Raw genomic sequence first — 210,308 nt, 5'->3', positions numbered from 1 at the left:
AACTTTGGTACATCTACACAATGGAGTACTATATAGCTGTTAGAAAGGATGAAGGCATTTTAATTCTTAACACATTAATGTGTCTTCAAAAAATTTCTATGCTGGGGGCCAGATATTACAGTTGGTAGGGTGCTTGCCTTGCACGTGGCTGACCTAGGTTCAATTTCCAGCATTGCATATGGTTCCCTGAGCACCATCAGGTGTAGCCTAAAACCTCAAAAAAAAAGTTTCCAATGTGGAAGCAGGGATAAGTATACATTGTAGAGCACTTGCCTTGCACATGGCCAACTGGTTTGAGCCCTGGCACCACATATGGTCTTGGGAGAACCACCAGGAATTATCCCTGAGCATAGAGCCTGGAGTAAGTTCTGATCACTGCTGGTGTGGCCCAAGACAAAACAAAAACTAACACTCTCTGTGCCTTCCCTCATGAGGCCCAGGAAAGTTCCTTGCTGGCACCAAGCAACAAGAAGTCATTGAATCTAGGGGATATCGGTTGATCATCAGACTTTCAGAGAAAGATCTTTATCAAAAGGGGGAAATGTGAAAAATAATAGTTAAAATCACTTAAAAAATAGTTTAAAATTTAAACGGGGCCAGGAGATTAGGAGGAAGTGCCCACAGTATATGTCATGAATGAACTTCAGGAGCAGCAACGATCACATCTCTTGGGGGTGCAGTATCGGGGGTCAGGGGACGGTGATATAGTCTCTCATTTTAGACCTTTGATTGGGTCTCATCATGAGACATGCACTTTACTAACTGCTTTTGTTTGAGTCAACAGTGTGTATGTGCAAATTTGCTTCATTTGCTTTTTTTGTTGGGGAGGGGGTTGCACATCTGGCAATGCTCATGGGTTACTCCTGTCTCTGCACTCAGGAATTACTCCTGGTGGACCATATGCCGGGATCCAACCCAGGTTGGCCACATGCAAGGAAAGCACTCCCTACCAGCTATACTGTTGTTCTGCCCCCTGCTCTTAATTTATTATTATTATTATTATTGTACTTCACGGCACTGCACTGTCCTCCCATCGTTCATCGATTTGCTCTAGCAGGACCAGTAATGTCTCCATTGTGAGACTTGTTACTGTGTTTGGCATATCGAATATGTCACTGGTAGTTTGCCAAGCTTTGACGTGCGGGCGAGATACTTTCAGTAGCTTGCTAGGCTCGCTGAGAGGGCGGAGGAATCGAACCTGGCTATTATTATTATTATTATTTGACTTTTGGGGTCACACCCAGTGGTGCTGAGGGGTTATTCCTGGCTCTGTACTCAGGAATTACTCCTTGCGGTACTCAGGAACCATATGGAATGCTGTGAATCCAACCCGGGTTGGCCCTACCCGCTTGCTATCGCTCCAGTCCCAACTCTTAAGTTTTCAAGGTGTCGATTTTCACAGGGTCTAAGAGTGATCTGTGCTAGACTTTGAAGTAAGAAATGAATTATGGAGTATGGCACAGAAATCTAGAACCCTACAGTGTCAAGACCCAAGGCAGGGAGGGAACTCCTCTCAATTCTGGGCTGCCTGCCTCTAGGTTGTAGGTTCTCATGGTACTTGACACGATTTCAGAGGGCAGTTCGCAGGGTTGTGTCTGCGCCTGGAAACGTATTTTTGATGGTGAGAATCTGAAACTGAACATACAGCTATGGTATGGCACCTCACTTTTTAATATCATTTTTAAGCATCTTCTTGGTGTTTTCTTGTTTGTTTTTGGATCACACTAGGTGATGCTCAGGGGTTACTCCAGGCTGCGGACCTGGAGGTGGCGGGGGTAGGGGGTGGGGGAGTGGGACCATATCAGAAGCCGGATCCAACCTGATCTGCCACGTGTAAGGCAAATGCCCTACGCTCCCGCCCCTCAAGCACATTCTTTATAAAATGATTTTGTAAAATACTTCCTTAAGGGTAAGTTGACAATCATCTCCTTGCCACTAGAACTTGAATAACCAGGCAAAGCAGCCTTTCAAAGCCTCAAATTAAGCTGGCAGGACCGCAGGGGGCTGAGCAGAGGGTCGCATTGGAATCCTCGAACATCTGCAGCAGCTACTGCATAAACATTCCGGGGAAGAGGGTCCCGAGCTGTGCTATCGACTACCCGCAAAAGTCAAACAACTCCCAAAGGTGTGCGTTTCTTTAGGGCCCTGAACAGCAAACGCAGAAGGGTCCTTTGGCTGCAGGACTGCAGGGCTGCCGCTGGGCGCCGAAGACTGGACCCGCAGGCCCGCGGCCCTGGCTCTCCCGCCCAGCACCGGCGTCCGGCTGTGCCGGCGGAGGCTCTGGGGGCAGCGAGCCAGGCCCTCCAGGGGCGGGGCTGGGCGGGGCCGGGTGGGGCTGGCTCCGAGCGGCACGCGCACTCCTTTTCCCCGCGGAGGGAGCGCGGCGGCGCGCTGCGTCCTACAAGACGCGCTGACGTCGCGGACGGCGGGCGCGGGCGCGGGCGCGCGTGCGTGGGGTGCGGCGGCTGCGGGCGGCTGCGGGCGGCTCCGGCGGGCCCGGTCGGTCGGTCGGTCGGTCGGTCGGCATGGGGCGGGGCGGGCCCCGCGGCGCTGGCGGGCGCGCGCTCTGACGGCGCCGCGCCGTTCCCCGGCTCCCGCGGCCCCGCCGCCCGTCTCACCGGCCCCTGGCATGCGCGCCCGCCCGGGCCCGGGGCCGTGGCCGCCCCGCAGCGCAGGGCCGCGGGCGCGCTCGGGAGCGGGGGCCCCGCGCCGCTGAGCCCCGCCGCACCCGGCGCGCCATGGAGGCGGTGGGCGACTTCGAGTACAGCAAGCGGGACCTCGTGGGACACGGGGCCTTCGCTGTGGTCTTCCGGGGGCGGCACCGCCAGGTGAGCCCCGCCGCGCGCCTCCTCCGGGCGGGCCGCCGGGGCCTCCGCCGCTGCGCCCGTGGCAGCCACCCGCGTCCCCGAGGCCGGGCCCCGGCGTGTCCTGTCCCCCGAGGCCGGGCGCCGCAGCCCTGTACCCCGAGGACCGCGGACGCCGGCGTGTCCTGACCTCCGAGGCCGGGCCCCGGCGTGTCCTGTCCCCCGAGCCGGGCGCCGGCGTGTCCTGTCCCCCGAGGCCGGGTTCCGGAGTGTCCTGTCCCCCGAGGCCGGGCACCGGCGGGTCCTCTCCCCCGAGACCGGGTCCTGGTGTTTCCTGTCCCCCGAGGACCGCGGGCGCCGGCGCATCCTGTCCCCCGAGGCCGGGTCCGGGCGTGCCCTGTCCTCCGAGCCGAGCGCCGCTGCCCTGTCGACCCGTGTTCCAGCGTGCCCTGTCCCCCGAGGCCGCTGGCTTGGCGGCCGCGGACAGCCCGGCTCCCGGTGGCCTGGCCCTGCGGCCCGGGCTGCTACCCGCGTTGGCCTGTCGACGTCCCGTTCCCCCTTTGCTGGAAGACGGACCCGGGAAGGTGGCCCCAGAGGAGCCGCTGGCCGCGCAGGCTCTGCCCTTTCCTTTTCCTGGTCAAACCGGGGTCACACGGGGCATTAGAATCCGGAGGCTCGGCGCAGGAGGGGACACTCGTGAGGGCGTGGCCGCGGGGCTCCTTGCCCGGGGGCTTGCTTTGGCAGGCTCCTCGGACCAGAGGTAGCACATACCGCTCCCCATTCTTCAAGCAGCCCAACATTCAAGGAAAAGCAAAGCGGGGCTCAGCCCGGCCAGGCGGTACCGCCTGCGGGTTTATTAGCCGCCTTTCTCGGTAACTTTTTAACCGTTATAAACTCTGTTCTTTGCCCGCTACTTAGTAAGTGAGCCTCCCATTTATTTTAATGACTGCTGCGGGATGTAGGCACTTTACAACATGATTTATGAAATCTTCCTTCATCTGGGAATTCAGATGAAACCTCCCAACCCCACCCCTGGTCAGTTTACTTAAAACATTTGTCTTCTTGAAGATTTTTTTTTTTTTTCCTGATGAGTTACTTCTGTGAAAAACTATACGAGTAACACTTTTAAAACACCTTTTCCTTTTCAGAAAACGGACTGGGAGGTAGCTATTAAAAGTATTAATAAAAAGAACTTGTCAAAATCACAAATACTGCTTGGGAAGGAAATTAAAATCTTAAAGGTATGTTTATTTTTATTTATTTTTTTTTACTCAACTGGAATTTGTTTATTGCGTGATGAAATCCTTTGCAGTTTTGTAGTTGGACCCAAGTTTGAGAGTTTTCACCTGTTGCTCTCATTTTTGCATGCTTAATCTTTCAAAACATTGAGTCCTGGGAAACTTTTTAAGAACACATGTTTGTGGCATTTAGCCAACTTGGAAGTGATTTGAGAGCCTGGCAGGTTTTAAGTTGCATTATTTATTTGAAAAGACTTATTCCTCTTAACTCCTGTTGACCTCTTTCATATTATAGTTTTATGATCCTTTTGTTTCTTATTTTCCACATGCAAGGCATGTGGAAGGTGTGATTACCACTGAGCCACATCCTGGACCTGAGAATGGTCTTTTTAGATCATTCGCACTTTTCCAAGGTTGGGGGGATATGGGGTGTTAGTAAAGGGGACCATATTTAGTGCTGGGGATTGAACCTTGGTTGGCTGTGTGCCAGGTAAGTGCCTTGACTGCTACCTAAGAATGTAAGAAACATGGTAGTGATAAAAGTATTCAGGTCTCATGTAAAGTCTGGTGAGGCACATTTCTTACTCTTTGGTAGACTAAATTGTTCCAAGTAATAGAAATATTGTGTGCTGGAAATAATGTTTGTGCATATGAAATGGTCTTATTTGCCTGTAACTTTTATTAAAATTATGAGAACAAATATCAATATTTTACATTTTCAATTTTCTTAACAGGAACTTCAGCATGAAAATATTGTAGCACTCTATGACGTTCAGGTACCTTACATTGAACTTTTTCTAAAAGAAATTGTGCATGTCTATTAGTAAAGAACTAATTTTTCGTATTTTGTACAAATTGAAGTGATTTTGCTAGAAGTAGAAAATCACCTTTTGAAAAGTTATATTGCTTGAATAATATGTTTAAAATAGCATAGTGCAGTAGGGTAAAACAAAATGTATAGTTTGGGTAAACTTGTTAACTATAGGGATATTGCAATAATACAGTTTTAGATCTAGTTGCAGAACATTTTCTAAAGTTGTAAGAATTTTTGTCGTGGATTTATTTACTTTTACTTTTTTTTTTTTTTTTTGCTTTTTGGGTCACACCTGGTGATGCACAGGAGTTACTCCTGGTTCATGCACTCAGGAATTACTCTTGGCGGTGCTCAGGGGACCATATGGGATGCTGGGAATCGAACCCAGGTCGGCTGTGTGCAAGGCAAACACCCTACCTGCTGTGCTATTGCTCCAGTCCCATACTTTAAATTTTTTTTTTTTTGCTTTTTTTGGGGGGGTCAAACCTGGTGCACAGGGGTTACTCCTGACTCTTCACTCAGGAATTACCCTCGGTGGTGCTCAGGGGACCATATGGGATGCTGGGAATCGGACCCGGGTTGGCCACGTGCAAGGCAAACACTCTACTCGCTGTGCTATTGCTCCAGCCCCTTTTAATTTTTTAATTAAAATTTTTAAAAATTTATTAATTGAATCACAATGAGATACACAGTTCTGAAGTTGTTCATGATTGGGCTTCAGTCATACAATTTTCAACACCCATCCCTTCACCATTGTACATTTCCCATTACTAGTGTCCCAAATTTTCCTAGACCTCCTCCCCTCCCCCCCCCCCCCGTTCTCTGTGTCTCTCTGTCTCTCTCTCTCTCTAGTACGGGAACATTGATAACATCTGGCATTTTAGTGATATGTAAAGGATAAATATTGTGCACTATTTAAAAAGTAGCTTTTCTTATTTGTTGATTATAGAGATACAAGAAAATAAAACGAATTAAAATGAAGAAATGGCATTATTTATCACTGAGATGTATGTGGTATACCTTGGCATGCAGTAGAGCTGTATTTTTTTGTTGGTGGATAGACTGGATTCTGAGTTATTTTCTTTGTTTTTTGGTTTTTAGCCCACATTTGGTGGTGCTCTGGAGCTACTCGATCTCAGTGGTTAGAGGTTGCTCCTCGGGACCATGAAGTGCCTGGGAGTGAGCTGGCCTCCTGCAAGTCATGCGCTCCGCCCATTGAGTGCCCCTTCTACCCTTCCAGGGCAGCAGTTCAATATAGTTAAAATTATTCTTGGAAGTGCTTTTGAAAAGCTCAGCATTAAAGACAATTACTGCTTTTTTGGGGCAGAGCCCTGAATGAAGTAGTTGGCTTTTATATAGGGCTCACGTTGTATTTTAGAAAAATGCTTCAAATTCCAGGATCACCCAGTGAGATCCTAGGAATCTGAGAATTATTGATTTTGTTTTTTCATTTTCCTTTTTTTCCCCCTGAAAGCTATTGAAGGGACAGCAGATGCAGATTTCAGTCCACTTGTAGTGTGAACTGGTCTGGGTATGTGATTGACAATATTTCCAGCTTTAAAATTTCTTTTTTTTTTTTTTTTTTTTTTTTAGGTAGGGGGCACAGCTCGTGATACTCAGGGCTTAATCCTGGCTCTATACTCTCTATACTCAGGAATCACTCCTGGCTGTTCTCAGACCTTAGGGGATCGAACCTGGGTTGACTATGTGCAAAATAAATGCCCTACTCACAATACTACCTATCACTCTGGCCCAAGTTCCATAGCGGTGAATATGTACTATCTTTGTTTTGTTTTTGTTTGGTTTTTGGGCCACACCCAGTAGTGCTCAGGGCTCACTCCTGGCTCTTTGCTCAAGGATCACTCCTGGTTGGCCTCAGGAGACCATATGTGATCCCAGGGTCCAGTTGTGTACACTGCAAGCTACCTGAGTAATATCATACTATCTTTTGTACACTATCTTTTTGAATTACTGTTTTTGTATTCTTTGATTTTCACTTATTTATTTTAGACCACACTCAGTGGTGCTCAGGGGTTACTTCTGGCTGTGAGCTTGGGAGCCATATGAGATTCTGGTGCTTGACCAAGTAAGCTGTGTACAAGGAAAAGCCCTACCCACTATACTATTTCTCAGGTCTCTGTTTTTGTATTATTTGAATATTTACATCTGGGAGTTGGATTTCTGGATCATATTTTTTTTTTTTTGTAGAGGTGGACCAAATTATATAACCCACAGAGAACGAAAGAAGTTCCTTTTTCAGTGTTTGGGGCCACTTCTAGTCTGTACTCAGGTCACACTGGGGTCAGTCACATTCTAGGCATGCCGTAATCCCTACACTGTTCTTTCTGCCAGGTGGGTCCCTCTTTTAACCACATACCTGAGTGCTTATCTCTGACATTTTTTACATAGACCATTGCAGATAAGTCATTGTTTTGATTTGTTTCACTGATTGTAAAGTGCAGCTTTTTTTTGGTATTCGGTTCTCCTAATTCTTTGATGAATTTTTTGTTGTTCTTTTTATATCTTGGCTACTAACCCTCTGTCAGATGTATGCTGCACTGATATTTTCTGACATTTAGCTGAATATCTTTCATTTAATGATAGTTTATCTTGCTGTTTGGGAAGCTTTAGTTTGATATAATCCCACGTTTTTTTTTTTTTTTGAGGGGGAAACTTAGGCCCCCTCCGGCACTGCTCCGGGGCTACTGCTAGTTCTCCTTGGGGTGGCTCCCTTTGGTGTCTGCCACGTGGTCTCAGCTGTTAAACCTGGGCCTCTTCCACGCGAAGCACGTGCTGCAGCCATTGCACTATCACATGACTCATCCCTTTTCTTTCTGTTTTCCTCGCCAGTAGAGTAGACTCTCTGAAAGCACCAGTGAAGCCCACAACTTGAAGTGTTTTGCCTGATTTTCCCTCTATATATTTTATGGGTGTAACATAAAAATCTTTACTCCAGTTGAGTTCGCTTTTATGTATGGTATGATATGGTCACCCAGTTCTGTCCCTTTGCTGGGTGTCTGTCTAGTTTTTTTCCTATCTCCATCTGTTGAAGAGATTTTCCTTTCTCTGTTTTATGCTCTCTGCTTTCTTTGTCATGCCTAGTCATATATATGTGTTTATTTCTGATTCTCGATTTTCTTTATTGTTCCGTGTATGTTCTTATTCTGACCATACTATTTTGGTTACCATACTATTTTGTATTAAAGTTGGGAAATAATGATGTCTCCCATTTCACCATTCAGAATTGCTTTGACTATTCAGATTTTTTCCCTTTTTTTGTGGTTGAGTACAAATTTCAATAGTGTTCTTCTCTTTTGATGAAGACTTTCAAAGTTCCACCGAACTTTATGTTGTCTAGTGAAGTCTGTGGGTTTTCTTTCTCATGTCATCTGCACTTTTAGTTTCTCTTCTTTTCCAAAATTGGTCCCTTTTATTTATTTATTTTTCTTGCTTAAAAGATGTGGCTTGAACTTCTAATATTATGTTAAATATGTTGAGTAGTAGTGGTGAGGGTGGACATCCTTTTCTTATACCAACTCTCGGAGGAAAAAAATCAGTTTTTGCCATCGAGGATGATGTTAGTGTGGCTTTTGTCATATTTGGCTTTTTTATGTTGAGGTCCTTCTAACCCCTACATTTTGTTCAGTTTTTTTTGTTGTTGGTGGTGGTGGTAGGGAGGTAGTTGGGCCAAACCCAGCAGTGCTAAGGATTTACTCCTGGCTCTGTTCAGGGATCACTCCTGGCAGGGCTTGGGATTATACCAGGGATTGAATCTAGGTCAGACTCATGTAAGATAAGTGATAAGTGCTTACCTGCTGTACTATCTCTCTGGCCCTGTTTTTTTTTTTTTTTAATTTTGTTCTGTTTTTGCCAGTGCTAGGGATTCAAATACCTAACTTATTCAACCTCTGTTATTTTTTTTTTTGTTGCAGCTAAGCTTGAATTCTAACCAGTACAGACATTAAACATGATATAAATCAATTTCTGCTACTTAACAAATATACAACAAAGGCTTCTGTGTTCTTACTGTTCTCACTGGTGCCAGCCAAGTGTTCTGCTACTGAACTCGATCTCTGACCTATGTTCTTTTTTTGATGTGTGTGCCGTGAATGAATGCCAAGACCCAGAGACTATAAAACCCAGCTCCCAGAAGCGCGTGGCCGCAAATGTGGCCGCGCAACATCTTATTATCTTATTCTTGCTTTCGACAACCCCACACGGCAGAGTCTGGCAAACTCCCCATGGCATACCCAATATGCCAAATACCAGTAACAATGATGGGTCTCATTCTCCTAACCCTGAATGTGGCACTTTTTAGAATCTCAGGGCTAGGGTGAAGGAGATGTTACTGGTGCCTGCTCGAGGCAATCGACGAACAACAGGATGATCGTGATCATGATCGGGGTGAATGAATGTTGAATCTTCTCAAAAGTTAATTTGCAATTATGGATATGATTATGTGGTTTTTAGTTTTTCTTTTGTTGGTGTGTGGTATATTACATTAATTTGCATATGATGAACTATCCTTGCATCCCTGAAATAAGACCTGATTGGTCATTTAGTATGACCCCTATTGCATTTATTTTGTTAACAGTTGTTGATGATCTTTGCATCAATATTTATTTATTTATTTATTTTGTGTGTGTGTATATGTGTGCAGTTTTGTTTCTTTGTATGATGGCCATGTTTGCTTTAGGTAACAGGATAATACTTGTGTCATAAGAAGTGTTTGAGGAATAGATAGCTCAAAAGCTACAGCACACACATTTTATGTAGGAAGCCTAAGTTTGATCTCTGGATCTGCATGGTAACTGAACACTGCAGGATGTGTCCCAAACAGCAACAACAGCAATAATAACTAAGTGCTTGGAAGTAAACTGTTTTCTTCGTGTTTTTGAATAGTGTGAGTGATCTCTTTAGAAAAATTGTATATGTATTATATATTAAACATAAATATTTATATAAGACGTTCTACAATTAACATAATAGTATAATTTAAAATCATATATAATTTTATAAGATATTAAATTTATAGAGCTTGGCAAGCTCCCCATGGAGTATTCGATATGCCAAATACAGTAATAACAGTAAGTCTCATTCCCTTGACCCTGAAAGAGCCTTCAATCATTGGGAAAAGATGAGTAAGAAGAGGCTGCTAAAATCTCAGGGCTGGGAGGAATAGAGATGTAACTGGTGCCCACTTCAGTAATTCGAAGACCAATGGGATGACAGTGATACAGTGATTATATATATATATATATATACATATACATATATATATATATAAAATATATACATTAGTGGTTCTGGGACTTACGCCCACTTGAGCACATGCAGGGGCAAGTATCTAATACTGAACCACATCCCCAGCCCTTTATAGGTCACTTTTGAAGATTTGATAGTACACCATCTGGCCCTGGGATTTTATTTGGGTAGAATTTTGATTACTATGTCAATTTCCTATTGCTTTTTTTTTTAATCATTCAAGTTTTCTGTTTACTCCTGATTTAATCTTGGGAGGTTATAGGTTTTAAATATTTGTCCAGTCTTTTAGGTTCTCCAACAGTGGTATAAGGTTTTTCATTAGTTTTATTGATGTTTTGTCTTAAGTAGAATTTTATCTTTTTATTTGTTTACTTTTGGCTTTGGGACTATTTCTGGTCTAGTGGTTGTGTGACCATCTAATGTGGAGATTGGACCTGGCTCTGTGCTCAACGAGACCTCTTTTTTTGTTGGATCACCATGAGATACAGTTTCAGACTTACAAATTTTTTTTTTTTTTCCTTAATTTATTTATTGAATCACTGTGGGAAAGGTTACAAAGCTTTCAGGTTTATGTCTCAGTCATGCAAATATCAAACACATTTCCCTTTACCAATACCCATTTTTTCCCATGAAGAACCCCAATAAAACCCCACCCCCCACCCCTCCCCGTCCCTGTGAGGCAGATGAATTCTAGTTAACACTCTATCCGCTTTGATTAGATTGTTTCAATAAAAGATTCGCCACTATTATTTAGAGTTTACCCCCCCCCCCAAATCAGACATGCTGAAAAAGCATTGTGAAGTGATTTGCTTTCTACAGCTGGGTTCAAGAATTAAATGTTGGTTTTGGATTTCTGCTATTTTACCTATTGACCCTGGAAGTATTTCTACTGAAAGTCAGATAGTTAAGAAATTGGTTTCTGTGTTCTGGAGTCGTGGCCGTGCTGGAGAGCCGCTCGTGGGGGGCAACTGGTGGCCTCGGTAGGGCGTGAAGGGCGGAGCGAAACGCCCCCCTTCCCATGAGGTTTTAGTCGCCCCCACACTCCCGGCTCATACCTGCTGTCCACAAGGCTCCCATGTGGCCGCCATCTTTCTTTCCAGAGAGGAGAGGGCGAATGGGGCAACACCCTTTCCCCTCCGGCAGACTTGATGGGCTGGATCAACGCATAGTCCATTCACTTTTCTGCTCCAAGCTGCTGGGTTCTGCATTAAGTCCTTGTGCTTCTGGGGCCATGGCCGTGCTGGAGAGCCGCTCGCGGGGGGCGACTGGTGACCTCGGTAGGGCGTGAAGGACGGACCGGAACGCCCCCCGACCCATGAGGTTTTAGTCGCCCCCACTCCCCCGGCTCATACCTGCTGTCCACAAGGCTCCCATGTGGCCGCCATCTTTCTTTCCAGAGAGGAGAGGGTGAATGGGGCAACACCCTTTCCCCTCCGGCAGACTTGATGGCCTGGATCAATGCATAGTCCGTTCACTTTTCTGCTCCAAGCTGCTGGGCTCTGCATTAAGTCCTTGTGCTTCTGGGGCCGTGGCTGTGCTGGAGAGCCGCTCGTGGGGGGCAACTGGTGACCTCGGTAGGGCGTGAAGGACGGACCGGAACGCCCCCCTTCCCATGAGGTTTTAGTCGCCCCCACACCCCCGGCTCATACCTGCTGTCCACAAGGCTCCCATGTGGCCGCCATCTTTCTTTCCAGAGGGAGGAGGGCGGAAGGGAGCAACACCCTTTCCCCTCTGGGCAGAAATGATTGCCTGGATTAACGCAAAGTCCTTTCACTTTTCTGCTCCAAGCTGCTGGGTTCTGCATTAAGCCCTTGTGCTTCTGGGGCTGTGGCCGTGCTGGAGAGCCGCTCGTGGGGGGCAACTGGTGACCTCGGTAGGGCGTGAAGGACGGACCGGAACGCCCCCCTTCCCATGAGGTTTTAGTCGCCCCCACACCCCCGGCTCATACCTGCTGTCCACAAGGCTCCCATGTGGCCGCCATCTTTCTTTCCAGAGAGGAGAGGGCGAATGGGGCAACACCCTTTCCCCTCCGGCAGACTTGATGGCCTGGGTCAATGCATAGTCCGTTCACTTTTCTGCTCCAAGCTGCTGGGTTCTGCATTAAGTCCTTGTGCTTCTGGGGCCGTGGCTGTGCTGGAGAGCCGCTCGTGGGGGGTGACCGGTGACCTCGGTAGGGCGTGAAGGACGGACCGGAACGCCCCCCTTCCCATGAGGTTTTAGTCGCCCCCACACCCCCGGCTCATACCTGCTGTCCACAAGGCTCCCATGTGGCCACCATCTTTCTTTCCAGAGGGAGGAGGGCGGAAGGGAGCAACACCCTTTCCCCTCTGGGCAGAAATGATTGCCTGGATTAACGCATAGTCCTTTCACTTTTCTGCTCCAAGCTGCTGGGTTCTGCATTAAGCCCTTGTGCTTCTGGGGCTGTGGCCGTGCTGGAGAGCCGCTCGTGGGGGGCAACTGGTGACCTCGGTAGGGCGTGAAGGACGGACCGGAACGCCCCCCTTCCCATGAGGTTTTAGTCGCCCCCACACCCCCGGCTCATACCTGCTGTCCACAAGGCTCCCATGCGGCCGCCATCCTTCTTTCCAGAGAAGAGAGGGTGAATGGGGCAACACCCTTTCCCCTCCGGCAGACTTGATGGCCTGGATTAACGCATAGTCCTTTCACTTTTCTGCTCTAAGCTGCTGGGTTCTGCATTAAGTCCTTGTGTTTCTGGGGCTGTGGCCGTGCTCCAAACTTAACTCTGACTTTCAGGGAGAAAGATTGGGTGGTTTACTTCTCATTGATCACTTTGTATATAGAGAGATGTCGCGCGGCCGTGTAAGCTTACACGGCCGCGCGGTTTTGAGAAAAGGTCCTCGTTCCCGCATACTCGAGCTGTGTTTGTAGAGGCTTCTGGTCACCGGGGTTCCATCTGGGGGAGGCGAGATGCGGCGCCTACTCCATCTGGAACTTGCGGGTGAACTTGGCTCTTTTTGGAACCTGTTTTTTCTTTTTTTTTTTCCTCCGGGATCCCGCACTCTCCATGTGTTCTTTCTCTTATGCTTAAGGCTTCAAAGATGGCGCTGGGGGGCGGGCTGTGGGCATGACTTCCGGAATCAGAGGTTACCTGGGAGGTGTAGTCCGGCAGATTTGAGAAAAAGTCCTCGTTCCCGCATACTCGAGCTGTGTTTGTAGAGGCTTCTGGTCACCGGGGTTCCATCTGGGGGAGGCGAGATGCGGCGCCTACTCCATCTGGAACTTGCGGGTGAACTTGGCTCTTTTTGGAACCTGTTTTTTCTTTTTTTTTTTCCTCCGGGATCCCGCACTCTCCATGTGTTCTTTCTCTTATCAGACTTACAAATTTTAATGATAATGTTTCAGTCATACAATGATTGAGCACCCATTGTGGAGGCACAAGTGCCCTTTTTCCACCACCAGTGTTCTCGATATCCCTCCCCGCCTGTCTCTGTGGCAGGCACATTCCCTCTTTCTCTCTCCTTTTGGGTGTTATGGTTTGCAATACAGGTACTAAGTGGCCATCATGTTTGGTCCATAGTCTACTTTCACCATGCATCTGCTATCCCGAGTGAGCCCTCCAACCATGATTTACTTAGTGGTTTTTTCTCTCTCCCAGCTGCCTTTTTCCCCAGCATGTGAGACCAGCTTCCAAGCCGTGGAGCAATCCTCCTGGCCCTTATCTCCACTATCCTTAGGTGTTTGTCTCCAATGATGTTACTTTATATTCCACAAATGAGTGCAGTCCTTCTATGTTTGTCCCTCTCTGACTATTTTCACTTAGCATGATACTCTTCCAGGAGTTCTCTTGGTGGTGCTCATGAACCCATTTGTGGTGCTGGGGATTGAACTGGGTTGGTCAGGCAAATCAAGCCCTTTGATCTCTTTTATCTCTAGTCCCTGAATATATATTTCTTATTAAAAGTCACATCATCGAGGATGGGGAGATGACTCAGGGCTGGCGTGTTTGCTTTGTGTGCTGAAGTTTACTTCTGGTACCACATCACCCCAAAGTGCTGACCAGGGAGTCACACATCCCCAGGTGTGACTCCCAAAACAAAAGTAAATAAAGATCACATCATCACATAGGTATTCTGAATATATATGAAATTTTTAGTGTTCTCTATATACCACTCTTGTACCTATTAATGGGTATACTGAAAGTTTCAACATATTTGAAACTTTTATTGGTATTATTCAGATTAAGAGTTTTTTTTCTGTAAGCCTGTAAATTTGTGTCAGTGAGCTAGAACTAGTTTTTATATTTTATACTTTGCATCATTAGGGTTTTTAGAATGTGATCTAAATAACAATATGAAAACCTGAGATTAGAGCACAGTTTTTCTGTTGTTAAAAATACTAAAATTCAGGGCCATTGAGAGAGATAGTAGGGTGCGGTGCTTGCCCTGCACACAGCAAACTGGGTTAGATTCCAGTACCTGCTACCCTGAGCATTGCCAAGTTTGGCCCCAAAGCAAAACCAGTAAATCAAAACTCTCCCATTTCCCTACCTTCTGCGTTTTTGGGGATCTGTGGTCTCAGGCAGGGTTGAGGGTTTGATTCTCCACTCCCCCCCCCACCCCCTCCCCAGGAAAGAAAACTCAGTCCTGACCTTTACCCAGGTTTCCCGAGTATATGTAGACTCACAGAAAGGAATTTAAGGAAGAGACAAATAGTGGACTTCAGGAAATTTTGTTAAAAAGGAAAGAAAAAGAAGGTCAGAGAGAATGTGAACTTGTACTGAGAAAGGGGAGAAAACGTCACACACCCCAGCTTGGGATGCAGGCGGTGATTCCAGAGTGCGATATACCTGCTGTTGCAAAGTTATTTTTTTAGTGTTTTTGCCAATAGATTTGGGGGGTTTCTAAGAGTCAGTTGGGAGAATGATGTCAAGGAGAAATTCGGAGTCTTTCATCAGGCCTAATTTCCTGCTACTTGTCTCCATACGGGGCTCCTGTCTCTGAGCTTGGACTGGGTTCTAGGTTTGTTGAGCTGGCCTCCTATGGGCTGGGTCAGGGCAAGGTAGCTTCTTTCCAGATCCCTTTCTTTGTTTTATTACTTTCTGAAACTTGTTGCCAGGGGACCTTTTACCTGATTACCTGCCCACTTTAGGATGAGAACATCTTTCAGGCAGATAACTTCATGTATGCTGACTAGGAAATTCAAGCTTTCCCAGTTAAAGGTTACATTTCTGGAAGTGTTGAAGGTAGTAAGCCTTTGTTTGCTAATGTGGGCTTTATGATGGGATTCTGCTGTCTGGCTTTAACTGTATCAGACTCAATTTAGCATGTCTAGCAAGCCAATTTCCTTGTTTACACCATCCCTGTGGGGATGATAATCCAGCTCTGTTTACTCAGAGGTTGCCATGAGGTTGTTTTGTATAAATTTGAGGATTACGGGAATGATGTTTCTTTTTCATATGAGCTAACCCCTCCATTCTGAAGGATGGAGACTGAATTAGGAAATACAGCAGAGAATATGGGCCAGGGTTGTAGGAGTCAGACATTTTGCTTTAATGTCTTCTAATATCTCCTTTGCTGTTAATTGGTTACTTAGTGTTTCTCTGTTTCTGTTGCCGAGCATATGTTTAGCCTATTTATACCATCAGACTTTTTTTTTTTTGGTGGGGAACCACACCCAATGATGCTCAGAGGTTACTCCTGGCTCTGCACTCAGGAATCATTCCTGGTGGTGTCCTGGGGGACCATATAGAATGCTAGGGGTTGAACCCAGGTTCACTGAGTGCAAGACAAGTGCCTTACCCACTGCACTATTGCTCTGAGAGATTGTTCCCCCGTATGACTTTTATTTTTATTTGAAAAAAGCCCTTTTTATCGAATATCCATGAGATAGACCATGCAAAGCTGTTTGTGTTTGGGTTTAAGTCATACAATGATCCAACATCCATCCCTCCACATTTTCCCCACCAGTGATCCTCTGTTTCCCTCCCCCACCCCCATCATTCCCCTCCCAACCTGCCTTTATGTCCAGCACTTTTCTTCTTTCTCTCTCTCCTATTATGCATTATGGTTTACAGTATAGTGCTAAGAGGTCATCATTGTTCAGAGCATTCAGTATTTTTATCAGGAAGGTATGGCTGCAGTAGCTCTTTTAACTGAGTGTCAGCTTTGGGGTGTGGATGTGACTGCTGAGGCTTCTGGAATAATGGAGGTTGGTAAGGTAACCCAGCCCAACCATGAGAAAGCAGTCACAAAACTTGCATACCTGAATTTTTGGCAGATTGTCTCAGTGAGGTCTGTCTTGAGACAGACCTGGGGACATGGTGATTTTAGATTGTGAAAGCAAGTGGCTGCTGGGGCTCTGCTTAGACGGGCTGCAGGCTGACCCGCCCACCCTCCCATTTACCCCAGTCTGTTCAGCTTTGCATGGGTCCAAGATTAACTGCAACTTTTGATCTCTTTCAAGATTTATGGGTCTCTGAAGCATGGCCAGTATATAAGCTTGTATTGCTGAGCCAGAGATAGTTTATAGGCATGGTTCCCTATATGCTCATTTAATTTCTTGGGAAACTTGGTCACTCTGTTGGGGTCTGGCCAGAGGCCCAGCAGCAATCTTGGGGTATCAGGAAGCCTGAAGGCACTGTCAGGCTGCTGATGCCCATCTATCTTGAGTTTTAGACTTCACTCTTCATTCACTTGTTTATTCACTTAAAATCAACTCTTAATTTTCACTTGCTTTTATTTTTTTTAACGTAAAATTAAGACATAATTTACATGTAACATTAGTTTTAGGTGTAAAACATAATGTTTCTTTTTTGCCTCTTGGGTTTTGGGTCCCACCTGCTGGTGCTCAGGCCTTACTCCTGAGTCTGCTCAGGGATCACTCCTGGCTGGGCTCCATGGATCATATTTGGTGTAGGGGATCGAATCCACGTTGGCCATTTGCAAGGAAAGCATCTTGCTATCTCTCCAGTGTTTTTTAAGTTGCAAAAGTAATAGACTCTCAGTGGAAGAACAATTCAGATGGCCTAGCAGTGAAGTATATAAACTAGAAGAGATGCCCTGGTACATGTGCTGCTCTTTATTTCCCTTTCCCAGAAAAAAATCACTGTGCAAGTCACTTCTAGGTACAGCTTCGTGTTTGTGAGTTGTGTGCTATACTACCGAGCTTTATCCACAGTCTCATATTCAGTGTTTCTGAGAATTATTGACTGTATATTTTAGATTTTTAAGTACATATTTCCCCCCTTTCTTTCACTTGGTTGCTGTTGTTGAGACCCCAGGGGTTCTGCAGTACTTGTGGTTCTTGCATATGTGATTGTATTCTCCAGGGGTCACGTTCTACAGGTGGTGCTTGAGAATATCTTGTTACAGTTTTTACCAGGGGGTTGTGTTTCTGGCTGTGGTTGCATCTTTTTAGTTATGGTTCTCCTGCATACCTCATTGTGGTGAGAAATCACTTGTGCAGTTAAGGATCTCAACCATTTGCCAGGCACAGATCCTGCTCTGCATGCAGGTCACACTAGGGACTGAACTCGGTCTCATGTTTTTACTACAGAGGCAGCATTTATGTCAAGGCAGGTTTTACTACAGAGCCAGCATTTATGTCAAGGACGTCTTTAATGTTATCTTTATATTCTCCCCAACAGTGCCTCCTTGAGTTAAAAGTCTAGGTGTGAGCAATTAAAATGACTTGTTACTGTGGTTTCTCCTTTGCTTCCCCTCTTCATTCATCAGTTCTTGATTTGAAATGGATCTTGCAAGGAGTAATGAATAAGAGGAATTTCTGTATTCTGAGTAGTGCCAAGGCCCAGCTTCAGTAGACACTGGCAGTGTCAGTTTACTTTCTGATACCAGAAAGTGCTTGATTGTCCAAATTGCCCCACATCCTTGCTGACATTTGACAATTTTTTTTCTTTTTTGTTGGAGGGGGGGAGGGGGACACACCCGGCAATGCTCAGGGGTTCCTTCTGGCTCTGTACTCGAGTTACTCCTGATGGTGCTCAGGGGACCATATGGAGTGCTGGGGATTGAACCTGGGTTGGGCGCATGCAAGGCAAATTCCCTACCCACTGTACTATCACTCTGGCCCCCGATTTTTGCATTCGATGAGGTGTCTTGTTATGATATCTAATTAATAACTGTTAATTACAGTTCCTAATGACTGCTGAGTTGAGCATCTTTTCTAGCTTATTAGTAACTTAAATATCTTTGTATGCTGGGCTGGGGAGATTGTTGTGGGCTAGAGAGCATGCTTTGCATGTAGGAAGCCTGGGTTCAATTTCTAGCACCCCGGAGTCATTCCAACACAGCTTGGAGTGATCCCCAGGGTTATAATCAGAAGTTGCTCAGAAACAAAAATTCTACAGGAATTTCTAGTTGTTTTACTGTTGCATTCTTTTTAATTAGAGCTCTTTACATATTGGGAACATGCATCTTTTTATATGTGTTATAAATTATTTATCCTGCACTGCCTCTTCTTTTTCTTTTGTCAGTGCTTGGGATTGCACCAAAGTTCTCACACATGAAGGGCTTGTATGTGCTGTGTGTCCTTTATCACATAGCTGTATCTCAGTCGTCCTACTCTTGGGGCTAGAATAAGAGTGCAGAGAATGAGTCACTTGAGGTGCAGATAGCTAACCTCTTAACTTCTGCCACCCCATATGGTCTCTGAGCCCCACCAGGAGTGATCCCTGAGCTTAGTGAGGAGTTAAGGTTTTGCCTCCTGCAACTGAGATTCATCACTGTCACTCCCTTTTTGCTTATTCCCCCCCACCCCCCCACCCCCGGTGACCCATACCGGAGGGCTTACTCCTGACTGGCTTAGGGAACCATATGGGGTGCTGGGCACTGAATGTGGGTTAGGCATGTGCAAGGCAAGTGCTTTACCTGCTGTACTTTCTCTCTGGTACCAACCTTTCTACTATCTTAATGGTTTACTTTGATGAAAAAAATTTTGATTACAGTCACTGTTTAAAGTCCAGTTTATTGTTTGTTTTGCATTTAGTGCTTTTATGTCATATTTGAGATTATTTTACCTAAATGAGAATCATGAAGGTACTCATCTTTTTTTTTGTTTTGTGCTGGTTGAAACCAGAGCCTCATGCATGTAACACATCCACTCTGCCACTAAACTTTGTCCTTGGTTATTCTATGGTTTCCCCCACCCCTCGCAAGTCTATGGCACAATGGAATACTACATAAGCACCAGGAAGAACAAAGTCATGAAATTTGTTTATACATGATGGACACGGAGAGTATCATGATTGGTGAAATGAATCAGAAGGAGAGGGACAGATACAGAATGACTGCACTCTATCATTCCAGCCCCAGGAGCATTCCAGCCCCAAGAGTAGGATGTAGTTTTTGGGCCACAAGCAGCAGTGCTCAGAACTTGTTCCTGGCTCTACATAGGCTCAGGAATCACTTCTGGTGGGTGTGGGGGACCATATGGGATGCTGAGTTGACCATGTGCAAGACAAATGCCCTCTCTTGCCCCATAATTATCCTAATTCTTGAGTTGTTTCATTTAGACTGTCGATCATAGTGAACTCATTTGTAGCAATCTCTTGTATGGATTCATATTGGGTGGAAGTATTCTGGTCTAGCTGTTGAGAGGCATCATTACATTTTTTTATTGTGTCAAAGAGATAGTACAGTTGGTAGGGTCCTAGCCTTGCATGATTTCCTGGCACCCCATATGGTCCCTGAGCCCTCCTGGAGTGATGCATGAACATAGAACCAGGAGTAAATCCTGAGCATAGCAGCTATGGCCCCCAAAATTCTTTTGCTAGTTGTGTGAACTGCTAGTTTTATTAAATTTAATTTGAAATAAACTGTTGTAAAAAGGAGATTTAAAAAGGACCTACAAATGTTTAGAGCTTTATTATTAGGTGCAATTGTCATAAACTGGACACTACTTCCACTACCCAGCCGTCGCCACACTCCAGGACGCTTTCCGGACCCGCGCGGCCGCAAGCGGCCGTGCGACACATCATAAGACACTAAATACCCGTCTTCTGGAATTGTCGTACCATATTTGATAGGGTTCAAATATGGTAACACCTACAAGGGTGATTAGAGGTCACCCCAAAAGCCTCTATACCTCTCGGAAAGACTGGCAAGCTACCGAGAGTATTCCGCCCACACGGAAGAGCCTGGCAAGCTATCCGCTGTGTATTCGATATGCCAAAACCAGTAACTACAACTGGTCTCATTCACCTGACCCTGAAGGCTTCACCGACATGGCAGCACTGAGAAGGATGAGAAAGGAGAGGCCGACAAAATCTCAAGGCCGACCTAGGCTGCCACAACGAAGGAAGACAAAAATGATCGTCTGTACTTTCAATGCACGTACGCTAGCATCAGATGCATCCATCGAGGACCTGATGGTACAAGCGCGAATGATCAAGTACGACATCATTGGTCTGACCGAGACAAGAAGACACGAATCTCACCATGCCGTTTTCGACACTGGAGAAGAATTGTTCCTCGGAACATGCGATAAAAAAGGTGTTGGAGGCGTCGGTGTCCTTGTCAACACAAACTTGGCCAAGAGCATTGATTCATTCGAATGCCTAACAACCCGAATCGGACGTTTACATTTGAATAGATGTGGCTCACTGCCTGCAGTTTCTATCTTCGTTGTCTACGCACCAACATCTCATTATGATGAAAGAGAAATCGAGAAGTTCTATATGGAGCTAGAGAAGTTCTATAAAGAAGACCACACCTTCTACAAGATCATTGTGGGTGATTTTAATGCCAAGATAGGACCGAGAAGATCAGCTGAAGAACTTCACATCGGGACCCATGGCCTAGAATGGAACGAACAGGGTGAGAGACTGTCTGAGTTCATCATGTCAACCAAGACCATTCATGGTAACTCACAGTTCCAGAAGGCAGAATCTAAACGATGGACATGGGAGTCTCCCGGTGGACGATTCCACAATGAAATAGACCACATCATATTCAATCGACGGTTTTGCCTGACTGATGTCGCTGTTGTCCCAAAATTTCGAACGGGATCGGACCACCGTCTCCTTCGTGCAAAATTCTACTTCACAGAGCGGGGAGAAAGGGCTGCAAAGTTCAAAAAGAGAACTCCCAGAACGACCACCAACTGGGAACTCTTTGGTACTATTGCGGCAACATGGGAAGATGCCATTGTTGACAACATTGACGAGGAATACGATCGACTGGTTCAGCACCTCCATGAATGTGCGAGGAACGCCAAGAGAGAGATAGCCACAAAAAGTCGCCTATCTTCGAAAACTCTTGAGCTAATTCGCCAGCGTGGTTTGGCGCATGCCTCAGGCAACCGCAAGCTAACGTCCGAGCTTGCAAAGCAGTGCAGAGATGCGATCAAGGAAGACCTCAAAGAGAGAAGAGCAGAAGTACTGGTAGATGCGGCAGAAGCCGGGAAAAGTATTCGTAACGCCCGCCTGTCCTTCGCCAACTATAAGACCAAGATGACTGCCCTCCGACGTCCTGATGGATCCATCACATCCTCCAGAACGGCAATGGAGAAGATTATCCATGACTTCTACTCAAATCTCTTCGATAGCCATGTCCACTTGCCGACATACCAAATTCCACAGGATGGGTATGTCGTTCCCAATGTTCTCCCTTCCGAAATCCGACACGCCATTTCGTCAGTAAAGAAGCAAACAGCACCCGGCCCAGACAAGGTCAGACCTGAACACCTGAAGAACCTGCCGTCAGTACTCATCAATACACTGGCTCGGCTCTTCACTCGCTACCTGTCTGAATGCAAGGTTCCATCTCAATGGACAACCAGCAGGACCGTACTACTGTTCAAGAAGGGAGACATCCATGACATTGGCAACTCTCGCCCGATCTGCCTATTGTCTGTCATCTACAAGTTGTTCACTCGAGTCATCCTGAATAGGATTGGCAGAACACTAGATGAAGGACAACCATGTGAGCAAGCAGGGTTCCGCAAAGGATTCAGCACCATCGACCATATCCACACGATAACCAAGCTCATTGAGGTTTCTCGGGAGTTCAAGATGCCGCTCTGCTTAACGTTCATTGATTTAAAGAAGGCCTTTGATTCTGTTGAGATGGAAGCGGTCATTGAAGCCCTAGCCAATCAGGGCATTCAAGCCCAAGGATCCTCCGTGAGCTGTATTGCGGATTCACTACCAGGATCTCACCATTCTACAAAGAAGTGATCGTTGATGTCAAGGGAGGGGTGCGGCAGGGTGATACCATTTCACCAAAACTCTTCAGTGCCACCCTCGAGAACATCATGCGACGACTGGAATGGGAAGGAATGGGAGTGAAGATAGATGGTCGGCAACTACACCACCTCCGCTTTGCTGATGACATTGTTTTAATAACACCAAACATCAGCCAAGCGGCACAAATGCTGGCCGACTTTGACCGTGAGTGTGGAAAGGTAGGACTACAGCTGAATCTTACGAAGACAATGTTTATGAGAAACAGCCTTGTTCCTGACGCCCCATTCGCTCTCAATGGAACGACCATCTCCGAATGCAACAGCTATGTGTACCTAGGTCGAGAGGTCAACATGACAAATGACCTGGCACCCGAGCTGCGCAGGAGGAAGAGAGCGGCTTGGAACGCCTTCAAGAACGTCGAAGAAATAGCTAAGAGGACGAAGAACCTCCGGCTCCGGGCACATCTCTTTGATTCCACTGTTCTTCCTGCATTAACATATGCTTCAGAGACCTGGGCCCTACGCAAACAAGATGAGAACGCCATTCAGGTCTCCCAAAGAAGAATAGAAAGAGCTATGCTTGGAATATCACGTTTCACTCAAATGAGAGAAGGAATCCGGAGTTCTGACATCCGTCGACGATCAAGGATCAGGGACGCTGTCTCATTTGCCAGGGTGTCGAAAATCAGATGGGCTGGTCACGTAATGAGATTTAAAGACGACCGTTGGACTAGAGCTGTTACTGATTGGATTCCACGGGATGTCAAGAGACCGCGTGGCCGCCCACCTACCAGATGGTCAGACTTCTTTGTCAAGATCATGAACGATCGGTTTGAGGCCCTCCATGTTCCCGGAGCGAAGAGATGCCATTGGGCTACACTAGCACGCGACAGGGACAAATGGAGACGTTACTGGCGCCCGCTCGAGCAAATCGACGACTAACGGGAAGTTAAGTGATTAAGTGATTAAGTCATAAACTGTTGATAAATTGTTTTAACCACCTTTAATTCCTACTCTTAATTTCTGTAATTATCTCTGTGTGCCAATAACAAACAATTCTGCTGCTCTGGTTCTTAAAACCACATTTGGGACGGCTGTGCTAGTCATGCTCCCTTTCTCCTGTATTGTTTTCTCCTTGTTGTCTATGAAAAATGGTTTTATAAAACACTTTACTTTGAATTTAAGATATTGAGAAGCCAATTGTTATTTATTTTTTGCTTTTTGGGTCACACCCAGCGATGCTTAGAGGTTACTCCTGGCTCTGCACTCAGGAAGTATTCCTGGCAGTGCTTGGGCGGCCATATGGAATTCCGGGGATCAAACCTGGGTTGGCCATGTGCAAGGCAAATAAATGCCCTACCTGCTGTACTATTGCTCCAGTCCCAATGTCATTTATTTTTTAAACTAAAAACATTATTTTTGCATCACATACTGGCATTGCTCAGGGTTTACTCCTGGCATTGTGCTTAGGGATCACTCCTAACAGTGCTCAGGGGACCATATGGGATGATGGAGATTGAATCTGGGCCAGCAGCATGCAGGGCGAGTGCCTTGCCTGTTATACTATGGCTCCAGTGCCAATTGCTATTTATTTTTTGTTCTTGGGCCACACCTGGTATGCTCAGGATTTAATCCTGGCTTTGTGCTTAGGGATCCTGGCAGTGCTCAGGAGACCATATGGGATGCTACTTATTGATCCCAGGTGGCTTGCAAGGCAAACGCCTCACTGCTTTACTATCACCTTGCCTCAATTGCTGTTTGTTTTTTGTTTGGGGGCCACACCCAGCTGTGCTCAGCACTTACTCCTGGTTCTGCACTTAGGGATCACTCCTGGTGGGCTTGGGGACTATATAGGATGCTGGGGTGGTGGGGGGAGAAGAGAGAGAGAGAGAGAGAGAGAGAGAGGACAGGGTAAAGATGTAAGCCTTTCACTTGGCTCATGCTACATTGATCCTGGCACCCCACATGGTCCTCTGAGTACCAGGAGTGATCCCTGAGCACCACTGAGTGTAGCTTAAAGTGTAGAGGAAAAAATGGATGGTGTGATTTAGTTTTATTAATTTTGGTGCCAGGGATTAAGCATAGGCCCTTGTATATGGAAAGAATGCACTCTACTATGAGCTATTCTCTCGCCTTATTTTACTTTATTAGTAATGAAAATATTATTATCAAATGTGCAGAAAGATAATGAAAGGTAATAACCTACAAGATTTAGTATTTATGTTTATATAGTGTTTTTGTTAATGTTTAAAAACTGCAATAATTTTTTTCTGTCATTTAAATGATCATAAATGTTTACTTTTCAGGAATTACCCAATTCTGTCTTTCTGGTGATGGAGGTAGGTGTTACCATACAAACTTCTGTTTGATATCAGGTTAAACCCAGGCCTCACACAGTTGAAGCGTGTACTCTACCTCTGAGTCATATGCCCTGCCCTCCAAGCTTCTGTTTTATTTCAGTTGCTTTTAATATGAACTTTAAAATGGTAAGTAGACTGTTATTTAAAATTTTGAATTATTTAAAAAAGTTGATTCAGGATTTAGCTCTTTACAAGAAATATAAAATTAAAACTTTTTTTACTTAATTGTGTTTTTCATACTTGATTTACATTATGTACAAGCGCTGTTTCACTTAAAATGAACTGATTGTGGATTCCAATTGTTTGTTTTTGGGCCACACTTGGTGGTACTCAGGGCTTACTACTGGCTCTGCACTCACGGATCTCTCTTGATAGGACTTGCAGGACCAAATAGGGTGCCAGGGATCAAACCCAGGTTGGCCATGTGCAAGCTCCCCTGCACTATCTTTCTGACCCCAAGATTATGTTAATCTTAAGTCAATTTCCTTATTATAATTACTTTCTCTTTTCTATAGTATTGCAATGGTGGAGACCTCGCAGATTATTTGCAAGGTAATTGTGTGAATGTGTGTATATGTGTGTATATGTTTAAAAAAATAGTACTTTAGTTTGTTTAATCCTGAGTTACTTCAGAAATCTTAATATACATTCTGTACATAAAGATTCAAGAAATATTTGTATATTCCCTTAGTTGTGGTTACTAGGTTGCCTGATACACTTTCTTTTTTTTCAAAGTTAAGGGGAAAAAATGGAAAAAGTCACTCAAGAATATATTAATGTGCATTTTTTTCTTCTTTTTTGGTAAATTAATAAAGCAAAACAGTTTTCAGTCTCCCAACTACCAAGCCAAAAGTAGCTCCTGAGCACTGCTGGGTGTGTCCCCAGAACCAAACCAAACAAAAAGCCAAAACAAGCCTCCAAAAAACCTTCTGAGGTAACACTGGATGGAGCGATAGCACAGCCATAGGGTGTTTGCCTTGCGCACAAGGGGCTCTCGGAGAGCCTGGCAAGCTACCCATGACATATTCAATATGCCAAACATAGTAACAACAAGTCTCAAAATGGAGACATTACTGGGCCCGCTCGAGCAAATCGATGAACAGCGGGAGGACAGTGTTTGCATTTGTGGACAAGATTTTAGTACTATAAGTACTTGAACTTCCATATTCAAAAATGTATATATGTATGATATAAAGCATTCAAGTCAGTCATGGCCTTTCAAAGGTGTTGTTATAGTTGTTGTTGGGGGTGGGGACTCGGGACCATAGACGATGCTGGGGATAAAACCAGGGTTGGCTGTGTGTAAGGCTTAAACTTTGTGACGACTCCAGTCCCCCAAATACCTGTGCAGTCACTCTAGGCCATTCAAAATATTTTAGAAAAACAAATGTTAGATGAAACCCGAATCTTCTTGTTTACTACTTAAAAATATAAAAGGAAATGAGCCGAAAAATTTATAACCTATGTTATAGATGTTGGCAATAAAATGTACACATAATGGAGATATATATAGTTTACAAAAGAGAAACAACATATTACAAATGTTAAATTTGTAATTTACTTGTAATCTGGGAGTGAAATTTAAAATGAGATATGAGGGGCTGAGCAATAGCACAGCGGGTAGGGCATTTGCCTTGCATGCAGCCAACCCGGGTTCGATTCCCAGCATCCCATGTGGTCCCCTGAGCACCACCAGGAGTAATTCCTGAGAGCAGAGCCAGGAGTAACCCCTGAGCATCGCCGGGTGTGACCCCCCCCCAAAAAATAAATGAGATATTGAAAAATCTCAAAAATAATTCGGGGGACCTTCCAAACAGAGAGATGTGTCTTGGGGCCTGGGGGTAGAGGGACCACTTCCAGCAATTCTTGGTTAACTGGGCCGGAGGTTTAGGTTCAGTCTAGAATGTGGGGCTGTTTGGGCTCTGAAGTCCTGAGGATCACATAGCCCCACTTTAGTACTGCGTGGGGGCCTCTGGGGCTGCACCCCCAGATGGTTTAACACAGGTGAGGCATGTACCTGTCTTGCTGCAGTCTAACTCGTGTACTGGCTCATTGACCCTTCTTTAGAATTAAAAAAAATTCTATTTTTTCTTTCTTTTTTTTTGCTATTGTTTTGATGAGAAGGAATCATACTCATGCCTGGTTATAGTGCTCACACATTTGGTTGTGCTTACTGGGGAACATACATTTGGTTGTGCTGCCAGGAACTTCAACTAGCAGAACTATGAGCACCATATTCATATGTGGAGGATGTGGGGATTGAACTCATGCCTTACCCACACATTTAGTTACTGAATCATCTCCCAGGCAATCAAGAAATCGAAAGTATTATGTAAAATAGTGCTTATATTAAGAGCCAAGTAAAAAATATATGTGTGTGTGTGTGTGTGTGTGTGTGTGTACACACACATTCAGATTACCTGCCCTCTCATTCATAACTTAAAAAATAGTATAAATACAGTTGAAGCTCCCTGTAAGTCCTTCTGAAGTCATTCTTTTTGCTTTTTTTGGGAGGTTGGTGGTCACATACGAGTATGCTCAGAGTTCACTCCTGGCTCTGCACTCAGGAATTACTCCTGGTGGTGCTTGCAGGACCATATGGGATGCCAGGGATTGAATCCAGGTTGGCCGCATGCAAGGCAAATGCCCTACTCACCTCACTTTTTTTTTTTTGTTTGGGAGAGACACACCTGGCTGTGCTCAGGGATCACTCCTGGCAGGCTCTGGGATCAGATGTGGTGATCAGATTCAGGTTGGTCATGTGCCAGGCTTCTGCCCTACCCCTACACTCTTTCTGGGCCTACCACTCCTGTTCTTACCTTAGAAACAACTGTTATTTCTGAATTTGAGACTTAATGCGTGTTTTGTTTTGGCTGCATCTGGCAGTGCTCCTGAGCAGCGCCTGGCTCTGCCTTCAGGTCACTCCTGGTAGTGCTGGGGAATTGTGTGGAGTCAGTAGTTGAACTGGGGTTAGCTGTGTGCAAGGCCAGGGCCTTAAAATGCCTGTACTTTTTCTGGGCCTGAGGGTTTTTGTATTTTTTTCCCAACTGAGATTTTTTATTCTTTTTTTTTTTTTTTTCACTTTTTGGGTCACACAAGGCAAACGCTCTACCTGCTGTGATATTGCTTCAGCCCCTGAGATTTTTATTCTTAACATTGAGTAACTGACATGTATTTATTTAGTTTCAGATGTACAACATTCAGTATTTTTATATTTTGTGAAATGATCACTACACTACACTAAGTCTAGTTAACATGTAGCTGGCCAACTTTTTTAACGTGCGTTATTTATTAGTGGATATAATGTAGTTCAACAGGTAGTTCCATTCACTACTGGTGGAAAGAGCTAAGCTAGAAGATAATCTGCCTCTACTTTCTTGGCCAGTCTCTGAATCTTGGGTTTCTTGACAGTCATGGTGATCCAGTGTGGTGTCCTCTGGGTTCAGATTGAGTAACACCTTATCAGTTTAGATCCCTCATTAGAGTCTCAGTTTCTCTCATTAACAAAAGTCCTCTTCACTTATGGGAACTATTACTGGTTTTATAGATATAAATTCGCTTCTACAACAGTTTTGTCCATGGTATTGAGCTCTGTAGTCTGCTTTCCAGAATAGCAGTGTTAGGAAACTAGAGTGAGGAGATAAGAAGCTTAAGTGTTGGAGGAAGTCAAGCACAGTTTACAATGAGAGTCTGTTATTTACATCAAGTGTAATATGACTTATTTGACCTCTTTCTAGTCCTCCTCTGCCTGAGGGTATCTCTTGGAGTTTAAAAGTATTTGTAAATGTTTTAAGAAAATAAATTTTGTCCTTAGGGACTTGTCTGTGGCTCTACCATTTAATATGGCAAGTACTGGCCATAAAGTGGTGTTATTGAGTGCTTGAAAAATTAATCTGACCTGTGTTAGAGTGATAGTACAGCGGGTAGGGCATTTGCTTTGCATGCGGCTGACCTGAGTTCAATCCCCAGCATCCCATGTGGTTACCCCGAGCACTGCCAGGAGTAGTTCCTGAATGCAGAGCCAGGAGTAACTCCTGTGCATTGCCGAGTTTGACCCAAAAAGCAAAAAACAAAACAAAAAAAATTAGTCTGACCTGAGAAGTGATAAATATAAGATACGTGTGGCTTTTGAACTCTTGATAGGAAAAGACTGATTAAAGTTTTTTTTTTTAATGTGGTTCCAAGTTGAAATTACATTTTAAATATAATGATTTGCACAGGTAGTTCTGGTTTCAGTCCCCAATACTGTGTGGTTCCTCCTGTGCACGTTTCCTAAACACCAAGCACTTATAGTGAAGATGTATGTGTTACATATGAATAGGAGAGCACTGGTCTCCAGTGTCAGAAATATAAAGCTGGGGGTGGGGGAATGTCTGGTGCATTATTATTATTCTTATTTGGTTTTTGAGCCACACCTGATGTTTCTCAGGGGCTGCTTCTGGATCTGTACTCAGGAATCGATCCTGGTGGTGCTCATGGGACTGTGTATTTACTAAAATTAAATTACAAAGGGGCCTCGGTGGCGGCTCTCTCTCTTTCTCTTTGCCACCCACGTTCTTTTTTTTTTCTATGTAGGAGTACTGCTATTTATTCAGTCACTGATTAGCTGATTGAATTGTGCATGAACTCCACCTTAATTCTTATTTTTTATAATTTTATTTATTGAATCACCTTGAGAGCAGTTACAAAGCTTTCGGGTCTAAATCTTGGTAATACAATGAAACACCCATACCTTCACCAGTGCCCGTTCTCCACCCCCAACAACCCCAGTATACCCCCATCCCACACCCTCCCCCTGCCTGTGGGTCAGATGATTTCCACATTACTCTCTCTCTACTTTGATCACATTCAATATTTTAACACCAGACCCACCATTATTATTTGAGATTTTACCCCAATACTCAGATCTGCTGAAAAGGCAACAGTAGACAATTTGTTTTCTATTCCTGGTTCTGAATAACATATAATGTTGCGTGGCTGCAGTAGTGGCCACGCGATTTTGAAATTCTGAAATTTTAACACTTAAATCTGGAGGGATTTCTGCCAAAACCTGCTGGATTCCGAGATTTGCTCCTGAGTCTCTGGGATCATGACCATTAAATAGCTTGATCAGGACCCAGAGAGGCCGTTCATGGACAGCGACTCGGGGTCTCATTGGGATGGGGAGGAAAGGGCCGGTTCCACCCCCATCCCATGAGGCCCCGTGTGTCTTGTCACTGCGGGCCCAAACCTGACTGTCCAATGGCCTCTGAAGGATGATGGCCACTGAGCCACCAGGGGGAAACAGGTGGAGGGACAACACCCTTTCCCCCCTGGGGTGACCCAGCGACAGTAAGTGGTCCAGACGCATTTCTGCCAAAAGCCACTGGGTTTTGAGATTTGTTTCTGAGTCTCTGGGATTGTGGCCGTTAAGCAGCTTGATCAGGAGCCGGAGAGGTTGTTCGTGGGCAACGACTTGGGGTCTCATTGGGGGGGGGTGGACAGGACTGGATCTACCCCCATCTCGTGAGGCTCTGCGTGTCTTGTCACTGTGGACCCAAACCTGACTGTCCAGTGGCCTTTGGAGGATGGTGGCCACTGGGCCGCTGGGGGAACAGGCCAAGGCACGAAACCTATTCCCACCTGGGTTGGCCGAGTATCGGTAACCTACTTCAGGGACCGGATGCATTTCTGCCAAAAGCCGCTGGGTTTTGAGATTTGTTTCTGAGTCTCTGGAATCATGGCCATTAAGCAATTTAATCAGGAACCAGAGAGGCCATGCCTCCAATTATATAGCTGAGCCCGAGGTGGTTTGTGGGTGTGTTTCCCACATACCTAACTTTTGGCCATTTACTTTTTTGGTAAACTTTGCCCCAAGTTTTTGGGGTCTGGCCAAAGGCACAGCATTAATTTTGGGGTATCTGGAAGTCTGAAGGCGCCATCAGGCTGTGGATGCACTCACCTCACAGATACAGATTGACCTGCTGGCGGCACCATACCCCCCGCCCTCCATGCCACCCATGTTCTGTAGTCCTGTAGTCTCATGCCGCTCCCTCCCCCCCCCCCCCCCCAGGAGGTTGATGGTGATAGGCAGGTGAAGGAAGGAATGAGGGCTAGGTGGGTTGGTCTCAGTTGCAGTTTATTCCAATCTCCTCGATTTTTCTCCTGCTTCTTTCTCCCCCCTGCTACTTCATTCTCCTTCTCGATCCCACTTCAATCTCCATCTTGCTCTGGATTCCTCAGCCCCCTCTTTCAGCCTAGTTAAGTCCCCAAGCATGAGGGGTTGGGATTTACACATAGGTGTGTTCACAATCAATAGGGTTGAAGTTCTTCCCCTGAGGGGATGCTGCTTATAGGATGGATTCTCTTTCAGCAGGACCACCCAATGAAGGGTGGAATCCCATGGGTGTGTTTCTCCTCTCCTTGTCCAACAAACATATAAGCATTCATAATATTAATCATTTTGTAGGGACAAAGTAAGAGATACATTAAACTTAGAGAATTGCTCTCCTGGGGTCATCTCAATCTCAGATTACAGTGCTCAGGCCAGATTAGTCTTTCCTATCCCTATCCCTAGCATCTCCTAGAAGGTAGCATAAAATGAGGCCCCCATAACCATGCCACTGGACTTCGTGCCAGGCTGTTTTCACTCAGGGCACCCCAGAGGGGGGTGGGTGAGAGCCCTCCCTGACCCAAGGGGCCCAGCCCCAGTAGCCAACCACTACCCAACCATTGCCTCGCTCCAGGCTGCATTCTGCACGCCAGGGCCAAGCCTCACATATGAGTGAACATATTCCTGGACCATGTGGCTGCTTTTGTGGCTGCGCGGCATCATAAGACACTCCCTACCCATTTTCCATAATTACTACACCATATTTGATGGGGTTAAGATAGTAGGCAACAAATCATAGAGGGAAATATATGTATATGCCTCTTGGACAGCCCGGCAAGCTACCATGAATATTCTGCCCACATGGCAGAGCCTGGCAAGCTACCCGTGGCATACTCGATATGCCAAAACAGTAATAATAACGGGTCTCATTCTTCTGACCCTGAAAGATTTTCCAATACTTGGGAAAGACGAGTAAGGAGAGGCTGCTAAAATCTCAGGGCTGGGATGAATGGAGATGTTACTAGTGCCTGCTCAAGTAAATTGATGAACAACAGGATGACAGTAATACAGTGATCCCTAACAGGGTCCTAATCTCGTCGTTACTTTTGGATCATGACAACATTTGTCCATGACCATGCTCTCATTTTACAGTTGAGTATCGAGACAGTTGGCCCATTTCAGTGCCAGGTAAACTTAAAGTTGCAAGTTTACTATTGCTCTGGCCTCAAATTGCAAGTTTAGCTCACAGCTTGCCCTGAGTCCATTCAGATCCTTGTCGGGACCCTTTTCTTGGGATGCTAGGAAGTAAGGGCAACTGAGGCTTAAGTCGAGGAAGCAGATGCCCTGGAGTGCGTATTGCTTGGAGACAATTTACTTCCGAGTTACAAAAGCTTAATATTAACTTTCTTCCTTTGTCCATACAAAAAGGACATTACTTTAAAGTAAATTATTCAAGAGACATAAGGAGAGGAGAAAGGCAATATTAACTTACAATACAAGGTCAGTGCCCTAGAATGGTCTGACCTTATAAGTTAACAGTCTGATTAGGGGAAAGAGGTGATAGACCATTTTGGGAAGAGCATAGAGGAGTTACAGATAAGCACAGAGGAAAGGGAGTGACTTGGGAGCACTGTGATGGGTATAACCTGATAAACCTAAGCTCCCTATAGCAAGGGAAAAAGGACTAACCAATGTTATCCTACATGGGACCGTATGGGGTGCTGGGGATCGAGCCTATTTTGGGTGTGTGCAAGGCAAATGCTGTATCTGCTGTACAATTGCTCCAGCCCCATAGGTGCATTATATTGCAACAGCAGTTCTCGTCAGTTTATTTGCTTTGATAAAGTACCTTTCACATTTTAAAAATAAAGCATATTCCACCAATTACAAGTTTTTTTTTTATATTGTATTTCGTTTTTGTGCTACACCTGGTGATGCTCAGGGCTTACTCCTGGCTCTACACACAGGGATCACTCCTGGTGGTGCTTGGGGGACCATATAGGATGCTAGAAATCAATCCTGGGTCAGCTGTGTATAAGACAGGTGCCTTACCTGCTGTACTATTGCTCTGGCCTCAAATTGCAAGTTTAAAATGAAATAAATTCTGAATTATTAAGTGATGGGCTGGTAAAAGGTAGAGGTAAAGGCCCTCCCGTTGTTCATCGATTTGCTCGAGCGGGCCCAGTAACGTCTTCCATTGGAGACTTTGTTGTTACTGTGTTTGGCATATCGAATACGTCACGGGGAGCTTGCCAGGCTCTGCCGTGCGGGTGAGATACTCTCCGTAGCTTGCCGAGTTCTCTAAGAGGGGCGGAGGAATCGAACTCGGGTCGGCCATGTTGGCTGCGTGCAAGGCAAACGCCCTACTGTTGTGCTATCGCTCTAGCCCAATGGGCTGGAGTGATGGCAATTAAGTGATACTGTAATATTTCTAGCAAAATGCCATAATTTTGACAGCTTGCTTTGTGGATAGATCTGGAGAACACCATGTTGACTAAACTCAGTCAGAAGGAGAAGGATAGACACAGAATTAGACACACAATGATCTCTCATATGTGGGTATAAAGAAACATAGTAGGGGAATAACAAATGCCCAGTGGCAACAGAAGGTGAGAACTGATTGTTCTTCAGCAGGAACTATCCCACATTGCGGGAAGAGGGACGCAGGAGGGCACCGGGAGAGTTGTGGGGTGAAGTGATGGCTTTGACTGATGGTATGGTACTGGAATGTGTTATGCATGAATTAGTATGAGTAACAGTATTGTAAATCATAGTGCCTGGAATTTTAAAAGTTGGAAATTTTACTCTTAGGCTGACTTTCAAGGGTATTTTGTTTGTTTGGGGCTACACCTGACCATGCTCAGGGGTTACTCCTAGCTCTGTACTCAGAAATTACTTCTGGTGATACTCAGGAGACCATATGTGATGCCATGGGTTGAACTCTAGTACTATCGCACAAGCCCCATGACTTTAAAGTTTTTATTCATTCAAAAAATTTTTGGTATTGGCAATGCCTTTAAAATATTGTATTTTTAACATGGGAATATTAATTTATGGGATTGTGTTGAAAAATACATATGCTCTATTTGTAGAATTTGTATATTTGCATCTCCAACAGCTGAATCTAGACCCTCTTACCATGGGAACTGAGATTTGGAGTCAATAAAAATTTCAAGTATATCAAAGTGTGTCTTTGGGCAGAGGTACAATTTAGGACTAGCTGTAGCACAGTATCACTGTCCTCCTGTTGTTCATCCATTTGCTCGAGTGGGCAGCAGTAACATCTCCATTGTGAGACTTGTTGTTACTGTTTTTGGCGTATCGAATATGCCACGGGGAGCTTGCCAGGCTCTGCCGTGCAGGTGGGATACTCTCGGTAGCTTGTGGGGCTCTCCGAGTGGGATGGAGGAAATCAAACCCCGGTCAGTTGCATACAAGGCAAACACCCACCCGCTGTGCTATCGCAGCAGCCCATGAGAGCTACAATCAATAAAATAATGTTTTCTAGTCCTAGAATAAAATAAAGTGTTATTAAACATACCGTTAAAATTACCTTAAAAGTATGATACTTGTTTAAAGGGTTGATATTTTTTATTTGTATGTGAAAAGATAATAAAATGTTGTTTTTGAGTTTTATGCAAAAGCATGTTCACAAAGGATTTAATAGGTTTATGGATGTTAAATCCCTAGTGTTGATTCAAGATATTTCACTTGTGAATTTTATATCCATTGTAACAAAAAGTACTTACTAAATTTGAGTACATATTATGTCCTAGACTTTTAAGCATTTAAGAAAAGTCCTTCTATGTTAAATTAAAAGAATTTTAAAAAATCTTTATTAAATATGCTGTTTAAGTTGACCATTAGAACAACCCAGTGTGGTTTTTATAGATGAAAAAGTGGGAATAAGAAAAAGTGGGAATAGAGGAGCAGGTTCCAGAATCCCATATTAAGTGGAGCTGAGATTTAAAAAAAACACAGTCTAACTCTAGACCAGGCTGTTTCATGTTTCATGTTCAGCATCTATATAGAAATGCTGTAGTATTTAATGAATAATGACTTCTCTTAAATAATATTTATTCTATCCCTTAATTTTTTTGTGGTTCTAGAGATTGAGCCCAGTTCTTAGGCACACAAGGCATGTTTTACAGCTGAGCCACACCGTGACCCTCATACTAACCCTTTATAGTGGTGAAAACAAGTTAGATATTTTCTCATAAAGGTCATTTAGTTATGAATGAAGCTGTGGGGGGACAGGGTGCTAGAACATGGTAGAGATTAAAGGGAAGAAACATGGCAGCATAGATCCCTGACAAATGGTGGTAATGGTTCAGGGCTCTCCAAGGATTTCACCTGTTTTTAATTTGTGTGCATGTAAATTACTGAAATTAAATAATTTATCCCAGATATTTGACTAGTATGAAGGGACATTTATTCACGATATTTTACTTATATAAACTTGTATTTGGGTTGTTGAGAGACCCTCACATTTGTTTAGTATCTTTTAAGTTCTAAATATTGTGGGTACCTTTAGCAGTAAAATAGGATAAGAGGGGTTGGAGAGATTGTACACAAGGCAGGGCATTTGCTTTGCACATGGCTGACCCAGGTTGGATCCCCAGCATCCCATTTGGTCCCCTGAGTACTGCCAGGAGTAACCCTTGAGCATCACCAGGTGTGACCCCCAAACAAAAACAAAAACAAAAACAGGACAAGAAAAATGAAAGCTAACGAAAACAAAAATGCAAATACAAATCTATTTTATTTGCAACAGTTAAAAATTTTTGAGAAGGGACTAGATAGATATTACAGAGGTAAGGCACTTGCCTTTCACTATCCCCCATACCCCATATGGTCCCTTGAGCCCCACCAGGAGAAATTGCTGAGCAAAGAGCCAGGAGTAAATTCTGAGCATAGCCAGCTATGGCCCAAAACAACAAAATAAAAAAGTTTGTAAGGTAAAGGTAAAGGTCCTCCCGTTGTTCATCGATTTGCTCGAGTGGGCCCAGTAACGTCTCCATTGGAGACTTCGTTGTTACTGTGTTTGGCATATCGAATACGTCACGGGGAGCTTGCCAGGCTCTGCCGTGCGGGCGAGATACTCTCGGTAGCTTGCCGGGCTCTCCGAGAGGGGCAGAGGAATCAAACTCGGGTCGGCCGTGTTGGCTGCGTGCAAGGCAAATGCCCTACCGCTGTGCTATCGCTCCAGTCAAACGTTCATTCTAAAATTTTGGGGATATATGCCATTCCATAGTCCCAGCAAAACACACACACACACACACACAACACACACACACACACTCGCTCCCCCCCCAGGATTTAAGTTGCTAAAGTCAAAGAATGAGAAAAAAGAGGCAAATTCCAGTTTCTATTCCATGTTGACAAGAGTATGCAGTGATATTTGATCTCAGTTGCTAAATATTTATGTGACTTTTTTTTTCTTTTTTCTTTTTACCAGCTAAAGGAACTCTCAGTGAAGATACTATCAGAGTGTTTCTACATCAGATTGCAGCTGCCATGAAAATTCTACACAGCAAAGGAATAATCCATAGGGATCTCAAACCACAGAATATCTTGCTGTCTTATGCTAATCGCAGAAAGTCAAGTGTCAGTGGCATTCGCATCAAAATAGGTGACTATGAATTATTTCATAGAAAGGACTTTTTGCAATTAAAAATAGTTGAGCTTTATAAAAATGATGGATCTTAATGATGCTCTTTGAGTTAAGTAAGGTACATTTAAATGTATGAGCGTCTCTTTTTACATTATTGACAGCAAATGCTACATCAGCGTGAAAGGGCTCATCAATCCCAACAGCCTAATCTTAATCAGAGGTAGGCTAATGTGCTTTGGTTACTGGAGCCAATCCTGGTTCTTTACAGTTCATAAAATCTAACAGATTTTAAGAAGCTCTGTGTAGTTTAGCTTTCATATTTGACAGTTTTTAGTATGCTTGTACCTCAAAATTATTTGAAAAAGTTTGTAATGCTAGATTTTAAAAAAGATCTTCTCTTGATTATTAGAAAAATAGTTTTATCAGCCCATTAAGAGATTCCTGATATTACATAGGTTATATTTGGTATCCGAAAAGGGAAACAGCTGTGAGTTTCTATACTTGATACAGATGGTTAATGAGCTGTATTAATAAGTCATATATTATAGGTATCTTTTTCTGGCAAAGGCTTGTGCTCCTTGGTTAGAAAACTGATAGAACAATGATTTGTACCATTGGAGATCATTACTGTTTCTTAGCTTATTAAATTTATGGTAGCTGCTCTTTTCTTTGGAGGACAGTCTTATTCAGTAAGCTGTTAAGGTCTTATTATTCTTTTGTGACCTCTTGTGTCTTGAAGAATCATATGATCTATGTTAAGTGTGAGCAAAGCTATCATTTGTTTTTCTCCTTTTTATTTTTGAAATAGCGGATTTTGGGTTTGCTCGTTACCTACATAGTAACATGATGGCTGCAACACTATGTGGGTCCCCGATGTACATGGTGAGTGTTTGTGTTCTTAAAGTGGTTTTAAAGCACGAGCCATAAGCATTGGAATTGAAGTATGATGGTGTTGTTTCCAAGTAAGGATTTCATATATAGCATGATGTGAGAGTTAAATTATTATGGTATCAGTAAATATATATTACAGACATCCTTTGTTTTAATACAGTAGTAGAAACTGAAAGTAAGTTCTATTTTCCCATTGGTTTTTATTTTTTTAAAAAGATTATTATAGTAGAAATCCCCAATTAAATTTAATTGAAAATAAGAACTGAGAGTGTCAGAAAGAGTTCAGTGGCTGAGCACATGCTTTTTATGTGGGAGGCCGTATTTGATCCATCCACTGCATGGCCCCCTGCTATTGCCAGGAGTCATCCCAGAGCATAGAGCCTGGAGTAGCCCCAAGCAGTAAGGTTTAACTTCCCAAAAACAAAATTATAAAAATACGAAAAGGTGAAGTACAGTCTTGTTATGTTTGATGAGAATGCTAGGAATACTTAAAAAAATTCATATGTGGGCACCTCTTCAGCTATGATACACTTAATTTTTGTATTTTGTCTCTTAGGATATGAAGACTTTTTTCATGTAGAAGTTTTTTAATTGTGATAGTGACATACTAAAAGTGGAAAATGTTAATTTTTATTTTTTTTTCCTATGGATATTATATCTGATAGAGTGATGTTATAAATTTCTATTTTTGTTGTTGTTTTGAGACCACACGTTGCAGTGCTCATTGCTTTAATGCTGAGGGGTCTCCACCAGCAGTATTTGGGAAGCCCGTGTAGAGCTGGGGGTCAGAGCTGGGCCTCGTTTGTGTAAACCATGTCCTTCCCTTTGAGACATCTCTCTGGCCCCAGTTCTCAGAAATGAAATTTCTGATCTAATAAGAAGTAATAAACTCCAAAACACCTTATTTCAGGAGCTTTAGAATTCTGCAAAGTAAATAAAATTTACTTTTTTTTTCAAATATAGGTTTAAAGTGGATTTTTGGGGCCAAGAAAGAACTTGAAATAGCTGGGTATGGCCTCAAAAGAAAAAAATAGCCAAAGTTATTATTATTATTATTATTTTAAAGAAGTGGGATGAATAGGAAATAGAGAAGGAGTAAAAAAGTGCTGTCTAGAAAATACAATTCTGCCATCTTCAAATATATCTGACATTTCCAATTTTTTTTCTTTTTTTTTTTTTTGGTGTGTGTGTGCATGTGTACAGTGAGGAAGGAGAAAGGGAGACAGGTGGGGGGAGAGAAAGAGAGAGGCAGGGGGAGGAGGAGAGGAAAGGGGAGAGAATGCGCCCAAATTTCGTATGAGGACCGAAGGAGGAGATGCTGCTTGGGCCTTGAGATGCTGGGAGCTTCCTGGCCTGTCCCTGTGGTATCCCGTGCCTGTGGAGCTTTGCTCAGTGATGCTCAGGGGATCATGTGGTGCAGGGGATCAAACTGCAGTTGGCCACATACAAGACATCTTATCCCTTGTACTATCTTTGCAACCCTATTTTCTTGGTGTTTGTTTTTACATTAAAAAATATCTACTCAGTATCATGATCAGTTATGTAGCAATCAGTGGTATGTGTATACAAAAACAAACAAACCAAAAAAACCCCCCAAAAAATTACCATCCCTTGTTGTAATCTTTTACACTGTTCACAGATCAAAAAATAAAATAGCCTACAGTATACTGAGTCTCAAATATAATCCTTGAGTTTTTTTCCCCCTTCAGGAGTATTATGGGCATACTCATGTAGACCCAAAACATACCTTCCTATTGATCATGCCACATGGTTTTTGAATGAATTTACACATCTGATAAAACTTAGAGCATCCCTGTAATTTCTTTGGCTGTTTTCTGCTAAGGTTTGTTTTCTAGCAGTGATGAAGACCACCCACCATTGCCATTGTTGCTACTGTAACTATAAGAGCCAGCTTGGTTTTGTGGTTTGGCAAAATATTAGGCTCCATGACCACAAAGGTGAGAACTTTTGCCTCCCAACTGTCCTTCTTGTGTCCAAAATTTGAAGATTGGCTGGACAGACAGTACAGGAAGTTACACTCTCTTGCCTTGCATGCAGCCTACCTTTGTTCGAGTCCTGGGCACTGCATATGGTCCCCTGAGCACTGCCAGGAGCAGCCTCTGAGTACAGAGGCAGGAATAGATCCCGAGCATTGCAGGGTATGGCTCTAAGGCCCCAGACCCACAAACTTTGAAGATTGATTACTGTAATTGCCAAACATTATAGCACCCTGTCACTTCCAGTTGCTTCTGCGTTTCCAAACCCAATATAGCCATCTCCCTGCTACCATAGTCACCACCACTAAGGCTTTTTTCACAGTTTTAGCCACAGCATGGTATTTCTAAATGACAATTTTTTGCAATTGTGTTCATAAAAGGTTACAGTAGCAAATCCTCATTCCTTCCTTTGTCAGTTGGACTAGACCCTGCTGGAGATGGAAGCTGGATGTTTCATATGCAAAGCATGTGTTCAGGCTCCTATATGTTTTTTAGACAGGGGTGACCCCAGCTGTGCTTAGGGCCCCTCAGAACCACATGGCTATAGCAGCATCTGTAGGCAAGGATTGAACTCGGGGCCTTGTCATGCTAGACATGTTTCCTACCCTCAGCCTATCTCTGTGATTCACTGTGTGCTATTTAGTGGTTTGTTAGGAGTGTGATGCTACCAGTTAATACGTGTCTATTACATGAATGGCTTCAGGCATGTCTCTTGAATGTTTTTGTCCCCAGGCTCCTGAAGTTATTATGTCTCAACATTATGATGCTAAGGCAGATTTATGGAGCATAGGAACAGTAATATATCAATGCCTAGTTGGAAAACCACCTTTTCAGGTACCCTGACTTTTCTTTATGTATTCAATTTATAAAAAAAACTCATTTTTCAATTTTCTTATAAAATGGGGAATACTTTGAAAGCAGTGTTTTGGATTCCTTTGTGACTTACTTTCATTTTGTTATAGGCAGAAATTGTTGTAGTGACCCAGGTCATCCTTTGCTTTTCCTTTTTGAATCTACCTTATAATCAAACTGACACAAAGCCTGTGTGTTTTCCAGATGGGGAAATTTCACCTTTCAGAGTTAGGGCCCAATAGTTTGGTGAGACGTGGGTGATGAATAATGTTTGCAGCCTTTTCTGCTGAGCGTGATTTGGGGTTCCTGGACTCCAAGCAAAGGCAAAGGCTAGTCTGGGAGGATGAGTGGGAACTGTTGCACAATCTCATTCCTGCTGCTGCTGCATGAGAGTTAACTGTTCCAACTGTGAGGAAGTTACTTTAGGTCTTTTTTTCTCTTCTCTCCATTGATAGCCTGTAAAAGAATTGCCTTCTAGAATATGATCACCATGATTCTTTTTGCATTGATACCCTGTTAGAAAGAGGTCTTTGAATCTGAAAACAGGAAGATTGTTTTTTACCCAAATTGGTATTTAAGAACCAATGACACAGCCAAGTTAAACTCTTAATTTTCCAGTTTAGTTTGCATATAGTGCAGCTTGAGTAACAGCTTCTCTTACTGCCCTTTGTTGAAGCACAAGACTCTTCTTGTTGGTTTGGAGAGACTGTAAAATAGCAGTATGCTTGATTCTCCTTTTTGAGTCTTTGAAGGTCCCAGTTGTATACCATGAAAAAAGTGTATCTAATAGATAGCTTAAGTCATCTCTTGAATAGTGGTTCTTAACCTTTCATTAGTTTCAGGGTGCCGGGAATCTGACCTTACAAAAGACACATTGTTCCCAGATATGCCAAATTTGCACATATAATTTTATTTAGAGGTTTTTTAAAATTTTTTTGTATATGATAAGACCATTTTTATTCATAAAACCAATATACTTTCTTTTCTTTTATAAAAGAGTTGTTTAAATGACAAATAACCACAATGGATTGTATATGTAAATCCATTGTGATTTAAAGAACCTTTGTGGTTTGTATGAAACTGCTTTTTTTTTTCTATTTTTTTTCCTTAAATTTGAGGTTTTGTAAAGTTTTTAATATTCATACCTCCTTCATCAGTCCATGACTTTCAAGTGCAGAATCTATGTTCTATAGTAAGAATATGAATGTCGATAATATAATTTTGAAATTTTTCTCCATGCCTTTTTGAAAATTAAACATTTTTTCCCCCAATAGGCCAATAGTCCTCAAGATTTAAGGATGTTTTATGAGAAAAATAGAAGCCTGATGCCTAGGTATGTGTTATTTACTCAAATACTACTTATTTATAACTGTTTATAGTTCTATTTTGAATCATTTTCCCCTTGTTGACAGTAAAGTAGAGCATTTACTACAAGAGAAATTGAAAATTCTTAGTGTATCTTTGGTTACCTCTTATGTCCTATACCATATTTTCTCCCTTTTTAAAACATAGTATATATTTGAGGCTGGAGAGATAGTATAGCAGGGTGGGTGCTTGCCTTGCATATGACTGACCTGGATTCGATCCCTGGCATCCCAGATGGTCTCCCGAGTTCTGCCAGGAGTAATTCCTGAGTGCAAAGCCAGAAATAACCCCTGAACATCTCTGGGTGTGGCCACCCAAACAAATAAACAGAAAACTCTCTGCATCCAGGGTATCTATTAAATGAGGGGTTGTGGAGATAACTCAGAAGGCAGGAGCACATGCCTGAGTCTAGTCCCCAGCATCACATGACCTCCGTAGCACCACAGAGCATAGGGCTACGTGTTTGTGAGTGTATCTGGGGCCTAGCATTGAGCTGTCAGGCTGCAAGGCCCTGCCGAGTGTTGCCTAGAGTCACTCCTGGACTTCTAAGCACTACTGGGTAGGATAGAAGGGACGGGGGAGGGAGACAGGGATAGGGGAGGAGAAGGGTGAAGGGAAGGGAGATTTAAGAGAAAAACTATACATTTATTCTAAAGAGGGGAAGCAAATAGAAATAATGGATGAAAATAGTAGCTGGACATAAAATAGAAAAAGTTCCCCAACTCTGTAAAGATAATGTGTTTGCTTGTGTCTTTCCAAATCTTTCATGCAGAATTTTTTTTTTACACATTTCAGTGTTTGTGGATACAGATTCATAGTTCATTCCAAATTACATCACACTTTGTAAATTATTCTACATCTTTGACATTTTTTATTCTGCCTTATTACTATAGACTTTGTTCAGTGACTATGTAATAACAACATGGAACAGTGACAATGACTACATGGAGTCTAACTTTAGATGTGTTAAAATATATACAATCAGATCCTTGTTTGTTTTTTCTATGCTGTGAATTGAATCCAGGGCTTCACATGTGTAAGGCATGTGTTCTGTTCTGCCACTGAGCCTCTTAACTAGGTCCCAGGTTTTATTTTTTGAGTATGTCAAACAATATTTAGTGAAATTTGGTGTGTGTGTATGTGCACATGGCTTATGTGCATTTTGTATTTTGTTAAGAAGAACTATAGTATTACTTAAATGTAGAATTACTTAACTGAGTTTGCAAAGTGGGCTGTCCCAGTGTACTTTGTGAGAGTGCTGCTTTCTGCTCAGTTTTCACAGATGGGAACAGGCATACTAACTTGCATTACTTACTAGTCAGATCAGTTCTTTCATTTGTCGCTTTTGTAGTATTTACTCTGTGAATCATGTTTCCCTATTATTCATTTCTTTATCACTACCTTTTCCTAGTCTGGAAGTTTGGAAAGCTTTATTATTTTTCAGTATTGTATTTGCTAAGCTGGATCGATCACTCCTGACCTTGTCCAGGAGATGATGTGGGGTGCTGGGAATCAAACCTGGGTTGACGGTGTGCACGGTCAGCCTCCTCCTACCCGCTTGCTGTGCTATCTGTCTGGCCTCTGATGGCATTTATTAAAGGCAGCTGCATACTGTCCACCCCTCCTCACACTATATATCCAGTTAAAGAATGAGTATTGTTTTAAAATTTGGGGGTTTTGGGTCACTCCTGGCTGTGCTTAGGGCTAACTCCTGGCTCTTTCCTCAGTGATTACCCTTGGCAGGCTGTAGGGACCATATGGGATGCTGAGGATCAAACCCCAGGTAGGCTGCATGCCTGAAAAATGCCCTACCGCTGTACTCTCGCTCAGACCCAGGGAGTGAGTGTTTCATCATGGTCTTTTTGGTGTAGGATATAGCTAGTATTTGTGAAACAGCATCTACTTTCTCATTTATCATAATAAAGGCAAAAGTTATATAATGTATATAAACTCACCACTTAGGTTGTCTTTTTTTCCCTCCCAGTATACCCAGAGAAACATCACCTTATTTGACTAACCTCCTTTTGGGTTTGCTTCAGAGAAACCAAAAGGATAGAATGGATTTTGGTAAGTAATATTTTCAAATTTTGTTTTCATGCTTCTAATTTTGTTATTATCATTATTAAAATTCTTTATTTTGTTTTTTGGGACATACCAGAGGTGCTTGGGGTTACTCCAGGCTCTGTGTTCAGGGATCGCTTCTGGCAGGGTTCAGGGGACCACCTGGAGTACCTGGGACTGAACCCGGGTCAGGCACATGCAAGGCAAATATCCTGCCTGCTGTACTCTTCCTCTCTCTCTCTCTCTGACCCCCATGAAAAGTTTTTTTTTTTTTACATTTTATAGAAGTGTCAGAAGAAAAGTGAATTTCCTTTGATTTCTCTCCCTTTCTTATAATGTTTTAGGGGATAGAGTTACAAAAATCCCTGTGCTGTAGAAGTGTATATTTGAGTGGAAGAGAGACATGAACAATTTGTAGGTTATAATTATGTAACATCTTGGCTTTTTTCTGGGTGGGGGTGCGGGTGCCATACACATTCTGGCATGGTGCTCTGGGTCCCTACTGTTTGTACGTAGGGACCATGGACATGGAATCCAATCTGAGCTTCTCACATGCAAAGCATGCACTCTGGCCCTTTGCATTTTCTCCATGGTCTTAGACTAGTAAGTTTTGTATGTGGGTTGGGAGGAAAGAGACAAAAGAAACAAAAATGCTTTTTTTTTTTGTTAAGTTTTTGGGCCACATCAGTAGTACTCAGGGCTTACTTCTGACTCTGCACTCAGGGATAACTCCTGGAGGGGCCACAGGAGCCATGTGGGCTGCCAAGGGTAGAACAGGGTTCGCCCTGTCTGCTGGTACAGCTGTCCAGTCCCCTCCTGACCTTCTGCTACCTAATAAATTTCCATGTTGGCACATTGCTAATTGACATAACTTACTCTATGCCATTTAATATTATGCAGATATTAGAGTTTATGATCACTGTCACTATCACTATCATCCCGTTGATCGTCAGATTACTCGAGTGGGCACCCGTAACGTCTCTATTTCTCCCAGCCCTGAGATTTTAGCAGCCTCTTCTTACTCATCTTTTCCCAATGATTGGAGGCTCTTTCAGGGTCAGGGGAATGAGACCTATTGTCGTTACTGTATTTGGCATATGGAATACGCAGCAGGGAGCTTGTCAGGCTCTTCCCGTGCCAGGCTCTCTGAGAGACATAAATCGATAGGAAGAGTCTTACAATGTCTCTGGAAAGCAGCCTGGAGCGTGGTGGTGCTTGGACAGTGGAGGTCGGCTGGGGCTGGGTCCCTTGGGGCGGGTAGGGCCCTCACCTGCCCCACAGCCTGGCACAGAGTCCAGTGGCATGGTTCTGGGGGCTCCTTTTATACTTCCGTCTGGGAGGAGCATCCATGAGTTCTGGAGGATGGTTATCTGGTGAGGAGATTATCTGGTGCCGAGAGGGTGTGGCTTATGGATATGATTCCTGAGTCAGGGAGACTGGGGGAAGCAGGCAAGGATCTTTGTTCCGGTCCTGTTGAGTCCAGAATCCAAGGTCACAAAGCTCCACATTATCTGGATTCCATGGGACTTCATTCGTGCATGAGGCTAGGCCTGAGCGTCTGGAAAGCCCAGAGTGTGGCAGTGGTTGGGCAGTGGAGATTGACTGCTGTTGCTGTGTCCCTTGGAGTGAGGTGGGCCCTCACCCACCCCATAGCCTCGCGTGGAGTCCCGAGTACATGAGATTATCTTTGTGGCTTTTGTTTGCTTGTTTTTCATTTTTGGCCACACTTAGTGGGGCTTAGGGCTTACTCTTGACTCAAAACTTAGAGATCACTCCTGGCAGGCTCAGGGGGACCATATGGGATGTCAGGGATTGAACCCAAGTCGGCCACGGCAAGGCAGGCACCCTCCCTGCTGCACTTTCTCTTGGGCCACTCACCCCTCTTTGTGTGTGTGTGTGTGTTTTTAAAGAAATAATGAAAGACTTTAACATAAAGAAAATTACAGATAGTAATAAACCACCATGTATTCCTGCACTTGTTTATCTTTAAAGTAAAGATAGTGAGTAGATTTTTATTATTATTATTATTATTATTATTATTAGTTTTTATTTTTTGATGGTGCCAACGATTGAAGCAGGGTGTGTGGAGGTCGGTATTTAAGTGTGTGTTTTACTTCTGATTCACATTCCTTGTTTTTAGTGTGTTTTATCTTTGGTGATTAGCTGAGGAAATGAAATCAGATTACTGGTTTTGTTTGTATGTTTGTTTTTCAGCTACCTTCAGAGCTACTGAGAGGTTCCTCCTGGCTCAGTGCTCAGAAATCTGGTGGTGCTTAGGGAACCAGGTGGTGCTAGGAATCAAACCTGGGGCCTCCCACTTACAAAACATTTTGCTCAGCCCATTGACCTATATTTCTAGCCTACCCCCCAGTGCTGCAGATCAAACCTCAGGGATTGAATCATTGCCAGGCACTTGGAGTCTTCTGTGGGGCTAGATTATCTTTCTCTTTCCCTGCTGTTCCTCCCCCCCTTCCCCCCGCCCCAGTATTTTTATTGTGTAGCCAGTGAAAGGAATGTTTTCTCCCTCCCCTTCCTCCCTCCTCTTCTTCCTCTGCCTCCTGTTGGGCCATACCTAGCAGTGCACCTGGCTTTGTATTCAGGGTCACTCCTAGTGGGGCTCAGGGAACCATATGGAGTGCTGGGAATCAAACCCAGCTGGCTACATGCAAGACAAGTGCCGTGTCCTCTCCTTCTCTCCCTCCCTGGGCTGTACACTGCTGGCTCAGGACTTACTCCTGACTTTGTGCTGACCCCTCCTGATCAGGCTTGGTGGGCTATAGGGCTTGGGTCAGCTTCTTGCAAAGCAAGCCTTACCTGTTGTATGATCTCTCTAGCACTTACAGGAATAGTTTGGAATAGAATGATTGAATTTATTATACAAACAAGCTGCTTATATTTCCTTTTTAAGATAATAATAGCCATATTTCAAATTCTTGCAAGGGCCTGATCACAGTGCTTCATTAGATTGTATGCTTGAGGATGTCACACATTAGAAAACTGCTTCAGACTCTTCAGATGTGTTATGGATGTTTGGAAAATTCACAATTATTAAATTTTCACTTGTAAAGAATTACTTATAGGGGCTAGGGATGGTGCTCAATGGTAGAGTGCTTGTTTTGCATTTGTGAGGCCCTGGGTTGAATCTCTGGTGTACTGCAAAACAGTAATTGTGATCATAATATTAATAATAATTTAATTTTTAAAGATGATTTATAAAATTAATGTGCTTCTGCTCTGAAAGAGCATAAAGACTTTAGGCCAGGGGATAAATCACCCAGGATAGAGATTATGGTTTTGTATGTAGTAAACATGGGTTCCCTGCTGATGATCACCACAACAGGTGTGCTATCAGCACCCCAGGGGTAACCAGACTAAACCTCCTCTAAAAAAAAAGGAGGCTCTATAGAGAAGTTATAATAAATGTTTACTGTCTCAAAGGCAGTATATGTAGATTGTATTGAGATGCTTAACCTAACTTCAAGTTCACATCAGTTTAATTGCTGCATTCCTGTTTTTCATTACAGAAGCGTTTTTTAGCCATCCTTTTCTTGAGCAAGTTCCAGTAAAAAAATGTGAGTATTCCCACCCCACCATCCTTTTTTAAGTGTTCTTGTGAACTTAAGGGAATATTAATATCTAGCATTAAAAAAACTTGGGTACTTCTTGAAATTTATTGAACTTCTGAAAAACTCTGTAATTGTGTTTATTTAATTGCAGTCTTACCTTCCAAATCCAAGTTGAAATCGTAGCATTTTTGTTTGTCTGTTTTCTCTGTGGAGCTCTAATAAGCAGGAACAAGTGGGCAAACTCACAGATGGAGTTTTCTGTAGACTCTGTATGAAGAAGTCACACTCAGTGGCCTCTCTCTCCATGTCTCACGCAGCCTGTCCCGTCCCAGTGCCTGTGTCGGCTGGCTCTGTCTCCGGAAGCCCCTGTGGCAGCTCGCCATCTTGTCGTTTTGCCTCTCCACCAGTAAGTTCTGGTTTTTATTAAATTAGCTTCTGAGTTAGTAGCACATCTGTTCAGAAATAGTCTGCAAATAATGTTATGGATGGTTTTTCTTTTTTCTTGTGGAGGCAACTCTTGATGGTGCTTGGGTCTGAATGGGCCACACCTGTTGTGGTCGGAGTCCACCAGGGCTATACCCAGCAGTGCTGGGATGTCTGGAACTAAATCTAGGACCTTGCACTTGGAAGGCTTATGTTGTATCACTGGACCCACATTCCTCGATACTCTTTAAGTATGTAATTTACTAGTGCAAGGGAGTCTTAGGGGAAATAGCATTATTGTTGGGTCAAGTAAACTTGTATTGGGATCTTTGCCCTTATTTATCTGTGTTAACTTAATAACTGTTCCCTTTCTGAGGCTTTTCCTTCTGGATATGAAAGTGAGCGCAGTGTTCTCACTTCATCACACCTTGTAGGAGTGGGGATGGTACATTTGCAAACGAAGTACTCATTTGAGGTGGGTCGGTGATAGTATAGCCTGAATGTGATGAACTTCAGTTTGGGTATTTATTTTGCGTAGAATTTTCAATGATTAGATTAGGTGTGAACTCTAAGCCAGATTTCATTGATCTAGTCTTAGTTGTGGTTGCTGGCCCTTTTAGGTCGGTTTACTCAGACTCTGTCCCTGGAGGCTCAAGCTCGCAGGCCATATCTTCCCACCAGTGGAAGTGCTTCTTTCTGACCTTGAGAAATGCTGGTTGCTACTTCTTTCTACTCTATTCTCTTCCTGTTTTACCTTGCTCTTTTTAGTACTTTTCTAGACTACCCCTCTCCCAAACCTTCATTGTAGTCAGAAGGATTATGACCTTGAGAATTTCCTGCAGGTTGTAGGTGTTTAGGGATCCCGTGTCAATTAACTGTATTTCCCAGATTTACATGGCATGTGTGAATTTCTTGAATTCTCTGGCAGAAGTTTGGAAGAACCACAAAAAGCAGTAATTGTATGATTAGCAGGATGAAGCAATTCAGATTTAAGAGCACAGGGCATGGCAGTTTCCATATATGTTCCTTGTTATATTCTCTCGGAAAAGTCTCTCAATTTCTCTTAACCTCTTTCTCAAGTGTAAAGTCAGTTTAATGCACCTACTTCAAAAGGTGGTATGTGGGGGATCATATGTGGTGCTCAGGATTGAGTGGGCATTGGCTGCATATTAGGCAAACACTTTAACTCCTGTGTTATCTTCATAGGGACTTTTAAGGAAAAGTGAGGAAACACTTATTAGTGTCTATCATACAACAAATAGCAAATGACAACTGCTACTATATTTTCCTAATGTACTTAATAGCCCATTGTTAAACCAAATACTGAAACAGCCTATTTCAAATGGATGAGCTATAAAACCTACACGAACTTTGCACAGCTTTGCAGACTCAAACCAAATAGATCAAACAGATGGTCTCGTAATTAGGACTTAAATTATAGGGTAGAGAGGTGGCTTGGTGGGTTGAGTGAATGCAAAGCAATCAGAAGGCCTGGGTTTGATCCCTTGCACTTCATAGTTGCCTGAGCACATGAGTATGTTCTAAAAAAGCAAACTAAAAAGACTTACATTCTCATAAGTTAAAAAATTCATGAGGACAATATAGCTCAGTGGTAGGAATACATGTTTTGCATATATAAAGCATGTTTTGCATGTATAAAGCTTATGATTCAATCCTCAACACCAAATCAAACCACAATTTTGGGGAAAAGTATATATCTTGATTTTAATCTGGAATATAAAATGTGCTGGACTTTGGATGGTTATAGAGAAACATGGAAGCTTCTGTCTAGGAACTGCTTTAATGCTGGTCCTAATGCTGCTCCTGCTTGTTTGGGCAGGCCAGTTCAAGAACTAAGGCATAGTTTTTTATTGACTCTGACTAGAGAGTCTTGTTGTTGTTGGACGGGGCGGCACTGACAGGGGAGATGAAACAAAGCTTGGCTTCTAGGAAGGGTGGAGTGCTAGCAGGAGTGAGAAAATGCAACTAACAAGAGAGGCAGATTTAGATGCTGCACTTTTTGTGGAAAAAACAATTGTAGTTGAAGTGAGATCAAATGGAGAGCAGGTGCAGAAAAGGAAATTAGAAATGTTCTGTTATAAGCTGTTGTGAGATTAGAAAATGGATGATTTGGAAGGCCTGGCTTTTAACATAATCTGCCAAAAATAAGATTTCACACATGCGCTTTCTTCCTGGAGTGAGTAGGCACGCATACTACGGCTTGCTAACATATAGATATAAACATATTGTCAACCCATAGCAAGAAAAAGTCTAAATAGTTCTAATCGATACTGGCTATCACATAAGTCTTATTTGTATAGTGTCTCTTAAATGTCTGTTTCTTGGGACCAGGGCTGTGGCTTAGTGGCAGGGCACCTTCCTTGTATATGTGAAGCCCCGGGTTTGAGCCCCACACTGCAAAAAGTACATGTTTCATAATATATTTACATGAGTACCGTTTGTTTGAGTGTTTGGTTTATCCTAATTAATAAGATAAGGGTTCCTTTATTATTTGGTTGTGTGGAGAAAAGATAGATCATTTAATTGTTCATCGAAGCATTTATTGGAATGCAGGCATGAAATCAGACCAAGAGCTCAGGAAGATCACTAGAGGTTGATGAACTTGGTTTTGAAGAAAGAGCCTGGTGAATTCATAGAAGTATGTATTGTAGGCAAGGGAGCACCAATTGATGAGGTCATGAAAGCATGGTTGAAGGAAAAGTTGAAGGAAACTTTTAGCCCCGCCCCCCCATGTCCTCTTAATTTGTTAGAATTAAATGAAATTTAAAATTCCTTAGTTACTGGACACATCTGCATCCACATATATTAAGTGCTTACCATATTGGACAGCTTAGCTGTAAAAGTTTTGTGCATTTTTCAGGAGGTTGTTCAGTGGTTCTCCAAATAGTGTGGTGGTTGTCAAAAGCCAGAGGGGAAAGCAAAATAAAGTTAGAAGGAGGAAGAGATTGTGTCTTGACAGAATTTTAAGCACATTGAGCAGAGGAGTTAATTTGATTTTAAGTGGAGGCAAATAAAATTCACTCTGTGTTTAGCTGGTTTTTGCATAAAGCAGGTTAGAGCTTAAGTGTGGAAATAAGATGAATCTTTTCATCTCTGCTAGAGGAAAGAGAACTCAGGAGACTATTGTAGCTATTTTATTTTTTGTTTTGAGTGTGAGGGCCTGAACTAAGGAGCAGCAGGAAAGGAGGATTAAGTAGGAGAAAGGATTGCAGAGCTTGGAAGCCATTTGGGTTTAGGATTTCAGGAAGAGGAAGTCCTGGGGCCTGTGCCATTGTGCAGTGGGGAGGGCACTTGACTTGCACATGGCTGCCTGGGTTCAGATGGTCCCCCAAGTCTCCCAGGAATGATCCCTGGATGCAGAGCCAGGAGTAAACCCTGAGCACTACTGAATGTGGCCTCACAAAAGCAAACACACACACACACACACACACACACACACACACACAGAGTAAGACAAGGAAGAAGACCTTGATGGGAACTGGATTGGTAATGCATAAGTCACTCTGTACGGGCACTGCGGAAGGTATGCCGTGGAGTATAAAGATGATGAGTTAGGCCTGGAGGTGTTGTATAGGCAAGTGAATGGAGAGGTTGAAAATCACTGATGAGAATATAGAACATAAGCTGCAGAGTCATTTCAGATAAATTGTAGTTTGGTAAAGGCGAGTGAAAGTGGATACTAAGCATGAAAACTATGAGGACTGCTATGGCGACCGCTCAGAGGATAGAAGCACATAATTTGCAAGTAGGACCTCCACGTTTGATCCCCGGCACTGTGTGGTCTCTAGGTCACTCTGCCAGAAGTGATCCCTGAGCTCAGAGCCCAGGAGTTAAGCTCCCTGGAAAAGCAAGGATTGTTAGTGCAAAATAAGAGATTAGTGTTAAGTGTAAGGTTGTTGTTGATGCTCTTAATTTTCTAGAGAAAGACTGTTCTGTTCCTGTTGTTTTTGGTGTTGCTGTTTTCCTTTGCATAAAAGCCATTAACTCTTACATTCATTTAACCAACCTAAACTTGTTGATGCATTGATTTAAAAAAAAACCTGTATTAATCATCGTGAATTACAAAGCTATTCAGGCATACATTCTTTCAGTATTAGTCCTTTTACCAGTGCCCACTTCCCATCACCCATTTTCCTTCCTTCACTCATTTGCCTCTCACCCACCTGTCTGCCTCTCTGAGGGGCATTTTTAAAAAAAATACTTTTTAAAAAGTCTTTGCCCTGTGGTTTACAGTACTGTTGCCGATAGGGTTTTGTACATGACACTTGACCACCTTTCAGCATCACCTCCTTCAGGTTGATCTTCCCTTTTCTGTAGTGCCCCACCTCCAACACCCCCCCCCCCCCCCATATGTTTCCTTCTGCCAGTTCTCATGTTCTTTGATTCTGTTGTGTTTGAGTATTCATTATTCCTCCATTATAAACAGAGGTTTTTGTTTGTTTTGTTTTTTGGGCCACTGCCCCCAAGCACTCAGGGGTCACTCCTGGTAGTGCTGAGGGGACAGTACAGGATCCTGGGGATTGAACCTGGGTTGGCCATATCCAAGGCAAACATCCTACCCATTGTACTATAGGTCTAATCCTGACAGTTCTTCTTTTAACTGTCACTGTCCTCCTGTTGTTCATAGATTTGCTTGTGCGGGCACCAGTGACGCCTCCATTGTGAGACTTGTTGTTACTGTTTTTGGCATATCGAATATACCACGGGGAGCTTGCCGGGCTTTGCCGTGTGGGCAGAATACTCTTGGTAGCTTTCTGGGCTCTCTGAGAGGGACGGAGGAATCGAACCCGGGTCGGCTGCATGCAAGGCAAACGCCCTACCTGCTGTGCTATCACTCCAGCCCATTAAAAAAGCATACACTCATAAAAAGATAGTAATACTTATATTGACTGTTAGCTATTTGTTTATATGCTAATTTTAAAGCTTTAATAGCTTCATGAGAGAAAACATAATTTACATATTTTAAACTAATGGGAAAAATTAACTGCTAAATCATATATCTCAAATTGATTTTTTAAAATTATGTGATCCGATGCAAATTTTTTAATCTGAAGTTCTGTTACTTGTATATGAAATTTTTCTCAAAATGGGACTGAAGTTAGATAATTCATGGAAGATTCTTAATTCATGGAAGCCTATTTATCTTTCTTTGTTTTTATTACCTGAGACATACAATCTTTTCAAAAAGAGATATTTTATTTCATGTGCAAACAATTGCACAAAGAAGTGAAAAAGGAGTATTCATGATGTTTAAGACTGGGATTTTAAGAGTGCTAACGCATTTTTTATTCTCTGAAAACAAAGACTAAACATGGTAATATGGGACTCAAATAGCAATGAAGTGCTTTGTTTTAGAAAATCATTGTAAATCAAAACACTTAGAACTCTTATTAGAACTTTGATTTAACCAAATGCCTAAAGACACACACACTTAAGTGTTTTTTTAAAAATCCTTGTGTGCTATTCTTCTCTTCTTCTCCTCTCTGAAAAGCTAATTTCCCTAGCTAAAAAAAATGAAAAAAAAAAATAACACAGAAAATACCCACACCTGTAAGGTTTTTCAAATCTTTCTGTGAATACAAGTAAATTTCTAGGTTTATATGCATTTAAAATTTGGAACAATAGCACAGTGGTAGGGCATTTGCCTTGCATGCAGCCAACATGGCCGACCTGAGTTCGATTCCTCCACCCCTCTCGGAGAGCCCGGCAAGCTACTGAGAGTATCTCACCGGCATGGCAGAGCCTGGCAAGCTCCCCGTGACGTATTCGATATGCCAAACACAATAACAACAAAGTCTCCAATGGAGACGTTACTGGGCCCGCTCGAGCAAATCGATGATCAACGGGAGGGCCTTTACTTTACTTTACTTTTTATTTTTCACTATAACATGGGTCTCTTGGTTTTCCATTTATTTTCATCATTAGTGATTTAAAACAGTTTTTGTATATAATATGTCATAACTTACATTTTCTAAAGGTTTTATTCATTAAATGCACATTATTACCACATGCAGTGGTAAGGATTGAACCTGGGTCTTTTGCATGAAAAGCGTGCATTCAACTCATTGAACTCTCTCTGGTCCTTGAATCTGAGGATGCTAAGATGATAAAAATTCACCTTTAAAATATTTCAAGAGAGGCAGACATGTATATACAAGTGGTATGATATTTTAAAATCATAGTTAAAGATACTATATTTGGAAAACACTTTAGAAGTTTTTATGCAAACATACTTTTTCCAGATTTTTTTTTGGGGGGGAGGTGGGATTATACTTGGCAGTGCTTGGGGTAATTCCTGGCTCTGCACTCAGGAATTACACCGAGTGGTGCTTGGGAAACCATATGGAATGCCAGAGGTTCGGGTCATCTGTGTGCAAGGCAAACGCCTAGCTGCTGAACTATCTCTCCAGCTCCCAATCAGATGATTTTTAAAGTTTTGGTTGGAATTGACTTTCTGCCCACTTTTATGAGAAAATAAAGTTTCTTAGTCTAATAAGTATTCTGACTTGCATTTAATTATTAGAAAGTTTTAATTTTATGTTGTTAATTTTAGTCCCTTCCAGATATGCAGCATATTCAGGAAGAAAACTTGTCCTCCCCACCATTGGGTCCTCCTAACTATCTCCAAGTATCCAAAGATTCTGCCAGTACTAGTAGCAAGAACTCTTCCTGTGATACGGATGACTTTGTTTTGGTTCCACACAACATCTCGTCAGACCACTCATGTGAGAATCTCTCCTAATTGTACACACTATATTTAATAATTTACTAGATTAGTATTTTTCAAAGTTATATCACGTTCTTGTGTAAGGAACCTTTTCAAATGAGCATTTCATTTAATTGCTTGAACTCCAAAATTATATTTTACCTTTTTAAAATTTGTTCAGTCATCTTCCAGAAAACAGTAATTTGGAATTCTGAAGGTAGATGAAAATTTTATCAGAAATTATCTCAAACTCCATACTGAAAAAGCAGTAGAGAAGCCAGCAGAAAACTGAATTAATTTTAAGAAAAACCTTATTTGGGAAAAAAACTAAGAGTAAAGGTGTCTTGAAAGTATTCTAGATATTTACTTGCTTAAGTTCAAGAATAAACTTTATAAGTATATAGAAGGAATGTTTATAAGGGACATAAAATCTAAGTTAATTAAATGCAGTAGGCTTTCTCTGAAATTGTGGTGAATGGTAACTGAAAACCCACATCAAAATATGTTAGATAAAACCTTTTAGAAGGAAGGAATCCTTACTTAGTTGTAAAGGAATAATGTGACAAGAGTAGAAAATTGGTTACTTTTTGCATTGTTGATAGGACCAGATGGATATTGCTGGGGAACCAGGCCTTTTAAAGATGAAACATGTACTGGAAATTGGTTATTTTAGCAGTAGCAAGTTGATCCCATGTGAGTAGTGTTGAAGAAGAAATTTGTATTTCTTCATGCTTGGAGAAGTTTGTGTTCAATGCCTATATAATTTTTGTCAAGTGCTTATTTAATAGCTGCTTATTCTAAGTACTATATTAGTTATGTGAAGGACTGTGGCCACAATACTCAGACCAAACACTTCAGGATTTGTTAACTATGAAAGGGAAAACATAAATACCATGGCAGTAGTGGGTGACAGTTTATAGTTAGTGTGATGAAATGGATACTTAACGTTAAAAACTTTAAAAATCATCAAAATTAAGTTTTATTTTGTTAAAAAGGTAATTAAGTATAAAATTATGAGCATTTTAAATCGGAAACAATACATCATTTCTCAAGTCATCCACCATCCACCATGATAATTTTATGTCAATATTTTGTATTCATTCATTGTTTGTTGGGTATTTTGCTCTTTTTCCACTGACATACAGTTCCAGATTTGTCATATTAGGCTTATATAAAGGATTGGGTTTAGTTCAAGTTTCTCTATTTTATTCCATTGGTTGTTTTCCTAATTATAATAGTTTTTAAATCCTACCCAAAATACCAAAACCAAAAAATTTTTTTTTAATTCTCATGTGTTTGTATGTGTGTATGAAAGGAATTGGGGGTTTGGTGGAGAAAAACTCCATATTCATTAGCAGCACCCTAAATCCAGTACTTTATTAGACAAAATACTAGACTATTCTTGTTGAATGCCTCCCCTATTTAATCATGTTACAAGTGATTGGACAAATTCTACAAATAATCATTTGGGGATTTAGATAAGAGTGTATTGATTCTAAAAGACCTAATCAGAAACAGCTAGATCTGTACAATAATAAATTGTCTATTCAAGAATGTTTTTATGTTCTGGGACCTGAGTGATAGTACAGCAAGTAGAACATTTGCCTTGCATGTGGCTGACCCGGGTTCAATCCTTGGCATCCCATACGGTCCCCTGAGCACCACCAGAGGTAATTCCTGAGTGCAGTCAGGAGTAACTCCTGAGCATCACTGGGTGTGACCCTCCCCCCCACCAAAAAAAAAAAGAATGTTCTATGTTCTTTAATAATTTGGTTTCTTTATTATGTTTTGGTACATTTTTATACTTTTCGCATAATGGACTTTATAATTTTGTTTAATTTGTCATCTTTATTTTTTGTTCTTGTATATTATCAAAATTTTTTTCAAAATTGCTTCTCTGGTCTTTGTTTTGCCTATTCCCAGGTGTTCATTACTTTCAGTACTGCCTCTCCTATCCGCCCCCCCCCCCCATTAGTTCTTAGACTTCATCTCTTTGATATATTTGCAGTAGTTGCTAGTTGACCATATTCACATTTTTAATTATTAAAAATTTATTTTTGTAAAATAGCACTGTAGCACTGTCTTCCCGTTGTTCATCGATTTGCTCGAGCAGGCACCAGTAACGTCTCACAACAAATTGTGAGACTTGTTGTTACTGTTTTTGGCATATTGAATACGTCATGAGGAGCTTGTCAGGCTTTGCTGTGCGGGCAAGATACTCTCAGTAGCTTGCAAGGCTCTCTGAGAGGGGCGGAGGAATCGAACCCAGATGGGCCGCATGCAAGGCAGATGCCCGACCTGCTGTGTTATCACTCCAGCCCCCTCCTCAACTGCACTTTTCCAAAAATAGAAGAATAGAATTAACAATCTCCCATGTAACACAGAATTCCTTGGGGATCTTAGTCCCTTCCTTAGATGATTTATAGACATTTTTCTTAACCTTTTTCCAAATCTTGGTTTCTAGAGTCTGTTCATCGGGGAACTATGGACTTATTTTATAAACTACTTTAAAGCAGCACCAGAGTTTGTCTCTGGAAATGCAGTGTTCTGGGTCCCCTTGTTACGCGGGAGAGATACTGAGTCAAATCCATAAATGGCTTGGCCTGTTCAGTCTGGCTCGAGAAACTATGAAAGATCTTGGGAAGGCCCAGAATCTGCCCCATCTTAGTGGGGGATTACTGCTAGGATTCTAATTCTCAGCACCCTAAAAAATCCTCTTCTCCCACTCACTTTCTAGAGTGGGGGTGCACCGAACGCTATTCTTACCTTTAGTTGGTAGCTCGTGCCCACCCAGGCACGCCAACTGTGTAATCTCCTAGGGGCGGCTAGGGAGAGACCCAATGGCTCTCCTCCTTGCTGCCTGTGTTCGGGGGGTCCTGGGTTGCTCCCCCAGCTGGGGTGGCTTGGCATTTTTGTAAAATATAGATATAAATGATATTTTTACTCTTACTATAGTTCTGCTTTGTTTTTGGTGTTTGAACCACACTTGGTGAAGTTTAGGAGTTACTTTTGGCTCTGCATTTAGGAGTATGTGGTGGTCCTTGGAGGACTATTTGAGATGCCAGGGATTGAACCCAGGTCAGCTGTATGCAAGGCAAGGGCCCTACCTAATGAAAATTTTTTTTCACAATGTTGGGAATTGAGCTCAAGAGCCTCACACATGCAAGGCCAAGTTTTCTACCAGTGAGCTACATTTTTTTGTTTGTTGATTTGGTTTTTTGGCTATACCCAGCAGTGCTGACTCCTGTCTCTGAGCTTAGGGATCACTCCTGGCTGGCTCAGGTACTGTGGAGTGTGCCAGGGATTGAACCTGGGTTGGCTGTGTGAAGTCATGTGCCCTACCTTCTATACTATTGCTCTGGCCTTGAGCTATGTATTTTTAAAAGGTTTCATTTTTTTAGAGAAATTTTAGGTTTATAGTATATTTGAAAGGAAGGCACAGAGATTTCTCATAGCTCCCTACCACTCCACATGTATAGTCTAACCAGTTGTCAATATCACTTGCCAGAAGTATATATAATAGTTATAACCAAGATGGGCCTATATTGACATCTCATAATTTTCCAAAATTCATAGTTTACATTAACATTCATTCTTGGTGTACATTTTATGGTTTGGACAAATATATCATGATATATATGTGTCCTTACAGTATTGATATCAGGCAGAATATTTTCACTGCCTTAAAAGTTCTCTATTTTCTCGTATTTCTCTGTATCTGCTAACTCCTACAAATGTGCTAATCATTTTATTGTCTTTGTAGTTTTGCTTTTTCCAAAATGTTGTATGATTTGAATTATGTAGTTTGTAGCCTTTTAAATTTGGCTTCTTTCCACATAGTAATATGTAATATGTATTATGTATTTAAGATTTAAGTAGTAAGATTCCTCCATATCTTTTTGTGGTTTGATATTTAAGTGCTAATAATATTTTGTTTGGGCACATCACAGTTAATTTATCTACCCACCAACTGAAGGACATTATTTTGTTTTTTTTGTAAGTTAAAGAAATTACGTGTAGAGAATGGTCTTAAGCATGGTTGTGGCTGGAACCAGAGGTCTTCAGCTGCTGGGGCTTTGCTGGGGTTGGGAGGGAAACTCAACCCACCCTCCTCCAAGGGACCCAGATGAGGACAGCAAGGCGTGGAGGCAGGAGACTCTGTGCTGTTCTCTTCTAGGAGCTGGGTTTTATAGTTTCTGGGTCTTGACCGGTGATGGGATTACACTGCACCGGGGGCAGTTAGTGGGTGTAAAGCCTAGCTACTGGAAGATGGGGGATCTGGGTGGAGGAGGCCCAGTCCCAATCCGAGCAGGCTTGGAGATCTACGCCCCAGGTCCCGCACACCTGGGTTCCTCTGCCGGTTCCTTCATGCGTGAGGCTCATCCAAACGTGTGGAGAGTGGAAGATCCCCCATCTTCCAGTAGCTAGGCTTTACACCCACCAACTGCCCCCAGCGCCATGTAATCCCATCAACTGCCAATACCCAGATACTATAAAACCCAGCTCCTGGAAGAGAACAGCACAGAGTCTCCTGCCTCCTCGCCTGGTTGTCCTTAGTGGGGCCCCTTGGAGGAGGGTGGGTTGAGTTTCCCTCCCCACCCCGAGCAGAGCCCCGGCAGCTGAAGACCTCCAGTTCCAGCCACAACCATGCTTAAGACCACTCTCTACACGTTCGGATGAGCTTCATGCATGAAGGAACTGGCAGAGGAACCCAGGTGTGCGGGACCTGGGGCGTAGATCTCCAAGCCTGCTTGGGTTGGGACTGGGCCTCCTCTACCCAGATCCCCCATCTTCCAGTAGCTAGGCTTTACACCCACCAACTGCCCCCGGCGCTGTGTAATCCCATCAACCGCCAAGACCCAGAGACTATAAAACCCACTTCCCAGAAGGCACAGCCGCAAATGCGACCATGCGGCATCTTATTATCTAGTTCTTATTCTGGAGGACCTGGCAGGCCACCGAAAGTATCCTGACCACACGGCAGAGTCTGGCAGACTCCTCGTGGCGTATTCAATATGTCAAAAACCAGTAACAATGGTGGGTCTCATTCTCCTGACCCTGAAAGAGCCTCGAATATGGCACTTTCTAAAATCTCAGGTCTAGGACGAAGGAGACGTTACTGGGGCCTGCTCGAGGACATCGATGAACAATAGGATGACCGTGATACAGTGAAAGAAATTACAAATAAACATCCAAATGCAGGATTTTGTATGGACAGATTTAAACTATGGCGTATGTTAAAATACAGCCATGTTCCATCCCTGGCACTGTATGGCTTCTCTTGCACTGCTGGCTACATCCCTGGGGACATCAAATACCACTGTGGAGTCCAGTCCCCCTTCCCCTAAAAAATGAACCCAACCATTTTTGTTCCTTTAGGTAAATAGTATGGAGCACAATTGCTAGATGGCATAGTATGATCATGCTTATTTTATTAAGAAACCCACCAAACTGTCTAAGTGATTGTGCTAATTCGCAGTCCTACCAGTAGAGTAGTTTTCATCTGCATTTGCTCCATAACACATAAAGCATCTAAATTGTTTTGCAGGAGGCTCAAGGGCCTTTAAAGTAGACCTCAGGAGGTCCAAGGACCTTTTGTGGTGATTCTCAGCTAAACCAAACCAGTGGTTCAATGCAAAGGCTTGAGGAATTGGTACTCTTCAGACCCTGCAGTGCTGAGGATTACTTGGGCCACACCTGGTGATGCTTGGGACTTCCAGGACACCTGGTGATTGGTAGGGGTCCAGTTGGTACCGAGGATTCAGCCAGGCTTGGCAGCAAGCAAAGCATGCTCCTTAACCCTGTGCTATTTTGGTGGCCCGATATAAAGCATCTTTTATATGCTGTTTTTTATTCATACATTTCCTTGGGAAGAATGCTTTAATATCAATCAGTTTTTAATTTAATTTTCAACCCTCCCTCCCCCAGCTTCTGTTGATGATCAAAGGATACAGACACTTGGTCATGTTGCTCGGATATCTGGGTGTGCTACTTGCCCTCCTTTAATTTTGATTCACCCAGAATCACTCCTGGCAGGCTTGGGGGACCATCCTTGGGGTGTCAAGGATCAAACCAGGGTCAACTATATACAAGGCAAGCTCTGTATCCATTGTATTATTGCTCCAGCCTCTAATAGTTTTCTGATATAAATCTTATAGGTGATTTTGTTAGATTGGCACCTAAATTTTTACCTGGGGGTGGGGTGCCAATGCAAATGGTTTTTTGTTTGTTTTTTGTTTTGCTTTGTTTTTGTTTTTGTTTTTGTTTTGTTTTTTTGTTTTGCTTTTTGGGTCACACTTGGCAATGCTTAGGAGTTACTCTTGGCTCTGCACTCAGGAATTACTCCTGGCGGTGCTCAGGGGACCATATGGGATGCCGGGAATCAAACCTGGCTTGGCTGTGTGAAAGACAAACACCCAACATGCTGTACTATTGCTCCACGCATTGGTGTTTTATTTTTAATAATTTCAAATTCTAATTGCTTATTGATATTTAGGAAAGCAAGTAGCTTTTGTGTTTAATCTTGTATCCTGAAGCCTTGTTTTAGTAAGTCATTCGTTCCAGAATTAACTTTGTCAGCATAAATGGTCATGCCTTTCGTGAACAAGGACATTTTCATCTTTCTTGCCAATCTATATGCCTTTAATTTCCTTCTCTTGTCTTACTGCATTAGCAGGGGCTTCCGGTATGATGTTGTAAAGGATATCCTTGCTTTTAACTGATCTTGGTGGGAGATCTTCCAGCATCCCGCTTAAACGTCATGTTAGTCTTAGCTTTTTGTTGTTGTGATTCTTGGGTTTCCCAGACTTGGTTGGAGTTTGCACACTTAGTTGTAGTGTGTGTAGATACACTTACTGTGGCGACAGGATCACAAATGGCAGTGCTGGTGATTGCACTGAGTAGTGTGGGCTGATGGTCTGTTCCTGAGTCATATACCTGGGCCTAGGCTATAGATTTTTGAGAAGATACTTGTTATCAAATTGAAAAAGTTCCCTTTCGGGCTGGAGTGATAGTACAGCGGGTAGGGCCGTTTGCCTTGCATGCAAATCCCTGGTGTCCCTTATGGTCCCTCCAGCACCACCAGGAATCATTCCTGAGTGCAGAGCCAGGAGTGACCCCTGAGCAGCATTGTTGGGTGTGACCCAAAAAGCAAAAAAAAAAAAAAAAGAAAGAAAAGAAAAAGTTCCCTTTTAGTCTTTGTGTGTGTGTGTGTGTGCGCATGTGCTTGTGCTTGTGCTTGCACACCTGCACCTTGAATTTTGCCAAATGCTTTTGTATTAGTATCATCGTGTAAGTTTATTTTTTGTCTGTGTGATGAATTATATTAATTCCTAAAGTGAAGCAAGCCTTGCATAGTGGGGATAAATCCTATTTGTTACGGTGTATTGTTTTTTTTAATACACTGTTAGATTCAATTTGCTGATATTTTGTTAAAGGTTTCTTTTTTCTGGAAGAGGTGGTCACATTGCAGGATCAAACCCAAGAAGTATTTACTACTGAACTACATCCCCTGCCTGAAATAAAAGTGTGTGTGTGTGTGTGTGTGTGTGTGTGTTTTAATCCATAATGCATCTATTGGTGTGGTTTCCCATTTTCGATTCAGGGTTCCTTTAAGTGCTGCTTCCATCTTAGGGAGCACCCTTCCAAAAGCCTTCCCCTTCTCCAGGCTGACGAAGGACACTGGAGCAGCCAATACAGAACCGCTGTCTGTGGAGCCAGGGAAATGGCTCAGAGGGCTGGAGCACTCGGTGAGTAGCCGCCCACTCATTCCCCCCGCACTGCCAGGTGCGACTTCAGAAAAAAAAAAAAGAAAACAAACTCTGCGCAGGATTTAAGATGATTTTCCAGCATCCTGAGCATTTCACTTCCACAGAATAGAAATTGGGGCTCTACACGAGAGGCTTCTTGTTCTTGTTTTTTTTTCTGAAAAGGAAAGGAGATATTTTGCTTGAGGCATATTCTCATGGGAAGGTTATTACCTTATTAAAAGGGGCTGAAGGTTTTACATCTATGTTTATGAAAGATACTGATCTCCAGTTTTTATCTTTCTCTGTTTTTCTTATTTGAGTGATTTGGCCTCACAGGATGAGTCAGTTAGAATACTTGTGCTTGTGTTGGGTTTTCCTTTTTCCCGTCCTGCTGCTGGTGATGACTGGGGGTTGCATTCTTTCATTGTGTTCACACACACTTCGTTATCGCTGGGCGTCACAGATGGCAGTGCCCCTAAAACCCCGTTAGTATGAGGAACAGGACCCACTTCATGCTTGCAAGGAGGGCACTCTGCCCGGCCAATGCCAGGGCCCTCTGTGCTTCTGTTCTGTGAGAAAGATTTTAGATCAGAGTTTGTTATAATTTCTTTTTTTCTAAATAATATGAAGCAGGATAGTATTATTAAAAGAAATTCACTTAGATGTTAAGGGAGAGGAAGAGAGGAAAACCTGTTAAAGAGTGAACAGGGACTTGAAAAGCAAGCAAGTGAACAAGCCCAGACTTTAACTTCATCTATAAATGTCTGTTATATCACTTAAAAACTCATCTGGGCCTGGGGCTTTTCTGATTTGGATTGTTATTAATGATTGGTTCAACTTTAATAGATACAGGCCTGTTTGGATTGTTTACCTCTTGTGTGAATTTTGGCAGATGTTCCTTTGACAGAATGAATACCAGTTTGTCTAGGTTATTAAATTTGTGGGGCTAGAACTGTTCATAACTTTTTCTTTATTGTGCTGTAACTTCACTGTAATCTATAGGAATTTCTGTTTTATCACCATCTTAGATAGTAATAATTTGTGTCCTTTCTCTTTTTCTTCTAGTTAATCTGACAAGAAGCTTTTTGTTTATACTATGGGGATTATGAGTTGCAGTATAGATACTGAAAGGTTATCATGTATATCACTTTACCTTCTTTCAGCACTCAGTTCTTGTCCAGTGAGTGAGTGAGCGTTTCCAGCTCTCACTGTCGTGGTGTTCCCTTCGCTATCTTGACTCCCCTCCCCCTTCCTCCCCTTGTGGAGAGCTTCCAACCATGTACCAGCCTTCATAGCCCTTGTAAGAACCAGTTTTCAGTTTCATTGATTTCACCTATCGATTTGCTGTTTCTAAATTTTCTTATTTTTGTCTCATTTATTTTTCAAGTAAGTGTTTTTTTATTTAGTGAGCAAGGAGAGGGGGTGAGCAAGGAGAGGGAGCGAGTGAGTTCCTCATAAAGTAAAGAAAGAGAAACTGCATCCAGAACGAGGGTGCAGATGACTCCAGAATGGAGTTTTATTTCTCTTTAGTTCTTTTATTCTGCTTACTGTGGGGTTAATTTACTTTTCTAGTTTCTAAGGTAGGAACGTTGATTATTGGGTTTAGAGCTTCATATATATGTGTACACACACTCATACACACACTCAGTGCTGTAAGTTTTTCTTGAAACACATTTCTCATTGCATCTCACAATTTTTGGCAAGTTGTTTTAATTTTACCTTTTCAGAATATTTTACATTTCTCTTGAGATTTTTTTCCTTTAAACTACTATAGAAGTGTGGTTTTAGGATTCTTGTATTTTAGGATTTTTCCAGTTATCTTTCTATTACAGATTTATAATTTAAGTCATTGTGTTCTGAATGCAAACAATGTATTATTTTTGATCTTTTAAGTTGTTAAGATATTGTTTGTGGCCCAGAATATAGCCTATTTTGGTGATTATTTTTTGTGGGAAATAAACAAGAAAAGACATCAAGAAAAATATGTATTCTGTTGTTGGATGAAGAAGCAAATGTATATATTGTGGGTTTTTTTTTTTCTTTTTGGGTCGCACCCGACATTGCAACAGGGGTTACTCCTGGCCCCGCACTCAGGAATTACTCCTGGTGGTGCTCAGGGGACCATATGGGATGCTGGAAATCGAACCCGGGTTGGCTGCATGCAAGGCAAATGCCCTACCCACTGTGCTATCGCTCCAGCCCCATCTTCATGGTATTATTGAATTCAACTATATCCTTACTGATTTTATCAGGTTTATCTATTACATAATTTGTTATTATGTAATGCCTTTTTAAGAAAGAATCCCTCCTTTGAAGTATTCTCTGTCAAAGGTAATGCAGCTACCCTTGCTTTTGTGTGTGTGTGTCTGTGTCGGGGGGTGGGGGGAGGAGGAGAGGAGGGACCACACCTGTGGTGCTGGGGGTAGGGACAATGCTATGCCATGGTCCTACTCAGGATTTTTGCATGCAAAGTGTGAGCTCCGGCCTTTGGGCCATCTTCTTTTGAGTAGTATTAATATGTTCTGTCCACCTATTTACCTTTAATTCTTTTGTGTATATATTTAAGGTGAGATTCCTAAAGACATCATTTTATTAACCCACTCTGAAATTCCTTTTAATCTTATATTTAGATCATTGATATTCAGACTGATAATGTAGTTAGTTTACTATCCAACATTCATTACTGTTGTCTTGTTTATTGCCCTTGTATTTTGTTTTCTTTGGTTTTGTTTTTTGGGTGCACACCTGGAGGTGCTCAGGGCTTACTCTTGGCTCTGCACTGCAGGATTACTCCTGGAGACACACGACCATCAAACCCCAGTCAGCTCTGCGCAAGGCTGATGCCCTCCCCGTGGTACTATCACTCCAGCCCCCTTTGTTCTTATTTTTGTCTTTCATTCCTTTTTTGTCTTTTGTGGATTTCATTGCAGATTTTATTATGATTCCATTTCTTTTCCTAGCATATCAATTATATTCTTTCCAGCCACACATGCTAGGGGAAAAGAGAGCTGAGATAGAGAAGGGAGCACCAAATAAAGGGTGTTGGGAGGATCCGCCCAGGATGGGAGTAGCATGCTGAAAGTAGACTATAGACCAAACATGATTGTCACCCATTGCCTCTTTTGCAAACCACAACACCCAATAAGAGAGAGAGAGAACAGAGAGGAATGCCCTGCCACAGAGGCAGGGTGGGATTGGGGGGATAGGGGGTGGGAGGGATACTGGGATCTCTGGTGGTGGAAAATGGGTACTTGTGGAGGGATGGGTACTTAATCATTGTATAATTGAAACCCAAGCACAAAAATTTGTAAATCTACAACTGTACCTCATGGTGTTTCACTAATAAAAATTAAAAAGATAAGTCATGAAATTTGATGATTTAAAAAAAAACATTTTAGTGGTTTCCCTACAGTTGGCAGTATATGTTTATAAATTCTAATTGATTTTCAGATAGCTATGCTATTATTTCATGGATAGTTTGAATAACTTTAAAAGTCTTAATTTTTTCCTTTCCATTGTACTATTACTGCCATTTATTTATTCATTTATATGTATTTATGCATATTTATATAAGCAAATATAAAAATATTGCCATTATTTTACATTTAATGAATTCTTTTTAATTTTTTTAATTGAATCACAGTGAGATATATAGTTCCAAAGTTGTTCATGATTGGGTTTCAGTCGTATAATGTTCTAACACCCATCCCTTCGCCAGTGTACATTTCCACCACCAATATCCCCAGTTTCCCTCCTGCCACAATCACTGCCCTGTGCCCCTTGCCTGCCTCTACTTCTTTTATTCTCTTTTATAATGTCCTTTGATTAGGACCCAGTCTGTTAGCCTGTATCTTTGACCTGTCACCTTTATGAGTGTGTCACAGTTTTTTTCTTCCTATCTTAGGTCGACAGGATGACAGGAAGAGAGATTGAGTTATTTCTCTTGCCAGTCGGCGGTAATAATACCATAGTGGATTAAGCTCTTAGTTAGCTGGTATCCCTCCTGGGGTAAGGTCTTGTTAAGAGGATCAGAAAGCAGCTAGGTTTTTTGTTTGTTTTGTGTGTGTATGAAGCAAGACTTTTTTTGGGGGGTGGTGTGGGGGAAGTGGCTGGGTTACACCCTGCTGTGCTCAGGGGTTACTCCTGTCTTAGCCTCAGGGATCACTCCTGGTGGTGCTCAGGGGATCAGAGGGGAGCCAGGGATCAAATCTAGATCTGCTGCATTCAAGGCATGCACCTTCCCTGCTATGATATGGTTCTGGCCCTGAGCAAGATAGTTTTTTAAATCAAAACTACTTCATTGTGAGAGTTAAGAAAAGGGAAGCTCATGTTCAAGGGAGAACTTGGGGCTGTACGGAGTGGAAAAATCTATTACAGAGACATAGACAAGCAAGCGTCTCGCTTGTGTTTAAGGGAGAACAAGAACTTGAAGAATAAGCCATAGCTTAGCGGTAGGGCGTTTGCCTTGCATGCAGCCAACATGGCCGACCCGAGTTCGATTCTTCCGCCCCTCTCGGAGAGCCCGGCAAGCTACCAAGAGTATCTCGCCCGCACGGCAGAGCCTGGCAAGCTCCCCATGACTATTCAATATGCCAGACACAGTAACAACAAAGTCTCCAATGGAGACTTTACTTGGGCCCGCTGGAGCAAATGAATCACCGTGAGATACAGTTACAGATTTACAAACTTTCATGATTACATTTCAGTCTGATCGAGCACCCATCCCTCTACCAGTGATGAAGAGCATTTTCTCATGTGTCTTTTGGTCATTCAGATCTCTTTGAAAAACTTTCTGTTCATTTCATCTCCCCATTTTCTGATGGGATTGGATGTTTTCTTCTTGTAGAGTTCAACCAGTGCATTGTATATCCTTGATACTGACCCCTTATCCAATGGGTAGCACTGCACTGTAGCACTGTCCTCCCGTTGTTCATCAATTTGCTTGAGCGGGCCCAGTAACATCTCCATTGTGAGACTTGTTACTGTGTTTGGCATATCGAATATGTCACGGGTAGCTTGCCAGGCTTTGCTGTGTGGGCAAGATACTCTCGGTAGCTTGCAGGGCTCTCTTAGAGGAGCGGAGGAATCGAACCCGGGTTGCCTGGGCCGGCCGCGTGCAAGGCAAATGCTCTACCCGCTGTGCTATATAACACAGCACATATTGACAATGAGTTTTTTCATTAAAAGCATCAAAATGGGGTGTTAACAACAACATAGCCATGACAAAAAAAGACATGGCAAGCAGTGGCTAAGACAGACCCAGGCAGAGGGGCAGACCACTCGCACAAAATCACAATCTTTTTATTTTTTTTTTTTCAGAGTAAAGGATACCACAATGCCCTGAAATGAAAGCATCTAGGCAGCTAGAGAGTAGGCTACATTTTTACTTCTGTTAATACCGCTCAGGAGTGTAAATACAACTAGGGGATAGATCTGAAGCCCACCTGGAGCCAGTGCCTTCTTAGGCATTTGAACATGTACTTCATTCACAAACCTCTCCTCCTGACAGAATTTATCACCCCTGTTTTGTCATTAATTCCTTCCCCTTCTCATTTAGGTAGAGACCCCTGTATACTTTACATCTTCTTTTAAATGCTTAATACAAGTAACCACAGGAGAATCTCTTCTCCCCTTGAAAAACTGCAAATAAAGATGTCAGCTATTGAGTATATTTGTGGCATCTCCAGCAGCTGCTGTTAAATACCAGCTGGTCTAGCTGAATAAAATTACCTCTGAGTTGGTATTATAAAGATGCCTGGGCAGCATTGCTGTATTAATGGATTATTGAGTGAGCAATGAAAACCTTGGCCAGCTGATGCGTTTTATTACAGATAGGCTTTATGATGTGCATCACTAATTTTTACAACTAGAGAAAATATGAAAAAGGAGTAAAAAAATCCCCATAGAAATGGATTTAATTCGATTATTCCTATCAGTGTTTCCTAGAAGGAATCAAAGTACATAATTACTGTATATAAATATCCAGGTATGGACCTATAACCACAATTTACCCATCCATCTCTGTGGATATGCCATCATTAATATAGACAAGCAGAGGAAGCACAGGGACAAGTGCAGAATGTGTACAATTCATGTGAATAGATATTTACTATGCTGTTGTCTGCCAAACAACCCAATTGACTACAAAGGGACCACATGACCAAAAATAGTTTTGAACTGTTCACCAGTTGGGCAATAGCTTAAAAGTCCATATCTGGCCAACTGTACTGTGGCAATCCAAGGGACATGATAATTTCATTCCCTCTACCGATTTCGCTTTGGTTGTTTTCTTATAAACCCAGGTTTTTAAAGAACTCCACCAAATTATTTCCCAGAACCCTTAACTTTTCAACTTAGGTTCAAAAGAAGTTTGTTATTACTGGTTGTCTATATTTCTTCTGAATGGCTGTGAATATTTGATGTTAATTATCTTATAGCCAAAACAAAATCTACTCAATGGACTTCGTGATGAACATTATGTTCGTAAATATTATTAAAAGCAAATATTTGGATTTCCTCAGGAACAGTCTGTGACGGCTGTCATTTCCTAGAAGATATTTATGCACAATGTGTTGTATTGGAATGAGTTTTCTGAGTTTTGTTCTCTACTTTAACCAGTTTAATTGGTCACAGCCTCCTGAGAACAATGTTCATCCTTAAAAACAATTGGAAGCATATAGAAGCCTTGAGAGGGCCATAAATAGAGTGGTGCATTTGAAGTCCTTTGAAAACTAATGCCATGGGTCCTGGCTCCTGTAGCAGCCATAAAAATAGCTGAGCCAATACATTGCCTTAACTTCTTTTGAACATCCAGTGGGTATTGGGTGAATATCCTTTACCATTCTGTAGACTATCTTTGTATTCTGGTCACTGTTTCTTTTGAGGTTCAGAAGCTTCTTAGTTTAGGATAGTCCTGGTTTTTTTACCTCTATTTTCACTTGCTTGGTCAGTGGCATTTCATCTTTGAAGATACCTTTAGCTTCAATGTCGTGGAGGGTTTTGTTGACCTTTTCTTCAATGTACCTTATGGATTCTGATCTGATGTTGAGGTCTTTAATCCATTTTGATCTGACTTTTGTACATGGTGTTAGGTAGAGGTCTTGAGCCCATGTTTTTGCATGTAGCTGTACAGTTTTGCCAGCACCATTTGTTAAAGAGGCTTTTCTTGCTCCACTTAACATTTCTTGCTCCCTTATCAAAGATTAGATGATAATACGTGTGAGGGTGTGTGGAAGGATATTCAACCCTGTTCCATTGGTCTGTGGCTCTGCCATTTTTCCATCCAATAATACCATGCTGTTTTAATTATTATTGCTTTGTAGTAGAGTTTGAGGTTAGGGAATGTGATGCTTCCCATCTTCTTTTCCCTAAGAATCGCTTTAGCTATTGGTGGGGGTTTGTTGTTCCATATGAATTTCAGGAGTGTTTGCTCCATTTCTTTGATGACTTCATGGGTATCCTTATAGGGATTGCATTGAATCTGTATGGTGCTTTGGGGAGTATTGCCATTTTAACAATGTTAATTCTCCCAGTCCATGAGCACGGAATGTTTTTCCATTTCCCTGTTTCCCCTTTTATTTCTTGAAGTAGTGTTTTGTAGTTTACTTTGTACAGGTCCTTTACCTCCTTAGTTAAGCTGATTCAGAGGTACTTGATTTTCTGAGACATGATTGTGAACGGGATTGCTTTTTTCATATTGCTTTCTTCTCTCTCATTATTTGTGTATAGGAAAGCCATGGACTTTTGGGTATTGGTTTTATAGCCTACAACTTTATTATACATGTCTATTGTTTCTAGGAGCTTCATGGTAGAGGCTTTTGGGTTCTCTAAATATAGTATCATATCATCTGCCAATAGTGAGAGCTTGATTTCTTCCTTTTCTATTTGGATGCCCTTAATATCTTTTTCTTGCCTAACCACTATTGCAAGTACTTCCAGTACTATATTGAATAGAAGTGGTGAGAGTGGGCATCCTTGTCTTGTTCCTTAACTTAGAGGGAAGGTTCTTAGTTTCTCCCCATTGAGGATAATGCTTGCTATGGGCTTGTGGTAGATGGCTTTGACTATATTGAGAAAAGTTCCTTCAGTACCCATTTTTATGAGAGTTTTCATCATAAACAGGTACTGGGTCTTGTCAAATGCTTTCTCTGCATCTATTGATATGATCATATGGTTTTTATCTTTTCTTTTATTGATATGTGGATTATGTTGAATGACTTCCGAATGTTAAACCATTCTTGCATCCCCAGGATGGATCCTACTTGGTCATGGTGTATGATCTTTTTGATAAGTTGTTGGATTCTATTTGCTAATATTTTGTTGAGGATCTTCGCATCCATATTCATCAGCCTGTAATTTTCTCTTTTTTTGCTGGGAAACGAACCCAGGTTGGCCGCGTACAAGGTAGTTGCCCTACTCGCTGTGCTGTCACTGTTAGGTTGGAACAATAGCACAGTGGGGAGGGTGTTTGCCTTGCACACAGCCAGCCCCAGTGCGATTCCTCTGTCCTCTCTGAGAGGGCAAGCTAGAGAGAGTATTCCGCCTGCATGGCAGAGCCTGGCTAGCTCCCCGGGGTGTATTCAATATGCCAAAAATAGTAACAACAAGTCTCACAATGGAGACGTTACTGGTGCCTGCTTGAGCAAATTGATAAACAACGGGAGGACAGTGCTACAGTGCTAATTTCCCCTTTGCTTTTAAAAGAAAAAATTCCCCCATATTTATTGTGGGTATTTGATGTAACTCCTTGTTTTTGTGTTCACACACATGCCTCTGGATTTCATGGAATTTTTTGTTTTGTTTTGATTTTTTAATTTTCAGAATTGTCTCTGTTGAGCTTCTTGCAATTCATGGATGACAGTAAAGGTGCTGGTGTCTGAGAATTTTTTGCAGGTGACTCTTTTCAGTTAAGGCACAACTGCTTTTATTGTGTTATCTTTCTAATCTTCTGGTTGAGTAAAGTGTAGGCACTGCTTCCTAACTTGGTATACTGATTAGATCCACTAGAGAATAATAAGCCTGTCTTCTGCCTAAAGATGGCATTCTTGGTATTGTGTGGGAGAGTTAAACAGGAAAATGCAGAAAAGCCATTCCATAAGATTTCACTTACTAACAGCCCCCCGCCCCCTTTTTCGATCATTTCTCTATTTTCATTTATTCTGCAGTCCAATGACCCTTTGTTATTTTCTATATAATAAAAAGCTGGATGTGTCAACATCTAATTTGTTTCTGTACCGGGGAATGAACATTCCTTACTAGATAAGGTTGGGGAAAGGATAGGACTGTTTTAACTGCTTCCAAATTGACAGTTTTTGTTATTGTTTTGGGATCAAATGTAGGGTCTCTTATATTCAAGGTATAGCCTGTATCTTTAGCCTGTACTCTGCCACTGAGTTCCTCAGTCTACCAAATGACTTTAAAATAACCCCATTTTGGGTACTTGATCATTGTATAACTGAAACCCAAGCACAAAAATTTGTAAGTCTACAACTGTACCACATGGTGTTTCACTAATAAAAATTAAAAAAAAATAATAATCTCATTTTATTTTTGCCCTCAAGGCCACTTTGAAAGACATTTACTCAGCCTTTTGGAATTCTGTGATGTGAATTGATTTATAGACTTACCTTCTACTGGCAAGGATTCTGTTTCGTTTCTTATATCAAATATCACTTGCCTCAGTTTTTTAGCTCCCAGATGTTTTTGAATGTTGACTTTTGTATTCTTTTTGCTCTGGTGAGTTTATATTTTGCTCTTTCTTTTCTTTTTCAAATTAAAATTGTGGTGTCAAAATAATGATTACAAAAAAATTATGAAATCTATTAGTGGATGTGACTCAGTGATTCTACTTCTTGGTGTGTATCCTTAAAGCACAAAAACATTAACAAAAATATTTATGCACACCTATGTTCATTGTAGCACTCAGTACAATAGGCAGGGTATGGAAGTGACCATAAGACCAGCAACAGATGAGTGAATAAATAAGTTCTGATATTTTAATACAATGCAATAATAGCACTGAAGCACTGTCCTCCCGTTGTTCATTGATTTGCTCGAGCGGGCAACAGTAATGTTTCCATTGTGAGAATTGTTACTGTTTTTAGCATATCGAATAAGCCACGGGGAGCTTGCCAGACTCTGCTGTGCAGGCGGGATACTCTCAGTAGCTTTCTGGGCTCTCCAAGAGGGACAGAGGACTCAAACCTGGGCTGACTGCATACAAGACAAATGCCCTACCCACTGTGCTATCGCTCCAGCCCAAAAAAAATTAAAAAAATTTTTTTAATAAAAAAAATAAAATAAATTAATTAATTTTGGCTTTTTGGAACACACCCGGCAATTCTCAGGGTTTATTCCTGGCTCTGCACTCAGGAATAACTCCTGGCATGCTGGGAGTTCCATATGTAATGCTGGGGATCAAATCTGGTCAGCCGCATGCAAGGCAAACACCTTACCTACCCGCTCTATTATTTCTCTGGCCCTTTTCTTTTCTTTTCTTTTCTTTTCTTTTCTTTTCTTTTCTTTTCTTTTCTTTCTTTTCTTTTTAAATTGTTAGTGATGTGCAGCTGGTAATACAGAGGGGGTTGTGGGGGGGGGACTGAACCAAGAGTGGCCTGTCTGGGTCCTCCACATGAGCCGCATCCCCAACCCTGACCTGATCCTCGTGCTCATCAGTGACTTACTTCTATGCCAATGCCCGTCCCTTCCTTCCCCCCCCATGCGACCCCCTTCTCCCCAGCTCTCTTTGCCCCTCCCACCACCACCCTGCCATCCACCCCTGGTGGGTCTGGAAGTAGGAGCTAGTCCCTGCACCCGCCGTGCCGCCATCCTCACTGGTACAATGAAATAATATGCATAATAATCAAATAATCAGAATGTGAAGCCATGGGTTCAGAGAAGCCATGGGTACAGTTGGCAGGCCACTTGCCTTGCAAGTAATTCCAACCCTAGTTCAATCCTCTGCACCCCATATGGTCCCCTGGAGGGATCATACCTCTAGGAGTGATCTTAGCACAGTGCCAAGTGGCACCACTGATTCAGACCCAAACATAGAGTCATGCAGTTCGCTGCACCATGGATGGAACTGGAAGGCGTTCTGTTAAGTGAAGTAAGTCAAAGAGAAGGACAAACCCCTGATGATCCCACCTATGTGTAGAAACAAAATAAGGAAGTAGTATTTAACAGTGACAAACCCTTTGCATTAGAAAACAGATTGTAAGGTGGACTAGAAATAATTCAAGGACATTGGTGGGGACCACTTTGGTGGTTGCGTTGCAGTAACTTTATATCATTATCACAAACAGTGCTTTAATCATGTTATCTAAACTATATAAAATTTAAAAATATACTCTATAGGTGGGGCTGGAGCGATAGCACAGCGGTAGGGCATTTGCCTTGCATGCGGCCGACTTGGCTGACCCAGGTTCAATTCCTCCACCCCTCTCGGAGAGCCCGGCAGCTACCAAGAGTATCTCGCCCACACGGCAAAGCCTGGCAAGCTCCCCATGACGTATTCGATATGGCAAACACAGTAACAAGTATCACAGTGAAGATGTTATTGGGCCCGCTCAAGCAAATCCATGAACAACGAGAGGACGGGAGAACTCTATTGGTGGGTGGATCTTTTTGTCCTAGGACAATCTTGCTATTAGGATAACTGATCAAAGTTTTAAAGTTTCTTGAACGAATTTCCATCTGGTAGATTATGCTATCAAGGCAATTTTTGCCTCAAAATAGACTCCTTCCTTGATTCATTTGTCTTTGTTTTCTTACCCAGATATTTTTTTATGCTGCTTACATTCTCTGACAGCATCACCTTCTTTCATTAGTGGAATGTGTGCTACATCAGAGTTAGGGATATAGTGTTTGCCAAAATAAATGCATTCTCTGTTCAGATTTAGGGCCATTCAAAGACATTTGTGATTTTTTTTTATAAGTTAGCAGGAGGATGATTACTCTGTGTGTGTGTGTGTGTGTGTGTGTGTGTGTGTGTGTGTGTGTGTGTGTGTGAGAGAGAGAGAATAGGGATTGAATACAGAACCTTACACAGGCCGAGCAATGCTGTACCGTTGAGTTATATTCCCTGACCACAATAATTTTTCTTTTTTTCTTTTTTTAAAATTTTGGCACCCAGAGATGCTCGGGAATCATTTCTGGCAGTGCCCAGGGAACCTTAAGGTATGGCGGGGATCAAACCATATCAGCTGTGCAAGGCTAGTACCTTACCCACTAAACTATCTCTCCACCCCCCACCCCCATGATTTTAAAATAAAATAATATTATTTCATCAAACTGCTATTTTGCAGCTACACATATCTAACTTTTATAGTCATTTAATCTCATAAGGTAAAGTCAGATAGTGGATATAAGTACAAAAGCAGGGCACATCATTTTGAGCCATGCTATGATCAATGAGGAGGATAAAAGAAAATGGCCTGTGGTTCGTGCTGCTGTGTCTCAGAGCCCACAGCTCCCGTCATATCTCGTTGAGAGCCTCCACAGGGTCCAGGAGAAGCCTGTGTGTGAGGATGGGAGTAACCAAACAGTGGATGGACCTCAACTTTATTATACAGTCATTTTGTTATAATGTAGAATATGTGTTTTTTTTTCTTAAAATGACTTACCGGACATGTCATTTACTAAAAATGAAGGGTATATGGAAAAATTGTGATTAATGCATACCACCCTTTGGAAGTGGCACATTAAAAAGGAAACATGATAAGATTTTTGTTTGTGGTGAAGAACTATTGTGAAATAAAGTAAATAAGACCCCTTTACCTTGAAAAGGGTCTGAAGTTTGCTTGAAGAAATTGCAGCATGTGAATCTAACTAAGTCCATTGTTCTGTACACACCATGATAAAATCACAGCTTCAACATGGTAAATTTACATTGTGTCTAAATTGTTTTCAATCACTTATATGGAAACAAATTCCATTTTTTCTGAGCAGGTGGTCTGAAAGAACTGATAATATTCTTTTCTTTTTCCTGTAGATGATTTGCCAATGGGGACTGCTGGCAGACGGGCTTCCAATGAGTTTTTGGTGTATGGAGGGTATGTTTATGATTGAAACATTTTTATGTGTTTTGAATAAGGTTATAGAACATTTACTATATTCTTGATTACAATATTCATTTTGTTGCACAGTTTATCATTTCTTTAAAAACTTTTTTTAATTATAATAAAAATACAAACATCTGTCTTGGTCATTTTGTTTATTTTTGAATTTTATTTTTGATTCTTTAAAATTTGGAGGCCATATCCAGCACATCTCAGGATTCACTTGTAGTTTTGCTCTCAGGGATCACTCCTGGCGGGCACAGGCGGCCATATGGGATGCCAGGGCCTGAGCCCAGATTTGGCCGTGTGCAGTACAAGGCTGTACTATTGGTGCAGCCCCTATCGTTTTGTTTTGTTTCTGGGCTACACCTGGCAGTGCTCAGAGCTTGTTCTTGGCTCTGAGCTCAAGGGATCGAACATTGGTAGGATGCACACAGGACAAGTTCCCTACCCATTGTATTATCACTCCAGCCCCTGTCTTGGTTATTTTAAAGTCACAATTTATTTACAGTATTGGACATACAGTGTTCTATGGTAAGTGGTCAGTGATTCTATGGTAAGGTAAAGGTAAAGGCCCTCCCATTGATCGTCGATTTGCTCGAGCGGGCCCAGTAACGTCTCCATTGGAGACTTTGTTGTTACTGTGTCTGGCATATCGAATACTCTCGGTAGCTCGCCGGGCTCTCCGAGAGGGGTGGAGGAATCGAACTCGGGTCGGCCATGTTGGCTGCGTGTGTAAGGCAAACGCCCTACCCGCTGTACTATCGCTCCAAACCTCCAAGTGGGACTTGACAAATAGTGATGGAGAGTTCTTTTTTCTTCACAATCCTGACAAAATTTGTTTCTGATCTTTGTGATAAAGGCCATTCTCATTGGAATGAGGTGATAGCTTACTGTAGTATTATTGTTTTTTGTTTTTATGGTGCCAGATATAGAAGAGCAACATGCCTGACCTCTTTGTAATTTTGGTATGTGTTTCCCTGATAATAAGCGATGACATGTGTTCATTTACCTTTTCTGCCCATTATAAAGATTGTTTTTTTGGTGGTGGTGGTTGACTCTTATGAGTTCTTTATAAAATTTTGATATTAACCACTTATCAAACGTTTAATGTGCAAATATTTCCTCCTCTTTCATAGGATTCCTTACACACCTCCTCCCCAGTCTATAAAGGTAAAGGTAAAGGCCCTCCCGTTGATCGTCGATTTGCTCGAGCGGGCCCAGTAACGTCTCCATTGGAGACTTTTGTTGTTACTGTGTCTGGCATATCGAATACTCTCGGTAGCTTGCCGGGCTCTCCGAGAGGGGCGGAGGAATCGAACTCGGGTCGGCCATGTTGGCCGCGTGTAAGGCGAACGCCCTACCCGCTGTGCTATCGCTCCTGCCCCCAGTCTATACATTTATTTATTTTACACATTTTAATTTTCGGTTTTGGGGCACACCTGGCAATGGTCAAGAATTACTCTTGGTTCTGCACTCAGGAATCATTCCTGGTAGTGCTCAGGGGATCAGGTGGATGCTCAGGGGACCTCCAAGATGGATGCTGGGGATCTCCAGGTTGGCTACTTCCACAGCAGATGCCTTACCTACTCTGCTTTCTCTCCAATCCTGGTTTTGTACCATTTTTATCTCAGTGCTATGATTGACAATAACCTTTTGCGAATATATCATTCTAACGCCCCACCCATCACAGGATGCTTGCTTCCTCCACCAGTGTCCCAAGGCCCCTCCCAAGCACCTTCCCTTCCATAGACAAAATCTCCAATTCTGATGACTTTGGCCATTTGTTTTTCCCTTACTCTGTTTCTTTATATCTGACATATAAGGTAGATTTTTAAAAAAAATATTGTGGAAGTGATGACACCGACACACATATAAATGAGTAAAGCTAAATTGAAATTCAACAAAATTGTAAATAAGTTGATAAATTGTTTTTAAAAACTGCATTTTAAAGTATATTTTCCTTCTTTCCTTTCTTCCTTTCTTTTTTTTTTTCTTTTTGCTGTGGATTGAGGGGTGTGTGTCCTGGCCACACCCAGATGTGCTTGTGGCTTATTCCTGGCTCTCTTTTCAGGAATCACTCCTGGTGGTTCTCCAGGGGACTATATATGATCCCAGGGATCAAACCCAGATTGGCTGTGTACAAGGCAAACACTTTAATCCACTGTGCTGTCTCTCCAGCCGTCTGAGAGTGGACTGTAAACTTATGTTTTGTTTTTGTTTTTAGGTCACCTGGCTGTGCTCAGGGCTTACTTCTGGTTTTGAGCTCAAGATTCATCCCCAGGGGGGACTTGGGGAACCATTTGCAATGCCAGGGATTGAACCTAGGGAATTGAAACCCTGTTGGTTACATGCAAAGCAGTCACCTTACCTGCTATACTTCTCTTCACCCCCTGGGATATTTTTTTTTCCCTTGGTAGTGCAGAAGCTTTATAGAGTGATTATAATCTTAGTATCTTAGTTACTTTTTTTTGCTTTTATCTCGCTGTTGATGTTGAGTCCCTAAAGATATACCTGAAGTGTTAGTATTGTGGAAATGTTTTGCCTGTTATTCTCTCTCTGCATTTTATGGCTTCTGATCTTACATTAAAGTATTTAACATAGTTAAAATTAATTTTTTGTGTGGATAATAATGAGATAGAGGTTTAATTTTGCAAGTAGAAACCCAGTTTTCCAAGCACTAGAAAAGAGTTTGTTTTCTCCACTGTATGCTCTTGGCTACTTTGCTATAAATTAAACGGCCCATATATGTATGGATTGTTTTTGGTTTCTCCCTTCTATTGCTTTTATCTGTATGTCTGTTGTTTTAATACTAGACTGTTTTGTTGTTCCAATACTATACAGTTTTGTACTACACTATAACAATAGGTGGCGTGATACCTCTCATTTTCCCTCTCTCTCCTTTTTTGTTTTTGCTTTTGTGGTCAGAGACTACTCTTGGCTCTGCACTCAGGAATTACTCCTGGCATGCTCAGGTGACCATATGGGACACGGGGGGATCGAAGCTGGGTCAACCATGTGACCTAAGGCAAGCGTCTTACCCACTGTATTGTCTCTTAGCTTCCCCTCTCATTTTCTTTTTTGCTCAGGAGCGAAAGCACAGTGGGTAGGGCATTTGTCTTGTACGCTACCAACCCGGGTTCAATTCCTCCGCCCCTCTCAGAGAGCCCGATAAGCTACCAAGAGGATCTTGCCCACACAGCAAAGCCTGGCAAGCTACTCGTGACGTTTCGATATTCCAAAATCAGTAACAATAAGTCTCACAATTTGTTGTGAGATGTTACTGGTGCCTGCTCGAGCAAATCGATGAACAACAGGAGGACAGTGCTACAGTGCTATAAAAATTTCAGTTATGTTTCTTGTATTTCATTGAAGAGTGCCATAGGAATTTTGATAGGTATTAATTGAATCTTTAAATAACTTTGGGAGGTAGATGGTTATTTAAATGATGGGTATTCTTCCTATTCATGAGCACATACTGTCTTTCTCTTCTGTTTTTTTTTTGTTACTGTTGTTGCTTTGTACAATTATATGCTACATAAGCTGTGTATATTGTGTATTCTTTTTGTTTGATTATTTTGGGTGGGGAACTACACACAACTGTGCTTAAGGTTTACTCCTGGCTCTGCACTTAGGGATCACTCCTGGTGGGGCTGGGGGCCCATTTGTGATGCTGAGATTGAACCAGGTTGACTTTGAGCAGAGCAAGCATATTACCCACAATACTCCTTGTTCTATGTGTTACTAACTTATTGTTTTGTCCTAGGTACTTAATTCTTTTTGAGAAAATTGTAAATAAAGTAGTTTTTTTAATTTCTTTTGCCTTTCATTTTATTTTATATAGAAATGCAACAGATTTTTATTTTAGGCACCATGATTTATAATACTGCAATTTATAGGGTTTCATGCGTTCAGTGTTCCAACATCAAGTCCTCCATGGTAAACTCAGTTCTGTAAACCAGTTCTCAGACTCTGCCTTTGGTCATTTGTTATTCCCTTACTTTGTTTCTTTACAGACCACATATAAGAGAGGTCATTTTGTAATTGTCCCTTTCCTTCTGACTTGACTCAACATAATACTCGCCAGATTCATCCTAGCAAATTGCACAATTCCTTTTTTTTTTTCTTATAGTCAAGTAGTATTCCATTCCAGAGTCTCTTTATTCAGTCATCTGTCTTGGACACTTGAGTTGTTCTCACATTTTGGCTATTGGGAGTAGAGCTACTGTGAACATAGGCACACAGATGTCTTTTTTGGAATAGTGGTTTTGCGTCCTTGGGGTTAAATGACCAAGAAGTAGAATTGCTGGTTCATGTGGAAGCATAATTCTTAGTTTTTTGAGAAGAGTTCAATTTGTTTTCCAAAAAAGTTGAGCCAGTTGACATCCCCATGAGCAGTGAATGAGGGTCCCTATATCCCCACACCCACACCAATACTGGTGGTATTTGTTCTTTGTCATGAATGCCGGTCTCACTGGAGTGATGTGCTGTGTCATTGTTTTGATTTTTATTTCCTGGTGACCAGTGATGCAGAGTATCTTTGCATATATTGTTGTCTTGGGGGAGGTTTCTGGTCATCTTCCCATTTTTTGGATAGAGTTGATATTGTTCCTGTTTACAAGTTCCGTATGTATCTTGGATATTATCTCTGTCAGGTTAATGGTGAGCAGATACTTTCTTCCAGTCTTTGACAAAGAACTACGGTCGTCGTTTCTTTTGCAGTGTAGAAACTTTTTAGTTTAATGTCAGTCTCATTTATTTTGCTTCTCTTTCCTTGGCCAGTGGCATTGAATCATTGAAGATACATTGAAGATACATCTGGAATACATATCATAAAGGGTTCTGCTTATGTTTTCCTCAGTAGAGCTTATGGGTTCATATCTGATACCAAGGTCTTTAATTCAGTTTGAATTGACTTTTGTGTATGGTGTGAGATAGGGGTCCAAAACTTAAAAATTTGGGGGCGATAATATCGTGAGCAGGGCACTTGCCTGCATAATGCTGACCCAGGTTTGATATTCAGGACAACATATGGTCCCCTGAGCACTGCCAGGAGTAATTCCTGAGTGCTAAATCAGGAGTAGCCTCTGAGCATAGCTGAGTGTGACCCAAAAAGTAAAATAAGAAAATAATAATAAAAAATTTAAAAAGATGGGGCTGGAGCAATAGCACAGTGGGTAGGTTGTTTGCCTTGTACGCTACCGACCTGTGTTCGATTCCCAACATTCCAAATGGTCCTCTGAGCACCACCAGGAGTAATTTCTGAGTGAAGAGCTAGGAGTAAGCCCTGTGCATTGCCAGGTGTGACCCAAAAAGCAAAAAAAATTTTTAAAAAACTTAATTTTTTTTCTCTTAAGTTGTTTGTATACAGAAATGCCATAGATTTCAGTGTGGTGATTTTATAGCCTGCTGTATAAAGTTAACTGTATAAGTTTATGTTTTTTGGGAAGAATTTTTTTTGTTGAACCTTTAGGGGTTTTTAATGTACTATCATGTCTGCAAATAATAATTTGACTTCTTTTCCAATCTGGATGCCCTTATTAACTCTTTTTTGCCTAACCACTTATGGTGAGGAATTCTAGTACTATATTAAGTAATAGTGGTGAGAGTAGGTAATTGTTTTATGTGTCTGATCCTATAGGGAAGCTTCTCAGTTTTACACCATTGAGTATGATGTTAGCTCTGGGTTCATGGTAAATGCCTTTTTTTTTTCTTTTTTGGGCTACACCCAGCGATGCTCAGGGGTTACTCCTGGCTGTGCACTCAGGAATTACTCCTGGTGGTGCTTGGGGAACCATAATGGGATGTTGGGATTTGAACCCAGTTTGGCTGCGTGCAAGGCAAACCCCCTACCCGCTGTACTATTTACTATGTACTATTTACAGCCCCTTTTACTCTTTTGAGGAAAGTTTCTTCTATCCCCATTTTATTGAGATTAAAAAAAATTACAAGTATTGAATCTTTTCAGATGCTTTTTCTGCATCTACTGCTATGATCATGTGGTTTTTATTTTTCCTTGTACTGATAAGGTATATCATGTTGATTGATTTGCTTATAGTAAACCATCCTTGTATCCCTGTGATAAATTTCACTTAGTCATAGTATATGATTTTTTTTATTTTGCTTTTTGGGTCACACCTGGCGATGCACAGGGGTTACTCCTGGCTCTGCACTCAGGAATTACGCCTGGCGGTGCTCAGGGGACCATATGGGATGCTGGGAATTGAACCCGGGTCGACTGCATGCAAGGCAAATGCCCTACCCGCTGTGCTATCGCTCCAGCCCCAGTATATGATATTTTTGACGTATTGTTTGATTTGGTTTGCTGATATTTTGTTAAGGATTTTTGCATCCATATTCATCAGGGATAGAGGTTCATAGTTTTCGTTTTAATGATATCTCTGCTTTCAGTATTAGGGTAATACTTGCATTCTAGAAATTGAGAGCATTGTTACTTCTTCAACTTTTTGGAAGAGCCTGAAAAAGATTGAGAGAAGGTCTTTTTTTTTTTTTTTTTTTTTGGTTTTTTGGGTCACACCCGGTGATGCTCAGGGATTCCTCCTGACTCTGTGCTCAGGTATTATTCCTGGCAGTGCTCAGGGGACTATATGGGATGCTGGGAATCTAACTTGGGTCAGCCATGTGCAAGGCAAATGCCCTACCCACTGTGCTATTGCTCCAGCCCCGAAAAAAGGTGATTTCTTAAAGGTTAGGAAGAACCTCTTGGGCTCAGTCAGACTTGTTTTTGAAGACTTACCATTTCAATTTCCTTGAAGTTTTGGTCTGTTCAGGTGCTCTGTTATCTTTTAATTCAGCCTTGAAAGATTGTAAGAATTAAAAAATTTATCCATTTCTTTTAGGTTCTCCAATTTTGTGGTAAATGTTTTTTATAGTAATCCTTTATGATTACTATAAAATCCTTGGGTTTCTGTGGTAGCCATGATATCTCTCTCTTCCCTGCAACAGATTTTTGTTTGTGTTGTTTTTTTGTATCACCATGAGATACACAAAGAAACTTTGTCTTGTTTTGATTTCAGCTTGCAGATTAATTTCCTAAAATATATAGACATTAAAAACATAAAATCTCAAATCATCATTGTATTTAAGGATAATACCTAAATTACCTGGATTACCTAAGTGGAATAGGGAGTGGGAGCTTATAGTTCTCAAATTGTTTGTTTGTGAGGAATCTCTACAAAAAATAGTATCCTAACTAGTGTTGTTTCCTTGTAGAAAGAAGCATTGAGAAAATTTGCTTTACATGTGTGTGACCTGGGTTTGATCCTAAGCAGCCGAGACAGTCCCCCAGTCCACCAAGAATGATCCCTGAACACAGAGTCATGAGTAAATCCTAAACACAGCAGGGTGTGGCTCTCCACACACAAAAAAAGAGAAAAGAAGTTATGTTGCAATTCTGCTATGGATGAGTGTTTTTTCTTTTAATTTAATTTAATTTTATGAAGTTATTCACAATAATTTATTACATTTAATATTCAAACACCAACCCCACCACCATTACACCTTCCCACCACCAAACTTTGAATGTTTCTACCCGACTCCCAAACCCTACCCCCAAGCAGGACCTAATTTATGTATTTATTTATTATTTTTTAAAAGAGCATTACCAAGCCGTTCATAATTGGATTTCAGTCATAAATTATTCCAACACCCATCCCTCAACCATGTACATTTCCCAGCATCAGTGTCCGCAGGTTCCTCCCATAACCAACTCCCTACCTCCTGCCTGCCTCTGTGGCAGCCACGCTCTCTCTCTCCTCCCCTCCCTCCCTCCCTCTCTCTCCTCTTTCTCTCTCTCCCCTTTCTCTCTTTTTTCTCTCTCCCTTCCCTTTCTCTCCCTTTCTCTCTCTCTCTCTCTCTCTCTCTCTCTCTCTCTCTCTCTCTCTCTCTCTCTCTCCCCCCTCCTTTACTCCTTTTGGGCATTGTAGTTTGCAATAAATAATTTATTTTGTATTGCTGGTTATGAATAATCCACTAAAAGCAATTCAAAAAAGTCTCCTTAGAGGAAAGTGTGTGATGTTTATAATGTCCCGGAGACATTATAAACCCTAGTATAAGCCATAAAGGTAAGGTAAAGGCCCTCCCGTTGATCGTCGATTTTCTCGAGCGGGCCCAGTAACGTCTCCATTGGAGACTTTGTTGTTACTGTGTCTGGCATATCGAATACTCTCGGTAGCTTGCCGGGCTCTCCGAGAGGGGCGGAGGAATCGAACTCGGGTCGGCCATGTTGGCCGCTTGTAAGGCGAACGCCCTACCGCTGTGCTATCACTCCAGCCCCTTATTAAAGGTTGAGCCTTGTGTGTGTATATATGTATTTTTTCTTCATCCCTGATATTGGTTGCCTTCTACATTATACTCCATCAAATGTGCTGCTCTTGGTAAATCAGTGGTATAGAGTACGAGATAAATGAGATGCCCCAGAAATTCCAAAATTTTAAGTAAGGTTATATAGCTGAGGTTAATTTATTATTATTATTTTAACTGGATGGTGATGTGGGGTCTGGAGGCGTCTCTGCAGCGTGTCAGTCTGTGTTGCTCTCTTTCGAGAGATTTATTTGGGAGTCTCTGGATCATGGCTGTTAATGAGCATATATGGCACCAGGAGCAGTTTGTGGGCATGACAGCCAGGCTCCCGGAAGCACAGGGCGAAGTGAGTTCCCCTACCCTGACTCCATGCAAGCCTGGAGATCTCAGCCAGAAGTCCCGCATACCTGGATTTCACCATGGATGAGACTTCCGAGCCTGCGGAGACCTGCCGTGAGTGTGGCAGCAGTTGAGTTCTGGAGGTTTTCAGCTGCCGGGCTCTGTTTGGGTGGAACTCACGCACCTCTCTCTGGGTTGCCCTGGATAGACAACCCTGCGTGGGATCTGGAGGCATCTCTTTGGCGTGTTGCTCTGTGTTGCTCTCTTCCAAGAGATTTATTTCTGAATCTCAAGTATTTTTTTTTAAATGTATCTCTGACCTTGAGGAGCAACTTTTTTTAATACATTTTACTATTTTATTTTATTTTGTTATTGAATCACCATGAGATACATAGTTAGAAAGCTTTAATGATCCAGTTTTAATCATATAATGTTCCATATATCCCTCTACCAGTATACATTTCCCACCACCGATGTCCCCTGTTTCCTTCCCACTCCCCTGCCTCCCCTCCAGCATGGCTCTATGGCAGGCCTGCCTCTCTCTCCTCTCTCCCTCTCTCTCTCCTCTCTCCCTCCCTCCCTCTCTCTCTCTGTCCTCCCTCCCTCCCTCTCTCTCTCTCCTCCCTCCCTCCCTCTCTCTCTCTCCTCCCTCCCTCTCTCTCTCCCCCTCTCTCTCTTCCCTCCCTCTCTCCCTCTCTCCTTCTCTCTCTCTCTCTCTCTTTCTCTCTCTCTTTCTCTCTTTCTCTCTCCCTCTTTCTCTCTCTCTCTCATTCCTTCCCCCACCCCCTTTTGGGCATTATGGTTTGCAATACAGATACCGAGAGTCTTTCATGTTTGGTCCTTTATCCACTTTCAGCACACACCTCCCCTCCGTAGCGATCCCTCCCAACCATCATTGTCATAGTGATCCCTTCTCTATCTTAACTGCCTTCTCCCCCAGCACTTGAGGCAGGCTTCCAACTATTTACCAATCCTTCTGGTCTTTGTTTCTGTTACCCTTGTGTGTAAGTCTCATACGACATTTTTTTATATCCCACAAATGGGTGGCATCATTCTATGTGTGTACCTCTCCCTCTGACTCATTTCCTTCAGTATGATATTCTCATATCCATCCACTTGTAAGTGAATTTTCAACCCTTAACAAAACTTATTAGAAAGTATTATACAAAATGTAATGAATATACAAATATACAATATTGTGTGCGCTTTTATTCCAGGGTGCAGGGCACATCTGGCAATGCTTAGGGGTTTCTCCTGGCTCTGACTCAAGAATTAACTCTTATTTTTTTTTAATTGATTCACCGTGAGGTACAGTAACAAAGCTTTCATGTTTGAGTTTCGATCATACAGCCATCCAACACCCATCCCTCCACCAGTGCACATTATCCACCACCAAAATCCCCAGTACCCTCCCCCCATTCCACACCTCCCCGCTTGTGTGGCAGACAAGGAATTAAGTCTTGGTGGGGCACAGGAGACCATAAGGGATGCTGGGTATCAAACCCAGATTGGCCACATGCAAGGCATGCTCCCTACTGCTGTACTAGCTCTCCAGCACCTTTAAATAAGTAATTGTACTTGTTAATTTGCTTTCTTTAGCTTTCTTAAAGAAGCAACTAGGAGATAGGTCTGCTCAGGGATATATTCCTTGCATATTCTAGGACCCAAGTCTTTTTCCAGACTCTCTTCTGTCTTTTTTTGTTTTCTAGAGATTTCCTGCATCTCATCTTAGAGCTCTTTGCTCTTTTCCTCAGCTTCTCAGATCTTTGAATTTTTATATCATGTGTCATGCTCTTCATGCTGTCATTGCTGATTATAGTATGTTTTGATGATGTGCCTTTGTTTCTTTGAACTCATTAAGCATCTTCAACCTGAGCACCACTGGTTGGGTGTGGTCAGCCCTCGCAAATAAAAGAATAAGTAATAAAAAAGTCCTCGACATGATGTTACTAAAGTCATTCTTGGAGAATTTATAGAGCTGGTTGGTGATGGTTGAGCTTTCTGACTTACTGTCTTCACGCATGTAAATTCATTGGACCTCTGTGCTTCTTCCTCATTTATTTACTGTGTTCGTGCTGTGCTGCAGCTGAGTCATTAGGCTGTGTGTTGCTCTTTTCTTTCTCCACTGGTCTATACCCAGTGATTAAGTCTAACTGAGCAGTGTGAAGTTTGAAGAGTAGAACTGTTGCATAGCTGAACTGGACATGCTGATAGGATAGAGGTCAGGTATGGAGGCTGTGGAGGCCCTCACTGGGAGGGGCAGGGTTCTGCCTTGGTTTCAGAAAGGCATCATAGTTGTCAGCCTAGAGATGGGTCTCACCTGGAAGGATTGGGGAGCAAGCAGAGGTTCAGGAAGGGATGGAGCGGAACATGGATATAGCATCATTTCTTATTTATTACAGGAGTGGCCAGTTGTGTTATTTCATTATTTTCTCTCACCCAGTGGGTCAAAGGAAATAAAAATAGTCTTACTGTTATTTCTCTTCTTTTAAAATAAATATGATTGTAGGCAATGCCAGCCTTCCATGTCACCTTACAGTGAGGCAGCACCAGTTCCAGTTCCCACTCAGATAAGAAATTACCAGCGAATAGAGCAAAATCTGGCATCTACTGCCAGCTCGGGCACAAATATACATGGTTCTCCAAGGTAAGAGAAGTTTTTTCTTTCAGTATTTTTTACTTAAAAGTTTTTGTTAATGTTACTATTGTAAGTTGTTACTGCATGTGTGTATGTAACTGTAAATATTGAACATTAAAAATAACTTGTAATATATTTAAAAGACACTTAAGTTTGGTAGGGTATAATCTTTGTATATATTTATCAACAAGTATAATTACTTCCTGGTTTGATCCCTGGCTCTGCATGTGATCCCCTGAGCATTACCAGGAGTAATTCCTAAGCCTGAAGTCAAGATTAGTTCCTGTGCTCCAGAACAAAACAAAACAGACAAACCAAGTACAGTTACCTACTTAAGGATTGAGGAAGAATTTGTTAAAAAATGAAATCCTAAAATCTGATGGATGGGTCATTGGTTAGATTCCCTGCTTTGCAAGAGTAAGGCCATGAGTTTAATCCCTAGTGCCACTAGTACCCTGTGTTGTCTTGGCAGCTTTGCTGTTTGTGCATGGCAGCTATGCTCTCTGTGATTCCCACTGCTGCAAATGATTTCTGGGTGTGCCTTGGACAGATGTGTGTAAGGGCTGAAATTGAAGGGGTGTGACTCCCATTCAACACTGCATTTAAAAAAGATGTGTGAGGATTGTGACCAAGAAGTGCCACCCCTGGGAAGCAGTACAGTTAGAATGTGCACAGTGCCAGAAGTAAAGGAATAAGGTTGACAGTGAACACTATAGCTTAGTATGCAGGCGCTGTGACCTAATATCAGACCCTGGCAAGAACCACACAACTAAATGTGCTAAAGTCACAGTCAGGATGTGTGTGTGTGTGTGTGTTTGACCTTCTCACCCTTGTCATCATCACAACAGTGACAGAGAAAACAGAGAAAATAAGAAGTATAGCAGATAATTTGCATAAAGATTATTTTTTTATTAGCAGAAACTCCATGAGGTACATATATAGACTTAGAAATTTTTGTGCTTGGGTTTCAGTTATACAATGCTCAAGTACCCATCCCTCCACCAGTGTCCATTTTCCACCACCACGGGTCCCAGTATCCCTCCCACCCACCATCTCCCCCATCCCCCCCTGCCTCTGTGGCAGGGCATTCCCTTTTGTTCTCTCTCTCTCATTTTGGGTGCTGTGGTTTACAAGAGAGGCATTGAGTGGCAATCATGTTTGATCTATAGTCTACTTTCAGCATGCTTCTTCCATTCTGGGAGGATCCTCCCAACACCCTTGATTTGGTGCTCCCTTCTCTATCTGAGCTCCCTTTTCCCCTAGCATGTGTGGCTGGCCTCCAAGTCATGGAGCAAAATTCCTGGTACTAATCTTGGCCACTCTTGGGTGTTAGTCTCCTATTTTGTTACTTTATGTTCCCCAGATGAATGCAGTCTTTCTGTGTCTGTCCCGCTCATAAAGATCTTTCTTGACTTTAGTGCGGTTATACCTGTAAACCTTTCATAAATTGAAAATACCATAAGTCAAAAATGCATTCAAGTGGTCCAAGTGGTTCAGCAGTAGAGAACCTACCTTACCAAGTGTGAGGCAGATGAGTTTGATCTTGAGTTGCTCAAGCGATATCTCACTGCTCTGTTATTTGGAATTCCTAGTGCAAAGAGGCGTGTGAGTACTGTAGCCTAGTATAAACACCCATTCCTACCCTTCTCCCCACTCCCACCACCACTGCAAGTCATTATAGAAACAATATATTGACTTGTGGCCGGTGGGCTGGTGACGTAGAGCAGGGGCCCAAGGAGGTGATGCTACTTGGCTGCTGTGGTGCAGGGGTGGTTCTGGGGACCGGGGTACCCTGCCTGCTTTACTCTATTCTCTGCACTCAGGGGTCACTCCTGGCAGGCTTGAGGGTCCAGATATGGTGTGGGGGATGGAACCCTCATCAGCCATGTGCAAGACTGGCACTGTGCCCACTGTACAGTGGCTCAGGCTCCTCAGCAGTTTTAAAAATACATCTGACTTCCTGAATCATCATTCAGCCTAGCCTACTTAAACATTCTCAGAACACTTATATCAGCCTACAGTTGGTCAGAATATTCAAAATACAGCATAGAGCCTTTTTTCATAGAAAGTAGAATGGCATATAATTTATTGTCTACTATACAGAGTGAAAAGCAGTATCGTGTGAGTTTATTAGTGTAAGCAGTTGAAGGCACACTATGCCTGAAAAATGTTTGAAGGATTAAACTAAAATTAGTTATTGGTGATGAAGATGCCATAGTGACAGGGTCCTCAGTTTCTCCCCAGATGAGGCTGGCAGAGAGCTGCTAGGGGGTTGTATATCTTTGTGAGTACAAGGCAGACGAGGAGTCGCAGATCATGCTGCAGCCCAAGCCCAGAAAGTCAAATTTCAAAGTAGAGTTTCCACTGAATGCATACCCCTCTCTCACCATTGCAAAGTGGAAAATTCAGAAGTTTTGAAGTTAAACCATTATAAGTCAGAACTATCTGTAATTTATTTCTTCTACATCCTGAGACCCATCCCCACTCAGATAATAATAAAGGTAAAAAGACGATGTGAGAACACTGTCGTTCAAAGGCTGGAGAGGCAATGGCCTTGCATGCAGCCATCCTGGGTTCAATCCCTGGCACCTGGTATGGTCCCTGAGTGCTACCAGGTGTGATCTCTGAGCACAGAGCCAGGAGGAAGACCTGTATACCAGCCACCAGCTGCAGATCCTCAAGTCCCCTTACCCAAACAAAAAAATAGAATACTGTATTTCAGCACATAATTGTTGCATTTTTTAATTATTATTATTATTAATATTATTGCTGGTTCTATTCTCAGGGATCATTCCTGGCAGGGTTTGGGAGATCATATCAGGTGCAAGGCAAGTGCCCTCCCTACTGTAATATCTCTCTGGCCCCAACTTTATATTTAAATATTATAAAACAGAGTTAAAGTATTTAAGACAGGTGAATCAAAGATAAAAATATGAATAAAAATGCTTTGCAGGGATTAAGACATTCCAGAAAGAACAAGTAAAATGGTAAGGAAGGAAATTTCCCAGGCGGGGATGGGGTGGGGTCAGGAATGTCACAACTTTCTGAAATTAATGGATACAAGATTATAGATTGACAGAACTCTTCGGACAAGAGTTGAACACACACTTCATGCAAGAAGGCATACAGATGGCTAATGGGCACATGAAAAAGGTGGTTCTTATTATTACTCATGAAGGAAATGGAAACCAAAATGACAGATACTACCTCTCACGATTATGGCCTGTATAAAAAAAACAGACAGCAGATGCTGGTAAGGTTTGGAGAAAAGGGAACATTATTCCTCATTTGTTGTTAGTGGGGATGTAAATTAAATTAGTTCAACCTCTAGAAAACATGGGAATTACTCAGAAAATTAAAAATAGTACAGTCATACGATCCAACAGCTTTTCTCTGATTGCTGTTTAAAGAACACAAAAACACTAACTCAGAGAGATAAATGTATACCTGTAACAACCCAGTAAGTGTCCAACAATGGATGACTGGACAGAGAAAATGTGGAGGGCCAGAGAGACATCTCAGAGCACCAGAGGGCATGCTTTGCATGCTGGAGCCCTGGATTTGGCACTGTGTGGTCTGCCCTCTCCCTTTCTGTCTCCAGGAGCCATGAGTAGTGCTCAGGCATTGCTGGGTGTGGCCCCAAACAATATAGCACACACTACGAAAAGTGAACGCTTAGCCTTTTGCTATAACAGATGAAAATGGAAGGGTCCATTGAAAAGGAGAAATAAATTTCAGATTATCTTATGTGGTTTGTAAAGAAGTAAAGCAAGGGAAAAGAAAGTGTCCAATGAAAATAGACCCATAGACTCTGCATTACTAAGGTTTCCAAGGGAGCCTCAAGTATATTCACGGTAGTGATGTTGAAGTGCCTTTTTTATTATTTACCATCGTGTGCCATGGTGCAAAGGAGTAACTTGGTGAAGCAGTACATATGATTTGTCTTTAGAAAATCTTGGGCACAGGGATTTAGGGGATGCCAGACACATTACTGGATGTGACCCCAGTGTCCCTGTGTGCTGTTAGGATGGTGGTTCTGATGGTCTCTAAGCAGCATCACACTCTTGTCTGAGCATTGAACTCTTTGGCTAGTGGGCTGGGTATTATGATGAGTTGCCCCTGGCCCCCTGAGCACTGCTTGAGAGACCCCCCTCCCCACCAAAAAAAATCTAGCCTTGAGGGGCTGCGGGAATTGCTTAGTCATAGCTCTAGAGCACGGGCCTTGCCTGTATCAGGCCCTGGGTTAAGTCCCAGTGCCAAGGAAAGAAAGAATGAAAACCTCAATCTCAAGTGGAAGCAGGCATTAAAGAACTTTCAGTGTGAGCTGGAAGCCGGAGTATTGCCCCGAGTAGTTGCCTCTCCTTTTTATGGAGGGTGGTGGTTTGGCCACTCCTGGGCCATATGCTCAGGCATATTCTCTCCATATCCTGTTCTCTTAGGATTGTTCCTGGTGTTGCCGTGGAAGCCATGCAGTACTGATGATCAAATCACTCGGCAGTGTTTGTTTGTTTGGTTTTTCTTTTTGATACGATTTAGCTGTAAGCGGAACCAAGCCACTTTTTTCTTGCAGCATCATATTTTTTTTTTGGGGGGGGAGCATGCTCAGTCATACAATGTTCCGACACCTGTCTCCTTAACCAGTGTACATTTTCCACCACCAATATCAATGATGTCCCCAGTTTCCCTCTTGTCCCCCCCCCCCCCATCGCCCCCTCCCCTTTAAGGAGTCTTATGGTTTGCAATGCAGATGAAAGGTTATCAGGTACATCCCCTATTTTTATTATTATTTTTGGGTCACACCCAGCGATGCTCAGGAGTTCTTTCTTCTTTTTTCTTCTTCTTATATTTATTTATTGAATCACTGTGGGAAAAGTTACTAAGCTTTCAGGTTTAAGTCTCGGTCATACAATGGTCAAACACCTCTCCCTTCACCAGTACTCATTTTTCACCACCAAGAACCCCAGTATACCCCCCTCCCACCCCTCCCAATGCCTGTGAGGCAGATGATTTCTACTTAACTCTTCTCTACATTGATTACATTCATTGTTTCGACAAAAGATACACCATTATTGTTTAGAATTTCCCCCCCACCAACAATCAGAATTGCTGAAAAGGCATTGTGAAATACTTTTGTTTTCTATAGCTGGTTATGAGAATCATATAATCTCGTGTGGCCGCAATAGCGGCCTCGTGATTTTGGATTTCTACAAAGAGCCAGATAATTATGAGATTGGTTTCTGTGTGTCTGGTGTTATGGCTTTGCTGGAGAGCCACTCGTGGGGGGCAACTTGTGACCTCAGTAGGGTGTGAAGGACGAGCCAGTACTGCCCCCCTTCCCATGAAACTGCAGTTGCCCCCTCACCGCTGTCTCATACCTGGCTTTCCTATAAGCTCTGAGGTGGCGGCCACCTTGCTGCTGGGGGGGGGAGGTGAAAGGCTGAAGGAAGCAACACCCTTTCCCTCCCGGGGAGGCATGGTGCCGTAGTTTAATGAATGGTCCACTCACTTTTCTGCCGCAAGCTGCTGGGCTCTGAAATAAGTCCTTTTGCCTCTGGAGCCATGGCCGTGCCAGAGAGCCGCTTGTGGGGGGCAACTCGTGACCTCGGTAGGGCATGAAGGACGAGCCAGTACCGCCCCCCTTCCCATGAGACTGCAGTTGCCCCGTCACCACTGGCTCATACCTGGCTTTCCAATAAGCTCTGAGGTGGTGGCCACCTTGTATGCAGTCAGATGCATTTCTGCCAAAAGACGCTGGGTTTTGAGATTTGTTTCTGAGTCTCTGGGATCATGGCTGTTAATTAGCTTGATCAGGAGCCAGAGGGGCCATTTGTAGGCGGCGACTCGGGGTCTCACTGGGATGGGGAGGAAAGGGCCGGTTCCACCCCCACCTGGTGAGGCCCCACATGTCTCATCACTGCAGGCCCAAACGTGACTGTCCAGTGTCCTCTGGAGAGTGGTGGTCACCGGGCTGCCAAGGGGAACGGGCCAAGGTACGCAACCTATTCCCACCTGGAGTGGCCCAGCCCCAGTAACCTACTGTAGGAACAGGATGCATTTGTGCCAAAAGCCTTTGGGTTCTGAGATTTGTTTCTGAGTCTCAGGGATCATGGCCGTTAAGCAGTTCGATCAGGAACCAGAGAGGCCATGCCTCCATTTATATAGCTGAGCCAGAGGTGGTTTGTGGGTGTGTCTCCCACAAACCTAACTTTTGGCTGTTTACTTTCTTGGTAAACTTTGCCCCAAGTTTTTTGGGTCTGGCCAAAGGCACAGCAGCAATTTTGGGGTATCTGAAAGTCTGACGGTGCGATCAGGCTGCTGATGCACTCGCCTCATAGGTACAGATTGACCTGCTGGTGGCACCATACCCCCAGGAGTTATTTCTGGCTCTGCATTCAGGAGTTACTCCTGGCAGTGCTGGGGGGACCATATGGGGTGCCAGACATTGAAGGCACATGCAAGGCAAACACCCAACCCACTGTACTATCACTTAACCTACTTTCAACACTCAATTCCTGTCCAAAATGATTGTTTCCAATTATTATTGTCATAATGCTCCCTTCTTTATCTTATCTTCTCTATCTTAACTGCCCTGAGCATGCTGGGTTTACCCCCACCACCACAATGGAATTTAATATAAGAGTACAAGATTTTGCTGATATGATTTCAGATTGTAACTAAGTTTTCATTTTGGGGGGTATTCATATTTTAAATAAGTTTTTTATGGTGGTAGGTATCATTTTATAGTAGTGTTTAAATCATTACGGTTGTAGAGCTGTTACACCATTTGAAACTAATTTTTTAGAAAATTGACTGATTAAGTTTTAAGAGTAACACTGTTACCTGAAAAACTACCAAAATCTCTCCCTTTTTCCTTAAAAGGAATGTTTTCTTCATATACTTAACCTAAAATAACATTGTAGAATAGATTAAATACAGAAATAATCCTGAGGAATCAGCATCACCTGAGTCAGACACTAGAGTCTCATATGCAAAAAAGTAAAATATGTGTTTTTTCTTACCAGTATTTTATGGGATGAACAATAATTTTTCATAATTTCACATATAAAAAGTTTAAGTTCTCAGTTTTGATTTTTTTAATTTAGTATCAATATATATACTTGCATCAAAAAACCTTAGAGATTTTTATGTTCAAAATGATATATATTACCTTAAGAGAAATTAAAAATTATGCATTCAGTTTTTATATAAATTAAGGAACTTTGGGAAAGTACACTAAAAACTAAAAATAGTGATCACATTCAGCACAGGATTGAAGAATTGGGAATAGGCACCTCTGCGCCTAACCAGGCACCAAAGTGATAGGGTTTTATTTGATTTTATATTTGTTCTATGGCTATTTTTTACAAATTCACTCTGTGGTATTTTGTTAGGAGGGGAAAGTCAGAAATAAAGGGAGTTCTAGACCCTTCTGGAAAGGGAGTAATGTTATTGCTTTTTTCAGATCTGCAGTGGTGCGAAGGTCTAACACCAGCCCTCTGGGCTTTCTCCGGCTGGGCGCCTGCTCTCCTGCACCAGCAGACACTCTCCAGACTGTCGGGCGGAGACTCTCCACGGGCTCCTCCAGGCCTTACTCACCTTCTCCTCTGGGTAAGGAGAGTTGAAAGCAGTTATTGGTCTTCTGTCTCATGTCAAATCTGGGACATTTTCTCACTGGAACAAGAGAGTCACATTCCACCATTCCAAATGTATGCCATTCTCAAATGCTCCTGAGAATCTGTAAATCTCTTAGCATCTCTCATGGAAACATAATCATATAAAAGAATCTTTTAGATTAAAAGACATCTACTGGGTTTGGAGAAATGTGCAGGCAAAGCTTTGCCAGAGCTTGGTGAAGCACCTCTATTAAAGGCGAGTACAGGGCCCTTAGAGATGGACAGTGGGGAGGGCACCACCAGCAGTCATTTCTGAGTGAAGAGTCCGAAGTGGCTCCTGAGCATTGCAGTGTGGCCCAGAAACCAAGACATAAAGAGAGAAAGCAGCAGGCTTCTTAAGAACACTCAGGGCTGACCTGAGGGGAAGGGAAAGAAGAACCTCTGACTACAGTGAATTTCCTGGAGATTTTAGCCAGGTTGAAGGAGTGCCCTGCGCCCTGAGGTATAAGGTTCCCTGACCTTGAAAGGCCTGCATTGGCCTCACTGTGTGCAGCTGTGGGGAGCAGCGTGGGGAAGGCCTTGGCAGGACGTGGTAAGTGCAGAGGGATGGCCACGCACTATCCCTCACCTGTGCTCCTGGCGCTGCACAACCCTAAACATATCATACAAACTTCGAGCTACTCTGTTCCAAACACATACATATTACAGGCATGGTTTTGTTCATGTGACTCTCCTAGTCACTATACTTCCAGGGATGTCATACGGTGTTTTTGATCTTACGATCAGCAACATGTTTGTTTCTCTGTTAAGTATTAAGCGAGCCAGTTCTTTGCTAATCAAAATTTGCAAACTATAACTATGAATTTTGTGCTTGTGTTGCCTATTTTTGTTTCTGATTTTTAATCATTTTTTCTTCTTTTCCCCTTTTCCTGCTTTGTAGTTGGTACCATTCCTGAACAATTCACTCAGTGTTGCTGTGGGCATCCTCAGGGCCATGAATCCAGGAGTAGAAACTCATCAGGTCAGAGATAGAGTGGTTATATGAATAATTTAATTCTGTTATATGTGGATTTGAGTTACATTTTTTTAGGTTTATCAAAAAGACGTGATATCATAAAATGTGTTTTGATATTTTTCTCTGATGTATTTGGTCTATTTTAAAATCTTGGCCTTTTTTTAGCATAGCATATGTAGATAGGTAACTCCTTTTGAGTATATTGTTTCTTTATGGAAATGAGTCACTGTTACTGTCCTCCCATTGTTCATCGATTTGCTTGAGTGGGCCCACTAACATCTCCATTGTGACGATTGTTACTGTGTTTGGCATATCGAATACATCACGGGTAGCTTGCCAGGCTTTGCCGTGCGGGCGAGATACTCTCGGTAGCTTGTCGGGCTCTCCGAGAGGGGCAGAGGAATCGAACTCGGGCTGGCCATGTTGGCTACTTGCAAGGCAAATGCCCTACCTGCTGTGCTGTTGCTCCAGCCCATGGAAATAAGTTCATCGATTTACTCGAGTGGGCCCAGTAGCGTCTCCATTGTGAGACTTGGTTGTTACTGTGTTTAGCATATCGAATACGCCACGGGTAGTTTGCCAGGCTTTGCCGTGCAGGCAAGATACTCTCAGTAGCTTGCCAGGCTCTCCGAGAGGGGTGGAGGAATTGAACTCGGGTCAGCCAGGTCATCTGGGTGCAAGGCAAATGCCCTACCCACTGTGCTATCGCTCCAGCCCAAAAACTATTAAATATTAAAATTTAATAACAGCATATTTTGGTCATTGTCACACATATAATGAAAAAAGTCTTTAATCACTATCCTCCCGTTGTTCATCGATTTGCTCGAGCAGGCCCAGTAATGTCTCCATCATGAGACTTGTTGTTACTGTGTTTGGCATATTGAATATGTCACGGGTAGCTTGCCAGGCTTTGCCGTAATGAAAAAAGCCTAGAAAATGAAATATTTTTGTTTTTGGACCACAACTGCTAGTGCCCAGGGGTCACTCCCAGTGGGCTCAGGAGATCATATGGGGTGCCAGGGATCGAACTGGGGTGGACTGCATGCAAGGCAACCGTCCTGCCCACTGTGCTCAGGCTGCTAGTAAATAAAAATTTTGGTTTTTTTAAATAATTTTATTTTTATAAACTAGCACTGTCCTCACATTCATTGTTCATCAGTTTGCTTGAGCAGGCTCCAATAATGTCTCCATTGTGAGACTTGTTGTTACTGTTTTTTGCATATCGAATATGCCACAGGAAGCTTGCCAGGCTCTGCCATGCGGGCGGGATACTCTCGGTAGCTTGACAGGCTCTCCGAGAGGGACGGAAGAATTGAACCTTCCGGTTGGCAAGCCTATAGGGTGTGCAAGGCAAATGCCTTACAGGCTGTGCTAACGCTCCAGCTCGTTTTTTTTTTTTAATGAGTAGTTCACAATCTTTGATTACATTTAATATTCGAACACTAATCCCACCACCATTACACCTTCCCACCACCATATTTGGGATGTTTCCATCCTGAATCCCAATCTCTGCCCCAAGCAAAACTGAAATAATTCATGTTGTGTTGTTTGTTATGAATAAACTGCAGAAAATGCTCCAAAAAACTTTCTTTAGAGGAGAGTGTGTCAAGACTGTTGTATTTCACCCACAGGGCCATTAAGCCCTTCTGTAAGAGTATATTATATATACCTGTAAAAAATGTATTTCCCTCTAAGATTGGTTGCCTTCTGCTTTATTATTATTATTATTATTATTAGTGAAACATCATGAGGTACAGTTATAGACTTACAGATTTTTGTGCTTGGGTTTCAGTTATATGATGATTGAGTACCCATCCCTCTACCAGTGCCCATTCCCCACCTCCAATGCTCCTGGAATCCCTACCCCCTCCCATTCCACTCCACCCCTGTAGTTGCCTTCTACTTTAAACGTCCTCAAATGTGGTATGTTACTCTGGGAGTATGAGTGGTGTGAGGTATGAGATGTGGCATGGCCGCAAATGAAGCCATGAGGTCCAGGGATAGATTCACTCGTGAGTGAGGCTCATCCAAGGGTGTAGAAAGCAGCCGTGAGCATGGTGGAAGATGAGTTCTGGAGGTTTTTGGCTGCAGGACTGGGTCCCTTGGGCCAGAAAGGGACCTCACCCGCCCCCCGCTGCAGGGTGCCCTGAGTGAAACAGCCTGACATAGGGTCAAGTAGCACAGCTCTGGTGTGTGTATTGTTATGCTCCCTTCCTAGAGAGGACAGTGAGTCTGGATTGTGGCCATTGACGAGATTATCTATCACCCCTATCACCTCCAACTCCTGCTGCCTCTATGCTCTCTCTCTCTCTCTCTCTCTCTCTCTCTCTCTCTCTCTCTCTCTCTCTCTCTCTCTCTCTCTCTCTCCCCCCTTTTGTGCATTGTTTGCAGTACAGGTATTCAGAGATTATCGTGTTTGTTCGGGTTGTTCACTATTTTTATCAGGAAGGTACAGCTAAAGTAGCTTTTATTTTTAACTGCTTTCAGTGGCGGCTTTGGGGTGTGGACATGACTGCCATGGCTTCTGGAAGTATGGGGAGGTGGGGGTAGGTTGCCCATCTTAACCCTGAGAAAGCCTGCAGATTTCAGTCATAAGACTTGCATACCTGAATTTTAGGCAGATCAGTTTCTCGGTCCATCAGGAGATGGTGGAGTCCGTCCAGGGTCATGGCGATTTTGGATTGTGGAAGCAAGCAGCTGCCGAGGCCTCTGTTTGGGCAGGCACCTGGCTGACCCTCCTCCATCTGATGTACTCCTCCTCCTTCACCTCCCCTCTTTCCCCATCTGTTCATCCTTGCTTGGGTCCAAGATTAACTGCAGCTTTTGATCTCTTTCAAGATTTATTTTTGAATCTCTGAAGCAAGGCCGATAAATAGGCTTGTATAAATAAATGGGCTCAGCTGGAGGTGGTTTGTGGGTGTGGCTCCCACATACCTAACTTTTGATGGTTTAATTTTGTGGGAAACTTGGTCCTAAGTTTTTGGAGTCTGGCTAGAGGCCCAGTGGTGATTTGGGGGGATAAGGAAACTTGAAGGCCCCATCAGGCTGCTGAAGCACTCGCCCCACAGGTACAGGTTGACCTGCTGGCATCACCGCTGCCCTGGGCCTGGTGACCCTGGCAGCAGCAGCCTTGGCAGGAGCCAGAATCAGGGCCAGGGCTGCTACCATTTGCGGCCTGGGCACTCTGGGAAGGCAGGAGCCACTGGGCAGCAGAGCCTGACCAGGGGCACATGCCCCCTCCTGGGTCAGCTCTCAGGCAGGTTTTCCTCCATAATCACTGCAGGTGCTGTGGGCTGTCTGGGGAGAAAAGGGCGGTGGGGCTGCCCCGTGATGCGGAGTTGCTGGGCCCCAGGGTGGGAGCTGGAAGCCCCCTCAGCTCCAGGAGCTGCGCTCTGTGTGGGTGCTGAGTGGGACCTGAAGAGCCCCGACTCACACACGTTAGACTTCTGCCGCCCCCCGCAGCGCCGGGAGCTGGTGGTTGAGCCTGCTGGCTGCTGGGCTCTACCATCCCCCCGAGTCCTGCTCGGGCTGGCTGTGGCAGGGGACTGGCCGGTGTCACTGAATGGTGTTCTCCCCGAGATAGAATATGCAGGCGGCTCCCACATTCACTCACATAGCAGTTTCAGGACCCATGGTCTGCTGAGAGCGCTGAGAGCTGTAGGCCCTCTGCCAGCCCTGGCGCTTGCCATGGTGCCCCTCCCCCCACCCACCTTGCAAGTAGTGGCCTGTAATCCTTTCCTTAATCAAAGCTATAGGTAAAAGATCTCTACTGGCGTAAGAGATCATTCAGCTAGAGCACATACTTTGCAGCTCAGAGCCCTGGGTTTGATGATAGGAATCAGCAGGGCGGGCTCCCTCCCAAGCACTGCTGAAAGTGAACCCTTAGCTCTGCGCCCCTCAGCTTCCCCCACTCTCTCCACCACCAGTAGCACTGGTTGGGATCACAGACAAGATGATGTTTTCCAGGTGTGTGACTATGACAATCGACATTTCACAACAGCAAAGGGAAGAAATGAGAGGGGAAAGAATTTATATGCTTCATTATGTATAAGAGTCATGCTTTATATAATAATTCATGATTATAAGTCAGTTTTTAATATATGTACATCTGAGAAGTTGATCAGTTTAAGGATCCTGTTACTTAGGAAAATAGGCTTTTCTAACTCATATTTAATTTTCTAAATAATAAAGTGTATAGTTAGTGAGGCCTTGCATGCTGCCGACCTGGCTCACTGCCCGGCACTGAGTATCCTTGGGCACAGAATTAAGCTCTGAGCCCCCTAGGGTATTACCCAAAAACCAAAAAAGAAAAAGGAAAACATTGTTCCAGATAGCCCAAAGGAATGGGGTGCAGGCCTTACGGTTGCAGGTTTGACCCCTGGCACTGTCTGGCCTCCCTAAGTACCACCAGGCCCAGATACTGAACCATCAGACATATATCATCTTAGATTTGAATATTTCTAGGCGGGGCCTCTCCAACCAAGCTTGGGGAAATACCTCTCCCCCCACCCCCAATATAAGCTTTCTCTAGGAAATAATATTTTACTGCCAGTTCAGCTTTTTTTGTGTGTGTGTTCTTTAAGTTAGCAAAAACAATGTTTGGGGGAATGTTTTCCTTTTGTTGTTCCCAAATGTTCCTGTACCAAGTCCCTGCCTTTCAGGCTCTTCGTAAGAGAGCCCTTTAGGAGGCGAGAGTATTTGAAAACACTGACAAATGTTTCGTTTTTTAAAAATAGGAATATTTTAGATTTTAAATGAATGTTATTAGTAAGCTGGCAATATGCATACGATACATGTATGCTTTTTATTTATTTAATTTGGTTTAGGGCAGCACCTGACAGTTCTCAGGTCTTACTCCAGGGATCGCTCCAAGGGTCACCCCTGGTGATGCTTTGGGGAGCACGTGAGGTGCCAGGGACCGAACCTGGATCAGTAGTGTGCCAAGACATGGCCTGCCTGCTTGCTTTGGACTATCTGTCCTGTCTATAACTGTCTGGACTATCTGTCTAGCCCCTGTGCTTTTTATTTTTAAGTAAAATAAACTTTAGGAAAGATGTACTGTATCTTTTAGTTTTCTTTCTTATATAAATTTCTTTATAGGGTTAATTCTGTTTGAAATTTTACTTTAGTTGCTATTTGAGAAAAAAGAAATTTACATTATATACCCAAGGATATATTCATATAAAGTTTGGAAGTCCTCTTGCATAATGTAGGTTTTTCACTCACTTTAACCATTAATATTGCAGATGTCTTTGGTGCTGTTTAGATCTTGCATTAATTTAGAAACCTCCCATCCAACAACAATGTATTTGTCATTGTTTTGTAAAGAGTTCCAAAAAATAGTTTCTTGCTAAGCAAACTTGTGGACGTCTTAGGAAAAATGAGGTATTTCTCAGCATTCTCATTTTATAAGAGTTTTCTTCTCTATTTAGGAGTGGGGGAGAGCTTGCAGTGCTCAGAGAGCCCAGGGGTTACTCCCGTTAGTGTGGGCTCTGCTCTGTGGGCCTGGTGTGTGGGGTCTGCTATGTGGGGTCTTCAGGGTTCTCGGAGAATCATGCAGTAGTGTGGGCCAGGCTCAGGATCTCCACGTGAGGCCTATTCTCCTGGCCCTGTTCTTCGTTTTTAAAAATTTGTTTCATGTGGGATTTCTTTTTGAGGGGTGGCTTGTTTTTAAGTGCTCTTCATGTTGGGAAACTTCATTTCCTTCACAGGTTCTCCGGTGCCTCAGGCCCCGTCACCGCAGTCTCACTTACTGGGTGCTAGGCTGCAGAGCGCCCCCACCCTCACTGACATCTACCAGAACAAGCAGAAGCTGAGGAAGCAGCATTCGGACCCCGTGTGCCCATCCCACGCTGGGGCTGGCTACAGCTGCTCACCTCAGCCCAGCCGGCCTGGCAGCCTGGGGACCTCCCCCACCAAACACCTGGGGTCCTCTCCACGGAGTTCTGACTGGTTCTTTAAGACTCCTTTGCCAACAATCATAGGCTCTCCAACTAAGGTGTGTTTGTTATGACTGTTAAATTAATATTTATTTTGAAGAGTGCAGATTGTGGATGTTGGCCTATAATTCTCTATCAGACCAAAAGATAAATCACTCAGCATAGACTTACCCAGGGGCCCCAGAGAGAGGTCATAGCAGCGTGCATGCAAAGAAAAGGAGAGAAACATGGAATACACACCTTATAAAGGTCTGTGGCTAGAGTACTTTGGATTTCCTGCAGAAAGGCTAGGCTGGCTAATTCAAACCAGAAATATTCTGGTTTATATTCTGCTATATTCACAGGAGATTTATCCTAAAAGGTGTATTGGGAGAGGCCTCAGGATTTGGGGAGATTGTTAGTCATAACATCTGTTAGGCAGGTTATTTCATGGACTTATATTTGCTTGTAATTCTCTGTAGGCTGATTACTAGGGCTTGAGTTTGCATGATGGGTTGTTTAGGCCTCTGTAGGCCACTTGTTCCAGCAAAACGGATGCCAAGGCAGCAATATCATGAATTAGCTTTACTAAACTTTCACAGTGGGTCATGAACTAGTATAGTTAAGTAAATGCTATATAGAAAGGATTTATAATGAGAATGACTACAATGTAGTACATACTTGCTCACTGCCATGCACAGTGTAAGTAATTCATCTGTTGAAAGTTTCCTATACATTATTCTATTAAATCCTGATAATAGGAAATCGAGGCATAGAAGAAAGCATAAAAGGGCCATTCCAGGTTACAGTGGAGTGGTGAGTCTGGAGGCAGAGCTGGAAGCTGCACCTGACCGACTCCAGCCTGTGGTCCAGACCTGCACCTGGCTGATCTGACTGCTTCCAACAGTGTAGTGATTTTCTTCTGTTTCTTTAGACTACAGCTCCTTTCAAAATCCCTAAAACGCAGGCATCTTCCAACCTACTAGCCTTGGCTACTCGGCACGGACCTTCTGAAGGACAGTCTAAAGATGGGAGTGACCTCCAGGAGTGCTCTCATTGTCTCCTAGTGCAAGGAGGCGAGAGGCAGAAGTCTGAGCAGCAGAATAAGGCGGTCTTTGGCAGGTACAAGACACCACTTTCTTTCAGCCTTAAACATAAAAACGAGGGGCTGGAGAGGTAGCACAGTGGGTTGGGCGTTTGCCTTGCACACGGCCGACCTGGGTTCAGTTCCCAGCATCCCATATGGTCTCCTGAGCACCGCCAGGAGTAACTCCTCAGTGCAGAGCTAGGAGTAACCCCTGTGCATCGCCAGGTGTGACCCAAAAAGAAAAAAAAAACATAAAAATGATAGCACAGCGGGTAAGGCGTTTGCCTTGTACGTGGCCGACATGGCCGACCTGGGTTTGATTCCTCCGCCCCTCTCGAAGAGCCCGGCAAGCTACCGAGAGTATCTTGCCCACACGTCAAAGCCTGGCAAGCTACCTGTGACGTATTTAATATGCCAAAAACAGTAACGACAAGTCTCACAATTTGTTGTGAGACATTACTGGTGCCCGCTCGAGCAAATTGATGAACGATGGGAGGACAGTGCTATTATAACTAATAGCAAGCATTTTTATTTCTGTTATAATCTAATTATGCCAAATTTTAATGACTGGATATGCTAAAGCTTAAGTAAAGTGTAGTTGATGATATGAACTGTACATTTAGAATCTCCAAAGGACATACTTGCTTCTTATAACTTTAAATACAGAGTTCTTCTTGAATTTTCTGAATGTTATTTTTGTGCTGTGTTTGATATAGTAAATTTTTTATCATTAAAATGTCTTCCTTGAATCGCTTTTTGTATATTTTTGTTCTCTTTGTTCTCTTATTTCCCATTAACCATTTAAAGGTAAAGGTAAATGTAAAGGCCCTCCCATTGATCGTCGATTTGCTCGAGCGGGCCCAGTAATGTCTCAATTGGAGACTTTGTTGTTACTGTGTTTGGCATATCGAATACTCTCGATAGCTTGCCAGGCTCTCCGAGAGGGGCAGAGGAATCGAACTCGGGTCGGCCATGTTGGCCACGTGTAAGGCGAACTCCCTACCACTGTGCTATCGCTCCAGCATAACCATTTATGACTTACATAACCATCCTTGTTACTTAAAGGTATGGTGTTTTTAGCAATGTTCTTTTCCACTATTAACATCACTCTTCCTTCTTTTTAGATCTGTTAGTACCGGGAAATTATCAGATCAACAGGTAAAGGGCCCTTTAGGACATCAGAGCAGCACTGACAGTTTAAATACAGAACGACCGATGGATATAGGTAAGAAAAACTCCTTTTAGATAGTTTGGTACATATGCATTAGTTTCTTTTTTTCTCTTGCAGATGTGTTTTCTTGCCTTGACAAAGTGTCAACACTTCATTGCTTATACATTATTTTATAGCTCTGCAGGTTAAATATGGGGTGAAGTGGGTCTCATTGGGCTGAAATTAAGATGTTGGCAGGGTAATGATCCTTCACAAGGCTTTAGGGGAGAATGCATTTATTTGCCTTTTGTTTGGTTTTCTGGAGGACTTACACCTGGTGGTGTTCAGGGACTATTTCTGGCTCAGCGCTCAGAGTCACTACTGTTGGTGTTCAGGGGTGCAAACAGGTCTCCCTAAATGTGGACCATGGCCTCTAGTTCTCTGAGGTATCTCCCAGGCTGTAGATCCATGCCTTTTCCAGATTCCAAAACATTGACCTCATTCCTTCTTTAAGTATGGTTTCCTTTACTAGTTCTAACCCCTTTACATTTGCTACTTTGAGCTGAGAAGTAGTTCAGTGGTAGTTTAATCCCCGCACCACATGGCCCTTCAAGTGCCACTGGGAGTGACCCCCGGGCATAGAGCAGGGAGTAACCCTTGAGCATAACTGGTGCTTTTTCCCAATACTCCCTCCAAAAAGCCCTATAACTGAAATTGCTATTTTTGAGGTCTGCAATTTTGTTCAATAGCAGAGTGTGTGTTTTGCAAATGTGAGGCCCTAGGTTCTGTCCCTGACAGTGAAAAATAAACATAAAAAATACGTAAATTTTATATTAAAAATAGCTGTTTTTTATAAAAATCTTTGCTTAATTTGACACAAAACCTCTTTTTTTTTTTTTTTTTTTTTTCCCCTTTATTTTATTTTATTTTTTTTAAAGTTGTAGATTTACAATTTTTTGTGCTTTGGTTTCAATTATACAATGATCAGATACCCATCCCTCCACCAGTGCCCATTTTCCACCACCATGGATAATATCCCTCCCACCCCCATCCCCCCATCCCCCCGTCTCTGTGGCAGGGCAATCCCCTGTGTTCTCTCTCTCCTTTTGGGTGTTGTGGTCTGCAAAAGAGGCATTGAGTGGCAAACATGTTCAGTCCATAGTCTACTTTCGACATGCATCTCCCCTCCTGGGAGGATCCTCCAAACATCCTTTATTTGGTGCTCCCTTCTCTATCTGAATAGCCCTTTCCTCTAGGATACCCGGCTGGCCTCTAAGTTATGGAGTAATCCTCCTGGTGCTGATCTCAGCTATTCTTGGGTATTAATCTCATACTTTGTTACTTTATATCCCCCAGATGAATGCAATCTTTCTATGTCTATCCCTCTCTTTCTGACTCATTTCGCTTAGCATGATACTTTCCATATTGTACCACTTGTATGTAAATTTCATGACTTCATCTTTTCTAAGAGCTACATAGTACTCCATTGTGTAGATGTACCAAAGTTTCTTTAACCAGTCATCTGTTCTTGGGCATTCAGGTTTCTTCCAGTTTCTGGCTATTGTAAAGAGGGCTGCAATGAACAAACAAGTGCAGATGTCACTTCGACTATACATTTTTGCCTCTCTGGGATATATTCCCAGGAGTGGTATTGCTGGGTCAAATGGGAGCTCAATTTCTAATTTTTTGAGAATCGTCCATACTGTTTTCCAGAAGGGCTGAACTAGTGGACATTCCCACCAACAGTGAAGGAGTGTCCCTTTCTCGCCACATCCACGCCAGCATCGGTTGCTTTTGTTCTTTTGAATGTGGGCCAGTCTCTGAGGTGTGAGATGGTATCTCATTGTGGTTTTGATCTGCATCTCCCTGATGATTAATGATGTAGAGCATTTTCTCATGTGCTTTTTTGCCATTCGGATTTCTTCTTTGAGAAAGTTTCTGTTCATTTCATTGCCCCATTTTTGGATGGGGTTGGATGTTTTCTTCTTGTGGAGTTTAACCAGTATTTTGTATATCCTGGATATCAACCCCTTGTCAGATGTGTATTCGGTGAATATCCTTTCCCATTCTGTAGACTGTCTTTGTATTTTGGTCACTGTTTCTTTGGAGGTGCAGAAGCTTCTTAGTTTAAGATAGTCCCATTTATCTATCTCTGTTTTCACTTGCTCGGCCAGTGGCGTGGCATCTTTGAAGATACCATTAGCTTCAATGTCATGGAGGGTTTTGCCAACTTTATCTTCAATGTACCTTATGGTTTCTGGTCTGATGTTGAGGTCTTTAATCCATTTTGATCTTACTTTTGTACATGGTGTTAGGCAGAGTTCTGAGCCTATTTTTTTGCATGTAGCCGTCCAGTGATGCCAGCACAATTGACACAAAACCTCTTTGAGGGCAAGTTTTTGTTTCCTTTTGTAAATGTCTCCTTTTTATTTCCATCTATAAGCTGTTTTTTTAGAAAACTGGATGTTTTCGATAGTGTAGTAGTTTGTACTGAATACTGGTCCTCAGAATCCCTTGACTCTTTTGTGGGTCATTTGGTTCTGACTGGACTGACTGGAAATCTGCACAATTATTCTGGAACTCTATTTGGCCCTAGTATGAAGTCACAAAGAAGACATAGACTTGGGTATATGTAAAGTCACCCTTCCATAGCTGTTTTTGAGAACTTCCCTTGGTTCTTTCTTTTCACAACTCAAGCTGTCTGCCTCAGTTGGTATTGTACCTAGCTTTTTGCATCTACTGATTGCCAGCTGATTGTTTTATTATTTTTGTCAATAAATAGGTGGTGAAAAAAATTGTTTCACAGTTTGTTTTTGTGAAATTGAATTAAAAGGGCAAATTAAATTGCGGCTCTTTAACAGAAATCATTGTTGAGGCCACACTTCCTTTCCCACCACAGGGTGCCCAGGGGAGTATGGGGGCTCTCCTTGGCTGTCTCTCAGTTCACTTGTTATTTTTACTCGGGAGTCACTCCTGGCAGGATTCAGGGAACCATACAGGCTGCTGGGGATCAAATCTGGGTCTTGCAGAGGAAGAGACCTACCTTCTGTACTATTGCTCCAGTCCCCCAAATATTCATTGTTTCTAATTGTGCCTTTGATATGAACTTCTTCATAATCTGTTTCAAATAGTATGACAAGAACTTAGATTTTTCTGTTCTCTGTTCCTCCAACCATTAGGGAAATCTGCACAATTATTCTGGAACTCTTAAAGTAATGCCCCTGCCTTGTAAGCTGGACATTCGGTGGAATTAAAACTTTCTGATCTGCTTGGTCTCTCTCTACTGACATGGAAAGTCTGCTAGACTAGTGAGCAGGCTGGCGGGAGCCGTAAAGGCTCTAGAACTTTATAATTAGGCTGCTTGAAGAGACAGTTCTTTCTGAGATGTAGCAGAAATTCTTGACTAAATGCTCCATTTCCTATATTATCTCAGGACAGTTTCTAGAAACTTTAATATATTTTTGTGATGTTAGGCTCTGTTGAACCCAGGTTTTTACAGATGTTAAGTATATGCTCTAAAGCTGAATTACATCCTTGGCCCACTATTTCTAGAGACTTGAAAATACTGGGTTTTTGTTTTTGTCTTAGGGTGGTTTTTTGGTTTTTGTTTTTTGTTGTTGTTGTTGTTTTGTTTTTTTTCAGCCCCCACCTGGTAGGGATGTGGGTTGGGGCGGGGAGGTACTTGGGGACACCGTGTGGCGGGGACTGACCGAGGCCTCTTGGCATGCAGAGCATATGCTCAGTCTGTTGAGCTATCTCTTTGGTCCCTGTTGCTTTGTCTTTTAGTAATGTGAAGGTTTGTTTCTGTGAAGAGGTTACTAAAAGTATAAATAATAAAATTTAAATGTGGGGGCTTTGTTCTTTATTCTTTGAGGCCACCCCTGGCGCTGCTCAGTGCTCACTCTATGTGCAGTGCTAGGATCTGGCTGGGCTTGACTGCTTGTAAGGCAGGTACCTTAACCCAGGTGCTAAATTTCTAGTCCATAAAATATTTTTAATGGTGATCTATAAAGAATTTTCTCATTTTTCCCCCTTTTTGGGGACACACATGTGCCAGAGATTAAATGTGGGTTCCCTCGTGTTAATTCTGAACACAGCCCTTTGAGTCATGTCCCAGGCCCTAAGTTTTCTGATTTTAAGAGATACTTTTTGGATAAATACTTAATGGATTAAAAATTAATACAAGAGTAAAAGTAGGGGGCCAGAAGGTAGTACAGCAGTTAGTACAATAGAAGCAGTTTGGCTTTTCTTCCTCATACCATGTGGTCTTCAAGCACTGTGGTGCAGCTCTGGCAGCCCCTTAGCATCTGTGTGGCCTTGCAGGCTGACAGCACTGTCAGGGTGACCCAGGTACCCCCTAGAACTACAGGGCCCAAATAGCATTGTGTCCTCAGGTCAGTACTCTGAATCGACGAACTAATTGGCCAAAAATCGCTGGTGAGAACATGGTGTTGGAATAAAGACAGATGCACAGATCAGTGCAACAGAGTTGAGTATCCTGATACTGACCATCAAATATATATAATTACCTAGTCTTTGATAAAGGAGCAAGAAATATTGGAGCAAGGAAAGCCTCTTCAAGAAGTGGTACTGGTGGGGGGGCGCCCTGGAGCAATAGCACAGCAGGTAGGGCGTTTGCCTTGCACACGGCTGACCCGGGTTCAATTCCCAGCATCCCATATGGTTCCCCGAGCACTGCCAGGAGTTATTCCTGAGTGCATGAGCCAGGAGTAACCCCTGTGCATCACCTAAAAAGCAAAAAAAAAAAAAAAAAAAAAAAAAAAGTGGTACTGGGAAAACTGGGCAGCAAAAAAATGAACTCAGACTTCTTTCTAATGCCAGACATGAAAGTCATATCAAAATGTATTAAAGACCTCAATATCAGACCTGAATCCACAAGAGATATGGAGGAAAACAGGCAGAACCCTCCATGACACTGGAGCTAATGGTATCTTTAGGGATAGAACGCCACTGTCCAAGAAGTGGAAGCAAAGATAAACAGATGGGACTACATTAAACTTAGAAGCCTCAGATTGCATGTCCTTCTCCCGGAAGAGAGCATAGCATGACACTTGCCATAACCATGCTGCCAGACCCTGCACCACGCTGTTTCACTTGGGGCGCCCTGGAGTGGGGTAGGTGAGACCCTCCCTGCCCCAAGGAACCCAGCCCTGGCAGCCTAAACCTCCAGAACTCAACCGACGCCATGCTCATGGCCACTCTCCACATGCTCAGGCTGAGCTTCACCCACAAGGGAACCTATTCCTGGACATGTGGCTGCATTTGTGTCATAGGACACACCCTACCCAACTCCAAGAGTACCGCAGCACATTTGATGGGGTTTGAAGTAGGAGGCAACCAATCTTAGAGGGAAATTTTTTATATGCACACAAGGCTCAACCTTTAAAACATGTTAGTGATCTCTTATAGAAGGGCTTAATGGCCCCCCTGGGTGAAGTACAACAATCTTCACACTCTTTCCTCTAAGGATACTTTTTTGTAGCATTTTCAGCAGTTTTTCATAATAACTATCCTCCCATTGTTCATCAGTTTGCTTGAGCAGGCTCAGTAACATCTCCATTGTGAGACTTGTTACTGTGTTCAGAATATCGAATACATCATGGGTAGCTTGCCAGTCTTTACCGTGCAGGCGAGATACCAGAAGGGGGAAAAAAAAATAAAAGGAAAAGCAGAAATCAAGAGTGGAAAGAAGAAATGGATTCATTTAGCAGTTGGTGGAGCTAAGACTCACAAGCAGGCTGTAGAACTCTATCCTCTAGACTAAGTCTATATCTCATGAGAATTCATCCTCCCTGTATGTGATGTTTCACCTCAGAGAAGGAAGAGCTCCTAAGACCTCGTCCCAGCTGGTGTTGGTGGCAAGGTGAACCTATTGTTATTGTATAGGGGTGTATGTCCCTTCTGCTCTCACTCAGTTCTGCAATTTGGAATGATGTAAAAGTCTAGCATAGTGGAGAGAATTCTTTCAAGCTGAGTTTCCTATTCAGCTCTGAACTAGGAAGACTTTCTTCTAAGGTTGTTGTTTTTTCCCTATGTGGGCACAAGTGATAAGTGATAAGGCAGAAGGTGGCTCTCTTCATCTTGTGCCAATGCAGATAAACTATCTTGACATATTGTTGGACAAGAGCAGGTTTTGGGTGTTTTGGGAGGGAAGGGTAGGAGGGCATTGGCCACAACCAGTGGTGCTCAGGGCTTACTCCTGGCTCCTCGCTCAGCAGCAATCATTCCTGACAGGGTTAGGGGACCATTTGTGGTGCCAGGGACTGAACCTGGGACGGCCACATGCAAGGCAAGTGTCTTACCCTCTGCACTATCTCTCCAGCCCGTAACAAGTATTAATTTTATTCATACTTATGCATAGGGCCAACTCAGTCTGTGATAATAATAACATAATGTATATTATTTCAATTCTGCTTTGGGGCAGGGTTTGGGGCTCAGAATGGAAACATCTGAAATATGGTGGTGGGAAGCTGTAATAGTGGTGGGATTGTTGTTTGAATATTAAATGTAATCAAATATTGTGAACTACTTTATAAAATTTTTTTAAAAATTTAAAAATAAACTAAAAAGCTTCTTCACTTTAAAAGAAAATTAAAAAAATGTAACCACATCCCCAAAAATGGGGAGAAGAAAGAACAGAAACTTCCTCAAAGAAAAAATGCAAATGGCCAAAAGACACATGAAAAAAATGCTCTAATCAACAAGCGCATCCAGTGCTGGCACAGATGTGGAGAGAAAGGGACTCTCCATTGTTGGTAGGAATGCTGACTGGTCCAATCATTTGGAGAATAATATGAATAATAATAATAATTTTTTCTCATAAAGCTAGAAATTGAACTTCCATATGACCCAGCAATACGACTTCTGGGAATTTACCATAGGGGCCCCAAAAACACACAGCAGAAATGCCATCTGCACTTCTATATTTATTGCAGCACTATTCACTGTAGTCAGAATCTGGAAACAATCTGAGTGCCCCAGAACAGAGGCCTGGTTAAAGAAACTATGGTACAGCTACACAATGGAATACTATGCAACTGTTAGGAAAAAATGAAGTCATGAAATTTGCTTAGAAATGGATGGATATGGAGGTATCATGCTGAGTGAAATGAGTTAGGAGAGGGACATACATAATATGATTGCACTCATTTGTGGGATATAAAAAACATAATAGGAGCTTAATAGCCAAGGACAATAGAAATAAGGATTGTTCCATGTTTGGAAACCTGCTTCAAATGCTTGGGGAAAAGACAGTTGGGATAGAGAAGGGACCACCGTGACAAAGATAGTTGGAAATGATCACTCTGCTTAAGAACTGTGCTGAAAGTAGGTAAAGGAATGAACATGATAACTTCTCAGTATCTATATTGCGAATCATAAGGCCCAAAAGGAAAGAAAGAGTGAGTGAGTGAGGTGTGTGTGGGGGGCGGGGGAACTGGTGGTGGAAAATGTACACTGATGGAGGGATGGGTGTTAGAACATATGTGATTGAAACTGGATCATGTATTACAGGGAAAAAGGAAATTGCTAATGGGGCCCCCAGATCTCCTAAGCGTTGCTTGGGAGCCCCGCCTACCTAGTAACTCTATAATATCAGGCCAAGATGTAATCAATATTAAAGTAATGTAACAATTTATTGTAGCCCCTGCAGGAGTCTGTGGTGTTGTGCTGGCACCTCCTGTAGGAGCTGGAGCGAGTTCCCGGGCGGTTTTGTTCACTGTCGGATCTCCTCCACACTGTGCCACGGGCCCAGCTTGTGCTCATATGGTCCTTCGAACAAGAACAACCTCAGGTGAGGAGTGTTTATCTTACTACAGTCTTTAGCAAGTATTTGCAATGTAGCCTTTTGATGATGACTGGTAGACAAGTCTTTTAATCTGTTTGGGCTTCAGTTTTTTCTTTTCTTTCATTTTTATAAAATTATTCATCATCATGATGAACATTGTTATTGGTGTTAGAATACTGAATTTGTTGCGTTCAGTATACCAACACCAATCCCTCCACCATTGCACTTTCCCGCCACCATTATTTCCAGTTTTCCCAACCACCCTTCAAGACTGCCCCTGTAGCAGATCCTGAATATTTTTTTAAACTTTAGAAATGTATATGATATTAAAGCAGAATATCAACAATATCAAAATATCAAAAAGCCAAAGCCATGCTGAGACCACTCTCCACACGCTTGGACGAGGAACCAGGAGAGGAACCCAGGTGTGCGGGACCCAGGGCTGAGATCTCCAAGCCTGCTCAGTTCGGGACTGGGCCTCCTCCACCCAGCTCCCCCACCTTCCAGTAGCTAGACAGTTACACCCACCAATTGCCATGTAACCCCATCAACAGCCAGGATCCAGAGACTCTAAAACCAAGCTCCCGGAAGCCACAGCCACATGACCTCTTATTCTCTAGTTCTCACTCTCAGAGAACCCGGCAGGCTACTGAGAGTATCATACCTGCCTATATGCCTGATTAGGAACACCTGTAAAGGTGATTAGAGGCTGCCCCAAAAGCTTCCATCCCTCTTGGAGAGCCCGGCAAGCTACCGAGAGTATCCGGCCGCACAGCAGAGCCTGACAAGCTAACCGTGGCGTACTTGATATGTCAAAAACAGTAACAATGAATGGTCCTCATTCCTCTGATCTTGAAGGAACCCCCAATATGTCATCGGGCTACACAAGCACGTGACAGGGATGAATGGAGATGTTACTGGGCCCGCTCAAGCGAATCAGTGAATGTAAACTCACACAAGTAAGGGGGGCACGGCACTCACAGTGGCGATGGCTCTATCTCTCCTGCCGCCCGCGTTCGGTAGTCTCACCCTTCTCCCACCCCAGAGAGGTCGATGGCGATGGTCAGGCGGAGGAAGGAAATGAGGGCCAGGCTGGTTGGTATTAGTAGCAGTTTATTTCATTCCTCTCTCCATCTACACCAGTCTCTCTTGTCTGTCTCTGCTTCTGTCTCTGCTCTTGTCTCTCTCTCCTTCTGTCTCTGTTCTGTCTCTGCTTCTGTCTCTGCTCCCCCTGCCCAATCTACAGTCTCATTATATCTCTCCCCAAGAGGAATTGGGGAAACAATTACACATATCACAATCAGTAGGGGTAGAAATCAATAGGGGTAGAAATCTTAGCATCAGGGAAGGCCGCTCCTAGGACAGATCCTTTCTCAGCAGGAGGACCCACCCTAGAGCGGAATCCCAAGGGTGTGTCTCACCGCTCCTTGTCCACAAGCATATAAGAATATAATATAAATCATTTTGTATGGATACAGTAAGAAATATCTTAAACTTATAGAATTGCTCTCCTAGGGCCATCTCGATCTCAGACTACAGTGTTCAGGCCAGATAGTCTTTCCCACCCCTAGCAGGATCCTAGTCTCGTCGTTACTTTTGGATCATGACAGCATTTGTCTATGATCAAACTCTTAACTTATAGTTAAGAATCATGGCACTTTGGCCTGGCCCATTTCGATGCCAGGGTAGCTCACTGCTTGCCCTGGGTCCATTCAGTCCCTCGTCGGGACCCTGCTTTTGGGGTGTTAGGAACTAAGGGCAACTGAGGCTTAAGTCGAGAAAGCAGATGCCCGGGAGTGAATAATATTCAAAGCCAATCAAATCCTAAGTTATAAAGCGTAATGTTAACGGTCTTCCTGTATCTATACAAAAAGGTTATTACTTTAAAGTAAACTGTTCATAAGGCATAAGGAGAGGAGAAAGGCAATATTTCACTCATACATATAAAATCATAGATTTCTGGGAAACTGACCTTACAAATTAACAAAGTCTGATTAAGGAGAAAGCTGATTAACTGGGTGGGAAGGAGAGCATAGGGAAGACTGTTTACATGTAAACACAATGGAAGTGGAAGTGCCTCTGGAGCACTGTGGTGGGTGTAACCAGATTAATGGGTGTAACCAGATAAACCTAAGCTTCTTGTGAGAGAAGGGCAAAGCAATGTTATCCTACAAATGAACAACGGGATGATAGTGATTAAAGCAATATAACATAAGTGTGACTTCTCCATGAGGAAGCAGTGCTTCATATTTGTGGTGCTTCTTAGCTTTCATTGAAGGCTTATTTATTTATTTTTACTTTAGTGTAGGGGTACTGCTATTTATTCAGACATTGATTAAAGTGATTGAATTGGGCATGAACTCAACATTTCTTTTTTGTTAATTGAAATTTTAATATCTGTGAGAGACCATTACAAAGCTGTTCACAATTGGGTTTCAGTCATACAATGATCTAGCACCCATCCCTCCACCAGAGTACATCTCCCACCACCAACGTCCCCTGTTTCCCTACCACCATTCCCCAACACCCCACCCCCAGCCTCCTTCTATGGGAGACACTTTCCTTCTTGCTCTTTCTCTCTCTCTCTTTTTTTTTTTTTTTGGCGTGTGTGTGCATTATGGTTCGCAATACAGGTGCTAACAGGTCATGGTGTTTGTTCAGAGCATTCAGTTTTTTTATCATGATGGTAAGACTGGGGTAGCTTTTTAATTGGATGGCCACTTTGGAGTGTGGATGTCACTCCTGAGGGTTGCGGAAGTACAGGAGGTAGGGGAAGGTAGCCCATCCCGACCCCAAGAAAGCCTGGAGATTTCAGTCGCAAAACCCTCATACCCAAATTTTCAGCAGATTATGTCTGGGTGAGATCGGTCCTGAGATGGAGTCATGCCAGGGGCATGGTGGCAATTTTGGATTGTGGAAGCAAGCGGCTGCTGGGGCTCTGCTTGGACAGGCCCCAGGCCAATCCACCCCCCTCCCATTTGCCCCAGTCTGTTCAGCAGTGTGCAGGTCTGAGATGAACTGTGACCTTTGATCTCTTTTGAGATTTATTTGTTGGTCTCTGAAGCAAAGCTGGTAGTAGAGCTTACATGGTGGCACAGGAGTTGGTTCATGACAGTGACTGCCATTGCTTCCAGGAGTATTGGGAAGTCGGTGGAAATAGCCCATCCCAACTCCGAGAAGCCTGGATATTTCAGTCACAAAACCTGCATACCCAAATTTTCAGCAGATTATATCTTGGTGCGGTCCATCCTGAGGTGGTGGGGTCAGGCCAAATGTATGACGGTGATTTTGGATTGTGGAAGCAAGCCGCTGCCGGGGGCTCTGCTTGGGCAGGTCCCAGGCCAGCCCCTCCTCTCCCACTCTGATTTACCCCAGTCTGTTTAGCCATGTGAGGGTCCAAGATTAATTTAGGCTTTTGATCTCTTTCAAGATTTATCTATGGGCCTCTGAAATAAGGCCAATATAAGAGCTTGTATAGCTGAGCCGGAGGTGGTTTATGGGTGTAACATTTGGCCATTTAATTTCTTGGTAAACTTGGCCTCAAGTTGTTGGGGTCCGGCCAAAGGCACAGCAGCAATTTGGGGGTATAAGGAAGCCTGAAGGCAGGATCAGGCTGCTGATGCACTCACCCTGCAGGCACTGTACCCCCTGGGGGCTTATTTTGATACATCCAATAAATATTTTAGAAATGAGTGCTAGTTGTCTTTGGCTTTTTAGAAACCTTATTTTACTTTTTTTAAAAAATATTTTGGAGTTCTCATATTTTCACTTATTAAGTTCTACAATAATGAAGATTGTATTATAAAAAGGAAACGTGTGGTGTATTTGTTGAAAACAGAATACTCAAAAACTAGCTATGATAATCTTTGAATATTCTAGCTATGATATGACAAAATATAAATAATTAAGATAGAAGTGGAAAATGTTTTCTTTCTCCCAGCAAACTGCCTTATAGATCATATCATCTATGCACTATTGAGTAGGTTAACCAAAATATTAAGACAGTATTCATAGTGAACTTAAAATGAGGTATTGTTTGACATTTTGTATTTTGTACCTTGTGTCCTTTAAGTTCTCTTATGCTAAGTAGGTTATTGATAAAGGTGTCATGGGTAAGTGATATAAGTAGATTTTCAAAAAGAAAGTAGAAAAGAAAATATCGTATTGAGAAAGTAGCAAACCTATCATTAAATGTATAAACAGTGCCTAGTATCTCTAGTCTGTTTTGGGATGCTGTCTTGGAGAATTGAATCTACGACTGCATACTTGTACTTTACATTGAGCCTAAGTCTTACTCAACTCTAGTATCTATTATTTTTGAAGTTCAATTGAATCTGTGTGCTTACTCATGACTGCTCTAGAATGTAGTAAAATGGAGTCAGCATGGTTATGACTACTTTAGAAAGTAGAACTTCAGACACTGTAAAATGTTATAATACTTGATCTGTACAGTAATTCCATTATAATTCGTAATGAAATTTTGGAACATTTAGCCCAAAAAAATCATATGAAGGAAAATTTTCTTGGATTTTATTGTAATGTAAATACCTAATAGATAATAAAAACAGAAATTGTGTGTTTCAAAATGAGTGTTAGCCCAAGAATGGCCGAGATTAGTACCAGGAATTTTACTCCATGGCTTGGAGGCCAACCACACATGCGAGGGGAAAAGGGAGCTCAGATAGAGAAGGGAGCACCAAATAAAGGGTGTTGGGAGGATCCTCCCAGGATGGGAAAAGCATGCTGAAAGTAGACTATAGACCAAACATGACTGTCACCCATTGCCTCTTTTGCAAACCACAACACCCAATAAGAGAGAGAGAGAACAAAAGGGAAGGCCCTGCCACAGAGGCGGGGGGGGGGGGGGGGGGATGGAGGGGGGAGGGATACTGGGATCCGTGGTGGTGGGAAATGGGCACTGGTGGAGGGATGGGTATTTGATCATTGTATAATTGAAACCCAAGCACAAAAATTTGTAAGTCTACAAATGTACCTCATGATGTCTCACTAATAAAAATTTTTTAAAAAATGAGTGTTATGTTGACTTAGTGAGCTACTCTTCATTCATTGAGTTTCATAATAATGAAGATTGTAATGTAAAAAGGGGACATATGTGTGATGTATTTGTTGAAAACAGAATGCCCAAAATCTTGCTATGGTAGTCTTTGAATATTCTAGCCATGAAATGACAGAATATAAACAAGTAAGATAGAGGTGGAAATTGTTTCCTTTCTCCTGGCAGTAGTAGGAGTGGATGCAGAACCCCCTGGCTGGACTCACTAAGACCCTGTCCCTTGCTCTCTTCCTCTGCAGTGGGCTCCTGTGGTTCTGGAGGCTCCCTGTGCTCTGCCAGTGGCCGTGTGTGTGTGGGCTCCCCACCTGCACCATGCTTGGGGTCTTCTCCTGGAGCAGAGGCAGCTCCTGGTCTAAGATACATGCCTTATGGTGCTTCCCCCCCCAGCCTTGAGGGGCTCATCACCTTTGAAGCCCCTGAACTGCCAGAGGAGACACTCATGGAGGTAGAGAAGAGATCTTACGATGTGTTAATGTAATGTTGCTGCCAATCGGGGTTCTTGTGCTGATGAAAAAAAACAAAAACAAAATACTGGAGTTTTTCTTTCCATTTTTTTTAAAGTTTCTACATCTTTTTATTTAGGAAAATACATTGACAAGCACTTATATGTATAAATGTTGAATATCAGTAAAGTGGGGTGTAAGGGAAGTGGTCTTGAGAAAAGAGCCAGGGATCACCAGGGTCACCCCAGTGATGATTGGGGGAGGAGGGTCCATGGCCACCCAGTGGCAATCGAGGGCCATCAGGGTGGCTGGCTTAGACACATGATAGGCTGTACCCAAACTGCTCTACTATCTCCTGGTTCTCTGACTGTCATCCTATGGGGTGGGGGCAGGAGGCAGGCATTGGGGGCCATATTTGGCAATGCCCAAGGGGTGCTTGGGGACTTTTCCCAGCTTAGAGTGTGGGGGTTACACCTAGTGGTGCTTGGGGGATCATGTGGTGCGGGGGCTCGGTCTTGGGACTCCAGCATGCAAAATAGGTGCTCAGCCCTTTGTGCCATTTCCCTGGCCCCCTTTTCTTACCCACAAAGAAAGAGAGAAGTTTTATTTTACTTGAAATTTCAAAAATATATTAATAGCCAAAAACAATTCTCAAAACAATACTAATTATAGAATGATATTTATTTATTTATTTATTTAAAGTGGGAGCACAGATCTGGCTGTGCTCAGGGCTTATTCTTGTCCCTAAACTCAGGGCTCATCCCTGGGGTGGTGCTGGGGTCCACATGCAGTGCTGATGGTTGAGTCTAATCTGCTTCTGTTCAGGCATCTTAAGCCCTGCCTCGCTCTCTGGTTCATGGTGTTCATGTTTAGTACATGCTATTGTACCCACCTATACTCCCTTTTCTCAGAAAGAGAAATTCAGAGCTTTAGTGTGAGGAGATACTGTTAGCTGAAAACTCTTCAGAATTTAAGTAGAATTCACTAACCCCCAAGAAGTGTCGTTTTGTGTGCAGAATATCTTGATATCTATTTTGTCTCCATTACACCACAAATATATTGATTTAATCATTCAGAATTTTAGTTTTCTTGTATAAGAACAATGATCTTTTGAGGCTTAATTCTATGTGTATTTGCATGTCTGTACCTAACACGTCTACATTTGATTTCGTTTGTGTTTATTTTTTCACTACTTCTCCAGAATTTAAAGACCTTGGTCTTCTTTGAATCATTCTGATATTTCCAAGAATAGAACACTGTTAGTTTTTATAAAACTTATGACCATGACAGTAACCATAGATCATAAAAACCATAGAAACCAAGACCATAAACAAAAAACAAAAGCCCACAGTTCTTATACAGAAATGTGCGTGCAGCTGTGCCGACCCCAGAGGTCTCTGAGCCCCTCTGTCCTTGCTGCAGCGGGAGCATACGGACACTTTGCGCCACCTGAACGTGATGCTGACCTTCACCGAGTGCGTGCTGGACCTGACAGCCGTGCGGGGCGGGAACCCGGAGTTGTGTGCGTCCGCAGTCTCCCTGTACCAGATTCAGGAGAGTGTGGTCGTGGACCAAATCAGCCAGCTGAGCAAAGACTGGGGGTAGGTGCCTTCGTTCTCATTCAGCTCCAGGTTCTTCATGCTTCCCGTAAACTTGTGTCTGAGGTGAAACCTTGCCATCACTGAAGATCTTATTTCATGATAAAAAAAATTTTTTTTTTTTGCCTTTTTGGGTCATACCCGCCTATACTAAGGGGTTACTCCAGGCTCTATACTCAGGAATTACTCCTGGCAGTACTTGGGGGGATCGTATGGGATGCCAGGGATCGAACCCAAGTCAGCCTTGTGCAAGGCAAATGTACCCACTGTGGGCTGGAGCGATAGCACAGCGGTAGGGCGTTTGCCTTGCACGCGGCCAACATGGCCGACCCGAGTTCGGTTCCTCCCCCCCTCTCGGAGAGCCCGGCAAGCTACCGAGAGCATCTCGCCCACACGGCAGAGCCTGGCAAGCTCCCCGTGACGTATTCGATATGCCAAAACACAGTAACAAGTCTCACCGTGGAGACGTTACTGGGCCCACTCGAGAAAATCGATGAACAACGGGAAGACAGTGACAGTACTATCACTCAGGTCCTCATGATAAAATTTTAAGGGAGTCCAGCCCTTTGAGCTGTCTCCCTACACACCATATACCGCCCCCCCCATGCCACCTTTCTTTTCTTCCTAGTGCTGGGGATGGAGCCCCAGGTAAGACTTGCACTGCATCGTTGGGTCATATTCATCTGCATCTGGGCTGTGGGGAGGTTCAGAGGGATGGAGAGTACCCTGGCATGCATAAGGCCCACGTTTCATCCTCAGCGCCACTTGGGATAGCCCTTGAGACACCCACATACCACCAGGGTGACCTTCACAGCAAGGCCGAGTATCACTGGGACTGAGCTCCAAGTCTCCTGAACTCTGCTTGGAAAGCCCTCACCAGAAAAACTAATTATGCTCTTTTCTTGATGAACTTTATCCGTTGGAAATAGTCGTGCATTAAAGAATATCACAGAGAATAATAACACTTAAAAGGCAACTTCCTTCTTTCCTTCTTTCCCTCCATCCTCACCTCCTCTTTTTTGTTGTTGTTGCACCCAGCAGTGCTCAGTGCTTACTCCTGGTTCTGTGCTCAGGACCACTCCTGGCCGCCTCAGGGGAGAATATGGGATGCTGGGGATTGAGCCTGGGTTTACAGTGGCTTTTACTCACTGTACTCTATGCGCCCTTAAAAGCCTAATTCAGTGGTAAGCTGACATGTAGAAATTCCGGCATGTTGGGTCACAAGATCATTCTGCTTGCTCTTTTCTGGGTACAGTCGCGTGGAGCAGCTGGTGTTGTACATGAAAGCGGCACAGCTGCTGGCAGCATCTCTGCATCTCGCCAAAGCCCAGATCAAGTCCGGTAAACTGAGCCCATCCACGGCTGTGAAACAAGGTATGGGTGAATCAGGACAGCAGGTGACTGCGGGGCTGCTAAAGCTGTCTCTTTCCCAGTACACTGAAAAGTAAAATTTTTTATGAGGAATCAAATATTTTTTGAAAAAATTAATGTACCATAATTTACAGTTGAGTTATAGCTCAACTTATAGTTGGGTTTCAAGCATACAATACTATTAAATATTTGTTTCTTTCTCTGTTTTATTTTTATGGGGAGACCACACCTGGTAGTGCAGGTGTCTCTGTGCTCTGGAAATTCTCCTGGCAGAGCTTGTGGGATAATAATGTGTGACAGGGGCGGAACCTGTCTGGCTTTGTGCACGGCAGGCACCCTCCCCCTGTACCGCCTCTCCAGTCACTGTCACTTCATATCCCTGAGTACTCAAAAAAAGATGCTGCAGGCTTTCTTCCTCCGTTTAAGTGATTTGTGGTGCTTATTCTCTCTTTCTGTCTCTCTCTCAATTTGCTTTTTGGGCAACACCCAGTGGTGTTAGGGGGCTACTCCTATTTTGATGCTACAGGGCTATCCCTGGTGGTGTTTGGGGGAGCTGTGTGGTCACAGGGATCAAGCCCTGATCCCTGTATATGCTGGTCATGTTTAACCCATTTAGCGTTCCCTCTAGTTCATTCATCATTCTCTTTAATAAGCAGGAAAGGTGAATATAATTGTGACTTTATTTTAAGAGAAAAATTAAAATTAATTTATATCTCAACTTTTTTAGTTGTCAAAAATTTGAATGAAAGATATAAATTCTGCATCACCATGTGCAAGAAACTTACAGAAAAGCTGAATCGCTTCTTCTCTGATAAGCAGAGGTTTATTGATGAAATCAACAGTGTAACTGCAGAAAAGCTCATCTACAATTGTGCTGTAGAAATGGTGAGTCTTAAGGTTTAATGCTGCTTGGTGCCAGTGATCTTTAAGAGTATCTGTTAGAATGAAAATTAACTTGTCAACTTTTATTTTTTAGAGAGCCCTAGTGGTGCTGAAATGCAGGACTCACTCCCAGTAGGGCCTGTCAGCTAGGTGGTGCTCGGAACCAGCAGAGTGACCCAGGCAGTACTCAGGGTCCCCAGGGCCACTCCTGCAAGTGGTTGTGACTGTGTGGTCAGGGCTTAGGAGGCAACAGATGTGCGTTCCCCTGAGCTATCTCCTCACTTCTCATGATCTAGCCAGAGGTTCCCAGACTTACTTGGTTTCTGTTCCCTCTTGGCTGGAGCGATAGCACAGCGGGTAGGGCGTTCGCCTTACATGCGGCCAACATGGCCGACCCGAGTTCGATTCCTCCGCCCCTCTCGGAGAGCCCGGCAAGCTACCGAGAGTATTCGATATGCCAGACACAGTAACAACAAAGTCTCCAATGGAGATGTTACTGGGCCCGCTCGAGCAAATCGACGATCAACGGGAGGGCCTTTACTTACTTTACTTTTACTTGTTGGAGCGATAGCATAGCGGTATAGAGTTTGCTTTGCATGCAGCCAGCCCAGCGGAGCCGGGTTCAATTCCTCCGCCCCTCTCAGAGAGCCCGGCAAGCTACTGAGAGTATCTCGCCCTCACGGCAGAGCCTGGCAAGCTACCCATGACGTATTCAATATACCAAACACAGTAACAACAAGTCTCAAAATGGAGACGTTACCGGGCCCACTCAAACAAATCGATGAACAATGGGAGGACAGACAGTGTCCCTTCTCGGAAAAACAAAAACAAACAAACAAAAAAAGCTAGCAGTCGCTTCCCCCTTCCCCTCCCAAAATCTGCCTTAAGAGGACAAAAAGAAACTGTCCCCCACTAGCACCTCAGACTGCTAAAACAGTCTGCCCCACAGATCTGTCCGGGACACTCTGGATTGTCCAGAAGTCCTGGAGTGGGAGTGATATCGCCCACTTTGGGAGATACTGATGTAGATTTTGGTGTTTTTGGTTTGTTTCCGTACAATACTATATGAGGCTTAGGGAATGATGCTGTGCTTTAAAATGCCTTTAAGAGCGTTGTCCAGCGCTTTGACTACCTGCCCAGTCCTTGTTATTCATCCCATTATAAAAGAGTTAATGACATACTAATTTCAAGTTCCAAGTTCTATGATTAACTTTCAGTTATCAAAGAAACATTGAAAGAATTAACAGTAGATGCATATTTTGCATATATAAAAAACATTTTATATATTTTACATATCTGAATATTGTTTGTGATTTGTTTCTATATTTTCTATCATTTAAGAAATTTTGGCTTGATAAAAACACTAGGAAAAAATACTGCTATACTAAAATAGCTAGTGTGCTCAGATTCCACTTGAGTATAGATCAAAGCCAAATCTTCTTTTTCAGTTAACTTGTTATACTTTGGAAATACTAGTTTCTGTTTCCTGGGAAAGAAATTGCACTGAAGTCTAGATGAAGCTAAAAGATTATTAAATAAATAGCTAGTGGGAGAAAATTAACTATTGATCAATTTACTATTTTTAACACATTATCGTAATGGACCTCTTACCCCTAAAATTTGTCCATTTGGGTTAATTTTCTTGCCTTTGAAAGATTTTATAATAAAGACAGTTTTGAAAGATAAACTGTTAGCAAGAGTGACATACATTTATTTGCTCTAAACTATCAACATGAATAGTAGGTATGATATCTCACTCTACTGAATTAAAATGTTACATATATTTTTTGTGGTGCCAGGTGTCAAACCTAGGCCCTCACATACACACATATATGTATATGGGGAAGAGGAGGTGCTCTGAGCCACCCCTGTCAGTGCTCAGGGCTGAGCCTGGCTCCAGTGCTCAGAAGTGAGCCCAGAGAGCCCTTTGCCCAGCAGACAAAATGTGCTGGTGATCCAAACTAGGATAGCCCTCGTGCAAGTCAAGTGCTTTACCTCGTATACAGCCAAAAAATAAATGATATTTTAAAAATAATTCTTGTCAGGAAAAATGTCCTGACAAAAATTATTTAATCCTAGGCAGCAAACGAAAAAGAAAAGGCTCACGTGACGCTCCTTTTTCCTGATAAAGCTATATAACATGAATAAGTTCCCCTTTTTTTCCTAAACTGTCAACACTACTAAAGGTAGTAAATAAAGTAACACCAGTAAACCAACACTTAAATTTAGTTTTGTTCCTTTTCAAGACTTATCATCTGTATCTTATAATTATCACATTATAAACAGTTTTAATTTGTATTTTTAAAAAAATAGCATATTAACAAATTAGGATATTGAGTTAATGAAAGTACTGGCATTTAATGATTCAATCAGTTGGGCAGACTTCTCCTTAGGAAGTCTATGATAATATTTCCATACCTCCTTTTAGAAAGCTCCCACTGTTCCCATTGCCCATGGCCTTGGTCTCACTTCTTTAACACTGTCAAAACTGTCAACTCCTGGAGACTTTTCCTGAATTTCTCTTCCTTCTGCAGTGGGTTGAATGTATCTTATCAGCACTCCTTACCATCTAAGGCTTCACCAATAATGCACACCTCTCAGAGTTAGAGTAGCGTGTTTCAAGGCTTTTGTCTCCCTCTAGACTGTGAGTTTTTTCTCTGTAGATTGCTCAGTGCCTGGCACCAGGAGATGCCCAGTCAGTATCTGCATGAGTCAGTGATTACATCTAAAAATTCTCCAGTTAGGAAAAAAGCTGATGAGTTATTTTAAGATAATGTGGTTAGTTTGTTGTTTAATTATCCACTTTAATGAAATACCAGATGACTTTAATGTGAAAGTATATGTTTAAGCTTTTCATTGAAGCCATCAAAGATTCAGTTTACAAAAATACAGTTTTTGAATTAAATCTATATATAAGAAGGCTATTTTGAACAGTACGTTTATTATGAAACTCCTTAATACTGTTCATCTGAATGTATCTTTAAGTTTTATTTTTACAGTTACATAGGTTGCTTTATTTCATCAAAATTTGTTAACTTTTTAGGTAGATACATTTAAAGCTGTATGAATTTTTCTCTTCTTGGAAAAGTTGAAAACCTTCTGTTTTTTCAACTCCCCAGGTTCAGTCTGCAGCCCTGGATGAGATGTTTCAGCACACGGAAGATACTGTTCACCGCTACCGCAGGGCAGCCCTTCTGTTGGAAGGCCTGACCAAGATCCTTCAGGACCCTGCAGATATTGAAAATGTGCATAAATGTAAGTTGATTTGAAAATAGGGCACTTTGTCTCCTACAGGTATATTAAGAGGGGTCTGGAGTTTAGAATCATACTTCCTGGGTTTGAATCTTGACTTTTCCAACCTTGGGTTAATCACTTTTCTCTAATCCCAGTTTCTTCTCCTGGAATGTGGAGGATGAGGCCAGAGCCATAGTACAGTGGGTAGGGTGCTTGCCTTGCACACTGCTGGCCTGGGTTCAGTTCCCAGCACCCCATGTGGTCGTCCAAGCCCCGCCAGGAGTGATCTCCGAGTTCTGAGCCAGGAGCAATCCCTGAGCACCACCATGTGTGGCCCAGTGCCCCACCCCACCCCACTCCACCCCAAAAAATATGGGGAAACAGTGCCTTCCCTACAGATTTTTGATAATAATAGTTGTAAAGAGTGGAGATAGAATATCAAGATGATAATATTACTAATCAGACACAGTAACATCGATTTTTTGGGGGAGTTGGTGGCCCCCTTAGGGTGCTTATAGTTTTACCACATTCTGAAGAGCCAAAAGGGGATGGTGGTTGTAAAATTATTTAATGAGCATGCTAGCTGTTGAAACCATATATATATTTGTGGAGGTAGGGGAGGTAGGGTGCACACCAGGCACAGTGCTTGGGGGACCATCTGGAGCCAAGAACTGCGACCTCAGAACATCTTCCAGACCTTCAAACTATGTTTTTCACTTAACATGCTAATCTAAATATTACCACTGTGCAGCGCAAAACTAAAAACTCTGCTAAACAGGTAAGAAGAAGAAAAAGTGTTGAGTTTTTAACTTTGACTCAAAGGTAAAACAAAGAGGATGCAGTTAAAGTTACTGATATTTGTCATGTCGTATTGGTTTTGAAAATGTTTTATTAAATTAATTTGTTATTTTATTTCTAGATAAATCTAGTATTGAAAGAAGATTGTCAGCCCTCTGCTACAGCACTTCCTCAGCTATGTGAGCAACAGCAGGTGGTGTCCTAAGGACCACTGGTGCAGTGAGAGATGATTTGGCTGGCAATAGAGGTCATCACCCTGTCGTCAGAAATGGCAGCTTCTTAACTGGTGACTACCAAAGAACAAGCTGTGATTTCAGAAAGGAAAAACAATCCTGAGCTACACACTTGTAGGGAATCTGCCTTACTGGAGAAGTTACCCTTCCCTTTTCTCTTTGTAGAAGCCAAAACAAGAGTTTTCCATTTGACTTCCAGCTTGAACTTGGTATATCTATATGTATCTTAGAACTAGAACTATCAGTGCAGTCGTCATAAGGACAGTTAGAGTGAAGCATATTAAGTGACTCCGCATTCAGATCACCAGAGCAATATGTGAAATTCCACGTTGTTTGTTGAAGGTTAGGAAAAACAAAAATCTATGTCTCAGAAAACAAGACAAAAAAGAACAACAGCAACAAAAAAAATGTATGTCTCATCCAGGCAAATTAACATTTGGGGTAAGTTTGTCTTCACTCTGAGCATACATCCTTAAGCAGCTCAGGAAGAAATAGCTTACGAAGTGAAAGGCCACTCTTGAAAGAAATTGTGAAAGTCTTCAATTTGATCAGATATGAACACATGTTAATCTTCCAGAATCTTTCATGTTGCACTAATTTATTAAAAAAAATGTATTGGATTTTGCGACTTAAAACTAACTGAGGCACAATGGACTTGTTTCAAATATTTTACTTGATTATATACATATATTCTTTCCAAAATTCACATGTAATCTCTAGTGGACTTTTAAATGGTAAAATTTGTGTTTATGTGAATCTTTGTATTTTTTTTAACCTATTCATATATACCTACATATTTTCTCAGTGGTATTTTGAGTTGCTTGTTTGCGTTTGGTTGCATTTTTTTATTGTGCATGCAGAACGTGCATTGATGCCTGTGACCTCTAGGTTTATTAAAGATTAGGTTTATTTGGGCAGTATTAGGGGGAAAAATACCGATCAGGAGATACTCTCAAGAATTTTATTAGAGCCAAAACAAAGTTGGTGATAAAGGCTTGTTCGTGATGTAAAGTTTCTACATGAAAGTGAAAATGAAGTTTGTTTCCTCTTAGGACATGGGCAGCCCTCTCAGCCTGTGGTGTGTTTCCTCAGTCCCGGCGGTTCACCAAATAGCTGGTCATGGAGAATGTGGGCAGTTGTCGTCCCTCCAGAAATAGTTTCTTCACTGGTATACTATTTGATTTCTTTTACTTACCTGCTTGAATACTTGAATAAACCATTCTCCAGTTTTAATTTTTTTAATTTTAATCCTTTTGGATACTAAAATCTGAACTCTGACAAATTACACAAAACTTGTTAACATTGATCTAATTTTAGTGTACTTATAAACACGAACAAAAAGTTTTGCTTTACTTTAATAATATTATGTAATTTTTACCTTATTTATCTGTATGAAATTCCAGCAGTTAATTTGAGCATTTATTTATATGATGTTTGTATTTTTAGGTCTTTAATACAGTGTTTCTACCTCTCATTTGTAACTGCATGCATTATTCTTGAAACTAGGTAAAACTCACCAAATCATTGTGTAATAATAGCTTTTTTATTATTGCCTGTACAGCTGTATATTAAGATAAAAATGAAACTGACACAGTGTTTTTAGGGTGCAGCTAGGTCCATGCTAGATGACCAGGATGGCCAGGTCCTTCCTCAGTTGAGTTTGGAGGCGTGGCCGTTAGCACCCTTTGTCCTAGCCCAGGGATTTTGATTCTTGGTGACTGTCATGCAGGCTGCCAGGAATATAGATTGTGGTGTTGATTCCTACCCTTTCTAGGCAAGGTTTATAAGCACTGTTATTAGTGACGTCTGTTTTTTATAATTTTTTCCCTGCGTTCACAGGGCAGTTTCATTTGAGTTCTCTGTATCTCCCATTTTATCTCAGTTCACTGCAGGAATGAGTTTCTGGGTGCCCTCCTACCCTACGCTTCCCTCCCTACCCTCTCACCTCTAGACAGGATGAGGCAGGTTGCTCACAGTGGGAGTGTGATTGGCCTGAAATCAGGTGACCAGGCACGTGGTTATAACCATACCATACGTTGCGACTCCTACACCCATTCTCCTTTCTCTGTCATAAGCAAGGTCTGTGGTGGATGGTGTGTGTGAAACAGGTCTGACAGCAGAGAATGACAAACTGTAAATTCATGAATTCTGATTATACTTCCATTATCAAGGCCAATTGTTTTAAGAAGTTTTTGCCTTGATTATAGCAATAATAAACAAATGCTTTATGTTTCTGTGAGTATTTTTTAATTTCATATTGTTTGTTTTGTAAAATGGAAATGGACTGTTCCACTTGGTTTGAAAGTTCTTGGGTTGACACCTCTATTCAAGCCATAATCTACCCCATCATTGACCTTATAACTGTTAGTAGAAGAGTGATAGGTGAATTTGCCAATTGCTGACCTGGACTTGATAGTTCCTGTATTAACTTGCTCCTTCTCTCAAGGAATACCAGAGTAGCCTTGGTTTTCCCCTTCCTGGAGGTAAAGAGAGGAACCAGGAGTAGGGATTATGATTAGTGCTGAGTTATCTTAGGACCTCCACAAGGCATTAAGAAGGAGGTAGAACGCAACATAGTGTTCATGAAGCGATTGACTCAAATACTTAAAAAAGGTTCTGAGGTTATAGAAGTGCATAGGCCTTGAGGGACTTCTAATTGGCAGTTTCTGTAAGCAGTGTTAAAATCCTTCTCTTCAATAATTAACAGATTTCTAGTTCTGAAATAAAGCAAGGTTATATTCCTCTGTGAAGATTCCCTATTCACATTTTACTAACACTTGTTTTTGGTTTTTTATATATGGGCCATACCTGTACCTGGTGGTCCTCAGGGGCAACTCTTGAGGGGTTGCTCCTGGCGGTGTCTGGGGGCTTCAGACCTGGACCTCTTGTATGTAAAGCGTGCATCCCAGCTCTTGAAGCTGTCCACTGGTCTCTACTGGAGTATTTACTGTTAGAGTCCTTGATGTCATCCTTCCACTCAAAGTACATCTTAGTACCTGTTTTGAAATGGTCTTGAAGGCAGTTACTTTTGGGTGCTGAACCCTCAAATCTATTGCTATAGAAGCTGTAGGACCTACTCAAACCTCTCCTTTGTCATAATTCTTTTTTTGTTTGTTTGTTTTGTTTTATTTTTGGCCAACCCAGGAGTTATTCATGACTCTGCTCTTAGGAATTAGTTCTGACAGTGCCTGGGGTACCATATGGGGTGCCAGAGATTGAACCCAGGTCTGCCGCATGCAGAACAATCACCCTAACTGCTATATTATCACTCAAGCCCCAGTCTCCTTTGTCATGACTCTTATGAGAATACTTTTTTGAAGGAGAAGACAAGATGGCATTTTCCCCATCTGAGCACCTGAGTTAGGGCAGACAGCATCAGAAGTGATTACCTAGAAAGCACTGCTTAGCAGAACACTGTCCCTCAGTCCCTTAAAACCTCAGCTTGGGTGGAAGCACCATAGTCAGAAAGTGAAGAGATCTGTGAGAGTCAGTGGTCAGACAGAATGGGGAGAAAGGGCAGAAGCCGAGTGCCTGCTCCCTGCATGCCCTGCAGCACAGGGTCCCAGCACAGCCTCCCTGCTCTGTGCGGAGGGTGGTAGGCCTCCTCTCACGGAGGACCGCTCAGTGGCTTATAATGTACATGAAGGCCTTTGGGTTTTAGTGTATTCTGTTTGTTTTTTACTTTTTGGGTCACACCCAGCAATGCTCAGGGGTTACTCCTGTCTCTGCACTTAGGAATCACTCCTGGCAGTGCTCAGGGGACCATATGGGATGCAGGGAATTGAACCCATGTCGGCCGCGTGCAAGGCAAACACCCTATCCGCTGTGCTATCGCTCTAGCCCCACTGTGTTCCATTTTTAAAAAATGTTTGGCGGTGGGGGTTTGGGGGTTCACCCACACCTGGCAGTGCTCAGGTATTGCTCCCAGCTCTGCACTGAGGAATATACTCCTGGCAGGCTGGAAACTATTTGGAATGGTAAGCTGCATAGCAGGCCAGCTCCATGCCCGTTGTACTGCCTTTGCAGTGCCAACTGTATTCCCATTTAACAGTCTCCAAAGCACCTCCTGGTCGTGACTCTGAGCTGGGAGACTGCAGAGGTGACTGAGCATTGGTGCTAAGTGCCCCATCCAGGTGTCCAGGCTCCCCTGAATCCATACTTGTGGTGTTGTGGACTGGGCTCTCCCAGACTCCCACTGGACTCATCACTTGGCACTTTTCACGCTGAGCTCCCTCCTGTCCTGGGACCATCCTGCTCTTTGAGGCTTTGCTTCATCACTAGGAAAGGCCACTCACTTCCTCTCTGAGAACCGGTCATTATCTCATTGGGCAAAGTGCGTCCTGCAGCTATATCTCCTTGAGCAGAGAGACTGTAGAGCAGTGGTGAGAAAAACAAGCTACTGATGTGAACTTTTGGACACCAACACTGCAGCTTGTGTTAGTTCAGCACCATTCCTGCCCTTGCATACCCACAAGGCCCCTTGCTTTTAGACACCCTAACAGTTCTAATAAAATATTTATATCACTCTGATATTTGTTTCATTGATTTTCGTACCAAACCTTACCTCATTTTGCAGATGGGAAAAATTGATTTGGAAAGTAATTTCTCCAAGGAAAAAGGCCTCATCGCTGCCTCGTAGCAGAAGCAAACAGCATCAGGGATCTGGACTGCCAGGGCCTGTCTGGGGAGCAGCTGGCGCACTGCCTCCCACTGTACACACGCCAGCAGCATGAACGCTGCTAAGCTCAGATGAAGAGTTTTCCATTCCCAATGTGTGTGATGTCTCAAAAAGACATTCTCAGTTCTTAATTCAGGTGAAAAGACTGGAGAAAAACTGGAAACATTATAAAGTCAAAGCCAGATATTGTAAGAATTCAGGATTTGGGCCAGTGTATAGATTAAAAAGCAAAAACCCTCCAAAATGAGTAAGAAATAATCTGATATCTTCAAAATAAGTTACTGAAACACATTTTTCTCTCCATATTCACCCAATTTTACCATCATTGTAAAAGTAATTTGTTCACATATCAGGTCTGATTTCAGTAAAATTGGTCCGTTTGGTTATATAAGCATAGTGGGAGAAGAAATAATCATAGATTCTTTTAATTTGGTTTGGTGCATCCTTTTTTGAGGAATCTCAGATTGAGCTCTTAGCCTGGAGAGGTTCAGGAATGGGGAATTTGATGTTCTTGGGTACCATGGGGTCTGCTGTTACCCCCTCCATTGTTTGGAGAGGCAGCACTTTTCTAGAAGCAGGTGAGATTAGCTTTGTATCACCTTGGACTGGAGCCGAGTTGGTTTCAGAAAGCACCGTTGAGAGTCCCAGAGAGGGTTCGATGATACATTCACAAACCCCGTCTCTGTGGAAGTTTGACTGGCACAGTTGCCGCTTCCCTGTTTGTTCCCCCGCCAGCGTGACTGGGTAGTGGGAGCTGGTGCGGTTCCCTAGGAGGAGCCCACCCCCCCGCCCGTCTCTGGGTCTCCACAGCTCCTCCTCGTCGGGAACTGGTTCTTTTGTTTCCCAGGGAGCATCCTTAGCTTTCCCTGTTCTCTCAAACTAAACCAGCTAAAAGTGAACTTAGGAATCCTCTTACGGAACCAAGTACAGGCAACTGGATTGGCATGGAATGGCTGTGTTGAGGGTGGAAGGTCAGTTTACAGTTCCTAGTGCAATCCCAAAATATTTTGAGCCTGAAGCTCTGTGTGTGTGTGTGTTGTTGTTGTTGTTGTTGTTGTTGTTTTGTTTTTGTTTTAATTTCTTACTGAGCCAGGTACCTGGCGTTCTGGGCTTCAGGTACCCTGTCTGTAAGGTGTAGAGAGTAATTGAAATTAAATCTCAAGTTCATTGTTAGGATCAAATGAAATAGTTCAGGGGATGTACTTAGGCTGGTTCCTAATGAAGAAGCAGCTCAGTGAGAGCCCAGACCTGCACCAGAGACAGGGGAGGGGCCTGTGTCTGCTCCCTGGGAGGCCTGCTGGAGAGTGGGCTTCTATTTCTTTTCCTTTTTTTGGTTTTGTGCTACACCCAGCAGTGTTCGGGGATCACGTGGCAGGCTCAGGGGACCATATGCAGTGCCAGGAGGACCAAATCCCAGCTGACCATCGGCAAGGCCAGCACCCTGACTGCTGCACTGTCTCTCCAGCCCTGCTTTTGTTTCTTGGTCTGTTACCTGCTGCACACTCTTTGACACTTCTCCAGGGCTATGGATCTTCTTTTCCACTAAAAATGTGCTAAAATAACTTTCCAAGACAAGTTAATTTTGAATATAAATTAGTTATGAACTTGCTAACCAGAGAACCAGAGAAATGAGCAAATGATATAAACACTATGGCTGTTTTTTAATAAAATGGTGCTTATTAAAGAACCAACTTATGGTAAAGATTACACTTCACATGGGCATAAAAATACTGGTTTGGAGGCCTGCCTGGTGGTGCTCAGGACATACTCCTGGCTCTGCACTCAGGGATCACTCCTGTTGGCGCAGCAGACCATGTGGGGTGCTGAGGATGTAACCCTGGAAAGCACCCTACCCGCTGTACTCTCTCTCAAACCTTTAAATGGTAAATATTTAAGGCTCTGAGGACCAAAAGGTCTTTTGCAAATAGTTTAGCTGTTATACTTCAAAATGCAGCCCAGACAAACAGTGATTATGGCTGTGTTTATGTACGTAGTCAATAAAACTTTGTAAGTACAAAACTTGTATTTTGATTAATTTTCATGTGTCATGAAATATTCTTTTTCATTTTTTTTCCAGGCACTAAAAAATGTGTACAGACCATTCTTATTTTGAAAGCCATGAACCCAGACTGTGGGTAGCTTTTTGTGAGCCCCTTGTGTATCCTTTAATACAGACATTCAAGATGCACATGTTAACCATAGAGAGCTGGTTTTCCTTGCACACCAGAGGAGCCCAGCAGGCCAGCTGCGCGTGAGCCTGTGTGTCAAAGGAGAGCACGTGGCAGCACTCCGACTTTTGCTTTTTGTGTTTTGTTGTGAGGTTTTGTTTTGTTTGTTTCTTGGGTTTTTCTTTTGGGGGGGGTGCATGGTTGGAGTGGGGGGCCACACCCAGCAATGCTCAGGGTTACTCCTAGCACTGTGCTCAAGAATTATTCCTGGCAGTGCTCAGGGGATCATATGGGATGCCAAAGATGAAACCTGAGTTGGCCATGTGCACGGCAAACACCCTGCCCATTGTACTGTTGGCTCCAGCCCTAACTCTTCCACTTTTCAAGAGAATTGGTTAAATAATTCAATGCAAGTTTTGACCAGTCCTTAATTTTGAAACTTTTCTTGAAAGCATTTTTCTTTTTTCTTTTTTTCTTTTCTGTCTCTTTAAGTGAGATGTGCTCTACTTAATTAGAGCTGTGATCTGGGTAATTCACCTAACCTTTAGTCTCAATTTTCAAAGATTAAAGAACTTTTTAAAATATTTTTTTTTTGGTGGGGAAAAAATGCTCTTTGCACAATGACTGGCACTTATCAAATGTTCAATAAATGGTAGTTTTACAGAAAATAGTGGCTGCTTTCCTTGCTGTGCTCTCCTGGCCAGCCCCTGTCCCCACAGCCTGCAAGTTCTTGCCATTCAGCACCCACCCACCCATGGACAAGTACCACAAGTACCAGGGAACCTGATTTTGCACGCACCCACTCTCAGCAGGGCTATGTGGGTTGTTGACTTTGTTTTTTAGTAAAGGGCTGAGCCTTCATAAACTCTTGTGGGGAAAAGCCAGAAATTAAACCTAGGGCCTCATACAGGATGCATGCCCTCTACTACTAAGTTGCCGTCCGGACTCATAAACATTTCAGAATGAATCACTGGAGAGATTTGTTTGCAACACTGTATAGGTTTCATGTGTACAGAAACATCACACCATGCCCTTGAACAAATTCAGTCACCATCTGCCTTGTTTGTTTATCCTGGAAGAAATTGGAATTCGTCTTCACCTTTCTGATTGATTTTGCTTAGCCTGGTCCCCTCTAAGTGCAGTAATATTATCACAGAGGGCAAGGGCCCACATTTGGGGAGGACAGTACAGCTAGCTGACTCCTGATTCTCCACTCAGGGATCACTCCTGACAGGCCTCAGGGGACCACATGGGGTGTTGGGGATTGAGCCCGGTCAACTACATGTAAGGCAAGCGCTCTACCTGCTGTACTCTCACTCCAGCCTCAGCAAGATGGTATTTTAAAAAGATTTCTGAGTAGTATTCCACTAGGTATGTGTACCACATTATCTTTACCCATTGTACACTTAGGTTGGGGCTGGAGCGATAGCACAGCGGGTAGGGCATTTGCCTTGCACACAGCCAACATGACCAACCCGAGTTTGATTCCTCCGCCCCTCTCGGAGAGCCAGGCAAGCTACCGAGAGCATCTCGCCCGCACGGCAGAGCCTGGCAAGCTCCCCGTGATGTATTTGATATGCCAAACACAGTAACAACAAAGTCTCATGATGGAGACATTACTGAGCCCGCTCAAGAAAATCGATGAACAACGGGAGAACAGTGACAGTGACACTTAGGTTGTCACCACACAGGTTATCTTTGTATCCAGGCATTTTTTTTTTTTTTATGTAGGAGTACTGCTACATATTCAGCCACTGATTAGCTGATTGAATTGGCATGAACTCCAACCTTACTTTTTTTCCCATTATTTTATAATTTTATTTATTGAATCACCATGAGAGCAGTTACAAAACTTTCGAGTTTAAGTCTCGGTCATACAATGAAACACCTGTACCTTCACCAGTGCCCATTCTCCACCACCAAAAACCCCAGTATATCCCCATCCCACACCCTTCCCCTACCTGCGAGGCAGATGATGTCCACATTACTCTCACTCTACTTTGATCACATTCAATATTTTGATACCAGACCCACCATTATTATTTGGGATTTTTACCCCAACACTCAGATCTGCTAAAAAGGCAACCATAGACAATTTGTTTTCTATTGCTGGTTAAGAACATACGATGTCGCGTGGCTGCAGTAGTGGCTGTGCGATTTTGAAATTCCGAAATTTTAACACTTAAATCTGGGGGGATTTCTGCCAAAACCTGCTGGGTTCCGAGATTTGTTCCTGAGTCTCTTAGATCATGGCCATTAAGCAGCTTGATCAGGAGCCAGAGAGGCCGTTTGTGGGTGGTGACTCGGGGTCTCATTGGGTGGGGAGGAAAGGGCCGGCTCCACCCCCATCCCATGAGGCCCCGTGTGTCTCGTCATTGCGGGCCCAAACCTGACTATCCAGTGGCCTCTGGAGGATGATGGCCACCGGGCTGCCAGGGGGAACAGGCCAACGCACGAAACCTATTCCCACCTGGGTTGGCCCAGCACTGGTAACCTGCTGCAGGGACCGGACACATTTCTGCCAAAAGCCGTTGGGTTTTAAGATTTGTTTCTAAGTCTCTGGGATCATGGCCGTTAAGCAGTTCAATTAGGAATAGAGAGGCCATGCCTCCAATTATATAGCTGAGCTGGAGGTGGTTTGTGGGTGTGTTTCCCACATACCTAACCTTTGGGCGTTTACTTTCTTGGTAAACTTTGCCCCAAGTTTTTGGGGTCTGGCCAAAGGCACACCAGCAATTTTGGGGTATCTGGAAGTCTGAAGGCACCATCAGGCTGCTGATGTTCTTGCCTCACAGGTACAGATTGACCTGCTGGTGGCTCCATACCCCCTTGTATCCAGGCAATTTTTAATGGTTCTACAGAGCATGAGGCACACAATCTTTTGAGTTTCTGTATTCTTCAAATAAATACCCAGAAGTGGAATTACTGGATCATGTGATAGTTTCATATTTGATTTGGGGTGTTCGGGAAGTCCTATGTTCCACTGGTGATTCTTGCCTTGGAAGGCCGGTGGGTTTTGTGCAAGCCCCACAAATGCGATGCTGCTCACGATAGCACTGGGGATAGCCAGGGCATCTCTAGGGCCTTCCAGCGCTGTGCCCACCAGTGCTTGGAGGACAATGTGGTGCCAGGAATTGAATCTGGGTCAGAAACATACTTGGCATGCACCCCAACCACTACACTATCTCCTACCACCCTTCATGTAAATTTTTTAATTAAAAATGCCTTTTTATTTTTCCATGTTGACTTCATCAGTTACATTCCCATCAACAGTGTACAGTGCCCTGGTCTCCCTTGCTCTTGCCAACACTGCATTCCCCTGCCCCTCCCCTTTGGTGCAGACATTCAGACTCAGGGCTTTAACATGACAGTTTGATAATGGTCATTCTCAGAAGTGTGACGTGAGGCTCATTGTGTTTTGGTTTTTGGACTCCCCCAAGTACAGAGTCACTGGCAGTGCTTAGGAGAACATGTGACACCTACCCGGGGCCATCATTATGGTTCTGATTTACATCTCCCTCAGAAGACACGGCAAGTGCTTTTTCACGCCTGTTGACTGTCTTCTTGATGAAGTGAGATCATATGAGTGTCTCTTCTGGATGCCCAAGGTCACCCACTTTCAGCTCTCTGAGTCTTGTGTTCTCACCTCAATGCTTTCTTGGACTGCGGAGATGGAGCTTGTGCTGAGATGGAGCCCAGCACTCTCTCCCACACCCCCTCTCCAGCCCCACCCCAGAGCTGCTGCCCACAGCCAGCAGAGGTCACTGTGCCTGGGGAATGAATGAGCTCAGCGCCAGGTGGATCCTGAGACAAGCCTGGAGTTTTGCACTGTGCCCTGAGAGCATCTTGGTGAGGGGAATAACAGGGAGCTTGTTGGGTGGACAGTAAGGTGTCACTATCATGGACTCATTTGAGAGTCAAAGGAAAACCTTAGAGAAGCATCACAAGCTCACCTAAGAAGGAGAATTCCCCTCCCAAAGTACCAGAGAGCAAATCCTTTTCCCCCAAGGAAACTCCTGCCCTGAAGATTTCCTGAGGCTGCACACATGAGCTGTTCCTTGGTGAGGAAGCAGGTGGAAGGACAATCAAGAACCTTCCCTGGCCTCCATCCTTGACTAGACAGCCCTGTTTCTCTAGCGGAGAGCCTGGAAGGTGGGGAGGGCGAGACCTCCAGCCAGTCAGGGGGTAGGGGACAAGCCCAAGTGGTCATGTTGAACACAGGTGAAGACTTGAGTTTAGAGATGAGAATTCAGGTGAAGCAAGATCTGGAGAAGTTTCCTCCTTTGTGAAATGTTCCCCGTACAAAGGCTCATCTCTTCCTTTCAATCTATTTTCTCCTGCTTCATTCACTCATTTAAAAATATTAAGCATCGTTGGCGCGGATGTGGCGAGAAAGGGACCCTCCTTCACTGCTGGTGGGAATGCCAACTAGTTCAGCCCTTTTGGAAAACGGTATGGACAATTCTCCAAAAATTAGAAATTGAGCTCCCATTTGACCCAGCAGTACCACTCCTGGGAATATATCCCAGAGAGGCAAAACAGTATAGTCGAAGTGACATCTGCACTTGTTTGTTCATTGCAGTACTCTTTACAATAGCCAGAATCTGGAAAAAACCTGAGTGCCCAAGAACAGATGACTGGTTCAAGAAACTTTGGAACATTTGCACAATGGAGTACTATGTAGCTGTTAGAAAAGATGAAGTCATGAAATTTACATACAAGTGGTACTACATGGAAAGTATCATGTTAAACGAAATGAGTCAGAAAGAGAGGGATAGACATAGAAAGATTGCATTCATCTGGGGAATATAACGTAACAAAATGGGAGACTAACACCCAAGAGTGGTGGAGATTAGTACCAGGAATTTTGCTGCATGGCTTGGAGGCCAGCCACACATGCTAGGGGAAGGGGAGCTCAGATAGAGAAGGGAGCACCAAATAAAGGGTGTTGGGAGGATCCTCCCAGGATGGGATAAGCATGCTGAAAGTGGACTATAGACCAAACATGATTGCCATTCAATGCCTCTTTTGAAGACCACAACACCCAAAAGGAGAGAGAGAACAAAAGGGAATGACCCGCCACAGAGGCAGGGTGGGATGGGGGAAATGGGGGATGGGAGGGATACTGGGACCCATGGTAGTGGAGGATGGGCGCTGGTGGAGGGATGGGTACTTGATCATTGTATAACTGAAACCCAAGCACAAAAATTTGTAAGTCTACAACTGTACCTCCTGGTGTTTCTCTAATAAAAAATTTTTTAAAAAATTAAAGCATCGGGGCCAGATCTATACTACAGTGGGCAGTGCATTGGCCCTGCATGTAGCTGACCTGGGTTTCAATCTCCAGGACTTCATATGATCCCCTGCACCTCATCAGGAGTGATCCCTGAGCACAGAGCTAGGAGTAAGTCCTGAGCATTGCAGGGTGTTGCCCCAAAACAAAAAGAAAAAACCTAAATGAACCCTGGGGATACAGCAGTGCCCAAGGAGGCATGACCCTCCTCTCAGGTCACTTCCAAACAGGACTGGGATATATCTAACATAATCACTATGATTAACACATCAGAAGAGATTATTCAGGGGGCTTGTGTTGGGTGGGGGTAGCTGAACAGGACTGGCTTGGAAAGTTAAGAAGGAGTAAGTGTCCATCCAGTTAGAGAGGAGAATGTTGTGAAGGTTGACGCAGTACCGGCCCTTCGCCAGGCGAACACGATGCTGGTGCTAAGTGCAGGTCCTCTGTCTCAGCACTGTTTGCTTTCTCCAGCCTGCTCATTAGTTTTAGGAATGTTATTTATATTTTTGCTTGGTTTTGCTCACATCACTAAAATGTCAACCCTCTAAAGCCAAGAATCTTGTTAATTCTGGCACTAGCTCCTAGGACAGTGGCTAACAGTGCTCAACTAGTATGAGTTCTAGGTCATGTTTGTTGTGGGTGTTGTGTTCATTCCCTGTGTCTATATGTATCTTCTGAAGCCGAGTTTGGAAACAAGCTTCAGAAAATATATACAGAGATTCTCAAGCAGCTCCTAGAGTGGGATGAGCAGTCCTCACCCTCCCTCTGTATGTGGAAAATGATGTATGCATTATATGAGTCAGCCAGAGTTCTAGAATGTGTATATATGTGTGTGTGTGTGTAGTGTGAGTATGTATGCATGTATATATATAAAGGTAAAAAGGTAAAGGCCCTCCCGTTGATCGTCGATTTGCTCGAGCGGGCCCAGTAACGTCTCCATTGGAGACTTTGTTGTTACTGTGTCTGGCATGTAGAATACTCTCGGTAGCTTGCCGGGCTCTCCGAGAGAGGCGGAGGAATCGAACTTGGGTCGGCCATGTTGGCCGCTTGTAAGGCGAACACCCTACCGCTGTGCTATCACTCCAGCCCATAGACATATACATACAGTGTACATATGTAAATATATATGTACACACACTCAGCCTCATGTGAGGACACAAAAGCAGCCTGGGGAACTTGCCTGGTTTTCTCTCAGGCACCAAGCACTGGAGCAGGCTTCCTCGAGAGTCCCTGTTTTTACACAGCTTTCCATAACACAAAAACAACTGACAGATGCACTTATGTGCAGCTAAAAAGAAGTGAAAGCACTGCAGTGCAGAGTCACAGCTCTGGTGAGCACTGCAGTGAGGAGGCGCAACTCTGACGAGCAGGTGTGAACATGCAGCGACCCGCAGTGAGCGCCACAGCCATGACGGCCCCAACTACAGAGTTTGCTCTGGCCACTTTGTTGTGCAGGTGTCACAACTGTGAGTGTGCAAACCTGATGCCACCATGCCAGGCGTGTCCACAACAACAGCACCAACCACAAGGGGGAGGGAGCAACACTTTTTTTTTTTAATTTTTATTAGTGAAACACCATGAGGTACAGTTGTAGACTTACAAATTTTTGTGCTTGGGATTCAATTATACAATGATCAAATACCCATCCCTCCACCAGTGCCCATTTTCCACCACCACAGATCCCAATATCCCTCCCACCTGCCATCTCCCCCATCCCACCCTGCCTCTGGGGCAGGGCATTTCCTTTTGTTCTCTCCTTTTGGGTACTGTGGTTTGCAAAAAAGGCATTAAGTGGCAATCATGTTCGGTCTATGCTTCTCCCATCCTGGGAGGATCATCCCAACACCCTTTATTTGGTGTTCCCTTCTCTATCTGCTCTGCCTTTTCCCCTAGCATGTGTGGCTGGCCTCCAAGCCATGGAGCAAAATTCCTGGTACTAATCTCCGCCACTCTTGGGTGTTAGTCTCCCATTTTGTTACTTTATGTTCCCCAGATGAATGCAATATTTCTGTGTCTGTCCCTCTCTTTCTGACCCATTTCACTTAACATGATACTTTCCATGTAGTGCCACTTGTATGTAAATTTCATGACTTCATCTTTTCTAACTGCTACATAATACTCCATTGTGTAGATGTACCAAAGTTTCTTTAACCAGTCATCTGTTCTCGGGCACTCAGGTTTTTTTTTCCAGATTCTGGCTATTGTAAAGAGTACTGCAATGAACAAACAAGTGCAGATGTCACTTCGACTATACTGTTTTGCCTCTCTGGGATATATTCCCAGGAGTGGTATTGTTGGGTCAAATGGGAGCTCAATTTCTAATTTTTGGAGAATTGTCCATATCGTTTTCCAAAAGGGCTGAACTAGTTGGCATTCCCACCAGCAGTGAAGGAGGGTCCCTTTCTCGCCACATCTGCGCCAGCACCAGTTGCTTTTGTTCTTTTGGATGTGATCCAGTCTCTGTGGTGTGAGATGATATCTCATTGTGGTTTTGATCTGCATCTCCCTGATGATTAATGATGTAGAACATTTTCTCATGTGCCTTTTCACCATTTGGATTTCTTCTTTGAGAAAGTTTCTGTTCATTTCGTTGCCCCATTTTTTGATGGGGTTGGATGTTTTCTTCTTGTGGAGTTCAACCAGTACTTTGTATATCCTTGATATCAACCCCTTGTCAGAGGTGTATTGGGCGAATATCCTTTCCCATTCTGTAGACTGTCTTTGTACTTTGGTCACTGTTTCTTTTGAGGTACAGAAAATTCTTAGTTTAAGATAGTCCCATTTGTCTATCTCTGTTTTCACTTGCTTGGCCAGTGGTGTGACATCTTTGAAGATACCATTAGCTTCAATATCATGGAGAGTTTTGCCAACTTTGTCTTCAGTGTACCTTATGGATTCCGGTCTGATGTTGAGGTCTTTAATCCATTTTGATATTACTTTTGTACATGGTGTTAGGGAGAGATCTGAGCCCATTTTTTTTTTTGCATGTAGTCGTCCAGTTTTGCCAGCACTTTTTGTTAAAGACGCTTTTCTTACTCACTTCACATTTCTTGCTCCTTTATCAAAGATTAGATGATCATATGCTTGGGGGGAGATGTCAGTATATTCAACCCTGTTCCATAGCTCTGCAGCTCTGCCTTTATTCCAGTACCATGCTGTTTTAATTATTACTGCTTTGTAGTAGAGTTTGAAGTTAGGGATGTTGATTCCTCCCATTTTCTTTTTCCCAATAATTGCTTTAGCTATTCGTGGGGGCTTATTGTTCCATATGAATTTCAGGAGTGTTTGCTCCATTTCTTTGAAGAATGCCATGGGTATCGTTATAGGGATTGCATTGAAGTTGTACAATGCTTTGGGAAGTATTGCCATTTTGACAATGTTAATTCTCTCGATCCATGAGTAGGAGATACCTTTCCATTTTCTCGTGTCTTCTTTTATTTCCTGAAGTAGTATTTTGTAGTTTTCTTTGTACAGGTCCTTTACTTTCTTAGTTAAGCTGATTCCTAGGTAGTTGATTTTCTGGGGCACAATTGTGAACGGGATTGTTTTGTTCATCTCACTTTCTTCTCTCTCACTGTTTGCGTATAGGAAAGCCATGGACTTTTGGGTATTGATTTTACAGCCTGCAACTTTACTATACATGTTTATTGTTTCTAGGAGTTTCTTGGTAGAGGTTATAGGGTTCTCTATGTATAGTATCATATCATCTGTGAATAGTGAGAACTTGATTTCTTCCTCTCCTACCTTCATGCCCTTACTATCTTTTTCTTGCCTAACTGCTATTGCAAGTACTTCCAGTACTATATTGAACAGCAGTGGAGAGAGTGGGCATCCTTGTCTCATCCCTGATCTTAGAGGGAAGGCTCTCAGTTTTTCCCCATTTAGGTTGATGCTTGCTGTAGGCTTGTGGTAGATGGCTATAACTATATTGAGGAAAGTCCCCCCTATCCCCATTTAGGCAAGGGTTTTCATCATAAACAGGTGCTGGATCTTGTCAAATGCTTTCTCTGCATCTATTGATATGATCATGTGCTTTTTGTCTTTTCTTTTGTTAATATGATGGATTATGTTCATTGATTTCCAAATGTTAAACCATCCTTGCATCCCTGGGATAAATCCTACTTGGTCATGGTATATGATCTTTTTGATGAGTCCTTGCATTCTCTTTGCTAATAGTTTGTTGAGGATCTTTGCATCTGTATTCATCAGGGATATCGGCCTGTAATTCTCTTTCTTTGTGGTATCTCTGTCTGCTTTTGGAATCAGGGTGGTATTTGCTTCATAGAAACTGTTTGGAAGTGTTTGTGATATTTCAATTTTGTGGAAAAGCTTAATGCACTGAAATTAGAAGTAAATCACATACACAAACAGAAAACTAAATCAAACACCTGAAATTAAACAGCTTACTATTGGGAAACGAGTAGCTTAGAAAGGAAATCAAAGAGGAAATCAAAAGATTCCTGGAAATGAATGAAAATGAGGACACGAGTTACCAAAACTTATGGGACACAGCAAAAGCTGTGTTAAGAGGAAAGTTTATAGCTCTACAAGCATTCCTCCGGAAGGAGGAGCAAGCCCACATAAGTAAGCTAACCTCACAGCTTAAGAGCTTGGAGAAGGACCAACAAAAGGAGTCCAACCCGAATGGGAGGAAGGAAATAATAAAACTCAGAGCAGAGATTAACGAGATGGAAACCAAAAAAACAATCCGAAAGATCAATGAAACCAAGAGCTGGTTCTTCGAGAAAATAAACAAGATCGATAAGCCTCTAGCAAAACTCACAAAGAAAGGAAGAGAGAAAACCCTCATAAACCGAATCAGAAATGAAAAGGGAGTCATTATAACAGAAACTACAGAAATTCAAAGGATCCTCAGGGAGTATTTTGAGAAGCTTTATGCCACAGAACATGAAATCCTTGAGGAAATGGATAAATTCCTAGATTACTATAGACTTCTAAGGCTGAACCAAGAACAAGCAGGTTAATCCCTGTACTGTCTCTCCAGCTCTTGAAGGGTCTTTGAGAGTGTCCACTATAGTAGATCCACTATGAACTGTGGGTCATTTCTAACTATTTTGTGTCATGAGAGGTCAGAGTAAATGGAGACAAATGTTCAGATTATCCTGCCCAGTGAACAAAACCCGGTCAAGTGTGAATGTGACCTTAATTATCTTTTGTACCTGTGCAGGTGAGCTTAGAAATGATTGGGGAACCATATTAAGATCAGTGGTCTTACACATCTCAATCATGATGCTACCATTGATTTTCCATTCTCTTTTTTATTCTCTTCAAACTGTGTACATTGCTTCTATTTTATCACAATAAAATAATTCTAAGATTGTTTTCCATTCACTTCCTAAAAAAAAGAAGACCGGGAATACCTGAACAGACCTATCACCATCAAGTAAATTGAAATGGTAATAAAAAGTCTCCCCAAGCACAAAAGTCCTGGCCCAGATAGATTCACTAGTGAATTCTTCCAAATCTTTAAGGAGGACTTACTCCCAATCCTCTTTAAGCTTTTCCACGAAGTTGAAATATCAAAAGCACTTTCAAGCAGAGTGTGCAGCCTGACCAGCATGCTGATGCCGCCACAGCAAGTTCTGTTTTTCCAAATCTGGCAATTCTGCTTTTCGAACAACACGAAACTACGGTGCAGTATGAACTCCAACTACAAAACTGTTTCTCTTTTGCTTTTGCTGCCTTAGTTATATATTATTTTTGTATCCTACTATAAAAATCGAGCCACTGCTGGCACGTGCTGTCCATTGAGATATCCAAGTGTGAGCCACCAGTGTCATACCAGGCTCAGTGTACTAAATTGGCAGGTTGAAGAACGGTCTAGAAGACACATAAATGGATGCAGGCATCCCAAATAAAATGTATTCATCTGAGAAAGATGAATGGTTTTAGTAGGTCATGAGTTCAAGTCAGCATTGTGGGAATGAACAGAGGACTCTTCTTTGTTCTATGCAATAGTGGATGGCTCCTCCCTCCTCCACCCCATACTGCGGGTAGCTCAGCAGTCAGAGCTGCTGCCATGTAAATGTCAAATAACCACAGCTTCATGACTAATCTCAGAAGATGCCAAGCCAAGATGAGAGACTTACAGGTATACTGGGCCCTCTCAGGAGCGGGCAGGCCAAGTCCACCCCACTGAAGCCCTGTCTCTGTCCCCACAGCCACAGCCATGCAAACAACCCAGCTTCAGGACTTGTCCTGGAAGAGACACCGAGCCAAGGACACTTCCAGGTATACCCATCTCAGGCTGAGAACCCTGGCGTCCCGTCAAATGGGGCCAAGTGAGAATTGTCCTTATTTCACAGGAGCTCCTGAAGCATGGCCGCATACGCAGCTGTGCGACACCTGCAGACCTCACAGTACTGACAGCCCAGCAGCACAGCGAACAGGAAGGTAGCACAGAGGCCCGCTAGGCTCAGGAAGTGGAAACGGTAACACTGAAGGCTCTAACTTCATTGAACTAGCAACAAACAGCTCCTCAATGACTTCAATAATACAATTGTGAAATATAACAATCCGAAAATTTACTGAACTATTTTTGTAATTCCATTAGCCGTTTAGTTGTAACAAGCATTATAAAATGAATTATTTTGTGCCTACCAAGAGCGCAGGCTTGAAGGCTGGGCGGGAAGCAGGACGGCAGTGGGGGATCTCACACTGATGGGGAGTTGGTGTGGGCAGGAGGCAGGACGGCGGTGGGGGAGCTCACACTGATGGGGTTTGGTGTGGGAACATTGGATGACTGGGTCAACTGTAATAGGAGCCACTTTGTAAACTGTGATGTTTAAATAAAGTTTAAAAAAGAGAAATATTGGATGAGTGAGTTTTTCTAATAACCACTGCAGGATCTATAGTTTAAAACAACGGGCTGGTGAGAGGCCAAAGGGCCAAGCATATGAGAGGCCTGGGCCTGACCCCTGGAAACACAAGGTTCCCTGAGCTTCATGAGTGACCACTGTGCACAGAGCCTGGAGTAGCTGCTGGACAGGGCCATGTGTAGCTCAAAGACCAAAATAAAAGAGTAAACATACTCATTATTCTGTGATTTGGGTGGGGGTTTTGTCTGGCTGAGTGTGGCTGGAGCTTGGTGTTCTGAGGTGTCCACACCTGTGTTTGGTGGGGGGAGGGGTTGCTGTTGCTTGTTTAGAGCATCCAAGATAGCGTTGCTCTCAGCCTGCCACACCTCAGGAGAGCCAGCCCCGCTTACGCAGAGGTCCACGGCAGATAGCCCCTGTGGAGTCGTATTTGATGATGTCCCATTGGCCACATCCAGATTCAGGGAGTGAACACGGGTTCTGCGTTTGCACGGAAAGGACGTCAGTCCCAGGTAAGGGGTGCGCAGTGGACAGAGGGACCCATGCTCAGCTGCTACCTACCACACAGGAGATGGCTCTGGCATTTTCGAGCCAAAGGTAAATTTTTGGGTTTTGTTCATTGTTTTTGGGCCTCATCTGGCTGTGCTCAGGGTTTATCCCTAGCTCTGCACTCAGGGATCACTCCTGGGTGGGTTCGGGGTGCCATATGGGATGCTGGGGATTGAACCCATTTGGCCACATGTAAGGCAAGTGCTCTGGCTGCTAAGCTATCATTCCTGAAAGTCCTGAAAGCAATTAGATTTTTTTTTAAATGACTGGGGGTGGGGTGGGGGGAAGAACTGGGAGTCAGCAAGCCCAGACCTGTGTAGGAAGAGCACCTTTAAGGCGGAGTCCCTGCACCACGACTGCTTTGGCAGCCACTGTTGGGTCAGAGGAAAGACCCTTCCTTACTGCTGCCCTAAATTCCAGTGTGGTTCTGGCTTTATGGAACTAGCCACAGGCAAGACCCAAGCTGAGCAGAGCTTTGGGTCATCTTTGCACAGAGAGGAAAGAAGCCTGGGTGAGAATACGCAGGTGAGAATCCCAGGGCGTGGGTGGAGGTGTGGGCAGGCTGGTCCGGCAGGACCTAGAAACAGCAAGATTAAAAAATTGACATTGAGGCTCAGTGGCCGCTGTCCTCCAGAGGCCACTTGACAGTCAGGTTTGACATGCAGGGCCTCAGGGGATGGGGGTGGAGCCAGCCCTTTCCTCCCTGCCCCAACGAGACCCCAAGTCGCCGCCCATGAACAGCCTCTCTGGCTCCTGATCAAGCTGCTTAACGGCCATGATCCCAAAGACTCAGGAACAAATCTCGGAACCCAGCAGGTTTGGGCAGAAATCCCTTCAGATTTAAGTGTTAAAATTTCGGAATTCCAAAATTGTGTGTCCACTACTGCAACTCTGCGACATCATACGATATTCATAATCAGCAATAGAAAACAAAATGTCTATGGTTGCCTTTTTTGGCAGATCTGAGTGTTAGAGTAAAATCCCAAATAATAATGGTGGGTCTGGTGTCAAAATATTGAATGTGATCAAAGTAGAGAATAATGTGGAAATCATCTGCCCCACAGGTAGGGGAGGGTGTGGGATGGGGGGTATACTAGGGTTTTTGATGGTGGAAAATGTTCACTGGTGAAGGGACAGGTGTTTCATCATTTTATGACCAAGCTTTGTAACTTCTCACACGGTGATTCAATAAATAAATTTATAAAAAGGAAAAAAAAGTAAGGTGGAGTTCATGCCCAATTCAATCAGCCTAATCAATGGCTGAATAAATAGCAATATTCCTACACTTAAAAAAGAAAGAAAGAAAGAAAGAAAGAAAGAAAGAAAGAAAGAAAGAAAATGGACATTGAGACCTGGGGAAAGAGACCTTGATCTCCTCAACGTGGGCACAGTGTGGTAAGTCACGACACTGGCCAGTAGAGGGCGCACTAAACTAGCCAGTGCCAACCACCACCTCTGCCTTCTCCTCAGGCTGTCAAGCTCCGAGTTGGAGCAGCCCTCACTGATGGAGAACGAGGACTGCTGCTCCCTGTTCCAGCAGCAGTTGTGAGAGAACTCCTGCCTGTGTTTCCTGAAGTTTCTTGAACCTTCTGAAGATTCTGACACCAGAAAAACGCTGCCTATTATACCTGGCCAGCTACTCTTCTACACTGTAGGGTGGGAGGACATGCAACAGGGATATTCCCAATAACCTTTCAGTATCAATATTGCAAACACAATGCCCAAAAGGAGAGAGAGAGAGAGAGAGAGAGAGAGAGAGAGAGAGAGAGAGAGAGAGAGAAGAGAGGGGGGGAGGGAAGGAGGGAAGGAGGGAGGGAGGGAGAAAGAGGGAGAGAGAGAAAGGGAGAGAGAGGCAGAGAAAAGGGAGAGAGAAAGAGAGGAAGTGAGGGAGAAAGAGAGAGGAAGGGAGAAAGAAGGAGGGAGAGAGAAAGAGGGGGAGGGGGAAGAAAGGGGGAAAGAAAGAGAGGAAGGGAGAGAGAAAAAGAGGAAGGGAGAGAGGAGAGAGAAAGAGAGAGGAACAGAGAGGGAGACAGAGGGGGAGAGATATAGAGAGGGAGAGAGGGAGGGAGGGAGAGAGAGGAAGGGAGAGAGAGGTAGAAGGGGGAGGGAGGGAGGGAGGGAGGGAGGGAGGAAGGGAGGGAGGGAGGGAGGGAAGGAGGGAAGGAGGGAGGGAGGGAGGGAGGGAGGGAGGGAGGGAGGGAGAAGAAAAGCACCTACCACAGAGGCAGGAAGGGGGTAGAGGGTGACAAGAGAGAGCCTGGGGACAATGGTACTGGGAAACGTACACTGGTGGAGGGATGGGTCTTGGAACACTGTATGACTGAAACCCAAACATGAACCGCTTTGTAAAGGTCTATCTCACAGTGACTCAATAAAAAAAGTTTTTTAAAAAGAAGCGCTGAGTCTTGGAGCGATAGTACAGAGAATGAGCATTTGCCTTGCACACAGCTGACCTGTGTTCAGTCCTCAGCACCACATCCAGTCCCCCCGAGCCCCATCAGGAGTGAACTTTGAGCACAGAGTCAGGAGTAAGCCTCAAGAACAGTTGGGTGTGGCCAAAAACCAAACAAAAATTGAAATTAAAGAAAAATTGAAGTTCAGTGGGATGGTGACAACAAGAAGTGGGGGTGGAGAGGAGAGGAAGTCTGCACCAAAGGCGGCGCTGGGCAGAGATGAAAGTGGCCACAGCCATGGGGGGGTGTGGCTGGCCACTCGGTGTCAGGGGTCCCCGTCGGTTCCAGGACACTCAGGAGGAGTTTCTGTGCGAGAAGCACCGTGGGTAGTTTGGAAGCCACCGTGGCCTCCCATCAGATGAGAACACTGTGACAGGGGAACAGCCCTAGGCAGGTCACTGGGGCCATGGCCTCCCTGGACAAGACAGTCATCTCTTGGTCACAGAGGGAAGACAGGGACTCTGCTCTCTAGAGGACACAGAGGAGGGGGTGGAGATGGGTGTAGTGGGGTGGGCACTCCTGAGTGAGTGTGGGGTGGAGGGGAAAGCTCTCGGCTAAGGGGTTCTTCATGTGATGGCGGCGAGATGGCCATGTGACTCAGTCTCTCGACGTTCCGAGAATAGGCGGGTAGGGAAGGGAAGGAAGGAGGCAGAGGAAGAAGGACTGTCCCCAAGGCTCCTGAGTCCCTGGCCCTCTGGAAGCAGGTCAGCGCATCTTCCAGGACTGTCGTCTGGGAAAGTATCGTCCTCTCTTGGTTTGCTCTGTGGCTTGTCCTTCCCAGGAGCGTCTAGATGGAAGCCAGTCCTAAATGCTGGTGGGATGGAGAAAAGACAGGGGTCAAAAGGGGTTTGTATGGCCCGGTTCAACCCCTTGAAGTTCACCAGGAGTCACTCCCAAGCACTACCAGCTCCCCCTCTCCTGCCAAATAATAAACTCTGTTTTTTCTGACTTGACTCCTTTTACGATAAGTAAGTAAGTAAGTAAAGGCCCTCCCGTTGATCATCGATTTGCTCGAGCGGGCCCAGTAATGTCTCCATTGGAGACTTTGTTGTTACTGTGTCTGGCATATCGAATACGTCACGAGTAGCTTGCCAGGCTCTGCCGTGCGGGCGAGATACTCTCGATAGCTTGCCGGGCTCTCCGAGAGGGGCGGAGGAATCGAACTCGGGTCGGCCATGTTGGTTGCGTGCAAGGCAAACGCCCTACCGCTGTGCTGTTGCTCCAGCCCTTTTACGATACATAAATAAAATAAACTAATTTTGGCTCCCTGTTTGCCCTAGAACAGTCCAAGTGCCTCTGGCTTCCGGCACAGGCCCGGCAATGCGGCCTGTGACCCCTTCACCTTCCCCCTTCCTCGAGCCTCCCTCAGTCCCGGCTCCACCCCTCCCTGCCATACCCGTTTCCACACATGACTGGAGTGTAGGTTCTGCCTTGCCTTTCCAGATGGCCCTGCATTTTTTCCTGTTCCCCCACACCCCCAACTTTATTGTGAATAACAAACAGGTATTAGTGTATGTGTTTTAGGCCCCACAGAATGGTTTGATTTACACATATTGAGAAACATTGGCTTAGCTAATGTCTTTCTTTGCATTGTGGGCTGGTGAGATGTCAGACATGTTTCTGTATAGGTAAATGTCTAGTGTCCTGTCTCAGGGGCACAAACACAGAGTGAATAGTCATAGGACCAGGGCCAAGCTAGGGCTGCTGTGAAAAGACCTCTGGGCCCAGACAGCAGCCATTCTTGTGCCGTCTACGGAATGCCCCTCCCATGTGGACCTTTGTGCTTTTTTCAATTTATTATTATTATTATTATTTTACTATTATTTATTCATTTTTTAATTGAATCACAGTGATATATACATTTGCAAAGTTGGTCCTGGTTGGATTTCAGTCATACAATGTTCCAACATACTCTGCACCTTTGAATCTCATGTCCAGTAGTCACTTGGGTGAGCCTGAGCAAAGCGGGACACGCACGACATCACTTTCACTGTAGAGCCTCATCTGTCCTGACCGGCAGCACTCCTGGTGGACCCCACTCAACATCACAGCCTGCAGGTCAGAGGCCATCCTTGCTGTGTCCCGCTCAGGGATGTGGAGCAGGCTGGATGCAGGGCCGGCCCCTCCCCAGGCTCCACAGGAACAGATGCAGGTGACAAGTGGCCCTGACGGAACTGCTCAGAGGACCTGGCAGCCTTTCTGCAGGGCGCTGCAGGCTGGGAGGGGCCCCGTGCTGCTGAGGCCCCCCAAGGGACAGGGAAAGAGTGAGGGGCAGCATCTCTCCAGGTCCTGGAAGCCATGCAGGGCAAGGGACACAGAGGGCAGCAGCTGGCGGGGACAAAGAGAGGACACTTGCCTTGCACATGGCTGGCCTGGGTTCGGTCCCCAGCATCCCACATTGTCCTCCTGAATCCTGCAGAAGTGATCCCTGAGCACAGAGCCAGGAGTAAACCTTGAATTCTGCCAGGTGTCATCCAGAAACAAAAACTAAAAAGGGGACTGGACATAATTTAGTGTGCAGAAAGATTCAATAAAGGTTAGGCAATACAAAAAAACAGATAAAGTGGATTTTGAAATATGCAGTGGAGGCAGAGGTGGGAACTGAGTGAAGGGCACATGTTAGCATGCCCAAGGCCTTGAGTCTGTGCTCTGATGTCATGTGCCCCGTCAATGTGGAACTGACCAAGCTGTCAGGCCACACTGTGTGTGGCTTCTATTCAATGAGACAAAGGTAAAGGTAAAGGCCCTCCCGTTGATCATCAATTTGCTCAAGCGGGCCCAGTAACGTCTCCATTGGAGACTTTGTTGTTACTGTGTTTGGCACATCAAATACGTCACGGGGAGCTTGCCAGGCTCTGCCGTGCGGGCGAGATACTCTCGGTAGCTCTCCGAGAGGGGCGGAGGAATTGAACTTGGGTCGGCCATGTTGGCTGCGTGCAAGGCAAACGCCCTACCGCTGTGCTATCGCTCCAGCCCAATGAGACAAAATAAAACAAAAATAAGACAAAAACTGCAAGGAAGCTCGGAGTCACATATCTGTATGAATAAAATAAATGACCACACGGGAAAGCACTGTCAAGAGAGTTGAATCTAAATGCATGTATGAAGAGAAATTTCAGTACATATCTCATCTTGCAGGGTTAGCTCAAGCAACTAAAAAAGTTATCTAAATGAAAAAAATTCAATGCATTTAACTTGAGAGGCGTAGATTCTTAGGTGTCCACAGGAAACATACATCTTATGTGTTCTGTGGAACTACTTTAAAAAATTAACATGCTTGATCACACACAAACAAACAAAATAAACCACCCTGTGTTGATAGGGGTAAAGGCTACCTATTTTTATCAGACTCTGGTAAAATTGGTTATAAGAAATAAAGATATGACAGAAGTAATATCAATTTGATATATATTAAACATAGACGAGGAAGTGGATCCAACAGGGTGAGATCAGGCTGTATGCAGGAGGTTGGGAATTGAACTGACACCAAAAGATAACAAAAAAAAGGAGAGAAAGGGGACATCAATGAGGAAATTCAAACTATTGGAAACAATGACATTAAGAATATATCCTTTCCAGACCTCTGGGACATAGTGAAGCCACCATCTGTGGAAAGCCAAAGACCTAAGTGCTTGGGTATTAAAGCAGGGAGACACAAATGAAGGGACCCATGTACTTCATTTTTGTATCCAAAGAAAGGAGGTAGAAGGAATTGATCAAAAGGAAAATGGCAATTCATCAAGTAGAAGCCCGTGCCTGCCTTTCTGTCCCCATGTCAGCCTGAGTGTGTGGGCTCGTTGGTGGGGCAGACCGCCTAAGCTCATCATGACTTGCACTTTGCCTAGGAGAAACGGAAGGAACCAAGAGATACACAGACCAGGAGTGAAAATAGAGATCTAGTTCTGATTCAGGCGTGACGACAAGAGTTTCGAAGGAATAACCATCAAGCCCGCAGCCAGTTTGAACATCTGGAGGAGGTGCAGGCATGTGGTAGCCTGTGTGCATGAAAAATATGTGTGTTTGTGTGTGTGTGTGTGTGTGTGTGTGTGTGTGTGTGTTGGGGACGCGTGACAGAGGACCTGTGGTTCCATTGCTTCACCACTCCAGCTATTGTTTCCTTGGTCCTGGGTTTTATTTATTTATTTATTTATTTATTTATTTATTTATTTTATGTAGGAGTACTGCTATTTATTTAGCCACTGAATTGGGCATGAACTCCACCTTACTTTTTTTTTCCATAATTTTATTTATTTATTTATTTATTCTTCTTATATTTATTTATTGAATCATTGTGGGAAAAGTTACAAAGCTTTCAGGTTTAAGTCTCGGTCATACAATGGGCCCTGGGTTTATTGTCTCCTCTGCCAAATGCAGAGAATAGTCATCCTGCCTCTTACGTGGGGGTGAGGGTGGGGGCTAACAGGGAATACACCCTGTGTAAGCACGGCAAGTGCTGTTGCTTCTGGATTTGTACCAAACGGACCTGGCACAACAGACTACTCACCTGAGATAAAGAAATGTGGGGCTCTGACTTGTTTACATGTCAGAGGATTCTCAAGGACTCAGCACATTGTACAGATGGCACAAGTGGTCCGGGAGCCTCTGGAGGGTCCCATGAGCCCTCTTATACCAGGGACAGCCTCCCCACTGCAAACTGGGCTGGCAGCGTGTTGTTTGGTCAGAGAAAGACGTTTACGGAGCAGAGATCCCATCAAGAAAGATCACAAGCAAAATTCCTTGAGGAAAATATAGCCTTGAGGAAAATATAGCCTTGCTACAAAGAACTCTTAAACAGGGCAAGGAAAACAACAACAGAAGTGGGCATGGGGGGAAGGGAGACTCCCAGGTTCCAATCCTGCCAGCCTGGGAAAATCCTGCGGATTATTCAAGAGCACTTTTGTTCCCCTCATCTAATGTATCCCCAATAGGCTCTGACAGCCCGTGGCCTGGAATAAGCCTTTGGGGACAGTCATTTGGCAACACCCATGAAATTTAAAATGTCAACATACGTGGGAGAAATGCCAACATTTCTAGGTCTCTATTCAACGTTTCTGACATGAACATAAAAAGACCAGCCAGCTCAAGGACGCTCCTAGAGCGTCAGAAACCAGAAAGCAAAGCGGCTTCCCACCACCCAGGAGCTCACAGTTTCAGACATGTCAATTTTTCTCTTTCTGCTAGAACAACCCCGAAACAGGACTGTGGAGTCCCGTGGCCCCCTCTGCCCTGGCCTTGGTGAGAGCATGCCCACACACCACTGCGGGGCAGCAGCCATCAAGTGTGTGCTTGATCAGCCCTTGTGTTCTAAAACGACACTTGGTCCCCGTGAGCCAGTAACACTCACGTTCGTAGGGCAGGCAACACGCACAGGTTCCTAACTGCGGGGGGGGGGGGGGGGGCGGGGGGTAGGTCTACAGCAGCGAAGGTGGCACTGAAGGAACTCAGCACATGAGCGCACGTTTATGGAATCCTGTGCCTCCTGTGTAGGACAAAAACAGATTCTTGCCACGTTTACAGTTAGGGGCACTTGATATGTTTGTTGTGATTTGGGGCGTGGCTTTTCAGACTCAGAGCCCAGGGTGGTGTGCCCGGGCTGGTGTGCCTGGGTTGGCGTGCCCAGGCGCGCCTCCTGCTTCTTCAGCCGGCTCCCTTTCCATAAGGCGGGCTGACTCACACAAGGTCTTTGCAGGCCAGTGGTGACTCACAGAACCAGGGCTGTGCTCTCACCGCCAGACCTACTCACCATGACTTGCACTTCGCTGCCTGGCCCTTGGACTCTGCCAGGCAGCCCTGCACCGCCCCCTTCACTGACCTCTGCAAACTCAGGCTATCCTTTGCCCCAGCTCTACAGTAGCTTTCCAGGAGTCCCATGAGGATCAGGGATCAGGGTGAGGGGCAGAGACCTCAAGGCACCCATGGGGAAGGGTTGGCTTCCTGCCACCTCCTAATGGCCTCCCCCAGCCCAAAACCTCTCCCTTCTCTGGCCATGTTGCTATAGCACAGAGAAGCATGCAGCCCCCGAGCCCTCAGCATCCCCCTGGAGATACGGCGACTGCTGGAAAGGGGCCCAGGGTGAAGCCAGTTCCACTCCTTCAGGTCTCACCAAGGAGAGGTTCTAGCGGCACCTGCTGATCACCTGTAGAGTCCAGTACCCCTTGCAACTCATTCTGGAGCACTGAGGAGTGCTTGGCCCAGGTCTCATGTGCTGCTGTGGGTTAGAGGGACCCAGGAGTAGTTATCCTGATAGGGAGTGATGGAACCACCACATTTACTTACCTACCTCAACCCTAGCCTCAACGCCCTTACTAGTGATGGTAGTCAGCTCCCTTGCAATCCCCACTCCAGAAGTTTCTACATGAAGGACCCCAATCAGCTGGAAGGAGAAGGCTACCAGGATCTCAGGGGAAGCTGCAGCAGTGGGTGCTGGGAAGGAGACACCCACCAGAGGGGAGGGTGGATCGGCACACCTCAGGGCCTTCAGGGCCCAGAAATGGTAAAAGGGAGAGAGAAATACTGCCCCGCTGGAGATTGAAGGGGATGGACTGAGGTGACCAGAGGCATACGCCTTCTGATATCTCTTAAATTAAGAGAGCAAATGGGTCCAGTTTCAGGAATGATCTCGGAGAGAGGCAGCAGCTGAGTTATCGCAGGTAAGCCCAGCTGCCACAGATCTCTGGATCCTTAGTGGGATGGGGTCAGACCGAGTCCCGACCTTGTCAAAGGTTCAGTGGTCCACCCACCCACCCACATCCAGCTCCCCCTGCTGCCAGAGACTTATCTCAGAGAGATGCTAGAGTGGAGCCAGCAGCTGGTCCCCAGCCCCAGAGCCCTTGAAGCATGTGGCCATATATGTGGCCATGCAGTACCTCCAAACTACAGAGCAGACAGCCCAGTAGAAGCACAGAAAATTAGATGGGAAAACTGAGTAAAAGCCCACTAAGTTTAGTGAGCGAAAACAATAACACAGAAGACCCACCTTGCACCTAACAGCTCAGTAAATGAAAACAGTAACATAGAAGACCCACCTCACACCTAACGGGCTCAGTAAATGCTCAGACCATGATTATAACAACTCCATTAGGAGATAGATGCTGCAACAAGCAATATAAAGTGAATTACTCTGTGTCAGATGGGAAATTGGGACATTGGTGGAAGGAAGGGCACATTGGTAGTGGGATTGGTGTTGAATACCTGAAACAACTGTATTGTGAACAACTTTGTAAATCATGATGTTTAAATAAAATTTCATACCAAAAAAAGTTTAAAAATTAGGAGAACAAGCAAGTTTGAAGGATAAACTATCATTATTAATAAATTCTGTGCTTAATTATTCTGGAAGGAATTTTACCTTCTGAAATTCTTTCACATGTGTTGCCTTACTAGGATGCTAGGACTCATTCAGATTAGGGCACAGTTCCTTCAACTGCCAGGGAAAGTCAGAGACCCTCAGTGTCTTTCCCAGGTCACACAGCTGGAGAACAGGGAAACTAGAGCTCATATCACCGCATAAGCTGCCTCCATAGAAAATATTAAAAATAGGGTCTGGAGTGATAGCATAGCAGATAGGGTGTTTGCCTTACATGAGACTGACCTGGGTTCAATTCCCAGTATCTCATATGGTCCCCCGAGCACCACCAGGAGTAATTCCTGAGTGCAAAGTCAGGACTAACTCTTGTGCATTGCCGGGTGTGACCAAAAAAGCAAAAATAAATAAATATTAAAATAAATGCTTTATTTCTGACTCATTTATAAAAAATAGAATAGAGTCCCAGTTTAACCTGTATATAGCCTCCTCTACGGTAAATATATTTCATTAGTGGGATTCACTTGCCACAAGTAGTGCACAAGAGTTAGTGCATTTCTTTATTTGTCTTTTGGGCCGTACCTGGCTGTGCTCAGGGATTATTCCTGAATCTGTACTCAGGAATCACTCCTGGTGGGCTCAGAAGACTGAGGGGTGCAGAGGATTGGAACCTGGCCAGCCTCCTGCAAGGCATCTGTCTTCCTGTGTCACTCTCCAGACATAGTTAATGCTTTCTCTACTTTGTGGGGGAGGGGCTCACTCAGTGGTGCTGGCGGAGCTACTCTTGCTGTGGAGTTCCCGGTGGTGCTGGGGGAACCAAGAGGGCTCAGGGGGTTGGACTGCGGGCTCCTTCTGCAGAGCACACGGTCCAGTCTCTCGAGTCATCCCTGACCCCCTGACACTGTTTGCTCTTATGCACTAAAGTTTCTGCTGCTGCTGGACTTCTGCTTGTCCTTAGTGTCCTCTTCCTGCCCAGACTCCTCTAGGGACCTCACTCACCTTCTCTCCCTGCTCCCTGGGCTCCTCTTGCTCCTAGCTTGAACCTGACTGTTCTGACGAGTGCTGTCCAGGCATTGTGCAGAAGCCTCATTTGTTGAGACTCGGCTGATGCTTCTCACGTGGTATAGTTAGGGACAGGAAGTGTCACAGAAGCGAGGGACCTCTTTCCTGGCTGCCTGTCAGGTGCCACGTGTGCTGTGACTTGTGTGGCAGTGGTGGGGGTGGTGTCTGGCCTTCACTGCAGACCCGCTCCCCCGAAGTCACGAAGCACAGACGCGGAAGAGAGCGGGGCCTACATGACACCGCCTCAGGAGGCAATGTCGTACACACATTGTCTTTTGTTCTGAAGGCTTTTTCATTCATTTTCCTACTTTCCAGGAGTGAAGGTACTAAATGTGGTAGAAACACTTGAATTACTTTATTGAGCTGTAAAGGGACCTGGTGTTTTCCCGTGTCGTCGTGGGGCCATGGCAGTCGAGCCGTGCTCCTCTACTATAAAGAACCCCGCCTCCACTCATAGTCGCCCTCAATCCCTCCCCCGTCTAGTCCTCAGCCCTGGTTTGTTCCTTACCTACATTCTCTTTGCAAGTCTGTCTTTCCTGGACATTTCACGTGAAAGCAATCACATACTTTTTTCTGTCTAGCTTCTTCCCCTTAGCAGATGTTTCAAAAGAGTTCCCCCTGCCATGTTTCAGAGCTCTATTTCTTTTTCTGCCTGAATATTATTCCTTTGTATGGATATACCACCTTTTTTATTTTTTTTTCTTCATTTCACATTGATCATCGATTTGCTCGAGTGGGCCCACATTAATTTTATGTTATTTTTCAAAGTTGATTATTGAAAATTTTACTTTATTGAAAAGCAGTTAATTTTTGAAACCAAAGTATAATTTACATAAAATAAAATGTGCAATAGGGCTACAACCTAGGCTTTCTTTACAAAGAGGTAAAATTGTATAAGAGCTTTTGGATAATGCAAGTTCTTTGTTAAAAGCATATTTTCTTTTTTTTTCTTTTTTTTTTAAATAATTTATTTGTTTATTGAATCACTGTGGGAAAAGTTACAAAGCTTTCAGGTTTAGGTCTCAGTCATGCAAATATCAAACACCTTTCCCTTTACCAATACTTATTTTTTACCACGAAGAACTCCAGTAAAACCCCACCCCCCACCCTTCCCAATGCCTTGGAGGCAGATGAATTCTAGTTGACACTCTATCTGCTTTGATTAGATTCATTGTTTCAATAAAAGATGCACCACTATTATTTAGAGTTTACCCCCTCCCTCCAAATCAGACATGCTGAGAAAGCATTGTGAAGTGATTCGCTTTCTACAGCTGGGTTCAAGAATTAAATGTTGGTTTTGGATTTCCGCTATTTTGCTAACTAACCCTGGAAGTATTTCTACTGAGAGTCAGATAATTAAGAGATTGGTTTCTGTGCTCTGGAGTCGTGGCCATGCTGGAGAGCCACTCGTGGGGGGCAACTGGCGGTCTTGGTAAGGCGTGAAGGACGGACTGGAACGCCCCCCCTTCCCATGAGGTTTTAGTCGCCCCCACACCCCCAGCTCACACCTGCTGTCCACAAGGCTCCCATGCGGCCGCCATCTTTCTTTCCAGAGAGGAGAGGGCAGAAGGGAGCAACACCCTTTCCCCTCCAGGCAGACATGATGGCCTGGATTAACGCATAGTCCGTTCACTTTTCTGCTCCAAGCTGCTGGGTTCTGCATTAAGTCCTTGTGCTTCTGGGGCCGTGGCCGTGCTGGAGAGCCGCTTGTGGGGGGCAACTGGTGACCTCGTATACCACCTTTTTTAAATCCACTTAACTAATAAGAGCATTTGGGTTTCTCCCACCTCTTGACTATTATAAATGTTGCTGTGAGTAGTCTTGTGTAAGTTTTTGTGTGAACACGTGGTTTTCATTCTCAATTCCTACCCATTTTTCCACTTTTTCCTCTTTATGCCCATTCATCCTGGGTGAGCACACAGCTGGGAGTAGGATTGCATTAGATGGTACTTATATGTTGAGAGATCGAGGAGCTGTCAGGCCATGTTCTAAAGTGGCTGCACCATGTTTTCACCAATACTTGCTGCTGTCTGTATAAAAAAAAAAATTCATGTCTCTCTATTTGTGGTTGTAAAGTGGAATATTATTGTCATTTTGTTTCATTTTGATTTGGGGCCACATGGGGTGGTGGTTAGGAGCTGCTTCTGGCATGGCATGGTGGATGGTGGAGATGTGCCGGCCTGGGCCTCCTGCCATGGTGTGAACTTGGACCTGCATGGACTTCCCCAGGTGACGACTGATGGTGAGCATTTATTCACCTGTTGGGTGGCATTTGCAGATTTTTCTCTGGAGAAATATATGTTCTAATGCTTCAAAAAATCTTGTCTGTTTATAATTCAGTTACTTATCTTTTGTTACTGAGTTGCAATTATACTTAATATATTCTGAGAAAGGCCTTTACCAGGCCTTATAATTTTTATCCCATTTTGCTTTCTTGATTGTAAATTTGCAGCACAAAAGTTTTCAATTTGAGTTGTTTAAGTATCTATTTTTCTTCTGTCATTTGTGCTGTTAGAAGACAGGTTTTTTTTTTAATTTTTTGTGCTTGGGTTTGATTATACAATGATCAGATACCCATCCCTCCACCAGTGCCCATTTTCCACCACCATGGATAATATCCCCCCCACCCCCATCCCCCCATCCCCCCCTGCCTCTGTGGCAGGGCAATCCCCTGTGTTCTCTCTCTCCTTTTGGGTGTTGTGGTCTGCAAAAGAGGCATTGAGTGGCAAACATGTTCAGTCCATAGTCCACTTTCGACATGCATCTCCCCTCCTGGGAGGGTCCTCCAAACACCCTTTCTTTGGTGTTCCCTTCTCTATCTGAGCTGCCCTTTCCTCCAGAATGCCCGACTGGCCACTAAGCTATGGAGTAATCCTCCTGGTGCTGATCTCAGCTATTCTTGGGTATTAATCTCATATTTTGTTACTTTATATCCCCCAGATGAATGCAATCTTTCTATGTCTATCCCTCTCTTTCTGACTCATTTCGCTTAGCATGATACTTTCCATGTTGTACCACTTGTATGTAAATTTCATGACAGAAGACAGATTTTTTTGTGGCTATCTCTCTCTTGGCGTTCCTTGCACAATCATGGAGGTGCTGAACCAGTCGATCATATTTCCCGTCAATGTTGTCAACAATGGCATCTTCCCATGTTGCCACAATAGTGCCAAAGAGCTCCCAATTGGTGGTCTTTCTGGGAGTTCTCTTTTTAAACTTTGCAGCCCTTTCTCCCCGCTCTGTGAAGTAGAATTTTGCACGAAGGAGACGGTGGTCCGATCCCGTTTGGAATTTTGGGACAACAGCGACATCAGTCAGGCAAAACCGTCGATTGAATATGATGTGGTCCATTTCATTGTGGAATCACCAAACATTAGCCAACCAGCACAAATGCTGGCTGACTTCGACCGTGAGTGTGTTGGGGTCAGGAGTTCCCTAGCCCTGGGAGGCACGGAGAGACCAGACAGACAATGTTCCTGCAGGAATTCAAGTGGGGTTTTATGCAAGCCAGCATGCTGGGGCTCTGCAACATACCCAAGAGCGGGCAGAGACTGAGAGCTCCGAACTCAGAAACACGTCATCTTTTATACAGTTTGAGAACAAAGACCACATATTTTTCCCACATATTTTTCACATACATGTTTTGCTAGGTTCCTTACAGTTTTTCTTGCAGTATCTCGACTCAAACACCTTGACCTGGTCACATAGTTTCAGTTTTCAGAATGGTCAAAACACTCTATCTATCTTTCAATAGTTATGTCTAACCCATACCTTACACATCTACTGGGTTCAATCCAATTTTGTAATCTCAAGGCTGCTCAACCGTTTACAGAAAGCAATTTCGCAAGTTAATTAACTCCTTCCTAGCCTTCCTAGCTCCTTTCAAGTGTGGAAAGATCGGACTACAGCTGAATCTTACGAAGACAATGTTTATGAGAAAAAGCCTCCTTCCTGATGCCCCATTCGCTCTCAATGGAATGACCATCTCCGAATGCAACAGCTATGTGTACCTAGGTCGAGAAGTCAGCATGACAAATGACCTGCACCCAAGCTGCGCAGGAGGAAGAGAGCAGCTTGGAACGCCTTCAAGAGCGTCGAAGAAATAGCTAAGAGGACGAAGAACCTCCGGCTCCGGGCACATCTCTTTGATTCCACTGTTCTTCCTGCATTAACATATGCCTCAGAGACCTGGACCCTGCGCAAACAGGATGAGAACGGTATTCGGGTCTCCCAAAGAGGAATTGAAAGAGCTATGCTTGGAATATCACATTTCATTCAAATGAGAGAAAGAATCCGGAGTTCCGACCTGACCTCCGTCGACGATCAAGAATCAGGGACGCTGTCTTGTTTGCCAAGGTGTCAAAAATCAGGTGGGCTGGTCATGTAATGAGATTTAGAGACGACCTCTGGACTAGAGCTGTTACCGACTGGATCCCACGGGATGTCAAAAGACCGCGTGGCTGCCCACCTACCAGATGGTCAGATTTCTTCATCAAGATCATGAACGATCAGTTTGAGGCTCTTCGTGTTCCTAGAGCGAACAGACGCCATTGGGCTACACTGGCACGGGACAGGGACAAATGGAGACGTTACTGGCGCCCACTCGAACAAATCAACGATTAACGGGAAGTCAAGTGATCAAGTGATCATTTGTGCTGTTAGTTGTCTCTAAAAATTCTTTGCCTAACCCAAGGACATGAAGGTTTATACCTATATTTTCTTGTACAAGTCTTATAGATTTAGCTTTTACATTTAGGTTGATGATCATTTAGTATTAATTTTTTTCTTAGGTAAGGCTGCAGCTTAATTCTTTTTTTATTAAAAATTTTTTTAATAGTGAGACATCATGAGGCACAGTTGCAGACTTGCACATTTTTGTGCTTGGGTTTCAATTATACAATGATCAAATACCCATCCCTCCACCAGTGCCCATTTTCCACCACCACGGATCCCAGTATCCCTCCCACCCCCATCTCCCCCATCCCAACCTGCCTCTGTGGCAGGGCATTCCCCTCTGTTCTCTCTCTCCTGTTGGGTGTTGTAGTTTGCAAAAGAAACATTGAGTGGCAATCATGTTTGGTCTATAGTCTACTTTCAGCATGCTTCTCCCATCCTGGGAGGATCCTCCCAACACCTTTATTTGGTGTTCCCCTCTTTATCTGAGCTCCCTTTTCCCCTAGTATGTGTGGTTGGCCTCCAAGTCATGGAGTAAAATTCCTGGTACTAATCTCGGCCATTCTTGGGTGTTAGTTTCCTATTTTGTTACTTTACGTTCCCCAGATGAATGCAATATTTCTATGGCTATCCCTTTCTTTCTGAGTCATTTTGCTTAACATGATACTTTCCATGTAGTACCACTTGTATGTAAATTTCGTGACTTCGTCTTTTCTAACAGCTACATAGTACTCCATTGTGTAAATGTACCAAAGTTTCTTTAACCAGTCATCTATTCTCGGGCACTCAGGTTTTTTCCAGATTCTGGCTATTGTAAAGAGTGTGCAGCTTAATTCTTTTGATTGGGAATATTCTGATATTCTTGGTGATGTCTGGGTACCATTTGTTGAAAAAACTCTTTTTTCTTTATTAAATCATCTCGACTCCCTTGTCAAAAATCAATTCATCATAAATGTGATGGTTTATTTCTGGACTATCTATTGTTACTGTAATTTTGTTCTATTCTTTAAAATTGAGCACTTCAACTTTGACCTACATTTTTTTCCTGGAGTTTTTTTTCCCCCTACTTATTTAAACACCGTGGTTTACAAAGATGCTCATAACACAGTTGTTACATGTCCCAACCAATCCCACCACCGGAGTGATCTTCCTCCTTCATTGTTAGAATTTTCCCAATCATCCCCCATCCCTGCCAGTTTAGCAGGCACAAAGTAATTTCTTTTTCATTGCTTCTTACAACTAAAGGGCTAATGGAATCATCAAAAACAATACTTCAGTGAAAGAATATTTGTGAAATTTTAAAAACTTTTGTTATATATCACCATGGGATCATGAAGTTCTTGTGTGAGGATTCACTGAGCTGTTTGAAGCTAGTTGAGCCTCTGGGTTAATGCTTTTGCTTATTGGGTTTAGTAGGTTCTCTGTTACTTTCCTATCTATTTGGTTGGTCTCCCAACTGAGATGTCAGTACTGTGGGATTTGGACTTCCAGGAAATCAGGGATCTGCAGAACTGGGTCTGTGAGTTTGCAGGGCTTTGGGAAATATGGGAGTGGACAGGGGGACTGCTCACCCACACTCTGAGGAGACCCCTGGGCTTTTAGCCTGAAATGTGTGTTGTGATGGGCACTTCCTGTTATTTGCGCTCCTCTGTTCCACTTCGCAGAGGTATTGTCACAAGGGGTCAGCCCTCTGGACACCCTCCGAAGCAACCCGTTGACAGTTGTCAATTTACAAAGACAAGAACAACTGCCGGGTCAACATGTGACAGGCTGCTCCCTTCTGTTTGCTGTGGCTAGGGGTGAGCACCGCTGAGCAATTTAGAAAGTGACTGTCAATTGCAGATGTCTGGAGCTTGCTCCAAGTGGGGTGGGGAGACCAGGCCAAACTGGGGCTCTGCCCACTGGCTTCTGGGGTGTTCCTTGTCATGGACCCATAACCCCTATAGTCTTTTTCCAACTGCTGCTTAATTAAGCTTCCTCTTCTTAGGCTTGTCTGCCAGGCCTGAGCTCAGAGAACATTCCTTTGGCTGGGCTTGTGATGCTTCCAAATATTCTCACAACATGTTCAGAGACACTCCCTGTCTTCTCTCGGAGAGGCCTTGAGTCTGGGTGGATGTGTTCAACCTGTAGTTTGAAGCTTCTGGAGGACACCTCAGAGGCTTGTCTCAGGCTTCATCTCTGATCTGCCTCCCTTCTGCACTTGCAGGGACTTGCAGAAGTCCTTTGGGGGCCTCCAACAGGCCCACTTCCTGCTCCGGGGCTGTGGGCCACATCCCACCCGATCTGGGTACCAAGAGTGCCCCATGCCAAGTGCCCTTTCCTCTTCCTTTCTGACACAAAGGAGAGAGAGCAGCCTGTCGGCTCGAGGCCAATTTACCCCTTTGGATGACTCAGCACAAGCACTTGGCACTGAGCATTGAGAAAGCGACACTGCTCAGGTCCTGCAATGCCAGAACTGTCAGAGCTACATCCAGCAGTGCTGGGGGCCACCAGGTTATGCCCAGCAACACTGCAGGGAAAGTATCCGGTCCTCAGGTACACACACGCACCCTAAACCCTGTACTATTTCCCTGCCTCAAAAAGCACCTTTGAAGTCAATTCAGTCACTCAGGGTTGTTGCTGCTGCTATTAACTTCAGGTGATTTCTGAGCGTCATCTTGTTAAACGATGGACAATGTCCCTTGGCCTTAGCTCAGGCACTGCTCCCGCATCTGTGGGATGATTTGGAACACAGGGCTGTTTGCTTCCATTTCTGAGGTACTGTTCCAGGTACTCTAGTACCTGGCTAGTTCCGGGACGGGTATTAAACAGAGATCACTGCTTTTATAGAAATTCCTGCCTCTGTGTGTGTGTGTGTGTGTGTGTGTGTGTGTGTGTGTGTGTGTGTAGGGAGGGACTGGTAGAGGGGGTTCAACGAGAGAAAAACAATCAGCAAATAGTCCCATAAATACATAATTGGCAAATGTAGATATAACAACAAAATGTGGTAGGTTCCTGGAAAGATAAAAGGGGTGTTATTTTGTTGACAGCAGATAGAACAGGTAATATAAGAGCAGGAATAAGAGTTGCCCTGGAGCAGAGTAGCAGGAAAACATTCCAGGGAGACGGTCCTGTACAAAGGTCCTGAGGTAGGTAATGGTGGGTGGACTGGAACCTGATGGAAGCTCTGCAAAGTGAGAGCTTTCTTCCTTCTTTCCTCCCTTCCTTCCTTCCTTCCTTCCTTCCTTCCTTCCTTCCTTCCTTCCTTCCTTTCATTCTCTTTGCGGTGCTCAGGGCTTACTCCTGGTTCTGTGCTCAGAACTAGAACCAACCTTGGCCATGCTAAGGTGACCATATGTAGTGCCAGGAACAGAACCTGAGCTAACAACGTACAAGGCAAGAGCTTCCCCATTATATTATCTCCCTGACTTCAGGTTGTTCCTTGAGATCAGAATGTCAGCGGGAGAGATCTGCTCAGGTCTTCATTGCCCAAAAATTCCTGGGGTGGGGTCTTTGAAGAGGTGTCATGGGGAGATGAGTATGGACTCAGAAGGAACAGGCAGGTGTCAGTGACAGTGGCCCTAGGAGGAGTGATACCTAGGCTGGGCACCGGGACAGTGGTTAGGAGCCAGGAGAGGTAGCTGGAAGGCTGGAGTGTAGCTTTGCATGCAGGGAGCTGGGCTTGATCCCCAGCAGGACATGATCCTTGAGCACTGAGTGCAGAGGAGTCCATGAACACTGCCAGGTGTGGCCCCCAAATAAACATACCAAAGATTAAAATCTGAAAATCATGTCTCTGCAAGAAGTTGCGGCACAACCTCAACTCATGGCAGAAACAAAACTCTTAGCAAATCAAGAACAACTGACTTGGCTTGAACAAAAATCCTAACAACTTTGTTCTCCAGAGACTGAAACATGTTTCAAGCCCCCTCGATCTACTATTATTGGCCAGAGCTGCTCTTCGTAACAATAGTGACAGAATCTAACGCTCCGCAAAGCGCCCTGCGCGCCAGGTCCTGTCCAAGGGCTTTGCCCTTCCTGGTAACCTGCAATGGTGTTTACCAGCTGCTTTCATGATTCCCAGAAAGACAGACTCTATGCTGAGTGGGCAAGGAGGCAATGTCCGGGGACACGTCAGTGGGTATCTCGGAGCCTGAGGGCCAGAGGAACCTCATGATGGTGGGCCAGGCTAAGGGAGGAAGGAGCTCTGGGTCTCGAGCCCAGGGAAGTTAAGTAACTGATCTTAGGACACACAGCACAGTCAGGTGGCAAATCTACCCAACTAAGGAGTCAGAGAACCAGACAGACATGGCAGGAAGTGGGGCCTGTGGCGGCCTGAAGCCGGGAGGGGCCGACCTGTTTTTGTTGCCAGTGAGCTAACACAAACATACTCCTGTGGCTGTGGTCTTGTCTGTCCACTCACACCCACAGCTCTGGGTGGCCTGCCAGAGGGTGAGCACCCACGTGCAGGCAGAGGGTGAGCCTTGGAGACTCGAACAGAGAGATGGGGGGACTAAACGCTGGGGAGGGTTCCAGGTGGGCACAGGGCCCTGCTCCGCCTGCTGTGGCTGCCCATCCCTGAGGATGCCCCCTTCTGCCCATCCTGGACCAGGGTCCCAGACACTTGCAGGCAACCAGGCACCTTCTGCTGTTTCTAGAATGTTCCACTGTGTTGCTCTAGTTCAGAACCCAGTGATTTCTTACTGGGTGACAGGACACTGCCACTTGTAGTCCAGACCCAGACCTATGAAGGCCCTCTGCAGAGGGAGTGTGCAGGGACACAATCTCACCTAGGACCCAGGAGAGCTCAGGGGAAACTGCTCCCGCCTGGCATGCGTGAAGCCAGTGAGCATGCATGAGAACATGATTCCCATGCCCACATGCCAACCCAGAGACTCTGCTGAATGAGGTGTGTGCTCTCTGGGGCACTGCAGCCCAGTGTACAACTGCTGGCATTACAGAAACAACAGCTAAAAAGGAGAATAAATTAGAAAAAAAAGTAGCAGGGGCAAAATCTCTCTCCGACAGGTTTCCCTGCTAAGCCTCTGTGCACCACCCTTCATGCAGCCCAGTCAGGCGGCCTCCGCCCCCGACCCCTTCCTGCTGGGAGTGTCCCTGTCACGTCTGATAGCTACAGTGAAATGGATGTGCCGCTCTGAGTCTGGCTTCAAGGTCTTAGCTTCTGCTGTTCCTCTCACTTGTCCCTGATGAGGTTTCCCTCCCCTGCTCCCTAGCCCCGCTCCCCTCCCCATCCCTGTCCGAGACCCTTAGAGGCTTATGCACATTCCCATCACTATGATTTTCATATCGACTGACCAGCAGGTCAGGTTCCGAAATTATTCCAGAACCACATAGGCCCCTGAGCACAGGAGATGCAGCTCCTGAGGTCCCTCAGTGGTACCGGATATGGTCCAGGAGGTACCCAGCACTGCTGGGGTGACCAGGACATCCTGACACTCAGGGTCCAGCAGCACTGCATTCTGGGTCCTTAGGGTGAACTCCCAGCCTGATTGGCCAAGAATCACTAATGAGATTCCCTGAGTTTCCTTGCACCTCTTGAAAAGCCCCCTTTCTCTCCAAAGCCAAAGCTACAAACAAAAACGTTTATTAAACTGTTACCGTAGGGGCTGGAGTGATAGTACAGTGGGTAGGATGTTTGCTTTGCACATGGTAGACCCGGTTTAATCCCCGGCATCCCATTTAGTCCCTTGAGCCCTGCCAGGAGTGAACCCTGAGCATAGGGTCAGAAGTTAGCCCTGAGCATTGCTGATGTAACTTCACCCAGAATTTTTTTTTTTAATTTAAATAAACTCAATACTATGTGCTAGATACTGTTCTGGGTGCTGAGAAATGTCAGGGTGAAGAAATAAACTCCTATCTGGGGATGGACTCACAACAGCCAAGTAGAGAAACAACCAGGATGCATGAGACTCTGGAGATGGATCTGGAAAGTGGGTAGTTGGATGACGGGGAACTTGGGTTGGGGAGAGGGATGAACACCCCCCCCCCCAAGCTCTTGGGCTGTCCTGGGGACCCTTAACTGTTGCAGAACAATTTTTGGTTGGGGAGGGAAGCTGAAACGCTCTGTCAGAGGACACACAGCTGGGGAGGTGTGAACACCAACTAGCCCTACCGCACTTCCCACGGCTGCCCCATTGCACCAAGTGTGCTCCAAAAGCAAAAACACATGGAGCATCTGGTCCCAGGTGTAGTTAGGGGCTCTTTACCTGGCGGGCCTGGCTTGCAGGCTGGGCAGTGCTGTGCATGCTCACCATGACTGGCTTCACCGTCTATGACCTACTGTGAGCAAGCAAATCAGAGGCACAACATCTGCAACTGTACTTCGGAAATCTGGAAACAATTCATGGCAGGCTGACTCAGTCAGAGGCCCCCTGCCTAAGGCAAATACAGGTTTCTCCGAAGGCTGGCCCAGCCCTGCCCACGCCTCCTGTATACAAGGAAACAAAAGCTGACAGCCCAAGAATTAATCCCCAAAACTGGGACCAGTAAGGAGCAGAGATCTGGATTAAGCTACACCCCACATTTGAATACTTCAAAAAAAATTATTTTAGTGGCTACCACACATCCTGGGCAGGGGTGAGGTATTTAAATGTGTTCCCTGTAGGGTGAAGCTCACTCGCCAAAGCCTCCAGCTACAGAAGAGCCTGTGTTGAAGGTAATCTTCTCCCTGACCCTGTTTCTAACCTTCCCCTTTCCCTGCCCCGCTGGGCAGGGTCCCGCTCTGCGGGGGTCCCTCTGTCCCCCTGGAGCATCGTCTCCTGTGTGATCCTGGTTGGGGCCCTAGGGCAGTGATGGTCTCCCCGGGACCTGCGGGACTGGCGGTGGGGGGTGCCGGCCCTGCCGAGTGCCGTGCTTAGGGCAGGAGTGATGGCTGGGCGGGCAGGAACGGCTCAGAGCCTGACATTGGTACTTGGCTGTGAGAATCTTACGTCCTCCAGTTTCTTTTTTCTTGTCCGTGAAATGAATTCATACTAGTGTCTTCTCCAGCCCTGTGCAGGGCTTAGATGAACATCCAAGAGGGAGCCCTGGCCTCCTGGCAGGAAAGCTGGCGTTGCTGAAGCAGGGGGCATGCAGTAATGGGAACGGGGCGCAAGAGGAATGCAGCTGCCTGCTTGGGGTGGCAGGCACTGTGTTTGGTGCTTTCTTCTTCTTGGGGTGGGGGGGACACACTGGCTACGTTCAGGGTTTCTACCTAGTGCTGTGCCCAGGGATCCCTCCTGGCGGAGTTCAGGGACCCCACCCATTGCACTACCACTCCAGCTTTGTTCCTGGCTCTCTTCCTCTTTATCATTGTAATGGTTACTAGGGTGCTAGCTCCCCAGCCCCAGTGCTTTCCTGAGACCCCAGCAGTGGAGGTGGGCGTGAGCTCTTTGTTCCGAGTTGCTGTTTAGAAACTGTGACCCAGGTTGCACCCTACAAGGCCCGGGTGGAAAGTTGTATGGGGGTAGGGTAGAAGTGCTGGGTCTATTCCTGGCTGGACTTGTGACCTCCATGAGGGGGTCCCTCAGCTCCTGTCAGAGGCAGAGTGGGATGGGACACCTCCATGCTTCTGGGGCCATGGTCACCAGCAGGCCCTTCTTCCTGTGCAGAAAACCGATGGGGCTCAGTCCCTGGAGAAGGGGTGGTAACGTCTGCTCCAGAAACCACTGGTCAGATTGGGGAGATGCCCCAAGTGCTGATGCTGATGCTTTGCAGTGGGTGCGCTTGGGTTTGATTCTCAGTACCACATGGTCCCAAGAGCCACTGGTCTTACCCCCAAAACTAAAACAAAATAAAAACAACCTCAGGAAACCACTGGCTAAAATCAGAATACAGTGTGTATATATAGTATATATAAAACTATTTCCATTTTTAAAAAGAAAACATATAATATTTTGTATCTACATATGGATACATAATGCATGTATTGTGTAATATTGTAGATGATATCCGCATTTTGGGAACTGCCCTTCTTGTTTGCATTTGTATCTGCAATGCATGCTTGCACAGTACAGTGGGAGGTTGTGTATTCACTAAAGGGCTGTGGCGCTCTATCTGTCTTGCCACCCATGTTCGGTGGTCTCACGCTGCTTCCCCCACTCTGGGGAGGCCGATGGTAATGGGCAGGCCAACGAAGGAACGAGGGCCAGGCTGGTTGGTCTCAACTGCAGTTTATTCCAGTGTCCTCTCCATTCACTTCTCATTCTCCTCCTGCTTCTTTCTCCCCGTGCCTACTCTTCCCGCCTAGTTAAATTCCCCTCATGAGGGGTTGGGGTAACAACTACACATAGGTGTCATCATACAATCAGCAGAAGTAAGGTCTTTCCCTCAGAGGAAGCTTCCTTCAGGACAGATTCTTGTCCAGCAAGACGACTGGTCTAAGGGCAAATATGGATATGTTTCTCCTTTCCTTAGTCCAACAAACATAGAAACATTCATAATATTAATCATTTTGTATGGACACAGTAAGAGATGCATTAAGCTTATAGAATTGCTCTCCTAGGGCCATCTCAATCTCAGACTACAGTGCTCAGGCCAAATTAGTCTTTCCTATCCCTAGCAGGTTCCTAATATCATTGTTACTTTTTGGATCATGACAGCATTTGTCCATGATCAAGCTCTTAACTTATAGTGGTGCTTTGGCCTGACCCATTTCGATGCCAGGATAGCTCACAGCTTGCCCTGGGTCCATTCAGTTCCTCATCGTCAGGACCCTGCTTTGGGGTGCTAGGAATGAAGGGGAACTGAGGCTTAAGTCAAGAAAGCAGATGACCGGGAAGGAATATTATTTGGAGTCAATTAACTCCCAAGTTACAAAAGCATAATATTAACTGTCTTCCTGTGTCTATACCAAAAGGACATAGCTTAAAAGTACAAAAGGACATAAGAGAAGGACAAAAGCAATATTTCACTCATGAATATAAAATTATAGATTTCTGAGGAATCTGACCTTACAAGTTAACAGAGTCTGATTGGGAGGAAAAAGTGATAGACCGGTTGGGGAAGAGAGCACAGAGAAGAGGTTACAGATAAACACAGTGGAATGGAAGTGCCTCAGGAGCACTGTGATAAGCCTAAGCTCCCTGTGACAAGGGAAACAGGACATACCAATGTTATCCTAAAATGTTTAGCGCTACATTCCAATAAACACAGAGGAATGGAGGTGCTTCAGGGGCACTGTGATGGGCATCACCCGATAAACCTAAATTCTTTGTGGCAGAAGAGAATGGGCATACCAATGTTAAACCTAAAATGTTTAGAACTATATCCCAACAGGACATATCTGTTACTCGCTAACCTGTGGGTCTTTTCTTCTTCTGCTTCTCCTTCTCTCTTTTTTTTTGGTTGGGGGGGGGGGGTGCTGTTGAGCCATACCCTGTGGTGCTCAGGTCTTACTCCTGACTCTGTTCTCAGGGACCACTCCTAGCAGACTTGGGAGACCATATGGGGTGCCAGGGATCTAACCTAGGCCAACAGCGTGCAAGGCCAGCACCCTCCTGCTGCGGTCTCTCCGCTCCTGGTGTCCTTCCCTCTGTTGGCGCTGGCACCTGAGGCTCACGACTCTCCTTTAGCCGTGCTGCTCACACAAACTCACTCTGGGTGGGGAGTAGTGCTCCTCACTGTGGTGCTCATGGGTCCTGCCCTTGACCAGTGGTTGTGCACACACTTGGCTTGCTCTCTTAACTACAGTGCCCAAGGAACACTCATCAGAGGATCTTTACAAAGCTGCTGAGCACTGGGTCTCACTGGAACTTGTTCTCGGTCTCCGGGTGCTGCACAATCTTCCGTCATGTGCACGCAGCCATCCAGGTTTTCCTAGGGTTTCTTGTAGCTGGAGCCTGCCTGCTCCTTCGTGCAAAAGTGGCTCTTTCTGGCTTTGCTTAAACACACCGCAGTGATTCCTTTTCAGATCACAGACAGGGCCCACCTCCTGGTCTTCTCTGCAAACGTGTTTGTCATCTGCGCATTGGGGCATGGAGACTCCAGAGGAGTAAGGATACCAGGAGGAACAAAATAAGGTCACGTTTCCTAGAGCTCCCAGATCCTCCTCTCTCTGCGAGGAGAGGCTGAGAGCAGTGAGGGCGTGCCCGGTGCCCGCGCCCCTGGCCCCCAGATACCTCTCTCTCTCCCCAGAAACCATGACCAGCATCAGCGATGTGGTGAAGCGGGCCCGGGACGCCTTCAACTCGGGCAAGACGCGCCCCCTGCAGTTCCGCATCCAGCAGCTGGAGGCGCTCGCGCGCATGATCAAGGAGCGGGAGAAGGACATCGCGGACGCTCTGCACGCGGACCTGAACAAGGTGCCCCCGCGGGTCCGCCCCGATGCAAAGGGACGCGCAGGGCACAGAGCGGGAGCTGTCTGCTCGCCTTCCGTCTGCGGCGCCTGTGCCCTTTCTACCCACGGCACAGAGCGGCCAGCCCCGCGGGCCGCCGGCGTGGCCTCTCTCGGTCCCATCCCCAGGGGCAAGGGCTGACCCTTCCTTCCTCCAGTCTGCCCTTCTTCCTGGCTTTCTCCACACTGCCAGGCGCAGAGGCCGCTGCTCGCCAGCCGTACCCCACCCCGACACCCCAAATGTCTGGGGTCCTTGTTTCTCCTCTGGGTTGGTCACAGTCACCCCTGGTTGGGACTCTGCTGGTTTCCTCACCACCACCCCCCGTCCACCCCCCCACTTCCCTAAGCAACACAGCTTCTCCCTTCGTACTGCTCCCCAAGTCCTCTGCCCTGTCCCCTGACCCTTGCTGCCCTGGGGGCGAGCAGAGCAGCAGTGGAAGCCCTCCTTTGCCATCCTTTGCTGGTTGTTTAAATCTCTTGGGATTGCTCTTTAAATTTTTCTTTTTTAATTTGGGGGTATCCCACCTGGTAGTGCTCAGGGGACCATGTGATGCTGTGAGGCCAGAGACTAAACCCGGGGCTCCAGGTGCAAATCACACACTCCAGCCCTTTGAGCCATCTCCCTTGTGTTTGCTCACCTTCAATCAAAACAGACAATGAAAAAGCCCACTCAGTTGTCTCAAGCTTCCATTTTGCTCCTCAGAGCCCACCAGCAGTTCTGTCGCGCCTGCGCTCTGCAGTTCCCCTCTCCCGTCTCCCTGGCTCTGTGGGGGTCCAGGTGGCCTGCCCTGCCCGCCCTCAGCTGGGGGTCTGCATTCTCTCCTCTTTGACAACTTTTTTCCTCTGCCTACTTCTTCAGGGGGTCTTGGAGGTCCATCCTGGGCTCAGTCTCATTTTAGTCTATAATTGGTGTTCCCAGACAGTGCCCCCAACCCTGCCACACACATGTACACACGTGCACACACACACATACGCAACCTTCTATTACACACACATACACATGTGCACTCACACACGTACACACACATATGCTCACACTCTCACACTTAGTCATACACATCTGAACAACATACATGCTCACATGTGCAGACCCCCCACACACACACACTCACACACACACAGGCCTCAATCACTACAAGCCCTCAAATTATTCACAGACCCTCAAATTCAAGACACTCTCTGGTAACTCAAACTTGACATGTCCCCCATTGGGTCCCCAGCACAGAAAGGAGCTCTCAAAGGCCCGACTCCCCCCAGACCTCATATTTGTCAGTCCTACCACCCACCTCCCCCCTGCCTCTTCTGGACTGGAGGTCCCATGAAGAATGGCCTCCACCCCCTTGGCAAACGTGTCAGGCTTTGTCCCCGTCAGCCACAGAGCAGCCCTGTGAGCCAAGGCTCTGTGGCACCTGCGCTACAGGCTCTCGTTTGTAGATGGGAGGATGGGGTTAGTAGAGCTAACAGGGGTCACAGGGCTGGAGAAGGGACCACCTCAGCCAGCGCCAGTGACCACCTGCCCTCCCGCCCAGAACGAGTGGACAGCTTACTATGAGGAGGTGGTGTACGTGCTGGAGGAGATCGAGTACATGATCAAGAAGCTGCCTGAGTGGGCAGCGGACGAGCCTGTGGAGAAGACTCCCCGGACGCAGAGGGATGAATCCTACATCCACTCAGAGCCCCTGGGCGTGGCTCTCATCATTGGCACCTGGAACTACCCCTTCAACCTCCTCATCCAGCCCATGGTGGGCGCCATTGCTGCAGGTAACAGCCTCTGTCCCCCACGGTGAGAGGAGAGGGGCATGGAGCCACTCCTTTGCAGGAGGCTTCAGTATCTAATCTGCACAGTCAGGCCTCCTGGTGCAGGAGTGTGGGGTGTACGCCAGAGCCTGTGACTGAGGCCCCTGCTTGCTCTACCCATGGGGCTGGTGGATTCTGCTTCCTTAACAGCTAGGGCGAGTTCCACCCCCAGCCAGGCCCCATGGTCTTCCCTATATTTCTTCCCCTCTCCTCCCACAACTCTTCGTGTCTGCTGTGTCTGCTGTGTCCGCTGCTCAAGTTTCGAGCTGAGTCTGTGTGCTCTGCAGGGAATGCAGTGGTCCTCAAGCCCTCGGAGCTGAGTGAGAATATGGCACAGTTGATAGCCACCATCATCCCTCAGTACCTGGACAAGGTGAGTCTCTGAGCTAAGGGAGAGCAGGAAAAGTCCCAGGAGGGGAGGGTCACACAGCAGGGGGTTCTTCCATCCAGGGCCACCAGAACTAGGGTGCAGAGCAGCTCTGTCCTGCCACAGAGCCCCAGGCTGCCCAGGAAGGGGTCACAAGGGGCTGCACGAGTTGCTGAACCCCACTTCCTCCTTGGCTGGGAAGGATCTGTACCCGGTGATCAACGGCGGAGTCCCCGAGACCACAGAGGTTCTCAAGGAGAGATTCGACCACATTTTCTACACGGGGAGCACAGGTGTGGGGAAGATCGTCATGACCGCCGCGGCCAAGCATCTGACCCCCGTCACACTGGAGCTGGGGGGCAAAAGCCCCTGCTATGTGGACAAGGACTGCGATCTGGACGTGGCCTGCAGGTGGGTGGGCATGGCCGTGGTGGAGGAGAGCTTGACCATGCTCACAGTGACGTCCAGGCAGTCCAGAGTGTTTCTTCTTGGTTTTTATTTTGGGGGCATTCCCGGCAGTGCTCAGGGCTTACTCCTGGCTCTACACTCAGGGATCACCTGGTGCATTCAGGGGGTCAGACAGGGTGCTGGGGATCAAACCTGGATCAGCCCCTTGCAAGCCAAGTGCCGTCCCCACTACTACCTCTCTGCCCCAGAGCAGCATCTCACAGATTTCTCCCTGCCCCCAACACCCACCCCACCAAGTACATGCCTGAGGGCAGGGGCCTTCCCCACTGAGGCAGTGCTGAGCTGTGCAGAGTCAAGGGCTTCATCAAAGGCCAGAGGCTGCTCACTTCAGGCAACCCCTTCAGTCCCCCAAACACCCCCCCAGTCATGGATGAAGTTGGGGCACTGGACCCCTCTGACCACTCCCCGACCAAATCCCCACCCTGTGTGTGTCGGGGCATGCATCTGGTCTGAAGCTGAGTGAGGCATCTTGGGAGCTGCTGGCAGTGAGTGCCCAGCAGCTGCCTTCCTCTTCCCTGGGAACCCTTCCAGCACTTAGCCCCGGGACCCCCCCAGGTGAAACCCCACCCTGGACTCTTCACAGACGCATCGCCTGGGGGAAGTACATGAACAGTGGCCAGACTTGCGTGGCCCCTGACTACATCCTCTGTGACCCTTCCATCGAGAGCCAGATTGTGGAGAAGCTCAAAAAGGCCCTGAAGGTGTGTGCGGGTCCCGTGTGGGAAGGGAGGCTGCAGACAGGAAAGTGGAGGTGGGGGGAGGGCTTTATGCTGAACTCAGGACTCAGTAAACACTAGCTCATGTTTCTGATAGAAGGAGTGCAAATCCACTGTGGGGCACTGTGGAAGGATTCAAAAACAAAAAGCAGAGGTCTGGGGGCTTCCACCCCCGAGAAAGGCACAGCTAACACATCCGCATCTCCCTCCCATTTCTGCAAAACTGAGTCCATTCTGAACTGACTTTTGAACCTGATGTTTCAGCCACACCAACCACAACCACCCCCCTCCACCCACACACACCACAGCCCACAGGCCAGCCATCAGGCCCCCATGGCGCCATTTTCCCTGCACTGGGCCCTGTGCTGGGCCACCACCAGGACCTGAGAGCGTTCCTGAAGCCACTCCTCTCCCACAGGAGTTCTACGGGGAAGACCCCCAGAAGTCCCGTGACTATGGGCGAATCGTCAGTTCCCGGCACTTCCAGAGGGTGATGGGGTTGCTGGAGGGCCAGAAAGTCGTCCATGGGGGCACTGGGGATGCAGCCACCCGGTACATAGGTATGTACCCTTGCCCTTCAAGAGGGATTGCCCACTCCCTGAGCTGGTGGCCAACAGGCACAGTGACAGGGAAAAATCTCCTTCAGGGCTGGCCCTGGGGCTACCTGCAGGCAGGGGCTGAACTCATCTTCCTAAGTGTCCACCAACCCCTAAGCAGGTCCCTCCTCAAAGTGGAGACAGCAGCAGCATCTCCCCCGCCCCCCTCTGTGCTTCCAGGGAGTGACCCCCAACCCCCACAGTCTCCCCAAACAAAAGTCAAACCAAACCCACCTCCTCTGCACAGTGGCCTGGGGGCGGGGAGCGAGCCCAGCTGTGAAGGCAGAAAGTGTGACTCAGTGCCAGGCCTGAGGGTCACCTCTCGCACCCCACTGGATCTCAAAGTACTGAAGTGAATGAGGGCTCAGGTGGCCATTGGGGGAGTGTCTAGCCCCCAGATAAGGCTCCTGGGGCTGGAGCCATAGTGTAGTGGGTAGGATGCTGGCCTTGCATGTAACCAACCAGGGTTCCATCCCCGGCATCCCATATGGTCCCCAGAGCAATTCCAGGAGTGATTCCTGACTGCAGGGCCAGGATGAAGCCCTGAGCATCACCGGGAGTGCCCCCAAAACAGAAAAAAAAATTAAAAACTGGATAAGGCTCCTGGGCTCCCCGCAGCCCCCAGTAGGCTGACAGTTCGTTCCCCAAACCACCTGTGAAGGGGTTGGAGTGGGGGGCTTCCGTGCCGATGGGCTCTGATTATATCTTGCCTCAGCACCCACCATTCTCTCCAACGTGGACCCGCAGTCCCCAGTGATGCAGGAGGAAATCTTCGGGCCAGTTCTGCCCATCGTTCACGTGCGCAGCCTGGACGAAGCCATCCAGTTCATCAAGCAGCGCGAGAAGCCCCTGGCACTCTATGTGTTCTCCAACAAGGACCAGGTAGCGCAGTGCACGGGAGAGTTGGGCCCAGGCTGCACGCAGGGATCCGGCCTGCCAGGCCACCTGCCAGGCCACTTCATTTTCCTGAGCCCCTTTCTCTGCCTCTCTGCAGGGGATGGGTGATACCGGGCTCAGGGCCAGCCAGGGCAGCGTTGCTCTTATGTGCCCTGTGAGGAGAGTGGGGTCCTGACGGCTGAAGGGGGCCTGGGGTGGGAGGCTGGGGCATCCCTGAGGTGAGGCTCAGACTGAGGTGGGTTTGCTGTTGCAGGTGATTAAGAAGATGATTGCAGAAACTTCGAGTGGTGGAGTAACAGCTAATGACGTCATCGTCCACATCACCGTGCACTCTCTGCCCTTTGGCGGTGTGGGTGAGTTTGGGGCAGAACCTAGCACCCAACAGCCCCCTACTGAGGTCAGGGCACACCCCACCCAGCGAATTCAGCAGGGGTCATGGGTCCCCACTCACACTGTGGGTAGCCACCGTCCACATGTCCCCTGAGCGCCCGGGCACCAGGCCTGCTTCAGAGAGATCCTGGGGGGTCAGCAGGGCTGCTCTGGGCAGGCTCTACCCCCTACTCCCAGCTCCCGGGGCAGACCTGAGCTGGCTCTCCCCACAGGGAACAGCGGCATGGGCTCCTACCATGGCAAGAAGAGCTTTGAGACCTTCTCTCACCGCCGCTCCTGCCTGGTGAGGCCTCTGAAGGACGATGAGGCCATCCGGGTCAGGTACCCGCCCAGCGCTGCCAAGGTAAGCAGCAGGAATAGGACTGGGGGGCCGGGCTCGGGGCACACGGGACCTCACTGTCCTCAATCCCCCTGCAGAAGACGCACCACTGAAGAGTGCCGGCCACCCGCCTCAGCTCACTGCATCCCCTCAAGAACTGCTCCTGCCTCTTCTGGGTGCCCCCCGCAGGCTCCCACCCCTACCCCAGCCAGCCCCGCCCCCCATAGGTGCCAATAAAGGTTCCAGTGGTGTTTCCACCCTGCTGTGCAAATATGTGTTTGTGTGTGTTTCTGTCCCGGCATGTGCCTCTTCTGCTTGGCTTAGGGCCCCCAGCTGCCCGTCTTGACAGTGGGAATGGCCCCGAAGCCTTTCCTTAGTGGGATCCTCTCAGTGGGCAGGACTGGGGGAGTGCCAGGGGCAGTTTGCTCTCCCAGAGGCTGGTGGCTCCATCTGGCGTGTCCAGTAGCGAGTGTCCTTGGTGACTGAGCCTCCGGAAAGTAACCAGAAGACCCAGGCTGTGGTTTTGCTGTGTTTCCAGAAGCTTCTGGAATTTTCTGAAAGTTTCTGTCACCCCAGGAAAACAGCTTCTATGTATCTGTCCAGATGCTCTCACACATTTTGCAGAGTAAGGCAACATGCAGGTGTGAACCACATGTGGGCAGAGGAACGGTCTGACAGGAAGTATGTGTGAGTCCCTGAATTTGACACCACCTGCCAGGTGCAAAGTGCAGCACCTTTGGGTTGGCCCCAAGTAAAAATGTGCAACAATAAAAAATAAAGAAAATGACTCTTAAATTGGAGATCAACATAATCCTCTCAAATTAGGTTTGACAACTGGGCAGGTTCTCAGTGACAAAAGGTGGGAGCCTCCTGGGTGATTTCCGGCCCAAGTCCTGAGCAAGCTTGGTCAGCACCAGGTCACATGGTGCCCTGGAACTTTCCCATCAGGCAATCGCTGATCCAGCTCAGTGGCCTGAGGAAGCAGACACTGGTCTAGACTGGCACTGAGCTACCGCCAGGAAAGGCTGCCAAGCTTCTGGAAATAGACCCTCCTTCGGATGTTGGAGCAAGCGTCCTGACGCTGGAGGTGCTGGACCAGGGGGCCAGTGTCCAGTCAAGAGTGATGGTTTGTGAGGAGAGTCCACTGTAAAGGCGCAGCCACCCCCACACCATTCTCACAGCACCAGCTTCACCAGGGCGTCTCACCCCTGTTCCTGCCCCGCACTCCTGGCAGCCTGGTGTCCCCCAAAGCAAACTTCTGCTCGGCCCACAGCCCGTGCCCCTCCCAACCTCAGCTGCCTGGACCTTCACTCCAGTGAGACCATACCTTTAATGATTGCCCAAATATGTCCAACTCTGCATTTCTACCTCCACCACCCCCAGCCGTTTCACTGGAAGCTTCTTGTGTCATCTTTCTTCTGATCAGGCTCCCCAAATCTTCGTTCTTCTCTGAGCTCCCAGAAGATATTCCTAAAACAAAATACCAGGCCTTGCCACTGCCAAAATACCCAGGTAGCCTCCAGCATCTCTGAGACTGTGCCCCCACCCAAAAATAAGAAACTTAATTCTCTTGGCAAAAAGGAAGGAAGAAGGGGCAGAGTAGATGGTACAGAGGTTTGGGCACTTGTTTTGCTTGTAGCTAATCCCATTTCAATTCCTGGTGCTGCATATGGTTCCTGGAGCCTACCAGGACAGAGCTCAGAGTCAGGAGTAAGCCCTGGCCACTCTGTAGTCCCCAAGTCAATAAATAAATCGAGGAAGGAAGGAGGACTAGGGACATAGCTCGAAGGGCTGGAGAACGTGCTTGGCCAGTAGCAAGCCCAGACTGGGGCAGCCCCTGTGCATTGCCTGATGTGGCTCAAAAAATACAGAAACAAAACAAAATATAAAACTAAAGAAGTTTATCCTTTCCTTTTCCTTATTTATTTTTGGTTTCTTTGTCTTTAGCCTCACTTGGCAATGCTCAGGGGTCACTTCTCACTCTGCACTCAGGAGCACTCCTGGCAGTGCTTGGGGGACCACGTGGGAAGCTGGGGATCAAACCTGAGTTGGCCACATGCAAGACTAATGCCTGACCCGCTCTCCAGGCCCTCTCCCTCCCTATTCTTTCGAAAAATTACTTTATGAAGTTTGTCATTGTATGTATTTTTCTTTGTCTCTTTGAAATGTGTGTAAATCTTTTTAGAAACCAGTAAACCTCTTGCCAGTTTTCCAAACCAGGATGATTTTGTTTTGTTGTTTTGTTTTGATTTTTACTGGGGAGCACCTGGCAATGCTTGGAGTCTTCTCCTAACTCTGCTCACGGGTTTTCATGAGGCCATGAAATGCCAAGAATCAAACCAGGAGCGTTCAAGGCAAGTGCCTTAACCCTAAAATATTTCTCTGGCTCCAAACCAGGGTGTTTTTTTACCAGGACTAGGGACTCATCTATTAAGAAACAAGTGAAGATGCAGATGAATTGAGGGTGTCAACCCACACACCAAGGTAAAGGAATGTTAAGGAAGGAATTCAGAGTACGTGAAAATAAAATGCTTTGTACAGCAAAGGAAGATTATGCAAAGTGAAAAGTCAGAAGGAAAAAGACAGGTGTTGAGTGATTTCACTTATGTGGGTTATATAAGGATATAAAGTTGATGAACACATAAAATGAAACAAAAACACAGCCAGGGACCAGAGAGAGAGAGAGAGAGAGAGAGACAGAGACAGAGACAGAGAGACAGAGAGAGACAGAGAGACAGAGAGAGAGAGAGAGAGTGAGAGAGTGTACAGGAAGTACAGGAAGTGAGTTGTTTGTCTTGCACACAGCCAGGTCTGGTTTGATCTCCAAGAACCATCAGGAGCCCCTGCCAGGGCTCTCTACTCCTGAGTAGAGAGCCAGGAGTAGCCCCTGAGCACTGCAAGGTGTGGCTTCCAAACTTCCCTAAACCCAAGGACCTCATCTTGTTAATTTATCTGTTCATTGTTTTTCTCTCACCATTAAAATGTGGCCCTGAGCTTTGTCCCTCTTCACCCTCCTTCCTGGCAATAGCCGGATGCAGTAAGAGTTGTGAATGCCTTGATAGGTGAGACTGCGACTCAGGAGGCAATGCCCATCAGAGGTATCACATGCCCATCAGAGGTACCACAGCACTGGAGTTAACTGGTACCAGGGGGATGATAACTGTGCCAACTTTGAAGTGGTCCCCATGCCCTTGTGCGAGAGCTGCAAGTACTCCACTTCAAGGAGAGAGGATTCAGGGTTTCCAAAAGAAAGATTTTGAGTATGTGGATAAAAATGATCAGTGTCTTCTTTCTCCTCCCCCTTCCTTCTCCTTGTATCCTCCTCCTCTCCTTTTCTGCTCACTCTTGTAGTATAGCATTTACAACATATAGAGTAACCAATTGATTTATAATGTCCTAAACCTGACCTAAATGAACCCCTTTTCTAAAAAAGATATGTATGAATTCAAAAGAAAAACAACTTGGCCAGCCCAACAATATGATTCAATCTACTGTTTTTGTTTTGTTTTGGTTTGTTGTTGTTAAAAGATTCAGTTGAAGAAAAATTTCATAACCACGATTATGCAATCTTTCCCAACAATTGTCATTGTCTACAACATTCATGACCAAAAGTCTTCCCGTCTCATAGGGTGACAATAGGTGATTTTTCTGGGTTGCTCATTAGAATCCCATCCTGTTGGGGGATTCCCAAAAGGACACCTGTGACTTCCCAGTTTGCTGTTCAGCAGACACAGTTTTAGTAAATTCTTCAGTCCCATCATCTGTTTGCTTCTAGATTCTCATAATTTATTGCCACAATCTCTTCCCGATCACAAACTTGTGTGTTTCCTTAAGTGAAGGAGTGATTTCCTTCACTTACTTATTCATTGAACAAAGACTGTTTCAGGTGTGGACTGTCCCTAGAATAGAAACAGGAGTAGAGAGGGCAGTAGAGAGGGAGTGATGTCTGTGCCTCAAGGAGCTTCATTTCATTGGCGTGTACATCGAAACGCCTTTGGTTAGCACTGAACATTAGTGGACTCTGCTACTTAAGGTTAACAGAGGACGCACTGTGTGTGTTCCAAAAACTGTGTAGGAGCTCGCCACATACGTTTAGTGACCAGGAGCTGCTTCCCCACCCCGGCCTGCTGCCACCCTTACCCCCTACCCCACACTGGATGCGCAACGCATGTAGGGGGAAACAGGGTGCCAGGCTGGTTGGTGATCAGTCGCCGTTTATTCCAATCTGGGTCCCGCCATTTATTCCACTCTCACTGCACACCTGTTCCAATGTCACTGAGTGCCCCATTCCATTTCCCCCCTACCCCTCATTCCCATCTCCTACTTTCCCCCATGATAGACTCTCTGCCCAGTTTTGCATTCCCCCCACCCCCAAGTCCGGAAGGGGTTAGCAAATACACACCTGTGAGATTGCACAATCAACATATGTAAAGGCCACATGTTGGGAAAAGCTTCAGGGGAAGCTCTTCTAGGGCAAGAATCTTATCCTGCTAGGAGATACACTCAAGATTGAAATTTCATTTAAGGAGCTCAAGGGGGAATTTTATTCAAGGGTGTATTTCTCCTTTCCTTAGTCCATAACCATTTAAACGGTCATCGTAATTCTTCTTCTTAATAATATTAGTCATTTTGTATGGACACAGTAAGAGATACACAAAGCTTAAATGAGCCAATGCTCATTGCCTATGCCACTCTCCTCCCTCCCTTCATGCAAAAATTCTTTTGAGACATTCTTGCCCACAATGGGCACTGTCCTCAGCCTAGAAGCAGACCCCAGGGCCTAAGCCCGTAGGGGCTCCACTCTGCTGCTTTCATTTTAAAGTTCTAATAAATTTAGCAACTTTTAAAATGCAGATGTCTAAGATTCTGAACTTCACTATCACTATCACTATCATCCCATTGTTCATCAATTTGCTTGAGCAGGTGCCAGTAATATCTCCATTCATCCCTGTCATGTGCTAGTGTAGCCCAATGGCATATTGGGGGCTCTTTCAGGGTCAGGAGAATGAGGCCCATCATTGCTACTCTTTTTGGCATATTGAGTACGCCCCAGGTAGCTTGCCAGGCTCTGCCTTGCGGGTGGGATACTCTCAGTAGCTTACCGGGCTCTCTGAGAGGGATCGAAGCTTTTGGGACAGCCTCTAATCACCTTTACAGATGTTCCCAGTCAGGCATATATGCGGGCAGGATACTCTCAATAGCCTTTTGGGTTCTCTGAGAATGAGAACTAGACAATAAGAGGTCGCATGGCTGCAAACGCAGCCATGTGCTTCCAGCAGCTTGGTTTTATAGTCTCTGGATCTTGGCCGTTGATGGGGTTACAAGGCAGTTGGGTATAACTGTCTAGCTACTGGAAGATGGGGGTCTGTCTCACTGTCTCAGTCCTGAACCAAGCAGGCTTGGAGATCTCAGCCCCAGGTCCCGCACACCTAGGTTCCTCTGCTGGTTCCTTCATGCATGAGGCTCGTCCTAGCATGTGGAGAGTGGTCTCAGCATGACTGTGGCTGGGTCCCGGAGGTCTTCAGCTGCCAGGGCTCTGCTCAGGGTGGAGAGGGAAACTCAACCCGTCTCCTTTCAAGGGGCTCTGGTGAGGACAGCCAGGTGGAGGGGCAGGAGACTCTGCCAGAGATCTGATATAGATTCTGAACTTAATGTCTTAAAGACAGGCTTGATTTATTATTATTAATAATAATAAATAATAATATTATTATTATATAGCAAAATATTATTAGTGAAGCAAAATGTTTTTACTTAGAAAGATGTGAAAGCAGAGAAATAATGTGTTCAAAAGAAAACATGGATATTTCCAGAGTAGAAAAAACCTAGACTTGATTTTTTTAGAGTAAAAATTTTTTTAAATTTATTTTTAATTTTTTAGGGTAAAAATTAAGACAAAAACACAAAGATTTGCCATTTTTTCTCCTACTCCCTGTCCTTGTCCACCATCCCCCACCCCCTCCCTACACTGCCGCCCACAGAGGTGCATCGACAACATAGAAGCCTGCATTGACACTTTGTGATATCAGGTGCGAGTTTTTTATTCTATGTTCTGGGTGGAACCTGGATAGAAATATATCTTTTTTATCCCTTTTAGAGGTTACCAGTGGTGTTCAGGATCCTGGAGGCACTTGGCTAACCAGGACAACAGCTCAGTGGGAGGCCGAGATGTGATGCTGTTGGGCCCTGCAGTGGCAGTGATGTCAGTGGCCCCCATGGCTGGCTCACATGAGTTGGGAGGAAAAGACTGTCACTTTCTCCCGATCCCCCTCTGCCACCCAGGACTCAGGGTTACTGGGTTCTTGTCTCACTCACAGAAAAAAATTTCAGGAGTAGACAAGCAATGAAGTAAATAGATTTTATTTGGAGGGTTTTTGAAGGGAAGGAGGAAAAGTGGGAGAGAGTGGAGAGTAAGAAAGACAGAATAGGGCTCTCAAGAGAGAACATGGGCTTCTCCAAGGGCGGAGGGAGAGCCCCTACACATATCCCAGCATTAGATAGGAAAACATAAAAGTACACATCTCAAGAGGGGAGATGTGGGCGGGCGACACATGTGCTCAGGCACCACATGTGCTCGGCCATGCGGGTACAAGCAGCACACGGGCTCAGGCAGCATATGTGTGCCCTTCCTTTGTTCAAGGTGTCTTTTATAGGCTCTTCTTGGTTTGCCTTGATCCAGAAGTTCTGGGGCTGGATCCCATTGTAATCAGATTAAGGGAGAGGTCTGAGGGTTTGAGGAACTTCATGGGGAGGGGTTCAACCTCCTCAGGGTCTGCTGAAGGTCTTATCAGGTCTGTTTTCTGTATCCACAGGGTGGATCAGTCTTAGAATTTTCCTCCCAGAAGTTCTATTGAGATTGGGCACGTTCAGGGTGGTATGGCTGTAGAGAGTCTCCTGCCTCCATGCCTGGCTGTCCTCACTGGCACTCCTTGGAGGAGGGTGGGTTGAGTTTCCCTCCCCACCCCGAGCAGAGCCCCGGCAGCTGAAGACCTCCGGTTCCAGCCACAGCCATGCTTAAGACCACTCTCCACAGGTTCGGACGAGCCTCACACATGAAGAAACCGGCAGAGGAACCCAGGTGTGTCGGACCTGGGGCGTAGATCTCCAAGCCTGCTCAGATTGGGACTGGGGACTTCTCCACCCAGATTCCCCATCTTCAAGTATGTAGGTGTTACACCCACCAACTGCCCCTGGCGCCGTGTAATCCCATCAACAGCCAAATCCCAGTGACTATAAAACCCTGCTCCCAGAAGTGTGCAGCTGCATTAGTGGCCGTGTGACATCTTATTATCTAGTTCTTACTCTGGAGAACCTGGCCGGCTACCAAAAGTATTCTGCCCACACGGCAGAGTCTGGCAAACTCCCCGTGGCGTATTCAATATGCCAAAAACCAGTAACAATGATGGGTCTCATTCTCCTCACCCTGAAAGAGCCTCAAATGTGGCAGTTTTTAAAATCTCAGGGCTAGGACAAAGGAGACGTTACTGGGGCCTGCTCGAGGCAATCGATGAACAACATGATGACAGTGATACAGTGATAAGTTCTGTTGACCTAAATTTTATTGCCGAGGGCCTTTCCCTGTCTACCTGCCTAAATTAGCAGGACCATCAGGGGTACTGGGCAGCATCCAGGGCCTCAGTGCTGACACCAGGCATGGCTGGGAGGTGGGCAAGTGGTTCCAGAGGTCAGACCTGACTTGCAGGCCCCCTGACCATAGTATGTCCCTGAACTTTAATAACATCTCTTGTTTGTTTTTTAAATTTCCAGATAAGCGGCTGGAGAGATTGCACAGGGTAAAGTAAAGGGCATGCAGCCAACGTTGTTTCAATCTCAGGCACCACACGAGTCCCCAGACATTGCCAGGTAGCCCTGGTGGGCCCTGAGCACCACCAGGGTGGCCCAGGGAAATTCCTCACACCTCAGGGTCCAAGCAGCAGCTTGAACCTAGAGAGTTCCTAAAGAGGAAGCACTGAGTTGGTGGGCTGGGAAGTTTTGGAAAGGGCTCTAGCGTCTCCTGAGCACTGCTTGGGAGACTCCCCCCCCTCCCCCCGCACACAAAAAACGTTCCCAGGTGATTCTAATATACTGCCTGAGTTAAAGGCCTCTGGTATATATGAGGCAATAATGTTCAATAATGATGTTTGTCCCACAGATAATGACTAGTTAGGGTGAGTATGGTACCTAGACATAGGCAATGGGGTCTAAGGGGAAGTTTGCTAGAAGATTCCTGGATTAGCTTACTCAACAGTGAAAGCAGAAGCACAGAATGATGACTTTCTCTCTTGGAACCTGGTATGCAGGTGTGCAGGTGTTAGAGACTGCTGCAGCCCTCTTGGGGCCATGAGGACACAAGGTTAAGTGGAACTGCTGAGGCTGGTATGACTGGAAGATAGAAACAGTTTGGCTCCATGTATATCACTGAGCTTCTAGAACTGCCGGATCTTCGTCCTTAAACATTCTCTGGAATATGTGTTCTGTTGTTTACATCTGAAAACATCTTAACAGATGATGAGAGCCAACCATTTTGCCCATAACAAGCTCAATCTCCTCCCATCTCCTTCCGTCTGCCAGCATCTCTTTCCCTTCACTTCTATCTCCTCCTTTTTCCAATATCTTCCAGACACGGAGGGCTTGTTCCCCAGCTGAGCCATCACTCCTGCTATTCAGCAATTTCTCCCTACCCAGGCTCCATTTAGTCTTGCAAGCTGTCCACTGGGCCTCCCAATTCTAACACTTTGCCTACCTGCCCACCCCTCCCCCAACAACCCCACTGGGCCTGCTGCAACCCCTAAATTTTGATGGCAATGATGTTTGCAGCAGAGAATCTTGGTGTTAGCCTCAGCTTTATCTCCTGCTGGTCCTGGACTACAGCAGCCTGGACAGAGCAGGAAATGAGAAGCATTGTAGGTATTTTAAAAATAAAAAGGGATGCAGTAAAGGGAATTGGATCTCTGCAAAGTCATCGGAAATGTGGGAAAAGCAGGGACTACTCTGGGTCTCCAGGATGGCTCCCATGGCCTGAGAATTACCCATGGAGAGAATTTCCCTCATCGAAGGACACAGACGGGTCACCTGGAACCCACTTCAGTGAATTGGGATGAGCCATTGCCATGACATCTGTGTCTGTGTCTTACCTGACTACTAGTCAGGCAGCCAGGTCTTGCAAGAGGCCATCGTAAGGCAGAACTTAACTCTCCCCTAAAATCCTGACTGCAGGGGAACTGTGGGATGTGGTCGTGAGTGTCTGGCTGCTTTGAGCCGCCAGCTGAAGGCTGTAAGAGCCTGCTTGCTCCTCAGGACTTCCCGCCCCGCTGTGCCCTCACCTGCTTCTGGGACCCCCTAGTCCCTGGAATAGCAGTGCTCGCTTCCTAGGGCCAGCGTGGGGCTGAGTGTGGGGAAAGCTCCTGCCATGGGACTTCATCAAGGGCCAATCCATACTAGTTATTTTTTCTGCTACTTCTTCCTCCTAGCTCTGAGGTTCTCTGAAACTGAGTGAGGTTCCTGACTCTGAAACAGGCCCTGAGATCACGCACTTGGTGGACGATGGACAGAAAGTTTGGTCGGCTGGCCAGGCAAGGCTCTCACTGACCGACCCTCTGTGCTGAAGCTGTCCTGGGCCTGCTTAGCCTTGCCCACAACCAGTTCAATCTGCAGTCAACGCTGTTACATAAGCTGCATCTTTTACTTTGTTTGTATGAAATCTTGACTGGGTGTGGCCTAAGCTGCATAATTTCTAAAGCTTCCAGAAAACACCAGGGCCTGGGCCAGCTCCTGTGGGACAGGCCGCCTTGGCAGTCTTGGTCAGCCCACTCGGTCTGTGGGGTCCAGAAATACCCAAGGGAGGCCATGTGCTCCCCACAGCAGCTGCCAAACACTCACCCAGACTGGCTGCTTTCCTGCCTGCACCATGGCCATTTGCTGAGAGGGCCGCCTGCACTATGACGCCCAGGGGACCTGGGGACTCACCTGAACTGCCTTCAACACAGGGCTTGGGGCTCCTTTTTTTTTTTTTTTTTTTTTTTGGTGAAACATCGTAGGGCTGAGCGATAGCACAGCGGGTAGGGCGTTCGCCTTACACGCGGCCAACATGGCCGACCCGAGTTCGATTCCTCAGCCCCTCTCGGAGAGCCTGGCAAGCTACCGAGAGTATTCGATATGCCAGACACAGTAACAACAAAGTCTCCAATGGAGATGTTACTGGGCCGGCTTGAGCAAATCGACGATCAACGGGAGGGCCTTTACCTTACCTTACCTTAGTGAAACATCGTGAGATTTGTTGTTACTGTGTTTGGCATATCGAATACACCACGGGTAGCTTGCCAGGCTCTGCCGTGCGGGCGAGATACTCATGAGGTACAGTTATAGACTCACAAATCTTTGCGCTTGGGTTTCAGCCATACAATGACTGAGTACCCACCCCTCCACCGATTCCTCACCTCCAATGCTTCCAGCATCCCTCTTACCCCTCCCCCCTCCCCCCTAACTACACAGCTCAAGGCCTGGGGCTCTTAAAGAGAAGAGACAGCTGGGAGCAGAGGGGAGGCAGGATTGCTGGGGAGGTTTCCTAACTCTCTGATTTGAACAGAGCTTTTGTACGGAGAGACACTGAGCCAGCTCTCACCATGGCAACATTGTTTGCAGGGCCAAGGCTCCGTGGCTGGGAGCTGCCCAGGCCCGACTTCAGGGCACAGAACAGCTTCCCTTTGAGCTGGGCCAGGCGAACTCACAAGTCCTTGTGTGACCTTCAGGAGAACAGATGGTGCTGGTGCTTGCTGCCGGCAAGGAGCTCTCAGCTCTCCGCCCCCTCCCCAGCTCTTTTGCAAGGCGGGGGGCAGAGGAAGAGTAGTCATACCTGCCCAACACCTTCTCTGTCTCAGGACGCAGAGAAGGCCCTGAGAGTGGGAAATCCCAGTGAAACACTCTGGAGCAGTAAAGAGGAGCCCGACAGAGCACCCCAAGGCTGAGACTTACAGCCACGGCTCAGTTGCTATAGAGGCAGAAAAACACTTTTCGTCAGCCTGCTGTTAACCCCCACCCGGTGTGCTGGGGACAGAGGGCAGTTGTAGGGCCCTTCTGCAGCCCCTGGCAGGGAGCAGGCCCTTAACGACCCAGCCTGGGAGTCAAGGACGGGGCCTGGGTGACCCGCGCAGGCCACATGAGCCTGGACGCTGACCTGGAGGATTTCAAGGAAATCTTTTTGCCTTTCTGAATGTAACAGCCAGAATGTGTACTTTGTCTGTGACTCGGGTTCAGCTTGTATTTACTCTGAATTTGACACTTCCTTTGGGCCAGCACTTTCTGTCCTGAATTTGCTTCTCTTGTTTGTAAAATAACAACAAATATTAGCCAAGCAGCACAAATGCTGGCCAACTTCGACCGTGAGTGTGGAAAGGTCAGACTACAGCTGAATCTCACGAAGACAATGTTTATAAGAAACAGTCTCGTTCCTGACGTTCCATTCACTCTCAACGGAACGAACATCTCCGAATGCAACAGTTATGTATACCTCGGTCGAGAAGTCAACATGACAAATGACCTGGCACCTGAGTTGCGCAGGAGGAAGAGAGCAGCTTGAAACGCCTTCAAGAACATCGAAGAAATTGCTAAAAGGACAAAGAAGCTCCGGCTCCGGGCACATCTCTTTGATACCATTGTTTTTCCTTCATTAACACAGGCCTCAGAGACCTGAGCCCTATGAAAACAGGATGAGAACATTATTTAGGTCCCCCAAAGAGGAATCGAAAGAGCTATGCTTGGAGTATTGTGCTTTACTCAAATGAGAGAAAGAATCCGGAGTTCCGACCTCCATCGACAATCAAGAATCAGGGACGCTGTCTCGTTTGCCTAGGCATCGAAAATCAGATGGGCTGGACACGTAATGAGATTTGGAGATGACCGCTGGACTAGAGCCATTACCGACTGGATTCCACGGGACGTCAAAAGAACGCGTGGCCGCCCACCTATGAGATGGTCAGACTTCTTCGTCAAGACCCTGAACGATCGGCTCTTTGTGTTCCTAGGACGAGCAGATGCCATTGGGCTACATTAGCACGCGGCAGGAACGAATGGAGACATTACTGGTGCCCGCTCGAGCAAATGGATGAGTAACAGGATGTCAAGTGATCAAGTGATCATTTCCAGTTGGACAAAAACTGGTCCCTTCTCTATCTTACCTACCCTCAGCCCCACACACTCTTGTGGTTGATTCCAACCATAGACCAGTCCTCCTAGCTTCTGTTTTTCCTGTCTGTGGATATTAGTCTTTTACTATATATATATATAAAGTAAAAGTAAAGTAAAGGCCCTCCCATTGATCATCAATTTGCTCGAGCGGGCCCAGTAACATCTCCATTGGAGACTTTGTTGTTACTGTGTTTGGCATATCGAATACATCACGGGGAGCTTGCCAGGCTCTGCCGTGCGGGCGAGATACTCTCGGTAGCTTGCCGGGCTCTCTGTTGGCTGCGTGCAAGGTAAACGCCCTACCGCTGTGCTATCGCTCCAACCCATATATATATATATATATATATATATATATATATATGTATATATATTTTATATATACCACAGATGAATGTAATCATTATATAGCTTTCCCTCTCCTCTGACTTATTTCACTCCGCATGATACTCTCCATGTAAATTTATTTATATGCAAATTTCATGACTTTATTTTTCCTATTAACTGCATAGTATTCCATTGTGTAGATGTACCATAGTATCTTTATCCATTTGTCTGTTCTCAAGCACTCCAGTTGTTTCCATATTCTGCCAAATGTGAACAGTGCTACAATAAACATAGAAATGTAGATGGTATTTCTGCTGTGTATTTTTGGGCCCCCAGGGTATATTCCCAGGAATGGTATCTCTAGGTCAAATGGGAGCTCAATTTCTAGTTTTTTGGAGGAATATCCATGTTGTTTTCCAAAAAGGCTGGACCAGTCGGCATTCCCACCAACAATGAATGAGAGTCTCTTTCTTCCACGTCCTCGACAGCACTGGTTGTTCTTGTTCTTTTGGATGTGTACCAGTCTCTACAGTGTGAGATGATATCTCGTTGTTGTTTTGATTTGCATCTCCCTGACAATTAGTGATGAAGAGAATTTTCATGTGTCTTTTGGCCATTTAAATCTCTTTGAGAAAGTTTTTGTACATTTCTTCTCTCCATTTTTTAATGAGGTTGGATGTTTTCTTCTTGTGAAGTACAACCAGTGCCTTAAGTATATTTGATATTAACCCCATAGGTGAATAACCTTTCCCATTTCAAGGTTGTCTTTGTTCTTGGTCGCAGTTTCTTTTGAGGTGCAGAAGCTTCTTACTTTAATGTAGTCTCATATGTTTATCTTTGCTTCCATTTTCTTGGTGTTTAATCTTTGAAGATACCTTTAGCTTCAATGTCCTGGAGGGTTTGGCCTACATTTCCTTCTATATAGCTTATGGATTCTATAATCCATAAGCTTTAAGCTTTAATCCATCAAGGTCTTTAATCCATTTTGATATGACTTTTGTGCATGACATTAGAGGTCTAAGTCCATTTTTATGCATGTGCAGTTTTGTCAACACCACGTATTAGAGGCTTTCCTTGCTCCACTTATAATTTCTTGCTCCCTTATCAAAGATTAAGTGATCATACATTTGATGATGTGTATCAGGATGTTCAACTCTATTCCTTTGGTCTGTGGGTCTGCCTTTATTCCTATTCCATGCTGTTTTAATACTACTGCTTTGTAGTACAGTTTGAAGTTGGGGAGGGTGATGCCTTTAATCTTTTTTCCAAGGATTGCTCTAGCTATTCGTGGGGGTTTATTATTTCACATGAATTTCAGGAGTGTTTGATCAATTTCTTTGAAAAATATCATAGGTATTCTTATAGGAATCACATTGAATCTGTATAATGCTTTGGGGAGTATTGCCATTTTGACAATGTTAATTCTTCCAATCCATAGCAGGGTGTGTGTTTCCATTTCTTTACCTCTTCTTTTATTTCCTGAAGTAGTGTTTTTTAGTTTACATATATATATGTGTATATATATATGTGTGTATATATATATATATATATATATATATATCCTTTACCTCTTCAGTTAAGTTGGTTCCAAAGTAACTTGATTTTCAAGGCATGACTGTGAACGAGATTTTTTTTTTTAAATATCACTTTCTTCTCTTTCATTATTTGCATATAGGAAAGCCATGAACCTTTGGGTATTGAGTTTGTAACCTGACACATTACTATTCAAATCTACTGCTTCTAAGAGCTTTTTGGTGGAAGCTTTGGGGTTCTGTAAATATAGTATCATGTCATCTGCAAATAGTGATAACTTGACCTCTTCCTTTCCTATCTGGATGCCCTTAATAATTTTTTTCTTCCCTAACTCCTATGACAAGTACTTACAGTACTATATTGAATATAGGTGTGAAAGTGGGCAACCTTGTGATAAGGCTTCCTTTGCCTGGACACTGCCTCTCCCCCACCCCCACCCCTCGATCAGACATCAGCTACCTTCTATACCGCTACTCACATTGAGAGAAATAATCAGGGTAAGTCAATAGAATATGTTCACATGCCACTGCTGTGTCTGTTAATGGGGAACTTGCTTTGGGATGAACTCCCCAAGAGCTCTCCTCTCATCTGTCTGGGCCACTTTGCTCTGAGAACTTGGGGCATTCTAGAAGTTCTCTCAAGAAGTGGGAACAATTGTGAATTTTTATTTTTCACATGAGTTGGTGAATAGATTATCCTATGTGTGGTCCTACTATGTCTGTTATTTCTCAGGACTGTGGGAAAAGGGAAATTCTGTTCTAAAAGATGCTTCAGCAACTTGTCAGAACTCTAGAAGGTTGAAGCAAGATTAGTCTGATTCAGAAAGCGGAGTTCTGATCTGGATAACAGATAACAAGCAGGAGGCTGAACTGCTGGAGACTAGAGCACGGATAATATCAAAACTAGCTAACAAATTGAGGCACCTTTAGTGTCCTTTAGCTAGGAAAGTGCTGTGAGTTCTTCTCCCCATCACATGACATCAGAAACATTAGTTGGGTTCTTGATTTATGAACAGTTTTTTTGTTTGTGATTTGTTACATTGTGTGAGTTTTGAGTTTACCTGTTACTCTGAGGGTCTGAAGAGTACCCCCTCCCCTCACAGCCCTGACAAGCATGCTTCATAACTTTATGATGTGACATCCAGGCTCTGTCTTTTTGCTATAGACCGCGCGACATCTTATTATCTCATTCTTGCTTTGGACAACTTGGCAGGCTACCGAATGTAACCTGCCCACACGGCAGAGTCTGGCAAACTCCTTGTGGCATGCCCAATATGCCAAATACCAGTACCAATGATGGGTCTCATTCTCCTAACCTTGAAAGATCCTTGAATGTGGCACTTTTTAGAATATCAGGGCTAGGAAGAAGGAGACGTTACTGGTGCCTGCTCAAGGCAATCGACGAACAACAGGATGATCGTGATCATGATGTAGGAGTACTGTTATTTATTCAGCCACTGATTAGGCTGATTGAATTGGGCATGAACTCCACATAGGAAAAATATCTTTAAAAAATTAAAAAGCTGTGAAAATGTTACTAGGCAGTGGTCACTAGGAACGCCACAATTAAAAAAAAATACTTAAGGGGGCTGGAGCAAAAGCACAGCAGGTAGGGCGTTTGCCTTGCATATGGCTGACCCGGGTTTGATTCCCAGCATCCCATATGGTCCCCCGAGCACCACCAGGAGTAATTCCTGAGTGTATGAACCAGGAGTAACCCCTGTGCATCACCGGGTGTGACCCAAAAAGCAATAAAGAAAGAAAGAAAGAAAATTTAAAAAAATACTTAAGTTCAAAACCATTCATCTTGAAGAAGAAGAAGAGCAAGTAGTTGATTTGGGTCTGGGTCTGACATACTACAGAAAGTCAGATCAGGATCGCAGTCTTTGTTCAGTGACTGCCTTTGACTGGATTTGTTTTTTGTGACCTTCATGAAGAGAAAATCATGACATTAGATTAAAGTATTTTGCTCTTGTTGACTGGAGGTAAGCTTGATTTTCCACGTAAGAAAAGACAGACTGGATAGCTAAAAGACTTATACAGGAAACAAGCCAAGTCTATTAAGAATTAAGTTGCCCTTATCTTACAAGAAGGCACAATTTCAGCAACATTCAGGAGAAACTTGTTGGGGCAGAGGAACAGAACTATTGAAATGAAATCAAAGAAGTATTTGTGGTCTTTTTTTGAAACATTGGTAGTTCAAATATTTCCTTGATAGGCATCTAAAAATTTAATTAAAACTTGTGTCTGAATAGATGTTTGTAAGTCCTCCCAACTTTCTTGCTGCTTCTGGGTGGAATTGATACTTATAATCAGAAGTAATTTTGATTTGGGGGTATGGTGCTGCCAGCAGGTCAGTCTGTACCTGTGAGGCTAGTGCATCAGCAGCATGATGGCACCTTCAGACTTCCAGCAAAGTAAAAGTAAGTAAAAGCCCTCCCGTTGATCATCGATTTGCTCGAGCGGGCCCAGTAACGTCTCCATTGGAGACTTTGTTGTTACTGTGTTTGGCATATCGAATACATCATGGGGAGCTTGCCAGGCTCTGTCGTGTGGGTGAGGTACTCTCGGTAGCTTGCCGGGCTCTCCGAAAGGGGCGGAGGAATCGAACTCAGGTCGGCCATGCTGGCTGCATGCAAGGCAAATGCCCTACCGCTGTGCTATTGCTCCAGACTTCCAAATACCCCAAAATTGCTGCTGTGCCTTTGGTCAGACCCCAAAAATTTGGGGCAAAGTTTACCAAGAAAGTTAAACGGCCAAAAGTTAGGTATGTGGGAAACACACCCACAAACCACCTCGGGCTCAGCTATATAATTGGAGGCAAGTCCTCTCTGGTTCCTGATCGAACTGCTTAACGGCCATGATCCCAGAGACTCAGAAACAAATCTCAAAACCCAGCGGCTTTTAGCAGAAATGCGTCCGGTCCCCGCAGTAGGTTACCAGTGCTGGGCCAACCCAGGTGGGAATAGGTTTTGTGCGTTGGCCTATTCCCCCTGGAGGCCCAGTGGCTGCCATCCTCCAGAGGCCACTGGACAGTCAGGTTTGGGCCCACAGTGATGAGACACACAGGGCCTCATGGAATGGGAGTGGAGCCGGTCTTGTCCTCCCCACCCCAACGAGACCCCAAGTCATCGCCCACGAACGGCCTCTCTGGCTCCTGATTAAGCTGCTTAATGGCCATGATCCCAGAGACTCAGAAACAAATCTCGAAAACCAGTGACTTTTGGCAGGAATGTGTCTGGACCCCACAGTAGGTTACTGTCACCAGGCCACTCCAGAGGGGAAAGGGTGCTGTCCCTCCCCCTGCTCCCCCTTGGTGGCTGGGTGGCCGCCATTCTCCAGAGGCCACTGGACAGTCAGGCTTGGGTCCGCAGTGATGAGACGTGTTGGGCCTTATGGAATGGAGGTGGAGCCGGTCCTGTCCTCCCTACTGTTGCCTACTAGCCAACTAAAAGAATGCTTGATTTTTCATTCCCCCTTTGTCCTGCTCAAAGCTGGGCAGCTTCCCAGTACAGGAGGTTTCAGTTTGGGGAAATGCACCCTCGTAAATGATTTGTAAATGATGTATGAGGAACAGCACAATCTTTGCAGATATGTCAAAGCTATATCAAAGCAGGTCGTTCCGACCAATAGCATTATGTCAAAAGGGTCACCAGGTGGCTGACCAACGGTGCATGGGTCTGCTCATTGTCCCATCCACTTTCACATGTCCCATCCACTTTCCTTTCTTTTGGGTGGGCTGTGGAAACATACTTAAGTCTGTACCTATACTCTGAATAAACGCACGCATTCATGCCATCTCCTGAATGACGGAGCCCTGTGTGTCTCGAGTGCTGATTTCACCCTGACGGCCCTCCCCTGGCTCGGCCCTGCAGTGCCGGACGCGGCAAGTGGAGGTCCCACCGAGATCAGGTACGAGGGAGAACCGGACAGGGCTCACCTGCATAGAGGCAGGGGGAGAAACCGCGAATAGGCAGGGGATTAAACGGTTTATGGTGCACCATGGGCAATTCTGACTCAAAAACTCGGCTGGCCACCCAGTTGACTGAGTTACTGAAACAGCAGGGTACTGCTATTAAGTTTAGGACCGCACTCGAGTTCATTACAGTGATAGGGGAAATCAGCCCTTGGTTCCTGACAGGGGGAGAATTCAAAATCTGTGATTGGGAACAGGTTAAGATAGATCTACAGAGAGCCCTCAGAGATAGGGGGTCGAATATGCGTCCCGTCGCTACATTCTCCCTCTGGAGATTGGTTAAAGATGCGCTGTCAACCACCCGTGTCCGGGTGCAGGAACAGCTGTGTGACCTCCAAAAAACTTTCGGGGAAATCCAGGAGGAGGAAACAGGGCGCTCTCTGCAGGTGGACGCTGGCAATAATATAACAGAACATGAAGATGCCGAAGTTCTCGTGATTTCTGAATGTGGGAGCCAGACTCCTCTTGCCCCGATCTAGACACAGAAGAAAAGCAGCTCCTCTCTGATATAGAGGATATTAAGAATACTCTCGGCCATGGGCGCAGTTCTAGTCACACCGCCTGGCCACCTCCAGACCCCCCCACCCCCCGGTTTCTTTCCAGACCATAGCCTATCACTATCATATCACTAGTGACTACCCGTCCTCCGGGCAGGAAAATCCCGTGACCTTAATGCCCATCGAGGAACTGGAAGAAACTAACCCTTTTTAGTCGGGGCCACTGTTGTGCGGCCTCCACCACCCCCATTACCTGGAAATCAGATGATCCAGTCTGGGTGGAGCAGTGGCCCCTACCTAAAGAGAAATTACAGGCCGCACATGCCCTAGTGTCCGAGCAATTAGAAAAGGGGCACATTACCCCATCCACATCTCCCTGGAATACCCCAATCTTTGTTATAAGGAAAAGGACAGGCGGGTGGAGATTATTGCAAGATCTCAGAGCAGTCAATGCCACCATGCATCCAATAGGGGCCCTGCAGCCAGGGCTCCCCCACCCCTCCGCTATACCAAAGTCCTGGCAATCGTTAGTGATAGATCTTAAAGATTGTTTTTTCAATATTCCATTAGCTCCTAAAGATTGTCAAAGATTTGCCTTCTCTCTACCTTCCCCCAATTTTCAGGAGCCCTATCAGCGCTACCAATGGGTAGTCCTTCCCCAGGGCATGACTAATAGTCCCACTATGTGTCAGATATGTGTTGCAGTGGTTTTAGCACCCGTCTGGGCTCATTTCCCCAACGCACTTTTGATTCATTATATGGATGACATCTTAGCCGCCTGCCCCACCAAAGATCTGTTACTTCAACTCTATGATCATGTCCGGGTCACCCTGGAATCAGCAGGACTTGTAATCTCCCCAGACAAGGTACAGCTCTCCCACCCATACAGATATTTAGGATACACCATAAACAAGGTGGGAATAGCGCCTCAAAAAATACAGTTTGCTACTTCCCATTTAAAGACTCTACACCAATGGCAACAGTTTTTGGGAGAACTCCAATGGCTCCGACCATCCTTCTCCCTGCCCACGGGAGAGCTCAAACCTCTTTTCGAACTATTGAAGGGGGATTCTAACCCCTCCTCACCTCGTCATTTGACCCCAGAGGCACAATTGGCTCTTAGAAAAGCGGAGGATGCCTTAGAAGAAATGTAAATACACCATATTGATTACAATCTGCCACTACAATTTATAGTGCTTGCTTCAGAGTTTGCCCCAACTGGAGTTTTCTGGCAGACTGGCCCATAATATTGGGTCCACCTCTCAGCTTCCCCCTCCCGAACAGTGATTCCCTATCCCACCTTAGTTTCTCAATTACTCTGGAAGGCCAAAACCATAGGGTATGCACTCTTTGCTAAGGATATGGACATATTGGTCATTCCCTATTCCAAAGAAATGATTAATAATCTGATACAATATGATGATTCCTGGTGCCTTTTTGTCTGCTCCTTTAAAGGCCAAATTACACAGACATATCCCAAACATAAACTCCTGCAAAGCTTCAAGATTTGCCCTATTATCTTTCCCCGAATCATTAAGACCACCCCCCTTCCAGGCGCATGGACCCTCTTTACCGATGGCTCTAAAAGCGGTCGAGCTGTAGTGGTTGATGGACAGGATGTTCACGCCATACAGCTTGCCGAAACCTCGGCGCAATTTGCAGAAGTATCTGCTGTATTATTGGCCTTGCAGACATTCCCTAATGAGCCCCTCAATATTTACACTGATAGCGTGTATGTTGCCAATATCTTCCCCCAATTAGAAACAGCACCCCACATAGGTGAGGGCTCGAAAATTTTATCTCAATTACAAACATTGCAACTGTTGATTTGGGCTAGAAAGGACCCCCTCTTTGTGGGTCATATTAGAGGACACTCTGGCCTCCCGGGACCCCTTGCAGAAGATAATGAACGAGCAGATAAAGCTACCCACTTAATAATGACATCCCTAGAATATGATAAGGCCATACAGCTACATAAAAAATTCCACCTTAATGCCCAGTCTCTCCGTTTTCATACAGGTTGTTCCAAAGCCGAGGCTCTCTCCATAACCACTGTCTGTCCCGCCTGCGCTCCTTATATACATTCCCCATCCCTGGGAGTCAGTCCTAGAGGATTGAGAGCAAAAGATATTTGGCAAATGGATGTGACCCACACTAATTCATTGGGTTACCGGCATTATCTCCATGTTTCGATAGACACACACTCGGGCATGATTTTTGCCTCACTACATGCCGGGGAAAAAACAAAACATGTTATAGATCACCTTACCGCCGCTTTCTCATACATGGGAAATCCCAGGCAAATTAAAACTGACAATGGACCAGCCTATACAAGCCGCACCTTTCATTCCTTTTGTGAAACCTGGGATATTGCACATACAACAGGCATTCCCTATAACCCCCAAGGACAGGCTATCATGGAGCGAGCGCACCGACATCTCAAAACTTATATTTCTAAAACAAAAGAGGGTGAGATCTACCAAGGCTGTCAAGGGCCACAAGCGCTCCTATCCACAACCTTATTCATTTTAAATTTTTTGCTCCTCGATGATTCGGGCTGCAGCGCAGCCCAACGTCACTTTGCCACTCCGGCCCCCCTTAAAGCAATGGTGAAATGGAAGGATCTGTCCTCAAAAACCTGGCAACCACCGGCAGTGATACTTGCCAGAGTCAGAGGTGCAGTCTGTGTATATCCAACTAATGCAGAAAAACCCATTTGGGTACCGGAACGCCTGGTCAAGCCAATACACGAGCCCCCCGATCATTTGTCCCCCACATCTGGGAAAGATAATGAGACTCACCTCCAGGGTACTTAGCCCTGAGACAAACCTCTCTTTTTTCCACAGGAACAAAATGACCACAATGACGCTTGTCACATGGATTTTCGTTATATTATTAATGAAGGACCCTACAGAAACCCATGCCAATTGACACCAACCATTCAAGCAGAACTGGGTCATAAGGAGTGGAGAGGACTACGAGGTTTGGAGTACCACAAGCTGCGACACAGCACCCCTTAATCAGTGCTTCCCCGACTTATATTTTTCCCTGGAAAACACTTACCCCTTTCAGGATGGTCTTGAAAGGCCTGGGATCAGAGCCTCTGTAAGCAGCAGGTTCCACTAGGCCCTATCCAGGCACTTGAGGCTCCAAACCCCCCTCTTAAGCCCACCATCACTACCACGGCTGGCCCTAAGGCGACACCACCTCCTGTTACAGCCGGCCCATCCATCCCAAACCCCAGTCTTGGCCCAATCATTAACCCCCTCAGGAGTCTTATCGATGCCACATATCAGACTCTGAATGCTACTGCCCCAAACCTGACTGAAGCCTGCTGGCTGTGCTATAGCCCCACGCCACTGTTTTATGAGGCTATGGGTATTAATGCCTCATACAATGTTAATTACAGAGCCCCTGGGGGGTGGAAGGTCCCCCAGGGATTGACCATTACAGAGCCCCTGGGGAGTGGAAGGACCCCCAGGGATTGACCATGACCCAAATTAGCGGCCAAGGGACATGTGTAGGTACAGTCCCTCAAAACAAGAAGGAGTTGTGTGCACAGAATGTGGAGTCCCCGGGATGGAGTAACTCCCCCTGGATCTCACCAACAATTGGAGCTTGGTGGGCCTGTTCACATTCAGGATTAATTCCCCACTTGGCAGGCTCAGTATTTAATGCCTCCCAAGAATTTTGTCTTATGGTTATTGTTATCCCCAAAATTATATACCACCCTGCTGAGGTACTCCTTGACTACTGGTCCAATTTCCCTGATGTCCTTCCTGCGTAGGAACCGCAGGGAACCCATATCCACACTAACCATTGCCACTCTGTTTGGCATAGGCCTGGCTGGTGCTGGCACTGGCATTGCTGCTCTGGCAACCCCACATTCTGGCCTATCTTCTCTAAGAGCAGCTATTGATGAGGACCTGGACCGAATAGAAAAATCTATTAGCCATCTTGAAAAGTCCTTGACCTCCCTGTCGGAAGTAGTCTTGCAAAATAGGAGGGGGCTGGACTTGCTCTTCCTTAAAAACAGAGGGCTGTGTGCAGCGCTGGGAGAAGAGTGCTGCTTTTACGCCGACCACACAGGGGTAGTTCGAGATTCCATGGCTAAGCTGAGAGAAGGCCTGGAATGGCGTAAAAAGGAGAGATAGGCTCAGGAAGGGTGGTTCGAGTTTTGGTTTAATCAATCCCCCTGGTTCACCACCCTGATACCTACTATAGCAGGCCCTCTGATCATACTATTACTGATGCTTACATTCGGGCCCTGCATCGTGAGCCGACTTGTCTCATTTGTCAGAGACCAGATTGGCAGGGTTGATCGGCAAATCACTCAAATTCATTTTACGCAGCTGAGAGAAACTAGCAAAGAGCAGCCCTATTCAGAAAGGTATTTCTAATGGACCTGGGAAGCCTCTTTCTTTATCTGTTGCAGCAACCTCATTTCGCGGCTGGTACCGGAAAACGCAGGAGGAGAAGGAGTGCGGACCAGACCCGTACAGAAACCCCAGATCACTGAACGAAGAGATCCCCATCACCCCTCTATCCTACCCCTGCCCCTCTTTTCTGAGCCGTGCTCCATTCTGGTCAAGCCACACTGGGTCCTACTCGGTCTGGTAGAAATGTCATGAATCCTCCCCTGTGCCTCCTCACAGTTAAGGAAGTATGCCCTTGCCCAGGATACCCAATAACGGGCAACTTCCGTCACTGCCGCGCACACCTAAGACAGGGGCTAAAGCATTCTCCCCAAGGACGGGTACCACGGTGGGGCGACGGAGGACTTAAGACAGGGGTCCTGGCGTGCCATAATTGGAAAAAAGGGGTGAGATGTTGCCTACTAGCCAACTAAAAGAATGCTTGATTTTTCATTCCCCCTTTGTCCTGCTCAAAGTTGGGCAACTTCCCAGTACAGGAGGTTTCAGTTTGGGGAAATGCACCCTCGTAAATGATTTGTAAATGATGTATAAGGAACAGCACAATCTTTGCAGATATGTCAAAGCTATATCAAAGCAGGTCGTTCCGACCAATAGCATTATGTCGAAAGGGTCACCAGGTGGCTGACCAATGGTGCATGGCTCTGCTCATTGTCCCGTCCACTTTCCCATGTCCCATCCACTTTCCTTTCTTTTGGGTGAGCTGTGGAAACATACTTAAGTCTGTACCTATGCTCTGAATAAACGCACGCATTCATGCCATCTCCTGAATGACGGAGCCCTGTGTGTCTCGAGTGCTGCTTTCGCCCTGACGGCCCTCCCCTGGCTCGGCCCCGCAGTGCCAGACGCGGCACCCACCCCAACGAGACCCCAAGTCATCACCCACGAATGGCCTCTCTGGCTCCTGATCAAGCTGCTTAATGGCCATGATCCCGGAGACTCAGAAACAAATCTCAAAACCCAATGGCTTTTGGCAAAAATGCATCCAGTCCCTGCAGTAGGTTACCGGCGCCGAGCCACCCCAGGTGGGAATAGGTTTCATGCCTTGGCCTGTTCCCTTTGGTGGCTCGGTGGCTGCCATCCACCAGAGGCCATTGGGCAGTCAAGTTTAGGCCCTCAGTGATGAGACATGTGGGGCCTCACGGGATGGGGGTGGAGCCAGCCCTTTCCTCCCCACCCCAACGAGACCCCAAGTCACCACCCATGAATGGCCTTTCTGACTTCTGATCAAGCTGCTTAATGGCCATGATCCCAGAAACTCAGAAGCAAATCTCAGAACCCAACAGGTTTTGTCAGAAATCCCTCCGGATTTAAGTGTTAAAATTTTGTAATTTCAAAATTGTGCAGCCACTACTGCAGACACAAGACATCATATGTTATTCATAACCAGCAATAGAAAACAAATTGTCTATTATTGCCTTTTCAGCAGATCTGAGTGTTGGGGTAAAATCTCAAATAATAATGGTGGGTTTGGTGTCAAAATATTGAACGTGATCAAAGTAGAGAGAGAGAGTAATGTGGAAATCATCTGCCCCACAGGTAGGGGGAGGGTGTAGGATGGGGGTTTACTGGGGTTGTTGAGGGTGGAGAATGGGCACTGGTGAAGGTACGGGTGTTTCATTGTATGACCTAGAATTAGACTCGAAAGCTTTGTAACTGCTCTCACGGTGATTCAATAAATAAAATTATAAAAAATGAAAAAAAAAAGTAAGGTGGAGTTCATGCACAATTCAATCAGTTAATCAGTGGCTGAATAAATAGCAGTACTAGCAGTACTCCTACATTAGAAAAAAAAGTAATTTTGATAAATGGAAATGTGTTTCAAGTATAACAGATTATCTTGAAGTGCACACATTTCTAATGTTATGAAATTATACTTATATTCTTTTTTCTTACCTGTGTTTATTATTACTGGGCTGGAGCGATAGCACAATGGTAGGGCATTTTCCTTGGGCACAGCAGGCCCGGCTGAGCCGGGTTCAATTCCTCCACCCCTCCCGGGAAGCCCGGCAAGCTTACTGAGAGTATCTCGCCCGCACCACAAAGCCTGGCAAGCTACCTGTGACGTATTCAATATGCCAAACACAGTAACAACAAGTCTCCTGATGGAGACGTTACTGGGCCTGCTCAAGCAAGTCAATGAACAACGGGAAGACAGTGACAGTGACAGTGTTTATTACTAATAAGAATTAGTTCCTATTATCTAACAGGGAAGATAATATTATAGTACAAGGTCTTTGAAAAGTATGAGGTAAAATTGAAATCCTTGTGCTAATACTATGGAATTTCCAAGTCAGGTAAACTTGTTTGGAAGGTAGAAGATTAAACCAAATGACAGACACCTCAGGATAGTTGGTCTCTGATACTTTTGAAAACTTACTTTTTTATTTTTTCTTTTTGGGTCACACCCGGCGATGCTCAGGGGTTGCTCCTGGCTCATGCACTCAGGAATTGCTTCTGGCGGTGCTCAGGGGACCATATGGGATGCTGGGAATCAAACCTGTGTTGGCCATGTTGGCTGCGTGCAAGGCAAACGCCCTACCCGCTGTGCTATTGCTCCAGCCCCCGATAACTTACATTTTTAGAGCTATATAATGAGAATGTAAAGAAAGGGTTATTTTCAGGCAAGAAAATAATCCTAGATTGACTGAATTAAGACTCTGATAAAGCTGAAGTCACTGCCTTAAGTTTTATTGAAAGTTTATAGAACTATTTTTGAAGGTATATATCTTAAATTAATTTCCAAGCCTCATTGGAAAATCAAGTTGCACTGTTTAATATCTAAATTATTTTACTAAAATATTAAATTTGACTTAATTGACTTTTAAAACTTGAGGTTTAAACTATAAAGAATATCCAGTCGGGATAAAGAGCAGGCTCCAAGTGCTGGAGTATATGCTCGGCACAGGGGAGGCAGGGTCGCTTCTCAGCACCGTATAATCACCTGAGCGCTGCCAGAATAGACCCCAGCCTGAATTCAGAACAGCACTGATTACTCCTCCCCCGACATAGAGTATAGTTGTATGTTCTGAGCAAGAAAAATAGCGAATGGTGATATTTTTATATGGGGGAAAGGAAGAAATTTTCTCTTAAAACTGGCTGTATGTAAAATGAGATGAAGAAACATTATGTCACAAAATGTGACTATAAAAGAAATGTGTAAAAGTTTGAGGGTTGAATTTTAGGAAAGGAAAGAAATGTTGAGTTGTCCGGGGATCATATTCATCAGTGCTCAGGGCTACTCCTGACTCTGTTCTCAGGGGTCGCTCCCAGCTGAATTTGGGGTAGTGTACAGTGCTAGTATAAAACTTGGGTCTCTTGCATGCAAAGCATGCACTCAAACCCGTTGAGATGTTTCTCTAGAGAAAGGAAATTTATTTATGTATAGTTGAGCTGAATTGAAACTAGTAGATTGTTACAAGGTTATTTTTACTATTTTGGTAAGGAGGAAGAAACGTTAATTTGTCTGGGCATCACATTCAGCAGTGTCAGGGCTTACTCCTGGCTCTGTGCTCAGGAATCACTCCTGGCAGTTTTCAGGGGACCACATAGATTGTAGGGATTACATGAGTTGGCCATGTGTAAGGCAAGTGCCCTTTGCACAGGACTCTCTCAGGCCCCTGATAAAAAGTTCTTAACATTAGTTTTAATCTACATGTCATAATTGGGCAAAAATCACAAAGAGGGCAGGCAATGTCCTGTGCTCCTGAGAAGACCACTTTGGCTTCTGAGGTCGGACTCACTGCTTTCTAACTTCATGGCACATCTTCTTTGATTTTTTATTTACTTTTTATTTTATTTTAATGAAGTTGTTCATAATAATTGACTACATTCAATATTTCAACACCAAGCCCACCACCATTACACCTTCCCACCACCATTATTTCGAAGTTTCCCACCACCACTCACGCTTGCCCCACAGGCAGATGCTAGATAATTTATTTTGTATTGCTTGTTATGAATAGTGTAAAATGTCTATAAGTGATTTAAAAAAAAAAGCAAAGAAAAAATAGTATGAGACATCACATGGCCACTTTTGCAGCCACACACTCCTGGGATTTTAAAAATTTAAATAATTGGGGCCTGGAGTCATCTCTGCAGAGAACTGCTTGGTTCTGAGATTTATTTGTGAGTCTCTGGGTCATGGTCGTTAATGTGCTTAAATGGTACCGGAGGAAGTTCGTGGGTATGACAGCCAGGACCCCTGAAGGGCAGGGAGATGGGAAGGGACAGCCCAGTCCCAGTCCTATGAGGCCTGGTGTTTTCAGTCACTGGTTCCGAATACCTGGGGTTTTCAATGGATTTATTCTCTTGCATGGGGTGGGGGTGGTGGGTGTGGCCAGGACAAGCCTGTGAAGATCAGCCATGAGGGTGGTGGAGGTTGGTTTCTGGAGGCTTGCGGTTGGTTTCTGTAGGTTTGCAGCTGCCGGGATTCATCTGGTGCAGGTGAAGAGAGAGGTCGCCTGCTCCCTTCTGAGGTGCCCCAGTGAAATCAGCCTGGCACATGCTGAAGATGTTCCTGCAGCGAGCTGCTTGGTTCTGAGATTTACTGTGAGTCTGACACATCTTTGTGTCCTTGAAATCCAGACGTCCCCAGGATAGATCTTCCTTTTCTTAAGTTATACTTTCTCACAAATCGCAAGCCTTTACCCTCTGATACTCATGATAAGGCCAAGGAAGAGCTTTCCTTCCAGCGGAGTTGAGGGTTGAATTTTGGGAAAGAAACGTTGAGTTGTCTGGGGATCACATTCATCAGTGTTCAGGGCTACTCTGAGGACTGAATCTGGGTCAGTCCTGTGCAAGGCAACTCTGGGGACTGAATCTGGGTCAGTCCTGTGCAAGGCAACTCTGAGGACTGAATCTGGGTCAGTCCTGTGCAAGGCAAACCCACTGCACCACATGTCAAAACCCTTGTTTCCTTCGGCTGCAGTGGGGACATGCACCCCTACCCCAACCCCCAGCCCCTGCAGCTTCCTGTGGCCCATCCCTGCTCAGAGACCCAGTGTCAGCTTCCTTCACAGCTGAAGGAACGAGATGGTGGTTCCATCTTCACCTGCCAGGCACCAATTCAGGCAGCTTTTATGGCCCCTGATCCCCACTGATGTCATAAGAAGGTCTGCACCACTGCAAAAACAACAACAACAAAAAAAACACAGCTTTTTTTTCTTTGGTGCTGAGGTTCAAAGTCAGGCCTCAAAATGCATCATAAGTGCTCTGTCTCTGGGCTGCCTCCCTCAACCCCCTTTTTAATTGTAGTGCAGGGGATTGAACCCAGGTCTCATGCATGTAAGGCATGTATCATTCCCTTTGCCACTGAACCAAGTGTCCAGTCCCTGAATAATGTCTCACCTGTGCCATGAATTCAACCTGGGGCCTCACACTGTTAGGGTCCCAGGTTGAGAATCTCCCCTCTCTGAACCACACAAAGAGTCCAGCCAGTAATGCAAAACACAAGAAGAGTTTATTCAAGACAGCTAGCTGGGGTCAAGCTCTTAGGCACGCAGGCCAAAGCAAGACCCTGAGAAGCTGCAAGTTTTATAGTCAATGCTTACATCATCCTTCATACTCACATGCACTCAGTACAAAGAAAGCATTAACAGGGAAAAGGAGTTACAAGAGGATATCAAAACAGCAAAAACTACATTGTTCTTGTCATGTTTGCAAGTCCAATGCTGAGCTACAGCCTTTGCACCTAAAGTGATAAGGGGATGTGAGAGAATTTCTGCATTCCAAAGCTGAGCTGGGCTAGGGAACTGTGAGAGAAGGAAGATTGCTCTATGTAACACTAAAAGGTAAAAAGCAGCCAAGGGAAGAGATGTTAACCCTTTCCAAACCAGTCCGGAGACAGGAGTCATGGCTTGCCCATTTCCATGGGGCCTGTGCTCCTGCCCGTTTGCGGGTCAATCTCCAAAGGCTCATCCTAACAGTCTGGTTGGGCACCAACCGTGTCCAACAAGACATACAGAGCAAGCACTTCACCACTCAGCTATATCCCTGCTGCAACAACAATTGGACCCGAGTGCCAAACTGTCAGCCCACACCTTTGGACTGATCTCTAGGAGTGGTCCCAGGTCCCCAACTCCTATATGGGAGCCATCTCCAAAAACAGGTCCTCCATCAATTACTTGTACTTTATTTTTTAATATATATTTAATTTTTACAAAGTTGTTCCTAATGATTCATTACATACAATATTCAAACACCAACCCACCACCGTATACCTTCCCACCACCGTAAGAGGAAAGTGTGTGAAGATTGTTGTATTTCATCCTGGAGCCATTTAAGCCCTTACATAAGGCATGTATGTTAAAACCAGACAAATGTGTGCTACTTTTGATACACCAGTGAGCTAAAGCATAAGAGATCCCTGTGTTGCTCTCTTCCAGGAGCTTTATTTCGTAGTCTCTGGATCTTGGTTGTTGATGAGATTATACAGTGCTGGGGCAGTTTGTGGATGTGACTGCCCCAAGCTACTGGAAAACTGGGTTGCTGGGGGGCAGAGGCCCAGTCCCGTTCCAAGCTAGCTTGGAGATCTCAGTCACGGGTCCCACAGACCTGGGTTTTTCTGCAGGTTCCCTCATAGGTGAAGCTCGTCTGAGCTTGTGGAGAGCAGCCTTGAGCATGGCTTTGGTTGGGTTCTGGAGGTTTTCGGCTGCAGTGTTCTTCTTGGAGCGGGGAGGAAAACTCAACTTGGCCCCCTCCGAGTTGCCCCAGTGACACATACCTGTACTTTTAGTCCATAAATTGCTTGAAACAGTCTGTGGATGAATCCATCACACTCTGCTCATCTTTTTTTTTTTTTAAATAATTTATTTATTTATTGAATCACTGTGGGAAAAGTTACAGAGCTTTCGGGTTTAGGTCTCAGTCATGTAGATACCGAACACATTTCCCTTTACCAATACTCATTTTTAACCCCGAACCCCAATAGACCCCCACCTCCCACCCCTCCCAATTCTTGTGAGGCAGATGAGTTCTAGTTAATACTCTATCTACTTTGACTAGATAGATTATTTCGATAGAAGATGCACAATTATTGTTTAGAGTTTACGACCCACCCCCCACAATCAGACATGCTGAAACAGCGTTGTGAAATGATTTGCTTTCTACAACTTGGTTTAAGAATAAAATGATGTCGCGCGGCCGCGATAGTGGCTGCGCGGTTTTGAATTTCTGCTATTTTACTTATTGACCCTGGAAGAATTTCTATTAAAAGTTAGCTAGTTAAGAGATTGGTTTCTGTGCCCTGGAGTCGTGGCCGTGCCGGAGAGCCGCTCGTGGGGGGCAGCTGGCGACCTCGGTGGGGCGTGGGGGACGGCCCACAAAGCCCCCCTTCCCATGAGGTCCCCGCCGCTCCCCCGAGCCCGGCTCAAACCTGCTTTCCACAAGGCTCCCGTGCGGCCGCCATCTTTCTTTCCAGAGAGGAGCGGGCGGGCCGGTCAACGCCCTTTCCCCTCCGGGCAGGCTTGGTGGCGCGGTTCAACACAAGTCCATTTGCTTTTCTGCTCCAAGCGGCTGGTTCTCTGTGCTAAGTCCTTGTGCCTCCGGGGCCGTGGCCGTGCCGGAGAGCCGCTCGTGGGGGGCAGCTGGCGACCTCGGTGGGGCGTGGGGGACGGCCCACAAAGCCCCCCTTCCCATGAGGTCCCCGCCGCTCCCCCGAGCCCGGCTCAAACCTGCTTTCCACAAGGCTCTCGTGCGGCTGCCATCTTTCTTTCCAGAGAGGGGCGGGCGTCTGCTCATCTTTTTATCCGTTGAAAGATACTTGACTACCATGACTGGGACTGCCCTGCATTCTTAGACTGCCTGTGTGAGAGGGGGCAACAGTAAGTGTTGCTTGTTATGGTTTTTGTTTGGAGGCTATACCCAGCAGTGTTCTAAGGCTACTTGCAGTTCATGATGCTGGGGATCACGCACTGCCAGGAATCAAAAACAGGCCCTCAAACATGCAAGGTTCTACCACTGAACCAATCCCTGCCCCTTCCTTCCCTTTCCTTTCCCTTTGTTTTTGCGCAAAGGTATATATGTGGTGCCAGGATCAACTCTGGGTCAACTGTGTGCAATCAAGCTCCCTACGTACTATACTATTTCCCCGACCCTGCCTACCATTTCCTAATAGATTTAAATTTGGTGGCGGGGGTCAATGATGTCACATCTGGCTGTGCTCAGGGCTTACTCCTGGCTCTGCTCAAGGATCACTGCTAGGGGGGGCTCTTGGGACCAATATGGTGCCAGGAATTGAATCTGGGTCAGTCCTGTGCAAGGCAAACCCATTGTACTTTCTCTCTGGCCCTAGGCTTTACTTTTTAGAATGTCATCAGGTTTAAAGAAATGTAATACAGAAAATAATTTTTAATTAAATTGATATATTTTATGTTTTATAAATATAAATAAATATAAATATTATAATATATAAATATATTATAATATATATTATATATTTGGGAGATTACATCTGGCAGTGCCCAGGGCTATTCCTGGCTCTGTGCTCAGGGTCAGTTCCGGCAGTGCTTGTGGGACCTTATGTTATATTGGGAGTTGAACCAAGAAAAGTACCTCATTTCCTATACTATCTCCCCGGCTAAGAAAATATATGAAATTTCCATACTACAAGGTTAATTTTACTTCCCAGTCAACCCTTTATTCTCCCACGTCCCCTGTGATTAAAGTTGTACATCCCCATGGCACGTTTGTTATAGTGGATGAACTGCCTGAGACTTTGGTGGGGGGGGACTCTCCAGTGCTGCCCAGGAGGTCCAGGCCCCACCCATGGCTCTCATTGCAAGGACCTGAGGATATAACGTGCTCAAATGCTGAGGATATAACGTGCTCAAATGCTGCAGTGCCAGAAATTCCCAGTTGAGACTTTGTTTTCAGCTGAAGTCATCAGTTACCGCAGAGTCCATCCTCTGGGTTTAGACAGTGGATAATGACCTGCAAAGGTTTGTGTCTACCTTTAAACTGAAGAATTGGAGTTTCACAGCCTTAACAGATCCTCTGCACTCCTGCGTCCATCCATTCTGCTCGCTAGGACACAACCACTGATCTTACTGTGCCTGCAGTGTACCTTTTCCAGAATGTTCAGAATGTTCATGTTGGATGTGACATTGATCTGGCTGTGACATCAGTCACCCTATTGATTACCAGGGTTGATTCAGCTGATCTAGCTGGTAGGGCAGCTGTCCCCTTGCTCTCTAATATGTGCGTCCCTCCTGAAGCTGCACGCTTGATTGCAGAGGGAACCTTCCCTAAGAGGAACCTGGTCGAGAGTATGGGAGGATCTGGGCTCCCCTGCTAGGGCCTCCAAGCAGGCGCTTGGGACGCCCACCTTCTGATCGCAGCCTTTAGTCAGATGGCCTCATCACTGGGCACTTTCAGCTGCACTTTCCCACATTTTGTCACGGCTGGTTACACTTCATTTGCCCTCGACTCTGAGTAATATATTCACTGAGTAACATATTCGTGTTCTTACGAACTTTTTCTTGACTGTAAAAGCCCATTTTCAAGGCCTTCAGGACCCCTTGCACTTAACAGGCTCCTATGGGAGACCCTTCACTGACCTGACTGCCCCCCCAGTCTGGGGAAACCCCTTTGTGGGAGGGAAGAGGAGAGCAGGGAGGGGGAGAGCTCAGGAGAGTGCCGAGTGGAAGCAGAGAAGAGGAACCAGCGGCCTGACCGGCCTGACCTATCTATCAGGAGTGTGGGGTGTCGGGGGTAATGCAGGCATTGTACAGAGGACGCACACTGGCTTCTGCCCAGCTGCCCTTTGACTCAATGGTGTGTGTGGCCAGGACGCCGGGGAGGCCAGAGTCCTCAGGCTCCCCGTGGAGAACTGAGTGTTTCATAGTCTCAGTCACGGGGTGTGAGGGGGAGGAGACAGAGACCTCGGCTCTCTGGTCTCTGGTTGCAAGTTCAGGGTGGCCAAAGGGCAAGTGCAGTGGCCTGGGTGCTAGGGAAGCATGACCAGGCGAGGAAGGCTCCCCGAGGCCTGGCCGAGGAGGGATGTGTGCTCCCCGGTCAGCAAAGGGGGCTGGAGACAGCCACCAGACGCCAGCCGCACTGCACCTGCACCTTCACCAAGCCTGGCCCGTCGGCTCTGAGCACACGCTAAGGACGCAGCTCCTTGGTGGAAGCCTCTTTGTTTTTATTTTTTTTATTTATTTTTTATTGAGTTCCTGTGAGATACACAGTTACCAAGCTATTCCTGGTTGGGGATCAGTCATACACTGGAAGCTTCTTTCAATCCTCACAGGAGGTGCCTGAGAGACTCCACTCCCTCCCCCACCTCGAGACCCGTAGTTTTGGAACCTCTCTGTGAAATACCCACGGTGTCCCAATCAGTGTAGAGGACTCTCTGCCCTTCCCGACTCAGAACCAAGGGATGGGGCTGGGAATGGGGAAGCAGGAGATGCAGCCTGGGACAGCAGAAGCGGAGACCCTGCGTGGGTGCTAACTCTGCCAGCAGATAGTGCCTGGGATCCCCAGGCCCGTCTCCACATGAACGCAGCTTCCCCCCGCACTCCTGAACCACTGCCATCGGGCCCGGAGGGCACCGCAAGAGGCCCTAGCTGCTGGAGGACCCCGTGAATGAGCACTCAGACTCGCCCTGCGACAGCCTCAGAAGAGAACACGCCAGCTGGGCACAGCCACTGCCAACCTAGGGAGCTGCCAGCCCGGGCGAGGGCAGGTGACGAGGGCCCCCTGACACCAGGGTATGGGAAATAATTGCCCCCTCTCCCCACAAAGATACCCTGATGATCCTGGGAAGTACACAGCCATGACACAAATGGCAGTTGTTTTTGTTAGGGTCCGATATCCGAAAGACCACACAAAGCAATGAGCTTTGTAGTATAAAGTTTTATTTGGCACAAGTCAAGCAAGCGTTGAGTTCAGAAAGCTCAGAAAGCTGAGAAAGCTGACCAGTCAGGGCCATCCCCTCTAGTGGGAGAGCGACCCCTTCCATTGTTACACGCCCTTCCCCCCCCCACACACACACTTTTTTGGTTGCTGGAGAGATAGTACAGCTGGTAGGACGTCTGGTTTGCATGCAGCCAACCCAGGTTCGATTCCTCTGTCCCCCTCAGAGAACCCGGAAATCTACCAAGAGTATCCCACCTGCACAGCAAAACCTGGCAAGCTTCCCGTGGCATATATGATATGCCAAAAACAGTAACAACAAAGTCTCACAATGGAGACGTTACTGGTGTCTGCTCGAGCAAATTGATGAACAACCAGAGGACTGTGCTACAGTGCTTCTTTTTGGGGCACATCTGGTGATGACAGGGGTTGCTCCTGGCTTTGCACTCAGGAATTACTCCTGGTGGTGCTTGGGGGACTCTAGGGGATACTGGGAATCCAACCCGGGTTGGCAACGTGCAAGGCAAACGCCCTACCCAGCTGTGCTCTTGATCCAGCTCCTCACTTTCTCTTGAGATGAAAAAACAGGGCGATAGTCTAGCAGATTCATTTGAGGCACATATACAGATGGATTGGGGGGGGGACCAGAGCCAGAGAACATTGGGTAGGGCACTTGCCTTGGAGACGAATGAGTCAGGCTCGATCCCCGGCATCCCATAGGGTCCCCCAAGCACCTTCAAGAGTGATTACTGAGTGCAGAGCCAGGAGTCACCCCTAAGCATTCTCAGTGTGACCCAAAAAGCAAAACAAAGATGGGGATTTGTACATATTGCAAAGTGATCATTCTGATGTTTTCCTTCTAATGAGAATTTTGAACATTTACTTTCTTTTTTTTTTTTTTTTTGGCAATCATACCCAGAGATGCTCAGGGGTTACTCCTGGCTCTGCACTCAGGAATAACTCCTGGCAGTGCTCAGAGGACCATATTGGATGCTGCGAATTGAGCCCCGGTCAGCTGCTTGCAAGGCAAACACCCTACCAGCTGCACTATTGCTCCAGCCCTCTCACACCCTTTT

At 44.9% G+C, this 210,308-nt stretch overlaps 2 protein-coding genes across 4 annotated transcripts; both read left to right on the top strand.

Annotated features, from left to right (window-relative positions):
• Window positions 1-2,567: 2,567 nt before the first annotated feature.
• On the top strand, window positions 2,568-126,797 carry ULK2 (unc-51 like autophagy activating kinase 2). 3 transcript variants are annotated; one of them, XR_008795380.1, is made up of 28 exons: window positions 2,571-2,828; window positions 3,953-4,045; window positions 4,777-4,818; window positions 24,590-24,622; window positions 25,159-25,195; window positions 36,193-36,366; window positions 37,157-37,230; window positions 39,969-40,070; window positions 41,363-41,421; window positions 43,438-43,520; window positions 47,039-47,086; window positions 47,398-47,486; window positions 54,078-54,249; window positions 74,970-75,030; window positions 86,207-86,344; window positions 93,798-93,943; window positions 94,889-94,969; window positions 100,675-100,961; window positions 101,816-102,003; window positions 103,093-103,193; window positions 110,782-110,931; window positions 116,239-116,444; window positions 117,865-118,043; window positions 119,296-119,414; window positions 120,139-120,296; window positions 123,413-123,548; window positions 124,447-124,999; window positions 125,611-126,797. XR_008795380.1 is itself a non-coding variant. In XM_056136875.1 (27 exons), the coding sequence occupies exons 1-27, from the start codon at window positions 2,739-2,741 to the stop codon at window positions 124,506-124,508; spliced, it is 3,078 nt and encodes a 1,025-aa protein (XP_055992850.1). In that variant the 5' UTR covers window positions 2,568-2,738; the 3' UTR covers window positions 124,509-125,482. The 3 variants fall into 3 exon arrangements, 2 of the variants coding, with proteins under 2 accessions (XP_055992850.1, XP_055992849.1); XM_056136875.1 differs by lacking the exon at window positions 125,611-126,797 and having other exon boundaries at window positions 2,568-2,828; window positions 86,237-86,344; window positions 124,447-125,482; XM_056136874.1 differs by lacking the exon at window positions 125,611-126,797 and having other exon boundaries at window positions 124,447-125,482.
• A 39,409-nt stretch (window positions 126,798-166,206) lies between these two features.
• Window positions 166,207-175,586, top strand: ALDH3A1 (aldehyde dehydrogenase 3 family member A1). The gene is made up of 11 exons (XM_056136882.1): window positions 166,207-166,229; window positions 169,688-169,854; window positions 171,416-171,647; window positions 171,971-172,056; window positions 172,253-172,461; window positions 173,102-173,219; window positions 173,653-173,794; window positions 174,546-174,712; window positions 174,981-175,080; window positions 175,330-175,460; window positions 175,535-175,586. The coding sequence occupies exons 2-11, from the start codon at window positions 169,693-169,695 to the stop codon at window positions 175,547-175,549; spliced, it is 1,362 nt and encodes a 453-aa protein (XP_055992857.1). The 5' UTR covers window positions 166,207-166,229; window positions 169,688-169,692; the 3' UTR covers window positions 175,550-175,586.
• Window positions 175,587-210,308: the final 34,722 nt, after the last annotated feature.

The sequence above is a fragment of the Sorex fumeus genome, unplaced genomic scaffold, assembly GCF_029834395.1.
Source record: "Sorex fumeus unplaced genomic scaffold, SorFum_2.1 ptg000122l, whole genome shotgun sequence".
NCBI lineage: Eukaryota > Metazoa > Chordata > Mammalia > Eulipotyphla > Soricidae > Sorex > Sorex fumeus.
Note: the sequence above shows the minus strand (reverse complement) of the source record. Positions and strands in the feature narration are given on the sequence as shown.

Coding starts and splice junctions, on each gene's coding strand:
- ULK2 (XM_056136874.1), top strand. CDS start 2,739: ATGGAGGCGGTGGGCGACTTCGAGTACAGCAAGCGGGACCTCGTGGGA. Junction 4,046..4,776: donor AGGAAATTAAAATCTTAAAG/GTATGTTTATTT, acceptor TTTTCTTAACAG/GAACTTCAGCATGAAAATAT. Junction 41,422..43,437: donor AATAGAAGCCTGATGCCTAG/GTATGTGTTATT, acceptor TTTCCCTCCCAG/TATACCCAGAGAAACATCAC.
- ALDH3A1 (XM_056136882.1), top strand. CDS start 169,693: ATGACCAGCATCAGCGATGTGGTGAAGCGGGCCCGGGACGCCTTCAAC. Junction 172,462..173,101: donor GATCTGGACGTGGCCTGCAG/GTGGGTGGGCAT, acceptor GACTCTTCACAG/ACGCATCGCCTGGGGGAAGT. Junction 173,220..173,652: donor AGCTCAAAAAGGCCCTGAAG/GTGTGTGCGGGT, acceptor CCTCTCCCACAG/GAGTTCTACGGGGAAGACCC.